Raw genomic sequence first — 224,870 nt, forward strand, 5'->3', positions numbered from 1 at the left:
TGGCGCGCCAGGGGAAACCCGAGAATGGATTGAATTGAATTGATTGCGCAATATTCTTATTAGAATTATAATATGGTGCATGTATTCCAATTGTACAGAGCAATGAAGCTGTTTTTAGTAAGCGAATCGTATTGTCCTTCTTACAGTTGGATGTTTTCGGTCACAATTATGTTAGATTTTCCGTTTTTTTTTTCTTGTTTTCACATTTTCTTTACTTGCTCCTTTCGCCGGAATGTTCTTCTCCTTTAACATGCATTTGCCCACTCTGTTGCAATGCCCCGTTGGCAGATGATAACAAAGGCGATTCTCGAGGCACGGTGCGTCTATCGTGTTCGTTTGTCCAGTTTTTCTCTATTATCATTGTGCAGTGTTTTGTGAAATAATAAGGAAATAATTGTGCAAAGGAAACGCTTGAAATCTCCTAGATGCAGAGGGTGGTGGGTGGCTAGAATATCGATTATAAGGATACAAAAAAAGAACTGTCCATCGGGCCAGTCGAAGCGGAAGGAAAGGGTTCAGCTAAGATGTAAGACGAACAAGCAAGCAAAGGAGAAGAAGATAGTACCGCAATGAAAAAAGCAAAAGAACAATAACCACACACACACACACCCACTCACAAAAAAACCGAGAAAAAGAGAAAGAATAAGGCGAAAATAGACACACATTAAGAGGCACATGGTAGCGCGTTTGAAAAGAAATTGGAGCAACGGTCCACAAGAATCACACAAAAATCTCCAATATTTAAGCGGATTATGCAACAGTAACTGGAAGAAGAAGAAAAAACTTCATTAAACAACCTTATTAAGACCACCATGTCACCTCTCCCACCCTCTCCTCGATCTTCTATCATCGTATCAACACTTGTGTGTTTCGAGCAATGAAAACGGCTTGTCTGGCAGCAGCGGCGCTAATAAGCCGCCACGGATCCCTGCAACTGTGTGTGTGTGTCTCTGTGTAGGGTTAGGTAATAATATTTTTAATCCATTTTAGTTTATCCTTGATGAGCGCGAGCAGCGCGCGCCACAACACGCAAAACAGCAAGGGGGAAAACTATAGAAGGAAAATACAGGGGAGAAGAAGATAACGAGGGGGAGAAAAAAGATACTGAAAAAACGCATCTTTTTCACGATAAATATTTATCTGTTTTTGTTATTCATTTTGCTCGCGCGCGTATGGAGGGTCAGGGGTGTTAAAATTAGTTCCATTTAAAAAAAGGTCCCTTCCTCCTCTCCCACCAGCTTCAATGCCTCATAATCCATCTCCAGCGCAGGCACAGCTGTGTGTTTCAAACACTGATTTGCAACTTTTCCGAGGCACGAGTGAAAGGGTTGGCCGCATCCCCTACTTCTTCTATTACTAATACAACATCTAACTTAGGGCATTTTTTTAAACAAGTATTGGAAAGGAAATATCCATCTCTATTTTTCTATCATTTTGGTTCCTTCATTTACACCTCCCTCACTGACACGAATGTCTAATAACTAGGAGAAGAAAACAAACAAATGGCATTTGCAATTTTGTGTGAGAGCAGCAGCAAATGGAAGTCGAGAGGAAGGAATGAGAAGGCAGTGTAATTGAGCAGGAAGAGCAACGGCGGAACACGCGACAGAGGGAATGTGCGCGTAGACACTATTTGGTTCGCCCGCGGCCCCCCTCTTGGCAAGAGAGGGAAATCATTATTATAATAATAAAGAAACAACAAAACAAAACAAAAATTTAAAGGAACTGCATTATTAGCGAACTAAAGCAGCAACAATAAAAAAAAAACGGAAGGAAGGGAAAGAGTAACAACAAGGAGTGGGTAAACAAAATACAAAGAGAAACAAAAAACAAAGGAAACCAATTCATACACAAACAACTAAGAAGAAACAGGCAACAGGCAGAGCAGCGCAACAAGTAAAACCTCCAAAATTTCTTTCTCACAGTAAAAAAAAAACAAACAGCAAACAGCTAAAAATGAGAAAACCTTCATTAAAAAGCGAGCACTACTATAAACACACAACAACCTACTGAGATGACCACGTGGCGTCCGTCGCGCAAATACACGTTTTAAACTCCGGTCGCCATGGCGCGATGGCTGGCGATCTATTGTGAACAGTTATGCCGTCGGGAAGCAGAGTGCCGCTGCATAAAACAAAAAGAAAAGAAAAAGAAAACCAATGCATACAACACTCACACACACAAACTGATAAACGGAATATATATAAAAATTATATATATAAAAATACATATAGACGAATCTATTGATTAATAATAATTATTAATTAACAGATCGATCGAACACAAGAACAAAAAAGGGCGAAAATAACATAGCAACAGCAGCAGCAGTGGAATGAATGGGGGCGAGTAGAAAGAATTAATTGGAAAGAGAATGAAAGTAGTAGCGAACACTTACACAAGCAGCAGCAGCAGCGAAGAAATGCAAATTTAAAAGAAAACCACGTGGCGGCAGCACACCACGGGCCGCAGGGGTGCAGAGGGTAGCGGCGTCGTGTGCGTGTGTGTGTATGTCCTCCTCCTTCGTTGGAGGTAATTGAAATAAAAATTGAAACAAAAAACCGAACTTTGTGATTACATGTGTTTTGTGTGTTTTTATGTATTTAACTTGATCGTATTGTGTTTTAAATTTTGTATCATCATTTTTTTATTTTATTTCATTTCTTTTTATAATTTATCATATTAAAGGATTTTTTCTTATTATTCCGCAAACATTTCTCAATCCTTTTCACGATTTATTAGTTGTTTCTCAATGTGTTAGGAATCTCTCCCGCCATTTATTGACATTTTCTCCACATATTTGACGCAACCGATTTCCAAAAAAGGAAATCCTTAATAAACCTTATTTGAACGAATATGAGAAGCAACACGAAACTGACTTACAACACAGCATAACAAAAATATTTTATTCTTCCTTTCGCTGGAATATACAATCACAAGTAGCAATCTGTTCTGTTTCAGCACAGTCGACCGGGTAGGGAAATAAAAAACAACAAACGCGAAATTACGATTTAAAAAAACGAGTAACAATCACAAAATGCTGTGCCGGTGGTAGCCGAGGTGATCGCGTGCGCGTTATTAAGAGCTTGCAGTGTGACGTTGTGTGCACCTAATTCTATTCGTTAAAATTAAAAATAAACAACAGCTAAAAGGCCCTTGGTCAAGAGGAATGTGACTTTAAACGTTTCCATCCGCTCTAGCTTTCTAATAAGCCTTTTCCTTTCGTGTGTCATGATGAGGCGCCGAAACTAAAGAGAGAGAGAGAGCCAACTATGCAAACTCCCCACTAAAAGCACCGATGCGCTTCATTTAGCTTCAGATAAGCGTAATTTCCAAAACACAAAACGTGCTCCGCCAAGCGCTTCGGCCCTTAGCTGCCGGACGATGGTTCCCCACCGTCCGGTTCGATCTCCTTCGGGATCTGGCCAATCTCCACGATCGGGTTCACCTTCGAGCGGTGCCGGCGCCGACTGCGCCCACTCTTGAACAGTATCGACTCGTCGTACTTCAGCTCGTTCAGCGTGTCGAACAGCTCCAGCTTCCGCATGTGTCCCTCGATGAGTCGCGCATCGTCACCGCCGGTCCCACCACCGTCCAGCTCGACCCGCTCGTCACCGGGCAGCGAGCTGCCGGGCGACTCACCGTTCCGCACAACCATCTCGGCCGGCGTCTCCTCCTCGCAGCACTCGTCCGCCTGCACGATCTGCGACTCCGCGCTAACGAACAGCTCCAGGTTCTTCAGCACAATCGTCGACTGGCTGCTGTCCGGCAGGGTGCCGATTCGCACCACCGACCGGGCACTCTCCAGTATGAGTATTTCGTTCCGATCGACCGCCACGTCCAGGATGTGGCGGAGCCGGGTCAGCGACCCGACCACCGCCATCCGTTCGAGATCGAGCACGAACAGCGCCCCATTCGCGACCGACACCAACCGCTTGCCCTCGAACGGGTACAGCTTGCCGAAGGTGGTCGGTATGCGGATCGGATTGCGGCTCGGATTCAGCAGCCCGATCTCGGCGCACGGCGCCCGCATCAGCTCCTTGAAGATGAGCGTCTGCGCCACGTTGCCCCCGTCGTCGGCCAGCCACAGCCGAAAGCCGGACCGCGTCGACACGATCTGCTGCCTGCCGTGTACCGTGGCAAACACCGCCCCGAACGGGGCCAACATCTTCCGATCCTTCTTGCCGACCTGGGCCACCCGCCACCGCTGGCCACCGTGCCCATCCTCCTCCTGCTCCCGCTCCTCCGGGCTGCAGATGACCGTGCGGAACGAGCTCGACACCAGCAGCTTGCCCCGGTGCAAATCCATCTGCACGATTTCGTACCGCTCGTTGATGATTTCGCGCGACTGGCACGTCTTGGTGGCGTACCCGATCTCCGTCAGCACGACCGCACCGCCCGCATCGCCGGAGAACAGGCGCATCCCGTTCTTGGACCACACCAGCTCGCAGACGGCAGCCCGATGCAGCCCCCGCACCGTGTACCGCTCGATCGGTTTCGCCTTCAGCAGCAGCTCGGCACAGACGTCGGGCGGTGGCGTTTTCGGGATCTGGAATATGTTCACCTGCCCGGCACGGCAACCGGCCGCCACCATGAACTCGACGGTCGAGGCGATCCGCACGCAGGTGAGCTCCTGCGAGCCGCTGTCCGTTGCTAGCCGCTCGATCGCACCGCTCTTCCGGTCGTACCAAAACACCAGCCCCACGTTCGTGCCGAGGGCGATGAACTCTTCCACCAGATCGACGCACGTGATGGACACGTCGTGAAAGAGCAGACCGCGCTGGACGGAGGATGGGATCCTGTTGACCAGGTCCACCAGCGGGGACCATTCCCGTAGGGTGTTCATCGTGTTCAGCACACCCAACACCAACGGAAGGTTTGCGTCGCTTTGCTTCACTTGTGGACCATTTCTGGTGGCGCTGCCGGGAGCGCTTTCACAAACTCCTCCCCGACGGGATGCTGGACTGTCGGGCTAGAAAGGGAGGACCACGATAAGGAATTATTAATCGAATTTCCGGCCGTCGTTCGATTATTTGGTGAAACAGGAAAAAACAAGACTTGCGCGTACTCGGTGTTTTGATGTTTATCTTTCCTAGCGAGTTGACGTTTGGCAAGCCTTGGCCAAATGAAGCGAAAAGTGGGTTTGAAAGAAACACATTGTCAGCTTAAAAATAGTGCTACAACATGAAAAAACGATTGTGAAATATTTTTCATTAATATTAAAAACATTATTTTGAACATGAGATACGACAATATAGACATTTTATAACATTCTCTCGACAGCAACGAGCGCATTTTGGAACAGTAGAGCAGACCACTGTGAACTGTCAGTTTGAATTTTGACAGCTCTGTTTATGTTTTCCCTACCGCATGTGATTCCGAAGCCGCTTCAAAACATTGCGTGTTTATCGTACAGTCTCAGGCGCACGTTTTTCACCCCTCGCAGAAAAGTGTACTAATCCTCGTCCCGTTTTAGGCCATCCCACCCAGTAATGGCCGAAATCAAAAAGGAAGCCGCCGAAGGCTCATCCACCGCACCACCACCGGCCGAGCGGGGCAAAAATCACTACAAAAACCGTGCCAAAAAGCAGAAGCGAAACAAGTTTCTGAAGAACGCGAAAAGCTTCGGCAAGCGGGAAAGCTTCGGCCGCGGGGCCGAGCTGGAGCAGACCGAGTACAACTATCTGGTCGCGATACTCGAAACCATGACCAAGGAAAAGGACACTGAGGAGCGGCAACTGATAGCGAACAATGTGCTGGGCCAGCTGAAGGGCAAGGAGATACGGACCGCCTCGAATCAGGTGGGCAGCCGCATCATGGAGGATCTGCTCGCCTACACCGATGAGGAAACGTTCGCCGGGCTGCTGGAAACGTTCGCGCAAAACTTTCGCGTCTTTTGCTGCGACAAGTTTGCGTCCCACGTGCTGCAGCGCTCGCTGTACGTTGCGCTGCTGCGAGCGGTTGCGCCACTGCAGGTTGACCAGCACAGGGAGGAGGATGGAGAGAGGGAAGAACAGAGTGCAAAAAAGCAGAAAGTGGGTGGCGCGGCGGAACGGGGCGATAGAAGCATTTGGCCGTGCTACGAGTACTGCTTGAAGGAACAGTACGCGGACGAGCATCGGCAAACGTGTCGCCAGTACGTGGAGCGGATGGCCAAGTACTTGATCAACAATCTGGAGGAGTTTATGTGGGAAGCGACGGCTGGGTACGTGATACGGCAGTGTGTGCTGAATCTCGGTGGCATTACCGAGAAGAAGGCGACGAACGACGCGAAACCGTTGATCGTGCCGGAACAGTGGCACAAGCTGCTGCACGAGTTTAACGTACAGCTGATGGCTTGGCCCCAGTTTGCCGACCTGATAGGGATGGAGCAGACCGCAACGATACTGCAGGATTTGCTGCGAGCTCTCGCCAGCACGGACGATGCGTTTCAGCTCGAGCAACTCATTGCCAAACTGTTCAAGGAGGCGTTTTACACGAAAAAGGTAAAAAAGGAGGAAAAGGACGGAGAGGCAACGGTCAAGCAGGAAGAAAAATCGGACCTACCGAAAGCGTTCCAGAGCGATAGTTCCATCCGATTGCTCGAGGTTTGCATCGTGGTGGCACCGGCCGCCTTTCTGAAGGATAAACTCTTCTCCAAACTGTTCCGCGGTCACGTGAAGCAGCTGGCCCTGTCGAGGGCGTGCAATTTCGCCATACAGAAGCTGATCGATCACACCACCGACAAGGACATGATGGATATGGTCTTTGCCGAGCTTGAGGACAGCATGGAGGATCTGCTGCGGACCGGCCACACCGGCGTGGTGCTAGCGCTGGCCAAAGCCTGCGCCCGGCTCGCCTGCCAGCAGGGAAAGTTTGTGAAAAATCTGCTCGACGCACTGCACTGTGCCGAGGTGGCACCGGCCAAAATGATCAACGCCGTCCTGCACCTTCTACCGGCCAATGTAACGCCCTCGACTGCGCCCAAAATCCACCTGCACGGCTCACTCATTCTGCAGGCCATACTGGACTTTAACAAACCGATCAAGTTCGTCACCGCGCTGCTCGAAATGCCGAACGATCGGCTGGCGGAGATACTGAGCGAACCGGCGGGCTCGTTCGTCGCGAATGCATTCGTGACTGGGCGCTTCGTGGGGGAAAAGTCACGCGAAAAGCTGGTCCGCCATCTCGAGGGCCAGTACGCGCAGCTTACGCTTTCCGTGCATGGGTCGCGCGTGGTCGAGATCATGTACGAGGCGGGCAATCCGGCGCAGCGGGAAAACATTGTGCGCGAGCTGGCCGAACAGTGCGAACGGTTGAACGGCAAACCGTGGAGCGCGAAGGTGAACAAGCGGCTGCTGGTGGATCTGTACAAGCGCAATCCGGCCCGGTGGAAGGTCGCGATCAAGAACGATGCCAAGGTGGAGAAGATGTTCGACAAGCTGGTGGGCGGGAAGAAGCGGAAAGCGGAGAGTTAGGAAGCAAATATCACCTTTACCATTCGGAGAAATGAGCGTTACAAGTGTAATTGTAATAAGTATAAAAAAGAATACAATACTAGTATTTGTTGCAGTAGTTGAGTTCTGTTTTATTCCATATTGTCGCCTATAAATTTGGTTCTCTAGCCTGGTTACTCCCCAAGCTTCCAAGCAGAGTGTCTTGATGGTAAATCCATTATCGATTGAAACATTCATCATTGAAGCGGAAGAATGGAACTCCGGCGTGGAACGACTTTCCTGAAAAGCTAAGGGTCCTCATTAAATCAAAAGGAGGCAGTATCAAACACACTGTCGGAATCGTTAGAACCTTTCGATGATTTGAGACAAAGTAAAGGATTCTCCTGTCCTCTCTTCCACATCGATCTAGAAGTGTATAAAGTATAAACCTGTGTAAGAATTGGAGTGACAATTAATACGAGGATGTTCAGAAAAATCTGGAATAACAGAGTGAGTACAATGCCAAGCAATCTCACACTTAGAAGACTCTGCCTCGTTTGTGAGCTGAAGATTTCAGATCCGACGTTTGTAGGATCGTCCAGCATTATTCGGAGTAATCAGGAATCGTCCGGAGTTAGCATTAGCTGATGCCATGATCGTCTCGACTCGGGGTTGGAGTCGCCTAGAGTCCGAATCAGCCTTAGTTGGAGTCCTCAGGAATCGTCACAAGTCGGGGTCCTCAGGAGTTGGAGTCAGTCTAAGTCGAAGACATCAGGAGTTGGAGTCGGCCAAAAGTTGGAGACGTTCGAAGTCGGAGTAAGTTGGAGTAGAGCCAGTCGATGTTGAATCACCATCAAGAGTCAGAGCCGGTCTGAGTCAGAGTCGTCAGGAGTTGAGGCCGGTCTGAGTCGAAGTCGGCTCTTTCTTCGTTTTTTGTAACACTGATTTTAGACAGCGTCGCGATTTTCTTCTTCTTGTTTGGCTCAACAACCGATGCCGGTCAAGGCCTGCCAACCCACTTGTGGGGTTGGCTTTCAGTGACTTATTGATTTCCCCCCATAGCAGGATAGTCAGTCCTACGTATGGCGACACGGTCTATTTGGGGCTTGAACCCATGACGGGCATGTTGTTAAGTCGTACGAGTTGACGACTGTACCATGAGACCGGCCACATTGAATTCACATTGAAAAAATATCATGCGTAACTTCATATAAAAATATCTTAAATTCTGATCCATTTTTTATAAATGCAGTTTTGCCTACGCATTTCAATGCATGAGGTTTGATCCCGCCTTGCTTAAGGTCCAATCTCTAACGCCCTCAAGAAGCGGATTTTACCCCATTCAACCACCTAAGTTCTAGAAGAGCCTCGGTATAATTCAAATCAAATGCTTAAATCAAACAGCGTCAATATGCTTTACAATCAACAGGTAAGCTCGAAACTCCTGTTCAAAAAGGATACAGGTTACAGGTTCATTAAACCCTTGCCACTAAAGAGGTGAAGGTTAGTGTGCCGGGATTTCTGCCCCTTCTGCTATCATTCCCACCCATGCACAACATTCCCATAGTAACGAACGAAAAAGCGTGTCTAGACAGCGGGGAGACACGCATCGCAGCAATCCCTGGCAACGGAATACCGAAAGAGAGGGAGCCCGCCAGTCGCCAGCATACAACTAGGCAATCCGGCAGCGTTGTTTAACTTTCATCAACAACGCAACGGTCGTCGGTGTGGAGCTATAGGCACTGATTGGTTCCACTGTGCCATTTTCCGGCCATTTGTCGAGAAGAAGTGAGTCAAGCAGGACGTGAATTACTACGTCCGTTAGTGAGTGAATTTTAACCAAAACTGTGAAGAATCCGAAGCAAACATGAGTAAACGATTAGCGAAACTTCATAAACCCTGCGATAAGCTGGACAAGTATGATAACGAACCGTACATGCAGAATCCTCTGCTAAAACTGTTCCTATCCGAGGTGAAGGAGCGCCGCCATTACAGCTTCATACGTAGAAAAGCGGCTCAGGTAAGTTGTTTGAAGCTGGTTTTCACATCTCCCTGGTAACCGGGCAAATGCTCCCCCGTTTTGTTTTGGACGCCACATCGCATGGCTCATGGTCGTGTTTTGTAGGAAAAAATCAAAATTTGCCGAAGCACAACGGTTGACTTTGAGGATGTGATTCCCCGGCCCCAGTCGTACTACGCGGAGAAGCTACGTGAGCATGCACGCCGTGCACCGGTCCCAAAAATGCTCACCAAAACGGAGGAGAAGATTCTGTCGTACGTTCCGAAGCGTTTGCGCGCGCAGTATCCCGCCGTACTGTCGGCCTATATGACCGATGTGCACGCCGAGTTCGATAAGGTAATGAAGGCTTACAGCTGCCAGAAGGTGCTCAAACCCGGGCCCGATGATTACGTGCCCGAGCGGGAAAAGTTTGAATTTAAGCGCGTCGGTCGAACGGAAAACTTTCGCAACTATCTCCGCAGCAAGGCGTACATCCAGAAGAATCTGTTGCTGCCGAACCCCTTCGTGCGGTGCATCGTTCATTATGCGTACACGGATTTGCCGGAGTATCTGAACGACTACGCGCGGTATCGCACCGGGGAAGAGATCACTCTGAACGAGTTGCGCGATCTGATCAAGAAGGATCTGCAAGCCGTTGGAGGGTTGATCGCCGGCCAGTGGTACCCGAAGATTGTGGCAATCTTGAAGAAGCATTACGAACGACGCACCCTTCCCAAGTCCATGTGGCCGAAGGTGCTGAACTGTGCCGGCGGGTTGATCAATCGGCAGCTGAACGAGGCGAAGCTGCGCACCATTCGGCATCTGCGCGAAACGCTGCTGAACGTGCGCCAGATCCCGCAGATGAAGATACTGGCGATCTGCGACGATGGAATCGACCTGTTTCCCAGCCTGAACGACATCTACAGCGTGTATCAGAATGCGATCGACGATGTGATGGCGGTCGCCAACCGGCTGGACTGTCTGGAAACGCTGGTCGATCCGGCCAGCTTTGAGCCGAAAAGTTCACCCTACTTACGCGTAGGCATTGCCGAACGGTGTGTCCAGGAGGCGCACGAACAGATACAGCAGGCTCTACTGATAGCCTTTCAACCGTTGGCCGAGTATCTGAGCGGGTTTCAGGCCGAGTTTGCCGGGCTGCTCTGTCCATCCACGAAGGAGGAGATGGATGAGTTTCTGTCCGAGCCGAGATCGTTCGATGATTATATAGCGAAGATTGAGGAGTTCCAGCTCTATAAGGAGAAAATCCGTGCAATGGTACAGAAGGAGTACTTCCCGATGGCGATCGTCAATCAGTCGGATGCGATTGGTAGCTTGCGCAAGATCGTTGAGCGGTATATCGATCGGATTGCGAACCATATTGCGATAGAGCATCGGCGCGAGATTCAGCGCATTTGCAAAGAGTTTGAAGAGATCAAGGAGAAGGCGCTGGAGATACCGACCTCCACCGAGCAGCTGATGACGAACGGGGAGTACATGACGCGTGTCAAGACGGAAATCATTGACGAGCTGCGTGATAAAATTCAGATCACCATGCGCGTAAGGAAATCGGGGGGAAGGGAGGTGGAGTTCTCAGAAACTTTAACAGTCTAGCTCTTCATTTTAGATCAATGCTTATCTGGTGGAGCTTATGGAACTGCCGGCGGATCAGATTGAACTGCAGGTGGAAAGCGTGAACTGGTACTTCCGCATACAGTCCGTGTTCGAGATCAACTCGACCAACTTCGAGCAGTACAAGTTTTCGTTCGAGGAGAAGCTGCAGGAGGTTACCAAGCAGCTGAACGAAAAGATGGAAGACATGATACCGCACATTGCCATCATTAACGATATGACGGAGACGGAAAAGTTCCGCGACTACATCGTCGTGCTGCACGGGTACATCGATCAAATCTTCGTGTTCGAGGACTACGTAAAATGGATCAACAAGGAGGAGGTGCTGTTTAAGTTCCCGAAATCGCAGTACGCGGTACTGGAAGCGATCAAATCATTCGTTGTACCATTCTACAAGCTGATCCGGTATGATGCCACAAAAGGTGACGGGTGATTGGAAGAATACCTTGAGTAAACCTTTTTTTCTTTTTAAGCCTATGTATGCGGTGGCTACGGTACTATAACGTATGGATGGACGGTCCGTTCGAGTATCTGGAACCGCATTTTGTCGAATCGAAGACGGACGAATTTTTAAAAGAATTTCAAAAAACCCAGAAGTACTATCGGAATCGAATCAAGGCGGATATGCTAGAGAATACACTGTGCAAATTTAAGGTAATCGCTTCTAATGCTTTGCATTGTTGTTTCATGGTTCTAGTGTAATTTTTTTTATAAATGAAATGAATCCCAAAAATTGTTGGGTCTATTTTTTACCATTAAATGACATAAAACCAAACATTTGACTTACTTTAATGTTACGAAGAATGAAGAAAGTATAACAACTGTATTATTTAACAGGATCTGTTAAGGATTATAAATTTATGATCATTATTGATCTTTTGAAGATTCGTGATTCTTAGATTTTGTGTATCAGTCACAAATATTTCATAATAAATCATGACTTTTTCCAGGCTCCAATGACTTCAGCATCTTTCATCTGAGACTGATTTACCCAACCGCAAATGTTTTACTTCTTCCCAGGGTCAAACGGAGGATCCCGATCCGGAGAAGCACCCCTGCCCGCTTAAACTGTGCGCCCGTATGTCGCAGTCGATCAAGGATTTCCATCTCGGAGTGTACGTGGTAAAGATCATGTGCAATCCAGCACTGAAAGACCGTCACTGGGATGAAATGTCCGAGATAGCTGGATTTGATCTGACGCCGGATGCGGGCACCACACTGCGCAAGATCATCGACTACAAGCTGGACAAGGATCTGGACAAGTTCGAGATCATCAGCATCGGTGCGAACAAGGAGCTGGCGCTGCAGCAAAGTTTGCAAGCGATGATTGCCGAATGGGAAGAGATCATGTTTAAGCTGAACCCGTTCAAGGATACGGGCATCAACATTCTAACCGGGTTGGACGAGATACAGGCCGTGCTGGACGATCACATCATGAAAACGTTGGCCATGCGTGGTTCGGCGTTCGTCAAACCGTGCGAAAAGGAGGTGAAGGAGTGGTACCAAACGCTAACGCGCGTCAACCGCACCATCGAGCAGTGGGGCAAGGTGCAGGGCAGCTGGCTGTACCTGCTGCCCATCTTTTCCTCCAAGGACATCGTCGCGCAAATGCCCAACGAGGGGCGAATGTTTCAGCAGGTCGACAAGACGTACCGGATGTACATGAAGACGGTCGAGTCGAACCGGTCCGTGATAGGGGTGGCCGCGGCCAAGGGCGTCCAGGAAGCGATGGAACAGTCGAACGAGCTGCTGGAGGAGATCACCAACGGCGTGAACGAGTATCTCGAGAAGAAGCGGCTGTTCTTTCCGCGCTTTTTCTTCCTCTCCAACGACGAGATGCTGGAGATACTGTCCGAAACGAAGGACCCGCTGCGCGTGCAGCCCCACCTGAGCAAGTGCTTCGAGGGTATCAATCGGCTGGAGTTTGACGACCGGCTGGACATTCGGTCGATGTTCAGCATCGAGAAGGAGCAGGTGCAGTTCGTCGAGCCGGTCTCGACGCTGGAGGCGCGCGGCAGCGTCGAGAAGTGGCTGTCCTGGGTGGAGGCCTCGATGCTGGAGGCGGTGCGGTCCCAAATCAGCGCCTCGTACCGGGCGTACCCGGAGAAGACGCGCTGCAAGTGGGCCCTCGACTGGCCCGGCATGGTGGTGCTGTGCGTGTCTCAGATCTACTGGGCCGCCAGCATCCACCAGTGCTTCCGGAAGCGCAACAACACGCTGATACTGGACCTGTTCGATCGCCTGCAGGTGGAGCTGATGGACGTGGTGGCGCTGATGCGCTCGAAAGACCTGTCCAATCTGCAGCGCATCACCGTCAAGGCACTGATCGTGATCGATGTGCACGCGAAGGACGTCGTGCAGGAGCTGATCAGAAATCGCGTCAGTTCGGAGAATGATTTTCAATGGTTGGCCCAGCTGCGCTACTACTGGGAGGAGGCCGGTGACGGTGAGTCGGCGGCGGCGGCCGTGACGGTGAAGATCATTAACGCGGCGGTACAGTTCGCCTGCGAGTATCTGGGCAATTCTGACCGGCTTGTTATCACTCCGCTGACCGATCGCTGCTATCGCACGCTCATGGGCGCCTACCAGCTTCACCTGAACGGGGCACCGGAAGGTCCGGCCGGCACAGGCAAGACGGAAACGACGAAAGATCTAGCCAAAGCGCTCGCCGTCCAGTGCAAGGTGTTCAACTGCTCGGACGGGCTCGACTACAAGGCGATGGGTAAGTTTTTCAAGGGTCTGGCGTCATCGGGCGCTTGGGCCTGCTTCGACGAGTTCAACCGGATCGAGCTGGAGGTGCTGTCCGTGGTTGCCCAACAGATCCTCTGCATCGTACAAGCCGTCCGCGGTGGAGTGCAGAAGTTCAACTTTGAAGGCACAGAGCTAACGCTCAATCCAGCCTGTTACGTGTGCATCACGATGAACCCGGGCTATGCGGGACGATCCGAGTTGCCCGACAACTTGAAGGTACTGTTCCGCACCGTCGCCATGATGGTACCGGACTACGCGATGATCGGCGAGATATCGCTCTACTCTTTTGGGTTCATCAACGCACGCACACTGGCCGTCAAGATCGTCACTACGTACCGGCTCTGTTCGGAGCAGCTCTCGTCGCAAAACCACTACGACTACGGTATGCGGGCGGTCAAAACGGTGCTGCAAGCGTGTGGCAATCTCAAGAAGGCCTTCCCCGACGATGATGAGGAGATCATCCTGTTGCGCTCCCTTCTTGACGTTAATCTGCCCAAGTTTCTCGCTAAAGACATCCCGCTGTTCGAGGGCATCATATCGGATCTGTTCCCCGGCGTCGAGCTGCCTCGCGCGGACTACGCCGCACTAGAGCGAACCTTCCGTGAGGTGTGCAGTGAGTGGAACCTCCAGCCGAAAGATACCTTCCTTACGAAAGTGATCCAAACGTACGAAATGATGATCGTACGCCACGGATTCATGATGGTTGGCAAACCATTCTCCGCCAAATCGATGACACTGCGCGTACTCGCGGCCTGTCTGTCGAAGCTGAAGACTGCCCGCACTGGGAACCCATACTTCCAGCGCGTTCAGCTCGAGGTAGTCAATCCGAAGGCAATTACGATGGGCCAGCTGTACGGTGCCTTCGATCCAATCTCGTACGAATGGACGGACGGTATCGCTTCGACGATATTCCGTGGGCACGCGATGGACACCAGTGCCGACCGGAAGTGGCTCGTGTTTGACGGCCCGGTGGATGCGGTGTGGATCGAAAACATGAACACCGTGCTGGATGACAACAAGAAGCTGTGCCTAACGTCGGGCGAGGTCATCACGATGTCTAGCGACATGTCGATGATTTTCGAGGTGATGGACCTGGAGCAGGCATCGCCCGCGACCGTATCGCGCTGTGGTATGATTTTCATGGAACCGTCCGTCATTGGGTGGGAATCGTTCGTCGAGTCGTGGATTGAGCGGTGCAACAACAGCTGGACCCACGACTGGCACGATCTGTTGATGGAGCTTTTCCGCTGGATCATACCGGACTGTTTGGAGTTCATTCGTTGCCACGGTCATCAGTACCTGCATCCGGGCGACGTTAATCTGCTGATAGCGACCATGCACATCTTCGAGATGGTGATCGACGAGGCGTGCCACGAAAGTCCGGACGAGTACGGCAAGTATCTGTTTACCTGGTTCCAGGCCGCCATGATGTACGCGGTCGTGTGGGGCCTGGGCGGAGTGCTTGACATGGAGTCGAAGGTTAAGTTTGATGAGTTCTATCGAGAGGTAAGATGTAGATGAATGTATCTGTTTACGATTTATGCTACACATTTTTGGTTCCTTCGTGTGCAAAATTAGATTTGGAAAGGGGAGCAACATCCCGTGCCGGAAGCGGTCGGTAAGATCGATGTATCAATGCCGGGTGAGGGCATGATCATCGACTACGTGTATCACTTCAAGCAGAAAGGCTCGTGGCGCTACTATCCCGACATGGTGCGGCAGATGAAGAATGAGGTCGGCTTTACCTTACTCGTGCCGACGCTCGACTCTGTGCGCTATATGCATATTCTGGACATACATGTCAAGGTAACAATGTAGTGATCACTATAAGTTTTGTCACATGTCACACACACACACACCTTTGCCCTATTCTACAGAACAAAAGGCCACTGCTGCTAGTTGGGCCAACCGGTACCGGCAAAACGTACTACATTCAAAACTACATGATGAGCAAGATGGAGCAGGACAAGTTTCTGCCAACGTTCATCACCTTCACGACGCAGATCAGCGCGAATCAAACGCAGGACCTGATCATCTCCAAGCTGGTGAAGAAAAAGCGTGGCATCTACGGGCCGCCGGCCGGCAAGACGTGCGTCCTGTTCATCGACGACATGAACATGCCGGTGAAGGAGGTGTACGGTGCGCAGCCACCGATCGAGCTGATGCGCCAGTACTTCGACCAGGCGCACTGGTACGACCTCAAGGACACGTCGAAGGTGTACCTGAAGGACATACTGGTGATGGCGGCATGCGGGCTTGTCGGCGGCAGCCGGCAGGACGTTTACGAGCGGTTCCTCTGCCACTTTAACATCTTCGCGATCAGCAACTTCAACGACGAAACGATGTTCAAGATCTTCTCCGCCATCCTGCTGGACGGGTACAAGAAGGGTGGCCACGCCTCGGACGTCATCAACATGGTGAACATGATCGTGAACGCAACGCTCGATACGTACCAGTTCGCCTGTGCCAAGCTGCTGCCGACGCCGGCCAAGTCGCACTACATTTTCAACCTGCGCGATGTGCTGCGCGTTATTAGCGGCTGCTCGATGCTGAAGCGCGAGTCGGTCGAGAGCAAGAAGATCTTCCCGAAGCTGTGGCTGCACGAGTCGATGCGCATTTTCTACGACCGGCTGGTGAACGATGCCGACCGGCTGTTTGTGTTCGACAAGCTGCTGCAGAACATGAAGACGTTCTTCAAGGAGAAACCGGAAGCACTGATGCCGGAGCTGTTCGACGAGGTCACCGGGCAGGTGCTGATGAACAGCTTGAACAACCTGATGTTTGGCAGCTACTTCGATGCGGACGCGGAGACGGAAGATCGGAAGTACGAGGAAACGCAAAACGTGGAACAGTTCCGCGATCTGGCCGGGAAGGCGCTGGTCGAGTATAATAGCTCGCAAAAGTCGAAGATGGACATTGTGCTGTTCCAGTACGCGCTGCAGCACCTGAACAAGGTGTGCCGCGTCATCTCGATGGCGGGCGGCAGCTCGCTGCTGATCGGGATGGGCGGTTCGGGACGGCAGTCGCTCACCAAGCTGGCGGCCCAGCTGTGCGGTCAATCGCTCTTTCAGCCCGAGATTACCAAGTTTTACGGCATCAATGAGTGGCGCGAAGATTTGAAGAAGGTGTTGAAGGAAGCGGGCGGTCTCGGGCATGACACGGTGTTCCTGCTGACGGAGGCACAGCTGCAGGAGGAAGCGTTCCTGCAGGATATCGACTGTCTGCTGAACCTGGGCGAGGTGCCGAACATCTTTGCGATTGACGAGAAGCAGGAAATACTGGAGATGGTACGGCTGGCGGCGCAGGGCGGCAATCGGAACCTTGACATCTCGCCGCTGGAGGTGTTCCAGTTCTTTGTGAACCGCTGCAAACAGAAGCTACACATTGTGATCTGCTTCAGCCCGATCGGGGGAGCGCTGCGGACGCGCATCCGTATGTACCCGTCGCTGGTGAACTGTTGCACGATCGATTGGTTCGATGCGTGGCCGGAAGATGCACTGGAGAAGGTGGCCGACAAGTACATGAAGGAGCTGAACGTGTCGGCCGAGGTGAAGAAGTCGATCGTTGTGCTGTGCAAACATTTCCACGTCATTGCGCGGGACGTGTCGGCCCAGTTTACGACCGAGACGGGGCGCGTAACGTACATTACCTCTGCGTCTTACCTGGAGCTGATCAAATCGTTCCGCAATCTCACCCAAAAACATCAGACGGACATCATGAACAACAAGCTGCGGTATCTGGGCGGGTTGGATCGGCTCAGTGCGGCGTCCGATGCCGTGTCGAAGATGCAGATCGAGCTGAACGCACTGCAACCGACGCTGATCGTGATGGCGGAAAACTCGCGCAAGATGACGGAAGAGATCGAGAAGGAGTCGCTCGAAGCGACGGCCGCCACGGAGCAGGTGAAGAAGGACGAGGTGGTCGCGAACGTGCAGGCGGCCGAGGCGCAGATCCTCAAGGCGGACTGTGAGAAGGATCTGGCCGGTGCGATACCGATCCTGGAGGAGGCAATACAGGCGCTGAACACCCTCAAGCCGACCGACATTACGCTGGTGAAGTCGATGAAAAACCCGCCGGAAGTGGTGAAGCTCGTAATGGCCGCCGTGTGCGTGATGAAGGGCATCACGCCGGACAAGGTGGCCGATCCGGCGACGGGCAAAAAGATGCTCGACTACTGGGGCCCCAGCAAGCGGCTGCTCGGGGATCTTGCGTTCCTGCAGACGCTCAAGGACTACGACAAGGACAACATCAACCCGGACACGATGCGCAAAATTCGGAAGGACTTCATCCCGCACAAAGACTTCCAGCCGCACATCGTCGCGAAGGCGTCGAGCGCGGCCGAGGGTTTGTGCAAGTGGATCATCGCGATGGACCTGTACGACGCGGTGGCCAAGATCGTGGCGCCCAAGAAGGAGAAGCTGAAGCAGGCGGAGAAGGAGTACGCAGAGACGATGGCAATACTGAACGAGAAGCGGCTGCTGGCGGCGAACCTGGAGCGCCGGGTGGCGGAGCTGAACGACAATCTGGAGATTGCGAACCGCAAGAAGCAGGAGGTGGAGGACGAGGTGCAGCTGTGCAAGGACAAGCTGCAGCGGGCGGAAACGCTGATCGGTGGGCTGGGCGGCGAGAAGACGCGCTGGATCGCGTCGGCCGAGAACTTGCAGCGGCTGTACGACAGTCTGGCGGGCGACATACTGGTGTCCAGCGGGGTGATCGCTTACCTTGCCCCGCTGACGGCGTCGTACAGGGGCCGGTGCATCGGCGAGTGGCACGACCTGTGCGTCGCCAACAGCATTCCCTGCTCGCCCGAGTACAGCCTGCTGGAGGTGCTCGGTTCGCGCATCAAGATCCAGAACTGGAACATTGCCGGCCTGCCGACGGATGCGTTCTCCACCGAGAATGCGATCATTATGGATTGCTCGTCGCGGTACAGCTTGTTCATCGATCCGCAGCTGCAGGCGAACAAGTGGATCCGCAACATGGAGCGCAACAACCATCTGGTGGTGGTGAAGTTTTCCCAGTCCGACTACATGAAGAAGATCGAGAGCTGCATCGAGCAGGGCTACCCGGTGCTGGTGGAGAATGTGTTTGAGGAGCTGGAAGCACCGCTCGATCCGATACTGAACCGGAACACCTTCGTTCAGGGTGGCGTAGAGTACATGACGCTCGGGGAGAATGTGATCCCACTGTCGCCGAAATTCCGCCTGTATCTCACGTCGAGCCTGCGCAATCCGCACTACCTGCCGGAGGTGTACAACAAGGTGATGGTGATCAACTTTGCCCTCACGATCCAGGGGCTGGAGGATCAGCTGCTAGGAATTGTGGTGGCGAAAGAGCGACCTGATCTGCAGGAGCTGCGCCAGAGCTTGATTCTGCAGGGCGCTAAAAACGTCGCCATGCTGAAGGACGTAGAGGACAAGATCCTGAAGACGCTGTCGGAGTGCAAGGGTGATATACTGGAGGACGAAAGTGCGATCAAGATACTGGACGACTCGAAGCGCATCTCGAGCGACATTGTCAAGAAGCAGGAAGATTCGCGGGAAATTGAGCAAAAGATTGAAGCCTTCCGGCAGAGTTATCGCCCGGTGGCGGTTCATTCGTCCACCCTGTACTACTGCATCACCGAGCTGCCGAACGTGGACCCGATGTACCAGTTTTCGCTGGCCTGGTTCGTGAATCTGTACATCTACTCGATCGAGAATGCGAACCGCACGAAGGAGCTGTACCGGCGGCTCAAGTACCTGATGGACGCGGTAACGCTTAACCTCTACAACAACGTGTGCCGGTCACTGTTCGAGAAGGATAAGCTGCTGTTTTCCTTCATCCTCACCACCAAGATCATGATCTCGTGCAATCAGATCGATCCGGTCGAGTTTCGGTATCTGCTGAGCGGCGGGGAGAAGGTTGACGCCAAGCTGCCCAACCCAGACGAAAGCTGGATCACGCCGAAACTGTGGGAGGACGTGTGTCGGCTCGAGCAGCTGTCCGACTTTGCCGGTTTTGTCGAAAGCTTTGCCGCCAACAGGTCAGAATGGCGTGCGTACTACGATGCGGAGGAGCCGCAGCTACTCAAACTACCTGCACCGTGGGACGAGAAGACGAATCGCTTCGAGAAGTTGATCGTGCTGAAAACGGTACGACCGGACAAGTTTGTCCTTGCCATTACGGAGTTCGTAGCGTCGGAAATGGGTCCACCGTATGTTGCGCCGCCCCCGTTCGATATAGCCCGCTCGTACGAAGATTCCAACTGTCTAACACCGCTCATCTTCATCCTATCACCCGGGGCAGACCCGATGAATGCGCTCCTTCTGTACGCGGAAAAGATGGGCTTCGATGAGACGTTCCAGTCGATATCGCTCGGACAGGGACAGGGCCCAATAGCGCAGCGTATCATCGAGCGTGCACAGGAGGAAGGAAGCTGGGTGTGTCTGCAAAACTGTCACCTGGCCGCCTCGTGGATGCCCACGCTCGAGTATCTGTGGGAGAACATGGATCACTACAACACTACGACCTCGTTCCGGCTGTGGCTTACCAGCTACCCGTCGGAGCAGTTCCCCGCGAGCATTCTGCAGAACGGTATCAAGATGACGAACGAGCCACCGACGGGATTGCAGCAGAATCTGCTCCGCTCCTACCACTCGGAGCCGATGAACGACGACGCATTCTACACGGGCTGCCCGGGGAAGGATCGAGCCTTCTCGAAGCTCCTGTTCGGTGTGTGCTTCTTCCACGCCGTCGTCCAGGAGCGGCGCAAGTTTGGCCCGCTCGGCTGGAACATTTCGTACGGGTTCAACGAGTCGGACTTCCAGATATCGGTGCTGCAGCTGCAGCTGTTCATCAACCAGTACGAGGAGATCCCGTACGAAGCGATCACCTACCTGACCGGCGAGTGTAACTACGGCGGCCGCGTGACGGACGCATGGGATCGCCGAGCAATCGTGACGATACTGGAGGACTACGTCAACGACCGGGTGGTGAGCGATCCGAACTATCGCCTTTCCCCGCTGGCCGACTGTTACGGCATACCGCTGCGGAACGAGCATCGCGAGTACCTGGCCCACATCGCCAACAACATTCCCAACTTCCCGAGCCCGCTCGTGTACGGGCTGCACCCGAACGCGGGCATTACGCGCGACCTGACCGCAGCGCGCACCCTGATCGACTCGATGATCCTTACGCAGGGTGGCACTTCCGGGGGCAGCGACAGTGAGGTGGAGAAGCAGGTGCTAGCAACGGTGGACGAAATCTACGCCCAGCTGCCGGCCGATTTCGATCTCGAGGCGGCAAAACGGCGCTACCCGGTCGACTACAGTGAGTCGATGAACACGGTGCTGGTGCAGGAGATGGAACGGTTCAATGGGCTGTTGCGCGAGATCCGTTCGAGCTGCGTGAATCTGAAGAAGGGCATCGCGGGGCTGATCGCACTAACGCCCCAGCTGGAGGCGGTCTTTGCGGCCATCCAGCACCGGCGCATACCGGGCTCGTGGATGAAGAAGTCCTACCCCAGCCTGAAGCCGGTCGGTGCGTACGTGGTGGATTTCTGCGCCCGGCTCGCCTTTCTGCAGCGCTGGTACGACGTGGGCAAGCCGGACGTGTTCTGGCTGTCCGGGTTCTTCTTTACGCAGGCGTTCCTGACGGCCGCCATGCAGAACTATGCGCGCCGGCATCGCATTCCGATCGACATGCTGACGTACGATTTCGACGTGCTCAGGGAAAGGAACGTCGGCAAGGCGCCGGAGGATGGTGTGCTGGTGGATGGGCTGTTTCTGGAGGGCGCCCGGTGGGATGTGCCCAACAGTCGGCTGGAGGAGCAGCTGCCCAAGATGCTGGTTGATACGATGCCCATCATGCATCTGGTTGTACGTATATAGGGAGGATTCGTTTCCGTACTAGCGTAACATTACTAATGCGGTCCTTTCGTCGTCTTCTAGCCCGCGAAAATTGTCGAACTTCAGGAAGGTTCCCGCTACAAATGTCCCGTATACAAGACGGCCGAACGAAAGGGCACACTGTCGACTACGGGACATTCCACCAACTACGTACTGCCCGTACTGCTCGGTACCAAGCTGCCCGCCAACCACTGGGTCAAACGGAGCGTGGCCCTGCTCTGTCAAACGTCCGAATAAGTCGGGGTGCATCTTACGAATTTAATATAAATTTTTAGTGTAGTGTTTCTGAACAACTTTCTTAAGTTTTTTTTTTTTTTGGCTCCACCCAAACAACTGAAGCGAGAGACATGCAAACGGTAATTAGCGAAAGCATTTGTGAAAGTGTTTTTGCACCAATAAGCGCACACCCAACTAAAAGCCTTTTTATGCAAATCTTGACCCACTGTGCTGATGGTGGTTACCTGGGGCGGTGTCGTCTCAATTCCACTACCAGCAGCAACCAGATAAGAGGACGGGTTGTTGCTGCTGCTGCTGCTGCCACCGATATTCAATTCACTCCCGCGGTAAACTCTGCTAGCAATGCCACCATGCGCCGGGTGCTCAACAATCCCTAACGTAACTGCACAGGCAGCTGTGCGCCACTGATAAACGCCTCCACCTTACAGTGACTCAAAACATCACATCAAACTAAGCCAACTTCATTTCAATAGTCCGCCCAATCGGTGCGAGATATCGGTGGAGAAGAAGCTCGCAATACACCGTGTGCGGGCACAGTGGGGCAGCCTCTATGCTCAGCTGATATGGAGGAGGTTCCCGATGCCGCGGCATGTGGTTCGCTCCGCATATAAAAGCTGCCGTCAGCCGGGTTGTGTACCTGTTAGTCTCCTGCTGGCTGTATAGCGCGGGAGTATTGTGTCCCTCCGCCGTTCGGGGAATTCCAATTGCGAGTGTGCGAAATGAAGTATTCTATTGTGTTGGCGTTGGCGGTGGCCATGGTCGGAGCAGGTGAGTCAATTGAGAGAGAGAGAAAGATAGGGGAGATAGGGGAGATTCTTCGTTCCGTTGGTGTAATTAATTAACGACCCCAGAATACCATTGGGGCAATGAAATGTGCTAACACTGCGAAGCTGAAACGGCAAAACGAAAGCTGATCCTCAAGAGACGAACCGTGCCCCCCGGTGTACAATAAGTGAAAGTGTACAAATGTGAAACGGCTGGTGGGCGGATTGTAGTTTCAGTGTAAAATTATTATTGTGGAATTTGGTAATAAGAAAAAGTACACCAACAGGTGTACGAAATGCGTACAAACGATTGTTTAAAGTGGTCACGTGGTGGGCCGGGCCGCAAGGAATAACCACACTTCAAACACTTTAGGTAGAATTTATATGTGTGTGTTTTTTTGTTTGTAATGTGCAACGACTAAAGTGGGATAAGATTTCTTTTTTCACTAGTAATTGACAATGTGTAATCAGCTACTGTGACAAGCGAGCACTTGCAATAAAAGATAGCGGTGATAACGGAGAGCTACTAAACGGGAACCATTAAAGTGGAGTGCTCCACAAGATAAGGATTAAGTTAACAACAAATCAATCGACAGTTCAATGGCGATCCCCTGATGGGTCAGGCTACTGGTTTTGTGATGTTGGAGCATCTTATCGATCTTATCAATAGGATTTGCGAAATGACAACGTCACACCCAAACAATGGAACCGAATGCCAAAGGGGTCATGTAGCTGAGATATTGTTTTGTTTATTCAATGCACAATGATTGAATGTTATTGCATAATTGAAACGCAAACAGATGACAGATAAAAAAGAAAATTGTATTTTTAAATGTCTCGTCTAGATGTTTATGGATTTAGTACAATTTATTGGAGATACTAAACACCGCAGGAATCATTCTCTTCCTAACGGTCGATGTCCTCTATGCCATTCATTGGGCGTTTAAAACGATTTGAATGATTGCTTCTACTTCTTGACACGGCCTCCACAGTCCAACTGTAGTCTTCGCCTATGGTTACATTCTTCATGTTGCCACTTGCCACAGTTGGTTCAAGTATGCTTTTTCTCCATCCACTTCAAACGTTACTGATTCATAAAATCCTTGAAAAGTTTACTAATGGAGACGTCAACCTGGCTGGTTAAATGTACTGGGAAGTCTACTTTGGTAGGGTTTTTGGGGCTACTGCTTGCCGCTTGATCCTAGCTAAACTTGCTAATCTCTTTCTAAACTCTCTCATCTTCTCATGAGCATAATCATGATCAGCAATCACAAAAAAGGGATGAAAGTTTCAAGTGGTCCGGTGGTCCGGTGGTCCGCTTTTCATAGATACGTCGCCTTATACAAGGCCGCACATGAATAATGTCAACCGGAACGTCCTTTCGTGTCAAGCACTGACATAGTAATGATAAGCCTCAGAACCCATATACACTGCCACAGAATGAATCCTGAAAAAAAACTCCAATATTATTTCTCCAAATCTACGGTCTCATACATTCTTAGTTCATCTTGTCCAACATCTGGACCTAAACTACGTTTGGTAGAGGCTGTCTGTTGCACTTCATTTCACTTCGTTTCACTTTTCATCAGGCCAAAAGCACATCAATTAATCTTCCAAACGATCACTTAATTTTATGATTATCTGTACCGAAAAAAGGACACTTGTATGTGTTAGACCCATCCCGGTTTTATGTGTTAGACACATCCCGGAAGACCAAAAAAGGCGCAACTCGTAATGGGGAAAACAGTTGTTCTAACAACGTGGCATGGCATATGGTTTAACTATAATGCACATAATTGAAACACCCGGTTTGGTTTAATGGTAAAGCGGCAGTGCTTGTTAAAGGTCGAAAGTAGTTCCCCATTTAAACCAAGAAAAAGGAATAATCAGAAATTAAAACACGGAATTTCTAAGTAATTATATCATATTAACATCACCCTTTTTCCATCTTTCTTTTCAATTCCTCCCACCGCAGTCCCCCGCGAAGGCTTCGGTCCAGGCATGCAGGACTGGGGCTTTGCCGAGGTTCGGCCCGGTGCGCACATGTTCTGGTGGCTGTACTACACAACCGCCGACGTGCCGAATCATGCCGACCGGCCGCTCGTCATCTGGCTGCAGGGTGGTCCCGGTGCATCGTCCATGTACGGCAATTTCGAAGAGCTGGGCCCACTCACGCTCGAGCTGGAGGAGCGTAACCATACCTGGGTGCGGGACTACAACGTCCTGTTCATCGACAACCCGGTCGGTACCGGTTTCAGCTATGTGGAGGATTTCTCGCTGCTCACCAAAACGAACGGCGAAATTGCGGACGATCTGGTGGAGCTGATGAAGCAGTTCTACGACGCGCAGCCCGAGTTCCGCAACACCCCGCTGCACATCTACGCCGAAAGCTACGGAGGCAAGATGGCCCCGGAGTTTGCGTACGTGCTGGACAAGGCGATCAAGAACGGTGAGATCGAGTGCAATCTGCAGTCGGTCGGCATTGTGGCCCCGTGGGTGTCGCCCATCGATTCCGTGCTGTCCTGGGCCGAGTTCCTGCTCAACATGGGCTACGTCGACACGAAGGGCTACAACGCCATCCAGGCGTCGGCCATCGAAACGGAGCACGTGCTGAACCAGGGCCAGTGGGAGCAGGCCACCAGCCTGTGGGGCATGACGGAGAACGTTATTCTGCGCGAGACGCACGGGATCGATTTCTACAACGTGCTGTTCAAGCAGGACTTTGCCGGGACGCGCTCGCAGCTGGAGCAGTTTTCGCGCGATATGCGAAGTAAGTGATGAGGAGTGGGTTTAACGATGTTTGAAGATGTAAGTAATGTATCAATCTTGCTCCTATCTCCATCAGGTGCTATCGCATCCCGTGCCACCCGCTTGGCATCGGAGGATCGCGACCAGATTCTGCAAGATCTGATGCGCTTCGAGGTGGCGCCCGCCCTAAGCCTACCCGCCGAATCGGTCTACGGTGCGCAGAGTGGTCGCGTGTTCAACACGCTGGCCGGTGACTTTATGAAGCCCGCCATCGACGTGATGGAGCTGCTGCTGAACAACACCAGCCTCGATGTGGTGATCATTACCGGCCAGCTCGACCTGATCGTTGCCACCCCGGGCAATGTGCGGTGGATCGAGAAGATTCAGTGGAGCGGCCGCAACAACTACCTGCAATCGCCCCGCAATGCCGTCGGCCAGCACGGTGTGCTGGAGGGGTACGAGAAGAGCTACGGCAAGCTGGCTGTGTACTGGGCGCTGCGTGCCGGGCACATGGTACCCGCTGATAATCCCATCCTGATGGACCTCATCCTACAGAAGCATGTGCCGGTGCAGTGAGGCATCGAGATGACTCACCCGCTGGACTGACACACGATCATACAATAAAGTTTTGATATTTGTATCACACAACTCATGCTCCAGAAGTACGTGTGCCTTTAATAGCCCTCCAGAACGAGCCACGTGTTGCGTGAGACGAAGGCGTCTCCATAAAGGTGGTGGTGATGGTGGGAATAGATAACCTTTGCATCGGAAGTGCAGAATAATTAATCGATCGAAAGCAGATGGCGCGCAAAGATCATCATCATCTGCTGCTGCTGTCTGAGATGACTGACATCATCTCGCGCTTGGCCGATCAGCTGATAGATGCAGAAGGGTCGTCTGATCGATGTTATAAAGTGGCGCACCAACAAGGTTGATCATCGTAGTGTGCCTCGAATTCTTGTGTCGTTTGGTGAACATCTTCTTGTGTGCTTCGATTGTGCGTAAAATGGGTAGAGCTGTAAAATGGATTGTTTGGATCACAGTAGGCAGTGCATTTCTTGCTTCCGTTGGTTAGTGAAGTCTAAAAGCGTGTTGTGAATGTTGTTTACTGTCTTGCTCTAAGCATTTTTTGCATATTTTAAGTCGCAAGCAATGGATTTGGTCCTGGGAAACAACACTGGGGCTACAGTGAGGTACGTCCGCGGGCGTACATCTTCTGGTGGCTACATCAGGCGCAAACTCAACGGCCCGAGACAAGACCGCTCATCATATGGCTGCAGGGTGGCCCGGGAGCATCATCAAGCGGCTACGGGAACTTTGAAGAAATTGGACCACTCGATCGAACGCTGAAGCCACGTGAAAATTCCTGGGTAGGGCACGACAACCTGTGCCCGATACACCATTCAAAGTCTTTCTAAAACCGCACATTCACGCACTTTTAGGTGAAAGATTACAACGTGCTCTTTGTCGACAGTCCCGTAGGCAGCGGGTTTAGTTATGTCGAGGATCGCTCCCTGTTGGCACGTAACACCACCACGGTGGTGAGTGATTTGGTCGCTTTTCTGAAACACTTCTATCGCACCATGAGCGCCATCACGATGAGCGATTGGGAGGGAAGCGTTCCTCTGTACATCGCTTCGGAAAGCTACGGTGGCCGGATTGCGGTTGAGTTTTCGTACGCATTGGCGCATGCGGTGCAAAGTGGCATGATACGCTGCAAGCTGCGAGGGCTTTTCCTGGGCAGTGCATGGCTCTCGCCCGTAGATAGTATTGCCGCGTGGCCACAGTATTTAGCCGGTCTGGGATTTGTGGATGAAGGTGGTCGTGAGCGTATCGAGCGGAAGGTAGCTGCTGTGCGCGATACAGTGGGACAGTCTGAGCGGCCTGGGCTGTCGATGGAAGGGTGGCACGGATTGCAGCAGACCATCGTACAGGAGACGGGAGGAATCAACTGCTACAATGTGCTAAAGCCAAGCAGGAAGGAGATACAGCCGCAGGATGTTGAAAGTGATGAAGGTTGGTGAAGGATTTGGGGTTAAGAATCGATACTGTATTTGCGGTTTTGTTCCACCCCTCCTCCACAAATCCACTCCTTAATTCATCTAACATGTTTCTTTTACAAAAAATCCCTTCTTTTCTCTTCTTCTTCTCTATAAAAAAAATCAATCACGAGGTAGGTAAGGCGAACTAGTTTTGTTACTTTCTGGGTATTTATATGGCTATATTTGTAATCTCAATGTTTAAAAAAACTGCCTCGGTATAAGTTCAGGATCGAAATGAGTACCGTTAATGGTTCAATATCAGTTCTAGGAATGGAATGGGTTGGAGATCATTGCTACTAATGGTATGGGTTTGGGATCATTTATAGGACCGATTCCAAGATCAGTTTAAGGTCAGGATATGTTCCAAGATCAGGTCAGGATATATTCAGGTCAGGTCGGATCTCTGTCAGGATATGAAAGGGGGTCGGGGACAGTTCCGGTACAGGCTTCAGTGTCAGTTATGTTCCAGAACCTGTAGGGGTTAAGATCCGGTATGAATTCTCCATAAGTTTCAGAACCGGAATAGGTTCTGGAACGGAATGAGTTCCAGGGCTAATATCGGTTCAAGATCAGCTCAAAAACCGGGATTGGTCAGGTTCTATTTCAAGCTTGTTATGGTTTCACAATCTGAGCAAGCGCCACTATCGGTTTAGCATCAGTTCCAGGGATGGCGTGGTTTCAGGAACAGTTCCAAGACCGTTATGGGATCAGAATCGATTCCAGGATCGTTATAAATTCGGGATCAGTTTTAGGATTCATATAAGTTTAGGATCATTCCTAAGAACTGCTCTGAATCTGATCCTGTAAGAGTTTGTGATCAGTTCTAAACCCGGTTTGGATTCTAAATCATTTTGTCTTAATGCATCCCTTGAATTTAAGAAGCAAATGTAAATTCCGTTGTTTACACAGTTTCCTGAAATTGTTACATACCTTCAAAATTATTTAACGGAGCCCTGTAACCGGGCCAAAACTAACTAGTAATAGTAGATTGTAGTTCCAACACTCTTCTACAGCAGCAGTGATTGCGTTATGGCGTATGCACACGCAACACCAGCGTCGATTGAAGCCAGCCTGCTATGATTCAAATTATCTCTGATTTATTCAGCAACCTCCCAAAACACCCCACCCCATTTGGGGGGTGCTGGTTAACCCAATTTCATTCTCATTTCCAATCCCTTCGAAAGGTAATTCATTAGCACCCCCGCTCAAACCCCCCAATACCGAGCCGCGTGGAGAGCGTGATTTCATTAAACATTAAATATTCCGATTTCGATTTCTACCAACACACACACTCACATTCGTTCACATTCGGTTTTCCTTCTCGCCAGTTCTAGTGTACGGTGAAACGCTCTGGTGGTACAGTGACACCGGTCCACCGCCCCCCGAATCGCACACCAGCAGCAGCCCGCTGGAGCAGCTCATGCGTGGTCCCGTGTCGCACACGCTCGGCATAGCAGCGACGAAACGACCGCCTTGGGGCACCCAACGGACAGCCGTTTTCGATGCCCTCGGCGACGATTTTCTGCAATCGAGCGTCGGCACCGTGCAGCGGCTGCTGAACGAAACCGACCTCGAGCTGGTAGTTTACAGCGGTCAGCTCGACCTTATCGCCTGCCTTCCGGGGACACGCGGCTGGATGGATCGACTGTTCGCACACTCGCCGGCCCGCGAGCCTTTCACGACCGAGCCGAGCGGCATCATCGAGGGGTACCGGTCGCGATACTCGGATCGCTTCACGCACTACACGGTTCTGCGGGCCGGGCACATGGTACCGGCCGACAATCCTTCCGCCGTGCTACACATTCTGCACCGTCACGTTGGTGGGGGACCGGTAGAGTAAAGCGCGTTAAATTAGCGTTTCGGAACGATGCAGTAAAATGCAAGGAGGATTCCAAAGGTGTGTGGCGCGCCACCAAAGCGTGAACGTGTGTACGCGTATTTATTTAAGAAACTCCTAAGAACGGAAAGAAACGTATGTACCAACGGTTAGAATATTCCTCTGCCGCATCCCTCTTTAGCCCTATCCTAGCACAATCTTCCGGAGCTGGGCCCCGATCTGGTCCAGCGTTGCCTTGTCGATCCGCCGCAGCCCGAGCGTGATGACGATCTCGTCGCTCTGCTGCAGGAAGCTCATCAGATAGCGGATGGCCGCTTCCGCCTCGTCCGAGCTGGCGCCGAACGTGTGCTTGATGGTGTAGATGCGGTTCGAACCGTCAGCGCCGGCAGCTCCGCCCGGCCCGTCCCCGCTCAGATCGTTGTGGGCGTGACTGCGCACCGTGTACACGTTGGCCACCTTCTGGTGCTGGGTGATGATGAGGAACAGCTTGTTCGCAAACCGATGGTACACGATGTCGGTCGGCTGACCCTCGATCACAATCGTCTCGATGTGATCGAATGCCGCCGGTTCGGTCGTGCTGGTGGCGGTCATGGCGATGCTGCTGCTGCTGCTTGGTGTGTGAGGCACTGGGTGAAGTGAAGACGACCCGGATGTAATTCGTTGGAATTTCCTTTTTTGCCTTTTTTCCCCGTCCTTGGGTTGGGTCGCGGCTAATGATGTTTATCTAAAAAAAAACACACACACACAAACCCCACCACAAACCGGTAAGGTGTACAGGCCAACGATCGATTGTTTCAGTACGACACATACACACACGAGCGCATACACACGCCCCGCTTTAGCTTGGTGCGCTGTGCCCCGGGAAATGTGTCTATCACTGTCGTTTTGGGGCTGGTGGGAAATTCGAAACCAACTGGTGGGAGGGTTGGGCTATCGTCGCACCGCACCGGATAAACACTTCATTCCGTCGCCGCGGATACGACGAAAGGACGAAAGGACGAAACGCCACCGTCCACCCGCCGGGCCTTTGCCGACTCCTCCGCCTGCGGGTGTAGATTTGATAATAGCCCCGCACCGCTTCCCGGTTCGTTTTTCACGCGTACAACCGCAAAACGCTGCTCCGCTCCTGCAACCGGCGTGTCTTGGAGATCCGTTTTTCCCTTGATTGCTTGTAGCGACACTCGGCTGGAATTGTCCTATTGCCACCGTATTTACCTTCCGATTCACAGAACCAATGCAACGAGAAAGCTTTTCCACTTTTCCTCCGTCTCACGATGACGGTGTTCGTTGCCAGTTATTCGTAAATTCACAATGAAGTGTGGTGCGTCGGTTTTTTTTTTTGTTGCTCTTTTTGCCTCCTTCTGCCCCACAAACAAGCACAAACATTGCGTCGCTTCCGATGAAAACATCTGATTTGCCGGCAAGGTTAGACCACGCGCGGGCAAAAGCGCGGCTTTTCCATTTCCCGTCGTATTGTCGCATAATTACGAGCTGATCGACGAATGTAATTATTTTTACATACCATATAAAAATATTGCTGCAGTTTTGGAGTGTTTTTGTAAAACTTATCACATCCTTAACAAAATAAATGAAAGGAATTTTCCACAGAATCGCGCACTAATGTCAAGAGCGCTGCTCTCCGTGCCAAGGTGCTTAGCGACACAGCAGCAGCCCGTCACACCTGCTGTTGTACATATTTTGAGCGAACAATGACAGTCACGATTTCGGCCGTCATTCTTGCCGTGACAAACAAAATTCAGACTCATTCCGCGTTTGCTGTTTTTAATAAGTTGGTGAGTTGTTTTTGCGTGCGAAACAATACAATTAAATTAAAATTAGACTTTGTGTAATACATTTCGACCCTCCCGCAGCATAGCTAGTGCCCGTACAAGATGTATCCGATGGGAGGTAACTCGATGGCCGGTCCGTTCTGGAGCAATGGCCCCGCTCCGGGCGCGTTCTACAATTTCCCCGGCAGCACGGCCGCTGGCGGTGCGATGCAGGCGCGTTCGGACACTCCCGGCGAGTTTGGCACACAGCGGTCCTAGTAAGCGTTGGACAGTGCGGAAGGCGACTCAATACGCTCAACCCACTAACCTCAAACTACGGATTCGTTCCATTTTGCTTTTGCCGTTTTTTTTGCAGCTACCCCGTCACCACCGGCACCTCCGTCGTCGGGCTCATGTTCAAGGATGGTGTAATCATTGCAGCCGATAAGCTGATCTCGTACGGGTCGCTTGCCCGGTTCCACGACGTCGACCGGGTGTATCGCATCAACGATAAGACGGTGCTCGGTATCGGGGGCGACTTTGCCGACTTCCAGTACATCAAGCGTCACATCGACCAGAAGGTGTAAGTGTTGATGCGATTGTTCATTTTGATTTTGTAATGAATTATGAATGCCATTTTCCGCCGTCACCAGCATCGACGATCAGTGCCTGGACGATAAGAACGAGATGAAGCCACGCTCGTTCTACAACTGGCTCACGCGGGTCATGTACAACCGGCGGTCGGAATTCCAGCCGCTCTATCTCGATCTCGTCATCGGCGGCATGCAGGACGGCGAACCGTTCCTGGGGCACGTGAATCTGCGCGGCCGCTCGTACACGAGCAACGTGGTGGCGACGGGGTACGGTACCCATCTGGCGCTGCCGCTGTTGCGCGAGTATTCGGAGAATCCGACCGCCTACCAGACCCTCGGCCAGCCGGAAGCGAACGATCTGATGAAGCGCGTAATGGAGGTGCTGTGGTACCGGGACTGCCGCAGCGACCCGAAATACTCGCAGGCGGTCTGCACGGCGGACGGCGTCAAGGTCGATGCCGACTGTTTCGTCGCCCAGAACTGGGAGTTGGCCCACACGATCAAGGGCTACTAAGCTGGGCGTTTGGTGTGTGATGAAGGCGGGAGTGTTTGAAAGCAGATGGGGGGAGTTAAAGCATAATTAACAGAAACATCTTCTAATAAAAGCAAGCGGTAAAAGGCTTTGATGCGTATTCAACTGAGTCCCATTGTTGAATGGTACTTCGTCCCGTAAATGATTCCTTAAGCACATTCTAACACACGATATTGATATTAAACATTTATTTCAGTTTATTTGTACGATTGCAGAATAATTCAATGAAAATGGTGCCTTTACTGCACCAAAACCATTGCGCTTCGCTCAGCAGTCAATTGCAGAATTAGGCTCGTGACGCTAATAACCGTCTGTCTGATGACACTTTTAACTTTTGTTGGCAATATAATATACAATTGTTCGTACACGAATACAAAAATCAGTTCCCTGAGATTCCGATTGTACCGCTTTCAAGAATTTGGCTCCCATTAATTATAGTCTAGAAAGTATGTCGCCTTAATGGCGTAATATGTGCATTACAATAAACGGCTCCACGGCGCATTATCCTGACTTTCATTGAGGCCCAGATAAGAGAAGTATGCTTTGTAGGAAAATGATTGATTTTGGAAGATACCACTCTACAGCAAATGCACTGGGGTATCGTTTTGATTCCAACAATCCTTCCCTACAGATGCCAACTGGAATGATGCTCCACAGCGCTCTCTCGGTCACTCCAGCTTACGGCCATCGGTTGCAACGCTGATCGTCCCATTTACCGGTATTGGCTTCTCGTTCGACCCCGAGATGAAGCTGTCTCCGTACATGAAGATCGTCCAGACCAGGACGCACAGCGACAGCAACAGTATCAGCCCCGATGGCATAAATGCTCTCGTTTTGTAGAACCGTATCATCATGACGACGATGAGCAGAAACAGGACTACGAACTGTACGTACGGGAACGGTTGCTGTAACGAATTGCACCATGCGCCCGCTCCGATGGCCACTCCGAACACGAGCCCGGCATAGAGGGAAGCGGTAGAGCCTAGATAGAGATGAGACACGGAGGGAAAAAACAAAAACGGGACGAATGTATGGCGACCATGTCTGTACGGAAAGCGAATCGTTCTTACCGGCACGCTTGTAGCCCACGATACCACCGATCGCGACCAATAGCGCAAACACTATTCCGACAAAGTCAATCATCTTGAAAGTGCACAATCGCTCGTCGTTTGGGGTAAATGCTGCCGCTTTCAAGTAGCTATGCGTAGTTTTGTTTTTTGTTCCTTTTTTTCTAGCAACACATTATGACAGAACTGGTCTACATGTCCGACAGTAGTGACAGTGTGTATTTTGTAAACAAAAAGCAGTGCTGCCAGATTCAGGATCATCAGCTCTATGCTGCGTTACGCTGGCGTTACGCGTAACGCTTGTAGATCTACTTGGCTACTCAATCTTTATATTCGCGTTTACAGGTAAAATATTTAGTGATTGTGTTATGAAAAGTGATTTTAAAAATTTATAAAAAAAAAACATCCACCATCTAAACAGCATTTAGTTTCAGTGTTGCCCAGGTATGTTAAACCTGTTCATGGCTAACGAATTCCTTGGACATATACTTGCCTATGCCCTTTCTAAAACATACTTGAATGATAATTCTCATTGTCATCATGAGAGATATTTTTTTCGTAGTAAATCAAAACTGACACAAAAGTTTAATTTTGTTTACGTTTATTTATTCTTCTCATTAACGCATACCATTTCACTCACTCACTAAAACGCACAAGTTTTTTTTCTCGATATATATCTACTATTTCCCTTTTGCACTTTTATTTCGATAACATTAACCAACACTTGCATTGAAGAAAACCACACACACACACAAACACACATTTTTTCCTGGTTGTAGTCGATGCGTTTGCTGGACAAAAGAAAAACTCCGCTAAAAGGGTAAACACTCACCAAATGATCCAGTAGAAGCAGTAGTAAGCGCGGCAGGATACCACCAACAACGTTTCGCATAAACTATACATGTACTTTGCAGCGCCACTAACAACACTAACAAATAGCTCAGCCATCGATTACTCTTGGAACGAATCACACCAAATACTACCCCACAAATACCATTTTTCAGAAGATTGAGCAAATGTTTGAATGTTCATGTGATAAATGCATAATGAAAATGTTGAGCTAGCTTACTTAAATGATGTACATTCGTTCATTTGTTAGTTAGAAATGGTTGAAGATATTGAAATTTAAGGACAGTATTGGAGTTTCATATTTGCAATAAAGATAATATGTACACAGCATAGAAATACATAATACAAAAATAGCAGTAGATGGATTTTAAAAGTATATATCAATTATTTAATGTAAAAATATTCTCAGATGACAAAAGTAATAATTGAATTATAATAAAATATGAAATAAAACCAGTAGAGAAGAAAAATAAAAAAAAAGATAAGAAACAGGAATCATCTCCAGACCAAATCCAGTGTGTTCGATGGCTTCCTCCCATTTGGCGTCCGCCTCAGCAACAGTTCGTGCCTCGTAGATAACGACAAAACCCATAAATATAAAAAGAGCAGCAAACTATTAATGGCGAATTCAAACATGAACTTTAAATAAAGAAATTTTAGGAAATGCAGCGCCTATAATCATAGAATTCCCCGGAGTACAAAATTTCGAACATTAGTACATCAAATAAAACTACACGGTACAAACACCATAAACTTACTTCCTTGCTTGTTTGTTTCATTAATTATACGTGTGTATGTGTCTTGTGTTAACATTACATCTAGGTTTTGTTATGTGGTTTGCGGACTATTGCGTGCGTGTTGCGACGATTCTTTTTTGTTTCACTTTTCGTTCGAGCTGCTTTTCGTTGCCACCATGCACCACCGTACGCAGAGTAGTAAAGATTTTTTTAAAGTCGATTTCTTCTGTTTCCCTCCAAAGAAAGTAACACAACCATCGGTAAGTGTAAACCCACGTTACGCACTACTAACGGCGCGGAGTAACGGTAACGCGTAACGTACGATATCGAAAGCTCAGAAAAGCTGTTCACGATGATCCCGTGCTACTTGGATCATCCACTTGGGAACGGAATTCATCAACACAAGTTCTTTTCTTTGCAATTGGGAGTAAACCAACGACGCTGGAGTACACCAAACCGGTACGCTCGTCGCGTGACACCGGAATGGACCGGTAACGAAAGTGTTGGAACTGATCCCCCCTCTTTCGATTCACATCGACGACGGCACACACTTTCTTCGCTGTACTGCACAGCAACACTATTGTATCCTGCCGATTGGAAGAGTGTGTGATTCTATCTAAGTTTGATAGAGCCTAATGTATTTCGCATTTTAGGCGACATACAACGCTAGCTATTATAATGAAACAATAGTAGTTCTTTACACGTGCTACTCAGAGGCAAAGGAAAAATAGTGCTACGAACAATAACTGCACACCCAAACATACACATTGGCAAAAGCAGGAACTGTACAGATCGGCAAAGCGTAAAGGAGGTCCCCTGCCTGGAGCGCGTGGCCACCACATGTTCGCATGTCCGTACGCAGAGGCCGCGCTCAACCATCCTTGGGGGAGGGTGGATGAATTGCTCACGGAATGTTCTTTACTCCACACATGGCGGCTCCGCGACCGGTCCAGGCCGGCTTCTAGAGCCTGCGCGCGACCGCGCGCGCGCACACACAGCACCGGTTAAAGAGTGAGGATTATTTTTTCTTTTCTTTTATTTTATTTGAATAAGTGCGTTTACTGCTCTCCCCTGGCTTCTGCTTCTTCTCCTTCCTCTTCTTCTTTTTCTTTACTTCGTTATGCGTTCTCTCGCTATGTTTGGCCGTTAGTCGGTTCCATTATTATATTGCTACTAACGCTACACCACAAAGTAAACGTGTTTCTGCTACCGTTTCACCGGTACAAGAGCCCTAAAACTATGCTGTGTGAGTGTGTTGGTGTGTTTTATTTAAATGTGGATCGTGGATTAATCATAATAATATTACTTCAAACTTCATTTTATTTCTCTTGTTGTTGTTGTGTGTTTTGTTGCTGTTGTTGCTTGCTGTTGTTGCTGCTGTTGGGTTGCGCTCTATATGATGCGTAATAATGCTCAGCCGCAGCGTTATCCATGCGTCTCTCCTCCCACACACACACACAACACACACTAAACGTTGCCAGTAGTCCGCACAACACACAGTGGTTGTTGGTAGAGAGAGAGAGAGAGTGAGAGTAGAGAGAAACTGTACACACATTCACACGACACGCTTGTAGAATGAAGGAGCTAGTAGTAGAGCTAGATTTTTTTTATAGGAGCTGCAATAAATGTTTCGAAAAGAGAAAAAGAAAAAAAAAACGGATATTTTCATATAAACGGTGGTGAGAGAAGAAGTGCATGGGGAGTTTGTTTTTTTTGGTAGTGGGGGTTGTGGCGAACGGCGAACAAAGACAAGACAAGACAAGAGGAAGGGTATTGTTAGCAAGTAGAACACGCGAGAAAGGTAGTGAGAAGATCGCACACTAACGGGGTGGAGAGAATTGGACAAAATGGCATAAATCAACCGATCCAAAGTAAAATTTATTCAAACCGATAATTAAGACGTCGTCTCACATCTCTGTATCAATTGTATGCGATGTTAAGTTAAAATTATGAAAAGAAATAAAAGAGGAAAGTACATGTAAATTACAGAACAACAAAAGCTGATAAAATCAAATCCCATAATCGTACCCCATCAAAAACAACGAAACACAACGTAAATATCTAGTCCAACACAGCAAATGCGTTTCGTTTTGCGCTGAAAGAATGAATATGAGAAGAAATGTCATAAACGATCATCAAAAAACTGGTATATAAGCGGATAATAATGAAATTTTAAATGCAAAAAGAAAGGATAATATGATAAAATAAAGGATAAAATAAAGTAAATAATTTCAAATATAGGTTCGTAATTCGTAATCATTATCCTAAAATAGCAGCGGGATATCAGCGTCAACTAATGCGCTAATTAAGATCGCTAGGTAAGTCAAGTATATAAACTAATATATAATATATATGAGTTCATGTATGTAGCAATTTGATTGGTAGTAAAATGTTTGGTGTTTGTTTGGTGGTGGTAACAGTATGACATTTAATAATTATTCGTAGTATAAACTACATTAGCATCACAAGTGGTAATAAATCGGTGCAAATGTGAAAACATTATAATGAAAATGCATCTACTATCAATTTGATTTAAATATATATTGCACATTTATACTTAGTAAAAGATATTTGGGTAAATCATTCATATAAAACAATGCTATTAAAAATCATCGATGAAATGTATTATATCTAAAGCATATTGTAGCACAATATTATCATGATCATCATCATACTCATCTGTGATCGGTGAACTTAAATTGCGATCAACAGATACATCTATTGAAAAAATATAGGACAACTCACTTCATCCCGCTAAATAGCCACCACCTAATGTGAAATAAATCAGTTCTAATGGGTTCGATTATAACAATATATATGCGACAATGGTTCGTAAATCTAATTTAGTTAAATTGCCAAATAAATATAAATATAAATATGCTTGCATTTCTACGGGTGCAAAAATTGTAGAAGTTTTTAAATACTATTGTTATAATATTGTTAAAAATTTATATATTACATATAAATATAATAGCATGGTATTCAATATCAATATTGTAAAATATTATCAAAACATTTCATATTCAATCAAATCAATCAATCAATGCTCATGTATACAGGCGTAAATAAATAATGGGAACGCATATTTCATTTAAATAGCATATATATATATAGTTTGATAGCAGTCAGAATGTGATCAATATTATAAACACATATAATACCCCATATTTCATAAAATTAATAAATATAAATGCATTTTATGGATGTATCGGTACGGTTAAACACAGGTTAGTACTTTCATTCTTAAACAGTCTAAGAACAACAAGAAAAACGATGTATATATATAAATCGAATAATCAATTCATTATAAATTGGCAAACCATATAAATATGTATGTAATACGAAATATATAATACGCATTTATAGAACCATAGATATATGTATATACGAATAGAAATGTATATAATATAATAAAAAAGGCAATGGTGGTTTTTGGACGACACCGAAGTTTGTAAATATTTTATGTATAATAATAAATGGTTAATAGTCATTTAGATAAAAAGGGGTGAGCATATTTCGCGTATAAAAGGAAAAAGGTATACATCATTAATTTACCGTGGTGTGAATATCACAATACTACGCCTTAAAAAATCATTCACTAATATCAATGAAGAGCATCATATAGTGGTGGTGAAGGGCAGGATGCTAAATGCTTCACTTCTGCAATGAGTCACAGAGAGCATAGGGTTAGAGACACATAATACATGTTCAACACACCAATTGTAATAATCGGTCTGCTACCACCACGTGTGATTTGTTAATCGAATATAGAGATTCATCATCATAAAATCATATAGGATTTGATACTAAATGTTACCTTTTCGTGAGCTGTATTGTATGTATTTTGGTTTAAGTAATAGCAGTAATATATAAGAATGCACCCAAAATTTTAAACCTGCATTTAACACTAATGTGTTCGCTAGCTGTCTTGCGAAGTTCGTCGAACTGTGCACTAAACTTTAGCTAAGAAAGATATCCCAAACTATTAAAAAAAATCTATAAAAACACCAGGTGGACAAGTGTATATAGTTCATGAAACAGGAATCATTTGCCAGCAGCACATTGCACCAGATAGACGAAAAGAACAAACATTTTAAATGATTGCTACACAACAAAAAGACAATGAGATGTGTACATGTAAAACACACACGCTGTGAAACAGCAAATCAGGCGACATGACGTGTGTGTGTGTATCGATGGTTTAGCAAGTAACACGATATTTTGTAGTGAAAGAGCATACTGCGTCGTTGTGCACCGTAAAACACAAACATGGGGAGAAATAATGTTTAGAAAATAATAACAGAAAAGAAAAGGAAAACAAAGTTTCGACTAATAAAACCAACAAAGGGATGAGAACACAAATAGGAGTGGGGTGGTGGTGTAAAAGAGGAGAAAAGAATGCGGATACCGACAACGGGGAGGTGTGCTTGGCCTGGAGAAGCTTTTGCACAAGCCGCGCTTGTCCTTTCGTATTTCCCTCTCTCTCTCTTTGGGGGTTGTGAAGGGTGCGGTGAGGAGAAAAACTTACCCGATTCTTCAAACACGATAACACCGTACTCCCATATAAATGCCGAAATTGCTGCGGCGGCTGCTGCTGCTGCTGCTGTCGGCCATACTGGCATACTCCGTCCGTCCGTCGTGTGTGGATCCTCCCTTTGTCTTTCGTAGTTGGGTGTGTGGTGGGGTGGTGTAGAGATCGCATGGTAATGTACAGAGGAGTTTATATGGAAGAGTGGGGGGCTTGGGCTGGCTGGTGGGTGGTTGTATCGGTTGTCGATCGTTGGGGGGGCGTTGAATTACACAATCTTGCATTGCTTCCTCCCCTTTCCTTTGCTTACTTAACAGTAGGCGCGCACACACAGACACACGCGTACACATGCGCATCCTCTCTAATTCTTGTCCTGATTGGATGCATTCGATTGGTTCGGAGCGCCACCCGGACCCGGATAGCCACCGCCGTACGGATAACCGGCGTATCCCGGTTGTCCACCGCCGCCACCGCCGCCGCCGCCCCCTCCGCCACCACCGCCTCCGCCGCCACCGTAGTACTGCTGGTACTGCTGGCCGCCGTAGCCGCCCGGTCCGGGCTGCTGTGGGCCACCGGCACCGGGACCGCCCCCACCGCCGTACGGACCGCCACCGGCACCAACCGGACCGCCGGGCTGGTTGGCACCGCCGGCCGCCGCTGCTGCTGCCGCTGCCGCAACGGCCTGTGCTTGCAAGACCTAATTAGTGGTGGTGTCGCATTGCAAAGATGTCGGCATCGCGCGTAGCAAATTGCCGTGAGGAAGAGAGAGAAGGAAAGGGTTTGGGGGGGGGGGCAATTAGGTGGACGATTTGGGGGAACAAAAACATAAAATATAAAAAGAGGCGGGAGATGAAGTGAGGAGGAAAATGAAAACAAATGATGTTTCGAAAATGGAAAAGAACATAGAAAATTGATTTTGCAAAACGAAGGAAAGAAAAAATAGATCCATCAAATAGAACAGAAGGGGAAGGAAAGGGTGCGCGGCGATCAGAGACGTAAAACAGAAGAAAAATAAATTCAAAAAAAAAAGAAGCTATTAATAAAGCGCGTCCTCTTGAAAGAATCAGTCTTAAAAACGTTCACGCAAGACGGCGGGAGAGAAGCAAAGCGACGACTCATTCTCACGATCGGCAATAATTGAGAGTTTGTGGAATGTGAGTTGATGAGAGGTGCGAATGATTTTTTTTTTGGAAAACTTGATAGACAAACAGAGAGAGGAGCGGCAGGGAGTTTGTGTTTCGTTCAACAATTACAAAACATTACCTTGTTGGCCGCAATCTGCTTCTCGATCGCTTCCGCTTCCTCGATTTTGCCGATCCGCCTGTAGTACTCGGCCCACTCGGCACTGTAGTCCGCCTGGCCGCCAACCTGCTGCTGCTGCTGTGGCTGCGCCTGTTGCTGGGGTGCACCGGCTCCCGCGGCTGCCATCACTGTTTGACCTTGCACAGTTTGATTAGCTTTTTTGTTTTACAACATAATATGCGATAAATAAAATCAGGGAAGGGAGGGGAAGGGGGGAATGAATAAAGGGAAATGGAGCGTTAAGGGGACACAACGGAAAAATATGTAACACGCGCATAGTAATCGCGCAAAAACATAATCAAAAAAGTGTGAAAAAACACGAAAGAAACAATCAGCAATAAGCCAAGAATTGAAGAAAGGATTTCAAAACAATAGAAACCAAAAGAAGTAAAGGAAAAGTTGACAAAGTGAACAAAATAAAAGATAATAATATTGTTGCCAACCATCAGATAGAGAAGAGAAAAAATTTGTAAACAAAGTCTCGTTAATACACATAACCTTGCATTTTCTGCATCGTGTATCAGGGGTAATGTAGGGTAAATCTGATTCGGATTCATGAATGACTACTTCTAACGTGAAATTAACTTAAAGTAATGGGAATTGGACTCCATAGCACGCTTGTTGGACAAATCCAATAGGAATTTCAAATGAGCCTGTCCTAAAAGATTGCCATAGAGTCCAATTTCCATCGTTTCAAGTTCATTTCCGGTAAGAAAGAGTCAAGGAAGAAAACCCTGTATTCTTCTTCTTGGCGTAACAACCAGCATGCATGCCATAATGCCAGCCTATACAGGCTTTCGAGACTTCTTGGCAAGTACCACGCAGCTGGATAGTTTGTTTTGCAAAGGAGGGATGCGAGACTCGAACCCACTACGGGCATGTTATTAAGTCGGGCGAGTTAACCATTCTACAGTGGGATCGCGCAAATTCAATATTTTGAAAATCATACATCTCTAAATATGCATGAATCCCTGGAGATTTATGAAACTTAAAGGAATCATGAATCTTTGAAGATTCATGAATCCTTCGAGATTCATGAATCTTTGGAGAATCATGATTTCTTGGAGATTTATGATTTTTTGGAGATTCATGAATTCTTGGAGATTCACGAATCATTCCTATGCTTAGTACCTTCAGTGACTAATGTTATCGCGGGGGTGGAGTGGGAGGGATGGATGGAAAACAATTGGGGAATGAAATTACCTGCCATCGTTCCTTGAGCTGCCTGCCGTGCCTTCACCTGCTGTTCAATGATTTCCGCCTCTCGGTGCATTCCCATTTGCCTAAAAAACACCAACACAAAGAAGCGTCAGACACGCTTCGGGCCTGATCGTTGTCTCTTCACGTTCTACATACTTGTAATACTCGATCCACTGTTGCGAGTAATCTGCCTGCGGCTGCTGTTGCTGCTGCTGCTGTTGCTGAGCGGCCGCCGCTGCAGCCGCCGCGGCCACCGAGACCGCATTCACCTGGGCCGATTGCTGCTGCTCCCAGCCACCCTGCGACTGGTAGCCGCCCCAGCCGCCCTGCTGGTAAGGGCCACCGCCGCCGCCGCCTCCGCCACCACCTCCACCGCCTCCGCCGCCGCCACCGCCACCACCACCAGCGCCATTGTTCTGGTACTGGTTGACGGGCACGGACGAGGACCCGACGAACACCATGTTTATCTCCATGTTGATCTTGTCCTGTATCAACCGCTTCGCCTCGTCCACCTGGTGCTGCTCGCCCTTGCACGTGAACGTTTTCTCCGTCGTCTGGTTCAGGGACGCCTTGCGGTCCATCTCCGTGTGCGCGCCGGACTGCTGGTTGATCTGCTTGATCGTATCACCACCGCGTCCGATAATGATCTACAATCACACAAAGGCCACACATCCATAAAGGTTAGAGCGCTGCTTTTAGGGCGCGACAATATCCCTCTCCACCCACTTCTTCTTCTTCTACTTACACCACATTTCGACACGGGCACGGTGAACGTGTACTCCAGCCGCGTCACCTGCGGGCCGTTGTAGTTGTTGTAGTTGTTATCCTGGTTCGGATTGCCGCCCATGCCACCCCGCCCGTGGCCACCACCGTCGCCACCGCCTCCGCCTCCACCTCCGCCACGGCCACCGCCACCGCCGCCCTGCTGCTCCCGGCGCAGCACGCTGTCGATCAGGTCCTCCACCATGCGCTTGCCCTCCTCGACCTGCGCCTTCGAGCCCTGCACGATGCAGCGCCGATCGCCCGCACCGTCCCCGCGGCCCTGTATGAACTGCAGCTTGCAGCCCGACTCGCCCTGAATCTTCTTGATCATCTCGCCCCCCTTGCCGATCACCACGCCGACCGCCGCCTTCGGCACGAACACCTCCGCCTGCTCGCCCCCGTTCATGTTCTGCCGCTGCGAGTACGCGTCCTTCTCCTGGATCAGCTCGTACACCAGCTGCTTCGCCTGCTCGACCTTCGCCGGGTCGCCCGAGATGCGCAGCGGCTTCTCCATCTCCTGCCCCGGCCCGTCCTGGATGATCACCATCTTGGCGCCCGTCTTCTCCTGCAGCTGCTTGATCGTTTCGCCGCCCTTGCCAATGATCAGCCCGACCTTCGAGCCGGGTATCATCATCTCCTGGTAGGTGCCGAATCCGCCTCCGCCGCCGCCACCACCGCCGCCGCCGCCACCGCCGCCACGGCCACCGCCACCACCACCACCACCCTGACCCGGATGATTGCCGTTGTCCATGGGGCCGTGGTTTACCATCTTGCTGATCAGTTCGCGCACGCGCTGGTTCGGGTCCTGCGGTCCACCGGCACCGGGCGGAGCGTTCGGGGAGTTGTAGCTGTTCTGGTTGTTGCTGCTGTTGTTCTGCGACAGACGGGCGGCTACTGCTGCAGCTTGGGCGGCGGCTTGCATCGCAGCCTGACTCATGCCAGTGGGCGAGCTAGCATTATTGTAATCAGACTGTCCACCGAACTTTTTCAATTCTGGGCCGGAGTCGTGATCGTCGTGTGGTCTCTTCACTGGTTGGTGCGGCTGCTGCTGCTGCTGGTGACCACCCGGGTGTATCTTAGCGGCAATCTGAAACGGATGGACAAACGAAAAATTGTAATGAAATGCTCTCCGTTGATTTTATACTACAATCCATTTGTAGCGCCTTGTTCTTTTTTTTTTTTTGGCCCAATCTCTTATCACAACTTGCCCAAAATATCCAAATATCCCTTTTAGCGGGACCGTGCCCCGTCGTGGTGGGTTGATGGCCAACACAGCAGCAGGGTGAGAGAGTTTTGCCCGGTTTGCCGGTATAAAATAGCAATTATCACCCTTCTGCTGGCGCGACATCAATCGTGCCCATCTGCCGTGCTCTCTATCTTTCCCTTTGGGCTCGCATTCTCTCTCTCTTTCGCTCTCTTTTATAAAAGATATGCTAATTTCGGGCAGCATTAAAACCACCAACGGCGACGGCGCGCCGTTTTCCCACCTTTCGCACATGCAATACACAGCACACACACACTAACACAGACCGATGAGTATGTGCATGTGTGTGTGTGTGCCTGTGCTCTCGGTCGTCAAATGACAGACGCGTCAGACTGCTAGACAAACCGGGGGGGGATTGTTTCCCTCGGCGAGACCACTAACACACTGCTACAAACGGAAACCCAGCGGCAGTTGCACCACCACCTCCCATAGTGACAGGAGGGCGGCGGGCGGGCACAGTGATATAAGATAAAAAGGCCAGCGCACTGGTGTAGTAGAAATGTTTCATTGAAAATGAAGAAACATTAAAACACATCTTAAGTAAAAAGATCACAAAGGAGGAAAAACAAAGCGGAGTTCGATACGCACGTGACAGAGTGTGCCGGGGGGATTATCACGCTTCCACGTCTGCCAAATAAGGGCGTACAAATTCACCGGGAAAATGTCGCCCAATACGCACACGCACACATACACACTGTAGAACAGTGTGCCCACCATGCCCCCTCCTCAAGCTTTTACCACTTCACCTGTGTGCCATTTTATCGAGAGCACGTGCACAGGAAGGAAAATGTTAAAAATCGCTTACTGCAGCATATCCACCAAATTATGGTAATTATTAAAACCAACACAAGACAAAATGTTTGGTTTGTTTTACCCCACACTCCTTTGGCACTCCCCTTCCGCGTGTGCATGTCCCTCCTCTCTCAAGCCATGTGGCCCGGGGATTTTTAAAAGGACTTCTTGTGGCCCGTTGCGGTCATACACACTGCGCCAACCACACATCCGAAGGCGCGATCATCCGGGGTGTGCACTCGTACTTACTAAAAAAAATGGGGGCTTTTTATATTCTACCAATACTACAAAATCATTCCACACACACACACACACTGAAGGGAAAATCCTCACTTATTCACCTAACTACCTTTTTTTAGCGCATCGAATGAAAATGGTCTATTTACAAAAGATTTGCAACCATTTTCGATACATCGTTAGTATGTATGTATGTTGGTTCACGAAAAGCTGTGAAACTGTACGTGAGCAAAAACGAGGAAAAGGTCGGAAAACCGGAACAACATCGTATGGATGTGTGTGCGATTTTCATGTGCCCCCTCGGCTTTCTCCTTGCCGGATGATGAAAAACCACACAAACACACACACACACACACACACACATACCCGTCGGTGCAAAAAGAGAGGGACAGCGAGTGGCGAAAAGAGCGATTGACGCGTGTGCGTAAGAAAGAAACGGCACACTTTTCTCCCTTCCTCATGTACGGCGGTGCGCCGGGGGTTGGGAAAAGCTGTTCTTTTATCGATTTTTCCACCTTCCACCTACCCTGCGCCCTCACCACCACCACCATCACCCCGAGCGGCTTCGTTACTGCTGCTGCTTACCCACCCGGATTGCAAAAGAACAATATCCATAAACAGCGGCAACAACCACAGCAGCCACCGCCAGCACACCACTAGGCACACGACTCACACACACCGAGAGCGTAAAGCGTACTGGGTTCGCGCACGCACACCAACGGAACAAGGGTCGAAACGCACAGCAGCAGTGCATGCACACAGAGTCACACGCACGCACACACACGGCCGCGCGCAAAAGCGGTGCGCGTGTTGCGGTGACTGTGTGCGTGCGTTCGCTGTAGCCGCCATTTTCAGACGGGGTGTGTGAAACCCGGGGTGTGCAAGCGAAAAAAAAAGAAAAGGGTTTCTTCAAACGAGCAAAAAGGATGCGCGTTCGATCAATTTGTTCAAACTGTATCACTGTTTAACTGCGTAATCTCTTTAGTAAGAAAGCTATCGGGGGTGATTAATAATAGCTGTGCCACTACCCATTCCCTGTGCAAATCGAAATTACAGTGTACAACACTTGGGACAGTTTCCCATTTTTTCCCCCGAATGTGTGGTTCCCACGCGCGCACCACCGGAGCTCCCTCTTTCGACCGGGCGGGCGTCACCTGTGCGTTTTAGTCGTTTTCCTTTTTTTTAAATCCTTCCCACCATCAAAACTGCACTTTCTTTTCCATCACCACACACACACACACACACATGGCTACTCACTTGTTTGGCTCTCTGTAAAGCGGCTGCAAATGCTGACGATTGACTAAAATTTTGCGAGTTCTGGTTGGAATAATCACTCATTATTAAAAGAAATGAACCGATAAAGTAAAAACGCGCTCTCCGTCACACCGCTGCTCCTGCTGTCCGGGGCCGGGAAGTCGACGGCAGCGGGACAACCCAGTTGGAGAGCACAATACACTACGAAACAACCCCGGGCAGGGACGACGACTGCACTGGAACCTCGCGTGCGCGCTTCACACACAGGAACGCCTCGACGCGACTACGACGACGACGGTCTTCTTCTGCTTCTGCTGCTGCTATTGCTGCTGCCGCCTACTGCCTACTGCACACCACAAAGGAGCTGCCGTGACGCAGGTGAGGGGTGAGCGAGAGAGAGAGTTTGACGACGCGGTGTGCGTGTGCGGAGAAGGTCCTGCTTCCTCTTGCAATGCCTTTGCCCGTTCGTCGCTCCTTGCTGCTGCTCCACCTCTACAGTTGTACTGGACCCCTTTCCGACCAAGCAGTATCCAGCATCCAGCGAAGCTTCCAACACAAATGCTTCACCCCGGCCGCGTATGCGTACGTCTGTGTGTGTGAGTGTATTGGTTGGACTGGCGTTGCGTTGCGTCGGTTTGCAGCCCCGTAGCTTCTCCTTCTACGTGGACGTGTGTGCGTGTGTGGTTTAGGGTACGTTTGCGGTACTTGTTTCGCTGGCACTTTTCCTAACTACCGGTGGGACCTGATGCCGTTGCTTCTTCGCTGGTGAGAACGATTCGCTGAATTCGTTCTATAATCTTTAAACTTTACTCAACACACAACACACGCTTCATATCTTCACCAACATGCCTTTTTTTCTTCTATGCCCCGGGATTAGCAGTTCGTTCTGTTCTGTTCTTGACCGCTTGCTTAAGCGCAAATACACACACACACAATGACACTTTCTGTCTGTCTCGTTTACTCTTTCCAAAGCAATCCAGCCTATTGTTGCTTGCTGCTGCTGCTGCTGCGGTGCTACCGTCAAATTTTCTTTTCCACCACGAAAAATATTCTTCTTCCTTTTCTTCGCTCTCTCTCTCTCTCACGCACACTCCGTTTCCGAATACAGCGGAGGTGAGGGTTGGAGTATGGGTGGGAGGGTGGTTAACGCACAATCACGGCTGCACGGCTAGACTGCTATTTTCCAAAAATCCGGACACCAATTTGGTACGGCGGCACTCATCATCACGCGATTGTTCCTCCAACACACAAGCGAACATTAGTGGGAATGGGGAGTGGCGGGGGGGGGGGAAGCAGAAGTGGGCATCAACTTGGCCAGAACGGGTCCGGCGTGAACGCACACACTCACACACAAACACTCACATACATACACACACAGGCACGCGCAAGTACGTGCCCACCACACCGTTCGGTTTTCGGTGGGGCCTTTACTTTGCTTTAATTTAACAGCACACCCCCGCACGCAGTTTCTGTGTGTGTACTTCTCCTTCCCTCTCTGTCTCTCGCTCTTTCGTTCACGCTGTATTTCACGCTCTCCTCCCGGTTTCCGCTAAATGTGGCGACCAAAATTATAAAACTAAAGAAAAAGGATCTATGATGCTACTAGGCACGGTTGGAAAGCTTTTTCCGCACATCACACAAGAGCGCACACACGTCCTCTTTCGCACGAGATCAAACGTCAAATCGCTGCGTGCTGGGTGTCGGTCGGCCAACGGGACGGTATACGGCCGGTCCCAGATAGCAAACGCGGCGTCCCGTCCTGCACGGCTGCCACAGACTGACAGTCGGGGGCCCACTGTTCAGCGCACCGTGTGACGTTTGACGTTTTGGGTACTGCTGAAAGCGCTGAATGCGCCGTTGGCCGTTGAAAATGTTCAGTTTTTGAAGAGGGAGTTTGAAAAAGGCATAAACATTACACCATTTATTTGCAGAATGTAAATGTACTTTCAATGGTGTTAATAGGCATTTTGTCACGGAAGAAAAACGTCCATTTTTTTGCAGAATTGTTGACAAGTGGCGTTTAGCCCAGTTGATCGATTACTTCCAATTTTAAATGTACTATGCCTTTCGCTGAGGCGGTAGTTGTACAATTCTTATTTAACCTTTACAGCTCTTATATTCCATCCTTGCTATAAAAACTGGATGAGAATGGCCAGATCGCCCCCATAGAGACTACTTTTACCATGCAAAGATAGGGATAGATCTGAGAATCGAGATTGCTCAACGGTACTCAATTCATACTCCATTAAAATTCAAACACGTGGCAAACATTTAATATCGTACTTAACGCATCGAGAACATCTAGAGAGTTCAGTTAAGAACGGCTTTTGAAAGATTTCTTTGCAATCGCGACGCTTCCTTTCGTTTGGACTAAACCCTTCTGAGCTCTAATTACAGTTGGGCCTACCACGCCTTCTCTATCCTTGTCGACGGCCTAAAGCTTTTACAGGCCGGGTCATCTATTTCCGCTCCGCGTCCGTCCGATATGCTGCACGACGGTGAGGTCGCCGTACTTTTCGTATAGCTCGTCGCTATAACGGCTCCTCCATTGTCTTTCCACACATACGGGGCCAAAAATCCTTCTGAGCATCATCCTCTCGAACTAAGTTCTAGCCGCTTAGAGGGTTTCGTCAGATTTGGACAGTATCCATGTCTCAGACGCGTATGTGATAACCGGTAGTAGATAGGTGCTTTATAGTCCCACATTCGTCTGTCGTGACAGGTTGTTTGAGGTGATTTCTGATTTCTCCAACAGCCAACATCCTTACGCGCAACTATTGTCGTTGCTGACCTTTGACCCGAGACCTTTGACCGGTGAATTCTGGGACGTAGGTAGGGCCGCTGATGTTGCCACCATCAGCTTGGTCTTTGCCTCGTTTATCTGTAATCCGAGGTCCTCTGCCGCCTGCTCGATTCCTTGGTAGGCTTCTGCTACATAGGAGAGCCGAAGACCAATGATGTCTATCATCAGTCATCAGTGTATGCCAGGATCTGGGTTGACTTATAGAAGATGGTTCCCGTAGTCTTCACCCTCGATGGCCCTCTCTAGCGCCAAGTTGAATAGACCTTTGGTGGTATCAAAAAGACCCTGAGAGTTTTCCATCCACCTTCACCTCGCAAGTGACGTAGGTTATAGTCATTGTAACTAGTCTTAGCAGTTTGGCCGGGATTCCAAAACAGCTCATAGCATTGTACAGCTCTACCCTGGCTATGCTCGTGTCGTGTCTGTTTTTTGCCATCCTCTCCAAGATCTGCCGCCGAGAAGATCCGAAAATCATGAAGATCCGAACAAACACAAATATCCGCAAATTGTGCTACTTGTAACGAGAGATACGAACAAGACGTCATTGCCATTGCGTTTACTCAACGGTTGTTACATTTATTACAGTATTCAATTCATTCCTACAGCGTTTTCACACTTTCCAACTCTGCGTCGGTCGCCCTCGGGAAATGCAACTCAGCCAAAGAGGAGAAGTTTTCTAATTCAAATGCACTGAAGCGTGCCTTTGTGTGTATGTGTGTGTGTGTGTATGTGTTTGTGTAGCTTATACAAACTAAAAATATATGTGCCCATTCCTCAAGTTTTGTTCCGAATTTTGTCATTATCTAAAAAATCGTCATCTTCGTCCCTTCTATGTACTTTTTTCTCTCTCGTTTCTTTGTGTGAAGAAGGTATGTGAATGTGGGGAAGAGGTGTCTCCGGGAGCGTATTTCCCTTTTTCTGCTTAGTCCATAACATGCCCTCTCTTGTTTTAAAGCCCTTAATTAAACTCTTATGTTTGCCGAAACGTTTGATTTTTTCCTCACGCGAGGAGACATTACACACACCACCAACCAACCACCTTCTTCCTTTGTTAGATGCATTTGATCTCTCTCTCTCTGTTTGCATTTTTTGTGTATTTTAAGTGCGAAAACTACTCTGCCGGCTATAGAAAAAGGCTACCTAATTGATGTCGCGCTCTCCACTCCCTTCCGTTAGCTTTTTCCGTTTTACCTGTTTCTACTCTGTGTCATATATAGTAAATCTGCATAATAATTAATCGTCACTCAATCAATGTGTGTCCATTTCTGTGTGAAAGTGTGTATGTTTTGTTTCGTGTGCATTAATAGAAGGGACCACCCGCGATCATCCTTCCGGATGCAGGTTATTTTTTTTTCCTCGACACGACTAATTCCTTTATAGTCAGCAACCCGTCAACTGTTTTGTGTTGTGTGTGTGTATGCTTTTCAAACCATAATTCATTTCTCTTCTACCCCATCTATTACTCGAATACTCGGCTAAGCTACATTCAACATCGCACACACACGCACTCGCCCCATTTGCTCTCTTGTTCATTTCACCTTCTACTCTCCCTCGCTACGTGTGTGTGTGTGCCCGTGCTGCAGTGTCCCTAAATAGAGTTGTATTTGTTTTTGTTTGTGTCCCTCCTTTTGCTCTAGATAATATTTTGTATCTTGTGTTTTTTTCTCTTGTTTCTTTAATCTGTTTTTCATTAATGTATATATATCTAAACGACAATATGCTGCTGCTGCTGCCTCTTGCTCATATGATCGTACGAATCGGTCATCCCCTGTACATGCCATTCCTACGTAAATCTTTCCCTGTGCTCGTTTCTTCCTTTGCCGCATGTTTGCAGAAGAAAGGAACAACGGCTCGGGGCAACTTTTCTCTTGCGTTTTACCTTCCCAACCTTCTACTACATGCAATCTGCATCGTATCTCCGGGTGTCGCTTTGTTATGATAACCATTTAAAGAAGAAAAAATATACGACGTATGTGTGTGTGTGTGTGTGTCTGTGTGCGCACGTCCCCAAACTGTGTGCGGCGCCTGAAGTCTTTACGTCGATATAAGCTGCAAAAAACGAGCAAAATGGTTTAATTTAAGCGAGTTATTTGATTAATGCTTTCCACGTGAACGCACGTCACTTACAGATTTGACTGTTGCCTTGATGAAATCCTTTTTATGCGACAGATCGTGCTCCGGATACTTGGCGTACACCTTCTTGCACACGGTTTTCATCGTGATCTCTTCCAGGTTCGCTTCCTCCAGGATCTCTTTCAGGTATTCTTTGATATCATCCTCCTGCGTATGTGTGCATGAGTTAAAATAGTGCCCCCAAAAGACCCGAAAATACCCAAAAAAGCAACACTTACGCTCGGTGGTGCAGCCGTATCGGATTCCTTTTCCTGCTTGGCCTTCTTGACTAATGGCTTCTCGTCCTCCGATTCGTTGTCATCCATCTCAGGCTCCTCATCGTCCTCCTCCTCCTCCTCTTCGTCCTCTTCCTCGTCCTCTTCGCCGGACGAGCTGCGCCCACGGCCCCGTCGCGACTTCTTGGCGCTGCTTACCGCTGCCGCCCGTTTCGGCTGTCCTCGTCCTATACGGGAAATGGTGAAAGATACATTGACAAACTTTCTACAAGCGATCCGCACAAGTGATGTGCTCTTTGGAGCGCACCCACGACTCCGATCTGACTTCGGCTATTATTAGTCCGATTCCAACTTCGGTGAAATCCGAGTCACTAGTTCTGCCCGGAGTTGGAGTCGTTCGGAGTCATTCGGAGTCTTGCGGAGTCATCCGGAGTCGTCTGGAGTCACCCGGAGTCGGAATCTTTCGGAGTCGTCCGGAGTCATCCGAAGTCGTTGGGAGTCGTCCGGAGTTACCCAAAGTCGATCGGAGCCGTTTAGCGTTTAGTGTCGTCCAAAATCGGCCGGAGTTGTCCGGAGTCGTTTGGAGTTGTTTGGAGTCGTCCGGAGTCGTTCGGAGTCTTCCGAAGTCGCCTGGAGTTACCAGGAGGCGGAGTCGTTCGGAGTCGGAGTTGTTTGGAGTCGTCCGGAGTCGTTTGGGGTCGGAGTCGTCGGGAGTCGGTAGGTGTCACGACTCCGGACGACTCTGGGTGATTTCGGACAATTTCAAACTACTCCGGATAATGCTGGGCCTACCTTCCGGAGTCGATTCCGAAAGTATCGGAATCGGATCGGAGTCGACTCCAGATTATTGCCAACGTTACCCATCACTAAATCCGGACACAAAATAATAAAGTTAAGAAAAAAAAAAGATTGTCTTACCACCCTTTGCCGCCGCACTCGCATTCTTGCCCTTGTTGTTGGCTACGGTAGCTGCCGCGCGGCCTCCCGCCTTCGCAACCGATTTCCGCTTCGGCCGATCACTGTCCTCACTGTCGACCTCTTCCTCCTCCTCTTCCGACTCTTCCTCTTCGCTTTCGGTTTCTGCTTTTCGCTTGCGGCCCCGGCCCCGCTGCGACTGTCGGGCGGCGACGGCAGCAGCACTGGGACGGCCGCGGCCACGTGCCGGTGTGGTCTTCTTTTTTCGTCGATCATCCTTCGTTTCGGTTATGAAAAGATTAAGGTTCGATTATCAATAGATCGAAAAGCGCTCCGCGGGGTTAGGCGGGTTTGTACCTCGCTGAAATCGTCGTCGCTTTGACTTTCCTCCGATTCGTCGTCGCTGTACCGCTTGCGTACGTTCCGTGCCGAGGTTCGACTGCCGCGCGTCGGTGCGCGGGACGATCTTCGCTTGCCCGCATCGGAATCTGACCCGGCCGAGGGATTATACTGAAATAACAGAGCCGCGCAAAAACCCACCAAAGGGACATCAGCAATTGTTTGATGAACTTTTTCGACCGCACACCACACAACACTTACATCCGATCCACTGTCCGATCCTCGATGGGCACGACGGCCGCGGCCCACCTTGACGGTTTCTTCCTCTTCTTCCTCTGAGGAGGAGTAATCTACGTATAAGGAATTGTCTAGAGTGATTATCAAGGCAGGAAATGGAAGAGTAAAAGTGAACAAAAAACTTGAGCTACACCAAAAGAAAGATATTAAACTGGAAAGCCAACCTTGACCGCATGCACTAATTGGTGTTCAAATTGAATGGGTTAAATAATGAAAAAGTACTAATAATATTAGCTAGGTTCATAAAAAATTTAAACCTTAAAAAAGGAACTAAGGGACAACCGTAAATTTACTGCCACCACCCCTCCTTCTCCCAACACGCACCTTGGTAACCACGACCGGCCGTCGATCGCTTCGGGCGGCCGCTGGACGACTTAGACGACGCGTTATCCCTGCCACGGCCGGCCGGTGCTGCAGCCGACGCACCACTGCCACGCTTTGCCGGCGTTTTCTTCTTTGGTGCCTCCTCCTCCTCCTCACTCATCTCCTCGTCCTCGTTCTCCTCATCCTCCTCCTCTTCTTCCTCCTCGCCCATCTCGTCGTCGGGCAGCTCCTCGTCGCCGTCCGGCCGCAGCAAGAAGGTGCAGATCCGCCCGGCCAGCTCCTCCTTGCTGCCCTTCTTCTCCAGCGCCAGTATCTCCGCCAGCTGGCCCAGCTTCTTCACGTCCAGCTTTTCGGTGGCCGACACGCGCTTCCGGTACGCGTCCGAGTCCGCGCCGAACTCGAACCCGTCGAACTTGCGCAGGTTGCGCCGCAGCACCATCGGCTTGGCCGGCCCCTCGTACAGTATCGTGTGCAGCGTCTGCAGGTCGTCCACCTTCGCCTTGGTAATGTTGGCATCGATCAGCGCGATCGTGCCGAGGCTTTTGCCGGCCGCGGCCGGTTCCTTCCCACCGTCCGCCCCGTCCTCGGTACCGTCATCGGCACCATCGGACGGCGGCTTTTTGGCGCCATTGCGACCATTCTTGCCCTTGGCGTCCGCCGGTTCCGGCGCGGCCTTTGTCGGCGGTGCCGGTTTGTCTGCGCTGCCATTGTCCCGGCCGGGTGCGCCACCGTCCGCTTTGCTAGCGTCCCCGTCGTCGGTGGCCGGGGTTTTACCGTCGGCTTTCGATTTTTCCTCACCTGCAGGGAAGGAGCAAGGAAATTAGTAATGGCCTCCCAAATCATTCCGATATGGTCACTTTAAAACAACAGTATTACCACTCTTCTCGTCCGCTTTCTTGGGTGGCGCTTTTGTATCACCACCGGCCGGCTCCGTCGATGGCGGTTTCTTATCAGCGGCTGCGGCGGCGGCGGATCCAGTGCTATCGGTTTTGTTGGCACCACCGTCCACAGGTGCCGCCGGCGACTTTACGGTGCCCTTGTCGTCCTCACGTTCTTCTGGCTAATCGCCGACCGCGACCGAAGCGATATGATGCAAGTGCAGGAATAATGTAAAATGAAAGGAAAAAGAAAATCTCATCAATACATCGCCCATGATCGTAGCAAACCATGGAAAAAGCGGAAAGTCAGCCACTAAAACTTTTCCTAAAAATAGAAAATGACCAAATGAGACCAAATTCCAAGTTCCAGTGTGGATGGATGGAGCACTATGTAGTTTGGCCGATCCGGTCGATTACTTAATCATAAACACACACACAGTCAAAGGGGTGTCACAGTGCTCCCCTCGCCGGGACCGACCGGCTGGAAAAGTGGGCACATCTGAAAGCCATTTGACATACATTCGGAACGCATACACCCCGTCGCCATACACAACCGGGCGGTTTGCGATGCATTTGCAAGTGTTTTTTTTTAATGGAGAAATGTGCAACCATCACCATAGTCGCCATCATCGGCATGGCAGCATAAAACACTGTGACACGGAAACACTTGCCACTCAACCACTCGTTGTTCATCCCCCGCCCTCTTTTCTAACCCGTTTGCTGTTTTCTCCAGATGGAAAAACAACGGTTCACCACTATTTTACAGCCTCTGTGTACCTCCCGTCGCGTGAGCTTGTGTGTATGTGTGAGTGTGTGTGTGTTTCGATGCACACACGCTAATAAATAGTTGCGCTCCCGCTGCCCTTCCTCCTGCCTCTACCCACACACACACACGCACACACTTCTAGTGCCACACATACCGCGCGCTGCGCTTGCTTTCGTATGAACGCGGCAAACTAGGTACCAACAGCACACCACACACAGAGAGGCAAGGGGAGACACATTGCGAGAAAACAAACACACAACGCCATTAGGAGAAAACGAGAAGCACACAGCCGTGGCACGAACAGGCGACGCGATTGCACGGGCGCGAGAGCGAGACAGGGCGAGAACTGATCGAGAGCTTGATGCGTTGGGAGCGGCGGAAAAGTTGTACACGAAACGGAACAAATCCGGAAAAGCACCGAAACTGTGATGCACTACCATTTTCCCTCGCCTGGACGGATGGGCCGGAAAATGGTTGCAAACGATCGGCGGTGCGGTTCGCTACCGTTTGCGCCACAGCCCGGGACGGAAACGCCACGATAACACGTACCATTTTTGTTAATTTCTTCTCCTCATCGGCGGCGTTTGCCGACATGTTTTAGCAAACTCAAGGTAAATAAGGGACGGGTTGGTTCGTGGCAGCACTTTTTGCTCCCTGTGCGCCATCTTGGCTTGGGCCGGCCGGTGTGACAGCCTTGTTATCGTGGCGCGGACGCGAAGGTTGCGTCATTCGAATATGGGGAGCGATTTTGTTTCGAAAAGATTAAAATTCAAAGCAAAAAATGCAAGCAAATGTGATCAAATGGTAGCAAGTTAAAAAAATAGTTTCATTATAAAATCTGCGCACAATTGAAGTCCTTTTGTAACCATCTCAAGTGAAAACAAATCAATTAAAAATTTTCATTTTAACCAACGGCTTTTATGTTCGAACTTTCGAACGAGATCTGTCAGTAAGGCGAACTGTCAACATGCTTGTTTGTGTACGGCGTGTTTCGGCGCGCGCGAAACTTCAGGTACGTTCCTGTGCTCCATCGTTATTGTTTCTGTGTTTTTCTGTGCAGCTTTTGGAACAAACGCGAACGACACCATGGGAATTAAGGGACTTTCACAGCTGATTGCCGATATCGCCCCGTTTGCGGTGAAGGAAGGCGAAATTAAACAATTCTTCGGTAAGCTACACCGACTCGCTCGGCTCTGGTGGTTTGTGTTGTCACTTCAACCACTCTCTGTTGCAGGAAGAAAAGTCGCAATCGATGCATCGATGTGTCTGTACCAGTTCCTGATTGCCGTGCGGGCCGAGGGTGCCCAGCTGACGTCGGTGGACGGCGAGACGACGTCGCACCTGATGGGCACGTTCTACCGCACCATCCGGCTGCTCGAGAACGGCATCAAGCCGGTGTACGTGTTCGACGGCAAGCCGCCGGACCTGAAGTCGGGCGAGCTGAACAAGCGAGCCGAGCGACGCGAGGAGGCCCAGAAAGCGCTGGACAAAGCGACCGAAGCCGGTGCGACCGAGGACATCGAGAAGTTCAACCGTCGGCTCGTGAAGGTGACGAAACACCACGCCAACGAAGCGAAGGAGCTGCTGCGGCTGATGGGCGTCCCGTACGTGGAGGCGCCGTGCGAAGCGGAAGCCCAATGCGCCGCCCTGGTGCGCGCGGGCAAGGTGTACGCGACGGCCACCGAGGACATGGATGCGCTCACGTTCGGTTCGAACATCCTGCTGCGGCATCTTACCTTCAGCGAGGCGCGCAAGATGCCGGTGCAGGAGTTTGCGTACGAAAAGGTGCTGAAGGGGTTCGAGCTGACGCAGGACGAGTTCATCGACCTGTGCATACTGCTCGGGTGCGACTACTGCGACACGATCCGGGGCATCGGGCCGAAGAAAGCGATCGAGCTGATCAACAAGCACCGCTCGATCGAGAAGATACTGGAGCATCTGGACAGGCAGAAGTACATCGTGCCGGAGGGCTGGAACTATGAGCAGGCGCGCAAGCTGTTCAAGGAGCCGGAGGTGCAGGACGCGGACACGATCGAGCTCAAGTGGAGCGAACCGGACGAGGAGGGGCTGGTGAAGTTCCTGTGCGGCGACCGGCAGTTTAACGAGGATCGCATACGCTCGGGCGCGAAGAAGATACTGAAGACGAAAAATACCGCCACCCAGGGCAGGTTGGATTCGTTCTTCAAGGTGCTGCCGTCGACCGGCACGCCCAAGCGAAAGGTGGACGAGAAGAAGCCGCTGGCCGGGTCGTCGGCGAAGAAGGCCAAAACTGGCGGCGCGACGAGGGGCAGAAAACCAAAGTAAATGCCTGATCCTACTTACCGGTGGTGTTTTTGGGGCTGATTGCTATTATTTGTACTACGTAAGACACCTTCTTTCTAAATCCTCAACTACGCGAATTGTGCGATTAATCTTAAAAATAAACATTATACTTCTATATAAATACAATCACGTTTTTCGCTCGTTTCCCGTAGTCAGCACATGTACTGTTTCGCAAGGGAGCGAAGGAAGCGGTTCTTCCGAACGGCGGCCGCCTCACGCTTGATTTCGTCGTTGTTGTTAGCGTTCAGTTCCAGCTGGCCAATGAAAGAGACCTGAAATTACAAGAGAATAACGAATTACTTTTTTTTTTTTCAAATGAAACGGTTTAACAAACATTCTAATTTTATCTTTTAACTTTACTGACAAGAAGCCTTCTCTCTTCAGTGCGTTCTACTTTAAATCAAAAGTGCAGTGCTTGAAATTCCGCAACCTTTCATGATAAGATAATTTCTACAGCCTACTGTGTAGTGATGAGTAAAGTTGGCCTCCGGAATCGACTCTAGGAAGGTAGGTCCGTTCAGCATTGTTCGTAGTCGTTCGGTATCGTCCGGAGTCGTCCAGAGTCGTTCGGAATCGTCCGGAGTCGTCGAAATAGTTGGGAGTTGGAATCATCCCGAGTCGTCCGGAGTCGTCCGGAGTCGTCCAGAGTCGTTCGGAGTCGTTTGGAGTCGTCGGAATAGTTGGGAGTTGGAGCCATCCCGAGTTGTTCGTAGTCGTTCGGAGTCGTCCAGAGTCGTCCCAAGTTGTCCGGAGTCGTTCAGAGTTGGAGTCAACCGGAGTCGTCCGGAGTCCTTTGGAGTCGTCCGGAGTCCTTTGGAGTCATCCGGAGTCGTCCGGAGTCCTTTGGAGTCATCAGGAGTCCTTCGGAGTTGGCCGGAGTCGTTGGGAGTCGGAGTAATCCGGAGTCGTTCGGAATCATTCAGAGCCGTTCGGAGTTGTCGGAGTCGTGCGGAATCGTTTTGAGTTTTCAGAATAGTTAGGAGTCGGAGTCATCCCGAGTCGTCCGGAGTCTTCCAGAGTAGAACGGCTCCGGATGACTCCAACTCCCAACGACTCCAAACCACTCCAAACGACTCTGGACGACTCCGACTGCGGGCGACTCTCGGCGACTCTGGACGACTCCGACTGCGGGCGACTCTCGGCGACTCTGGACGACTCCGACTGCGGGCGACTCTCGGCGACTCTGGACGACTCCGAACGACTCTGAACGACTCCGAACAACTCGGGACAACTCCAAACAACACTGGACGACTCCAAACAACTCCAAGGACTCCGATTCCGGGCAGACCTAATAGTTTGAATTTGGCGGAAACGGAATCGGACTAACAACAGGCAGAGTCAGTTCGGAGCCGTGAGTGCGCTCCAAAGAGCACATCACTACTGCTGTGTGTACCACTCAGTATGATAAAAAGCCCCATCCCCACTTACCGCTTGCAGTCGCCGCTTGTGCTCACCCTTCTTATAGTGCCAGTTGACAATGAACTCGAGCAGCGTCGGGTCCCAGATGCAGCTGTAGTACGAATCCATCGCATCCGAGTAGCTGGCCGACTTTTCGCTGATGCTCTTAAACGCGAGCCCATAGTCCGTCTCGTCAAAGAACTGGCAGAGCACGGCGGCCTGCACGAAGCACCCGAGATTGGTGCTGCACTTCACCATGCGCCGGATCAGAAAGTCGTCCACCAGCGGGCGCTGCAGATGGACGGTGCAGTACTCGGTGCCGGAGATTAGTGCTGTCACGTAGTAGCGCATGGCGGCTTCGAAATTGTTCGCGACAAACTCGACGTCCCCCTTCAGCTTCAGCCAGGGGATGTTGTTCGGATAGTAGCGAAGGGCTTGATTGAGCAGCAGGTTCAGTGCCTCGATGACGAGCTTCACGTTGTAGATGGAAGTGCTGAGTAAAAGAGAAGGTAAGAGAGAGGGAGCGAGAGAGCGATCGAGTTAAATAACCATGGGAAAGAGTTTGCATAAAAGCGCCCCAATGCTCACTTGTTCACGTTCGATGGCCAGAGGAACATGTACTCGGCGTTCATTTCCGCGTTCGCTTCGTCGCGCAAGATGTTGTGCAGCTTCGCCAGCAGCGACAGCAGTATCGAGATGACCAGCGGTTCCCGCAGCTTGCCAATGAGCAGCACCAGCGGACCGTCGGGCGGTAGCTGCCGTTGCCGCGAGCCGGGCGGATTGAGAAACATCGGCAGTATCATTTCCCACGCCTCGCGGTTCGTTTTCTTCGTGCCCTTAAACTTCTCAATGTCCAGAAAGGCCTGCGTAATGGCCGTACACAGCTCGATCCCGGGGAAGCGCTTGTCGACCGGTACGAGCAGCGCGTTCCATTCGTTCAGATTAAGCAGCAGGGCGGCACAGTGGTCGAGCAGTTTGGCGTGCGGCATCAGTTCGTTGCCGCCGCCGGCCGCCGCATTCAGGCACTGCTTGCAGTTGCGCACGAGCTGCGCCTGGTCGACCGGTTTGCGGGGCCACTCGTCTAGCACCTGCTGGATCTGCACGAGCAACCCTTCCCAGGACACCATCTTGCCGAGCTTTGCGATCAGCGGATTGCCCGCCAGCTCGGGCCGCTGCGTTTCATTTTTCAGCACAGTCAGCAGCGTGATGGCCGTGGCGTACTCTTTCCGGGCGGTCAGTTCCCTTGCCTTGCCGATAAGGATGTACGCAAAGTCCTGCAGGAAACCGCGCTGCAGGGGAATTAACACCTGCTCCAGTGGGTACGGGATCGTCCAGCTGGGATTGATCGTAAACAGGGGCTTCGAGGGGTTTGTTCCGGCAATTTTCACCAGCAGCTTGCGGACCGCGTTTGCAGAGGTGCAGGAGATAAGCTGACGTTCAAGCTGGCCAACCTCGAGGCGAGGATCTGAAGAAAACAAATCACAAATCAATCAACTCACATAACATCTATCACTCCAAGCATGACGCTTCAACTTACTCTTTGTCTCCGGTATCACCCAATCGCTCTGCAGCGCAACACCTCCCAGCTGCGTTTCCGGCTGCGTATGCTGGGCGCGAAAGTCTTTCAGCTCCTGCAGCGACACCACCTTCGAGTAGCTTTGCACGTACGCCTCGAAGGCTGGCCCCAGCTCGCCCCCGTACAGGGTGATGATTTTGTAAAAGTATCGCTTCAACAGCCCCCGCTCCTCCAGCGAAAACTGCTCGTACTGCTCGTCCGCATACTGGAACAGCGATTCGATCAGCTTCGGCTGCTGGTTTTTGTACTTCTGCAGCGCCACGTTGCAGCTGAGTATGTTCTCCCCGTCCATCACGTACCGGATGATGTTGAGCGCAACTACCGCCAGCTCCAGCTCCTTCTGCTCGATCGGGTTGCCGTCGGTGCTGCCGATCGCGTTGTACCCTTCGATGTTTAGCTCGAGCAGCTTGCGCTGCGTCATCGGTATTTCCTTGCGCAGGTTGTCCTCCTTCAGTATCATCACGATGTCGGAGTAGTGGTTGAGGATCGATTCGTGCAGCCGCTGCAGCAGCCCGTCCGGTTCACCGGTGACACCGCACGCCAGCAGGTAGCCCTGCAGCACTTCCGCGCTCACGGTGCAGTAGGCCGGCGGCAGTCCGGTCCGGCCAATCTCCTCCCGCTGCCACTGGGCATAGTTGTCCTTGCACAGCAGCACATTCTGCCGGGCCAGCTCGTACTTCTGCACGTACAGGTAGTACTGGCAGAGGTCGTAATGCAGCTGGGCCCGCAGTTCGCACGGTTTAATCGCGATCGCCGCATCGAACCGTTGCTGCGTATGCTCGCTGTTGGAATCGAGCGGCACGAATGATTCGTACGTGAGGACGCGAAACGTTTGCGGCTCCATCAGCACCTGGTTGAGGTAGTCGATGCTGAGCTGGGTGATGGGCTCGAGCGCCGGAATGGATGATTCGTCCCGCAACACAAACGTGGTCAGATCGGGAACGGCGGGGCTGTAACAAAGGGAAGAGATACAATCGCTTCCGTTTATCTCCCTGCGGTGAAATAACACGCTCTACGTACCCGTGGTTGGATTTGAAGTTCTTGATAACGGCCGCACGCAGTACCTGCGCCCGCAGCACCCACCGATGGTACAGCGTAAGCGCAAAGTTGAACGAATGCCGCGACCCATCCGTACCGATCAGCGCTGGATCCTGAAGCAGCGACGATGGCAGCGCCACCATTTTGCCCGCCGTTATGCTGCACAGATCGGCCAGCAGCTGTATCTGCAGGGAGACGGAAAGCGTTCGCTCCAGCTTGTCTAGGTCCCAGCGCATGAAGGCAGCCACCTTGAGGGCGAGAATTTTCAGCGCCAGCTGCTTTTTGGTGTACTTCAGCCCATCCGACCGGTGCGCCCCGTCCGGGTCGGGTGCCGTCAGATCGGGCGGATGCGTTTGACCTTCCGGCGCTTTGGCGAGAAACTGGGTTATAAGGTCCGTGGGGGAGGGATCTACAAAACACGACGCTATTATTGTTGTGCATAAAGGGGGAAGAAACAGGCTGTATATAACGCACCAGGGTTCGCTTTGTTGAGATGTTTGGCTAGCAGCGAAGGTTTTAACAGAAACTCGAACCACAGGATGGTTTCCTCCGACAGCGGGACTGTTCTCGGTTTGAGTAAATCCATCTTTTTGCACACTTTTACACCTTTAATCGTATTTATTCGGTAAATTTGGTTGGCGAAGCACGACGCGCGATGAAAACAAACACCGGCAGAGATTGTTTTGATGCCATGCCCGAACTGTCAAACGTTGCGTGAGCTGTCAGCTGTCACACAGGGTGATCAGGGAGAAAATTCGTTGAAATTAGAAAACCGTCTGTCTTTTGTTTGGAACTACGAAAATTTCCGATGAATTACTGGCCTTCCTTAACCTTACTTCCAGCAGATGAGTGGGACTTCTCTTTACTGTTTCTCCAAAAACCCAACAATAAATCAAATGTTTTGAGCTACGTTTTCTAAATGTGCTTTATTTGCTGCACGCCATCCTCAATTATTCCTCGTCTTTTTTAAAGCGAGGATAATGTTCTTTCAAAAACTGTTTCAAAAATCGCCGCTGCTGCTGCACCTCGATGAGCGGCGGTAGCAATTCCTTCCGATCTTCGTGCAAAACCTCCCAGACCTGCGGGGGACAACGGACGACGTAGCGTGTCCGGATCAGGGTTTTAAGCACATGTAGCCGGTGCAGCTCACTTTCCACATATGCCACAACTGCACGTGCACTCGCCTGTGGAGGATTTACGTCGGATGTCTCCACGCTCGACCTCGGCACCAGGTTCATGGCCCGAAGCGTTTCCAGCCGTTCCGATATATCATCCATTCTGGAAGTTGGCAAACATGCTATCATTTAGCGAGGTTAAGCTTTGCCGGAGTGCTTACTGATCTTACCCTAAAGAGTGATTTCCTTGCGCTGAGATTACGAACGAAGAAATGGCCGATATCAACGACCAGCAGGGGCGTTGCGTTCCCTTTGAAAGCAGCTATGTATCTACAACAATAGCAAAGGTTTGTGAAGAGTTAAAATTGTCCTCAAATATCAGAGCAAATATCAGACAACTCACAACTTACTTTCAATGAAACGAAAACAATCCGTGCTGAGGATACGCTGTGTTCCAGGAACGAGACCAAGTTCAACCGTACTGAATAGCTGTAGCCTAGCGAATGAAGACGACTGATAGTTTGGAAGGTTTCTCGCTCTATCGGACGCAAACTTAGATGAGCCAAAGCGAGAGAGCAGGTGTCGGTTTTGTTATCTGGGGATATGTCAAACGAGTTTGACAGACGCAAATGTAGCGCGCAAAGTTAGCCAGCACAATTCAGCATCTTGCGCAGTTGCTTTTTCAAATTATGCTAGAAGCACAAGAAATCAGTTTTATCGTAGCTTCTCCTCAATAGTCTGGCAAATTTGGTGCCATAGATGAGTACGAAAGAGGCAGCTAGCTTTACGCGGAAATATTACATTAAAAGTTATATACACAAACAAGTATGATTTGTTTGATTTATTGATTTTCGCTTTATTTTACATCAAGTTTCTTAATTTTTTTACCACAGCTACACTACATTTGAGTTCGGGTCTTAAAACTGTAAACATTACTACATCGTTTATCTTACAATAGCTTGTACGCATTGTGGTTGGAACTAGCTTCAGTATCGCACTACTGATCCATTAAGATCCAATAACATTAAAGTCCTGCCTATTCGTGGCCGCTTGTCGTTTACCTATGCGCCGCCTTCCCACCTATCGTACCTTCGTAGCAGGTGTGTGCGTGCGCGCTCTAATGAATACCTACGGATACACCTAAAGATCGACAGCTTCTCACTCGGTGAGTATCTGTCGAGAAACATATCGAAAGACTGTCTAGCTTAATATCCTTTGCTAACGTATCGAGCATTTGCCCTGTTTTGCGTGAGAGCGACTGTGATGACGATTTTAAACTTTGGCATTTCTAATCCCGTCCTGGCCCGCACTGCTCAATTCGTCTAACTTGAGCCCACCTTAACCAAATAGTTCTAAACTTAACGGAGCCTGTTTTCTTTCTTTTCCTGAACGGTCATGTGTTTTAAAATGTACAAACGACTTCCTATTATCTCTACCCGAGACCATACACGAAGACTCTTATTTTTCATTAGGAAAGAACTGGCCAACGTCCTACATTGTAGCGGCTTTTTTGCGGGTCCAAAGAATGCGTAAATCAACCTTATTGTTTGCTGTTCAGAAAAACAGGTTCGTTCAGTTTAATCGCCCAACATTCAATCAATGGTTGGCCCCGTCGCCAGAAGCCTGTAGCGAAATGACTTTCGTCGCTCGAGATTAATTTCGCGCTGCGCTGTGAGACTTTCACCTTACAGCCGAAACGTTCGATAGCAGCAGACCAAATGTGTCTGGGTTAGAAAGCAGCGGAATAATACTAACGATAGCATAATAACGCCCATCACACAATAGAGAGCTAGTAAATAAATTAGAGAAAATTATGGTAGTCGAGCTTGCTAAAACTACATTCCTGCGGCAGAATGTGGGAAAATAAGGGGTAGAACTTGGTGACCGGCCCGAGGGCAGGGGGAACGCAATTTTTGCCGCCGTGATTTATACTTTCCCTCCGTCCCTGTTGTGCAGAGAGAGAGAGAGGGGGAGAGAGCGGGAGGGGAAAGAATCTAATCACCCCAATAAGCGCTTTGAAAGGTGGTGCAATAAATAAAAGTAAGTATAAGTAACAGTGTGCCGGTCGCGGGACCGCATTCAACAAGCAAATCCCTCTGCCCTTCGTTGAGAGGGATTTCCCGTCAGAAGTCGCAGGGAGTCAGATTTTCCACGAAACGCAACTTTCACCCCAAGTCGTTGTTGATGGATGGTGGATGGTAGTGCTAATGGTAGCTGCCCGTACAAAACCGTCGATACAGTATTAATAGGAAGAGCACGAGCAGCTTCGTGCTGGACATCTGTTTGGTCGCGGTGGAGGTGTGGTCCGCAAACTCCATGAACAGATGGTACGGGCATTGGCTCGGTGCCTTCACGAACGTGTCAAAGACGGGATACTTAAATATTTCCGAAGCCTGCGAAAGGGAGTAAAAGGAGCGTGTATTAGAAATGGTGTGTTTTTGGCTTGAAAGCTTTGTTTTTTGTGTTCGTGCGTAATACTTACCACAGAAATAGAATCGCTCGAAACGCGACAGAACGTCATGTGCTTCCCGGTCAGGATGCTCTGCTCGACGCGCCTCGTAAACAGTGGCTCCGACCAGGGCAGCTGGTTCAGGTGCGACAGGAAGGTGCGGTCGTGAAATTCGACCGGATCGGATATGATCAGCTTGTTCAGTATCGATTCCTTGTACAGCAGGTCCTCCTCGTCGATGATGCTGTAGTCTTTCGCATTCTGCAGCGCCTTGATTGCGAGCTGGTTCTGCTCGTCGTCGACGTCACCGCCGGGTGCGAAGTTGGGAAACACGGTCGTCGGCAGCAGGTCCAGTATGTTGCCATTGTACAGGAACAGATTCTCCACGTCGGTCATGTTCATTGCGTAGAACTGAAACACGCCGAACGTTTCGAAGAACTCTTTTACCGGGGTCATGCTGTAGCAGCCGGCTAGTTCGATTTTTGGATAGTAGGTGATGAACGACAGGCACATCTCCTGCTTGGTCGAGTAGCCACCGAGCGTGGGCCGTCGTCGACCGACAGTCTGAAAGAACCGGGGGAAAAGAAATGTATAATATAATGTTTAATTTATTACATTCTGGAGGATGATGACGATGATTAAGCTGGTTGAAAAGCTCTTAACAGTATGTTTTTGCCATGCGGCTTGCATAATATTTGGCACACTTTTACATGAACCATAGTTGCATCGAATAATTGTTTTTTTGGTTTTGAAATTCTCTAAACATATGTCTACATAGCATTCTAAATTAAATTGTTTAAAAAATCACACATAGCGGCATGGGCCACGGTCGCTTACCTCGTAGGCACAATCGGTTATGAGATAGTCTCCCGGCAGTACGCTCGTTTCGTTTTCCAGCTGGCGGACCTGCTGGAAGTTATGGTTGTAGTTGTCGTCCTCCACGATCCGTGGCAGCTCCTTGCCGTCCCGCACATGCCGCAGCTTCATCTTTCTGCCCGCCACGTGCGAGTGCAGTGCGGCCGACACGATGTTAATGCCCTCGGCCGGAAAGACCGCCCCGGTGCAGGACGGACCGCAGATGCCGACGTTGCGGTACAGCTTCTGGCCGGGCGGAATCATCTGCGTGTCGGACACGGACACGCCGGATATCATCATGCCGGCGTCATGCTTGCGCACGTGGCGCGTATAGTGGATGCGAAAGCCGGAATGGTCCAGCACGCGCTTGGCGCGCGGATTGTCGTAGTGCACCTCGAGCATGTAATATTTCGGCGCGCCCTTATCGCCCCCGATCGGGATGCCGATGTGCTCGGGCAGGAACTGGCCCGATGCACCGACGCCCCAGGTAGCGACCGGTGTGATGCACGAGTCCCAGTCACGGGGCGTTAGGAGGTTGCTGTTGCAGACCGCCCCGCTGCTCTTTACCCACACGTCCCAGGAGTTCGGGTCGGAACCGGGGTACGAGTTGGTGGAACACTCGAACAGTGTCATGTGGTGAACCAGTGGCTGTTTCGTGGAGCTGCAAAAGAACAAAAGGTAAATGGGGAGATTAAATTATAGATTAAAAAAAGGACTTTCGGGATGAGGCTGGGGATAGTTTTAGGCGAAGGATAAAGACGAGGCCTTTCCGATGAAAGTTTGCCGTGCCACAACAACTTGTATGTAGATACGGAGACGAGGTAATCTAGTCCAGAGTTCCATGTATTTCGTTCCACATGGCATCACAAAATGAGCTGGGTGTGATGGGAGACATCAATCAAAATGCTAAAATATGACCTTCATTTACAAGCACCGGAACAAAGCACGAGTCCTATTTCAATCAAGGCGAATCCCATTCAACTACCTGCTACGAGAATAGCTAATTAAGCTCACACGGATATGATGGGTTGATTAATTTAAATTATACTGTTCTATTCCTGCCCGTTTGGATGCCTGATTTGATGATCAGTGGGGCACACGCTGGCGGCAGTAATTTAATTCCCTATCCAGGACATCCAAAATTCAAACGGCATTGCATTTTGCGAACCCCAGAAAACGGTGCAATGCATTGTTTTTTTTTGCGCAAAAATATGACACGTTCGATGATAATGTTTCATAATGAGCGTTGCCGTGCCTATCAATCATCAGGAGAGCCAAATATTTGCCCCCGTGTGAGAGATTGTTTAGTCATTATCTCGAAAATCTAATCCATTCAAAATGGATGAATTATTCATTTCATAATAGTGATATGCGATAGTGTCTCCTGGTTTGTGATCAATCATCAATTGTCCCCGGCGTGCCACTGTGTCCACAAAAGTGCTCCACAATGATTTAAAGCCATCGATAAGGCAGTGATGTAGAAATGTCGTGATAATGTGACCTCAAACAAGGTTCAGAAATCTCTTCGGGCCAGATTTAGCTGACCGAAAGAAAAGGTTCGAAATAGACTTTACATCCCTCCACGGACGACTAGATACGCGCACGAGACCTGGAAAGCACTCGTCCGTGGCGAGTTGCATGCGCAAAATTGGCGGAGAAACAACCGACCGATCGACCAACCCGGGACGGTTTTTGGGGAATTAGGCAAAAAACCGGCTCCATAGATAACATCTTTACCGGCCGACCCCAGCCTCTCTGCAGGTGACAGCAGGAAGTATTAGCCAGAGGTTCCCTGGGACTGTTTTGTCCATTCGCTCCTTCCTCCCTCCAGGTAAACAAAGAATGTGGAAGAAACATGCGATCAAAACGAATGATACCTTTGCCACACAAAAGCGGACGACCTTCTCTCATCTCATCGGTTAATAAGGGTCTATCTCTTGCTCTCAAAAAAATTAATTCCAAAAGCCTAGAGCCTCGAGCCATAGGCAAATCTTGGGGACATCTTCCCCTCTTTCCGTACCAAACACCTGCCGGGTTTTTTTTTTTTGATTTACTGCTTAATTTAGTGGAAACGGTTATGCAAATCTATCTCTGTAGACATTGCGGATAGAACAGGTACACTCCGGCAGGCGAAGGAAGGCAAGTACGTAGCAACATTTGAAACATATCCTACAGTGATGAACTCCAAAAATGGATGCCCAACGAACTGTGCACTAATCTGGTAGTATACAGTTATCCGTTCCGTTCCACCAGCAACATTCTTTCCTTACCTTTCCTTCGTCAGCAGTGCCTCGTAACCGATGATGTGATGCTTCTCGCGCAGTGTCGGTGCCTTCAGTATCTTGCACCAGTACAGCGTATCCATGCTCGTATCGATGGACACGTTCTTCACCGTCACGTCCCATTGCCGCAGGTCGTCCCGTTGCAATGCATCCGCCGGTCGGCGAAACATTGGGCCGAGAAAGTGGATCGACCGGGCGCCACGGTTACCGCTGTGCCCCTTTAGACTGCCGGCTACCGGGTCCCGGTCACCGTACGACCACAGGATCTTCATCGTATCGGACTGTGGAAATATAGAAAAAAAGAAATGGTGGGGAAAGATTAATTTACGACCCGAATCGAGAATCACGATGGAGAGTGTGAAAGAAGTGTCACCGAGTAGAAGGACGTGTGTAGTGTTGGAGTTTGAAGTTGTCAGATTCATTGAAGAATGCATTTGACAAGGATTGAGTAAGTTTGAAATGAATTTTGATACATTCGATTGGAATTCTTGGTACTAAAACACGTTGATAGTTGGATCACCTGGATCGGTAGTTACTATGGTGCTTACAGGGGTTTCCAAGTCAGTTTCGAATGTAAACATTTTAATTCAGCGCATTCAAGATGTTTTTCAACAGCTGTTATGGTTATGGTTATGGTTTATTTGCTTCAAAATGAAATTTCAATTTTAACACATGATTTTCAACACATAACAAAGAACTGTTAGCCACAATCCAGCTCGAGGCGTGTTGAAAATCATGCTGAAGAAATTAAAAATTATGATGATGAAAATGAAATATAACATTAATGTGGATTAACATCTTGCACGTAGTGAAAAACAATGTCTACATTCGAAAGTGACTTGGAAAACCCTGTAAGCACCGTAGTATCTACCTATTGGTTGTATTGATTGCATTGATACAGGTAGAGATATGTGTGACAGTCCGGCCAGCTTAAAGCTGGCAAAGAAAATAGGGAAGCTTGTTGAATCAGGCTTTCAGTCCCGAATCAATCGAGCAGATTTCTTGAACGGGATGAAAGTGTCACACACACGACAGGGAAAACTGCGTATTAAATTTCACACCTTGTTCTACCTTTCCGCTCTTTCGGCTTTTGTTCTTTTAGAGCAACAGCTTTAGAGGAAACTATCCACTAGAAAGTTAGAGAGGATGTAGTAAACGGATCTTATTGCAAAGAACGTAAAACGCAGCATGTATTAACTGTTCGTTGCTTTAGTGAAGATACTCCGACAATATCACAGATTCGAGGGTCGTACAGAGCTTCAAATGTCACGCACAAATGTACCCAAGCACGAAAGGAGATACTTGCTTGAAGCAGTTGTGTACCACTTCCCACATGAGGCAAGTTCCGATGATAAGATTCTTAAAGCATATGAAAAATCATACCGTGCATGACTAGATAAGTATGAAGATCCTTTTCCCTCTGGGGAGTTTCGTATCCTTGATTGGATTCCATCTCAAAAGTGTGCTTCAGTTGGGCCGGTGTTGCAGTTTATTATGGACTAATAACATATGTATGTGTACGTAGCCATTATGCTAGCGAATCTGCTCAATCTCTTATTAATCCCGATCTCTCGCTTGAAGCTTATGGTTTTTAGTTCAAAAACTTGTACAACAATCTTGCATATTCCTTTCTATGTTGTCGGTTATAACCCTATGTTTCGAAGACATTTTCGGTTCGGAGCTAAAACTTTCCGAACGCAAGTAACCCATCTCAAACACCTCTACAAACCGATAAAGATCGTACCTTTGTCAACCTGTTGCCCTTAATGCGCTGAATAAATTATTGTGACTTTTACCCTGACCACAAATTTACCGAACATCTTTTTTGTTGTTTGCGCTTACGCTTTTTCTTTTCCATTTTCAAAAGCTGTTCGAGTGTTTAAGGGACTGTTGTGTGAGGAGAAGTAAACCGCGAGAGAGTAAAAATATATACGCGATAAGTTTATAATTGAGGTGAATGAAATGGAAAACTTTTAATTTTCTCTGTTTGCCTGTTTGTCGGCGCTGCTTTTCCGCCTTGATGCTCTCGGTCTGCTTAATGGGGAAAGTTTTACACCACTGTTTTAATATTGTAACGCCGACCCGCTCCTGCCGACGATGATTATGATGATGGTGGATTTTTTCATAAACCTATTCCTGATCGCGGCATCAGCCAATGAGGGATGATAAGGAATGCTAAAAATAGCATTACGATGTTACACAAAAAAACGACTAAAGCCTTTTGAAATAGTTGAAAAAAGTTGTTAGAAATTTGCTGTGGCGATTTGTGATAATTATAAAGCATTTGAAAGAGATATAAGAAATAAGAGAAAGAGCAGCGGCAACAAATTTGTGGAGAAATTTTTAAGCGTCTACAATCTGGAACTATTTATCTCGCCAAGGTTGTCGTTCTAGAGAACAGCTTCGTGGTACAAGCGAATACCCACAAGAGCTTCCCTGTTCGCTATAAATTTTAAATCGATTGTAACGGCTGGATGCAGTGGGACTAGATTTGGCACATTCATGCGCTAGAATCACGTGTAGGCGTGTTTTTTATTCCGTCTTATATAAAACACTTTCGACGTGACAAAGAGCGCAACAATATCTGGAGAGTGTGCCTGTTTGGCTGGAACAAAAAGGGTTGGACGCAAAAGATTTTGAAAAAAAAAATCATTCATTTTCAGTATCTTTGCTTGCTTATCGTGTAGCAAGTTTTTTTCCACACTAAAATCCACAAAGAAAAAAAATCCAAAGATACCATAGACCTGACACATTGGCATTTTTTCTCTAGAGGGTCCAAACTGTCCAAACTGCTCCATGTTCGCTTAACTGCTCTATGATACTGCATGTGCTGTTTTCAGCTTGCTGAGTGTAGCAGGCGTATGTGCCTTGCCGCCTGTTATAGACGTCGAACGACGTACATAAGAGTTTTGTGATAGTGGCTGAACGGGAGAAAAAAGGTCAAACATAAATGACAGTTTTGTTTGACATGGATAGGAGAAAAAATGGTCTAGCAAATATCAAGCGAAACAAATAAACGGATGTGTGCAACAGAGTGCATGACACTGTACCGGTTACTAGGTCGATAATATGCTGGTGTTAAGAATGATAGGGAAAGAAAATGGAAGCCCTCGTTGACGATTCGTTTTATGATGGGTGCAAGTTTTGCAAAAATGTCAGGCGTAAAAATGTAAACATATTTTGTTTACTTACAACAGCAATTGAATACAAATTTTTGAACATATTTTTGTAGTTTATGCAATCAAAGATGATGTAAAAGATGAGAGTAAAAAATGTATTTAGTAGTATGCTTTAGTTTCTATAAACACTATAATATTTTTTCTAGTGAATTGTATTGAGCGCCCAAAAGTATGCAAAATATTTGTTTTGACGCATTTGATATTTGTTTATCGCTTGCAAGGTTCAAAAGCGCATTTAAATTGACAATAAGATCAGTATAGGGTACAGCATACATTTAGGCGCTTAGCTTAACAATCAAAGCTTATGATTGCTGAGGTTTATGTAACGATAGAATGGGGTTTGATGGTTTGACAGAATGGGATATGCTTTCCCATTCCTCAGGAAGTGTAGTATTTCAAACAATAGAAGTTACATCAATTAGATTATCAGATTTTAAAGCGATAATAGATTACATACATTTAGGCGCTTTTATAACAAACATCAAATAAAAGTTATCAAACTATAGCAGATAAATGAGTGAAAAGTTAATTTCTACAAAATACTTACACCAATGATTACATCGTGAGGATCACACGTTTCAAGTGCCCGCCGGAAGGTAACGCTAGTGTGCGTTAGGTTCTGGAATCCACTCTCGATGTGATAGTTTTGCGTGTCGTCCTGTACCGGCATGTGATGATTGTCTTTCGAACCATGGCAATCCTCCAAAAGAAAGGAAAGAAAATTTGGTTTACAAAGATGATTTATTTCAACGATGTTGGTTGGCTATCATGGAGAAGAACAAAAAAATAAAATAAAATTATGCATTTTTAATCCCTTGGAGGAGCAGAACACAGTATGACCAAATTTATGAATCCCAATTAAGATCACTTGCTAAGCCATTTCGGTAAATTTTCCTTCGTTATTTAACCTTCGAACTTGGGGGCTTAACGCATCATAGCCTAATGTATACCACATCCCCTCCCAGTAAAGTATGTTTCAACCGGAAAGGCAAGGGTTCGAAAAACAAACAAAACCCTTCGGAAATGGTACATGTGCTTACATTAAAGCGCTGTGAGTCTTAGGAAATCTTGCGCTTGCCACTAAATAGATGACTGTAAAGGGAGGAGGGAGCTTCCTGCTCCGTCATAAAGCTCCCGGAAATATGAAGCATTTCCGGTTCCGGGTCATTGGAAGCGATTTGCTAACCGGATCCTTCCCTCGCTGTCCTGGATCCTGTACCGTAATTAATTAGCAAACCAAATTAAGGCACTATACACCTCCGAGACAGCTCGGAACTGGGCAGGTTTTCCTGTACCTGTAATTAGCTTCATATTTACTGTTCACCTCCAGCGACGGTGGTTGTGCGTGTGTACATTAGGTTTCGCTGAAATGGCGGTTTCGTGGAAAATCGAAGAAAAAGTGAAATATCGACGAAGCTAAAGCTTCTTTTTAAAGAGCACACACACTTCATGCTTTACTATCGCTCTTTTCGTCCTTGTTTCCTCTCTGCTCAGATATATTGACACCATTTTCTAAAGTTCAATGTCTAATTTCTGTACCGTGCAAAACGAAGCTTGAAAAGTGTCCGGGCGCTTCTTTTCAGACGCGGGCAATCCACTTTCACGGAAATCCTTTCCCCATTGTACCGTGCGCGATCGTGCCCGAGAGCAGGATTTTCTATTTTCGCCCGGTAGAGACGTAATGGTACAATTTTTCCGATCGATAGCAGCGCAGCAGTAGAAAATTTTCCAATAATTTTAGCATCGCGCCAGCACTGCTGAACACGGGGTTGTACTGGAATTTCCCTAACTGACTAGGAAAGCTTTAAAGTTTTCCTGTTTCTGGGAATTTCCTTTCATACACCACCGAAACAAATAACCGGCAGCGTGGGAAAGAAAATTTGTATATGTTTTTTTTATTTGTTTCAAACGTATAACATCTTTTACTGTGGAAATGTCTGAAAGAAAACCGTAGTAAATTAAAACTTCTTTGTTAAACTTTGTTACTTATACATACAAAAACAAAACATTCTTGTGCTACGAGCATGTAAATTAAAATTATAAATTTGAATGTTTTTCAGTATGATGTCATAAATACATTGCTTATTTTCTGATAACTTCCTACGCGGAGGCAGTTTACTTCGTCTCGCTTTCTGCTCACTCCGCCCAGTTTGTAGCGTAAATATATATTTACGCTACTTTATGATGCACTTGTGAGGATATGAGATGTAGAAAACTTTGATCATTTTCGGTAACACCAAAACATAGGCCGAAACGGCGCACAGCACGTGGTCGGAAACCAAACTTTTAGCGTTTGGACACACGCGTTCCGCGTTCCGTTTCAACAAGTGTGAAAAAACAAAATGCCAAGTCTTTGCTATCGGCAGCCGCACGATTCCTGGAATGATGCTTTTCTTGGCATTGTATTTTTGCTTTTCTTTCCAGTCGGCACGCTAAAACTTTCTCCGCCAAAGAAGCGACACTAGAGGCGGAAAAATAAATTTGTCTACCATAAAATATCGAGCAAAATAACAAAAACTAAAATAAAAAAAGGCAAGCAAGCAAGAATGAGCCCGGCCAAACGAGTCGCAAAACCGCAGGACCGCTTCGCATTCTGCCCTAGACAACTTCCTGGTTTCCGATTTTTACCGGTTTTAGTGGGTTTTTCGGTTTTCTCGCCTACCTATGGAGTGTGCGACGACTACGACGGTAGCACGTTTTCCTCCGCATGAAAACAGCAAATCGATGCGGTAAGGAGGAAGAGAGTTCGTTTTGTTTATTCGACTTTGCTGCTATTTTTAGATCTCTATCGCTATTTTATGATAAGCACAAACTCACGTGTAAACTAAATACTGCATCAAAGCTTACAACAAAATTTGCCCGACTAAATCAACTATCTCACTCATAGTTAAACCAGCTGTCACATCCTTTTTTAAAGCATCCGTAAGCGAGCAAACACAGATCGCGTGTGTTTTAGTTTTGCTTGATACGGTAGTGAACGTAGGGAAAACGTTTTCGCTGATCGTCAAATATTCATTGTTCTGCATTCAGTTGACTGTCCTTTATCCGAAAGGTACTGCTAAGCTAGGTTGAGAGCATTTCTGGGTGTAATGGAAACTACTGTTTCAACTTTGACGTGTTTCTGTTTCTGGAATATTTCGATCGAGCAAAGTCGTCGGAATCGACAATGGTGATGGAGAATTTGATATGAAGCACAAATGTGGCGTATGTGCATTATTTAAATACATCAATTATAGATCGAGCTCGCAACGTGAATCAGGACGTTTTGCGGTACGTGCAAAGGATTTGAAAATATGTTCTATATTCGGAGAATTTTTAAAGCCCCAATTGGGCTAAAGTTTGCCCACATTGCGTTAAATTTCACTGCTTGTAATAAAACTAGTTTATTGACTCTAAGTAAACATTACCTCGCCTAAAGGTATGCAAAATGAAAATGTAAAACAGTTGGAGTGGACATTTCTAATGAACAGTTTAAATGAATTTGTTTAATCGAACACATTGATGTGGATTAAAATAGCAATAAACAACCATTTTTGGGCACTCTCGTCCTCAAATAATTTCTACTGTATAACTCCAGTGAGGGATAAAAATCGTAGTAAATCATCATTTTGCATACATTTAGGCGTATCGAAATGTTAACATTTTCCGCATAAACCAACGTGGAGTGGCAAAAAAAGAGCACAGTTACCATCCTAGTGAATTTTGTATTTTTCTTTTCAATCCTTAAAACAGTGTCGCAATAAATATTTGTACCGCGTATTTGTACATGTCTGCTCGATTCAATGAAATGGAGCGTAAAATATGAAACAGCGGTACACATGAACACACCCCGATGCTAACGTGCAAAATTGCCGAATTCAATTATAATTTAACAACATTCTGTACTTTGGTAGTTGATGCAGATTTTTGTTTTGTTTCAATCCTTTGCTCCCCGTTTCGCTATTACTAATTTTAAACGGTTCGTTTTTTGTAGCGAACGGATTAAGGGCAATAATTGCGAAACTCAATCCACACATTTTGGGGTGCAATAATCTGCAATCGAGCAAATTGAATACGATACCGGGGCGGCAGTTGGATGGGATCGGTTTTGTGAGGAAACATATAGTCACGCGGTAGTACTCATGTGGGGTGTGCATTGAAATAAGCTTGCTGTAATATGGCCATGTGAAAATGTTAATTTGTTGTGTACATTTTCGGGGTAGAATGATAACACACAGTTCTACATTGTGATTGTGAAACGCATACAGAAGAGGAGAGCGAAAAACACCAAAGCTCCAATTATCAGCTCGTGTTCTTATCGAGCAAAATGATTGTCTATCTTTACGGCCGGACGAGATATACAACCAACCCGGATTGATTCATTTCATCTAACTTTTCCCCATTTGCCGATCCGGATTTGGCGCTACATTTTCCATTTGCTCTTCTTGCTATTCGTGAAATATTATATCCACCAGTTCGCCAAACTCTTTCTCGAGCTTCTGCTACACAACCACCGAAAAAGGGATACCATTACCCGAAAACACCCGGCCCCGTTTCGCGCGGTGCTAGTAGTTTGAAAAACAAATTAAGCCAAAGCTGAAGCGAAAAAGAAGAAATCTGGCATATTCTACCAACAATCATCAATTTTGTGGCTGCGGTTTCCACTGCAATGCTCTCTCTCTCTTTCTCCTCGATGGTATTTCCAATCAATCGCCCATCCTTTCTTAGGACTATTCTCAATCGAACTTGGTGTGTGTGTGTGTGTGTGTGTGTGTGTGTGTGTGTGTGTGTGTGTGTGTGTGTGTGTGTGTGTGTGTGTGTGTTTAGCGGATTGGCGGCGCTTTTGGCTGTTCGAGAACCCAAGGTCAGATGCTGCAGGGAGTGAGATACTGCTTTTACGAACATAAATAACCAAACTTACAGTTTACGGCAGAAGAAGAGGAAGAAGCTAACTCAACGGGTGGTGTACGGAATTACGGTACTAAAAAGGGAAAACTACCCCGGAAGTGGGAAAGTTTCACTAATGGAGATATTTTCCGAAATCAGAGTGCCGGTGGGTTTACAACACTTTTCACCAGATCTCCCATTAGGGCATCGATTTCACGACACTTTAGGATGCTGTATCTAGCGAATGGGTTTAAAATTCGGTTCCTTTTCCATTCCTTTCGTGTCGCTTTATGCCCCGATACTTGAGAGGGTGGGTTTTACGGTGCGGTACCAAACCCGACGCCACTGCACCCATCACTAGTGGAATATGCTTTAAAACCATACAGCTTATGGGTGGGTGGTAGCGCCCTGAAGGAAAGTTTGCAAAAGTTAATTTTGATCCTGTGCTCCCCCGAGCGCCCGAGCTTGGTTGGAGAGTGCAAAAGTCGGTGAAATTTATTGAATCATAATCATAAGCACGACATAATTGATTGTCAGTCCTCAGTTCATCATCCCACTTTGGAGGAGGTGCAGAAAGTTCGCTTGAAAGCGTCAGTTAATATAACTGGCTGAGGTCATGGTTGGAATGTTTTGCATGCTAGGTTAGTAACACTTCAACTTAAATAGCATTTTTATTGTTATTTTACACTCATTCTCCTTTTTGTTTAATGAATGTTGCAAAGTTTTCTGTAAAAAGAGCAAACAGCTACGGGTCACGATATAGTTTTAAAATATTCATCATCGCTTTCCTTAATTTCGTGTATCTTTCCTATCCTATCACCTTATTTACGATGCATTAGCAAGCCAACGAAACCGGTTAGGAATTACACCCGACCCAAGCCATACCACTCGAACGATGATCCATTCAAACACGCACCATAAAAGCATAGCACCGGAGCGTAGCAACCAACATCATCCATTTCATTCGTTTGGCACTAATATACTTGGGCTAATCTGTTCGGATCTTCGTGTTAGTGACGAATGAGCAATTAAAAGTTTGCCTTACCATGTGGACCAATATCAGGAGGAACGTTACGGATAAAGAGAAATGCGAAACACGCACTGAAAGGAGCTGGACATGAAAGAACTATTGATCGGGTCTGGTGAATACTGCTTGGCGTTGCAGCACACATGGGAAGGAACAAGTTTTGCACCTGCAGTTAGCGATGGATGCACTTTTTTGGGGAGATTTTCATTCATCTTTCTGGTTTGATGGTTTGGCGAGGTCGGATATAAGCTATTGTAGCACGATTCAGTTATGGAGTCAAATTAAATGGTTTTTAATATAGAGTTCCTAATTCACTCAACAACGTTCATAACTATATAACAACGAATATTAAAAAGTCAGTGTAAAGAATTGTTTGAACATATGCTCTTGTAAATATGATTTTGTTAAGCGGGTTGCATGCTTTAGAGCGTGTATCACTCACTTAAATAAATTGCAAAAAAGATAAATACGTAGAAACCTGTCACAGCAGCTTTTTGAATGTATTTTTAGCAAAATACCAATAAAACAGACCTCATTCTATACGGCATACAACACCAAAATGATAATGCGATCCCACCTCCTGCTCGTTGTACATTTCCTATAGCTAGTTTTTCTTACGACGAGCTAGCCACGAGAGCACGTCAGGAAACAAATTAAAATAAAATACATTCATTTATCCGTAGTGCGCGCCGGAGTAAGCTCCGCGGTAATTGATGACAGCAGAGCAGCAGCAACCAGGCACGCTTGAGGCGAGCGAATGTCTTGCACCAAATGTGCAGAAGCAGCTCGCCAAAATTGCATGCCTTAAATGCGTCCTCGAAAATATTGCCCTGCGGCAAAAAAATAAACAGAAACCAGCATCGTGGGCCAAGAGCAATTTTGCACAAAAACTGCCCGGAAAGATGATTGCTGATTGCTTGATTGTTGTTCTTTCGGTCCGAATTTCGGTGGCCCAACGGTTCGCGTGTAAGCGGAAGATGACGAATCAGACGGGAAGAGCATCAAAAAAAGAACCGAAAAAAAGAAACGAAGTCAAAGCAATCAGGCAGCAGGAAAATGTGCAACTTGCGTGCACCTAAACGCATCGTTCTTCGTCGTTTCGCTGAAGGTAGCAACCTTCAGGTGGCACCGGCAGCGCTACAGAACGCGTCCGAAGCGAATGAATGGATGGGCAAAGATTGTAATAAGTTTTTGAGATCTTCAACGAAATCAGCAATTTTCTTGCACCTTCCAATTTCAGCAGGAGATGATGCTGGTTGCAGTTTTCTACCTACGCCACCGGAGCAAACTATAGCGGAAGTTTGCAGAAGATTTTGAAAACATTAAATGCGAACGCAGGAGCAAGGTTAGCTTTTTCATGCATTACACCAAAAAAAACTACAATATAACGCCCTTAAAATTGTACTAAAATACAATGCGCCTAAAGGTATGCTCTTTAAGTACAAAATTGCAAAAGCGCATTTATAAACCATTAAAGCCACTGTTCAGAAAATAAAGGAAATCTTGCAGTTCTTAAACCCTACTAGTAGCAAAAGCGTTTGAGTTACAATTTTCCCCACGAGTGAATAAAGCCCCGCCGTTTGATCAATCAGATGTAACGATGTTGTGATGAAGCATAAAATTCAACTTCAAACTCTTCCGTAACTGGTTTCTGGTCTACCGATACAATGAAAACCAAAGTTTTCAGTTCCCCATCAGTGAGCATCATCCAGGGGGGCTTCTTATCAGCAGTGACCGAGAGAGCGAGGAAAGTATGAAGTCTGCAGTATGATAAAATCAACAGCAGAACCGCTCTACACAAGCCTCGCGAATGATAAATGTTTGCTTATTTTTAACAGTGCCGTTCTATTGCTTTTCAACTAGTTTTCCTCTTCCTTTACTGTGCGTTGTAATGTTTGTGATTGCTTTGAAAAAACAAAAACAAAAATGCACACAATTTCTCTGTAGTTTCTTGCATTTTGTTTTGCCTCTACCACAACCCATAAATTAAATCGCAGTCTCAATCGTTTCCGGTTTCCCCGCAGGAAAAATGAGCATCCCTAGGGAAGCACACCGACCGCCGACACGGCCAGCGTAGAAACATTGTGCCACACTTCCAACCAAAGGGGACAGTTGCCTGGTTTCTTTGCCATTGGCTGAATGGCTGATGGCAAAAAGGCATATTTACATTATCATTATCATACTTTTGCAGTCGGGAAAGATATTTGGAGCGTTTGGTTGTTGGGCTTTTATTTCCTCTTTCTTTCTATCGTCACACTTACTGAAGATGAAGTTGAAGGAACGATCGCGGGCCAGCTGGACGGAGCGAGGCTTACGAGGATTGTGGTTGGGATATTTGGTATTTGAAAAACGAGAAGAAATAATAGGATGATAAATGGTGAAAGCAGCGAGTGGGAGCGCGAAGGGAGCCTTCGAGTTTTATTTCATTTTGCAGTGATCCATCGTTGCTGTGGCACCGCCTGGAAGGATGTCTTCGTCACTGACCCGGAAATGATGAACGGGGAAAAAGGAGAGACTGTGTTTTCTTTACAATCGCAAAAGAATTATGTTGCGTTTTTTAAAGCGTAGCTGACACAAAACAGGATGCTTCAACAATCAATCTTCAGAACCTTAATTATTGGGCAGTTGATTGGGCCAATATTTATAATTAAGAGTGCACGGGCCAAAAAAAAGCTTCGCAAATTGAACTGATTATCTATTAATTTTTCATGAGCAGTTTTGTGCACATCTTTATCGTAAACCCTTTTTTTGCTTATCGTGCCCTAAAGTCTAAACAAGGGACAGCCGATGTTTTCCTCCCAAACCCGATCAATATCGATTTTGTAACGTAACGTTCGTCCCCACAATTTTCCAAATGAATTTTACACCACACTCCAGGGACGGCCGAGAGGATGATGCTTGCCGTCTGCTGCTGAGGATGCGCTGACGCTGCCCAATCCGCCGGCCGTTTCATTGCGTCGAGAAACCATGTCAGGCCCAAAAAATACCATATCCGCTGGGATTACTATCGGATTACCATCCCCAAAATGGTGGAAAAAGAGCATCGACAAATTTTGTGCGGCGTACAAAACAATGTGGAAACAACCAACACTCAGACGCAAACGCAACAAACGGATCGTTGAAACATAACGAAAACGAACCGACATTGATTGGTAATTGAAACCCGCACCCGGTGGTGAGGGAGCTGAAAGCACACGCAAGGATCGGAAACGATGCTGTAAAACTATTATTTTTTCCATCGGTTAGAAGTTGGAATTGGATCGGGCGTGGTAGTGGTGTGTGGACGGTATCGTAACAGAAATTGAAATTATAGTCAATTGCCATTTTATGAGGCTTTGATTTCGGTCAATGGTTTTACGATTTGCTTTTTCTATTGGATAATAGAGCAATAGGAATGTTAGAAAACAAAAACAACGGCGACAGATGTTTTTAGTACATTTGGTGCGCCTAAATGTATGCATTAGTCGAGACAAAATAGGCCAAAGGTGTTAAATTATATCACTAAAAAGCACAATTTTTAGATTTATTCTTCAGAAATCTAAAATATTAAAATTAATTTAAAATATTTTTTTTTTATTTCTTCATAAATCAGCATTTCAGCTTTGACAATTTTGAAAATTATGTGTTGGTTGGTTTCCAATTACTTAGCAAGGGTAGTGAATTATGCATCAATGTTTTTAAGTACCTTATGAGGCCAATAATGGGCAACATGTTTAGCGTAAGTGCTTTTAATAGCCGTCGATTTTAAATGCCCGATCAACCCAATTAAAATAAAATCATATTAATGTCAAACACAAATCAATGGCAAGCAAAGAATGTACTGCCTTTATTAGAAACTCCATTAGTCCATTACATGTACAAATTGATCTACCTCAAGCACCCAGCGTAGTAGCCCATCAGCAAGTACAAAAAAGTAATAAAGCAGGAGGTACACAGGACTCCCCTGGGAAGCCGTTAATTGCATACCACAGGACCGAAGAAACCTTCCTACACACAGCTGCTATCGCCGTGTGCTAAAAGGCATGCTCTAGCCCCCCGCAATTGCTCCCAGTTGCGAAAAGGTTATTTTAAAAATCCATCCCAGGCTGCCCCGCCCAGTCCTCCCTGTGACTATTAGCTGTGAGACTTCATTTTCGCCAAACTTTATGCTCCACTCCGCACCACTTTATGGCGCATATGTTTCCGGTTTTACTCCAGTTTTAGTCCAGTGCAGCTTCATCCATCCATCGTCTTTCATGCGCGGTTGAAGGTTTACGACGCTTTTTCGAAAACATATCGCGCGGTTGATGAATTGTGCGACTGGCGAACGGTGGGGTGCCAGCTTCCACTCAAAATGCGCCCCTTACGCCCGTACCTCATATCTCATTTATTTGTGACCGTGTAGTATTTTTATTCTCCCTTTCCGCTGTTTCCTTGATTTAGCTTCTACACTCGACGGGAAGCTGGCTCGTTTTTTTCCTACACAGGGGGAAGCGGTAGCTGGATATAAAATAACTGGCAGAACAGTGCTGCGCTTCTGCTGAGCCCTTACTGGAACTGGCAGGTTATTATTTTTCGCTTTTCTTGCTTCAAGAACCCTTTTGGAAAGGATGGAGCAGGCACGGATGTGCACGTGAGCTTAAATGCCGCGGAAGTGGCGCAAAGTAGCACATGTGAGCGTGAGAGAGCGTATGTGCTGTTTGGCAATTGTTTCTGCTCAAGATCAATCAAATGCCCCCAATTGCAAATAAATGCCATGTACAGCGAAATGTGCGCTCGTTGACGGAGGAAATGAAAGACTGAGGTAATGAGAAAGGAGAATGCGAGATGAAAATAATTATTTGTTTTAAATAGTATTTCTCTAGCAAAAAAAACAGACAAAATTTTCTTCTGAACCTTCAAACTAGTGATGGGAAAAATGAAGTTTTTGTCGGAATCGATTCCAGCTAGCTTCGAAGTTTTCTGGATTCAGATTCCGGAATCGATTCCGGAATCGGCTCAGGAATTGGGTCCAGAATCGGCTTCGGAATCGGAATCGGTTTCGGAATCGAAATTGGCTCCAAACTCAGAATCGGCTTGAAAACGGGGTCAGTTTCGGCATCTCCATAAAAATAGGCGTTTAGGATCAATGATGTTACGTATTGATAGCCGTAAAGAATCAAAAATTTGCTTGTAAACGATCTATTCTCATGGAGATTTCCGGTCTGATTTCGCTTCTAAAACTTATTTACCAATTGAAGAACTGATTCTCTTTCCAGAGCTAATTTCATTTCTGGAGTCAATTCTGATTCCGTTATGGGGGCAAATTGCGATTACCAGGTCAATTCCAATTTCAGAGCCGATTGTGATCGCGGAATCGATTCCGGATCGAACTCCGGAATTGGCTCCGGAGTCAACTCCGGAATCGGCTCCGCAATCGACTCGGCAATCGACTCCGGAATCGGCTCCAGAATTGGCTCCGTAACCGACTCCAGAATCGGCTTCGCAATCGACTCCGGAATCGGCTCTGGAATTGACTCCGGAATCGGAATCGGCTCTGGAATTGATTCCGAACACGGAATCGGAATCCGTCCGATTCCGAGCTCCAGAACTAATCCAGACACATACTGCCATCTGTCGGAAGACTACGAAATTATTATCATACTGTTGATTGTCTTTTATTTCTCTGAGATTTTTTAATGTTGTTTCAAAACATTTACATGATACGTTTTTGTTTTCAACACGCATATAATGTTTTACTGTTAAATTGAAAATACTACTACTATTAAATGTTAACTTCCCAGAATCGTTACACACAAAGCATTGATCATGGCAGAACAGTGCCAACAGCAAAACTTCAAAGGTTGTACATCTGCATTTATTTTTAGTAAAATAATTGAGCACACTCGTGAGCGTGGTATACGTGGAAAACATGAAACGCGTCGGATGATTCGAAAGACTTATTATTGGAATTTATCAAAAACAAGCACACGCAGCCTCCGTTTGAAGAGTGTACACAAATCCAGGAAATGGAACAGATTATGCTACGCGAATACAACAGCTCGTAACGAACTGCAAAAAAGCAATTCTTTGCTTTTAAAACCAAAAATAAACATCCATGTAGAGAGTAAGTATCCAGAGATCCAGAGATGCGCTTTTTAATTATATTTCCCAAGTCCCGTGCTATCCATCACAATACCTTAACACGTCCCGGATGGACAACAAGAGACGCAAGTTCATTGATCATCGTCTTCTTCAGAAGCAAATTTTGGACATTAATCTTTTTCCCGTGTACATCCTATGACTGGGTTGCGTTTGTTGTGGCAGGGCCGTGTGGTATGCCCGTGAGTTCATACGACCATTTCCGGCCTCCTAACCGTCCGCTGGACCGAAAATGGAAAAGAAAACATTTGCTCCTGCAAACCGTTCCCTTCCCCCGTCAAAACCTGTCAATTTTCTACCTCGGTATCATCGATCAAACTTTCTGATAACGGTTCATTCGTGAAACTCCAAACAGATGTAACGCTCTACTCGGGGTTACATGCTCGATTTCGGATTTTTTTCTTCTCCGTCCAGTTCCACTCGACAAGAGGATGCTCGAAATTATTAAACGCTCCCGTTTTAGTCCTCGGGGTGAAAGTTAGTGGTCCTTGCTGCTGCTCGAGCACCCCGGGCCCGGACCGGCTCTCGTTTCAATAACAGGTTCACCGCGGGATCCCTTTCTGTTTATATTATCATTTTCATTCCCTCCCCGTGCATATAAAACATTCCAAAAGTGTAGCTTTTACATCGGCAGAACACTTGCGAAAATGGGACTAAGGTAACATGCAGTAAAACAAAAGCCTCACACAAAAAAATATGTAAGGACTCTCCTGTCTCCTCAAGGGAAGCGCGTTGCAGTGCAAAATTCATATTAACCGTTACTTGAAGCTAAAAGCACCCTGGCCAAGCTCGGGTCGGTTGCTTTCGGGTGGTTTAATATATTAATTAAAGCATACCGATGTGCACCGTGGGGAGTACCTTCAATCGCCATTCCTTGCCATTCCTTGCCATGGGTGTACCCGAGGCGGTGGGCTTTCGACAATGACCGGTTCATGGTTGGCAAGGTTTGACCTAAAAGCCATAAATGGACACCAAGGAGTCAGGTGAAAAACAGAACAGCGAGAGGGAAAGAAAACCGAAAAAACCGGGCCCCAAATTCCAGCGGTATTCTGAAAGCCATAGGACGAGTTGATGCTCGAGTGCTTAACGATCATTGCTTGACGGTGATGCACAGAGCAGGATACAATTATGGCATGATAAGAGAGTTCTTTGGCAGCAATAACGAACTGAACAGAGTGGAAGCAGAGTGCGTGTGTAGTATCGCTGCGCTTTGGGGGATGTGAATTTATTATGCGAAACGTCCACCATTTTTTTAATGATCAGTTGCATATGCATGAAGAATATTTAATAGATACTTATATATTTTTTGTAAAGCAATTGTCTAGCAAACCCGTTCTTTTAGGATAAAAAAGCAAATGTCTTGAATTTTAATGTAATTTTACTGCTGTAATTCACTATCAGAGATCTGTCGATAAAATGACCATGTCAAAAGGGGAAGAGACCGTTCGGAAACCATAAAGTTATGATTGTGGGAATATCTAGTCAATTGTCATTACAGTAAGGACATCCCAGACAGCTTCAAAGCATTAGCTGAGTCAATGGGTAATGTTTGTATAGACAGAAAAGTACTATGCTGTCCAAAAATTCAATGAATAAGATCCGTAGATTGTGGATTATTGTATAATTTCTTAATTATTGCATCTACTGACAGTATAATTGATCTGAGTACATGATAATATGGCAAACTTCTAAAAAAAAAAGAGGAAAAATTCTAGCAAAGTTTTCAAAACCATACTAGTACCGATAGCACATCGTTTGCACCAGACCGTGCATTCGAAAATGATACAACATGAAACCTACTTTCAAGTATACAAATAACCCTTTTCTACAGTCAGCTAAAGCTCCAATTCCTAGAAATCCCCCCCAAACCATAGCCCATAAATCAATGATAGCTAGAACGCATGTCATGTAGCAAAAGGATCACTTACAAACCCGCCCGCTTACTTGCGGTCACGCCTGTTGGGGAATTAAAATGTAGAAAAGCCGCGACTTATCGGTGAACAAGTTGTTATCAAACATCCGTTAGATAATTGCCGACTGGGAGAGGGAAAGTATTGAACCCCAGAAAGACCTTTGTCTTACTGATTTTCACAAAGCAAACACCTACATCATTCTTAGCAAGAAACTTATCTTTATTCACTATGCTCCCCACCTGCGCTTGCTTTCGGATCGATAGTTTTAGCAATAGCAAACACACAGGACACAGGACAAACGGCAGCCGGTTCCGTATCGATGTACACATCAGCCACGGAGGGGGTAAACGGGAAACAGGTTTGAAATTGAGTTTGACAAACCTCATGGGAAGTGGTGGAACCTAGGAGAAGGAAAATATTCACACAGCCAACGTTGGAAAAGGGAAATAGAAAATCAATGCAATCGGCAACCGGGTAATCAAATTGCACTGCCCGTGACACTGACATGCAGTGAAAGCAACCATTTAAAGTACTCCAATGAGAGGTGTGTTTGTGTGTGTGCTATCCAGGGATGGGGGAAACTGGTGTGGAAAACAACAACCGCTGATTGATCCTAACCTGAGTGTAATCGAATGATCTTTTTCCGGATTGGCTCTACACGAACCTGATTAGGTTGGGAGGTGGGTGAAAGCTTGTTTTGTCGAAATGTCGGAATTCTGAAACAGAAACTGGTGCTGCGACCGGAAGTATCGGTGGTGTAGCATTGTGGTCATGCTAGGGCAGGAAAGGATTATTTTAACAGCAATGAATTTACTGTCATTTATTGACAGTTTGCAATAGAATCCATTGCAATAAAACTTGGCAATTACGAGTCTACATTAATCAATATTTCCGCTTAAGTTCTGATCCTCTCTTTTCGTGTGCTTTGGGAAAGCGATGCGGCTAATGTCATCAAACAAACCCATATACACATTGCGATGGACGCAGAAAATTCTTCGCAGACAATAAGTTTACAGCATTTTCCCCGTTGCTGACGTACTTCACTGCTACTGCGAATCAAATGTAATTTATAGATTTTACGTCTCAATCCCAACACTTCTGCGAATCACGAAAATTACCTCATCCAGGATACAGGGGCTTCCCCAGCCTTGTTCGCTCGCGACATGTGGCGCACAAAACTGAAGCCATTCTATGTCTTTATTTTTTCTCGGAACGGATACAAATCAAAACGCTTTGCCGCTGTACATCGTCATCGCTGTTGCTGCTGCTGCTGCTGCCCAAAAGTGATGATTCACTTCCGGGAGAAACGGAACCACCTATTTTGCGAACCTTGAGAAGACAAAGACTGTTGAAGTGCGTAAAAAAACACACACACACGCGTCGTTAACATACAGTGGGTGACATCTAGCTTGTCAGAGGATGCTTGGTGTGCCTGACACTGGGGGCTGGCTGAATGTAGCGGATTTTTATCGGATACGTGACATTCGCACGGTCGTCGTTGGTGGCGTTATGACGCACAACGGCGCACACGGAATGGAATTGTTTTTCGCGCGAACGAATCCTTGCGCTCTTTGCCGAGTGGGCTAAAATCACGGTACGGAAATGAATTCAATCATCGGGCTTTTTTTCGGAAGGAAGTTAACACGTGAGTGAGGATATATTTTGCACAACCCATCCAGCTCGGACATGACAATTCCCGAGTCACTTGTTGGGTTGTGAGTGTTGTTAGAACGGGGATTTTGTTTTGTGTTTGTCTGAAAAGGCAAACCGGAACGTTTCCAATGGTCCACCACAGAATAGCTGAAACCGCACAAGTTAGGCTGAGGTATTTTTAAATGATCTTCTGCATTTCTGTATACCACAAACTAATAGTGATTTCTGGAAAGCTCCAAGAACCGTTTCGAATGAATTTAAACGAAGCGCATCCCAATAACGAAGCCTTATTTTGAGGTTAAGCGTAAACTACCAGCAGCCGCCTAAGCTATGTCGATGTACACACATTCATTACTGCAACGTTTGGCTCTCACATGTGGTCCTCCAACAGACTGCCAGACCGTGAACTCCCCCCCCCCCCCAAACGCTCAGCTGCAACTTCCGCAACGGCCAAAAGCAACTGTCTCCGGTCCCAGACTCCTCCTGCTATCCGCAGTGTGCAACCGGAGAGGCATGCAACCGCAATGTGAAAGAACATTCTTTTACCTCGGAGAGTGGGGTGGAGGGTAGATGTTTAAAAATCCTCTTGAGTAGCTTCCCATCTCTTGTGTGTCTCTTCCCGTGCCATCCACAGCATGGTCCCGCGGTCGTTATGGTGCGCCTGGGGGAGACACTGCATGAAAGTGCCCGCGCCTCCAAGCGTACTTCCGGTTAGTGCTGAATGGTGCTTTTGTTTGCAAAATCGTTTGCACCGTTTTCCCACTGTCTGCGAAAAAATAAAATAAAACCTTTTTGCAGAAGCGAGAACGCCAGTAAAACAAAACGTAAACCACCCACCACATCACACACACACACACAGATATCTGCGGTTGTGGAGTAGGGGCGCCGCCCGGTTGTGATAGTTGAGTGTTATTTGCGGAGTGCCATCATTATGGAACCGTCACGTACGGTGGCTTATTACAATGGAGAGCTGTGGCGACGACTGTGGCAGCACAAGTAGTGTTCGCACCATAGGGGTAAAATTTGATGCAAAATGCTAAAATTTACACCATGAAACTCGAGCCCATATATCCGATAAAAACCCTACTTTGCTCATCAATTAGAGTTGTGGCAGGCCAGTATGCACAGTACAGTCCAGTATGTACAGGAGGACATCTATGGCCGTGAACAATCAATGCGAACGCTTTCATTGTGCCGCTTCTTCTCTGGCTTCACATGCACGTCCATGGACGCGTCCTCTATCATTAAAGTCTCGGGATTACAGCATTCCCACGCCCGGGTCGGTGGCGTTAAGAGTTGCGATACCGATGCTTCGGTTCCTGTTTAATGACACATTTTTGTTGCTTCGTTTACGGTCGACAGACGCATTAAAGAGAGCGCACCCACGCCCGATAAAACCGTTTTGAATGAGTGGAACAGTGGCCATTTCCACGCTGATGTCCCTCTCAATTAAACCGCAATCACAATAAAACATTCGCCAATTGCTTCGATTTCCTGCGAATGTTGTCGTAACCGCCGCGGGGCAGCGGGAGGAGCAACGATGGTGTGGTAACCGGCAGGGTATTTGATAACGGAAATATGCTCCCGTAAACAGCTCGTTTTGCTGACACTGAAATTGTTTCGATTTTCGATCAAATTTGGTTCACCCAAGCGGTACCCCCGATGGTGGTTAAAATCACGACAATCACCTGCGGAAAATTTTGGGCAGTCTGAAGGTGACAAATATTGAGTGCGGTTGGAAACATTTCAAAGGAAGCAGAAATGATTGTGCCAACCATTAAGAGCGCTCAGGGGCTATCCATAAATTGTGCAACGCTTGTAGCGAGGGGTTTTGAACCCGCCGCGTGGTTTATAGAATGGGGTTGATTTTAGCGTTATATTGAACTACCCTAGGTTGAGGCTAGACACACCGAAAACCTACCCAATGTCCACAACAAAAAACTGCAAATTATTCATTACAAATTTTGAAAATTTAACATCACCGTCGATTTTAAACGGCTTGGTGCAGTTTAAGGGAAGATTAAGGTGCCAGTTTAAGCGACATAGCTCGAAACCCTGATTTTAGAACTCAAAATTGTCAATTGGGAAGGAAGATGAAATTTCTCATTTTTGCATTACGTAATTTATGGATAAAATCAAAGAACCAAGTGACCAATACTATACGAAAAAGTGCTAAATAATTGAAAATAATCAACTGCCTACCATTTGCAACACATTTACAACAGAAGATACTTCAAAAACCAATACATTATCCAAGTTATTGATTTACAGTGAAACATTACATTAACCTCTCAATTAGTTACTCGTTCTGTGAAAAACTTTAAACATTTGCAGCATACCGGTACCTATTCCGACCAGTTGTCGGGTGATTTATAGCAGATGCTCCATACCGGTGCCATGCCCTTGAAGATGGAGGGGACAATTTATTATCCTGTCACTGTTGCTCCGCGACATCGGTGCTCCCCTGTGTTCGGGACAGGTCGAAGCCTGATTTGGCAGTTGTTGGTACGAAAAGAAGAATCACGACATCTGTAGCTTTTCAACAGCTTCATGTGAAGGTGTATGTGTGTGTGTGTGTGTGCTCTATTTTCCATCATCACCAACATCCACCATCTTCTGCTTTGCCGTCCGTCTAATGATCGGAGAGGAAATTTCCTGCCAAAGGTGTTCCCCCGTGGCCGGAAGTGTGTCATCATGTTTCGCAGGATGGGGTATTTCGGGTCGTAGTTCTACATGTGTTACATGAGGTGAAGGTTGCAAAGATGGAAAAGCCTTAGGAGTGTACATGCCGGCCGGAGCAAATTGTTTCCGGTGCAAAAGTTTACGTGACAGGAAGGATATCGATTGTTTGGCAAAGAATTAGTGCGTTGTAAAGCGTGCCTTCGAGCGAGCGACACAAAGTGGCTGGTGGCCAGGAGGTAATTTGCAACCTTGAACCAGGTTTCGCTTATTTATCGCTTCGATAATCACATCCCAAGATGGTACCACCACCCTCGATGCTGTACACACAGCGCCATCTGGCCGAGATGCCACAGACGTCTAGACGTCTTCCAGTTACTTTTGCACAAGGAGTTGTGTACACTTCAATTAACATCAGGGTGGTCGAATTGCTAATGCTTCATTCGTGCTCTTCTGAAGCTACAATCAAGTTTTTCAAACAAATAAACGGAGATGAAGCATCTTGTCGATGATTGTTAGGTTCATTTTACACCTTCAGTGACTATGACTGTACTACCTGCGCCAACGGATATCTCAAAGTTGAATAAGCCTAGCCCATCGTTTTTACAAATAAGTTTGACATTTACCATTGGATACGCAGTTTAAAGTTTACCTGTTACCGATCTAACGCGTACCGCCACTGCATACAAACGACCCAGCAAGTATGCAAGACTACTCGTTGCGCATTCTGGTCGCATCGCGTTCTACCGTTTGTTCGCTCATTAGCACACACGCTGCATGGTTGGATTGCTGCTAACCTTTGACATTGAGCGCTTACCCTTTCTTCGGTTCAGCAACAACGTCAATGCACTAGAATCTCACCAGCCCCGAGAACCGACGGGTAATTGTCTCACGGACGGGTGCTAATGAGAGACTGTTACCACCACCGCCTTCTAAGTGTCACAAAGCGCATTTCCACACTTGTTTCACCCAGTTTTGTGGCCCGGAATACGGGTCCACGCTTTGCTCATTTTACGGCCTGCGAAATGTTTCGTCTGTGATTTGCTCCATCGCTGTAAAGTAGAGGAACTAAATGTAATGGCGCAGCTTTGCTAAAGCGTTTTTGGAGACAATCCCCTCCCTGCTACTGTTGAGAGATGTGTGCGGCCACGGCAGCTCCTTTTTCACCGCCCGCCATAGACAGGTGAGCGGATGCTCCTTCGGTAATGGCCAGGTGCCACACCATGTTGCCCGACTGCCGTGCACACTTGCTCACGACGCCGGTTCGGTCGTCCGGGACTCGTTAATTTTAATTTCTTTCAGCACCTTTTCCCCACGACCATCGTCGAGCGCTACACGTTCATGTTGATTAAATGCCATAGCCCGGGCCAGCAAATGGAATAGGCAGCCAGGGGGGTTTTAGTGTGAAGTTGCGTGCACAGAATATCAATGAAGTGGTGGCATGCGGAAAGAACAACCGAACAGCGGTAGAAGTGGTATCATACGCCAGTCCCCTCCCCAGCAGCAAGAACAACCGCCAACGTAACGCGCAGGTGAGAGAAATGAAGCTTACCAGAGTCCTGCCGGGGCAGTTGGCATCCGATCTGAAGAAATTATTCCTGCAAATACCTCGTCGCTTACATCAATCACTTGCGGTGCGCAATGGAGATGAACGACGGTCGACGCTTGAGGCTACACGCACTACACTCGGAAGGAATCAGGGTCGTTGTGTAACACATACCCGGCAGCAGCAAAGCTGCTGAAATATTCAAAAGAAACACCGAAAACTAAACCACGAGCAAGAACATTCCTTGAGATATAGCTCGTAAGGTACCGCTCGATGTAGCACAAAACTTGCACTCGCAGCAGGCCCGGCAGTGTTGCAGTGGCAAAAACGAAACCACTACCCTTCAAGAAGCTGCATCTGGACACGTACGAAAGCTTCACAGCAGCAATTGGTGGAATGTGGCTCGTCTTCCGCTCGTCCCAGTACCGGGCCGGTGGCGCCAGTGCCAGTGCCGTGCATCGATCCGTGCAGAAAGAAATGAAACGTAAAAACAACAACTGCTCGTCGCTGACGTTGGTTTTGTGCAAAAAGTTGCCGGTACGAGCAGCTCGTGAGCGACGACACTGCTGCTAGTGGTGCGTTCCTTACTGGTTGCAGCCTTCAAGTGGAGAGATTTTAAACAAACTCCCGCGAAGAAGAGGAACGACCAACGTTTGCCCGCTCCAGAGCAGAAAGAGCAGCCAATCCAACCGACCAACCCCCCCGTGGGAGGTCTAGCAAGTGAAATTTATTCGTCGCATTTTATCGTGTGCCGGACCGGAGCTTTTTCGTGTACCAGAGGAATGTAACTAAGGGTACTGAGGAGTCAGGATATTTGACTTGTTATTGGATGAAAACATGTTTCCTTCGTGTGGAGCGTTTCACAACGGGTCGAGGTTTACTGTCAACAATTGCAATCGGAATCGGTTCGTGAAGGCCAGGCTTGGGTGGAACTTTAATGTACCTCGCTAAGCCAGCTGGAAAGGACATGGGGACTCTACAAATGTAATGACTTTATCAGATCGATAGGGACACGATGAGGAGAGTTCTGCAGTTGTCACACTCAGTATTACGGCACTATGATGACTATGGTAGTGTGTAAGAATAATTTAGAGCTACCCGAGTTAATGCTTCATCAACTTCCACACATTGAAACCACCTGCAGTTTATTACCCCAGAATCATTCTGAATTAGAAAACTTCTTCGTGTGTGAGTGACACTTTTTCTACTGTTAATAAACGGTAACAGAGCTTTAGAAGGTTGATAACACATCTCCTAAAAATATAATAAAAAGGTATTTTATGTTAAGTTGACTTCACAGTTCTGAGAATATTTGATATCCTGAGATCCCGGTGCTAATGCGCTCTCCACCACATACATTCGTTTGATATGTAAATGACCTACAATTTAAGTATGAACCTTCCAAACTCAAAACTAATCACACTCAACTTTGGAAATTGTTGCACTGCACACTACGCACTGAATGCACCACTTGGATGAAAAGAGAGTTAGTTAGTTTCGATTGAACCCTTACTCCTAGCTACCCAGTAACATGACCACCGCAGACAACAGAACAAGTGCACACTATGCCAGTGTTCCATATGTGTAGCTTACCACTCTAATCAAATATGACCGTGTTAGGTTCGGTGGAATTTCTCGCAAGGATGTGTTTTACGCCCCTCGTAATCATAGTGTTCACACGTCACACTGTCTCAGGGACGAGAGGAAAAACACGAGCAAAGTGGTGACTTTCAAAGAGTCTGAGAGAATGAAAAGGGAGGAGGAAAAAAAACTTTGCAACACAACTGGTCAGTTACATCATGGTACGGTAACGGCAATGGATAAAAGGGAAACATGTCGGAAGATAAAGTTTCCGACTTTGACGTCAGCCCGCAGAGAGACTGCGTGTGATAAGGCGTGCGTGTTGGCCGACGATGATAGAGTGCTTTAATATTTTTCATCTGTTTTTGTCCCATTTATATAATAGTTACTATTTTCCGTTCCCGCCCGAAGCTAACTTTCTGGCGTGAGCCTGCGAAGGAGATATAAATGGAGAATTTCATGAGGCAGAAGGGAGCCTTAGGCAGTAACAATTAATGCGAATGAAAGATAGCTGACTTCGTTTACTTATCATGATCGCTGTTTGAAAGTGAGTGAGACGGGTAAGGCAAGTGGATGTTTCCCTAGCCAGCTGCAGACAAGTCTAACCTCAGTATAATTGCGTCGAAGTAGGTTGTTATCCAAGGTCTGGGGCACTTCATGAAGGGAAGAGATCTAGCTCGACCATTCTTCTAAAAAGGATGGTAAAGAAAATCACTTAAGGGATTAGAAGAAGTTTGCTACAACCAAAATAGAGGTTTAGGTCTTTTCAGTGGGGGAAATCTGCCTTCAAGGAATAACGGAATGGGGGGATTGATAATTATTTGCGATAGATAAGAGCATTTAAGCTGCTCGAAATAACCCCACAATGTTGCAATCCCCCAGCAAAGGGAACGAAATTGTGTTCTGAAAGTGATAATCAAATGAAAATTCTGTTGGTGAAAATACTTGTTGGAAATAGCTTGGCAGAGTGTTTCGTTTCAATTTTTTTATGGGAGAAAGAATTTCTAATCTCGAAGAGAACCCATTTAGTCACACTTTACCAAAGACAGCACGTATCGGTTCAACACAGAGCATTGACACACAACTCTACCCAGCCGAGACCGTTCGATCGTTGATGGCATTTAGATTCCTGGTAAGACGGCCACAACGTTTTGACCACGTTCAATTCGTTCGCCAGACGGTTGCGTCTAATGATGTTGCTTTGTTTACTGGCGAGAAAACAGCATAACACAGCCACCCACACCTATTTGCTAGCCTATCCGACAGGACCGATGCCGACCCGCCGTCAGCTCGTTTCGAGCGGAGTGGAGAGGGTTTTCTCAGGGGGCCAATTTGTGCGTTGATTAGATTTTTCCCATATTTCCCCTCATCAACCGGGGCCTGCCGTCGACGAGATGGCGCTGCTGACGGCGAGATTTTTCAAGCTCCAATCCAATAATCGTCTATTTACGAGCAGGGAATGGATTTTGAATTTTAAATAAAACCATCTTGATGGTTGTGGATGAAATTTTGCAGCGGATAGCTTGCTTGGGTCAACCTGAAGGATGTGATACTTCAATAGACGCTTTGCAGTTTTTTTTTTAACATTTGTTTTACACCTCTCACACCAGGTACGCGCGTTGGATTACCGCCGTTGGAACTTACCTAGAGAAAGGAGAGGAAGAAAGAAAAAAGAAAACCAAAGTGTTAGTAAAATATAAATACATCAATAGCGGCAGAATGGTGGAAGGAATACGGGAGCTGAATTACAATTAAATCAGACTAGAAGTTTAGTATTCATCGTGCACACTTTCTTCATGTCTTAGCTTTTTTCTGTGCACTGTTTGTAGCGATTAGTGGAATAAAGGGCAATGCTTAAAACAATATTGGATCTATTTCGTAGAACTTCGAGCTCTGGTACATACAGCCATTCCTTAGCGTTATTCATTAAATCCATTTAAAACAGATGTTGAGCACGTATAGCTCAAAATATCACCAGACATATCTGTATCTTGCGCTCTGTGTACAGATGTGGCCACTGGCAATTGATTGAAGTCGATGTTCGCTTCGTCCATGGAACCTATCCGGATACAGTATCATAGTAGGAAGCATAATTAGAAAAGCCACTCCATCCCGTCGAGAAACATCTGTGACCATGTTAAAGTATGCGCGAGACGCAAACAGTAAACAATCGCAGTGAATCTCGCAAATGCTGCATTCCTACTCGGTCTTTAATTTGAGAGTTTTTCTGTTTTTGCACGGGAAACGCTGCACCATCTTCTTCCGTAATAAATTCCCGCTTATCGGCGAATGCCATCGTCTCGTGTGGGAAATCGTTATGCATGTAATTTGATACTGATTTCAACAAAACATTCGTTATTTGCAACAGTTGCACGAGAGAAAAGAAGCAAAGCATCATATCCAGGAAGACAAAAAAAAGGTTCGATTTAGAACGGATAATGATACATCTTTCTAGAGGGACAGGCGGTCGCAATGCAGTTGCTGGACAGCATTCGAATTCGGTCTGTGTGAAGAATGTAGAGAATAACAGCGAGAGAAACGACGAATGAAGCAATAAACATATCTAACCGATGATCGTCCACCAAAAACTTCGATCGGATGGCGAAGCGTATCATTCGCGAACGGGGAAGATCCTAAAAGCGATAATCGAACTTCTTCCAAGGTTTTTTTTTATTCTGTGGGATTCCTTCTTTCCAGAGCGTCGTCACTTCAAAATGCTTACCAGCGAAACGGGTTTTTGGAGGGAACCGGATAACGACACTCACGGTCAAACGATTGGATTCGCAAATACGCACACGGGGAGCCCGCGGGTCCCCTTGTTTCTTCAGTTTGTATTACCACCACCAGTTTTACTTTTGATTACCGCTGCAGGCGGAATTCGCGCACTGCGGCTGGCTTTTAGCACGGTCCCCGTTCTCCCGGGCGGTTTCGCAAGATTCTCATCCTCACCCAAGACTTTTGCCTTAGGAAATACGCTAACAGGCACAGTGTAAATGTACCGTGGAAACAGAATTGGGTACGAGTTGGTCTAGCTCCTTTGAACGGTTACCTTGAGTCAGTGTCGTGTTCTTCCAGACATTCTTGTTGGAGAAATAGTTCACGATGAAAAATCTCGCAAAAAAACCTGAGCATATAAAGGGTCCGTACGTCCTAGACAAACAGAGGAATATGTGAGTGCGTTAGTATGTGTGCGTGTGTGTGTGTGTGGTTGGAGAAACCAAAAATAAAAAATACGATTCCCCAAGCAGATGCGAATAAAACGTGCACCACTGGAGGGAATCACCTTTTAAGACCTGTGAGGACTAGCCATAAAAAAAAGGATGAATACCTTTGGGGGGAACTTGAAGCGATAAAAATCGCTCTCTTGCGCTTCTGACTTCTACAGAGATTGTATCCAAATTCCAGGCAACGCTTTGTTCTTTGCACTCACCCTCTACGGCTTATACAGTGGAGAAGAGCACGATAGGACGCGCTGAATTATGCTTCTCACGGCAAGGCGGTAGAGTTGATTCCTCTTCAGGAGGTGCCTTAGCAAGCTTAAACTGTGTATATTAATCAAATTTCACGTTTAGCATTTTTATAGCAAAATAAAATAAAAAGTTTTATTCAATTCAATTACCGAAGCAGCACACATCTTAGAAGTGACTTTATATCTTCGAGAAACTCTCGATCTCGTCCATCTATTTACTATCCAAGCAAGGTAACTAGTTACTGAAAGGCACAAGAAATTCGAGGCGTATTAATTGGATCAATTTCGAAAGCAGATTATTTACGACGAAAGTTTCAAGTGTACGTTAACCATTTTTCCAAGGCACTGCGGGAGTCGGTGGCTTCTGCAGTGGGGCACAGGTGAACGAAAGCGACATTTATGGTACAGAACGGATGGAAGAGCTATCGCCGAGCAAGGTTCAAACATTCTGTCCTAAAGTAGCAATTAACGGCAGAAGGCAATTACGAGTAGCTCCCAACGAATAGGCACAGCGAGCATCTTCCCGAACAGGTCGAAACAAAATTAGCTACTCCAGGAAATCCCACGCCTTCCTCCAAGCGGGAGCGCTAAGGTGAGGAAAGCATTTTAATTTTCAGCTGAAAACATCACTCATTTACCAGTGAGTGGGGAGGGAAGGGGAGGCGTACGGCGAGCTATTTTGACGGCTGCGGGGTAATTATGAAAGAGGAAGGAGAAGACTTAATTTGTGTCCTTCCTGCAGGGATTCTCGAGCTCACCTTCAGTACCAGAAAATTGCGAAATCTTCTATTGTTGGCACAAATTTTATCAGAATCTCTTACTACTACAAAGAAGTGGTTGGATATTGGGAGAAGCCAGCCTCCTGTTGATGTGGGGGGGACTAACGAGTCGCTGATTAAAGACTTCGGCGGTGGAAAAACATTAACAATTGATGCTTTCTAGCTTATTTCCAAATCAGCAGTACACTGCTGGCCTTACCCTTTCATCTTGCAACAATGCTGAAAACCATGAGCGCTGCTATGATAATAACATCATTATAGGGATTTTAGCAATTTTTGAATTTGCGACCAAATTATACAGAAACGCAGCAGAACGCGTCCTCCAGGGAAAACCCATAAAAGCATCGGGTCCTACCATTCGATTCAAAGATGTTCCAGCAACACTTGCCTTTGATCAGGACGAATCAGGAACGTTGCACGAATGAAATCAATTGCTTCGCAGGAAACGGAACCGGGTAACGATTGTCGTTATGACGCGCCCAACGTTTCCGTTCAGGTCGGATGGCGTTAAATGTGCGATTAATTTGTTATTGGTAAAATTACTTTTTCTTCCTTGAACATCATCATCATCATCATCAATATTGGTACTTCCAATATGCCCAATCACGTCAAGTACCCGTGCGCGGCTCGGTAGGTGTTACACAATAAGGACCTGCTCACTCAATGACGTTTGCGAAATGACTATTTTGATTAATGCGCGTTGATCGTTTCGAGCGTTCGTTTTTGGCCGCTGTCTGAACAGAGTTTTCCTTTGTGCTCTAGTATCATTTGGAGGGTGTCTTTAATGTAGAATGAACAGAGCAATAGCAATGCACACAAAAAAATATCGCAATCATGACTATTGCGGGGCTTTTTTTTCGCTTGTCGCTGTCAAAATTGAACGTAAAAATAAAATAAAATTCCACCAAAAACTTACGCTGGTCATTGTGATGGGTCAGAGAATCGTCTGTACCCGGTGGCAGACACGGCAAAAAGGTGAATAGACTGGATGCATAAATAAAACCACTCCACTGAGATTTGATTGCGATTGTCTGGCGGCATGGAATGTAGAATAGAAAATAGAAATAAAACAGTTCGAATGTTCGAAGTCCATTAAAATATGTAGATTAATGGTTTTTTTTTTGTTCGTACAAAAAAACCCCTGCTTTCTGTACGTTTCATCTTGCATCATCGCAGGAACACAGCACAGTTGTTGGAATGGAATGGAAAGTCATGTGTTGTCAGTACTCATTGGTTCAAACGGTATTAGGTCGGCATCAATTTAAGAAAATCAATGCCATGAAGTACTTGTTCAAGATTTTGCAAGATGAATCCATCACAGGCACTCCCAAAGGAAGGTAAGAGGACACACTTTTCGACACGTTACGCAATTTGAGACCGTTCAACGTAATGGTCACCGAGATTACGTTTGAATTGACCCATATTACAAAAAAAAATCCAATCAATTGGGGCAAAATCTGCTAAGCTTTTACCGGGTACATTAACGTTACGGCAGGACGGGAAGTTCCTGCTTGTCGCCAAACACTTGTTGAAGCACCGGGCGCCGGGTGCTGAAAGTGTTTGGTCGATAGTTCCGCGAAAAATCCTATTTTTTCGGCCCATGTTACATGTCCGCACACAATCCTAATGCCACATGACATGTGAGCATAGGCAGAGCGCATTCTCGGAAGAGCTTGATGAAGATCCCATCTCGGGTACAGCTTTTAAAAACCTCAGTACATACAGAAGAGCAAAAAACAAAGACATGCTAGAAAAGGTCACCGGTTTATCTCAAACGTTAAAGAGCCCTTTTCGGAACTACTTTAACGGGAGGAAGTTGAGCCTGTGGAGCGTAAATGGGATGATTTGTGTCGATCTCCGTTCGGGAAACATTATTGGAACCAGCAGGATTGATTATATTAATAGAAGGTGAACAGTGTGGCTGCGCCTGACAGGGAGCACAAAAGGCGAACATCAGCACAGGATAGGCTATCAAAGACCTCGCGGGACGCGGGTGACTGTGGCCCTAATCGGTGGTCCATTTCCTGGCTCATGCAATACTGGCGGCGCCATCACATCCTCCCCCGCTCCACACCCATCCACTTATTCTTCTTCCATGTATTGATTTTGTGTTTGTGCGTGATAAACGATGACAGTGGCATAATTTCGCCGATTATTGTTTTCCTTCGCGCAGAAAGTAAAAGCATTTCCTGGTATTGTTTATCTGCCGTGTTCGACAGGACTGAGTGAACCTAGCCGTGTTTCATCAGCAAGCTTGTTTGGCAATATGTGGCCCTCCTCTCTCTCTCTCTCTCTCGTCCATTTCCAAGATCTTTGCAATATATTGTGTTACTTGCCGAAAACATAAATCAGCCAGGGGTGGTTCCGAGTTGAGTTTTCGCAAAGGGTAAAGTTGAAGAAACCACAAATAGATTGCAGAAGTTTTATGTCCGTCGTGTTGTTCTCGGAATTGAGCTGATAATAGTTTGGAGCTGTAAAAGCAGGGTTAATTACTTACGGTGACAAAGAATGCTGCAGTTCCATAACGTTGAGAGCGAAGACTAGAATACATCAACGTGGCACGGCTAGCAACAACGTTACTCAGAACGTCAAACCGTAATGGTGTTGCTGGTGCGAAAGTTCACCAATAGTAGTGAAGTTACTGATGTTCGCAAAGCATCCGAAAGCCCCTCTGGATATTGTAACACAAAGGAACGTTGAGAATCAACCTTTCTGCAACATATCTGGTGCGTACCTTGGGGGTAATTTAGTATTCCTGGAAGGAGCAGCGTTTCGCCTGGCAGCAGTGCAGAGAGATAACGATGCGCACTAGTTAAACTGAGATAGTATAAAAGACCGCAGCGCTTTGCATTGATCCGCCTGAGTGTGAACTTGAAGTATAGTGGGATTTTGCTTACGCGATAGGTGATTGCACTCGTTCCAAAATTCGCGTCCATCGCTGGTTGCTAGAGCTGAACGGAGTTAGAATGTAGGTACGGTGCAGCTTTGCACCATAGATCATCCCGCATAGTTCTGCAGAATGCGATACCAATCTAACCTACAGGACCTCGCGCCCGTTGGCTTCCGGGACACCTTTTGAGTATTGGTGAAATTCCGTCTATGATATTTAGACATACATTTTGAATGTTACCTCGTATACATAAACCTAGCCGGACTGAGTCCCTGGACAGTTGGAGCGATGCGTATTAGCGCAAAATGACACGAGGAACAGTCTGTTTCGCTGTGAGGTAGGTCGCTTGTAGTACGTAGCGTGCCCATCGCACGGTTCGTTGACGGTATCGTAGTGGACTAGTAAAATCAGTAGAGCAAAAGCATAGTAAACGCTTCAAACGTGTTGGGATTAGCTACTCCAAAAGCAAGATGTACAGTTTCCCGCGTCAGATTACAATATCCCGAGGAGGGGTGTGTGTGTGGGTGCGGTTGAGTCGAATGTGTTATAGCATTCAAATCTCTTGCTAACGAGCTCCTGCACTACTCCTAAGCTAGTATCGATTAGCAACAAAGTAGAACCATTGTTTTACAGCATCAAACGAAATAAAGCTACACAAGCTCTACCGTGATAAGGATTGAGTATTCCTGCTTAGAAAATGTTCCATACCGTACGATCGTATGTGATGTGAAAAAACGTTTCGTTACGATGAAAAATGACAAGCGAATAAAACTCAAGAGAAAAACCCAAACACACACACACATCAGCGCGTTGACATCGTCCATCGACCGGTACCGGCGCGCACGGTCATGTGATTTCGGCAATTGGGATGATTTATTAACGAAACGATGGTGACCGAAAAGTTGTCCGGAAGTCCAAAATCCCAGCAAGAGGCACGAAGCGATTTTTTGTCTTTCCATTCCGGTGACTGTCGACGGCACAAATCATCACTACATCGTCAGCGAGGCGGATGAAAAAGTGTCCCTACAATTGGAACCGTCATTGAACTAGACCCGCCACAGACAGCAGGGATGAATGTTTGTAAAAACGCTGAAGCTGGAAAAATGATTCCATTGCTAAAAAATTAAAGCCCGTCGTAGGACACAAAGCTACAAAAGGGGTTATTATGATGAGCAACATATTGATTTTTCTTGACGGCTTTAGTGTATTTTTTGTATTATTTCTTAAATAATTTAGAACCATTAATGCTTAAAAGAAGCTTCTGGCTCTAATGTAAGAATGTCTCATTTGATTTATGCACCATTCCGGACACAATCTTTTACCACTTTCGAATCGATTCCCATCTCCCAGGAAACCGTACATGCAAATGTTCGCCTTTGCGTTTTGTTACCTTTCATTCTAGGAAGCTGTACTACAAGTTACGGTACAACAGATGCCAGAAGAATTCGTGGCTGGTCGGCGCACGTGGTGCCGCATGCAAATGGAAACTGGTTGGAAACTATTTCATTCTGAAAATCGATCCTAAGGGAGCTTGAGCATATGCAGCATTACCACTCTGGGAGAGTGAGGTAAAAATTCAATCTACCGCGTAAGCGTATGCAAATGCGTATGAATGAGAAACGCGCCAGTGGCGTGTATAGACGGGTGTGCCGGCATGATTGAGATTTTTGTAGCACATATTTTCGTTATTCCAATGAGGTAAAAGCGAAATATGATGAGTGCAAATACGTAAAACGGGGATATAATGCTGGAAACGCTTTACGCAGCTGCCGGTGTGAGTGAGTGTAGCAATCTGACATGTTTTAGTGCATACATTAGAGCGTAATTTATATGAAATGGAAGAATAATCAATTTTTAAAAGCATTGCATGACATAACGATTTGAAGTTGAAGACATATGTCAGAGGAATGTCGACGTCAATACTGTATCACTCAATAATAAATATTGTAAGATCATCTTGTTATATTGTCATATTTGTGACATATTGTGACACGTTAGTGATACGTATTGTTTTTTTTAAGTTCTTCAACATTATCCTTGTCTATCTGGTAAATGACATTAGCTCAAAACAGAAATATCCTACACTCAAGTTGCACGGGAGGTACGGGAGAGTATGAGATACTTCCTTAGTATGAGTATGAGATACCTCTTAGTCTTTAAACGTTCCGTAGCACGGCCATATCACATCCCCTTAAATCCTTCTCGCTTAACATTGATTAAAACTGTGCCTCCCCAAAAAAAACCCAAAACATTAACCATACCCAATGCATACACACTTTCGCTTTTCGCCATTTTAACCATCGGAACTCGTGTCGCTGTAGGCGCCGTATATGCAAATTCCTCTGCATTCATCATCCTTTGTTGCGGATTAGCTGCGGCAGGTTTGCGTGGGTGGGTGCCCCCTTCCCCACACAAACCCAGAGCACCTAAAGGCCTGCATAATCGGATTTGTCGAGCATTTTTCACCGATGGGACAGTCATTATGTGACACAGCAGATCGGGGAGCGTCGTGCGTTGCGACGGAAAACACTCCACTCGGCGCCGGAATTCGTTAGCGCATCAATCATTCAGATGAAGCCCTGTGATTACTATTTTACTCTACACGCGGGCGGATGATTTTGTATTATATTGATGCTCGAAAACAAGAGAACAAAGAGCAGCGCGGTGCACAAACTTAAAGGAAAACAGGGTTTTTTCTAACTAAGTTTAGGAAAATTTTGACATTCTAAAAACGTCGGCAGATGTGAAGAGAACTGTTGAACGATGGTTTCAGTTAAACGAATCAAATTTTCGGTAAAAAGGTAAAGCTTGTGTCACATCAGTTTTTGTATCCCAAAAACAAATATGTGAAGCCTGTTCCCCCGTTGTTCGTACAGTTGTTTGTGTTCCGGGAAAAGTCAAGCCTTAATGCCCAGCCCGCTCCCACCCAATACATCCTCCCAGCTACCGACATCTCGTCGGATGGATGGATTTACATTCTCGAGTGATTGAGCTTCATTAAGAGGAAGAGACATAATCAAGCTCCCAGTTTGTGCCCGATCTACCCTACCACAGCACCCAATGAGCGAGCGCCGGGAAACAATGTTTATTATCCCCTCCGAAGCGTGACGTTATCCTTGGAAACACTGTATGTTGAGCGCAGGCAAGTCCTTGGAAGGCAAACGATATGGCACGATATTTTTCACGCTCGGGCAGACTCGTTCAATACGCACCAGGCGATGATGATGGTGGCGTGTGTGTGTGTGTGAGTGTGTTCCTATTTCCATCCGGATCAGGATCAGCGCGTTTCGGCAAAAGTTTTTGGTGCGTACTGAAGCTTGAGTCAAAAACTGCGCATCAAGAAAGGAAAGTAAGCCGGGACATTGAAGGCTTTCGTCCCAAAAACTGGGCAGGATATGGTTTGGGCGATTTAGAAGTACGTGAGTGTCACTTAATCATGCCTAGATGGGGGATGCTGGCAAACAGGTTGAAGGGATTTGTGTATCTCATTGCCTATGGAAAGCGACATGTGAACAGTCTAATATTTTCTAAATGATGGACAAGGTTACACAATGCAAATGAAAGGGGAAGCACATTCAATAATTCAAAGAAATTTGGAATTTAGCCATCAAAATTTGATAAAAAAAAATATTTAAGAGCTTATTGTAACTGGCAAAAAGGCAAGAAATCAATAAGTTCAATGTCAGTTAAAAAAAGAAATGAAAATAGTACACTTTAAAGTAATTTAAGACAGAGCTTCGTATATTAAAACTCGTATTTTTAACTGTAACATTCAACTTCTATCTATGCAATGATACTAGTAATGATGAACCATAATGAAGAACCTTCCAGGCAACAAGACATAAACAAGTGTAATAAAAAGGTAACTAATTTAGTGTATTAAGTATGATAAAATTGGTTAAAGTCCCATTCAATCTGTTGTGCAATAATAAATTACCAAATCAGGCAATCGCATTATGCACACTAACCAGGCACTGGGGAAGGTAATAATTATTTTAAACATCGCCCAACAACCCACAATAAAACCCCGTTGCTTCGGTTATAAATCAAACCGTTTATCCGCCATTCTTGTATAATCATTTCCCATGAACAAAATATACCTAAAAAGAAGTCTAGTTTACTTTCAAAATCTGGAAAAATCCCAGTTTTTCGTACGCACACGCGGTCCCGGACGATTCGAAACCAAACTTACCGAGCGGAACTAACTCCCAAGACCATAAACTGCCTTTCTTACTCTTGGGGTTTTTTATTATTTTTTATTTCCCCTTTCGATTAACATCCGGTCAGCATAAAGGGATAGAAAGCGAGAGAGACACAACGAGAAGTGTTGGCAGGCTGCGTTATCTGACCAAGCTTTCCAAGCAGAATGACGGACGGAAGAAAGGTTTAGATTAGCACGGGAAGCTGCTGCAGACCTCGAAGCAGAATCAAAGTAAATCAGAACACCCTTTTCAAAAAGAGTAAAAAGAAACAAACACAAAACTAGCAACCTTACCGTGCCGTTCCGTTCGGCCCCCGGGGTCCGAGGTTTTAATTTTAAGCCCTCACAAAATGGTTTGCGATAAACTGTCCTACTACAGGGCGGAGATTCGATAGATTGCCGAGGATGGATGGTAAAAGGGCAATAATGAGTGGGGCTATAAATTTTCGCGTCCAGTGTTTTTGCTATCGTTTTCCTTCACTCTCCTTCTTCTCGCTATTTTTGGAACGTTCCACAAGCTGGACGATTGTTTCTTTTTTTCCGCTATATGTTGAGAATCTGTTTTATAATGTTCCCCGTTGATTGGTTTTATATTTGGACACTTCCAACCAACAGGTTTGCACAAGATGAGAGATAATTTAAAATCGGATAATTAGGGCTGTTTATCTTGGTACAGCGTGGATCCATGGACTCGTGGCTGCGTGGTTCTAACGATAAGCTGCGTTTGATTTGAGTCAATGGTATCATTTGGCTTTTAAGTAATCGCAATAATTCACAGGCTGGCAAATAGCAAGCCAGCAGCGAATGTGCATGGCGCCCCGGCGCATTTCTTTTAATCGCTTTGAGGCTTTAATCACAACAACACCTCCGCTGACAGTTGAGAGCAGATTGAACGAAACTTTAATGAAATTGAAGCGATTACACAGCCTCCCGCCGCGTTTGCTGTTGACGGTTGGTAGTTGTCACGTCATTAACCCCACCGCAGACCAAATTTAAATCCGCCGTTGTGGGTTTAATGGCTCATTTCATCTTACAAATCTCTCCCCTCGATGATCATGGGGACACAACACCGGGCATACAAGGATTTTAAATGACAAATGAAAAACACCTGTGCATCTCATCGGGAAAATGGTTTCTTCCTGTTCCGGGTTTCACAATTGGCAGGCATGTTTAATGTTCTATTCTATATGCAAAACAGCACCTGAAACAATAGGCGACAACACTGCGAGCGGATAAAGCATTTTTATGTCCCACCCAGAAGTGACTCAAACACTGACTCCAATATTTGTCCCTGTTTTGGCGGGTGCTAAAGAAATGAATTAGAATATTAAATTTGAGAACGTATAGCTACTTTAGCGTGAGAAAAAGCGTCCGACTGGGTTGGTAATTCATTCCAGATGCCGAGCTTTTGCCTGACTCTGCTTGACGTTTCATTGGACCGGGTCGCGAGTCGTGTGTGGTTATGGACAAAACGGGGGAAGAGGTACACGGTAGCATATTTCCCCACTGCTTGCTTACGTATGCATCACACGGGCACCGGAGCACGATGGCATAATTTCACTGGCTGTGCGTCTCTCCACAGAAATCTGCGATGGAAAGGAGAGGAAGCAGCTACAACAAAACCAGAAAAAAGCCCACAATGAAGTCTTCTGTTTGAGGTACGGTGACTCTCCCTCCCTCCATCGAGGGGGAGTAGAAGAATGCTTTGCACAATTCCATTCTAACATTGTGGCTTCTTGTCTTGGCTGGTTGTGTTTTTTGTTTATTTGCTTAGCTTTTTTCACCTAGAATTCCTTTCCCGATAACTCACCCAGTTTGCCGTAATTCCAAGAGAGCATAAGCCAGGGCTCTAGGTACGCACGTAGAGGTGCAGATTCGGGAATCAATTATTAATGTCGTTGACTGCCAACCAAGGGCACTGGCAGGGCACGCACGCACACGGGGTAACTGAATCATTCGGGCTTGTTTTTCTTGCCTTTTTGGTTAAATGATTATCAACATACCCGTCCGAGCGAGGCAAAAGCCAATTATGGTGCCTGCAGTTGGTAGGCAATTTGCGGCTCCGGAGCTATGGTGGAGATCGTTTTATGCAGATTGTGGATAAATGGTAACCAGCTAAGCCCAACATCTCTGCATTATTTGGCGTCTTGCGGCAGGACCAACTTCCGTCGCAATGTAATTCAAGTTGGTAGATCACATTCTAGGCAAAGACTGAAGTGGTTGAGATGAAAAAAATGCTAGAGTTTGGGATAGCGATAGAACTTCTCGACAGATGACGCCAAAACGACATTTTATTACTCTCGTGAGCGATTGTTTTTCGACCTCAGAGTGTAGTCATTCAAGAGACAAAGCGGAATAACCAACAAAAACAAAAAAAACGTGTGGTTACGACCAGTGAAACATATCCAATTCAATTATCCAATTGATTCCCACTAAAGCCTATTAGAAGAAGCATTAATATTCCTCTCACCATCGAATCAGGCACTCGATCTGTGTGGTTGCCGACAGTGTAATGTATCAGGAGGAGTTGGGTTTTCCACCACGCTCTCCCTCCCAGCAAAAAAAAAAACTGGTAGCTATCACTGTGGTAGCTCTCTTCGAAAAATCAAAATTCCTTAACCCACTCCAGTGGGCACAGTTACCGATGGTCTTGTAGAGCCCATTCACTAAAAAAAACAATGCCCTTTCCTTCATGCCAACGGTAAGCAAAGAGTCTTCAAAGATGTTGCTGTGTTTACGCTTCTCGCCCGGGAGCTTCTTTTTTCGGGGGTTGTTTTCGACGTGCTTAGTATTCAAGCAGCGCTACCGATTAAGAAGGTGCTGCTTTTACCGCCTCGCAAGCGCTAAGTAGCCTGCAGCAGACTCACTCACGGTACTCGAGCTGTCTGTCCCGCTGATTGCTTGCGGTTCTGCGCGGGACTGCGGGGCTTTTGACGATTTGCTGCGAATTTCCAAGCACCTTTCACGGATTTTGAAGCACAAAACCAAGAAGTGGGTGTCTCATATCCCGTAAGCAGACACGGGGCTAAATCTGGAATTCCTGAACAGGTAATTTTATTTTCCATTCCTGCAAGGAAGCGAATTCCTCCAAGCTTCTTCGGGGTGCGCTGTAGCTTCTGTGTTGGAAGCTTTAACCACGTGACTGTGTGGGAAGAAGGACAGGCGAAAAATGTTACCAAGAAAAGGAAGCTATTCATGTGAATTAAGTTAGGCGATTAAATTAATGCTTACGTTTCGTCGTTCGTTTTGAAAGGAAAGGAATGCTTTGTTGGCGTAGAATACATCTCAGGTTAATGCAGAACTCCACACGAAACGTAGTAGTAAAACCCATTACCTCGTTTTATTAAAGTGCATAATATTGACAACGTCTGACAAGAAGTATCTGTAAAAATTAACGATACTTTTTTTTCGCAGAATTGTTTGCACTTCTTTCTGTTGTGCGTCAATTTCAACTGTAGCTTTTTATGTGCTTCAAACCAAACAATAACGCCGAACAAAAAAAAAACACCAAGTCATCAATCCGATAGCATAAGCCCAGCCCAATCAATGCGTCATCGCCCAAACGGCAGCGAACAATCAAAGATCATATCAGCAGGAGCCAAAGACTGAAACTGTTTGACAATGGTCATGATGGTTCCGGGGAAAAGGCAAAATAAGAGTCAAATGCACGAAAACGGACATGGATGATTCGGGGACAGGATCGATATGTACATTAAAAAATGACGATGGATAAAGCGGCCCCTCGCTCGGCTGAGTGGTTCACATGCTGCGAAATATCGATTAACTCCGTTCGCAACTGGACGAAATGTGGTTTGACAGGCTGCACTGCTTTTTTGTGAGAAATATGTTTACATTTGGTACGAAAGGCCGTTTGTTTGGTAATTAAATTTACTATTCGCAAATTTACTTTATGATTAGCTAAATTGAAATTATAATACTGAAGATTAATAAGGACATAGCAAACCTTTCAGTGCACATCAATATCGACCGCATGATATTACATACAGTTTATAGCATTGGATGCTCTTTGATCAAGAGAGTCATAAGGCAAACAGCAACAACGACAGCTGCATTGCAAAACTTTACCAACCAACATGTGATACTTCCTTTTTTTAAGTTTCCAAACTGTGTTCCGGAGTTGTTTCATCCAATGGAAGGTAGTAAACAATTTACCTGTTCTTTGTTTACCATCTTGAATTTTCTTTCTCAACACTCTTACACACACACATACGCATACACAGCCGGAAAGGTGTCTCTATCCAGATCTTGTGCCCTGCTGTCATTCCTCACACAGCAGATGGAAAGTTTTGCGAAGCCGAAAAAAGGACACAGTTGCGCGCTACTTCCAGCAACAAGCAAGAGATGCACTGATGAGGATCACCCCGGTAGAGACACACAGCGCAGATGGAGTTACGACGACGTGCCACCAAGAAGTCTTCCGCTCCCGGTACATTTCATCGTTCACAAAAATGTACGTACAGTACCCAACCCACCCCAGCGCAAGGGCCCGTAAGCTGTTACGCATGGCTTTTACTTCCATGCTCTCTCTAGCTCATGCTACCGCACACGCATCAAGAGGTATCCGGTGTGGATCAACCGTTTTGCAGCTGCCGCGCGGTAAAGCAAACCGCAAAACGAGCCCCGAAAGCAGCAAGAGGAACAACCATAGAATAAACAGCGGCCCCGTAAAGAAGAGGCAAACGTGCATGACGACGACGGTTGGCGCGGACGACGTGCACGAAGGAAAGATGTGTAAAGTGGCGCGCGTAAAGGTACGCAAATGTCTTTGAAAAGCGGGCAGAAGGGCGAACGGAGCCAAACCGCTACGCAGCGGCGGCTTCCGAACAGCTGCCTTTTTTCTTTTTCTTCTTCTTCTTTTCCCCTTTTTGTTAAGGTTTATTAATGAGCGTCAAGTGGGATGGATCCGGTGTGTCAGCTGCGGTGGGGTAGGAAACGGTTTCTTTTAAAATATTCCGTTTGTTTTAAAAACAACGCTTCATTATTAGTTAACGTAACTTTGCATTGTGATAGGCAATTAGAGAGAGAAAGAGATAACCTCAAGAGCAGAAACATTGAATTTTAAAACTTTGGAGGTTTACATATATAAACAAAAGACAAAACAAATACATGAATAAACTTTCACAATAAATGAATAAAGAATAAATAAATTAGAATCAAAATAAATTAATAAATGGGCAACAACGTGCACGAGTTTTCCACTCTGCCAGCTTGGTCAAGTTTTATTGCTTTTTTTAATTGTGAACCGGTCAAAACAAATCGTTGATCGTTCTAAAGAGCGTAGTAACAACACCGGCTGCCGGCAGGTATTATATTTAATATCTGGCCACACGGCATCAATTTTCCGAATTTCCTCACTGGTCGGCCTCACTTGAAAGCCCCCCGTCCGGTTCCACTTGAGTACCGCGACCGGAACCGGAATCACGAGCCGCGACCGGTCGCCGCGTGGCTCGTTCCGCGCTCGTGGGCACTGTGACGAAATTGATTGCATTTCGGTGCGGAGATGCGGAGAAAGATGTAACGAACTAATTAAACTACACCCGATGCTCTCAAAGCGGCGCAACAAAGCAGTGTAGAGCGGGTGAATGGGTAAAGAAGCAGAAGAAAAAAGGCTGAAAGCTGGTAAGAACATAAACACGCTGACTGAAGATGTGAAGAGCTTTAGGCAAGAGAGCGTGTGCAAAAGAGGAACGCTGGAGGTTGGAAATAATAATAAATGTTGCGCCGATTTTCGTTTCTATTTCGAGTTGTCAGGCTTTTGTCCGAGACGGTTATTACAGTCAAGGCTTTTTAGTGGAGTTGAGCTTTTTGTTGGAGGAGGCTTGATAAGAATCAGACAGAGAGAATTCAATTTCGAGCCTCAATTTGTAAGAATGCGGTGAAGGTCACATTGAATAAAGAATATGGAAGTTATTTAGGTTGGGAGCAGTAAACCAAGAAGAATTCTTGGATAAGTGAAGAAAAAACATTATTAAAGTACAGAAAACTTATTATCGAGATAGTCCTAACACACAACACACTTAAGAAACAAAGAAAAAAGTTATATAAAAGTAGTATAATACGACAAATGAACAGCACAAGGTTATCAGATGCACTTCAAATGAGCAACCGTTTCAACCCTTTACGCCCATCAAAAGGTTCATAGAAAGACGCACAGAAAGATCAACAGAGACGAAGAAAATCATCCCAAGAATATCATTCTACCGCTCAACCACAATAGAAGAACGCGTCGTTCTTTGCAATAGAGAAAGAAAGCCCAAGCAATCGAAAAATCAATGTCTGGTGCTTGCCTGGATGATTCTCTGGAAGCGATTGTTTGATTTCCAGCACTCCCGGGGCCTGGGACTCTGAAAGGTCGACAAGCCATCGGTCACCCACTGTTGCATGGGAGACACAATGCAAACACCCCGAGAACCGATACGAGCCCATCGGTTGGTCCGGTTCGTCCGATCGCAAGGTACGGTGGTGGCGCCGGCAGTAGGGGGAATTTAATTTACAAATCCCGGAAAGAGCCGTCACATTTACGCAGCCAATAGATCCTTCTTCCGGGATTGAAGGATATGGAGAGGGTAGGGACATACGACGAAACGGGCGAAAGGTTTTCCCGTTTTATAACACAACATTCTTGCGTCCTTTTCCTTTCTCTTCCGGTGGTGGTGATAAGATCAGAGTATTCTGTGATAGTGGTGGTCATTTCATGGTCCCGGACTTTATTTTCCTTTCCAGAGTTTCAAAGCATAATATCGTTTCCTGTGTGTTTCCCGAGTGTGACTGTTGTCTAGTTTGGATGATTTTTTTGTACATGTGAAAGCATTTTAGGAAGAAGTCAATTTCAACGGTTCGTAAGATGTGAGATTTGAGCGAATGCCAAAGTTTCTTGAAGTCACCTGTGACCAGGCATTGGAGCCGATGCTTAAAGTTGGAATCTTTGTTTTTTTTGCAATGTGCTACCGGGTGTTTTTCATCCTGAGATTCGTGTTTGATCAATTAGCGCGTCATTAGTGTAGCTCAAGGCTCATGTTCAAGGTAAGAAATATTGAATCTTTCATTAGGTTTAGAATTCCAATTTTCCAGATCAAATATTTCAAGACATCCAATATTAGAAGCGGATGTGAAATATATGAAATTCCTATCCAACGGACAGGTTGTTCCGTTGTAGAAAGGAAACCTTGAAACATTGGCCCAATTCATCCCATATAGGGATTTCAGCTGAATCTGCAGAGAATAATTAGTGCCAAATTTCCAGGAATGTCTTTAGATACCATTGATTTTTAATCCAATGTTGCATTCGTGTCTTAGACAACATTTTGCCGTGTAGATGTCTTCCCCGTCTCGATACCAATGTTTCCGAAAAAACAAGTTCCGTAAAAAGGTAACAATAAATCGCATTCGATGGGTCCTTTTTAGGCTTGTAAAATCCCTAGGGCCTTAAATTCCTCCTAAAAATAGCTGGAATTCCAAATTCCTTGCAAAACACACACAACGGGATAAAAGGATATTGGGTAAACCGAAATAAAAATTAAAAACAACACGAAATAACTTACCAGCACGTTCGGTTTCCCGGTGCGATCATCGACCCACACCAGCACCAGATCCGACCCGGCCATATGCTCCGACCGGTGGGAAAAGCCGAGCCCCATAAAGCCGCGCGTGTTGGCGGTCGCCGTGAACACGATGTCCTTCTGGTCGATGTGCCAGTCGAGCGTGTACAGCCCGTTCGGGTCCATCGCTTCCGAGCGCGTCCAGCGATGATGGACTGGTTCGATCTTCGACGGCACTGTCGCTGCCAGCCCCATCCCGTGGGCTGCTGGCAGCATCAGCAGCATCGTCGACAGCAGCAGCAGCAGTCTGGCGGGTGGTGCCGCCGCCGCCGCCAGCCACCCTGACGGTTGCTTATAATTAGCTAATAGACCGTAACACGGTTCGCGAGCCTTTCGAACGCAAAGTGCCATTATGATTGGGGCAGGAGCTTTGTTCGCAAATTCCGGCAAGGGCAGGGTTTGCCGATTTATATCTTCCTCTGTTTTACACACTTTATTTTTGCAATTGGCTATTTTTTTTCACACACATACAACGGCACAGTGCAGAAGAGGCAGCATGGTATTAATATTGGTATCGGATGAGGACTTAGTCTCCTCCTTCTTCCCCAGCGTGTTTCTCACAAAAGGGCTAAAAGCGATCACTAGTAAGCTGATTCCTTCAGCACAACGCGGGATGATATAGAGGAAGCTTAGAGGTTGTACCTTTTTTCCCACTTCTCACAATGCACACTTCCAATCGATCACTTGGCACAATTACACTCACACACAAACACACGCACACATACACGGTTCGTCTTCGTTTCGCAGCTTTCCAGTAGCTTGAACTAGCGCTCAAAACATAGATCGAATTATTGGGCAAGGGATAATAATCAAGCACTTATTTGCTTTAATTATACCATCAACAATAATTTACACTCTACCGAAACTTCGCTTCACTGAACCACACTCCGAGGCCGTTTTGGGGAGTGAAAAAAAACGCGAAAAAATAGACACACACAAACACACGCGAGCAGCATCCACGCAACTGCCGAAGAACAGCCTCCCTAGATTGCTCCCCGCAGGGGGTGGTTTTGTTGGGAAGAATTTGTTGTAATTCCTTACACCCGGCAGCACCCAGCAATCACCGTTTCTTCCCTTTTGTTTTACGCAGCTCCAATGCCGAAGGTGAAGCGAATAATATAATCACAAACGGCAACAGCAGCAGCAGCAGCAGCGGGCGGAAAACAGCGCGGGTGCCGAATTATTCACTTATCGATCGTGGGGGCCCCGCTTAATTAGGCTTATCTTGGGGGCCGTAAAGCTCGATCGTGGCTAGATCGGAACACCCTCTCCCCACCTGCGGATTAAACCGAAAGAAAGACGTTAAAATAGAATAGATAGGAATCGAATTAGAAATTCAGGCCACCAGGTTGGTGTGTCTGTGTGTGTGCGCGTGTTTTTGTTTTATTCCCACACAGAAGGGAATGGGTATGCAAATTATTAATTTTTGTGCGTCTTTTCGTCCTCCCCACATCCCCTCCTCCTTTGTGTGCGTTTTAAATCGAGTTTCTTCATCCACCGGTTCATCGCATGGGAAGTCGAATTAGAAAAAAAATCTACTCCAGCAGGACATAGCAGCAAACAGCAGCAGCATGGTGAAGCATTCTGATAGGATGGAGCGATCAGATAGCGAAAGGGATCGAAGGTTGCTTCGATTCCAGCTGATAGGAAGCGGTCGTTGACGCGCTTTGATGAATAGCTGTCATTTCGGTGAAGGAGAAGCGGCTTTAGCTGCGTGGCTCTTAATGTCTATAATCACCTACACACCACGATTATGTCGTTTTGTTAGCACTGTTTTTTGTTGTTGCGAATCGTCCATACACACACACACACGCGCGAGGGCGCGTTAACCCATTATAGAGGACCATTGCCAAAATGCTAATGGGATCTTCCGTTCCTTCGGGGCAGGCCACCGTGTGTCTGTTTTGTCGTTTCACTTTGCTTGGTCCCTCTCTCTCTCTATAGCGCCCGCGCGCGGAGGTCCCGAAAAAACCGTGGGAACTGAAACTTGTTGCGAATTTTTGCCTTCCACACACACACACGCCAATCTTCTCACCCGTCCCACACGGTCTTATTCTCTTTTGTCCGCGAATCAGTGTCCCGATCTTCGCCCATTTCTCTCCCCCACCCGGGGCACGACACACACTCGGGCGCGACAAAAGCACTGCAAAAAAAAAAATCTGGCCAGCAGCCAGAGTTTCGCGATGTTTTCGTTTTTGTTTTCTCCCGTCCTCGCTGGATACGTTTTTGCACTATGTCGCTTGCATAAAGCCGGCTGCAAGCGAGAATGGAGGAGGATAAACAGAAAACTAAAATAAGCAGCAAGCTGCAGCAGCAGCAGGTCGCGGCGACGGCGACCAACATACACTTGGTTCGGCTTGGTCAGGCGGGGGCACAGGGATCGTCGTGCAAAATCACAACACGGAACAGGCAGCCAGAAACAGCACCAACAAAAAGCCGGCTTTATGACCCCCAGACACACACACGCACACACCGTATCGGGTGAGTAATAGCTATCGTAAAACGTTTTTTCAATGCAAAAAGAAAAACACAACACGGCGCGCGTATCATTTTCGTGCTCGCTCGGTGTGGGAGAGCGCGAGCAGATCGATACACCGTGAGAATGACAGCGGCGGTAATAAAATGCACATCGCTCAAAACTCACCAACCTATTTCGCGCGAAGCTGACTGAAACTTCAACAGCAAAAAATACTCCACTCACTCGTTCACCGTTGAAAAGGACGCGCGCGAACAAACCGTGTATAGAGCGACGCACTTCGCTAGAACGCACCTCTTGCGAGCTTGCCGGTTACCGAGGCTTTGCTGTAGGCTGCGTGCGCCGGGCCTGCTTTGACCCCTACAATCGCGCGGTGCCTGCTGCACATCTGCGCGAACGGTACGGGCACACGCACACCACTGTAGCCGGCGTAATGTTTTGCCTTCCTGCTTGCTCTCGCTCTTTCGCTCTCTTTTTGCCACACGCGTTTTCTGCCCTGCTTCGCACCCGTTCCGCAGTGTGTTCTTTCGGCTGCGGAGGGAAGGGGGAGAGAAGTTTTTGTTCTTTCCCGCATGCTTTGGCCCTATCTTCTGTTCGGTGTGCCGTAAATTTCGAGGGCTCGTGGATAACAGTCCTGAACCAGAAGAACAGCCGTGTACAAAACAAACGCAGCACTGAAGATGTATTTTTTTAAATAATAATATGTTAAACAAACTATTTTTGTAAATGATAAATTTCTATCGGAATTTTAACCATCAATGTGAAATTGTGGGTTTTATGAAAAGATTTTTATTTGTAACTTGATTTTGGCTTGCTTTGGTAACATTTCATATATTTAACAATTGTTTACAGTCCTTTCTAGACAATTTCCTTTAATACAATCCGTAAGTTTAAATAATTCTTACCTTAAGGTAATGGAATAGAATAATTGATGCTAAAATAAGAAACCTGCGTTATTTTTATAACCTTTCAAAGCAAATTGTTCTCAAAAGTAATAAACAAATCAAACAACAGATTTTTCTCATGCTTAAACTGACAAATATGAAAAGCTTCAAAGGTTCAAAAAGAAAAAAGAAAACAAATAACAATACAATTAGGCAGTCATAATGTAAAATTTTGTTTGTTGATAAAAAAGGGTAGAAAAAGAAATGTCTGTAAATTGAACCAACATTTTATATAAAATGTTTCCAATTTATCGTGTGTCCAACATAGATAAACTGGCAAAAAACTTTTATTTTTTAAATTTTTCATTATTTCTCCCTTTTTCTATTACAATCTACTGTCAGATAAACTTTGCGCACTTTGCTACAGCTAACATCTTTTTCTCGAGTGTCAATCTCCTTTTCCCGCTTTTTGGGGGTCTAAACGTGCACCACCGGCAGCATTTAACGAGAAGCTGCTCAAAAACTGCGGGACAACATCATATTTACCTTCTGGTGCGTATGTGGCCCATCATGGTGCGGCACACACACACACAGACACAGCTGAACGGTACCAAAAACGAGGCAGTGACGGGAAGAGAAAGAAAAAGAAAGAACAAGGGAAGAAAACACTCAAAGAAGAAGGATACCATTTCCTTCTGCAGACATCGCAGGACAGTGTGGTTGAGGTCCCTTTTCGCACAAGCGCAGGGAAGGTAAAGGAAAGCAAGAAGAGTGTGCAGGATAGGAAGCGAAGATGCATCAACAGATGCGCTACGTCCCCTGTTCGGTACGAGAGTGTCCCTGTGTCTGGGGTCGAAGAATTCTGAATCCTGAAGAACCGAATGGATCAGACGAAGAACACGAAACAGGGCGCAGGAAAAGAAAGCATTGATTTGGGAAGTGATCTGAAGTGATCGCGCACTCTATTAGAATAGAGCTGCTGATTGTAGAGTCTGTGGTAATTAGGGTAATATGGAGTGTGTGTTTAATGTTGTGCATGAGCAGCTTGCAGCTTATAGCTAGGGAGATTATGTAAAGTATCGCTTGTGAGCTCAACGCTCGATAAACTCTATTTTTCATATTGCACGCTGCATCCGTGGCGCCGCGGGAAGCAACACATTTTTGCAACAAATTACGCTCAATTCATCCTCGCAAGGACACAGCTGTGTGTTGGTGCGGCGACGGGCACACAATTATTCAATCCAAGCAGACCGGGGAAAACTGCAAGACAATCGTTTGTCATTGTCCAAGTTGCTCGTTGCCGCGCGTACGACCACACAGATTGGAAAGGAATGCATCAGCCGGGGCAGCGTTGAAGCGGGTGCTTACAATGTTGCTGAATTATACTTTCCTGACGCAAATCTGATTCGTTTGTCCAGAATTTGCATCCACTAATATTCTATCATTTGTTGTGATACATTCTAAATGAATGCTGTTCCAGCGTAAGGAGCAGGGTTTGGGTAAAATGAAACACTTTCCTCTCGTACCAGAGATATATTCATCCTAATCATATCTTTGGTCCTTCGAACCGGATCGGTGCGGAAACAGGTATTCATTGCTATTGAGCGAAACTTCTCGAAAAGTGCAGAACAAAACAAAAACACTGGCAAAAAAAAAACAACTGAACGTCGCATCATTCGGTCGCCTAACGCGTGTGCCCTGCAACATGTGCTCGCCTTACCATTTGCTCGGTCGAAAATTCGTTAACCGCGATCTGAGGGTAAAAGCTGAACAGCGCAGGGCAGGGCCTGCGGTTACAGCGAAGCATGCACGGAAAGGTGAACCGATAACGGAAAAGGGGCGACAATCTAAAGCCAGGTGCGTTTTGCTGTTTTGCGATCGTACTTTCACACACAAACATACTTCGACAGCTCACGCATACATAGGCGAGCGGTATTTTGGTGCGTGAAAATTATGCTTCTGGAAATAGCGATGCGGTTTGGGAAGAGAGAGAGAGAGAGAACGGAACGAAACCCGGAACTGGAGCAGCTAAAGGGGTGAAGTACAACAAAATGCCAGGAATAAATTCTGGACAATGCAATACTCCACAATTGGTAATTTAATAGACTCTTTATAGAAAATAGTTAGCAAAATCCTTGCATGTAATTTATATATAAAAGTGCAATGTAAACAAACGATGATCTGGAACACGATTCTAAATTATGTTTGCTGTAGGACGATCCCGGAATTTTTGTACGCCGCGGAATTATACATTCTTCCGCGAACCGAAAATCCCTTTATAATGAATAGTTTCTACCTATCAGGGCAATAAGTAAAGGTTCTTACCGGTCCGGAGTAAAAGCTCTAACACTGTTAATGAGAGCTTTGATTTTCAATCTGTATTCCTGGAAATATATCAATTTTAATTCTGCTTCGGTGGTTTAATATCAACTCTTTTTTATGTGTGTTTTTTCTCGTAAATTTAAATCTCACCGTCTGGCTGCGTACGTAATTGGATAATGGTTCTCGAACAGAATGCAGGCAAGGTAACAATAAATCACACAATTGCCTACTTTTAGGCGTATTTCGTGTAAATCATCTAAACAGTTTGTTGGGTTGACATGCTGGAAAGAAACTCACATATGAATTAATGAATTAAATCACAGACACACAAAAAAAAAAAAAATTAAACACAGCATTAAGTTAAATCACGTTTTTATTTCATCCTTTCAATTCACACGCCCTGCGACACTGTTTCTTGAATATCTCTACTTTGCTTAAATACTTCTGTTATTCGTTACACTAAAGGACTGCTTACAAATTATCGCAATTCCACTGCCAGTTGTAAATAGTACGTTATTTCTAAAAGGAGAACGAAAACATTCGCTATAACTGCTCCTGCCTCCTGGTTGACGTGACTGTAAAAGGTTCTGCTTTGCTCCTTTGCGCCAGAGAGCATGGGAAGGTAACGCCTCCAAACAACAAACTGTACAAACTGCTTACCATTTTTTTTTAATTACACTTTTCCCACTTTCTGATCAAGGAGGCATTCGTTTTGTTTGGTTTTACATTAAAGATTTCTTTAGTTTGTTTTTCACTTTTTTTAATCTATTTACTTTCAACAGCACTGATGAGAAACGCATTCGGATTAGCCTTTTGAGGGGGCGCGATTTCGAATTTGCGTTCATTTTACGTTGTGTTTTCTAAATACTTTTCGTTTAAAGGGGTTTGTCAACTTCTTACACACATTGGCTTTATTTGATTTTCGTTACATCTAAGCGGTTCTAGGTGTGCGATGTAAGTAAGGGATTAGTGTCAGCTTTCGTTCCTAGCAGCGGCTTACCATTAAGCGTGGGGATGCGCAATAACAAAACTCCATGTGAATTTGCTCGCAAAAGCTTCGTATTTGTACAGCGGTACCGGATTCCTATCGACTTAGCGTACGCATCAAAAGCATTCCGTGGGTGGTGGAGTTTGGTGAAGGTGGGCGAGGACATAAATAAATCTGCCTATATTTAGCTTAATGAACAATTTTACCGTTCTGCTGCACAAGAACCCATATTTTATGCTTAGGATGGAAGATGCCATCACCCCATTTGCGCTACTCCTCGCACACTCAGTAATTGAATCTATTTTTTTTTTGGCAAAATTTACAGAAATGTTTCTATGTTACAGATTCTTTTGCCTGTGGCTGTGGCCATCAGACGTGCTTATTTACACGGTAACGACAACGCCAATGGGCGGGCACGTGTTTACCATTCGCTGCATGGTGAATCACGTGGCGTGTAAGCTTGATTTGATTTACGACGCCCACCGACGAGCAAACCGGTACGATTTGGAGCTTTTCATCGAACTCGAAATAATTTCCATTAAGCGAGTGCATTGTTCGAACGGTACTGCTGTTGAAGGTTTTCTTACCGACGTGGGTCGGGGTTTTGCGTTGGCTGGTGATTGCTGCAAAATAGGAGCAGACAAATCACCTCCAACAAGGGATGGACATTTGCGGTGATTGAAATTTGAAGATATGAAGAATTGGCGAAAAACAAAGCGCAAATAATACCGAACATAACAAATGAAATGAAACCAAAGCACATCGAAAACAAACAACCGAACTGTTATGCGTACAAGAATATAAATGATTTCTATTCGAAGAAGTTCAAAGCACATGTTGTAGCTTTGAAATTGACAGTGTTGATGAATGCTTGGAGAACAATCCCAATATTGCCAATCCATTTCTATTTGTATCAATGCAAGTAGAAGTTTTTCTAGTTTACTAGAAAGCTTAAAAAAGATTGAGCAAGACTTCAAAAGAAATGTTATATTTTTTTTTCAGACAAGAAGATCCACTGCTTTAACAGTTAAAAAGCAGCGAAGAAAAGAGAGTTTTGTACAACGAACACGAATAACGTACAATTTTTCAGACGAGATACATGTAAGGATTCTTCTCGTACGTTTGTCGCACATATTGCACTCGAAATTCAATAAATCATGCTTATCGATTCCGATGAACTTTTGTGCGCCCGGATGAAGGGATTTCCATTCGAAAGAAATGGCAAATTGTGGCAGGAATAAAGCTCTTTTAACAGATTCACTTCAAAGGAGCGAAGGTTAGGTAAGCAGTCCCATGGTAGATAGCGTAGCGGGATGAGATTTACCAAACGATTCATGGGATGATTCAAATTGTTATGAAAATGGGATAGTAAACCTGTGGAAGAGTATGTTTGGTGATATTTTAAAATAAATTCTGGACATGGACGCACTGTGCATGTACTAGGAGTCATCGCTTGTAGTTGTAGATCGATACAGTTAAACTCACAGTCTACAACGGTACATGAGCTTAATGAATGGTTCCATAATTTAAGCTCTTTTAGAATACGACATTTCCTGGCCTTAATTTCTGTACCTTAATATATCCCAAGTATTTGCTTTGAATATGAAAAAGAGGACTAAACGCCTTGCGCTATGCAATTCCCATAACAAAATGATTTTTTTTTACATTCTTGACACGATTTGACGCTTGTTCTAGTTGTTATTTCAAAGCCTGTAACAATATTGTAATTGCAAGTCAAAAAACAACCACACACACACACATCGTCACAGCCCCCAATGAAGGCGCACGTGTTCTTTTATCAAACGATATCTTCATGCAGCATCTCTCCATGCTTTAGTCAGCAGAATGTGACAGGCGCATGAATAATTGAAACTGGATGATTTTCACATTATTGAACATGATTCTGTGATTAGATTTTGATTTGCTAAAAACAAATTTGACAAAACGTGCCACCGGACGCTGCCACTGCTCTGCGCTCGCTGCGCACTGCGTACCATCTCGTGCCACTCAATCGCAGCTAAAACAGCTCAAAAGAGCAAGCTAAAAGTTCTCCACTGCCACCGGAGAAAGGGCATGAAAAATTCATGACCGAATCATTTCTTCAATCGCGTGGAACGCAGCATCGTGTTGGTGCGTTTTGGCTGCCCTCAATGGTTTTGGCATGGCCACATCCACATCCCACGAGCGTATTTTGCTGCGCACCGAATGTGGGCTTGAATTATTATTTTGCTTCGTTGGATCTGTGGCTGACGCTCGCAACCAACTGAAATGTCAGAGCTTTTGGCAACATTTTTTGTTTGTTTTAAACTGGTACAGTACGAGGTGGTTTAATTAATTTTCATCCAAAAAAGAATGCTCATTGACAAAATATTTCTTTCCCATGTGCACTTGTAATTATACTTGGGACGCCAATTTATACTATTCACATGCAAACCAATGTCATCGGCGGAATAATATCGCAGACGGAAACAATAACGCCCATAATTTCCTCTCGAACGGAAAGGGAAAAGCTTTTAAAATGGAGATCACATTGGTAGTAAAACCCTACCATGTTACTGTCAGTCAACATACCCTAAATAAACTGCCAGTCTACAGTAAACTGTGCAATGTAGAGCTGTGAGAACAGCACTATTCAGCAGGCGTAAACAGTCTTGCGAAGCAGCCGCTCATTCCAATGCTTCACACAAAATACGCCTAAATGTATGCAATGGGTACAACTATTCGGTAAGCACGTTTTCTTCGCTATGACGCAGTAACTTCATTTACATGTAAAATCAACTGTACCGCAACTACAAATTAGTTGCACTGCAGATTTTCGAGAGACTGTTTTTAATAGAGTCAAAATAGTGATCCCATCTGTGCGATAGCAAAATCATTTTCAAAACATTGTAAAGTATTTTAAAACTAATAATAGTTACAGTGCAGCGTAATCGGGTGCATCACAAAACGATTACACGAAAATGCTCCGTGATGGGAGAGAATGAAACTGTCGTTTACGAACTGCTCCAACAGCTGGTAGCTTTTATCTGTAGCAAACATCTGCTCAAAGACAAAAGATACACAAAAACACGTCAGTTACCTTTCCTTGCATCGCTCCTGAACTTTTAGCGCAGCAAGTTGAATAATGAACTTTAAGTCCACAAGAACAAGAAAAAAACCCTAACGCAAGAATGCCTGATAAGACAACGTACCTTAGAATTAAGACGCGATGTACTTGACATCTCTCTGAAGCGAAGTAAAAACGCGTTTCGTCTCTTCTGCCTCTCTTTTGGTTACCGCAAAAAAGTCGCACACCTAACGCAATGCCATTGTTGCCCTAATTGTTTGACTAATCTTAAGCTGGAGCGTCCGTCCGTCCGCGATAAAGCTCCGTCCGACGGTGGCACTTTATCGGGACCGTGATTTCAAGCAGTTCTGTGGCACATTGCACGAAAAAGGCACAACCGCTCACAGTTCCACAGCTAATTTGTGGTGACTGTGTTTAACCTTTCGCCAGTTGTTCTTACTCGCCAGTTGCAGGACAGTTTGCTTCTTTTGACACATTTATTTCCAGTGGGACAATTAGAGCGATAAGCGTAAGACTGCTCTTGGACGGGGCAATCCCCTGTTGTTTTTTTGTTTTGCTTCTACTGGAGCCGGATTTTGTCTGGTCTCTTTCAGTGTGCCTTCACCGCGCGTTTATCTCGGAAACAATAGGAAGACGACAGCACTGTGCGAGAGGAAATTATCGTGTAATTAGAATGTTTCGAGTGTTTGCAATCTCCCTGTACTTGAACTTGTTTGCAGCGGTTTGGGGCTTGAGAAGTCGTTTTCGGTGGAACCTTTTTTCCTGTGATTTAATCTTAACAACCTCTCCAACAACGGATGTCCACTTAGCTGCTTCGGCAAAAGTTCAACGAACAAAAGTGCTACCTAATAACTGGAAGCGGACAATGGGTAAACACATTTGGCGACCTGTTCTTTCCTATCCATGCTGCTCCAAGGAGCACCTGTATAACCCATCCTTAACCCGCATATATTAGCAACGCAGCACTTAAACGCACCGAATTCAATCATAAACTTCAACTTTGAACGGCATTTTATGACGTAAAGTGACACCAGACATACAGAAGAATAGGAAGCCGAGCCGAGGGCCTTCTGGGAAGGGCGTCTTCCCGGCCTGCTTTGATGCCCTTTAGCGTTGTAGTGAAGCAAAAAGCATTTCCAGTTGCTTGATCTTGGAAGGCAAAATCATTTAGCCGTGGCAATGATTTCTCTTTTGTGGTTAGGGATTGTGGGACAAAAAAGGGCTAAATTTTGCTCCCTTTATTTTGTGACTTTGTGTGTTATTATATGGAAAGAATGTTATTATTTCTTGATGGTAGATAAATAAAAATAAAAACAAGCGCATGCTAACCTGCAACAAAATGAATCTGTTTTGGTTCTGCCAGCCAATTCGCCATTCGCTTGAAACAAGCAAACCTTTGACATTTGCAAACAATTGCAACCCGTAGGTGGGGAGGCGTGCGTGTGGAATATTAATGCGATACGGTTACGGCTCGAATATTTGCATCCACTGTGGAGGTAATTGAATCGAAATTGCTACCGACCGAGGGCGAGATTCTGCAACTGGCGAAGACAAATTCCTGACACGATAAGCCACAAATTACTCTAACGGTAGCAAAGAGGGCTGGGGCCAGATGGCTTCCTGTGAAATGTTGGCTCTTCCGGAAATTTATCGAATGTATCACGAATGCAAGACGATGCCGAATGTGAAATTGTACCGGCTGCATAAACATTGGCAGCATTGTGTTGTAGGGAGTGTGTAGATTTGGGTTGTCCGTTACGTGCTTGGCTACAGACCGGTTCTGGACGGCCATGCACCATAAGGAAGAATTAGTAAAGTTTTGCAATACCGGAAGAATTGTGTCTGTTCATTCTAAACAGCGCAATCTGGTCATGCCGATTGCATAACTTTAGGCGCAATAAAAGCTCTGATAGAGTAAAGCTAAAACAAATTCCATATAGCATCTGGGTTAATAGTACACACATTCTAAAAACGTGACGTATTCGATCATGTCAGAGTTTACATTCGCCTTACCTTACTGTCCACAATAGTGCGCAAACATTTTTACCCACACCCAATATGGCTGCCGGTCATGTATGCTTCCCAATTACTCAACCGCAAAGCTTCTCCGAAACACTTAACAATTATCTTCCGATTTTGAAGATGGACAGTCTTGCTTACTTATTTACACACACACTCACACACATACACACATACATACACGCCCAGCTAAGCCCAACCTACACACATACACACACACAACGAGCTGCGCTGTCGACCGAGGTGTCGTAAATCAAACCTTGCTCATTTCGCACGTCTGCCGTGGTCGTACGGCGGAACGGCCCGGGGGCAACCGAAACCCGACGGTCGGCACCTTCCGGTCGCAGGTTGTCGCCCCTTTGGTGGGCCACAAATCTTGGTCAGCGTTGCCGGTCCCGTTGCCGGTACAGCCATTGCCACCCTCGGTGTGCTCGTCCGACGGCAGCTCGTGGGTCGTGGCTAGCCTTGGGACACCCTTCGGTCGGTTTCCGGTGCCCGCTAGATGGTGCTTTCGCTGTTACGACAAACAGACCATTTCCTTCTCGAGCACGGCACCGTCGGTTTTGGAGTTGCCGTTCGGTATCATCACGATCGTCGTCTCCTGGATGTTTCTGCGGAAGCGAGAAAAAGCAAACAGCGTGTTTATTTTTCCTTATTTTTTGGGGAGAAGAAATAGTAAAACTGTAGAGCGGTGAATTGTGAATGTTTGATGAGTAATGGTGATTCAATTCAATGTGTTGAATTGAATCTTGATGATGAATTATTTACTCTAGGTTAAAGCATATTTCGGCTCCGTTTTAAAGTAACAGATTGCATGAAGTTATTTTGGCATTAAATACAGAGTTGGGTACTCTTTCATTCCAAGCTCGTAAGATCCCCCTATGTAGATAAAAAAGGATAGATAATTTGCAGTAATTGATCTGTTTGTAGCACCCACTGTTAACCTTTTCAGTGTATTGGGAAGAACCAAAAGCTTAATAGACTATTATTAGCACAGAATAAGTTCTTACTGTATGTAGAAAAGTCCTATTAACTTTCAATTGAACATCGAGTGTCCAATAAATCATTGAATTGGCTCTCGAACAACCCGAGAGTTGAGAAATGAAAAAACGTCGTTTATACGGGTATCTTTTATTCGGTTGTCCGAATATGGGTGCTATTCAGCAAGGATAGCTCAATACGAGAATACAGTCGTCAACTCGTACGAAATAATAACATATCCGGCATGGGTTCAAGCCTAGAATGGAGCGTCCCTCCGTCGTCCTATTGACTTATCCGGCTGCCTGGTAATGAATTATGTCCCGAAAGCCTGTATAGACCGGCATGTCCGCATAGGACGTCACGCCAAATAGAAGAACAAGAAGCTCAATACAAAGGTGTTATAGTGTGTCGGGATCAAGGTGCGCTAATATGACAAACTGAAGTTATTCAGAGCAAATTGGCATTTCTCGACTTGACAGAACTGTTCCGTGGGCGCCGGTAATTAAATCGGGATGGGCTGGTGCGGAGTGTTGAAATTTGTATCAAAGTGTATGAAGACCAGGTGGTCTCGTCCCATACAAATTGACAACTAATTTCGGAATCAAAAAAAGCTCCTTTTGACAGAATGGGTGAAAGGAATTTCCATAGGAACGGTTCGCTTTGTTCTTAGCAAAACATACGTAGTACACATTGGTGTCCTCATCGACGACATTATTTTGATCCAAAAATGGATTTTAATTAGTTCAGATTTGGTTTAGCTTACAATAAGAAATATTTTAAGTGCTTTTTAAAGTATTTAAGTGCAAATAACGAAGATTTTAAGATTGTTTGTGCATTAGGCAAGTCGTCGGAAAGCTTGTTTGGGGAAATGTTTTTACCCATGCTGTCAAAAAGTGACGTTCAACTTTTACTATAAAAAACAAGCTATGAGACCACCTGATATTCATACACTTTGATTTGTATGCAGGGATTGACAGCTGTCTTCCACAATGTCTATATATACACCTTGGTCTATATATATACACATAATATATACACCTTGGTTCGGATGGAGGTTTGAAAAATCCGTTATTAGACCAAAATATCATAATGAAAACCAACAAATTCATGAAAATTTTCAAACATTTTTGCTAAACAAACATGAGATTTAAAAAAAACGTGATACAGTCTTGGAAACACGAAAATAAATAAAAAATGTTTAATTAAAAAAAATAAGTCCCTAGGAGATAAATGGCGTGCCATTGTATTGAAAATGAATCCCATTCGCTCATTAACAACGCACTTGGCTAACTTAGTAGCCAAAAAACATTTAGTGGTGACTTAAGAAGAACTCTGTTTATACCAAGGTTAAGGCTTTTAGTGTTATCGAGTGCTGCTTTCATGGCATTGCTTAAAATTGAATGATATATGTGCCGCTTGGACTAAGGATAAATCAAAGCAACCCTGTAATTCCAAACCCACTTTCAGTGCACATCTATTGAATGAACCAACGAGTGTCATCTATCGGGTAACCACAAACCATGACGTTCTATTGTAGCTTACCGCCGATGTCGTGTGGCGTTACATGTGACGTTTACTTAAATATATACTGTGCACTACCAATGGAAAGCACAACATTGATTAATTAAATTTAATACATAACTGCTACATCAATCGTACCGCTCTCGTATGTAGTAATGATGTGGTTAGTAAAGTTGAAGCAGCGAACCTCGAAGAGCAGCGTAGCAAAACTTCCCCTCCCCCAAACGCTCGTTCGGCCCAACAAAAGCACCAAGAGCAGTACGATAAGTAAGGCACCATTAACATTATTGCAATTTAGTTCCAGGATAAATCAGACCGACACTGAATTAGCTTAATACCATCCATGGGCCATCATTATCCATGGGCGCCGCCGCCGAGGATTAAAGCAATGCCCCGCACTGGTTGGGAATCGCAATTGATCGCACTTTTATTACCGGATCATTTACTCATTGTTTTATTCGCGGCAAAGCTATTGCGCAGCAAACGATTATGGGTAATTTGTGTCGATTAAATCGATCGGCTTCATCGAGACTGCCATCGTTTCAAGCATCGTTAAATATCGATTTCCACCAGTGTGGCATCGGGCCACAGCCGAAAGAGACAGAGAGAGAGTGACAACAAATCCAGGAAACTAGGAGGCTTTGTTTCATTTCAGCCCTGTTTTTTTGTGCCACTTTTCCACTCATTCCGTGGCCCCGTGTGGACCAACTTACGCTCAGCTTTGGGTTGAGTTTTGCCCGCACAACACACGCCGAGGGGCGTTTTTGCCTAGAGGCGGTGGAACTGAAGCGTTATCATTTTCGTTCTCTTCGGTTTTATTTAACCGCCATCCCTTTTTGTTCTTTTCTCCCGTTTGTCGTTTTTGACGTTTGTATCCTTCTTCCCTGCTGCCCCGTGTGCACACGGATCAAGAAGCGGATGCGGAAAATGACAGCAAGCGAACGAATTAAGCAAGGATTAACGTCGCCATTTGGCGAATTTAATCAAGCAAAAAGATTAGCCGCCCTAAAGACCCATCAAAAGGGGTGTGTTTGTGTGTGTGTGTATATGTGTGAGTGTGTGAGGAAGGGATCAAATAGGAGATGGTGGTTTGGGCCGCCGTGTAGAAATGTGGGCATATTAATTTCGGTACCGATTGGAGAGATCTACCGAACGAAGTTGGGCAGGTTAGTGTTCACAGAAAACAGCCAACAGCAAGGGGCTCGTCACCAAAATGCCCGTGTTTTATTAGATATTAAGCTATGGTTGTTCAAGTGACAAAATTAAGCAAAAGTAGCATAACATTTAAAGAGAATTTCCGGTGTAAAGCTCTCAAACGGTATGCATGAATGGTACAAACACGCTTAAAAACGCTGGTGCCGTGACCAGGATAGAAAAGGGTGAACAAATTTGAAATTGGAATTTAATCATCTAAATCACTTGCCTTGAAAGTATTTAACAGCAAAAGAACTTTACATTATTGAGCCAACCCTTGCTCGTCCTCTTTCCCTCACTACCGATCCTTCCCGCACTGAAAATATACGGTACGGTCTTTGTTCTGCTTTCTGCGCTGATCCTTATCAGAGGTGTTACGGTAGCCAATTACAAACCCTGCCACCTTCACACGCAGACATGAGAAAGTTTATTAAAAAGTTTCCCATCTTTTCCTGCGCACCCCAACAGTCGACGAGAAAATGGCATTTTCTCACAAATTTTATTTTACAGCACCTTTCAACCATCTGGCACTGAACGTACACATACACACAGAGACACCATATCAAAGTTATACTCTCTGTACAGCACCGAAAAGGTCAATCGTCGCACACCGCCTTACCGTGGGGTGTTTCCGTTGGGTGCCGGCAAGGATATTTACTCCTGGTAATCCACCTGTGGCGAAGAGTAATCCCCGATAAGATGGGGTTTAGCTTCCGCTTGATGGGAAGCTTGACAGCTTATCAACGTTAGCCGTAAGCATCCGCAAACGGTGTAACCGCTCGCCCGGAAGGAGTACGTGTGCACGGTGGCCTGTTTCGGGTTAACGGGGCGGGTACCGGCACAACTTTAATTGAAGAGTTCCGGCAGCTAGAGCTAGGGACTTCTTTGTGCTTTGCTCGTACCGTTCCTCGCATTCAAGCGTACCGGACCGTGACAGCGTGCGCTGTGTGTCGGAGGCCGAAACCAGATGTCCACTGATGCTGATGTGTCCCGTCCAACGTATGGTGCGATGTTGTGGCTTATCTTGACACTGTTCTTGGGAAATTATTGAATTAACGCACTTTTTGTGAGCTTAGAAGAAGGCAGCAAAAGAGAGAAGCACTGATAATGGATGGATAGATAATTGCATCACTGGATGAGTATGCGCCTCAATTATTGGATATAAACATATTTCTACTAAGAGATCATAACTGGCTTATCGAATGTACTCACCCAAGTTATAAAAAAGTGATTGAGCTATTTTTATACACATTTTTTATGCAGCTTGAGCTGTTAAACTGTTGAGCTTTCGTTGGAATTTAAATGTTAGTTTAAGCACAACATAACTCGATTAGTATCGTAGTTCATCTGACAAAGGTACGATATAGCAACAAGCTTGTCATGGGTTCAATTCTCAACTGGAAATATACTATTTTCCATAGGTTTGAGAATCAACAAATGGATATTGGAATGAGAGAGAGAGGATTTGTGTAAAGTTCTCAATCTCACAGGAGTGTTTTTAAATTTACGAATTCAATTGCCTACAGTATTGAGGCAATTTCACATGGAGAAATTGCATCTTGTTCACTACAACACCATCCATCTACCAACCGTGACGTGAGAGTATACGGGCGAGCTTCTCAGACAATAACGACCCAGTACCAAGGGCCCCAACAGCTGACAGCTGACCCATTTCATCATCCAACGAGTAGATTGCTTTGGAATTGAAAAGAAAAAGGTTAGAGAAAAAAACGTGATTTTCAAACGCCCAGATTTCAATAGAAAACTAGAGCATATGCAAATCCACATCTCGCCCGCACAAGACTGCTGGCATACGCATACGGTCCGTAATTGGTACGCATTTAATTAAGCACGATTGTGTGTGTACTCTCGAACGACAACCAAACTTGGTGTGGAATCGATTTTTGTGTGGTTTTTTTCCGAATGCTTCTTAGATGATTGTATGCTCTCCGTCGCTCGGCTGCACGACCCAAATTCTATTATTGCAGTGCAGCAAGCGACGCATTGCTTTGCAACGTACGGTAGACATCAAAGCAGATTTGGCCAGAAGATTTAGCTTCGCAGGAGTGTCAATTGTTGAGAGTACGTAGGAAATGTGTGTTACGTTGCTGTGATGAATTCGCAGTACAAGTACGCATGTAAGCTATTACAGTGGATGAGAAAATCACTTCTTTGGACACGATTGAACTGGAAGTTTTTCACTCACAATAGCGAGCTTAATGGAATTGAAATGTTTGATGACGTGACTGTGATTGTCTTACGAAGGTGTTAAGTTAGTTAATATAAAATATAAATATAATTGCATATTCTAGTCATTCTATTTTTATCATTTGCCATGGGCTTAACTTAAATGAGAACGGATTATCGACACGATTTGCGACTCAGCCTACTAGCACTCATTTCGGCGTCAAAATTGAATCGAAAAATGCGTTGAAATGTTGACTGGTGCAGCGAAGCTTTTTTCAAAACTAGTGAAAATTATATAGATCCTGGTCACGGCACCACAGCGACAGTCGAACAGCACATGCTTTCTTTGGTAAAATGTTACAAAAGATACAAGCAATGAAAAAGCATCAAACAAGCAACCGAGCGGACGAGACGGATGGAAAGCCATTTAATGAACGTCTGCCGACGGTGTCAATTTTGTAACAATCTCATTTAATTGCATTCGCCTCCTGCTGCTACGAAGACAAAACAAAATGCCAAAGGAAAGGAAAAGTACACACCACCCGAAAAAAACCTTTCTGAAAACCTTTTCCTATGAAAGTGTTGCTATTCCTTTCCACTATTTTCGGCGCACGGTAACAATTAGCTGCCATATTACTCTGCCTAACCTTACCGGGAGTGGAATGGAAATAAAAAAAAATACACACACACAAACAGCAGTGTCACTTTCCCTTTGTGAGTGAATGAGCTATAAATTAAACAAATTAGCTTACTGCGTCAGCAAAATGAAGGTAGCAAAAAGGGCACAACCGTTCCGTCCGTTGAGCACCCCCCCCTCCTCTTTTCGAGGCTATGTGTATGTGCGTGTACCTTGCTGACAGCGCAACCAGCTGACAAACGCAAGATTGCAAATAAACGTCAATATAGGCGAGCAACAAAAAAATGAGGAAAAAAGGAAAAAAAAAAAAACGAAATGGGAAATAGAATGGTATTAAAAAAAAAACAAAAAAGCGTAACCCAACACAAAAGGGGGAAAAAGTGCGCGTTAGCCAGCTTTCGGATTGATGATACAGCCAACCAACAACAAGAAGAATGGGATAAGGCGTAAAAAAAGCTTCCCCATCAAGCACGTGACGAATATAGTACCAGGAATTTCAATACTGGTGGCGTTATTTGTTTGCCAGTTTAAATAGAAATCTCATTTGTAGAAGGGACGAGTGAGCGAGGAAAAGCCAAAGAGAACAAAGCCCAATATATCCCGAACGCCTGGGAGCAATTCGATGCAGACAAAATACGCTTTTCAGAATTTCAAAAGAACGCGCGAGGCTGTTGCGCTCCTGTCGCTTGGCTCTGTGAGGAAGCGTTTAAGTGGAAACGGCAAACGCGTCCACAACAAAACAAAGTGCAAAGATACGTCCTATTTTTGGCAACCATCAATAAGCCAGCCCCAAAACAAAAAAAAAAATCTGTGCTAAAGAAACGATACACGACTCTTCCGATCATCGACGGCTGTTGGCATCGTTTGAAATGGGCGCCGAGGGGGGCCAGTGATCCGGGGCTGGGGGTGTTTGTAACAGCTGGGAAAAGCAATACGCCTTGCAGCGGATCGATACTAATATGGATCACGTTCGACGTTTGCCCGCATATTTAACCAGCCCGCTCGTGTGCCGTGTGTTAATGCTTCGTTTTCTCCCCCTTGTCTCACACAAAATGCCCGTGTCAAGATTACGTCAGCATAGTATCGAACATTAATCATCGTTCAATTCGCTGTACAGGCATCGCAATTTGCACAATTTGCCACACGGCTTATTGATTAGATGGCTTTAATAAGCGGTTTTGTTCGATTTGGACGTGGAGAGAAGACACTAATTTACCGTGACAGCACACCGGGACCGGGTTTGTGTCGGTGGGTGCATGTCGAAGGTTAGATAATATTCAACAACCCATAAATGACCACAACGCAAGCAGGGCAAGCAGCTACTAATGATGATAATGAGAGAAGGTTGCCGGTGGTTACGCTGCTTTCATCTTTTCCCTTTCTTTTTCGTTTTGTTCCCAAAAAAAAATTGTCACAATGCCAACTAACCAACTCTGGTGGCCAGTGTGACCTTCACGCAAAGACGACGACAACCAGATGACAATGGTTCCAACGGTCCCGTCTAGCCATTTGCAATCTTCTAGCCTTTCCGCCGAGATTTTCTCCCCGTAGCGTATGTGTGTGTGTGTCTGTTTCTCGAATGTAATGAATTACACCCATCATCTGCCGGCAAAGCAAAGAGAGAAAAATAGGATATCACTCATACCGTTACCATAGGGCAACGTTTCCCTCCTCATCAGCATCCCACCCAACAGTGAGAAAGGAAAGGGCACCGAACGACAGCACAGCACACGAAAACCGGCTCACCAAATTGACAGATACCATTAGAGATTAGTGTTACCCTGCGGACTGCGGGCTTTCCTTCTCCCTACGTGCGCTCTGCACGTGGTGTACGCCACATTCTTATTGCGGTGTCGTTTCGTTCGTATGAAGAAACCGGACAACAGGAAATTAATGACGGCGCGTTACTTATGGAAGATTTTCTACCCACTTTCCAACGTCTTCATTACTGGGGGTTTTGTTTGCGTTGTGGGGGGGGGGGGGGGGATGCAAGAAAAAAAGGGCAGCCAACACAAACAACGCTTTCCGCTCGTCTGTCCCATTTTCGGGCAATGCAAACGGCAACCACACGAGAGATACCTTGAATGAAACGCTATACGCGGGTTCCCTGCAGGCTGTAGATTGTTGCCCTTGCGCCTGGTGGCAAAAGCACCGTATCCATCAAGCACGAGCCGTTGGAAGTTCTTTTCGATTGGTGGTGTACGTAATTCATCATAGTTTCTTAGAAATGCGGTTTCATGTGCGTGTGCATGTGTCGCAGGTACGGAGTGCCTTTTTACTAAGCCGCTGGAAATGGTCGCTGGTAGCCATTGGTATGAGAAACTCAAAGTTATATGCTCCACGTGAGAGTAGATGGAGACGCCTGGTGTTTGATGAATTGATAGGTTTCCTTCCTAATTGGACAAGATGTGTAAATATGTTTTTGACGATAGCTTTTTAGTATCAGCAAGAGTAATATTTAAAATAAATGACTAATGAATATTATCTTTGTACGAAACAGTATGTAAGATTATAGAGCACATCAATCAAAAAAACTATCTCAACAGCTTTAGTTTGGTGCCGTGACCAGGATGAGACTTATTTTTACTGTTTAAACATTGCACTACATTTTTTTGTAGTTTTATATGTCAAACTGAGATTTTCATGAAATAATCTCAGTGACGGTATCAAACTTCCCGAGGTACAGTCGTTCAAATCGTGGGTTCAAGCCTCATATGCCTCATAGTTCATGTAGCAGGGATCCGGCTATCCGGCTGGTACTCAATAGGTCTCAAAAGCCCATATAGGGTGGTATGATCGCGTAGCTCGTTCTAGCAAACTGCTAACTTTCTAAAAAACTGCTGGTACAAACGTGTCCAAAGCTGCGATTTTCTCATCAACTTAATTAGCTTATATGCTTACTCGTACTGCGAATTGATTATGACAGTATAACATGGATTTTCATGTACTCGCAACAATCGACACTACTGGCAGGAAAACAAAGGACCAACCAAGTTGAGTAGCTTTTAAGTAACAGTACACCTCCTAGCATATCTAACTCAAGGCAAGCAAATGATTTGATGCTATAAATTATCATATTTCACATTATCGTTTTACTGATGGAGTCATATTATGCAAACACCTTAGCTAAACCAATTCTATGATGAATATGTGTAGACATTCTACAACCAACCAGTAATATTATTGATGTTTTTCTTGATTTTCAATCATTGCCTACGTCATGTTGGTCTTGGCGCAAGCAAAAGAAAGAAGAAACCGCAGATATTATAAACAATTCGATCATACCTTGCGTTTACCGTTTACCTTCGAATCAAATTCAACAACCTAAGTTATTATGACAACGTGCACGATGTTTTCGGAACCAATCGACATTGTAAGATCCACCCACATGCTTATTCGCGAGTGGGTTCACCGTACATCTGACAGTGCCAGTAAAGGAGTGTTTTGTGTTTCTGATGTGTGTGTGTTTTTTCCCTTTTGCAAAACCTCCCATTAATACATGGAAAAGAACACGTGTGGGATAGAAAGCTCATCGGTTTGCCATCGGTGAGCAGGAGCATAGCATCGTCTTGTAAAGACACCATCTCCGTGAAACCCCGGTACCTTTTCAGTAACGACTGCATTGTGGGAGGATTTTTGTTGTCATTGTAAAAACTAGTTTTCCCAACGCTTGTTTTGGTAATAGGGGACAGCTGATAGAAAAACGGATTCACTACAACCCTATTTCACTGATTTCATCCTTCGCTTCTTTTGAGCTGCCCGAGGTGTGTTCAGCTTCACACCAATGCGAACAAAAAAGCGAAGAAGCTTAAACCCCCAGCGACGCGCTGTGACGTCCGTCACTGACCGAACCCTTTGACGGAACTCATCCAACCCGTTCAATTCCCCATCCTTACTGCTAATCCCATTTCTTGCTTTGCCGGAAATGCTTCTTACATTCGTAACGATTGCATCCGTTTGCTGGTGTAACGGCGGGACATGGTGCTGGTGAGGGACGTGTCTCTCGGTGCCAGATTGTCTCCGTGCCGTCGCCGACTGTTGGAGCTGCCATCGCACAGAAGATACCTAGGCAAAGAGATGGAGAAAGAAGAAACAGAAAAAAAGATGAGTAAAATGAAAACAAACACGGAACCTCACACGATTGTAAAGGGGTTTTTTCTTTGCAAAACCCTTTTCGGGTTGATGAAGGTCCTGAATAGAACAGAACATTGCCTACATTTAGGCTGAACCTGAACGAATTAAACAGTGCAAAAAACGGAGGTAAAAAACGTAGTCCTCATTAAATCAACAAGGGAACCGGTCAATGTGGACATGACCCTGCTTGTGCATGACCCGGTTCATATTGCAGGAATTGGTCATTTCACTCGATAAAGAGAAGATCTGATGTACTTACAACTAAAACACTGTCACTACTTTTTTGTTGCCCTGAAAGGCGCAACTATACATACCGATTGAAATGTTTCCGGAAGGCACCACTCACACAGTACAGAGCCACAGGATTGGCGCAGCTGTTGGCGAACGAAAGACAGAAGCCCACTATTCGCAGCACGTGCCAGAACCCGTTGTAATCTTCGTTGAAATTTGGACTATAAAACAAATAAAAGAAATCGAAAATTTCATGAAATTTACGTATAATTGCCACCTGTACCAACGGGTTAAAACTGTTTGTAAAACAACTAAAGCTTTAGCGAAGTAAAACTTTCCACTCAGTTCATTCCAGTCAATTTGCGTTTACGTCGCAGCGTTTGCAATCCTACACAACTGTGCTATAATTGCTTGAAAACCAGTTTTAATGCGTAGGTTTTTCCACATCATCAAAGGCAATGAAGGAACGAATCAGCGGCATCAGTCACATCGACATCTTTACGACAGCTGCTGAACGGTCATCAAAAGGGGGAAGCAAATCTCAGAAATAGGTAGAGACATTCCGTAGAAATAGATTATGCGAGATGGAAAGCAAAAGGAAAACCAGACGCGTGGAACAGCCATAACTTTTATGCATCAGAATTAGGATGTGGGATGAAAGAGGTCCTTTTTTAAGCGTGTTTTGGCAAGAGTGAAAAAAGGGTGATGCGGAACATTGGATGATGTTCAAAGCAATCATTTTGATACTTTATATGGGTGCGATGGGTGTGATTGGAATCCTTTTTTATGATAAACGACGTAGCAGGTAGTTTTGTTTGACCGAATGCATCCTTTAAGGAGTTTTATCTGCCTTAAGCTTTACTTTTCGCCTGAAGATATGCAATATGTTGTTTTATTATGATTTTGATTCAATTTTAGCCACAGGCATATTTTAGTTGGAAAATTTTAAATAAAATATTTTAAATGTGTTAACAAAACGTTTCAAATTCATACAAGAAAAAAAGATAATTTCACACGGACCAGTCCGTACGTCTAATCCAGCTTAAAGCTGGCTTAAAGGGTAATGTTTACTCAAAACCCCTTTAAGAGATAACCTTTCGGTCCCTCCCATTTGTTAGAATGCTTTATGAGCAATATAAATAAAACGCATTGCTTTGCTGGAAAGAATACTAAAAGGGCATGTAACGGCATGTGCTTGATACGATTCAAGACTTTATTTCAATTATTTAATTGTAGAGGAAAGAAAACACTTAAGGTTTACAATCCTAATTAACCATAACAACAAATTTAATACCGACCAATGATAAATTGCCTCCACTTCGTATGACAAATGGGTATAAAATTGTGTTGCTTTTTTGTTGCTTTTGGTTTCCTGACGCCTGTTTACTTAACAAATTGCAGTGTAATTGGTGAAACGGGCAAGCAGAGATAGATTAAATAAAGCAACATCGTGTAATTTCGTTAATAATTTAGATCGCAACAAAACAAAAGCCATCAGCACGCACTAGTAGCTTTGTGCGTCTTAAACAAATTATAATTCATTATTTAGCCACCCATTTGCGCCATACGCGCCTTTCGTACTAATCGTACATTGCACAGCAGCCAGTGCAATCAAACAATTTTCCCTCATTGCCACACGGTGGCGCAAAAAAAAACGGCGCAAACGCTTTGCCATCTTTGCCTTCGGAATCATCGGGGCGGCAATGTGAAGAAAATCTCATTGTTGAAAGCTGGCACATACAAACGGCAAATGGCGTTGACGTCGCCGGCCAAGCAGCGATGACGGGGCGCTTATTTGGTTGATCCGTGGAACGAAATGTACTGGGGAGAGGGGGGGGGGGGTGGAGAGGTTTTGTACATACTTACCGCACACGAAACCGGCACAATCCTGCGTGAATCCGCAAATCACGTATTTCATCACCGGTGGAAGGTTTAACGCATTTGTGGTTTTCTGTTTTTGCGGCTTGTAAGAAATGAACAAGCATTTCTGTGCGACTATGGGTTCAAGCAGGGAGCTTAAGTGAGGCATACATTGATGGATGGCAGCATTTTAGCGCCAGCACTTTCGACATGCCTCTTTAAAGTGTTCCCACAAGATGAATGGGCACGGTAAAATGCGTCTGTTAGTGTTTAGACGCAGAGCTGAAGCAATTTCCGTCTTTTAAAATCCATCAAGCTTTTGCTTGTCTATCAGAGGGCGGCATTAGTATGAATTTGTTTAAAATTAGGCTTTTTTTGCATCAATTGAACGTTCAGTCCGTATGACTGTTCAAAATTAAAACATTTAAAAAATCTCGTTACATTTTTTAGCCTCTATGTTCTTTGATAGCTTTCATGTTAGCTTACCCCATGCGTATAAACCACATGAACTTGTTTGCATTCGATTACACAATCTTCAAAACATATTCATCTCCTTGAAGGTACATCAAAACTTTCAAACAACATGTATGCAACGGATCACATCGTTATTTACATCACCTTGCAGCTAATTCCCAAAATAAAAATAATAGTATACAACAACAAAAACTCTCATACCATCATTGCCCTATGTGAGAGAAAAGTTACGCACCACGGAAACTCAAGGGTAGCGACCAGTTTGGTTCCACCGCACCGAAAGCCATCGGAGGCGACGTAACGTTACTCTTGCACCCGAGAAACTTCATTAAAACAAACAAAAGCTCCGGAATGATTCATGCTTCACGACAGGAACAAGAGCAACCATTTTTCAAATTCCAAACCACTCGTAACGAACGACATGGCAGTTTGTGATGTGTTTTGTGGTGATTTTGCTCTGCGGCATAGTTGAGCACCCCGTCCATGGCAGTCTTTCGTTCGTTGTTCATCTAGCTGTGCAATTATTATAGTACAGCTACATCCGCCAAACTGTTGGCAAAGTTGCTGGGTTAAGGCACACAGTTAAACACCAAAGACGTGTTTAAACTTGAACCTTAACAGTTGTGTATGTCATGGTATAGCTCCTAAATGAGATGAAAATGCTATGTAAAAAGCGATTGTTTGCATGAATTTAAGACAATTTAACAATCCACATAGTTTGGTTCATTCCAGAGACATTTTCTATATAAATATATGTGTTTTTAATATTTTAAATTTAAAGTTTATAAAATTAAATAATTGCACCTTGCTAATAGTTACAAGAAGTCATAAAACCATGTACATACATCCGCTGCATTGTTGCTCATGGGTGGTTCGTTGCACTTTTAGGAAGATTCTTTCTGGTCTTACACCACAATAAAAAATTCTCGTGAACGAAAAATGTAAAATAAAAATGATGAAAAGAATGTAGAACTTTCAAAACACTCAAAGTGAGCAAAAAGAGGTTAATAAAGCTTTGAAAAGACAAAAAATAATCTTACGTTGAGTGAGCGTTTAAGCTTTGGGATTTTTCAGCGATGCATTGAATATTCAATATTCAACAGCAATATTCTTTATATTATCTAATGAAACATGTTCTTATATTAAGATATTTGTACGTATAAATTTTTTTAATGAATCGTGTAAAAAAAGAACACGCACAGCTAAACGAAATGCAGCACCACTTGCCTACTTTTAGGCGCAAACAGTTCGCACTTCTTTGAGCAAACGTTAAAAATGTTATAAGTAGAACGCAAACTGACATGTTTAAATATTTACACCATTTCAACGTCGCAGGGATGTTGTTGATACTCACTTGTAATAGAACCACAGCATAAACAGATGCGAAGGCAGGAAGCAGATACCGAATATGACCACAAACGCTAGCACGGTGATGGCCACTTTCCGGCGGGCTTTGATCTGTGGGTGGTGTATGCCGTGTTACCCACGTCGCGTTTGAAAAGTTTCGCCAAATGTTAAAGTTGATCGGCGGTGATTTCATGTGAAAAATTTCACCGCGTTGCGGGCGTCGGGTGGTGAGTGGGCGTCGTATGATCGAGATGGTGCGGTGTTCGAGTTGAAAAGTTTGCCGGTCCGAGGGAAGAAAAAACAAAACAAACCACGTGTAAGTATATTCACTCTCTTCGCATGTGTAGGAAGTATTTATTTTACACCCGAGTGTGCCGCTTTATTGACTTTGATTTAGTGATGAAGGTTATTCTTAAAATGAACGTCTTATCTGGGTTTTTAATAGGTTTACTTTGTAAAAAAGTTTTAACAAATGTTCCCCGTTTGAAAATGATTTGGGCTCACTTTAGGTGACATATGAAAAAAAAAGTTACTACTTTGTGGACTTGACGTACTACACCTCACCAGCAAATGAGACAAAAAACGCCTAAAGGTATGCAACACGCAACAAAAGCCCTTCAGTTTTTAAATCCGCTCAATATGACGCTGCTTTTGACAGTGTGCAGTTTCATCGCAAGAGTTCATCCGATTATAATCGCAACTTTTACAGCACCTGTTATCGTTTTATACTGTTTCCACCGATAACGGGGGAAAGTTGTTGTCTGTTGCTTGGTGCGCAATGTTCCACACACTTGAAGCATTATGCCATTGCTACCGGGCTACCTGAAATGCAACCATTTCTCTGCACCCCGCCATTGAAAGCTTACACCCGCTGTTGCGGAGAGGGTTTTACAATCAGCTTTCACTCCCGGGCTTGATATGGCGCCCATAATCTGGCTACAAAAATCCATAAAAGCATTGAAAGCAGTTACCACATTTCACGGTTCGCGTTTGCCGTGTAATATCCTCGGGCTTACGTGGCAGCACTTGAATGTAGGGTGAATGAAAGGCAGCAGTTACGTTTTAAAACAGGACATTAAAACAAAATCGATCAAAAATGTTATGATTTTCAGCGAGAATCAATGGTGTGATTTATTTGCCAAAAAGTAAAATAACAGCCAAGCATGATAACATGTGAAACTGCTATTTTTTTTTCGCTCAGGGTTCAAGCTTTACTTTTGCGTAAAATGAAAAGTAATTCAAATTGAAACTGTAAATAGCATTGCGATGCGCTCGCAAGATAAAATAAGTGCCCATGGTAACTTTTGCTTACCTACCCGACTAGTCACTGAACCGCAGGTTTAAGCGCAACACAAATAACAAAAGTTTTCCCACCCCAGCGCAATGCAATGCCATGCGGGGCGAATGGTGGAAAAAAGGTACACAAACTGTACAATCAGATTTCTGCCACGGTAGAGACATTGACCGTGGCTTTATTAAAGGACAACATAACACAAAGAAAGCTTTGCATAATCAGTGCACTTTCCATTGACTTTGCAGCAGCGCCGTTCGTAGCAACTCGGATAACTTGATCCTGCTAGCAACTGTTTGAGAAGTAGTGGGTCTATGCTTGCGGGAAGCTACTTTGTTGAAGGAAATAAAAAAAAAGTGCAGAGAAAATATTGTTCAAGCTTGGCAATAAAATTTACACTTCACAACTCGAACCAACGCTAGAAGGATGATCAGTGCGTCGGAAGGATGTTTAGTTTTCATTTTCTATGCAACACATTTTTCCACACCAGCACATCATGGGCTAGTGCGTTCGTGCAACTAAAGCCAGCCATTTTCAGTGTGCAGGATTCTCCCGTTCACTATCCATTTTCTATCACTGGCATACCATTTTCTATACCACATTACTGTATCCATGTACACCAGAGACTGCCTCGTCTTTCATTCACCATACGCGCACGAGAAGAAGAAAGGGCAGCAAACGGGCGCCACGTTCGGTACGGCACGGACTGCACTTACCTGTCGCACGGTGCCCTGCATCTCGCCCGGTACGTGTTTGGCGCTGTGGATGAGATGCCGCGCTATCAGTGCGTAGAAGATACCAATTATGAACAGCGGCACGGCGTAGTAGACGAGAAACTTGCCCAGCACCATCCCCCGGGCGTACTGGGAGCCCCACTCGTCCGGAAATGGATAGCAGAAGTAAAACGACACGTCCTTGTTGACGACGACGGTCTGGAAAAAGGGAGTGTTTGAAAGGACGTCATTGTGGCCGAATGCCGCAGGCACACTTGTACTGGTAAGTATGCAGACGTTCTTAAATAAAAGTATTTCTACTCAAAACAAAAGCGAGTATGTTGGCTTATGTTTAAGGACATAAATTGGCGCTTATGTTTTGTTTATCAAATAAATCAGTAAGAATGTTTCGATTTTTCATTACGAGCTTATTGTGCTACCAGTTAATGTACTGAATTTTAAGACTTTTTTTTATAAATAATTTTTTTTAACGAATAATATTTTCAGAACAAATTACATTAATCTTCTTTTCATAAAATCTAGAACGATGTATTGCATTAAATAAAAGCGCCTAAATGTATACTGTATATTTGTGCTATTGATTATTGAATACCAATTTATGGTAGTAAATAGCACAAATCAACAAGGAACCACAAACTTTGCATGCATTTAGGCGCTAATAAAATGAAAAGGGAAAATGATAGTTTTAGCATTATGTTTTCATTGCAATCTGCGTTACTTTATCGAATGATTTAAATATTACTTTGTACGTAAATTAAATTGTACTTTATACTTGTATAGATAAATTACATTTTCTCATGCATTAGCAAATTAATGCATAACCTCTCTAGCAACTACTACCAACAGCAGCACTAACAGCGACTGTCATTAGTGCTAATTTGGTACCGTTTTCCCCCCTATCCATTATATTTTCCAATCTTGTGCATACTTTACACAACATAAGCCAACGTTACAATGAGAAACGTGTGTTTCTATCGTGACTTTCGCCAGTGATCCTACCTTGATGTGTGATCCAACGATGGCCGGTACGGCGAACGCGATGGCCAGCAGCCAAATTAATACCGCCGTCGTGATGGTCATCCGTGTGGCACGCCGTCCCCCACCTAGAAAAGGATCTACTGCAATGAGTGTGTGTGCGTGTGCGGCCCGAACCGGTACGACAAGACATGTGTGCCCGTGTGTGTGTAGTGTGTGTGAGTGTGTAGCGAGCGGAAAAAGGTAATGAAATGATTTCCTCCAGCACTAGGATGAGAAGATGCAAGTGAAACGAAGTATAGCGTTTTTGCTTCAGTTTTGTAGCGCACTCAGTGTTATAAGGTATACGTGATGAAAAAAAACATGTGTATGTGTGTGTGTGTGTGCTTGGAAATCACGGACCTAGTGGAAAGTTTTTACATTCCTTTTACATTACCACCTGCATGTGCTGCAGGCCCGGCAATCAAAACTACGCTGATTAAACAGCAGAACTTTATCAAAAATCATCAACGGAACAGCAAATTCTTGCAGCGAATCTTACCGTGTGCGTGAAACTTCCGGAGCGGATCGACGATGGCAAAAAACCGATCGCCGGACAGGGCTACGAGCGTGAACACGGACACGCCGATCGACACGTCCTTGATGAACTCGGACGACGTGCAGAGCAGGCTGCCCCACGGCCACGAGTCGAGCGTGTAGATGATGGACGTAAACGGCACGGTCGTTACGATCAGCAACAGGTCGGCTAAGGCCAGCGATAGGATGTAGCTGCAGGCAAAAAGAGTACACAGAACAATATTACAAAAAAAAAAAAAACAGTTTGTACAAAGGAACGGCAACACGGCAAGCATCCGGGCGGCGCATCATGGTAGTTAATTAATTTAGTGCAAACAGTACAGTTGCCGTTGGAATGTGTGGACGTCGAATTGGGTTGCACTTAGCAGAAGGGCACTGTAAGAAAATACGCCAAACGCCAAAGAGCAAATACTGCTCGTGCTTCGATATTACGTGACACGGATACCACATTCCACTTACAACATTACGGTGTGCTGGTGGAGCATTCGGTTTGCCTTGTTGTGCTGGGGGGGAAAAGAGGAAACAGCAAAAACCGATGCCGGTCTGGTAAGTTGTACGGGTCACGATACACGTTTGACTATGGTGAGGCTAATAATTGATGGAATTACGAGCTAGAGTCATACCGTGACCGGAAACTGGTTCACCGGAAAGCCCTATGTCGTGGACGGCGAAATGAAATAGTTTTTATTTGCTTCATGTAGTTCCTAGCGATGCACTTGCATTTGATTAACGTTTTTTTCTACTAGCACGACGGAATGCACCAGACAAACGTTTTATAAACGTTTCTTCAAAGCTTTATAAATCAAAGCATTACATAAGCTAGATGGACTTTTCTTGATTATCGTAACGCAGTTAAAATAATGTTTAATGTCTAATCAAAATTGTATGATTCCTTTTACTGCAACATGCTTTCATGTATTGTATACATTTAGGCGCTAATGGAAAATTTAGATGGAAGAATATGTCGATTCTATTGTTATTTTTTCATTAACAGTTATGTTCAATTCCTGATTGAAATAATTTTAGATAATTGTATGTAATGTTTATGCTTTTAGTACATTTTGAGCTTGCTTGAATACTTTCAACCCACATTAAGCTCTTTATAAAGGTGATTTTCTATGTATCAAGCCTTGCACCGTTACACCGAAAAGGAAAACAACTTGTTTTTCTCACCCAGTTAACCATAAATAACATCACCATCGCAAATGCAAGTATACACTCAAACACACACACACACATTAGATCACGCAGTAAATAAATGTGGCGAGCGAAAAGGTGACGGAAAACCTTTTCCACCCATTCCGGGTACAACTTCTCATCCGGTCGTACCGCCCGCGCATGCAGCGGCTTACCGCCACGCTCATTAGTCCATAAACTCTGTCAGTCCGTTCACGTGTGTTCACGGGTGCACTAAATGGATAAACGTTGTGATGTGGTTTCTGCTCTTTTGTTTCACTGCTGTAATTTTATTGTTCGCTCCAACGTATCGTGGTACGGCAAAGAGCGAAACGAAGCGAAATAATAATACTTTGCAGAGAGCTATCAACTTTTTGTTGTTGCAACCAACAAGCACGCAACAGAACGCTGTAATACAACACTAATCCCTGCATTAAAAAAATGAACGCCAATTCGAAGAGAGCGCCAACGACAGGGCGAGATGAGACGGCGGAACAAGCGCGGGCAGGATACCGTAAATTGCATTTATCGTGCTTGTTTATTCGAAACGGTCGCCACCACTAACGGGAAAACCCAGCCATCGACCACGCCTAACGGATAAGGCACCACAGAGCACATTCATTTCGATTGTGCGACTACCGTGAGGTAAGCTCGGCTGACTGGTTTCCTTGGCGTTTTGCCTGGTTGCTTGTCGCCCGAATGGGAATTGTAATCGTGAACAAGAATACAGCAGAATAGCATCCGACGATATTTCCTACGAATAAAAGGCCTTTCACCAGTGGGTCGATCTAATAGCATTCAAGGTTACGCATATGGGTCGTTGTGAAAGTGTATCACGCTTCCAGGCAAACTAGCCAATGCGTCCGAAAAATCGAGGAAAATATTACACAAATAGAACGTGTTTAGTTTCCAATAATTGGAAGGTCAGCATGTTAAACTTTCTAGGAAGATACTGATCTGATTTCAAAATCTACACTCTGCATTCTTAAAAATAGCAAAATTATTGCTTATATTCCTCATGAAAGGGAACCGATACGAGAGTCCATCTCTCCTAGAGGCGGATGATATGACCATATCGATCTGTGAAAACACCACCAACAAGCCTAACATTCTTTTTCACTTTAATATGACTTTGTGATGGACCAACCTGGCCATAATTCCCAAAAATATGTCCTTGCAGAAGTGCTTGATTTATGGGTGCTTCAGCACGGGATGATGCTATTCCTTGCACCATACCCACTGCCCCCTCAGCCTTTCAGCATCTTCGCTTCTTCCCAGGCACTGATGGCACTTTCGAAGCGACATCGCGCATGGACGCAAGGCAGGAAAAAAATCCGAACACTGCTTCGCGGGAAGTAAAATGACGCGCAAAGCAAAGTTCATATTTATAGGCTTCATTGACCTGTCAGAAAGTTTATCATGGCGCGCTTCCTGATAATAAAGGCGCGAAATGCAGTAATTGCTACGGTACGGCGTTCTCTACACAACGAATGGACGACGGGTGAGAGGCGTTCGGTGACAGACAGCGGCGTTGGAAGTTCTATGGAAGCGTTGCCTAATTTCTTGGAACGATTTTCCGATGCTTCGGTACGGTGACAAGTAATTTTGCGTCCCGGGATGCTCTATGGATTTGGGTGAAATGTTTAACATTCCCACTCAATGCTGTGTACTCGAATCGTTTACAAGATTAATCGAATGTTCGAGGAAACGCCTTTGCGTTGATGTTTTGGTTGATTGGACTTGATTTTTTGTCTTTTTTTTAAGAAAGAAACGCCTAACACATAGCAATACTTCATACAGGCAAGTTACAATGTTCTATGAAGGCTAACTTTAATAAACAGTTCATGCAGATTGCATACATGTAGGCGCTTCGACACGGTGCTATAAAACTTTAGCTCGTGGAATATGAACATCAAATTTTCATTATAATGATTCTTGAAATAATGACACAAAAAGTCATCACTTCAATCCTGTGTAAAAAAAAAGCATAGCCATTAGAGGAAAATTTCACTCGCAACACCGAACCACCTCCATGCACTTCGGCTCCATTCAAATGCGCACCGAAGCTGGTTGGCATTCCACTTGAAATCCAAAGTTTCACCGAACAGCGGATAATTAAGCATGGAACGCTTGCTGTCCCATTTTCGGCCCCCATTAGCACCATCGATGACACTTTCGTACGAACATTTGCAACGTTTGCGCGGGATATTGTTTCTCCCGTAACCGGTTTTACACTGTCGAACCCTCCGAACCCTTGGCACGCTACACAGTCCGTCCGTGTGATGGTAGAACGACATGAAGGAGCGCTTTTGGCAACTATCCAATGAATGCTTCAGTGTGGCTGGTGACCTTTAATTAAATGTGACACAAAAGCGAGCTACATGGTGTTGCAGGCACTGGTGATATCGGGTGATCAGGTCAACGGAGAAAGGATGGATGGTGTATACGAGCAAAGGCCAAACAAATTTTGCGCTTGGTATTTAAATTCGAACATTTACATTGAATGAAAACCTGCACAGAATCAGTGTCCCAGACTTAGAAAACATGAACTCAATTCATGATTGTTATACTTATGGAACAAGAGCATGCTGACTTTAAAAGTCCATGTGACTGCTTTATGTCCATGTGACTCCTACACGTTATGAGTGTTACAAACAAGTTCAACAGTTCATAGAAAAGAAATCATTATTGTTTGTAGTGTCTTTAAGTGATCAAACTATGATTGAATCAATCTTTCATCATCAATTAATTCCCGAAAGCCATACATTACTCAGAAGCTTTCAAGTCTGTGCAAATTAATAACTCGTGAAGAATACATCCTAATTCATCGCTACCTTCCAAACCTAAGACAACACACCAGGAATGCATGATTAAAATCAAACCGGTACTTACGTGTTGGGAACGTTGCGCATTGCCCGGTGCCTGAGGAACACGATTATAAGCGTCCCATTGCCGAGCACGCCGATGATAAAGATGGCAGCGAACAGTATCGGCACGATGTACGTCTCGGGCCGCAGCTCGTACGGTGTGTAGGGCGTTTCGGTGGCGGACGCGTTCCAGAAGCTGCCCATCGGTCCGCCCGCGGACGAGTTGAGCAGCGCTTCGAGCAGTTCGAACTCGCTCAAGGGCATCTGGTCCGGCTGGTGCGGCAGGGAGGATGGTGCCGACGGTAGCGAGGTGTAGGACTCTTCCCCGTACACCACACTGCCGTACACCTCACTGTCGACCAGCGTGTCGCCGGGCGTGGATTCGTTGACGGTGGTGAGTGTACCTTGTTCCAACATCTTGGTGGTTCACGCAAGCAGCTGCTTGCCCGATGTTTGATTATGCGACAAGCTTACACTACGGTAGACGACATCAGCGAGCGTACCTTGGAGTGATGTCTGTGGAAAGCGAAACAACAAGGTGAAAGACGTTATAAGCATAACGATTTCATTTGCGTGCGTCAGCGAACAAAACAAAGACGAGCGAGATTGCTAAATTCAATAAGTACTGGTACTGCTCAAGATGCTGCCTCGCTTCAACTTCAAGTTCGCAGGTAATGAAATTCTTGCGTTCCCGCAACGCTTCCAATCTTGTCTAGTTTTGCCACTATCGAAAAGCGAGGAGTTTTATCACTAGCAGTGCTGCACCGTGTTACTTGATACACATACAGGTTTACCGATAATCTTCAATGCTAATCGCTAGTACCACTGTAGGTAGAATTAATTGAGCGATTCATACATTTAATGCACAAATCCATTAACTCTGTTCTTGCTGTTGGAGCAATGCGAGGAAAGGATTCTAAAAACAGCTCCAGAGCATAGCCTTTTAATGTAGTGAACCATTAGTAGTGCATATGTTCATGCTTAAAATAGGATTAAAGGGCTTTTAACGTCATACGCGAGTGATGAACGCTTTCAGGAGAGAGATTATTCGCCGTAATGTATGCAATTGTTAATACATACCCTTACTTACAACCCTTGATCTATGCATACAGGGTTTCCCACGATTTATTGGTTGGTTCCCATCAATTTTTGGTTGATTCCCATAAGTTTTTGGTGCGTTCCCACGAGTTTTTGGTGCGTTCTCACGAGTTTTTGCCCGTTTCCCAGAATTTTTTGGTCCAATTGTATTGATATCCAATCGGAAGATACCAATAAATCATGAAAACGAACCAAAAATCTATGGGATACGATAAAAATCGTGGGAACGCACCAAAAAATCATGGCAACTGACCAATAAATCATGGCAAACCCTGTAAATGACGTATTGCTCTAAAGGAAGAGTGGAAGTAGCGTCCAACGATATGATTTTTATGAGGAGAGGGGTATCATGTTGCGTAAGAAACCATGTATTATCAATTCTTCAAAAAAGGAAGTTTAAAGCAACGTCGCCCGCATTTATATCATATAGTTATGCTATTCTGAATCAATTTTCACTTACTTGGAAAACGCTAAAGTCGGTCAGAGAAATTGATAATTTATCAAAAAGTGTAAGTGAAGGGTAAGACATCTTCCTCTAGGGGTAATTCTATTCAAAGCACTTTGGGACCCGTTTGGTTCTATTTAATGCATATTTATTTGGCAACTAACTTAAAAAAACAACAATCAAAAATAAACTTTGATAGTACGCAAGCAACCAAGCAAGAGATACCCACATTCATAAATTCCATCGAATCGAACTCACAGTCACATTGTATCTCCAGACGAATTCGATTCGACGCTTTCCTGTACCTTAATAAACTTAATCTTGATCGTGTCTGGCTTCCCAGTATCACTGCCCTCGCTCAGCTGCTCTTCGATGCGCTGTTTGAGCTGCATGTGCATCACATACGATATCACCCCAAACGTCAACGAAACTAGCCCACATTTGATCAGTAACCAGCATAGCTCTTCGCTCTCCTTTCCGCTCGAGGGGGGCCGTATCTTGACAGCAATTTCCGGCACGGTACTGTTCGCCTTCGGTGACTCCTGCTCGAGCGTCGGCAGCAGAAATGGTCGGTGGCAGCTTTTGATCTCCTGAATGTAGCGCTCATAGATATCGCACCTACAGTGCAGTTTAGCGCCGGTCTCGCCGGAACCATGGACGACTTCGTTGGGGAGCGAAAGCTGCTGCATAATCTGAAAGTTTTGTTGCACTGTGTTGCGCTTGTTGACGAACAACCAGTACGCATACTCTCCCAGCATGCACCCGAGCACGTGTTTGAAGCAGTACAGCAGTAGTAGATAGTGGCGTCCGTCACCCAGCACCCGGTAGTGGCGTGTTTCCCCGACGGTGCAGGTACGCATAAGCGGCCCTCTAGATCGGTGCCGCATCTGATCCAGCGCCACCATATAACAATCTTTCGGCGATACGTAATACATCACGTACTGTACGACCACGTGATCGCAGCGAAACCTTAGCTGAACTGTTTGATAGTACTTGATGCGTTTCAATGGCGAAGCACTCGCATTGAAATAGCGATAGCTGTTCATTCCACAGCGCACCGAAAGCTCGACACAGTGCGGCTCCACTCCCGGGATGACGAATATCGTGTGCCGCTTGTTGTACTTGTCCTGCAGCGGTTTATAGCGCAGTGAGGTGAGATAATCGGTTTCCAGCGCACCGCCCGACGATCTGTTGAGCAATGGTAGCTTCTCGTCGCAAAACCAGCGGCAGCTCGATGATACATTGACACAATTTCCAATCCCACCTTCGTCCAACGCGTGTGCACGGATGATCCAAATGAGAAAGAGAAGCAGCCGTGCCAGGCTCATCGGCCACATAGTTGGAGGTGATGGATGTGACTGATTTTACCTATCCACTGTAATTTGTCTTTGAGCCATTCTGTGAAAACCGTTGCGACAATATGGAGGAAATTAAGCGTTTAATGATGCATGAAACAATAACGCACCATACGCTCGATGGGATTGGGAATGTTTCGGGGGAAGCAAATGAAGACCTAAGGTATTGCTGCTAGCGTTTTATTCGAATGGCAGAGTGAATACGTGTAGGAAGACGTATATTTTTTCCCCAATTACAAACGTTGTAGAAGCGATAGTTTTTAATAAACAATTCTTTAGGAATAAAATTTAGTTTGAAGAAATCGTACCATTAAATAGTTGAAAGGGTAATAATCAAGTTAAGCAAGGCATATTGCATATCGTCAGGCATTTGTACTGTTGATTTTGTTAGCCTACTATATGCAAAATGATGAAAATTGAAATAAGTTTGCATGTTGCATATCTTTAGGCGCTTAGGCAAGGGAAGAATTTCGAATCCGATATGGAGATTGGTTACGGCCGGCCTCATAAATACCGACTCATCAATATAATAGACATCCGGTGAGGATGCTTATTTTCTCCCATTTTGTATATGATATTTGAATAAAATGTATTTCTTTGAATTTGCGTTCTTTTACGATACTAGCAAGGAACGATGATTTTATTGATTATTTAGCATTGCAAGCTTTTAATGCTGAGTTTTACAAAGTACCAGGAACTTGATTTGTATGATTATTTTCTAAAGAAGCCTTAGTCATTAAAGTAGCTGTTGTAACTATTTTTGCAAAGATACTTCGGATACTTTCATGAATCTTAAATCAATACCTCCGTGTATTCTTTAAAATGCAGCAATACAGCACAGAATAGCATGCCAAGAGCTGCCGAAGCAATCAGCATGAGCGCATATGACGGTATCCACTCCAGAGAAACAGTGCTTACCATGCCACCCTGCTGTGCATGTGTCTGCGTTTCGTTCGGCTTTATAAGCTGATGTTCGTTGCGTGTTGCAGTTACGGTGGTGTCGAACGGTAGTTTGCAGCTCCTCACCTTGCGTATATAGCGCTCGAACAAATCACACCTGCACATGCCTTGTTTTCCGCTTGCATTAGCACTCTGCTCGTACGGCTGATAGACAGATCCACCCGGCAAGGCAAGCTTCTGCATGATGCTCCGGTTCTGTTCCGGCGTATTGCGCTTGTTTACAAACAACCAGTACGCCGGTTTGCCGAATTTGCGCTCCGAGATAGAGTTTACGCACAACACCACTGTCACATACTGATGACCATCGCCCTCCAGTCGATAGTTGCGGGAGAAGGGCATCTTGCACGTTACCTTGCTATTCCACATGTGATGCTCTATTTGGTCGAGAAAAATGTCGTAGCAACTATCCAAATCCTTATACCAGGCAGTGTAAGAAGCGATAAAGTGATCGCAGCGAATGTGAATCTGCAGTACACTCGATTTTGCATATGCTGCATGCGCCGTGAGGGATGCATTTGGTGCGCGGCGAGGTGCCGTACACTGGATCGAAAGTTCTAAACAGTGCGGCTCAATGCCTCCGATCGCAAATATCGAGTGTCGCCCACCGATTTTTTGTTCCAGCGGTTGAAGCACTAGCGAAGTGAAGTACTCGGTTCTCACAGCTCGATCAAAGGTCCGGTTGGCCGTTGAGATGGACGGATCACAGAACCAGCGACAGTTTCGAACTGCCGCATCGCATTTGAACAGGTTGTCAGACGACACTGTGTATGTATAAGAAACCGGCATCACAGTGAGTAGTAGCAGCGTAAGGCTAGCCGGGTTCATGGTAAAAAATAGACGTTTTAAAGAATCGGTAGGCACGGTGTTTAGCGAAAAATTACTTTCCAATGGTTGCTTTTAGCAAAGACACACCATTCGCTAATGGATTTCAAACAATATTTGATACTCTGGTCAGTGTAGGCGAATGGGGCTATTACTGGGAATAGTTGCATCAAAGCGCATTACTGCATAAGTTACGAGCTCTAATGGTGGTAAAATATAACCCCTAACCGCCCCATCGAACGTAAAACGAGCCATCGAACGTTAATGGAGAAAGATGTGGAAACTGTTTCACCCTTTACAACTACTACATTGATATTCTTGGTTAATGCGTGACACAACTACGAGCCTTTGTATAGCATAGACCAGTGGTCTCCAACCTGTGGTCCGCGGTCTCCAACTTGTGTTCCGTGGCGTTAACAGACGTGGTTCGTGAAAGCATTTATATTTATAAAAGAAGAGCTTATTAGTTTTGTTTAGTTTAGTTTAGTGTTTATTTATGTGAAAGAAATTATGTTTGAAAAAGAAAAGCTTATTCCCATACATATCGTACAATTTTCAGGTCTTTAGTAAGCTATAATTTGTGCTGTCATAACTGTTCACAAGAAGTTATAATTATAACCCAATTGATATTTTCGAGTTCTAAAATCGGGGATTCAAGCTATTTCCCTCAAACTGGCACCTTAAATTACCCTTAAACTGCACCAGTTTAAGGGACTTTTAGAACAAGCCGTTTAAATTTGACTGAGAGGTGTTTTTTTTTAATGCTTTCTTCTCTATCTTTTGGGAAATAATGTTTCCAATTTTTTTTACTTGTCGCATACTCATTTTATACAAAAAAATTGCATTTTCACCAAATAAGGCCCTACGAAATATACCTTCTTTTTTCGCCAAATATTAAAACAAATTAATCTAAAACGAATTGGACGCCATCTTCATCCAATAGAGGAAGGTCATTCCCACGCACAAACGAAATTTTAATACTTTCTACACGGTTTATCACACACAAATCCACATTTTTTGGTATTTCGAGTACCATTCGAGCAGATCATGGTTGAAAATTTAGAACAAATGTCTCTTGGGAACCGCTAGCCCTCGCAAGCTGCTTTCATGCGAGGTCGCTGGCTCTATTGTTTTCCGGGTAATGATCGTTTGTCAATTGTACTCCGGGTGATGATCGTTTTGCCTAAGATAAAGAGAGCGAAAAAGCCATTTCTACCCCTTTTCATTAATTTAAGATCGCTAGAGATGTGTCTACCAACAATAATATAAATCAGATTTTTCCGCTCGCATAAAAACTGCTCGAATCATGGAGTTGCTCCAACAATACTAAATCATATCAAAATTCCTGTTCTTCAAAACATTCAAAAATTTCATACATAGATTTTGCAGTGGTAGGTATATTTTCGAAACCCTTGGGAATATAAACACGTATCTTGTTTTGTTATGACATCATATCGCAACACACGGATCCTTAACTATAACAGATTAGGATAGAAACATTAAATATATACAGGGTTTCCCACGATTTATTGGTCGGTTCCCATCAATTTTTGGTGGGTTCCCATATTTTGTTGATGCGTTCCCACGATTTTTTGGTCGTTTCCCAGAATTTTTTGGTCCAATTGTATTGATATCCAATCGGAAAATACCAATAAATTATGGGAACGAACCAAAAATCTATGGGATACGACCAAAAAATCGTGGGAACGCACCAAAAAATCATGGGAACTGACCAATAAATCGTGGGAAACCCTGTAATGCCTACAGAAGCTCCTCCGTGTAAGGATGAATATATAGATGTATAGCACAAATCAGTACGCCAAACGTACTAGAAACAATCAAAAGTACAATAGCAAACATCATGCCTTCCTTCAATACCGCAACGTAGTCGTCAACTATGTCCGATTGCTCCTGCTCCTCTAAATTTAAATGTGATGCCTGGTGCTTATAATCCCGATCTGCAGTAGCTGCTATAAATGGCATATTGCAACGCTAGATTGCCCGAATGTGGTGTTCAAACCGGTCACAGCGGCAAGCGTCCTTACTGCTTGTGTTACTATTCTGCTCATACCATTGATTCATAATCGCTTTCGGCAATGGGAGCTGGCGAATGATCTTTCCGTTCTGTTCCGGCGTGTTGCGCTTGTTCACAAACAACCAGTACGCACCGTTTCCAACCTTTTGCTCTCGCACCACACTCAGACACTGGGAAATCAACAGAAACTGATGACCATCGCCGTCTAACCGGTAGTTTCGTTCCAGTGGTATCTTGCAGCGCCGGTTCAGCGACCACATGAAGTGTGGCATTTGGTCCAGACCAAATTGGTAACATTGGTTCGACTCTGCGAAACGGGCCTCATGCGTCGCAATAAAGTGACCACAGCGAAAGTTGAGCTGTAGTATACGCTTTTTCGCGGAACCGATCTTCGCTGGTGACGGGGAGTCTTCGGCCGAACAGTGCACTGATAGCTCCAAACAGTCAGGGTCGACGATTCCAATGGAAAAAATCGTGTATTGCTTGCTGTACTTAGAGTTGTACGTTTGGAAGAGTAGCGGTGATAGAAACTCCGTGTCGAAGGCCCCTTGCGAGGTGCGGTTCACCAACGGTAAATTTTGATCGCAAAACCAATTGCAATCCCTACGGTTGCATGTAAAAGGGCTCTCAAACCACTGGGGGTATACGTGCGATATGCCCATCATTACACACAAAAGATACAGAACGATAGTCAAGTTCATGATTTTAGTACACCCGTTAAACAGCAAACGTACCTCTACTACTTCCAGGAGCTAATCATTTAGTTCTGGGTATATATAGTTCGTACCCCGTTTGATGGGGGCGTAATGAATGTAGGGAACCAGCAAAAGATTGATTCCTTGAAAGGTGTCATCACAGCGTATCAATGCATAAATTACGAGATCTAATAAGAAATGAATGGCAGACGAAGGCGCGAGACCGTGAGCGATTTCGGACACTCCTGAGGCAGGCCCAGACCGCAAAGCGGTTGTAGAGCCTGATGAGTAAGTAAGTAATAAGAAGGGAAACTGATGGACCTTACACCGTTCCATACGATACATTATAATTTGATATAAAACACTTTGGAATAATTACCTTGGCCTGACATGCTTCCTTGTGTTTTGTGCATGGAATTAGAACCTCCCAGCAAGTCGTCTAGTGCAAATAGGTCAAATAGACAACAAGCAAGTTCTTATGGATCCTTATGGATAAACATGGATCATTGGACATTCTGAAGATACTATAAGTGAACAGCTGGACAGAGGACCCAGTTATGATGGGCCAACTCGGGTCATCTCAACGGTAAATGACACCTTCCCACTTGTTGCCTGATCAAATAATTTGAGACGCCCGGAGAAGAATTTGGAGAAATTTCTGTTTCTTCCCAATATGCGAAAATAATGATTTATTATATATTTTATATTTTATTCCATGGTGATTTATATCGAGTAAGGTACCAGCTTCAACACCAGTAGGTTTGAGTAGATCTGAAGTCTTGACACATAACGCAAACAAGCCCGTATCATGCTTCTGATGCTTACAGCAGTTCCTCCATGTAACGACGATAGTGTAAATATACAACACAAAACAATACACCAAAAGTACTTGAAGAAAACAATAGCAGCAACGCTAACAGCGCTTCTTCCTTCGAAATTGCAACGAAACCACGTGTACTAGCTATCTTAGCTCCCTTTACTTTGGGGGTTCGAAACTGGCGGACATTTTCTCGATACCCTATAGCACCTAAAAATGGCTTATTACATCGCTTGATTGCACGAATGTATCTTTCAAAGAGGTAACACCGGCAGGCCACTTTGCTTGTGCTATCGTTGCCAGCACTCCGTTCGTACATCTGATTAGTGACCGCTTCTGGCAATGGCAGCTGCCGGATGATCCGTCGATTCTGTTCCGGTGTGTTTCCCTTGTTCACAAACAACCAGTACGCAACGCTGCCAAGCTTATGCTCGCGCACCACATTCAGGCATTTGGAAACTAACAGAAAGTGTTTCCCATCACTCTCTATGCGATAGTGTTTGGCATACGGTACCTGGCAGATTGACTTTCTTCTCAAGAATATATGCGCCATTTCGTGTATATAGATCTCGTAACAATTGCTCGATTCCTCATAGTGTGCCTCGTACGTTGCGATAAAATGCTCACAGCGTAAGTTCAATAGTAGCACGCGACTTTTTTGCCCTTTCGGTGTTGAACTGGCTGATGAGTGTTGCTTTCCGGCACACTGCAGCGACAACTGCAAACAGCCTGTGCACCTGCGATCGTAAAGATCGTGTGCTGCTGATTTTTCAACGGCTGGTGCACTATGGACGTTAGAAACTCGGTCTCGAAGGCACCACTCGTGGTACGCTCTACGAACGGTAGATTTTGATCGCAAAACCAGCTGCACACCCGTCTGTTGCATTTGAACAAACTGTCAAACCACACAGCATATGCGTTTGTTATCCATATCTCTAGGAGCAAAAGCTCTGCAACACCTACGGGACGCATGGCAAACGAGACTGCCACCGTGACCACCCAAGCACTGGGTATAATGTAACACCAAGCTAGTGTTCAATCACACGTATTCCGTCATAAAAGACATTTGCTGCATAAATTATAAGGTCTAGTGCAATGCATATTTGGGTCTAGAACTTGCTAGAAGATTTGATCGATAGAGGTTTGTCCGTTTGTTTCGTCTGGTGACTCGATTTTAGTTTACGTATGTTCATAGCATATTTTTCTGGTAACTCAAAATGGATAACAGATCATTATGATGAATGTTATATGACGTCCAATCTCTTTTTCTTGACACTTTGAGGCACACTCACGGTTGATCATGTTGTGCTGATGACCTCTCCCTGTTAGATTTATAATATCCGCAGCCCCACGGCCTTTAATTTCAGAGATCGATCGTCCAAATCGGGGTTAATAAACTCTAAAGGAGTTTGGGACCGTGCTAAGAAACATTAGAATTGCATATCTCGAGAATGTGTGGTCCGATCGGGATGAAATTTGATAAGTGAGTCGGGATCAACTAATTTTACAAAATGCATGTTACTTCTGTTCATGTTATAGCCGGTCTCATGGTACAGTCGTCAACTCGTACGACTTAACAACATGCCCGTCATGGGTTCAAGCCCCAAATAGACCGTGCCGCCATACGTAGGACTGACTATCCTGCTATGGGGGAAATCAATAAGTAACTGAAAGCCAACCCCACAAGTGGGTTGGCAGGCCTTGACCGGCATCGGTTGTTGAGCCAAAGAAGAAGAAGAAGAGCATGTTACTTCAGCGGATTCTTATATCAGCCGAAACGGGTACCTTGGTTGAGACCACTTGCACGCCCCGAATTTCTCCTAAGACTATCCCCGATGGTAACCGATAGAAAATGTCACGACAAAGTGACTAACCAAGAGTTGGTTGCTAAAATGTCACCAAGCATATGATGGTCACATCAACCTTTTGAGTATCACCTCTGATCATCACATGACTTATTACTGGAATTCGACATGACTATATTGCTGACATAGTACAGTCATGTCATGTCTGTCATGTCAAAAAAAAGTCATGACAAAGTGACTAATCAACCGTTGTTTGCTAAAATGTCACCAAGCTTGTATTGGTCCCACCAACTGTTTCAGCATCACCTCTTATTATCTCAATTGAGTACGTGACGCTGACATGGACTCATATCAGTCAAGACATTGTCAGTGACATTGTGCAGCACTGACTTCACATTAGGATTATGTCTAAGATTTGGTCGCCATTTTGGAAGAAAAGTTCTATTAAGATAGACGGACGGAGGGAAATATTAATTGCGTTCATTATATGATTCCTTGTTCTTCCAGACTTCGAGTGAAGAATTTTTAAATTACACCATACAAACGAACCCGCTGCATTTGTTATACCTTGTACATGTGTAGAAAAATCTGTGTCTTAAACTGATTTTGCGTAACTGATTTGGATGTCGTACATAGCCTAGTCGAGCTCTGGGTGTTGTCATAGATTCAGGCTGACATGTAAGAATAAAAGTTACAGGCGTTACAGTATATCTTTCGACACATAACGCTACTCTAACACTTTACAGCAAATGTTGCAATCATTTGAAAGTTAATCTATATTAGAGCAAATTAAAGGTCCCTTAAATGCTGGCAATTGAAAAAGACCAATCCACAAAAAATGGATAAACAACACTTGATTGAGTTCATTATTTTGCCATAATAGCCTTAAAATATCCTTCGCATCAATCACCAAAACATCAAACAATAAGCTCCAAGCTTAAGAAAACTTGAAATCAAACCCCACAGGGTTAGCAACAGTAAAATGGTAGCTAAAATAAGAACTAGGCATCCATTTATCTACCGCCTGGTGGTAAACTTATAGACGAACTCAGTCGCTTGGCAAAACATTGTTTCTAACCATCCAAAAAGCTGAAGCTGCAACCATTTGCGACCGATCTCGTAACCCATAAATAACCGTCGTCCAAATGCTTCCTGTTGACATTAGACGCCGGCGGCCATTGTTCGTACTGTGCACTCCTGCTCTTTGAGGTGTTGCTTAAGCCGCCGGTAAATTATTACCCCCTACGCCTCGCTGATGGTACCTAGCAAACGCAAAACGCTTTCTGGGATCGAACAGCAAACAAAAAGTAAAGAAAAACCTCCCCATTTGTGAAATAAATGTCCGTTCGTTTTCCAATCGACATTCCATTGTCGAGTGGAATGACCGTTGCCATAAATGTACACCCGGGGCTAGAAAACGGGTTACATAGCAGCGTTGTTTCCCAAACGTACGTTACAAGGGAAGAAAAACGATTTACGAAAAGCCGTCAAAAATACCGCCGCAAACAAAGCTCCTCCAGCAACGTGAAGGATATTTCACAAACTTCCCCCCCGATCAAATCGAACAACGCAACAATAAACAATTCCTACCCGGTCAACACGGTCGATAAGAAAATGTGTTGGAAAATTCAATGTGCCAAAGTGGCATTTCCCATCATTTGCGTCATCCATCTTCGACGCAAGGCTGGCGTCGCATGTGCGTGTTGCGATGGAGAAAAGTTTCTCCGTCCGGTTGACAGATTGAAACGGTTTTTCGACAGTGGGGCGGACAGCGCATGCAACTGTCGCCAAAGTGCCCCCCCCCCCCGGAACCCCGGTTTTAATTACCATTTCACGTTTTTATTACCACTTTTCGTTCCAGCGCGAACGATGCTCTGCCGTGTAACGTGATCCGGCACGGGGCCTTAGCGGATGGTTGATGGCCGACGCTTTACGACGTGCAGCAACGCGTTTAGACGTGCGCGCCACCGGGGAAATGGTGGGACGCAGCAGGCACCAAGGAAACAAAGGAGCGCCCAGAAGTTGGGCGCATGTTTTGTTCGTTTGATCAATCCACTTCCGGTTTGATTGTTTTTCCCTCACGGGTTCTTTCGTCTGCGCTCACCGCTCACAGTGATGTTCAACGTGTCCCACGCGGCAGCGGGTGGAAAAAGGTCATTTTTCATGGGGAAGGAGCTGTTTCGCATGGCTCTGTCCATAGTTGCGACGGTCGTGCGATGGCTAGAGCCTTTCTCCGGCGCGACAATCATGTCGCTAAACTTTATGACTTTCACTTAAAGTGTCACTTCCGGCAGTGTGGGAAGCGGTTAGGGCGCAAACCTTCACCGCCCGGAACATAATTTAAGAAGTGTTTAAGTGTTTGTTTCCCTTCGTGCTCTGGTAGTGTTCTGACAGTGACAAGGATCGTGCATTAAGTAGGTAAGCGAACACAAAACAAAACATTGTTACTGGAAATGGAAACGGAAATCAGTCCGTATCCATCGGCTGCACATTGACAGCTGTCATCAAAAATATGTCATTTCAACAGCAGTGACAATGATTCGCTTTCTGAAATGCTGAAAGGAGGAAATTTATCATTGTAATGGAATTTGAAAATCTTGACGATTTAAAATTGATTTAAATTGTTTACAAACGCTTATCGAGATTGTCAGCGCATCTGAAGTCACTTCTATTTACTTTGATTTTTTTCAACGTCAAATTTACTAATTGTAATGCTAAGGTGCATTAGTTTAGCAATTCTATTCTCTTAGGTGAAATCCGGGCCTAGAACCAACAATACGGTACATAGTAAAAATATGCAACTGCATTATGCGTTGCATAAGTACAAAGAACTTAATCTAATTTTACTCAATGAACAATGTGCTGAGATTATTTGAGTTTAAACCCCACTCAAATAACTACTCCACGGCTCTAAATCGGCGCCAAGGCTCTGTAAAGTCTGTATGATATCTTGAAACATCACGTCCTTCGTTAAGATTTGCTTGAGAAGCTAACGCTCGTTTCGTTTATGCTGATGGTATTACTACAAAACGAATGTAACAAACGATGCTCTTGAAGAACAGTTGAGTGAGAAAACAGCACTAGTTTAACGATGTGAGCGGTATCAGGAATTTAAGAACCTTCAGCAGTACATTCGGCTACATTTATGGTGATTGAATATCTTTGTAGCCTGGAAGGACCTGTGAGAGCAGAAGTGTTAGTTTCCTTAGAGCCGAAACAATAATGCTGCAAACAAGAATCCTTTTATAACTTCATCAGCTGGACGCCTTTAAGGAGGTTGAAATCGTTGAATTATTTTATAGTTTATCGAGGTCTTTTGTTGGTACTTTTACGACATTGCAATAAAACCACCGCACGATGAAGTTTCTTTAAATTTCAAATATTGTTTCCTTTCAACCATGTACTTCTAAATACTAACACTAGAGCCAGTTCTTTAATTCTCTTTCTTTCTCTTTTGCTTTTCAGTAGAATGTCGGAGCTATTTGATCATTCATTTCAACCCCTGTTCCGCTTTAAGAAAGTTAGAAATCTCACACCGCTCTGCGCTAGAGGAGCTTGATGCACAGCGTGAGAATTTAATAACTGCTCGGACAATGCCCATCGACCAGCTGTAAATCCCTTGGTGAATATTAAACAAACGGACACAGGTATATAATATCCTTGCAGCTGTAGTGTATGACACATATTAACTTAGTCATTGTGCGACTAAGCGCTAAAAGTGCCAAGTAAAATCAAAATCAAAAGCTTATACTTCCTGTTTTGCAGACCGTACGCAATTCAACGCTCCGTTGTTGCCTACGTCAACGAAATAATTTCTCTCAACAGTGTTTAAAAACTACCTTGGTCAACGCTCGTTCGATCACATTACAATTTTTATATAAAAAATATACCTTTCGCACTAGACAGCACAAGCCTTTATGTACGAATGATGTTCTAAAGCTTACGGAACGTTAAAAAAACAGTTTCACCGTTTTAGCTACACTCACCATCGTTAAGCAGAGCTAAAAAAAGCCTACCAAAGTGATCGGGTTTCATTTTAAGTACCGTTAACTTCGCCCACAAAATTGACTCATGCAAAGAAAACAAAAATACATTAATTCATCATATTCCCTTCAGCTCCTGTTTCACCTGCTGCAGCCGTCAGATAAATATTTACATTTTTAATTCCACTCTCGAGTATGGGAGCAGTTGTTGAAATATGAAGCGAGCAAAAATGAGAGGGAGAAATAATTAAAATACGATTATCTTTCCTACCTTCCACTGCAAGTGTATGCTAAGTGTAGGTAAGTTTTCCCCTTTTTAAAAATCGTTAATTATCATATAAATTAACTTCCCTGTGGTGAAAAGTACTACAGATAGCCATTGATACTGTAAAGCAACTCGAAAATGAACAGTTCTATACATAGCCATGACGATTTATCATGTTTGAAAGGCATGTCTCTATACTGAGAAATGTCCGTTGTTCGCTTGTTAATCCAAAATTCAAAATTCACTTCATCGTTTTATTATATTTCGCACATTATAGGTCAGTGCAGTCAACTCGGCATTAGTTATGCTTTCATCTTTGAACGTCTAGCAGAAACGTAGGTCATCGCACTACACGAGGATTGTAAAAGTGATGTAAAACTAATTTCATCTCCCCCCCTCACTTCCTCGCTGCTTACGCATAATAAAACGACCACCGAAGGAAGGCAATATCGCATTTGTCACACTGTTTCCGTCCGATCGATCACGGTTTCTAATCAACAGCCAATTTTGCCCATTCGCTTAAGAACGCCCGGGGGGCGTAATGAACGGCAATAAAGCTGGAAATCAGCGCAATTAAATTGCTAGTGGAGGGGGGCAAAAAGCGCATCATGTTTATTGACGGTACGCATCATAAATCATAGTGAATGGTAGTTTTCTAACGCTTGTGGCGAAGATGTGTGCCCGTCCCGCTCATTCGTGTCAGTCATGCTGAACAACACATCACGGGGCCGGAGGTTGGATGTTTTATGAGCATAACGAAGTGAACACTTTTATTGCCCCCGTTGTTCAAGTGTATAGTAGAGAGATGTTGTTGCCCGCTTTTCGCTGGCGAAAGTGATGCTTGTGCGATACACGTACGAAACATTATGCTGATTGTTAATTGTCAAGTGTTGCGGTGGTGGAGGTTTTTATGGCATAATCATTGGGTCGTGTTTAGAAGTAATTGTGTTATTATTAGGCTTTGATTTGATAGTAGCAATTAAGTCCGTTCATTTTCGAGCCTACATTTATATTCTTGGAGATATGTAATTATGTGGTAAAACGAAATCTCATCATTAATATTGGTCAATAAAAAAGTCCTCTGGCGAAGCAGAAATTGGCATAGTTTAAATGATGAGACATTTTTTATACAGTTTTAATAACGGTAAAAGTAAGGCTCGGTCTCATGGCCATGAGCCGGTCTCATGGTACAGTCGTCAACTCGTACGACTTAACAACATGCCCGTCATGGGTTCAAGCCCCAAATAGACCGTGCCGCCATACGTAGGACTGACTATCCTGCTATGGGGGGAAATCAATAAGTCACTGAAAGCCAACCCCACAAGTGTGTTGGCAGGCCTTGACCGGCATCGGTTCAAGCCAAAGAAGAAGAAAAGTAAGGCTCAGCTCTCTACGTTACATTGGAGAAGCGTTACATTTCTTAAAATATTCCCAAGCAACATTTTTATTACAGTTTTGTCCACGCGACTGACCAGTGTACAAGTTTTTAAACAAAAACTTAACTAAATTGCGATGAAATGCGATGGTTCAATATGAATCGATATAAACAAGATTATTTTTTTAATTATATGTAAAAACATTTTTAATATTATCCATTGTAGCACTATGGTTTATGAAAAATAGTCCAAAAGCTGGAAGTTCTTATACACCCTTCAAACATTAGAAACATTTTCAATCAGCATAACATATAAAATATTGAAAATATATATATATAAAAAAAATAAAGATATGAGATATCATTATTACCTATTTAATTTATGTTTCTGGCCATTTTGAATGAAAATTAGATTAGGTCCAAGTTTTTTTTTAAAGCGATTAATGAGGTTAATAATTTTTTTTACATTCAATATCCTATTTTACCGATAGCTGGGTAAAACAATAATTAATCATTTTTTATTATTAACCCTTTTTATGTTTAAAATTGTTATAATTGTAAATCTTAAAGTTGTTACAACTTTGATTGCTGTTATAATTGATTGGGTAACGTAGAGGGCTGAGCCTTACTTTTACCTTAATAACAATGGTATAATAATTATAGGTTGTAATGCTTATTTCATTTCGTGTAGTACATTAAGCGTTAATTACAGCCTAGTAAGGTGTATTATAAGTTAGGCTTAAATTATGAGAAACATAAATGACACATTAAATTTTACTGTATCCTACGTCCATTTCTACATAAATGATTAAAAAGGGCAAAGATAATCCTTTTTCGTTCGCATTTTTCTAGGATTCTGCTGGTGAATTTAATCCAAGCAACGAAAAGTACGGATTACTTCGTAAACAGAGATTGTGAATTAAAAAAAAAAAAGAATGTCCCGGCTTAGGACCGAGCCGTACATTAAAGTAATTGCTTTCCTGTTCCAAGCAATCATCGCCCATGTAAGATGATCTGCCTGCTCAGGCATTGTGCATAGTGCTGTACGGGTAGAACAAAAAAATGGCTTATTTTTCCCTACATAGATGAATGAAACTGAAAAGATTCATGTCGATATAACCAACTCTTTTCTACGGCCCACTGTTAAAGGCACGAGTTGTTGAAGCTCAATCTAGACACGTCCTTGCATTAACACAGCACATAAAACAACAAGCCAAATGATTAAAACCATTCATCACTTAACACTTCGTGGAAGCGATATACCGTATGCCATCATCGATCGCCTCTCGTTTGATGGATGGTTATGAAAAGGATGGAAAAAGAAACGTTTGAAACAGTGTTTCCTGAGGTTTCATTTTTTCCAGTATAATTTAAAGCAAAATTGCTAAAAATTGCCTTATTGACATGCTTTGCCCATCTAAACTCGCACGATTGACCAGTTATGGAGGCGCATGGTGGATTAATTTCCAATTAATTCAAAATAAGAATTACCATCTCGAAATGGCAATATTTCTGACGTTAGAAATTAATCAAATGCTGCGCAATGTAGTTAATTATTCTTTAATATGCATTCCAATCAATTAAAAATAAGCGTCATCATAAATTACACTTTATCAACGGTTGATGGAGGCGCACGGTGCCTTACGCGAAAGCCAGTAATGAGGAACAAAACAAACACAAGAGTGCATATTTAATTTTTATTAATGTTTACTAAAACTTAAGTGCTTTACATACATTGATTTTTTTTTTATAAATCCAAAAAGCTTGCCACCATTAAACTAATGGATGCTAGCATACCAAATCTTAAAAATTCCATTCTACATTAAATCAGATTAATCCAGTGTTGCCAGTGTTACGGTAAAGTTGATTTTACAAGAATAATCTATTATCACGACGATCAAAACAAAATTCTTTTTTATATTATGACCTACGCAAGATTACGACTGTACCACTGGAACGGCCCTAAAAAAGCTTTCTCAGAGCTTTCGGAATAGTCAATATGCTATAAAAATTGTATCGCATTAAAAAGGATAAAATGTAATTTAAAGGTTCTCTATTCGTTTTCTGGAAACACCATTCAATAAACTCCAACACTTTTTCTCCCTCCAGGAAACCGTACTATAATTTGTCATCCCAGTCGTTACCGGTCGTGCATGGAATGCGGATCACTCCAACCATTAGCCACGTACGACAGTGAGCCTGTTCGGTGTATCGAGATAACACGAATTTATTATAATTGCCCCACGCTGGTCAGATTAATGTCAGCGTTTAGCCACAAACGAACAGTAATGGAACAGGGCAAAGTATCGAAGGATGGGGTGAAAAAAAAATACTCACAATCTCTAAATCAGCCAAACGCTAAGCGTAAAAATAAAACCTGCTTAACGATACACTGGATGTCCGCTACAATAATATCCGTACGATGTAGTAACCACACTCACAAACACTCCAATGTTCGCCATGGATTCAGTGGTTAAAAATATTTTGCTGACGTGCTGGGCTGCTCAGCACCGGATATCCGGAAATGTGTAAAAGGTGCTGAAGGTGTAAAAATGTTATCAAAAGCTCACGCCACCTTACGGGTGACATGGAATAAAATACCCAGAGCATTTCGTTTTCATACTAAAACCATAACCTAGAGCTATTATTATTGGTTGTAAGGGGTTTTAGTGTTGGCCATGAACTACCGATAATCAAACCAACTAGACGCCTTATGAACAGTTTCCAATTTGATGACTTAATTTTTTTGTTCTAGTCGAAAATATTGCCACTGAAATGTATGCAAGTACCCTTTCCGAATCGAAAGCTTTAAGACTGATGCGTAAAGTATTGTTCTTTTCAATAATATTCACACAACTTTATTTGCACCTGATTTAATGGACCTTTAAAATATGATTTAAAGTACCTGGAAAACATCGAAAACAGCTCAAGTTCGATCGTAAAAACCTTCGCATGTAACACCTTATCAGCATCAAAACGCTATAAACCAATTGTTTGAACATACACTCATTTGGGGTTCACGCACTTCTTTTTACGATCCAATGCCATAGAAGAGAAACACCCATAAACAGAACAGCAGAAAGAGCAGAAAGAGGCACAACGCAAGTTAGCCAAAACAAGCTGTTGAGACACACTCCACGCTTCACGGCAGTGTACGCAAAGGTCATCCATTTTTGAGCATCTTCCCCAACTGCAAGGGTCTCGTTCGCGCCATTCGAAGGACGTTAAATCAAATTTTATATTTATTATGATTATACGTCGCTCCTGCTTTGTCTTCATTGTCTGGCACAGATGTGTTTCTTTTTTATTCCTTGGTTGTTGTTGGAGCTCTTAGCTCCGTATATGCCGGACAAAGGCCGGTCCCTTTGGTTTGTTTTCCCCCATTTTTTTTTTCAATCCCAACCAACTGTCCTACCAAGGATCCATTTTGCCGGCAGCAGAACTCGTCAAAAGGGGAACTCACTCCGCACACAGTGTATGATCGATTCCCAATCCAAAACAACACCACGGAACTGATTCCTTCACGTTCGGTCAGTGGAGATTTTTCTTTTATTTCACTCCGAGTTCGTGCCCATCCTTCTTCATGTGATCAGCCCGGGGGGGGGGGGGGGGGGGGGGAAACATCCAGCGCAAGCGGGCCACAGGAAAAACGGACAACTCCTTAGGATCGTATAATGGTATTGACTCTATAAAACGAGGCGCACGGTTTGTGCCACGATGCCAGGCGTTGCCCGTTTTATGACCGAGATGGAAGTGGCAGCGGCCGCTGCAGATGATAAGTTTCCCTGTGGACATGCCCCTCTTATTTGTCCACGTCGCTTCGGTTTGTCGTGGTCGGGTTTTTTTTTGTTTTTCTCCGACAGTTCCCGGTGAAGCGAATGTTGAAGGGGACAGCGCGTGGCATCAGTATTAGCCGATGATCAAGTTCGTACGATGGGTGCAATATTTTACTTTTCATATCTTAGCCGGGTCAGCCATATCGCGAGCGTGCGGGATGGGGAAAGCTGGCGAGTGAAAAATAAAACCCCGTCTTTTGCTAGGAGCTAGGTCCATGATGTGCCTGGGCTTTGGTGGGCCCGAGGCACTCGACTCTTCTGTAATCTCCATAAGCCTTGCCGGCAATGGCACTGGGCTGTAAAATGGGACGGCATGTAAACAGACCCTCTATTCTGCTGAGTATTACCCTTCTTACAGAAAATTTTAAATCGGATTTAACTTACAGCGAAAATGTCGTGACAATCTAGTTTACCAAATAACGGGTGGGCGTTTTAGTTTGATAGTAAACGCTTGAGTAATACAGTTCATAAAGAGATAGTTTATGTGTAGTCGAAATTGTGAAATGTTAACGAAACCGCGATCCGAAGTCATTTCTGTGAGTCATTTCTACTAATATGATGCCTCTTTTCCTTTTTTAAGGTGTGAACGTGAGGTTTTTAAATTATAGTTTACATACAAATGATATACTTTTCACACTCAAACACTGATTATATTGTGTAGAGGACCTTTATTAATACCATGTTATAGTTATGTTTATCAAAAATTTATGCTACAAGTGGCTCAATATATCTGCAGCTTTCTACATATATGCACACATATATCACATTCTTTATACAAACATCGATTTCCATTTTAAAAGCCCAGTGTATTTGCAACGCGTGGATTTGCGATCGTGAATGTTTGGTCCATGATTTTTGGTGAGTTCGCGTCTGTGATTTTTGCGTCTGTGTCTCAATTTTACGATAGTAGATTTTGCAACCAATGATTTTGGAAATAGAGTTATGCCTCAAAGTTTGGCGACCACCTTATCAAAAAGTGTAGTCAGGTGATGCTATAATATTTATCACAAATAAAAAGATTGCATACATTTAGGCGCTCCAGTCTAGTAATCGATGAGAAGTTGTATTGCTATAAAAAAACATATATGAGGTTAGTGCTGCTACCATTGAATTACAAAATGATTGTTAGTAGATGTTTCAAAGGTATTCCCCTTTGAATGTTTGCTCGCCTCCAACCAAATCAGTTCTCGTTAGAATTGCACAAGTCCTCTTTCAATTTACCTTAAATAATCAATCAAGATTATCCACACAAGCGTCTCTCTCTCTCTCTCTGTGTACTGTGTCAACGTACTCCACCTGCATAATAAAGTTGCATCTACCAAGCACAAACGCACAAAGAAGGTGAAATGATTTCCCGAGCATCGAATCGTTTGTTCCCTTGCACCAGGTAGCGTTTGATCCGCTTCAGACTTCAGCTCGATCGAAGCGCCACAAAACATGTATGATTGCGAACACGATTGAAGTTGACACAGATTGCAAATGGGATGTTCAGTTTCATTTTCCATTCTTTTTTTTGGCAAATCACGAAGCGCGAACTCGTTTGCCAAAACCGTGAAAACGTATGTAAGATTGTTTGCTATGAGATTTTCAGCTTGACGCGTTTGCCCTCTCCATACTCGAACCTCATGTTTTTTCTAACCAGATCCAACCCGATGCGCTCCGCATTCAATTTTCGCCATAGTTTCAATGAGGATAAATATATTCCATTCAAAGACTGTTTAAATTAGCTTCCAGGTCACGGAGTAACATCTTCCCGCATTGCATCGCAAAAACGGAGGAGAAAATGTATAACAACACAATGCAAGGAAAAGGAAAAGTAGCGATTTCTCGCTCCAATAACACGCTCCGGTAGGGTAATGTTTCAGCACTCAGCACGCTTTTCAAGTATCCTGCCTGTCAACAGCTCGCTTTTGCAACCATCTTCTATCAGCAGAGTGTTGCTTTGGTTTTACATTTAACTAGAATAAATGAAACGTCACGTGTTTGCACAAATTGATATGTCGAACGTTTCACCACATAAAATTGGACGACAAATGCGCTGCAGCTTGGAAAGAAACCTTCCCGTTGACATGACACTGAATCGTGCATACTGAAACAGAATCCTACGAATGGGATTACTATTGCACCTTTGCTGGCAGGCGGTTCAATAGTGGCTGTTGTGTGGTCACATTCTGATACAACTTAAACTTCTCCTAAGAAAAACATATACATCAAATAGTGTAAGCTCGCTCTCTCTTTACGATGTGTTTTAACCGCTTTTCCAAAATTCTTGCGAAACATCTACAACAGTTCCGGACAGATAGATCTGCAGGCATTTCATACCTGCCACTTGGGATAACTCCCACGGGTTGAAAGTTTATTTCCTCACAACACCAGCGGCAGCAGCAGCAGCAGCATCATCATCGCCCAGACGGAAACATTCAATTATTCAAATAATTCCACGGAAACCTTTCCACGGCCGTGTATGCGGAATTACACAAACGAACCAAACACTTTCGGCTTCCGTTGCGTGTCGTGTAGCAGAGAGCAAGCGGTGGTTCTCTCCCCCTCCTCTCTCCTTACCCCCTGTAACAAAGGCACACCTTTCGGCTTGCAGACGCCAAAAGACAAACGATGAATAATCGGCGTGTAATGTGGCCACGGGTTGTTTACTTGAAAAATTTACGCTCCAGCAATAAAATCAAACCTCTGGCTCCGGGCGTAAACATCAGATGCCGCCGGAGCAAAACACCGGTAATGTATCATTTACCATTGTAACCGCAGCAAACACAACTCTTCCGCGTCCGAGGAAGAACGGCATCATCGGCGTGAGACAATGTACCGGGGAACGTGGGGCGAGCGGACACGGCACACAGTGAGCGCACAAGACACACGCTTGCGAAAAAGGGCGTTTAAATACACACGCTAGGAATACCGGTAACATTAGCGTGCCACATGTTTTGCAGGTGTACACGCAAAGTCGTGTTACCGTCGTTCGCTGTTACTTATCACACGAAGTAAAAGCACCAAAACGGTGTCCATCATTTTGACGAAGAAGCAAGAACACTGCCAACTAGTTGCTGCAACAGCGCACGGTTACTGTTGCGGTGTGTTTACCTTCACCTGTGTGTCATCTGCTGACAGCGTGTGCGCGGCACATGCAATCATGATGGAAAGGTTAAAAATTTGTACCATACGAGTGGAACGCCTCCGCCTGCTGCTGTTGCAAACTGTTAAAGGTGCTAAAACCATTGCTACATGTTTGCCCAATCAACTTGTGGCACCAGAGGCTTGCGCACACCCTACTCCGGAGAGTGATGATACTTGGAATTGGTGATAAACACACGTGTCGATATTGTTTCCTGAAGGCTCGTGTACCTTGCTACCGCTCGGTAATAGTAGCGGTAACGTCAATAAGCGGTACATTAGTTCAATAAATAGAGTGACATTAGGCGTTTTAAGGTGCAGTTGGTAAGGCTGCTAACTATCATTATGCGGTAGCAGGTGTTGAATATCCAGCACCAAAGATTTTTTAAGACGTTTCATAGCTCATTGTACATAAATTATTAAATATAATTAGCTGCAAATTCTTCGGTTTGTGGTTCAATGAAATTAGATGAAATGATAATGATTTAATAAGGTTAAATCGGCAATACTGCAATGCTCTTTACAATATACAAGCAATTTAAGTAGCAATTACGAGCAATCATTTAAGCACAGTATACAGTTTGTCACTGAGCGTTCAGGAAGCTAAAAATGTTAAGTTTATCCATCAAATAGTTGATAGTGAGTACTTATCTTTTCCAATGGAATTCAGCCTCAAATAAATTTTTCATTTTTTTTTTTCATTATTTATGTCAAATGATCGAAAAGTGGGATGTTTTACGATACCAGTGCGGTTTACGATCAGCTGGAGTTTGAAACTTGGTGGTTGAAATTAAGCCTTCTTCTTCTTCTACGAGGATATAATGGACTATACAGGCTTTCGAGGCTTAATTCATTACCCGAAGCCAGATAATCAGTCCTAGCTACGGGAGGACGCTCCATTCTAGGCTTGAACTCATTACGGGGATGTTATTGAGTCGTACGAGTTGATGACTGTACCACGGGACCGCCATTCCATACTAAATCATAATCGAAACATAAAACTCAGGTTTTCAGTCTAAACTATTTCTATCTGAAGGAAAGATAAACTAACACCGATTCGTAGCAAGTTGAATCAAGTTAGCTCATGTATGATTGTATTTATTTGTATTTTGTCTACCGGCTGTTATTCAACATCGTCGTATCTGTCAAACCGTCATTCGTCGAAGCACTCCCTATTGGCGCGTTTATTAGACTGGAATTTTTACAACCTTATCCTTACCCTTACCTTACCCTTTTCATAAAATTATCTCCAATTTCATTATTCACCAAAATGTATATTAATTCCACAAAACTATATTTAAGAAATGGTAGCATCTTTCATCGTACAACACAATTCCAGTTATTTCTGCATTCTAAATCAGTCGAGTCAATGACAGTAAAGAGTTGCAGTGACAGTGACAGGAAGTGATATTTATCGATTATGATTTCTCGATAGTTCAACTTGCAATACAAAACCATTTAAATTTTCATGTTAATTTTAGTAGCACCTTAACCCGTACACAGTTTTGCCCGAGTAGTGCTCAGACCATCCTATAAGATTCCTATTTTTATTCTGTTTGACGGATTTTTTTTCATGAATTGTAGTTTAATTTGTAATAAAAACAGATATAATGGGTGATAATGTATTGACATATTTTTTTTTTTCAAAATCACGTGACTGTAAAGGGCTTAATGCCTTTCAATTTTATTATAGTACTTTATATATCACGTTATTCGTCATAAAAAAGTAGTTTTGTATAAAACTTGTAGTTTGAGCAACAAAAATCATTTTATACATTTACTTTTTTCATTTAATTCCACTCAAAATGCAAGTTAGAGTGTATTTAACAATTCACAAAAGAAAATATTTCCATCATTTTTTTGTGTCGATACTGTGACCGTTCACCTTACTAAAAATGATCGTCTTACGTTGGCGATCGATTTGAGCACACATATAATTGAATCCAAAATTTGCCCGTACAATCGTTTCCCCAACCAAGCGACAAAGTCAAATTTGCTGCCTTCGATGGTCAGCATACAGTTAAAGCTTCCGGTGTCGAATTTCATAACGACCGAAAGCCGATGGTACGGGACCGCTTTTATAGCTAACTTCAATGGCCCTCTCCAGCCCACCACTTCCAGCTGACAGGCAACGCTACGATTGTTTTTTTTTTACTCCCGTCTCATTCACACATTGATTGGCGTGTTTTGCTGTAAGCGATCAAGGGGCAATAGTACAAACTAAACCGCATTAGACATTGCGGTGCTAACATGCACGCCGGAGCGGCAGGGAAGCAAACACGCGCCTGTAAACATTAGCCTTTCTCTCGCCAGCTAACATTCGGGTTTGTTCGTTTCTCCTTCCAAAACCGAAATCACTGCCACCCTCTCTGCTGCCACCTACGCGCCAGGGGCCCCCTACACTACACGGAATCTAATCCCAACTGTTTACCTTGCAGCCGGGGCACAGATGGTTTCGTGTTAGGTGGCTCGATAACTTAGGCGGGGGGGGGGGCAAAGGAGATTAACATTTTTATTGCAAACAACCAGTAGAGATGGCAGAAATGTTACGAAGAAAACCATTCTTGTAGCGGGAAGAATGTAGGTTAGGAGGTTTACTAATCGGTTCACTCAGTGTCAATGCTTATGCTGATACCGGGGAGACCAATGATTTATTCATAGTTTAATAACTCTTATCATTGTGTAACAAGCTAGAGTTTTGCTTTGAAATTGATTGTGTATCGAATTGTATGTTTCCTTTTGCTAGTATGTTTTAGGTATTAATTGTTTTATGCTTCAGAAAATCAATTGTAATATAAATTCAAGTTTCAGCATCACGAAACTAGTAAAATTACACCATCGAATGCAACTCAATCATGAACATATCAGACACAAATCGAAGTATGTCATTGAACCAATCCGTCTACCATCAACTGCTCGAACAGATCTCAACTCACCGCACATTGAATGCCGTCTCAAGTGTTGGTCCAATCAAAAGTTATCCAACTCTGCCCGGCAAACCGGCAAACGTAGCTTGGGAACGTACCGCACCGCGCCAAAAACCAAGCAAACTCGCCAAATCCGTTTTGTTCCGTTCGATTTGTACGTCCCCGTTACTGGTGCTCCCTCGCTGTGCACCCGAGATAGGAAAATCACTTGCAGGAACTCCCCCTCCCAAAAGAATCCCACACGCAGTGTACATCCGATTGGAATAAAGTTTTACTTCCTCTCCTTTAAACGCATGGCAAATTTCCGTTTGCACATCCTATTGCATTGCACACTTGAACTACTCGAATTGGTTCGCTCGTTGGCGGTTAGGCTTCGGGCGAGCTGCTAGGAAACGTGGTACATATATCCTGGCACATGCTTCTGAGTGTGTCGGTTGGGGAACGAAAATAAACACTCTTCTGTCTGTGAGTGTACAAAAAAAAAACGGACACCACCGTACATCAATGAGGTCCGCATAAGAAGAGGAAGGCAACATCACGGGTAACCCACGGTCCCGCCAACTTGTTGATGGTGATATTGTCGGCGTTTTTTTTTTCCTCCTTCTTTTGCAAATTTGCTTCGTGCCGCCAGAACGAACCGATTTCGATAGAAATGTAAATACGCTCCGGCCGGTAAGATGCTACCGGTATCAATCTATCAGTGTGCCTGTTGTGTGGTGGTGATGTAAACAACGCCAAACCGTGCAAGTGTGATCTGTCAGTGAAATGATCGGTATCGATTTATTATGCCGAAAATGGATGGATCGAACCGCCGCACCGGGTATCGGGGGGAATTTATATTCCCTTCCACCTTGGATTATGATTTATGAGTTGTTTTTTTGTTGTTGCTTCTCTTCCATTCCATTCAATTGAATCGTTTATAATTTCAAATGAAAAATTGGGTACCAGATAGGTTGTGAAATTGGTGTGTTGCCTGAAGGTTGGGTGTGGAATATTAATATAAAAATACTGGCAAGAAAAAGGTGTTTATCTCCAACCATTTGAAGTCTCTAATTTTATGCGTTTCTTTCAATGTGGTTTATTTTTACAATGAAAAACCAGATACTTTTTTAGTATACACCATACGGTGAAGATACTCATCTTATAATCATGCAATCTTTTTTTTTGTCATTGAAATTAATCTACAAAACCACATCTTTGATGATAGAGGATAAGGTTTCTTTCTGTTTTCGATCCTCAGCCCTGTTGAGTGTTGGCTAATCTGTCGACCAACGCAAAGCATAATGCGTCGATTCGAAAAGTTTACCGTATACTTCGTACGTAAAGCCTAAAATAATAAATTTTGCACCAACAGCCCAAAAAAACCCATCCCAACAACAGATTAAGCTCGTTTCCGGTACCACTCCAGCGCCATAATCGGTTTGCGAATGAAAGATAATTTTCTACATGCTTTCCAGCGAACAAAGAAAGTGCTGTCCCGGTCCAAACGGGCTTCTCTGACGCTTGTGGAGTGTGCCGAACAAGCAACAAAAAAAAACCCCATACCCCGACCGAAGCTACCAACCTTAATAGACATGCCGTAAAGCCTTGCTCCATAAATAATAACCTTAAATCCAGCCGGTACTTATACCATCTGGCGTTACGCACTCCAGGGAGTGCCTAACGTTGCTGCAGCGACGCTGCAGCTCGCTTAATAGGGCCGTGTTTAAGTGTTGCCCGGGCTCGGCAGCAAATCGCGAAACCCTGTTACCAAGAGCCAGCCCGCAGGAAGAGGTCAACGGAACCACCGTTGCAATGTAGCGAAAATAAATCAGAAAATAAATGTCTAACAATGCCCTTGACAATGCGCCATAAAAAGAAAATTACCCTTCCAAGAATTGTGGCTATCGATTTTGGGTGTTTTTACATCCGATTCGTGTTTCCAACCAAAGGTAAATGTATTCACATTCGGTTAACTATAACTATGATTTGTTCAGCCAAAGTTTGCCACTGGTTTGACCCATTGTTGGTTGGATTTATTTCGTTTATTTGTTCTCCAGATGCGCTGCACCAAATGTGCCCTGCATTGAATGATAATAGTTGCATGGACAATGGACGTAACGAAGCGGCGCGCATTCACACCTCCAGTGGATGGCTTTCAACAAAGTAAGCTAGAACAAAGCCTATCTAATGATGCCATAAACCTTGCTTCAAATCATTTATTGCTAAGCCCGAATGGTTGGCAGCCGATTCGGAGCTGTGCAGAAACACCCGCACTGAGCAATCGCATCTCATTTCCCATTCAATGGACGGACACCGGAGAGAACGTGCCCATTGTTGATGATGATTTAGGACGGGGCCTTTTTCAGGGTTTCCTGCCGCTTTAACGTTCCGTATAATGTCCGTTTCCAAAGGTAATCTTTTAACACAAAATCCAATAAAAATTCAGAATAGCTCATGTGTTAAATTATCCCGCAAAAAAGCAATTGAAGACACAGGTTTGTTACAGGCTGCAGGAAGCTGCTTACAACTGTTGAAAAGAACAATTGCCTACATTTAGGCGCGGACGTTCGATTTTATGGGCATTTAAATTGCTATTCAAAAGTTACGCAAGGTGAGCAGTGAAGCTTAACTTCACCTTAATTAAAAAGCACGCTTTTCATTAAAATTCATCAATTGACACGGCGCACTGCATCACGGTATGGGTTAATTCGTGTTGCAATTTGTTTGCTTTTCCCCCCCTATCCACTGCCGCCACAAAAGTGTCTCTGGCGCCAACAAAATAATTAAAATCAAAACATTAACGCTTTCCGCAGACAGTTTCAAATTATTAAAGGCATCATTTGTTCTTTACCCCAGTTGTCCGTTTTTTTTTGTCTACCCCAAACTTAAAAAAGTAAGCCTGACATACAGTGCTGGCACACTCACCCACACCCCACCGGAGGCATTTTAATTGCTCCCCATTGTGCCATTCAGGTGGAAAAATTGAAATACCTAGTTGAAAAAGTTCGCCACCCCCACCGGTAAAGTAAGGGAGATGCTGCAGGGCGGGTAATGTTTTTACACGACACTGCTTCCCCTCCAAAATGCTCGTTCATTGTTCAGCGGCGAGAAATTATCAAGCTCTTGGTTTTTTTGTACCGTGTCATCGCTTGCCAACAAAGACATTCTTAAACCTAACAGGCAAAGAGACAGAGAGAGATAGAGAGAGAGTGAGAAAGAGAGAGAGAGTGAAAGAAAATCGTTTTGTGACCAAAAAGAATTTTTTTTGAATTTAGTTACGACATTAACGCACAGCAGCATGAAGACGATGGCGTAAGGTGATGTCGCGAACGAAGGTGTTTGAGTACACTGACTTGGGTCACGGGTCTGCAAGTAACCAGGACTTATTTTTACATTATATTCAACATGCTTCTGTCCAAACAACAACAACATTGAAAGCTCGAGGGCGCTGTCACTAACAAACTCAATATCTTGGGCGTTCGGAAAAGAACCTTACCATTCTGTGTCACTTGCTGATCCACGGTTGGGTCGCAAAGCCGACCCAACTCAGCAGGAAAAAAAGCTGCACAAAGGAGCAGCGCAAAAGCCATCGCATAATGGTTCACTGACCCCCATTGTAAAGCCTGCAGACGGATGAACAGACAGCAAAAAAAAAAAAAAAAAAAACGAATCTGCTGTGATTTTTTGTTGTTAATACTTCAGGTCACGTAGAAGACTGAGAATATTTTTGGACGGTTTGATTCCCATTGCCAAAGACGTTGTCATTTGGTGCCGCCCAACAACTACAGCCACAAACCATTGCTTACGAAACAGGCCATTTTAATTCAAATGTACTGACGAGGCAAAAGGCAATCCCAGGAGCACTATTCACAGGTGATTGTGTAATGTAATTCCTTGATGATTGTGCTTCAACTGTGAAAAGTCTTCCTTGTGCTGATGCAGAACACGAAAGAATGCGATTAACATTGGCAGAACAGCAAGCATTCGATTTTGCTGCGCCTAATGCATACCTTTAGGCGCTTTGTTTGCTGCCTTTCTGATAGTTTCTCGGTAGCGACACGTGCAGGACACACAATAACGCTTCCGAGAAAGTGCTTACTGTACACGCATGAACTGCAGCTCGGATGGATGTAATTTATTTCCCTGTATTGTTATTACCCGTCCAAATATGCGGTGGCTAACCACGTGTTAAACGGCAAGCATTCTGCGAAAAAAGGATGGCTTTACAGTACCTGCACCTGCTCGGGACCTACAAGTTTATGCACAGACGACATTTAGTCACGAGTAGCTGCTTGTGGATGGAAATAGAATCGCTACATCTTTTGAGACGTTTACATGCGTCATTATTATTATTATTATTATCGTTGTGAAAAAAAGCCAGCCATCTTCATAGCAACACACAATGTTGTGGCCACTTCGGTTGATGAAATGGTAACGGTGCCACATAAAGCTTCATATTGCCAAAATAACCAACCGACCATCATTTGCATTGCCATCGTAAAGTGGCGAACCATTTGCATGTGGACAAACAGCGCAATGAAGACGGGAATAGTGCTGGAAAATGGACACTCAGCCGGTTTTACGATTGTTGTTTGACGTAGCCATATCGGTAATTTTACATAATTACAATGTTTTGCAGTATTTGTATGCTCTAATTTAAAAGAACAGACACACCAAAATACTAAATTGATTTCATAGACTACATGAACACGCTTGGCTGCACAGCAGAGCCGTTACAGCATTTTCAATGGAAAACAAAATCTCTCTTCAAAATAACATGTTTCTCTTCCCTTAAGCCGGTTGATCAAATCTCTCCTTCCGCTCCACGAAAGCCCATAAAAGTATTTCCCATAACATCACCGTCGGTGGCTTCATGAGGGATCGTTCCAATAATGCTCGTTCTCGGGTCGCACCCGCTCTGGCGGCACACTGGCACAGGCCTTAGTCATCGTCAAACAAATTTAGTATGATCCCACGTTCCAGAGGAGGTGTGTCAATCAAAATCGTTTTATGGATTCCCCCCAAACCCCCAACTCGAACGCGGCGAAGGGTTTTGCGCGAGCCGGCGAAGCCTAGCAACCTTCCCTTTTCTCCCTCAATTTCATGAAAGAAAGTGCAATTTTTTGTTTGGCTTCTTTCCCACGCGTATAAAAAAAGCATGTTAGTATCGAAAAATCCATCCAGTACACACACACAAAATGATGTCCACAGCACACACACACGCACTCACAAGCACTCCCCAAAAATGCTTCATAAAGTGGGTAGCACAGAGTGCGCGTTGGCGTTTTGGTGGGCTGTGAGCCGGGGGTGAGCTTTGAAGAAGAGGATGAACAAAAAAAGAAATCAATCGAAAGTGGTAGTACTACACCCGTCAGCCAAAGCGTCCAATCAATCTCCTTCATCCAGCGCATTTGATTCGATCTTCCATAAAAAAGAACAGCCAACGTCAGGCAAACCGCGCACACGGCCGTCGACGGGACAACAACAAAGCTTTCCAGTGCCGAGATTTGGTGCTCGTAAAATAACAGGGGAAAAGCTCACCCCGTGCACTGGTATGCCACATAAAAAAAAAAACCGCACACGTGCAATTAAGTGTCAACCGGGCAACAACCGGGAGCGTGGCTGCATGTCGATCGGGGCATATCATAATAATAACGTACAAGTAAAAATAACAAAACATATTTTGATATTATGATTAGTACCTTTAGCGTGTGATGCTGCATTCAGCTTTTTGCGGCACTTCAGCCGTAACTACCCCAATTGATGATGGGGTCATATCAACGAAATTGCGCTCTGTATATGCGTGCTTGGGAAGTGGCTGAGTGGTGCAAAATTTATGATTCCACCAATTGCAATGAAAGCTTTTGAAAAAAAACAACCACCATCGTTTTAGCAAACAGCAAAACTCGACAAACGTTTAATGGTTTCATCAGCAGCCCACGGGGAGAGGAGTTGAAAATATTGACAAGTTTTGACCGCAGGCAAAAACTAGTTCCTGGAAAGTGTACTTTTGCGTCAGACTCGAGAACCTTTTTCACCGAAAAATTTGCAGGATTTTGTTTTGTTTGCTTCAGGTACGCTTTAATAAACACTATCCAACTGTTTGCGTTTTGGTTGGCTTGTATGTATATTTAAATTGATATATGAAATGAATGAAACCTCACAAAATAAAAATGCACGCTGACTTGTTCGTTCGAAAAGAGATTTCATTTATTGTTTGATCAGAGCATCACAGGATTCAGGACATGGAAAACTGTCAACTACCTATCAGAGGCCAGACCAAACGAAGAGGATTGCTATTGCCCTTGTGAACACTGAAAAAAGGTGGCATTTTTTGGTTTTGTATTTATTCTGCAAATATGCCAGCATACTTTAAACAATATTTAGCAGTGAAACGCGATCTCAAATTGTTAGAAATTGTCTATTTATTTGTTATCAATCTGAGTGAACTTTGCAAAAAATAAATACTAAAAAATAAAAAATAAAAAATAAATTCCCTGTATCTACATGTATAGCCCATACATTGTTGTAAAGTAGTGATTAGAGGTATCTTAAAAATGATTAATCTTTTTTTCAATTTACTCCAAAGACAAACTGAAATCATTTGCCATTTAATGCATAAAACGATAGCATTCCCCAATAATTAATAAGCATAATTGATAATATTTTATCAAATTTAGAATTTAGATTTAGAAAATTATGGGTCTTTGGCATTCAGCAAAATAAAAAACGACTAATTTAAATTATTGAAGACCTCAACGTCTAAACTATTTGATAGACAGCTGCGCACCGAGACCCCGAAACTCACGCCCAGTTTCCCTAAATGGGCTGATGGAAAAGGATTTGATAACAGAGCGATGTAAAAACAATTTTGCACAACTCTACCATCAACGACCCCACCCCCGGTAACAGACACGAACTGAATTTCATATTAAATTTCCCTTCCAAAAAGGATCTCTTTACAGTGCGGTCCTGAGTAGCACTCCCTCTTTGAGGTTAGGTCACCCACGAAAGGACATCAGATCCGCTCCGTGTGACCTTCTATTTTCGGTGGTTAGAGCAATGGAAAGCAACAAACAAACAAAAAAAGCATACAAATTGTCATCTTCATTCATTTTGGCAAGGTTGGACAGCGGGACAAAAAGCGGGTGAGGAGCCATTTATCACTCGCCAACCACCTTTTCTCGGAGTGAGCAAGCGGTACACGCACTTGGAAAGAGGCCACAAACCGACACCCCAAACGCAAACACACAATCCGTATCGTAGGTTTCAATGTCACGCTGGAAGAGTGTTCTTTTTTTCACGTATTATGTTCACTTCGTTTTCTTTTCTAGTGTGCCACCAGCAAACTAGTTGGACGGTCAGCTGCGTCAGGGCCTTTGGTTGGGTGGTGCCGATCGGTTTAATATTCCTCTGCGGTAGAATCTTTTATAAATAGCACCCGTGCACCTCTTCGCTCAGCGAAAGGTGGACAGAGTGATGATGATGCGGTGAATTCTACGCCCATCGCCCATCGCCCAGCCAATGACAACGGTCGAGAGAACTTGGGGCGACTTTCCGGTGGGCGATTTAGAGTACAGACAAAAGAAAAGGTTTTGCAAATCACACCAACGGCGCTAACGTTACTATCACACTCGGTAGAGAGGTCAGAAGTGGGCAAAGGAAATATCATTTTCCGAGAAGAGTTTTACCGTAAGAGAATGGGCACAAATGGAAGCACGAACACATTTGTGGAAATCAGAGATCGTAATCATTTGCAGCGAGCGACCCATTAATCGTTCCCAAAGGACTTGTTTGCAACTGGGCTGGGTTATTTATTTCTGTTCGTAGAATAAATGCTTGAAAATCATGATTTTGTTCTCGTTGCTGTTGGAAAAAAAACAAAACAATAACAAAAACCCGATTTATTTGATAAAACATCTAAAAGTGTAATTTTGTTATGCAGATTGCATAATTATCACCTTGCTATAAATTTTAACACAGGGTGTGCAAATCGCATTACGACATAACGATCTAATAAATAAGATCATGGTTTTTAGGTGGCCCATTATTTTTCAACGGAATTTAATATTGAAGTTTCCTAATCCTTCATTAAGCTTTACCCACCTGAAATTCACGTAGAAAAACAACATTAAATAATGCCGTTAACATTCACCTGCACGCATAACTTCGATCAACTTTCCTTTACGCACAACAAACTTTTTCGATTGTGAGAGTAATATGACGCAGGCCACTCCACTGCATGAAACAATTAGACCAAACGTGGAAAAACTCTAAATTAACTCACCGCGTAAGCCGATGAACTCCAACTGCCTGCCTGTGGCCGAGGCGTAAAAACACAGAAAAAAACATTAAAAAAGTACTTTTATTCCCACACTGCACACAAAACAAACTTCACTTTAAGAGGAAATTATTTCAAAGGTATTTTTCAAACTGCCCCCCACACCACGCAGCACTCTAACAATTCCAATTTCTTCTTGGATACGTTCCCAAAAGCTGCCATGCGATACTTCGTGCGGCTTCGTACGCGTCTATTCCTATTAGGAAATTCGGTTTAGAAGATGTTTAGGATAAGTACACCGAAAAGTAGCACATAAGTCGAAGTCGAGCACAGAAACCCATACAAACGGGGAGAAGTAGAGAAAACTTTTAATGAAATTTAATTTTTAGAAAACCTCACACATGTTGTTGGATGAATTTAATGTGGAAAAACGTGAATGAGCTATGGATGGGAAAAGTTTGTCTATTCACTTGCCTTTTCGAGAGCTGCTTCTGCCAACGGCTTTTGAAGTGTGGATTTGTTGATGTATCGCCACAACAAAAAAGAATATTATCACATTCACCAAAACTCTTCGTTTTCTTTACACTTTTCCTCAAAATCACTCAAAACACACTACAGAACCACTCAAAATGCTCGAAACCTTTTTTGGCGTTGGATTTTTCACGATTTTTTTTTATATTCCTTTCAAGCGCACTTCCACCAAGAGGAACAATATTTGCACAACACTTACACTTTTTACACACGCAACGGCTGCACCAGTTTCTCCGCTGCAGACAACCCTGGAATGAGGGGCTATTTTTAACGGAATTAATAATCTTTCCAGCAATCCTACCAAAGTGTAGCAAAACGGCCCAAGCAAGATTAGATTCCTAACATCGGGGCAATTTCGACCAGAGCATAGTATCGGGAGGAAGATCGGAAAAAAAAGTTTTGAAGAAAAAACACTTCTATTATTGCTAACAGAGTTTACTCTACCGACCAACATCCTCCACATCCTCTCCGTCAGCGAGCTACAGCACTGTTCTGCAGACGCCAATTTCCGCACACAACAGCTTTTTTATCTTTTTTTCCTTCTTTTTCTTCTTCTTCTTCCAACCACACACACCGCGCAGAGGGGCTGCAAACACTTTCACTCGTAAAACTGGTAAAGGTAAACAGCTCCGGGTGAAATTAAATTCATCAATTCCACACCATCGGAAGCTCCAGTGTTTTGTGTATTCTAAGCGTTAGCAGCCCTATGGCGCGCGGATCCATACGTTCTGTGACGCAGATTTCATTTTTAATCTCTTTTTTTTTAGCATAGATACTTTAACGCTTTTGCTTTGCGACACGGAAAGTGTTGTATAATGTGTCCGTCAGCTGAGTGAAATTTGATATTAATAAAAATAATCACTGGAAGTCACACATTTTATTAGCACTTGTGTTGATGGAGAGGACAACTCTTCTCACTTCACAGCTAAGTTTGAACGTCGTTTGAACATACGGACACCATCGATAATGGATTTACGAAATCAGCAATCGATTGGATATTTGAACCTTCTCAGAAAACCTCTTTTTTTGAGTATTTTTGTTTTATCAACTTTTTGATCAAGATTTTTTTTTTATTTCTCTAACGATTAAAAGCAATATACATTTTGAATGTGTATGATATCTAGATGTATCAACCAAACACATAATTTAAATAAGGTTCCGAATTTATAAATTACACGAATAAAATAAAAATTAGAATAATTAAATATAATTATAAAAAATCAGTTATAATATTGATTGTGTTCAAATAGATCACCTCTTTAAAATAAAAACTCGTTCAACAATTACACTCCGAACAACAACAGCACTCCGAACTATTCGATGTTACAATACACGACGATCGCCAACGCCGAACTCTCTGAACCAGTGCGATGTTAGCACCGACCGTTAGCGTACCCACCAGAGATCAATCCGACACCGTACCCGGCACAAAAGCTACTGACAGTGGCCCTCGGTTCAGTACGTAGCGCTACTGGCGCTCTCTTGTGCTTACAGGAAAATAAAAACACCGGCCGCACATACACAGGGTGCGCGTCAGCATCTGCCGCTGTCGTACGAAACCCGACGCGGCTTGTACCAGGTCAGGCTGGCTGTTGGTGATGATGATGATGATGCTGCTGCCCGACCCCGTACCCGACGACACATCAATGGAATACGGTAACGTATTCAGGAGCGCGGGAAAATGACGCGCAGGCGCACCTACCGCACTTGTTTGGTAAACACAAGCGGTCCTGTGACGTCGCTTGTCGCTTGCTATTCGGCCGAACGACAAGTTCAGGCGCGCACTTAAAACAAACCCGTTGACAGCCGAACATTCCGAACTAGCACGTGCTCGTTCGGGAACCAGGGGTACTGCACCTCTTTTACAGGTTCAGAAAATATGAAAGAATTAATTAAGATATTCTCAATGATTTAGTACGACTTTTAAGCAGAGTGAATTCTCCATCTTGGAGCTCCTCTAGATATAAGATACATCATGAGTCGGGTCGGATCAAGTGTCATTTAGTTAACAGGATCAAATCCCAAATCCTGACAAGTTTAGTTTTAAGGTATAGTCCTTTGCCAACCAATCCCCAAGTACTCGCTCTCTAAACACATCTTGGAGCTTCTCTAGATATAAGATACATTATGAGTCGGGTGGAGTCCAGTGGCTTTTAGTTTAATTGATCAAACCCCAAATCTAGGAATCTAGTTTTAAGGTATGGCCCCTTTGCCAATCTGGGAAGGTACTCGCTAGTACTTCCATTTCTGCAACAGACTTCTAAGAGATACTGGTTATCCTAATCCAACATTCGTACTCGCTGTGCTGTCTTATGTCTCTTCTTCTTAGTGGATCTTCATAACCATCATAACCTACCGATGTTCGGTACGTAAACAACTCAGCAAGCTCGTAGCTCAACCTGCGCCTTCACATGCCATGATCGAACAGATGACTCAAATATGGCTAGAGGGTTTTCTTCCTTCACTTAGACAAAACAATGACGTGGCGGCCCCAAAAATATATCCATAATGGACCACATCTTCACATTTTGAATGTGATAAGAGTTTTCCGGGTCTCAGTAATGTGTAGAGCATGTTGATTTAATTTAACGTACCACCGTTCCAAGATAGCAGAACTACACTATTATCTGACGTGTCTAATTTGCTTTACAAAAAAGATTCATAAAGCTTATCATTATGTTTCTTCCTTGTGCTTCCCCCTTCCATATGAAGCTAAAGTTCTTTTATTTCAGAGAGTATCGTAGTATTTTTGTAAAGAACTCCGCGGTATGTTTATAAAACATGACATTTATTCCAAGACTCATTTTCAACAAAAAGTTTTTGATAACGTTCATCGAACCCATCTGTATCAGATGTCTCGAATTTAACACATCTCGCTATTAAAAAGCTTGACATTGAACAGCTTCCAGATCTCCTTACCAAGTTATTTTTATTTTATTTTATTTTATTTTATTTTTGGACTATAAAGATATTCTGCTTCTTCTATTTGGCGTAACGCACTACACGTACATGCCGGCCTTTGCAGGGCTTCGGTAGTTATTCAGTACCACGCAACTTGATAGACAGTCCTTGATACGGGGGAACAGTCCATATGAGGCTTAACCCCACAATAAGCATGTTATTAGGTTGTACGAGTTGACGACTACACTACAGGACTAAACATCGGCATCGGCGATCGGTATGAGCTTACCAAGTCCCTAACGTGTTTGCAGACATTTCGACATGAACTAATTTAAGGTCATACATTATCATGTTCAAACAAATTGGTGCATTGAAAATTCTTCGTATATACGATAACAGTATACAATAAATGCATTCCACCTGCACGGGAAACTTCTTCCACTTTCATTCTATGAAACCGGAAGAGTGCGACACATTTGTCTGTTTACAAGTAATGAGTCAACCGCATGGAAAAAGCACTACCTATATTTAATCTGATTTCTCGGTAATGTTCTTACGAACTTTTGCACCCCATCACCCCAATGTCTACCTGAATCAGTCATCGCTCATGCAATTGGAGAACCTATTGCTGGTCCCAAGACCCCAACATACACAAAACCAATACATACAGCGAGGAGCTATTCCGTATTCTTCTTCCAAATCCTTCGTGCAACCGGTACAATCCGACGATATCGGCCGGTATAAATGTTGAATAATCAGTCACACTACACTATCTGGAGCGATTTTGTGCGAACATTTATCTTATCAGTACCGCGTCGCTGTAGATGTATGTAGCTGTGTACACCTTTTGGGGCGTATCTAGCGTGACTGTGTAAGTTCGTTCGTTCGTTTTTTTAGCGATGATAACGAACATCAAATCTAACCTGCCAGACCTGGACCGCAACGGAAACACCGCCCCACAGTGCAAGGGTTCAGTTTCAACGGAGACTTTGCGGAGGTTTCGCGTGCGTGTTTTGTCCTCCGTGGCGCGGATTCGAACGAATAGCAGGGTGATATGCGTTAGGCCCGTAACGCAACATCCACAACCCCCGGAACGAGTGTGTTTGTGTGCCCCAGTGAAGTGTAGTTTTTAATCAGGTTTTGTAACGCTAGCACTACTGCCCACACCTAGCGATGGTTCAGGTGTACCGCTTACCAGTATTATTGGTCCTGGTCGCCTTGGGTGGCTTTGCCGCCGGACAGCAGCAAGGTATGTAGGCCATCCAGCGCCCGCCCGGCTTGATCATGTGATTTACTGGTGAAGGTGACAGACTAAACAGACAGGTTTAGTCGGTTTGTTAATCCCTAGCTAGGAGGGCTGGGATTCCCCCCAGGCCTTTAACAGCAAGTCATTTAAATCAACTTACCTGTGTCATAACTGGCAAAGGGATCGAGACTATTAAAGATGTTGTAGTTCAAGCGTTATTCTACAGCGCTTCCGAGCTGTCAAATTAAGAACTAGTTGCTAGAAAATCATGTCCCCGCCGTACTATAAGCGATAAGCGATCACGAAGTTAACCACTTGAGAACAAACGCAGGCTGCTCTATCAATCCCCTCCTGCTAAGCTTATCAAAATGGCCACTGTTTTATGTGCCACTTGGGCCGTCAGCGTAGGCGTGCGTCTTATGGGCGCCCCTTTTTGGATGATTTATTCTACACCTCTGAAGGTCACAAGACAGGCAGCAGACAACAGATTTTCACTGTCGAGAAGACTGTTTTGTTTCACGTTTACTCGCCTTAGCCTTTATCTCGTTATCTCAAACGAGAACATTATGAGGCCGCAGAGTAGGGTGGTAATTTGACACCGGACCTTTCGGCCGGCATATACTTGTATGTTGGGGGCAAATTCGTGGATGCTACCTTACATCACATATTCTTGGGTGCTTTAAAAAGGGAGAAATAACAAACCCCACACCATGGTCATGTATTTTTTTACAATCTCGATAAGCTCAAGGTTTTATCTCCCACTCATATTACTCTGTCGGAACATTAAACATGAGCATATTAAAGTTTAATGTGTTCTGGCGGCTAACGAGAACACTCTGAAAGGCTTCATTACGGACAATTAAACGCTTGTGAATCATGATTCGAACAATACATTGCAATGTTATGGTATTTAAAGCCAATTTCTGAGGAAAAAAGGCTTCAAAATGTCAAAAAACGTCCATACAAATGATTGAATCATTAATTATTGATGGCTTCGTGCGCTAACTGGCACAGGCTTGTCGATTATCTTTACAACTTCCGGTGAATTCCAACCATCCCGCGTATGTTGTAACGAGTGCTTTACATCGTACAAACTTCTCCCCTTCCAAAAAAAAAAACATATTAACCCAACCCTTATGGATCTAGAGGACCACCCCATCAGAGTGCTTGACGAAACACGTTACAGAAGCGTTACGGTGAACTCATGCACCATGCCTTCTTATTCTCCGCTCAAACCCTCATCCAAGATGCCCGCGAACCCCCCCGAAAAAACGGCCAACATATCGACGAGTTTGTCGCAGTGCTGCCTCTGCCTCTCTTATCAGCCCGAACACCCCATCGCTGCTCGTGATAGCGCGCGCGATAACCTAAGCAAACAACTCAGCGCTGTACTCACGACTCCGTCCCAGCACGATACAACATCGCGATCAATATCGAGAGCTTAAATTCAACCCCCCCCCCCTCCTCCCCTCTGCGTGTGATGCCTTGTCGTCTAAAAATAAAGCTTCTAAAACATTATCGATCGAAGCAATCGAAGAGGTTTTAGGGATTGTGCAGTGAGATCGTTGGAGTCCACGATGCGTCAGAGAGCAATCCAAAGGAGTGGTGGTGCTTACGATGTGTACAAGCAAGGGAGGGGATAAAAATGTTGGTATACGACGTACCTTACAGCCATTCGCCGTACACTGTTTGCCGAAAACCCATTTGCCCATTTAGAAGATAAGATAGGAGACGCGTGCAAGCGCGCCATTTTCGACAGTTCTTAAAGCGAATCTCGAAAAAGCCCTTCCAGCGGTGGAAAAAGGGCCTATTCAAATGACTAATCTCATACCCCACTGCTTCTTCTTTGTCTTCTTCTTCTTCTGCAGAGCGCGTCTGTGCCGCGGCGCGCTACACGGCCGAATGTGAGCAGCTGCAGCGCGGCGCCTCGGAGGTAGTGTGCGTCCACGTGCAGGACAGTGTCGAGTGCGCTCAGCGCATCCGCAACGGAACGGCCGACTTTGGCGTGTTCAGTGCGGAGAGTGTGCTGCTCACGGCCAGCCTCGACTGGGAAGGGCTGACCGTCATCAAGGAGCTGCGCAATGCCGAGCGAACGCGCGAAACCGTCGACTTCCAGACGGCCGTGGTAGTGCGCAGTCGCCATACCGGGGGGCTTGATGGGCTGCGCGGTCTGCACTACTGCCATCCGGGGTTGCACTACAGCCGCACGCAGCGCTGGACCGAGCGGGTGCTGAAGCACTTTGAGCGGCTGGTCGCACCGCCAAAGTGCGAGGACTTCCACACCGTTACCGAGATTGAGACGGCTGCCGTGGCGAACTTTTTCGGTGCCTCCTGCCGGCCGGGCGTCTGGTCGCAGCTACCGAAGGAAGACTCGGACCTGAGTGAGTAATGCAACGAATTGAGCGATTTGAAATATTACAAGGTTTTCCAGGAGAAGCTGTGGGATACTCTATTGACTCTTTCTTATGTGAAATGAACTTAATCTAATGTAATAGGAATTGGACTCTATAGCATCCTTTTTGGATAAATACCGTAGGAATTTCCAATAGGAAAGGGTGCCATAGAGTCCAATCTCCAATATATGAGGTTCACTTACCGTAAGAAAAGTCAAGGTAGTGTCCCACAACTATGAGAACTCCTGGAAACTCCTATATTAAATGTGAGTTTTGGTTTTGATTGCATAACTCCCCGTTTTTATAGAGGAAAAATACTCGAATCTCTGCTCGCTCTGCCCGAACGTGTCGTCCTGCTCGTACGATGGGTACGCCAACGGGCAACAGTCCGCGCTGCAGTGTCTCGAGCGCGATGGCGACGTGGTGTACGCGTCCGTGCTCGAGATCCAACGCTTCTTCACCGATCGGAGCTCGATCGCGAGCGATTTCTCCTACCTCTGCCCGGACGGTACGCTGCAGCCGGTCAGTGGGCCGGCCTGCACCTGGCTAGCCCAGCCCTGGGGCACCGTTATGGCGTCCGCGACCAAAGCCGTCCAGATAGCGGCCCGCATGGACGTTTGGCTGCGCAACTCGCTCACCTCGGGCGCACCGTGGGAAACGGCCATCATCGACATCCTGACCCGGCACAATACGGACCGGATTGCGGCGGCGTCCTCGATCCAGTCGCCGGTCGATTATATGCGGCCGCACCGGCCAATGCCGATACCGGCCGACATCTGCCAGTCGACGGCCCGCTGGTGCACGACCTCGCTGGAGGAGCAGGACAAGTGTGACGTGCTGGCGAAGGCCGGCCTAACGTCCGGCGTGTATCCGCTGCTGCAGTGCAACAATCCTACCACGAACCGGATCAACTGCCTGCGGGAAATATCGGCCGACCGGGCGGACTTTGCCGGCATCGATTCGAACTATGGTTATCTGGCCCGCCAGTCCAACCTTGCTGCGGCGCTGTACCAGGAGACGGAGAAGGAGAAGTACTCCTCGGTGGTGGTGCTGACGAAGGAGGGCAAGGGGCACGATCGGTTCGAGAAGCTGCGCAACGCGAAGGCTTGCTTCCCGGAGTTTGGTGGAATTGGTGAGTAGCGAGCGAGGTCATCGTTTTTTGAAGGAAGAATAACCTTACTGACCTTAAAACTATCTTTTTCCATTCCCCGGAAAGCTTCGATCGCATTCGTCAATGTGGGTCGTTCGCGTGGAATTTTCGATCGCAACGAGTGCGACTACGGCCACCTGATGAGCGAGTTCTTCTCCGAGTCGTGCGCTCCCGGGTCGCGCGATGACCTGCACGATCCTACCGGCGAGCACGCGGAAAACCTTTGCGCACTGTGCCGGTACGCCGAGAAGCCGACGCCGCGCGAACTCGGCACCTATCAGGCCGCCGATGACGACGGCCTCTACACGGACAGCCCGCTGGAAGACGACGCCGAGGAGCCACCGGTCGAGGGCATTGATCCGGCGCTACGCCAGAACGACGGCATCGGTGGTTCGATCGACCGGAACTTCCTGTGTGCGGCGGCCGAAACGAACCGTTACTATGGAACGCGCGGCGCCCTGCGCTGCCTGCAGGAGGCCGGCGAGGTGGCCATCATCGAGGCGCAGAACCTGGCCGAGCATGCCCAGTTCCTGGCGATGAATGCGAGCGACTACCGGGTGCTGTGCCGGAACGGTACGCTGGCCGCCTACACCGGCTTCAACGTGGACGAGGAGTGCTACCTGACCACGATCGTCGACGGGGAGATCGTGGTGCGCCGCCAGTGGGAACAGTCGGACAACATCGTGCATCTGCTGACCTCGCTCGACGTGTACCTGCAGAACGATCCCGACTTCCGGATGTACAACATTTTCGCCGGCCAGCGCAACCTGCTGTTCGAGGATTCGGCACTCGGGCTGGTTTCGCCGCAGCACAACGAGCTCGGCACGTCGGTGAAGAACTACATCCGGCTGTTCGAAAACATCGAGGACTGCCAGAATGCGGCCCCGTCTACGACGCTGGCGCCGGGCGGTACCGGGGGCCGGGCGGCGATTGTCACGGTCAACCTGCTGCTCACCATCATTCTGGCGGGCATCATTGCCTGGCGGTTGTAATCATTTCGTTTCTGGTAGGTGTTTGGGCTCCCTCTCTTTCTCTCGCGCGAGAAGCCACACCACACCCAGAACGGAAGTTTTGTTTTTGTTTCTCCCCACGTAACGTGTTTACTTTTCTTCATCGCGATATCACTTCAATCCATAACTAGCGTAGTTCTAATGCCACACCGGAATGAAAAGTGTATTTAGTGTAACTGAGACATTCATTAGTTTAACGGTCGAAACGTAACGGAAATACTAATAAAGAGGAACACTTTAAACTAACAACGAACCAAGGGATATTTTTTTAGCTTTACGGCGACTTGTCCCTCACGTAGAAGGAGATAGTCGGAAACTATCAAAGAGGATTCTGAAACAAAAAATCAACCAGAAATCTTCATCATGCGACAGATCTTGAAAAAGATGGCAGAATACAAAGCAGTATATGATAGCATAGCCAGGGTAAAACTTACGACAGCATAAGCTCTTTTGGAATCCCAGCCAAACTGACAAGGCTAGTTAGAAAAACTATGACCAGCGTCACTTGGTGAAGGTGGATGGAAGCTCTCAGGGCCTTTTACTACCTCCAAAGGCCTGCGCCAGGGGGACGGCCATGCCTGTCTCCTATCGAACTTGGCACTAGAGAGGGCCAACGGGGATTCGCGGGTGGAGACTTCGGGAGCCATCTTCAATAAGTCAACCCAGATCCTGGCATACGCTGATGATATAGACATCATTGGCCTGCGGCTCTCCTATGTAGCAGAAGCCTACCAAGGAATCGAGCAAGCGGCAGAGAACCTCGGATTGCAAATAACTGACAGTGTAAGGCATATAAACTCGGTCCGGATAAGACCAAACTGATGGTGGCAACATCAGCGGCCCTACCAATAACTAATCCAAACCTACCTAGACGTGACGTACAGATAGCTGAACGCACTTTTGAAGTCGTCCCAGAATAAACCTATCTCGGGTCAAAGGTTAGCAACGACAATAGTTGCGCGCAAGGATGTTGGCTGTTGGAGAAATCAGAGAAATCACCTCAAAGAACTTGTCGCGACGAACGAAGCTGGGACTATAAAGCACCTATATAGTACCGGTACTCACATACGCCTCTTAGACAAGGACACTGTCCAAATCTGATGAAACCCTCTAAGCCGCGAGAGCTTAGTTCAAGAGGAAGATGCTCAGAAGGATTTTTGGCCCCGTATGTGTGGAAGGACAATGGAGGAGCCGTTATAACGACAAGCTATACGAGATGTACGGCGACCTCACTGTAGTGCAGCGCGAAATGGAAACGGACGACCCAGCTCGTAAAGTCTTTTTGGGCCGTCCACAAGGACAGAGGAGGCGTGGTAGGCCCAAACTTAGGTGGCAAGATGGCGTGGAGGCGATCGCCATTAAGGCCGGGAAAGCGGACTGGTAGACAAAGGCGCGAGACCGTGAGCGGTTTCGGATGCTCCTGAGGCAGGCCAAGTAAGTTAAGTTAAGTATATGGCGAAATAGAAACCATTGTGACTTACCCAAAGCAGTGACGTTTGATCCTGAAATGCTGAACTCTGATACCATGCCAACTCTGATTTCACCAACAACTTCGATTTCTCGCAACCGGATACAGAAGGGACAAAACACAGCCATCTTTGTGCACTTATATTTCAGGAATTCTTTATTTCTTCGATGACACGCTTCTCGTTGTACTTCCAATTTTTCGTGAAACGCGCTATTGCTTAAAATCAACACCTTGTTGGGCTAACAGCTTACACATAACTAGTGTCCTTAACTGCTAATGGCTTGTGGGTTTTCTTTTTAATACAAAACACAGCCTGCTGTTTCAATTTTCAGCATTAACTCACTCTGTTTTTGCTCTCTCGCTCTCGTTCTCTCTCTCTCTCTCTCGTCCTTGTGTCGATCGCGCTTATGAATGTAGTAAACTGTTGATCCAATCGATTATCTCTGCTCTGCTTTGTTTCTTTTGTAACGATATTGTTAGAGAATTCATAAGTAACGCGTAGCGCTAAATGAAACCTTCTTGCTCTCGTTTTTTTTTCTTTTTTTTATATCTTATAAAACAAACTTGTGACATTTTACCAAAAACGGTTTGATTTTAGTTTAGAACGAGTTCACTTTTTGTGTATAAAAAGACACATTTCTGGTGCCCAAAATCGGCAGCAGGATGGCAGTACCATTTTTTTAAACCATATTCTACTGTTCCGTTACTCTTCGTTACTCTGACTGGCTCCCACATATCTTAACATACTTCTACCGTAAAAATACCTTCCCCCAAGATGCACAACCCACACACACACACACAAAGGTACCACACACAGTCGCGGTCGAGAAGCTGGCTGGCGGGTGCACTCTTTACGCATTCAGTATATGGTAGACGGTCATCAGCACGCACCAGAGCTCGTTCTTATCGTTTCCCTCCGGCGTCATGGAGTAGTGCTTTACCTGGCCCTCGATCAGCCGCACTAGCGGGCTGCTTTTGATCGCTGCCTTGCCCCGCTGATTGTTGGCAATCATTTTCCACACCGCTACCGCTGCCATCAGGACCTCCGTCCGGCAGGAGGTGCGCTGCAGTGCGTTCTGCAAGATAAACATGTAGTCCGCCGACGCCAACAGTGCCGCCCGGTTGTTCGGCACGAACGTCAGGTTCCGTACGATGGCCAGCGAGAGCAGTCTTACATCGATATCAGATTTGCGTATCAACGCACCCAGCACGGTCAAATGTCTGCAAAAGGAAGGAGTGGGTAATGGTTAATGGAAAATGAAAAGAAAAAACGAACAGAGCGGAAAGTCAAAGAGTGGAAATTAAAAAAAAATCGAATTACGAATAGGATCATGTGGTTCGTGAAGCATGAATCATCGAATTCATGATTCAAATCATCATGAGTCAATATGCATGATCCAAATAATCTTGGGTCAATATTTATGATTCTAATCATCATATGTCAATATGCATGATTCAAGTAATCATGAGATAATATTCATGATTCATCAGATATGGTCGTTGAATTCACTGTAGTCTTCGAAATCATATACAATTGTTTGCGTTTTAAGTTCCTCACATTTAGTTACGTTTTTCTGAGTGTGCTCTTAAACAATGATGACTGATATCGTAGAAATCGCCCGAGAAGAATGATCTCCACTCCACTCTCCACTGCGACAAGTAACTCATTCGTAGTGAACGAAATAATTCGTGAGTTAGATAACTCTTCTGAGTGTTAAGCTCCAGGAAAGAATGAACTCCTTTTGAGCCGATTAGCAAATTACTCAGAATGATTTGTCTATGATTCATGATTGTGTTAAAATTCTAACTCATTCGCCGGAATTAATTAACCATACTGAGTAATTATTGCCATCTGAGTAATTATTCGACGATTCGTCGTTCGGAATCGTCTAGAACCGTCCGGAGTCACCCGGAGTCAATCGGAGTCGCCCAGAGTCGTCCGGAGTCGTCCGGAGTCGTCCGGAGTTATTCGGACTAACAATATCCTTAGTCGGATCGACATCTCCCACCCCACAACTCACCTCACTTCGCTGACATCGACGTAGCGGGTGTACACCTCGTAGAACTCCAGCCACAGCTGCGTCACCTCGAGCCACGGTTTCTGCAGCTTCGTCACGCTCGGGTGCAGCTTGCTGATGTTGCCGAACACGTTCAGCTTGCCGATCATGCTGCGCCCCTCCTGGCAGCAGCAGCAGTTCTTCAGCAGCCGCAGCGACACCCGCAGCAGGTTCAGGTCGTACTTCGGCCCCTTCACCTTGGCCGTCTCGCCCGTCGCCGCCACGATCAACAGCTTCATGATGCTGTGCGGGTGGCCGGGGTAGGTGGCGACCAGCGCTTTGCACACCGCGATGCGGCACTCGGACAGGAAGGCGAGCACCTGCAGGAACTCCATCTGCAGCACGCCGTGGTTGCCGAACCAGGGCCAGTACTGCAGCACCGTCTGGCACAGCCGGTTGATTTGGGCCGGCTCGAGCTGGCACGGCTCGTCCGGCACGCTGAACCAGGTGCCGAGCACGCTCGCCAGCTCCTTCAGCTCCGCCATCACCGACAGCTTCTTCACGTCGCCGTACTTGCGCACAAACTCGGCGTACGTTAGCCGCCCGATCAGCCCCTCGTGGATGGCATCGAACCAGTCGAAGATGACGGTGAGCAGATCGTTGCGCCACGCGACCCGGCACGACTCGATCGAGAAGTGCAGCATGGTTTGCAGCGTCGAGTAGACGGTGCGCTTGTAGCTGCTGGTCGTAATGCCGCCTGCGACGAGCTGATCCCGATTGCAGAACGACTCAAACTGCTGCATCAGGGCGTTGAAGATCACCGCCGAGCCGCTGCGCAGCGTGCCGTCATGCTGCTCCGCGTCCGGCTTAGGCACCGGCTGCTTGTCCTGCTCGGCGGCCGCGTTTGCCGCCGGCCGGTTCGGGTTAGTGTTTTCCGTGTCGTCTTCCGCCTCGGAGTAGTCCCGGTCGAGGCTTGGCTTCCAGCATTTGGCCGCGTCGCCCGCGTCGGCGTACATGTCCATCTGCTCGAACTGTATCAGAAAGGTCGGATATTCGGCCGTCGGCGAGGGCCGCTCGTCGGAGGTGTGCATCATCATGCAGAGGAATTTTAAGCACATGATCTGAAACGCTGCAGCGAAAGACGGGCTGTAAGCAACAATTCAAGGTGGCCGTAGCGGCTCGTACTTACTTTTCGACTCGTGCGAAATGCCCAGCTCGATCATCTTCGCGATCGGCTTGACGTCCTGGTGGCCGAACTCGTGATGGATCTGCTGCTTGCCGGTCGGCGTGACGACCAGCGCGCACAGGAAGCGCATGATGTAGCAGAGCGTCTGCTCCATCACCGGCTGCGTCAGCTTCCCGTACAGCCACGGGTTCAGCATGTAGATGACGCTCTCGATGAAGTTCTGGTGGCCGGCGAGCAGACTGCACACCCGCTCCCGGTTCGGTTCGTCCAGGCAGCGCTGCAGCAGCAGGCACACGTCGCCCACCATCAGGCAGACGGCCCGGTTCGGCAGCATCGCCTGCTGCTCGACACAGTCTAGCAGCCACTGCAGGCAGCCCTTCTCGCCGATCAGCTTCCCGAACCCGGCCGGATCCAGCTCGACCAGCGCCCGGAACAGTACCGCGAACGCGCGCACCACGTCGGCCGAAATGATCGCCCCCGGCTCGCTCGGATTGACGTCCTCCAGCAGGAACTCCATGCACGTGTAGCCAGCGAGGGTGTGGCGCGACGCTTCGAAAAATTGCTGCTTCGCCAGCAGCTCCAAAATCACGTCGAACGAACCACCGCCCTTCGGCGTCGTTCCCGCACTGCCGGCTGCGGTCGACGCCGCCCGCCGCATGCTGGCCGCCCCGTCCATCGGCAGGACGGCGGGCTGCAGCGACCCATCCGCCTCGGTGTGGGACAGCAGTATGACGAACAGCCCGACCGCCGACTCGCGCACCAGACACGCCTCGCCATCGTCCAGTATCGTGCTGAGGCAGCTCGCGTGTATGCCCCCGGGCAGGTAGGCACACTCCTGCACGATCGCTGCCGCGCCGGCCGGCGTGCGGGCCACCTTCGTCAGGATGTTCCATGCAAACGACCGCACGAACGTGCAGCTGTTGCCGCACTGCGTCGAAACCGTTTTCAGATGCTTCGCTTGCCACTCGAACCTGAGCTGTTCGGGCGACGTGCGCTCGAGCAGATGGGCCGTCGCCATCAGGCACGAGCGCACGATCACCGAGCCGGTGTAGCTCGTCGAGCCGACCTGGCGCACGCACTGCAGCAGCTTCGGGATCACCTCGCCGACGTCAACGCGCCACACGTCGTCCAGCAGGCCGGTCATCATCTCCACCAGCTCCAGCAGCGACATGATGCGCGACAGGTTGCACTTCTTCAGGCACACGTCCAGCTGCTCCAGCACTGCCCGGAACACACGCACATCCCAATCGTTCGTGCCACCACCCTGCTGCTGCTGTTTTTCCTTCTTCGTCGCGGCGTTTTCCGTTGCCGCCGCCGGATCCTTCGTACCGTCGTACAGCTGCAGCAGCCCCCAGATCAGGTTAGCATTGCGCGTAAACAGCGGCTCGATGCAGTCGTTCGAGCGCAGCAACCGCAGGAAGAAATTATCTTCCGCCGCCAGCACGGTGAACAGCCAGTCGCGCAGCATCCGGAAGTTCAGGTGCAGCATGATGCCGATCACGTTGAACACCTCGACCAGCATCTCCTGGTCCGCGATCGAAACCGGGGGCGTGTGGATGTAGCGCTTCAGTGTACTGATGATCACGTCCTGCTGGCAGATCGTGTTCTTGAGCGGAAAGCTCAGGTTCGCCTCGAGCGTCGCCAGCCCACCGTACACGTCCGTGTGCGCTTTGGCCGACGCGAGCCGGCGCATGCTCTTGCGAAAGATGGCCGGAAAGTCGATCATCTTCAGCCAGCGGATGTCCTGCCTGGTGAGCCGCAAGGCCGCACTGAACTCCATCGCCTTTTTGTTTGCGCCCCGGTACACCAGCGGGTGCTGGTCGTCTTCCGCCACCGCCACGCCGTTACCCGCACCAGCACGCTTCACGGTGGTGGCCGTCGTTTTCAGTATGTTCTCCAGCCCGCCGAACCACAGATCGGCAAACGTGAAGCGAAGGTAGCGCTTCGCGTACTCCACCCCGACCACCGACGGACGGACGGAGCAGGCACTGCTGCCCTCCTCGGCGCACCCATTGGCGAGCGCAGCGCCCATCAGCATTAGCCCACCACCGGCTCCGTTTGCACCGGGTCCGTCCTGCAGCAGCATCTGCTCGAGCAGCTGCTCCATTTCGCTGCCGTACTCGCGGAACGGGCTCGCCTGCCAGTGGAAGCACGACACGAACGGCAGCTTGAACGCGGACGCCGCGCAGACCGCCGGCAGCGACAGCAGCGCCCCGTTGCCGGTGGAACAGTCGGCAAACAGCAGCAGGTAGAGCAGGGCGCAGCACTCCACCCGAAACACCGGCATGTGGTGGTGGGCCAGCAGCGCGCGCACGATCAGCTGGTACGCGTTCGTGTTCGAGCCGAGAAAGCGCCGGAAGGTGGTGTTGCTGAAGCACAGCTTCGTCAGGATGCCGACCGCCGGCAGGGCCGCGTCCGGGTAGTCCAGCGCCGGGTCGGCCAGCAGCGAGTTGTACAGCGCCTTCATCACCAGCACCCAGCCGGACGCGTTGTGGATCAGCTCGCACAGTGCCGGATCGTCCGCCATCACGTTCAGCTGCGTGAGGGCGCTGCGGCGCAGCGTCGGGTCGCCCTCCTCCTGCTCGAGCGCATCCAGCAGCGGCTTGACCGCGCTCACCTCGTACACGTTCGCGACCTGCTGCCGCCGGATGTCGTACGGGAAGGAGAGCAGACACACGCCGTTCGGTACCGTGTCGCTGATGTGTTCGATGCGCGGCGCCAGCTTTTCGCTCTCCTCGACCGAGCTCAGCAGAAACAGGACGCGCGTCAGCGCCTCCTCCCGCACGGCACTCTCCAGGTGGAACAGCAGCCGCAGGTTGCCCTGCAGTATGTCCAGCCACGGCAGACCGAAGTCGGGATGGAACATGTTGAGGACGGCTTTGCGCAGCTTCGACTCCTCCCGCCCGACGGCCACCGTCTGCAGCAGCGGCGTAATCTGCAGCAGAATCTCCTCCACGTCGGCCCACTTTTCGCGCAGGAAGGCTTTCGAGTTGCACAGGAACAGCAGCATCGTTTCCGCGCATTGGTGAATCTAAAACCGAAGGGTTACAACCGTTTGACTTGCTGAATAAAGTGGGTTCCACGTTCGCGTCACCGCAATTACCTTGCTGTTTTTGCTGGTGTACCCAAAGCACGTGATTTCCGTGATGATCTGCAGCGAGAGTGGCATACCCATGGCGCGTAGCTTGGGAGCCGAGCTGGAGAACAGGCTGCGGCGGGAAAGGATGGCGCCCTCGTCCAGATGGCCAATGAAATCTTTCATCATGTTAGCGCACAGCTCGTAGGCCACACTGCAAGGGAGAGATATCGTTGGAAAGACATTACAGACAGCCATTCATAGTAGCCAAATGGAAGGTAAACTCCAAATGAAGTTGCCATTTACCTTCGTATCTCTTCGTCTCCGTGAGCGAGCAGTCGCACTGTTATCGACTCAATGACGTCCCACAGCGGTTCATCCTCTGTAACGGAACCGGCCCAGCTAAACCAATGGAAAGAAAAACAAAGAATTAAAAAAAACCCATTTTCTTAGCCACACTTTCCACACCCTGATATCTATACAAGTGGTGGGAGCTCGGAATCGGAGCTACCCGATTTGGATTCTGTGTTCGGAATCAATTCCGGAGCCGGTTTCCAAGCTGGAATCAATTCCAATTCCGAAGTCGATTCCGGAGTCGATTCCAAAGCCAACGCCGAAGCTGATTCTGACCTTGACTTCAAAGCCAATTCCATGATCGGCTCCGGAATCGACTCCGGTATCAGCTCCGAAATCTTTTCCTTAATCGGCTCCAAAATCGTTTCCGGAATCGACTTCGGGATCGACTCCGGAGCCGATTCCGATGCTGCAATCGGTTTCGATGCTGGAATCGGTTCCGATGCTGGAATCGGTTCCGATGCTAGAATCGATTCCAGAGTCTATTCTTGAACCTATTCCAGAGCCAACGCCGGAGCCGATTCTGGAGTTGACTTCAGCGCCGATTCAGGAGTCGGTTCCGGAATCGATTCCATGATCGGCTCCGGAATCGACTCCGATATCGGCTCCGAAATCGACCCCGGATTCTGCTCCGGAATTGGCTTCTGAAATTGACTCCGGATTCGGTTCCGGAATCATAATTTGCTCCGGTCACGGAATCAGGATTGACTCCAGAAATACAATTTGCTCCGGAATGAGAACCAGTCGAAATATTATATTGAATTGAAATACGAAGTTTCAGAAGCCAGAAATCAGTCGGGGAATCTCCATGAGAATGGATTGATTACAAATAAATTTTGATTCTTTGCGTCAATAAATACGTAGAATCATAGGACCCAAACCCCTATTCTTATGATGAAACCGATTCTTATTTAGGAACCAATGCTAGAGCCAATTCCGAATCCGAAGACGATTCCAGAGCCGATTCCAATTCCAGATTTGATTCCAATTCCAGAACGGATTCCAATTCTAAAGCCGGTTTCGATTCCGGAATCGATTTCAGAAACTGATTTCGGACCTACTATCCGGAACCGATTCCAGAAAATTGCGGAGTTAAACGAAAACTTCTTTTTTCCCATCACCAATCCATACCTTTCGACCGCTTTCAGCAGACACCGGACCATCTCGACCGACCGGTGCAAGCCGAGTGTGCTGATCGCTTCCCACCCGAGCAGCAGCTGCCGCTCGGTGCAGTGCTTCCCCGCGACGGTGCCGTCCTGCAGCAGCTGGACCGCCGGCACCAGCTTCTCCCGCAGGCGCGTCAGCGTCACCAGCATCAGCTCGTTCTTCTTCTCCACGTGCGCCCCCAGATGCTCGTACAGCTCCGGGCAGGCAATGCCGAGCGGATAGTCGTACAGGGCGAGCTGGCACTCCTCGCGCCACACACCGTCCGACCGCTCCAGCGCCTGCCGGTGCGCCGTCGAGCTAACCTTCATGTCGACGAACTTGTACTGGATCGTGCCGGTGCGGCCACCGGCCACCGTTTCGTCCGCCCCGCCGTCGACCGCGTCCGGCTCCTTCTGCCACAGCCGCACAAAGTCGGCCATGATTTGCAGCGCTATCCGGTAGCGGGTGCGGGCGAACGTTCGCTTCCCGTCCACCTCCCACTCCTGTCGGTAGTGGCGCACCAGCCGGCCGAGCTCGCCGCACAGCTCGCCGAAACGGTGGGCCGGTATCTTCTGCTCGTCGCAAAAGTGTTCTGTCATTAGGAATGAGGTCGTCTGGCTGAGCACGATCAGCATCATGTTGGTAGCGAGCCGGTCCCCATCGCCCGACAGTCCCTTCAGCTGCTCGATGCACAGCTGGAACAGCTCGTACACGAACGCGCCGATGGAGATCTGCGGCCGGCGGCGACCGTGCGTGGGGCGGCGACCATCGGTCTCACCGTCCGCCGGCTTGATGTACGTAACCGTCAGCATCCGCTGGCGCATCCGCTTGCGGAACGAGATGAGCAGCGCGAGCATCATGCCGTACCCCTTGCGGGCACCGAGCCGCCCGCTCTGTATGAGGTGCAGCAGGGACAGCCCGATGTACGGCGGCTGCAGGAAGAACTCCGGCGGGTAGCTGCGCATGTACGGGATGGCGTAGTCGAGAGCGCGCTGGAAGTTCTCGCTGCCCGGTTCGCCCTCGAACAGCGATTCGTTCAGCCGGTCCAGCACACTCTCCACGGACGGTTCCGGCACCTCCCAGCATTCGGCGTAAAGCGACGGGTCGCCCTTCCAGCGTGCCGCGTACGCATCGATCACCGTGCGTCGCTTGCGCTTCCGGCCGCCCTCGGTGCCGGTGTCCTCCTCCTCCTCCATCGATTCGCCGTCCCCGGCACTGCCATTCGCCAGCGGGTCGATCCGGTCCAGCTTCAAGCTGGCCATGCTGCTAGCGACACTCTCCAGCAGATCGATGCTGGAGGACGATGTGGCGGACGCCGAGGGCGCCGATTTGAGCCGCTCCACCTGCTTGATGATTTTCACCACCAGCTCGTCGTACTCCAGGTTCGAGCCGATCAGGCAGCGGATCTTCATCAGCTCCTTGACGATGCGCATCGGCGTGAAGAAGCTTAAAATATCTTTCCCATACTTGCTCTACAATAGCAGGCGGATGGAGAGAGCGAGAGGGAGAAAAAGAACATGAAATCGAGCTACTGCGACCCCCTGGGCAAGGCAATAAAACATAAAACGACGATAAAATCACGCACAAAGGCTGTGCGAGCGCTCGCGCGCTTACCTCCAGCAGCAGTGACATCAGCTCCAGCACGGTCACTTGCTTGATGATCGGCACATGCCCGAACCAGCGTATCAAATTCTTGAACAGTGGCGACGCCACCGCCCCAATGTCCGCATCGTCCCACAGTGCGCGCTTCAGCGTGTTCTCGATGTCGTGCAGGGACCGGACGCGTATTTCCTGTATCGGATGCACTGAAACGAGCGGAATGTGCATCAAAATCAAACACACACTCACACACACACACACATGCACACAGTCACACACAGCCATGTGCACGCATTCCGGAAGGCAGCAGCGCGTCGCTCCAGCCCAGGAGCCAACCACCCAGGTGTAGGTGAAGGGGGAGCAGCAAGAACGGCGGCGACGACGGCTGCTGCTGCCGCTGGGCTACTTACGCAGTTTATCCAACGTGGCAGGATTAACCGCGGTGGCCATCCTGGTACTTCTCCGACCCACGGAGGCACACTCACGCTTGCGGTTCGGCGATGATTGCACGCAGCTGGACGGATAAAATCGCAGTAAGCGTGTAGCGAATTCGCGTGTATTCGCGGCTTCCCTTCTCCAGCCAAGCACAGTGCTGCTGCCTCATCGGTGTAGAAACAAAAACTGGCGGTTATTCGCACCCGGCATTGGCTCTTATTTTGACATGCACTGTCAATACGCGCGGCGCCGCTTTACAGTCAGAGTGACCAGAAATACCGATTTATCCGTATTCCTACCGATTTTTCATATGCCTACCAATTCACAGATGAGCCTGCTAAAACTACCGATTTTTCATTTAACCTACCGTAAATCACAGATTTTCTCATAATACTGACCGAAAAATCATAAAACCATTTCCAAAATCATTTAAAAAATTAAACTCCATATGGAAATCACTAGCAACCTGAACCAGAAGTTCAACAGAGACAACTAAGGCGATGTGAGATGCGAAGAAATCGGACGCGCTGGTAACATTTTATATGGGATTTGGCAGATAATGTAACCCGAGGTTAACTTTGAAGCAATTGTGTATCTCAATCATTCGTTGCGATAGAATCCTTAGTACAATTTTCGAATCGACACTTCAGAAAGGCCTCGTGTGATCGCTTTGAAGCAAATCTAAACTATCTTCTTTAAATAAATAAAGGATGTATTTTCTCGTGCTGCTGAACCTTCGTTGGGCAGATAACCTTCCATCACCCCCCCCCCCCCCCCCGCTCAACACTTCAAAGCTTACCGAAAACTACCGAAAAAATCTGAAACTCCTACCAAAAACTACCGATAAAATTTTGATGCGCCTACCGAAAACCGCCAAAATAATCTGGCCCCTCTGTTCACAGTCGCCCGACAAATTAACTGACGTTTGATGCTCCCTTCGGGAACGTCGCTAACCGGTTGGCGCTTTCGTATCGCGATTGCATTCTGCAAATTGGGCTGTTTTTGTTGTTTGTGGTGTGTGGTGCAATTTCGGCACCATAATGTTGCTGCTGAGAAGAATCTTTTCCCCAACGGCACAAATCTGCCGCCGGGTCGCGTACGTACAGGGCCAATCGCCGGCGCCGAAAATACGCGAGTATTTCTACTACATCGATCACGAAGGAATGGTAAGGTAACTAATAACTTGAGTTTATTTGCCCTACCATCACTATCGCAACTTTATTTTGCAGCTCTTCCTAGATGATGCGAGAATCAAAAACTTCACCTCCTGCTTCAAGGAGAAGCAATTTCTGGAGTTTTTCTTCAAAAGATTGAAGCTAAACGACACGGACCGGTATAGGGACGAGTTCCCGTTTCTGTCTGTTTGTGGCCGGGAACGAAATTTTATCCGCTGTGACGATCTACCGATCGTGTTTACTCATGTTGTGAAAATTGGTTCGTAATTTTGTATCGTTAATTTAAAATGGCAGTTTATCTCATACACTTTTACGCATTCCCTCTCTAGATAGCGAAGATAGGTTGGCTTACGCGCACGGGTACGATAAGATGAGCGTACCGTGGCAACCCGACCGGATCTGTATGTTTCCCGACACCGGGCGGGTGTACCATCCGGCCCCGGAACGGTACGGGTCGATAGGGCTGGTCCGGTCGAAGCTTGCGATCGAGCTGAGCTCTTCGTTTACATTCCAAAATGGTGAAGATCGTCCGCCGACACACTTCCGGTGGAAGGAGCACAATTACGAGCTTGATCAGGACTGGTGGAAGGAGACGTACATCGGCAAGAGGTCGCACGAGCAGACTGACTGCTAGCGATAGCCATGGAACGGGAGTACTGTTTTGTAGAATAATTTGAAAATGTGATACAATGCCGCACAAATGTTGAGATTAAATGTGTTGACTGCTAAACGATGAATTTAAATTTCAGCCCAATGCTTTCGTTTCGGTTGAGCTACCAGGCCTTGCTGCCCATTGTTGGTCTGAAAGGAGTGTAGTGCGCTTTGGTTGAGTTAGAGAATAACTCAGTCGATATTTTCCACTCGTACGAACCAGTAGTACCCGACCGATCGTCAGAGATAGGGCAGCAAATGCTAATCTATATTTAAGATCACAAGTCTTACATGTTACACTATGAATGCATGTGCCTCGCATCCCATTGCGATCACAACTGCTCATCCGGATTGAGCGCTGCTTGCTCCACATAAGATTTATAGTCAACGATTGCGGACGCCTGCTGCACCACCGAAATCGGCGGATCCTTTCCCTCGGTAGCAGCACCATCCCTCCCTTCTGCCGTGTTCCATTCGGGATTCTTTCCCTGAACCGGCCCCGCATAAGGAGCAAACTGATTGAGCGATTGTTTAATTTTCTCCGCTTTTGACTTTTTCTCCCGCGCTAACTGCCTCCGTAGCTTCACCTTCTCCCGCCGTGCCAACTGTACTGGGGTAAGCACTTTGGTTGCTGGTGGCACCTGCGTCGCCACCGTAGTTGCCGCCGCCGCCCCAGCCCCTCCTAACTCTTTCTGAGCGCCTTTCTTCTTCTTGCCGCCGGATGCTTTCTTTTCCACCATCTTCGCCTTCATCTGGCTTTGGCGCGTGTTCAGCCACCGTAAGCTCGTCCAGTGCGGGAAGCTGCACGGGAACAGCGTGTTCGTCCGGTGAAGCTGCGTTATCACAAACTTATCGATCGGTATCCAATCGTACTGCTCCAGCGGTGGACAATCGTACTCCACCTTGCACAGCAACTCCTCCCAGTTCAAGCTGACTCCGCTGGGAGCGCTCTGTCCCGCCAGTCCTCCGCTCCGTTCGCTCGGGCGCGCGTACACCGACGGGCCCTGGGTGCTTTTGCCGTCGCGCTTGAGCAGATAGTGGCCGGCGGGAAAGTTGCGCATCAGCTTCAGCATTTTCCACACGTTCGTGAGCAGATTGTGCGGCTTTACGCCGTACAGTCGGTTCAGCTCTTCCTCGATGTCGCGCAGCTCCAGATAGTGGTGGGAGATGATCGTTGAGGTCGTGCTGTTGATGCGTAAGCGCATCGTTTTCGAGTGGGGACGCAGCAGCTGGCGGGCCCACTCCTGCAGCAGCTCCGCCAGCGTCATCTGTTCCGCACCAAACTCCGGCTGGTACTCCAGCTTGATGGAAAAGTTCATAAAGACGCGCATCTTGCGAAACGATTCGTAGCAATCCTGCCGGTAGCACACCAGCAGCTGATGCTCCTCCTCTTGATCCTTCAACTTCCACGGCTGGTAAAACCGGTTCTCTCGTGTTGTTTCGTTGGTCGTTTTCTTCTGTGCCATCTGCTTCATAAACTCATCAAACGGCAGTGGTCTGAAGGGGACTTCTGCAGTGTTCCTTTCCTCAGTAGCATCTGATTTATCCAATTCTGTGTTTGATTTTTGCGATGCCAAAAAGGTGGTAAAGCTTCTCACCAGCAGCTTGTACGCTTTCACCTTTCGTGCGTGCGTCGACAGCCGGGTTGGCGGCAGCCTACTGTCCATGATAAGCACGTGCCGTCCGTCGGCCATTTTCTTCACCTGAAATGGTATCGTCCACTGCTCCTGGGCGTTTTGTGCGTAGTTTAGCAGCAGCGTCAATGCACCCGCCGGCACGACGAGCGAAACTTCGGGCAGCTCAGCCAGACACGCGTCCACATCCGCCAGATACTGCCCCCGCGTGCAGCGCACCGTGGTCCACTCGTGCGCAAAAGCCTCCAGCACGCGTTCGTTTCGTTTGAGCGAAATGCAGCGCAACACATTCTCGCTGAACAAATTCCGCACCATGCCCGTTTCCCGAGCCTGCTCCTGTCCGTACGGCTCAAAGCTCACGTTGGTTGCGTTTTCCGCGCGGCCAAAGAACGGCACAACCGTCATCAGCACGTACAGCCCGCCGAGCTCCCGCTGGAGACCGATCCGTTCCTGTACCTTCGCCTGCCAAATGCGCACCACCAGCTCGTTCAGCTCGGGCTCGATCGTTTGCACCCGGCGCAGCAGATGCGTGTTGAAGTGGTTCCGCACGAAGCTGTCGAACATTTCCTTCTCCGGGGCAAGCTTTTCCATCAGCACCTGGTAGCGGGCGTACTTTTTCTTCTCCTCCGCGCTAGTAAAGGGCAGCCGCATGTTGATGCGGTTCTGCACCGTCAGACAGTGCTGATGCTCCTGGCGCGTCAGTACCGAACCGGAGGGGAACCGGCTAAACAGCAGCAGCGGTTGAACACATTTCACCTCCAGCTGCTGTATCTTTTGCCCCGTGCGCGGATCGGAAGGCATTTCCAGCGGCAGGAAGAGGGCCGTATCGGCGGCACTGATGTCCTCGATCTGATGCATCGGATCGATTTCGTTAATGTGCAGATTGAAGATGTCATTGTGATAGTCGGCGAAATCGATCGACGCCTGCTCGAGCAGCTTCCCTTCCGAGCGGGGATTGTGTCGGGACCTGTGGTGGGAAAGCAAACGCAATTTTAAAACGGGCGACCCAAACACTAATTTTGGTCCTTCCACATTGACCAAATTTCGTGTGATTTTGGACAATCACTGGAAATTCGCCGAATTGCACCCAAGACCCAAAGTTTCTCTGGGAGATCCTTATGGGGTGTTTTGGGAAGATTGACCACTTTTTGGCCAAAAAAACAATCTCCATACGAGTTCCACATGACCCGCCAGGGATGTAAAAGTCTAAAAATAAAACCTTTTTCCTGTACTTTTCTCACACTTACCAGATTAATTTCTTGTACTCTTCCATCCGATGCCGGCAGGATCGCGTGCGCTTTGTTTATGTTTTGGTTCGCGGACTCGTAGAAGCGAACTGTCATTTCGTGGAATTTTGTTTTGATGGCGTTTAACTGTCAAGGCGTGCGTTGTGCGTGCGGTTGTGTTTGTTGTTTACCTGGCGAGGAAAACTGAACTGAGCTGCCTGGTTCATAATTTCATTACGCATCATCACTAGGCGAGGACAAATAGTAGCGCATAATAGCGCCGATTGATCAAGGGGACGCAATGCTGACGTGAAACAGTGTGCGTGCGTGTGTGAGTGTGTCTGTTCCGTGCCCGATAACGCTCTCCTATTATCCGTCCTAAACAGGAGCTCCGGAGAGTTCTGTTGTGTTCCCTATTCTGTCGTAAGTAAATCCCCCGCAAAAAATCCCGTCGAAAATGTCCTTCCTCGGGCTGCTGAGCTACGTTTCGCTGCTGGTGCAGATCTGCTTCGTAACCGTCTCGATCGGTACGTAAACAAGTGCCAAGGGTTGGTAATAATTTCTTGGAACGTGGCCATCTGAATGTAATTTTGTCTACGCTTTTTCTTTGCACAACAGCTGCCGGCCTGTACTATCTAGCCGAGCTGGTAGAGGAGTACACGGTCATTGCGAAGAAAGTCATCAGCTGGATGGTGGCCGTGACGGCCTGCCTGTACGTGATATTCATCTTTACCGAACACTTCACCTGGACGATGGTGCTGTGCGGGCTGGGCGCCCAGGCACTGCACGGGCTCATCCTGACCGATTTCCCGTACGTGCGGTTTCTTTCGCCCGCCTTTATCGGGGCGGTCGGGCTGCTCGTCGGCAACCACTATTTGGCCTTCGTCTACTTCCAGCTGCAGTACCACGCGTTCACGGAAGTGTTGGCGTACTTTACCCTCTGCCTGTGGTTGGTGCCATTCGCGCTGTTTGTGTCCCTGTCGGCCAACGACAACGTGCTGCCAACGAGCAACGAACGGACGCATTTGCTCAGTAAGAAACAGTGAACCGCCCGGACGGGACCCCAGAAAACGAGAATTTACTTACAACACTTGTCTTCCCTTTTAACATTCCAGGTGGCAATGACGATGTGGTGACGAATTACTTCTCTAGCCGTAAAAAGATGGGCCTGCTTTCGCTGTTCAGCTACGCGAAGGAAAGCCTGCTGCCGGAACGCAACAAGAAAGCGTTCTAGTCCACGACCACGAATCGAATATTCAGTAGCCATCGGTTCGCTCTTGTATATTATTTCTATTTATTATGAACGAAGAAGAAAAAAACTCCAAGATAGGAATAATTAAAAAAAGCAATCAAATGACACAACACAGATTAGGCGCTCCGTTCCGTGACCGAACCGTCCTGCTGGCCAAAGTACGCCTTGGTCGCCATGCCAACGAACAGCCCCGTATCAACGACCCCCGGTATCATCATGATCTCCCGATTGACAGCGTCCCAGTCGTGCTCCTTATCGGCCGGGAAGCTCCAGTCCAGTATGAAGTTACCGTTGTCGGTGACGACGGGGCCCGCCTTGGCGACGGCCATCCGCAGCTTGAGCGTGCCCCCGAACCGCGACTCCACTTTGCCCTTGATCGGCACGTAAGCCATCGGTGCGACCTCGATCGGAATGCCTTTACGGTACTGTTGGCCCAGCTTGGCCGAGTCTTTCGTGTAGTCTGCTATCACCACCAGCCGGTCGGCACAGGAGGCGACGATTTTTTCCTACCAACACACACACGCAAACGCACACATCCATTAAACATGTTTAATAACGATTACTAATCCAAAAAAAGAAAAGCAACCCACCTGCAGCAAACATCCACCGCCACCCTTGATGAGAACCATCTTGGCGTCCACCTCGTCCGCCCCATCGATCGCACAGTCCAGCCGGGGATTGCACTCCAAATCGCCAAGCACCAGTCCGTGCTCGATGATGAGCTGCCGGGCCTGAAAGCTCGTCGGAATGCAGACCAGCTTCAGTCCTTCCGCCTTCACGCGCTCCGCTATCCGGTGCACCGCGTACACCACGGTTGAGCCCGAACCGACCCCAACGACGGTATTATCCTTCACGTACTCATCGACCGCCTTGTACGCGGCACACTTTTTTGCTTCCTCCAGAGACATCTTGGCGGTGGCTGTGGTTTGCGTTGAAAACAGTGCACGGTTTGTGATGCAATCGAGCGAACTCCACCGTCCCGAGTGTACTAAGCTAGGTGAAAGTGAATGCAACAATTGCCGGAACATGTGCCCCACGAGGATGCACGAGAACTTCGCTATCGCTATCGATCAAACCGGTCGATCGTGTATACCGGTTTTGACAAAACCCTTTCCAGCGCTGGCCCAGCTCGACAGGGGTGTCAAATCAATAATGTTTAATTTGTATTTTTTGTTTTAAATCTAAATTTATTTGAGAAAAAATAAGAAACGAATGAAAGAGCTTGACTATTTGTTTCTTATTATAAACTACCGTATTGCTTCGAATTACAAACGTTTAAGGCATTTTTGGTATCTAATAATTTCTCACTAATTCAAATTTAATAAGTCATACCCCAGCATAACTCACTTTACCCAAGAGCCACAAATCCACTAAACGACCACTAAACGGGCTAAACTAGTTCAAGATGTAAACCTAAAAGTCTTTACTGCAAAAGGCAAATTTAAGCAGCGATCTTTAGCTTGCCAAAATTGGCTGCTTAAGTAAATTTGCCTATTTTTATACATCACATCTCGACAATTTACTTCGACGGTCCAGAATTAAAATGAAGATAAAAAATATTACTTCGAATTCCGGACATCATTAAATACGTGTTTTAATGAAATTCAGAGCACAATATAAAAAAACTCTGTTATTTTTACGTTGATAACCTCTTCCACAATGGATTCCAATGTATTTCAATGTACGTGGACGCGATTAATAGGAATTATCGAAGAAATAACGCTGTCGTCGGTTTGAAGTACAACCTCTAAGCTAAGATTGGCTTTGGTTATGATCTGACCGACAGAAATTACTTATTTACTGTGTCATCAGGGACTACCTACTTGGGGTCAGACACATTTTTACTTTATTCTAGTGCGTCATGGCAATTGTATAAAATAAAACAGCGGTATTGTCAGGGACGAGATATGAAGAAATTCAATAAAAACATGATTAATGTCCGGAGTTTGAAACTATCCGTAATTTGAAGCACAACAGTAACAAGAGAGAAAGAATGTGAGAAAGAGAGAGAGAGAAAGAGAGAGAGAGAGAAAGAGAGAGATGAAAAGAGAAATAGAGATTTATTTTGTCTTTGTCGGAAAATAAATACAATTTTGAGTAAAATAGATTGCACACCTTTCAATGGGTTTGACATTTATGTTATACAGCTTCGTAAGACTGTCGAACAGAAGAAACCGTATGGCGGCAGATTTTTGACAGCCGGGAAAATTGTTTACCTCAGCGCATTTGTTGCGGGCTTCAGGGAAACGGCCATTTCTCAGCAGTGGCAGTAGCAATACGCAATTTTGCATGTGCGATTTCGTGAATTTTACCAATGGAACCCAAACTGGATAGTGGAAGCGTGCTGAAGGCACCGATTAACTTAAGGTAAGCGCACGATTCCCTCAGCAAGCACGCCACACAGTCTTGAAATAACCATTGTCCCGAATCATTGCAGCGATCTGCTGAACGGTGGCACCGAGTTCCAGATCGATACCGAGTTCAACGATCACGAGGGTGACGAGTACTTCCTCGACGACGACTACGGCAGTGCGGACGAGGACGATGAAAGGTACAAGCAGCTGCAGACGCCCTGGGAGCGAACGTTCGGCGAGCTGCGGCAGGAGATGGACCAGATCAACGAGCACATCTACAAGCGCGTCACGAAGGCGGGCGTCGGCGAATCCATACCGGACAGTACGCGCGTCGTGATCGAGTACAATGCGTTCTTCGAGGGGGAATCGAAACCGTTCGATTCGACGACACTGCGCGACAAGCCGCACCGGTTCGTGGTGGGCAAGGGCAATGTGCTGCTCGGGCTGGAGCAGGCAGTCCGCACGATGCGTGTCAGCGAGGAGGCACAGTTCGTGATTGCGTACCAGCTGATGTATGGTGAGTTTGGCTGTCCGCCGCGCGTCAAGCCGAAGGCGGACGTGCTGTTTGTGATACGGCTGATTAGCGCAACGCCCGTGAGCGATGGCGAGGCGCTGGCCAAGCTGAACGAAACCGAGCGGCGTACGTACGCGACGGTAAAGGACAAGGTGACCGAGATTCGCCAGTACGCACGGGACTGCTTCCAGCGCAATCTGGTACCGAACGCGATCGTGAAGTATCTGGAAGCGGTGAACACGCTGCAGACGTGCCAGCTGAAGGACGAAGCCGAGCAGGCGGAGCAGCAGAAAACGCTGATCGCACTGTACACCAGCCTAGCGGTGTGTTACAATCGCCGGGACCGGCCGAAGGATGCCTGCCGGATGGTGAACGAGCTGCGCCGGCTGTGTGACGTGAGCAAGAGTGCGAAAATACTCTACCAGGAGGGCAAGGCACTGATGAGCCTCGGGGAGTACGACCGGGCGCGCAAGTGTTTGCTGCGGGCCCAACAGCTGGAACCGCAGGATGAGATTGTGCAGCAGGTGCTGAAGCAGCTGAACGATCGCTCGGTCAAGCACCAGCAGGAGGAGAAGAAGATTTGGTCGCGTGCGTTCGGGCTGGCGGAGAAGAAGGAGAAGCAACTGTCGGCGGAAGATACGGAGCTGCTGGATAATATGAAGCAGACGATACAGCTGTTTGTGGAGGACGAGGGCAGCAGCACGCTACCGCTGCCGGACGGGCTGACCGATCGGGAGCTGTCGCTGATGGATCAGCTGGCGAGCGAGCTGAACCTCAAGCTGAACGTGCACGTGACGAACAACAAGAAAAACTACAAGCTGCAGAAGTAATGTAGCGCTAAAACCAAGGCAAAAACCAGGCTTAGCCAGCATTGTGTCTAGTGGTATTTGCCCTCATTAAGCGTTTAACTAGAAATAAGATCCTTTTTTTCCTCAGAGGTAGCTTCGTTTGTATATTACAGAGTTCTCTTTTATAGGAATTATCGTGCCGGATGGGGACATTATTAGAAAGTGCGTAAAAATAATCAAAAAAACGATGGTCGAATGAGAGACGAAGATAAATAAGCATTAAATTGAACAAAACCACGAATAAAAAACACCAAAACAAACAGAAACACCTGACGGTTATGTGCCCACGCTCCGATATGATCCGTTTAGCACTCGTAAAAACTTGTTTGTCCACCAATTTTGTTACGTTTCGCGCAAAAGAATGTAAACAAAACAGTCCCCCGTCCACACGTGTCTCCGCCGCCGCAGCTTTGCCGGAATTCAGTTACGTTTTGCCCAAACACATGCAACGTGCGGTCTCTTGGTCATGCGCAAAACACGTTTCATACGTTTCGTGTATGAGCAGCAAGAAAAAACACATCTTATCCTTTCTGCCAGTGACCTGACAGTCAGACACACAGGACATTGCGAAGGGAACGTTTCCCGTAGAAACGGAGTATCGTCTTACATCGTATTAAACAAGGATAATTATAGCAAACTCCCTGCGAGCAAGTTCCCCGATATCGATTTTTGTTGTTCAGTTTTACTGCGAACGGTCCTCCAAATTGCGAATTGTAGTTCCAAAATCGACATTCCGAGCGTGACTCGGCAGGTGGTGGCCCCTAAACAGCGTAATTAATATTCTGGCAGCAGGTGCCGCTGTCTTGGAACGCCCGTACCATACGGTGGTGCACGAGCAATCGGTAACTTGATGGCCATATAGAGTGTGCTTGCCGTCATCGTCACGGCCATCAACGCATCTCGCTGAGGCCTGAGTGAGCGAGCGAGTGAGTGCACACGCGTGGAGGGAGACACGGAGTAATGCAGCATAGTTCTGCGTCTAGCCGTTAGTCAGTCGCACCTCGGACGTTCCACGATGTCGTCGTCCGCCTCCGGGGCGTCGTTCGCTGTCGAGCAGGTGAATCGTTCGCGGTCGGAAACAGTCCTCTCGCTGGACGGTGGTTGGCCACCGCCAAGGTCGCCGTTTGCGGGCTGGAGTGGACGAGTAGGCAACAGTCCGTACGGTGGAGCGCCCAGGTTCGGTTCCCGTCCCGCCCTGCCGGCCTGGGTGAGTGGTTCCAGCGGGGCGCTACCGCGGGCCGGCAGCCGGGACGAGGTGAAGCTGCACAAAAGTCTGGAAGAAATCTCCAAGGACATACGCGAGCTGGAAGACTTTATCAGCGTGACGGAGGACATACTGCGGCGGGAGCGGGAAGAGGACGAGCAGCTCACGCTGCGGGAACGCCAGCGCAAGGCGGCCGAGCGTACCATGGCGCTGATACGCAGCAAGTGCAGCCCGACGAAGAAGTGCTTCAACCGGGTCACCAGAACGTCGCCCGACGGTCCGCGCAAGGTGCTGCTGCGCTCACCGACGTACAAGGTGAACATTACGCAAAAGCGGCGCATTAAATCGTTCAGCCCGAAGGGGGCTGGGTACAAGTCGAAACTGTACTTTCGCAACGGCAAGATCGGGTGCCAGGAGGCGGAGAATGCGGTTTCGAATCTGCGCAGCACGCACGAGCTGGTAAAGCGGATCATCAACGACGAGAGCAATATGCTGGTGAAGCTGGAGCATCAGCACTACACGACGGCGGAGCAGGATGGGCTGGAGTCGCGCTCCAGCTCGGCGGACACGCCGGTAGAGAGCTTGCAGATGTGCGTCACGGAATCGGCCGGCACGTCGCTGTGTGAGGATGAGGTGCCGGCAGCAGGGGTGGCAGCTTCACAGCCATTAGCACTTCAACAAGAAGCCGTTTCGATGGTTCCGGGTGGTGTTTCGAGTGGGTTTAATGGGGAAGTAAGGCAACGCCACGTGGATGATGGCGAGCACATTGAGAGCGCGAATGGAATCTCCATGGAACCGCTGGAGGATAGACGAAATTCTGAGTAAGTAACCGAGGGTTTTTAATGATTTCTAGAAGCACTGAGAAGGATTCCCCCCACCAACAGCTGCCCCTCCGAGACGATGCCAACGAGTGGGAATGACTTTGTAACCGTCCGATTGCGCCACCTGGCAAACCGTTTCTCGGAGCGTACGCGAAAGATGCGCAGGAAGCTCGAGATTCCGCCGACACCGTCCAGCAGTGCCAGTGCACCCTCAACGGCACCTTCCATGCAGAAGCACAGCGTAAACCGTAAGTTATACGCTCTCTCAGATACCCATCGGAACATAATAAGCTAATGTCCCCTTTTTCCCGGCGTTTCACATATACACCAACAAGAGCGCACGATACAAAACTCAGCCTTAACGCTTCAGTCAGCTACCGAGACGCCCGGTTGTAGCCACTATCTGTTCTGTCCCATCTTTTGCTGCGGCGGGCGCAGTGATAATGTGCTCGACCCGCAGGGCAAGTTCTACATCGCCTGGCTGTTTATCGTGTCGCTGTCGTTCCTGTACAACGCGTGGGTCATACCGTTGCGGTCGTCCTTTCCGTACCAAACACCAGAAAACACCAAGTACTGGATCGCGATGGACATCTGTGCGGATGTGATCTATCTGCTGGACATACTGTTCGTCAAGCATCGGCTGATGTACCTGTACGAGGGGTTCTGGGTGAAGGATAAGAATCTGACGCGCAAGAACTATATGCGCAAGCTGCAGTTTAAGGTAAGCCTGGAAGGCACTAAATTCGTAGGACTTTGGAGTTTACTTTGCTAACTTACCACTTTCAGATGGATCTGCTTGCACTGGTTCCGTTGGATCTGCTGTATCTTCGCTTCGGGACCGAGCACGTGGTGTTCCGCGCACCAAGACTGCTCAAGATACAGAGCTTTTGGGAGTTTTTCAAGCTGATCGATCGGGTTATCTCATCACCACACATTGTAAGTCACGCAGGATCTTGATTGTAGTTCGGAAATAGATCTGCTAGAAGCATCTCTTCTCTTCCAGATTCGTGTAGTGAAGACACTGACCTACATGTTGTACATGATACATCTGACAGCCTGCGCCTACTACGCATACAGCGCGTACCAAGGTATTCTTCAAAACAAACACACTTCAACTCCAACCAACAATGCCTACTTCTTGCTCTTCTTCCCATTCTAGGGCTCGGTTCAAATCGGTGGGTTTTCAACAACAAGGGCCATGCGTACGTCCGATGCTTCGCGTTCGCCACCAAAACGGCCACATCGATTGGTAAAAATCCAAAACCGGAGAAGGAGGGCGAACTGATGTTCATGACCGCTGCCTGGCTGATGGGTGTGTTTGTGTTTGCGCTGCTTATCGGCCAGATACGGGACATCATAGCGACGGCTACACGCTCCAAATCCGAATACAAGCAGCTGGTCGACGAAACTCTGGAGTACATGCGACGCCTCAACCTGCCGACCGATCTGCAGCGCCGTGTCAAGATGTGGTTCACCTTCACCTGGGAGCAGCAAAAGTGTCTGGACGAGACGCACATCATGGACGCGCTGCCCGCTAACCTAAAGACGGACATTGCCATCTCGGTGCACATTCAAACCCTCTCCAAAGTGCAGCTGTTTGCCGACTGTGAGGAAGCGTTGCTGCGCGAGCTGGTACTGAAGCTACGCTCCGTCACCTTCCTTCCCGGGGATTACGTGTGCCGCAAGGGTGAAGTCGGCAAAGAGATGTACATCGTGAAAACGGGCCAAGTGCAGGTGATGGGTGGCCCCCGGAACGATGTAGTGCTAGCGACACTGTACGAAGGATCCGTGTTCGGGGAGATCAGTCTGCTCGCGATCAATGGAGCGGAGGGGAACCGCCGCACGGCGGACGTACGATCGAAGGGATTCTCCAACCTGTTTGTGCTGTCCAAATCGGACCTAAACGAAGCGATTGTGTACTACCCGAACGCGCAGGCCATTTTGAAGAAGCGCGCAAAGAGCTTGATGCGCAAGAATGCGGCGCGGGAGAAGGCAGAATCGCAGCAAAGCATCGACACGAAGGGTAGCGAGGTGGATGTGGTCATCCGGAATCCGCCCGATCCCGCCTCACCGAAGCTGCTGAAAACGGTGATCCAGGCGTTGCCGCAGGAGTCGGCCGCCGTTCAGCTGCTGATGCAGGGTTTCAAGATGGTGGAGGCGCCGGTGGAGGATGCCGAGCCGGAAGAGCCCCAAAGCCCCGAAGTTGGTGGTGAGAGGGTGTTGGAGAAGGAAGTGCACGAACCGGATACGGCATCGGTGGGCAGTGTGGAGGTGAGGCATACGACCGAGGTGCAGATTGAGAATGAAAAGAACGTCGAGCTGCCGTGCGATTTGGTGTACAGCATCAAGAAGGAGCTGATGGAGAACAATAGCTACATCAATCTGACCGATGCGGAGAAGTACAAGCTGCTGCACGAGCTTTCCAAGGATGAGTACGAGGATCAGGAAAAGTCGCCCGTTTGAATTCCTGCTGCAATGTCTAACGATCTGCTTTATGATCTGCTTCTTCTCACTAGCTCGTATGGAGAATATGACCACGTATTTTAATGTTCCAACCTAACAAACAATGTGATGTTTTATATCCCCTCTGTTGAAGGCCCTTTAGAATATGCCGCTTGAAACTTAAGCGTTAGGTCACTACAAAGTTAATTGAAGAAACCGCATAACGAAGTGTCCGAAGAATCCCCTTGCCATCGGGCACCATAGGTGCGCCTAATAACAGCATTGACCACTCTCATCGCTTGGATGTGTTTTGCGTATCGTAAAATCAATGCTAAGGTCTCCGCGGCGTCCTCCACCATTGTGCGCATGCATGTCGCGTGCATACTGCAGGCGCAATAAATTAGCTCGCGCACATACACGCACGGGAGAGCGTGTGCGCCTTTGGCGTAAGCGACGGAAACGTGATCGACCGACTGATGGCCGATATCTTCGATTCGAATCAACAGACACACGCACACTCACAGAGTATGACCGATGCCTTGGAGGAGGAGGGAATGCATTCGAGTTGGCCTTTGGGTATGTTAAAATAGTGGCGCTTTAGCGGAAGCGGTGTGCCGTTGGATGATTGATAACCGTTTTTTAATGTCGGATGTTGTTGTTTTCCTATGTGTGTACCTTTACTTTGCCAAAGGCGGCTTTGGATAGAGAATATTGTTAGAATACATGTTTGGATGTACTTGACTCACTTACTTGTGCCACAAAAACACATACACACATAGAAACACAGTCTATAAGATTGTTAAATAAACTTGTGACTTTATAAAACGACATTCAAATGGGTTCGTTTACAATCGCGGCTGTACGAGGGTATGGCGGCAGAGGGTCCTGAAGGTTGAGCGAAGCAAGGAATGATTTTATTGGCCTTTGCGTTGAAACTCCCATTCGCCATCGATGAACGCACGTTTGATGCGTTCAAACGGTGGTAGAAAACCAGTTTTGGATTTAACGATCGTATGGATCACGTGCAGGTAAACGGGGCTTTGATGATGGAAGAATATTTATGATATGGGAGGATTTTACATAAACTTATTGGCAGGTATATAGAGTTTTCTTCTCTTTACGGTTCTACAAAGTCATACCATAAATCAACATTTGTTCCGTGTGAAGTTTTGATCTCCGTAAGAGCTCTGTTTTGACCAAGACAGTGTAAATTCCATTCCCATAGTTCTCCCTTCGCCAACAAGATGCGAAACTCGAGCTGCCGGGGTGGGGGTTAACGATTGTTAAAGTGCGTTACAGCAACAAGTTATCTCCACGCGTCTTGTGAACCGGTCGACCGATCAGTTCATCTGTAACCGTTCGCCGATTGTGACTTGTTTGGATTTGGCGTCTTAATCTGCGCGTTGTGAAATAAACACAAGATCATCTCAAACAACATCAAAATGGGTAGGAATGTGGGGTTTTAGAGAAGAGTTTGTATTGTGGAAGCATATGAATATTAACTCCCCTTAATCGTCTATCCATGACAGCAAAACTTATGGTAGTTGCCCTGGCCCTTGCGCTGTGCGTCGTGCTTGTGAGTGCTTGTAAGTGTGCTTTGAAACCGTTTCAATCCTAATTGCATCCTTGTGCAATAATGTTCCCTTTATCTCTTCGAAACACTACACCACCAGCTGGCGATGAGTGTCCACTCGCGTCCAAAGTTGGCTCCTGCTCACCGACCTGCCTGACCGATCGGGACTGTGCCGACATCGGTGGCAAGTGCTGCTCCAACGCCTGCAATCGCAAATCCTGCGTCGAGCGAAGCAAACTGAAGCAGGGCAGCAACAAGTGTAAGTATAAAGCGCCGCTCCTACATTATGACCCACATTTGCTTGCAATGTCCACCAGCGTGCTGATTATAACGACGCACGCTTTGTGCACGCTTCATAACCGAAGTTGACGAGATTGACCGGTTAGGGCTACATATCTAAAAATATCACACTGTCTATTGGTATTTGGAATTATGTTTTCTTCTATGCTTTACACACTCGTTCTATTGTGTGTTTCAATGTATCTAAAGATTGGCACTTCAGTTCAGGGCTGCTCATTAATCACGGTCCTCTCCGTTATGGTTATCTTGCACGTTTTCTTTATTACTATTCCACCGGTTTTATTGTTGCTGCGTCGGCTCCAGATGGTTCCAACTCCGGTTCGGGCTCGTACTGTGGCAGCACCAAGTGCAACTCGTTCGAGAAGTGTGGCGTCGATCCATCCTCCAAGAAGCCAAAGTGTGTCCGTGCGTAATGGAAGCGAGAAGCACGGGGTGGGGTGTGAAATGATTAGCTTATAACAAGCAAAATAAATAAACTATTAAATTTTGAAGGCATTTGCGAGTGGGTGTTGTGTTGAGTTGTGGTGAACGTAGAAATTGCACAGGTAGGTGTAAACCGCAGTTAATCGTGTGAGGCATCTCCTCAATAACAATTAACGCTTGACATTCTCAAGACCTGCACCGATCGGACCTTCAACTCCAATTAGGATACGGTCGATATCTCGTACATTATCCCTCAACCGTCATCTCAATGCTTGTAAAGTTGTTTATCGTCATGTCTGAGCGCAACTTCAATGACTAATTATACTATACCGTCGATCGCACAGCAGAACTATCCATACATTCAATTGAGTGTGTTGCAAACACTCACTTATTTGCTGCCTGGATAAACTCTGCACACACGGACAGTTTTATGACTGTTTACAACCTAAACGCACTTCGTTAAGTAAGCAGCTTCGTTTGATGACTCAAGACAACAAGAGTACGGCAGGCATACCGGTTTCAGCATGGATTCGTTCGATGCATCTGGTCGATTCAATTAATATTATTTATAAGAATATAAGAATAAAGAGAAAAAAATCAATATTATCTTCTATTTACAAATTATTAATTTGTATTAAATACTTCGATCAGCATTAACAATAACATAATGCAGACTGTTGTTGAGAACCAATCAATATAACGCAATTCTCTGCTGGGCATGCATGTAATGTCTTTAACCACATAACTTCCCGGCGATCTACATAGGGCATAGGACTCATGGGACGACTCTTAAGGACTCTAGGAATTTCAATGACTTGTATAAGGATAAATGTAGTAAGGATTCCATTGGAGAATTCTCTCCCCATATGAAAGAAATAATTTGTTCTGCAGCAGGTAGATTCGAAACACTTTTCAAACTGACGAAAACTATTTACATTCAATAAGCCACATAAATGCTTTGTACTTATCTAACTACATAATCAAATCCTACCCCTTTCTCCGAATTTGATTATTAACCATTTTAGCATACGTAGGACAGACTATCCTGCTATTGGTAAATCAATAATTAACTGAAAGCCAAGCCCACTAGTGATACAGGCAGGCCTTGACTGATAACGGTTGTTGTTCCAAATTTGTGCATTGAAAACAAGGCTTTTAGGAGAAAATGTGTTATCTCTAACAATTGTTTACGGACTGTGTATGTTAAATAGTATTATTCTCGCGAGAAGCAGTTATTTATTTACACTAGAAAGTAGAATATACAGAGAAGAATATAAGAAAAAAGAAGAATTTACAAGTAAAATGGTGTAAGGCAATTTGAAATGATTAGATTGACATGAAAAGATCTTCTTAATATCATCATCTCTTTAAGCATTTCGATTCATCCTCTATCATCTGGCAAGCTTGTGTACGAATACGCATACGAAGAAGAATTCCGCAGTCATCCAATAAGAAAATTGAATAAACACTTCTACACATGTATTATTTTGTTAAGCATCTAAAGTTGAAGCTTACCAATGTCGAAGAAAATAAAAATCTTTCGATTTCTCAAAGGTACGAGCACTAGTTTGTCACATCACCTCTAGATGGATCCAAATTTGTGAGCAAAATCAAGTTTGGTAATATAATTGCGGATATCCCAAACAGGTCTTACGTGCGAAATTATTTAAAAAAAATCTCTCCATTCTATAGCACAAACTACAAAAAAAAACATCATTCCATTTGTTCATAAATAACAGCCTGATCTTTTATTGCATTCAACGATAACCGGAGCCGTGAGACGATCATAACAGCACGCAAACATTGCCCGCTTTTCCGCTTTCCTACTTCTTCTCTTCGTCCGACGCAACTGGATCCTCTTCCGGTTGCTCCTCCTCCGATGACGCAGCTGCCTCCTCGGACGATGCCGCCACACCTTTGCGCTGCGGTTTGGCAATATCGTCGGCAGTGATCGAGTACGAACCGGTCAGCGAAGATGACACGTCCGCCTTGCCGTGCGGATCGACCTGCGGTCCGTTACCGATCGGGATGTTAATCTCCTTCACCACACGGTAGCCCTTGTCGTCCGCTTCGTAGTGGACGGTACGCTTGAAGAACCCGTCGCTGTACGAGTACATGCCCTTCAGCGACAGCCCGTTGCGTTCCTCCTGGCGCATGATGGCATGATCGTTGATCGTATCGTTCACGGACGTATCGTACGCGTACTGAGCCGACTTGGCTTGGATCTTCTCCAACGATTCCTCACTAGCGGACTCCTGGGAAGCGGCTTCCTGGGAAGATGCCACTGCTTCCGCACTTGCTCGCTCTTCCGGTTCCGGTGCGGCCAACCGAGCCTTGGCAAAGGGGAACTTTTTCTGCGGAGCACTTTGAACTACGCTGGTGGCAAACACCAGAACTACCAGCACCAGGGCGGAACAGCGCACTGTAGCCTGTGACACCATCTTATCGAGCTACACACTGGGCAGGAATGGAAAGAGATATTCGCAAAACGGCAGCCAAGCTGGGACTAACTTTGCCACTTTTCCAGACTGACCTATTTATAATGCATCTTTTCGTGGATGCGCACAAGCTGGAGCAGAACATGGACGATCAGGTTTTTGTTGTTGGTGCTGTTCGTCTTCTGCCCCACCGGTAATGTCCGGCAGTAATCTCGACCCGGTTTGGCTGGACACCGGCAGAAAGAACAAGTTTCGCTTTCTACGGCATCCCCCGGCAGGGGGGGGACTCGTGAGACAAGAATGCAAGAACGCGACTGGTTCGATGAACCTGTGTTGGTGAGGTGCTGGCTTTTCCCGAACGCAGCCTGACCCAAGAGACGGAGGTCCTCATCGCCGACGGTCTCGGTCGAGGTCATCTAGCATTTCTAGTACTACGCGACGTGCCGCGGGACGTGAAGATAACAACCACTTTGGTGAATTGCTGAGAAGGCGATTCTCAGATTCTCACCAACGGGGTTGTCGTCGGGGTGGATGTTGCGCATAATGAAGGTGGCGATGATCGTTAGTGTGCATAAATTACACACTGTGGTGGCAAAGGTATGCACAGAACCGGGGCGACTTAAAAGCACAGAAAGTAAAGTTGATAAAGAACGCACAACTCTCGGCATGTGGAAACGAGTTCTGGTGAAGCCATTAGTGCATAGGAATTAGGTTGTTTTTTAGAGTGTCAGTCTGCTTTTGCACAAACGAGAGTGACAGCTTGAACTATGCTGGTTACAGATGGTAGTTGCTAACGCATAAATCTAAATAAGACACCGGTTAACCTAACGACAGCAGAAGATTCTTTATTGCATCTCTTCTTTGGTCTCTTTTGAGCAGAATCAACGCTACCACGGTTCAATGGTAAGGTTTTGCACAGTCCAGCGAACATAAACGGCACAAGAAGCAGTCAATGACACATGCTGCGACCAAAGGTGCTAATTATCGGTAATTCAATTATGATTTCCACACGGACATGGTACTCTTTTTAATGTGACTATAATTGAAAGTGAATATGAATATTCAATAGAATATTTGCATATTTCAGTAAGACAATTAAAAAGCAAAAGAAAAAGAGAAGTCACCCCTCAACAATTCTTCTTCTCCACATGGTTTTCCGTTCTCTCTCCTGGAGCAGGAGAGGGAGAGAGAAATGTGTAGGATAAGAGTTGAGAGAGCGACCCGTCCCATTGTGTGCCGAAACCCGGGATTGAACCGGGGACCTTTAGATCTTCAGTCTAACGCTCTCCCAACTGAGCTATTTCGGCTAGATAGTAGGAAGCATTCATAAATACGTTTGGATCGACACGCTCCCTTTGGAGAGCGTAGTAAGCGTTGCAGTAAATAAAACCCTTGTGTAGAGTAAGTGCAAGGCATTATCACACACGTTGCACGCTTGCAAGCGTACTCACCACACCAACCGTGCTGCTTATTATCAGTACAGTCGATGCTTACCAACGCTAGCCTGAGGGTGTCACGAATTTTTATATTCTCGTTTAAGCGGAAGAAAGCGAATTATGCTTTGCATAACGCTTATGCTTGGATTGCACCTTCGCTGTAACAGTAACCCTTGAAGGTATATGTGAGTGAATCGAACGGTGTTACTGCTCTTCGAATGTTAAGATTTTTCGTAAACAGCGGGGTAATCTATTCGTATAAGGTCAGATCGAGTAGAATTGGAACATAAACAAAGTGTGCAAAGGAGCACTGTACACTGTTATCAGCACTGCTGCTGTGGAAGGGTTTATTGTGTGCGCTGTGCTCTATTCGTCGCTCGCCAATCGTCGTTCGAGCGAGACGTCGTCCTTGACATCACACTTTTGCATACTGTTGATTTTTGCCGCTCTTTCCTTTCCGTCACCGTCTTTGACATCCGTGGTCCCCCGTTTTGCTATGGAATATTGAAATTTAAACTGACGGCCTTTGCGGGTCTATCCACAGCAAACCCAACGTGTTTGGTTCGCGGGCAGAGGTGTCAGCGAAAGAGAGAGGGTTCCGTTCGAAGGATAGTGTCCGTGACTTTCAACTTCAATTTCGCCGACTGCGGAGGTCACTTGTTAGTCAAAACCCCCGAGGGTTTTTGTACTTCTTTTTCCCCTATTTTTGCTAACAAATTTGGCAACAATCAGCTCGATCGATTCATCGATATCGAGCGATGCGAATTTAAAAGCGATTGAAAAAAATCAACAACTGCACCGCTCTGCACCCTTGCTTTTGTTGAAACATGGTGCGGTTAGACCGTCCTACTTCATGGCAAGCGATAAAACCACCAGTACCTCCTTGAAGAGCATTTAAAAAGCAATAAGGATAAATTTACGTTGAAGTTCTGTCCGCCTCCCCTCCCCCGGCCACGAGTGCTCCCAATATGCAGCCCCAACAAAGCCACATAACTTATTTAGCCCGCAAAACGCAATAGAACGTCTTACCCGTTCTAACAGCACCACAGCGGGTCCATGTTTGTCGAAACTATCGGCCCCGCAAGAAAACGAAATGAAGAGTCCTTCCTACCAACCATCCACACCGCAGCACTTTCTTCGTATTCACTGCTTTGTCGTGCCGGTTTCCACTAAACTTGGCCATAATTTCCAAACAGACTACCCCGAACCCGTTTGGCAAAGGCCAGGGAGCCGCACCCGTTTGCATGCCAAGCGATTGACTGGGTAATGAAAATTATAAACTTTTTCGTCTGATGAATTCCCTTTCTCCACGCGTTTGCTAAACGCTGCAAACAGGCAGGTCGACGGTGGTGGCATTGAGGATGTTGGAAGCTGCTCCCTTCCCCTCTCTGCTTTGCGTCGTACGGTCGGGAGTCCGTCCTTCGTGGTTTAGCATTATTATCGGGCTTAACCTGTCCGTGTTGAAATTATATTTGTCTAATCAATACTGGACCGAAATGAATTTAACCTAACCCTCCCTCCTCTCGCTGCTTGCTGGGTGGGGCTCCCTTATGTTATTGCTGTTTTGCTGTGCCGGGAACGTGGTGTCCTAGAGAACTCCTGGGGGAAAGGGGGCGAAAGTTGTTCCAATTTTTGTGCTTTTTAAAACGGTCCACAAAAGAGTGCTTAATGTAATTCAAAATATTAAAAAAAACTAATAAAGCTCCGGATATTGGGCACACTAAACAATGCTCTGGGAGTCAACCACTACGCAGACCGGCATGCAGCCCGGCCGTAACAACAAACCCGGCCATTCTCAATCAAACAACAGTACGGCAACAATAACAACTCAACCGAGTGAACTACATGACAATCTTTACACCTGCCACCACCGTTGGTAGTACAACGACACAGCGGGCGCACGTGTTGTGGCACGCGTTACTATACTACAGGCAGTCAGTCAGTCACTCAGGCGCGTCTTTCGTGCCAAGTTTCGGCTTCACAGAGAGCGAGAGAGCGAGAGTGGGTGTAAGCCCCATCAGAGCCTAAAACACTGCCGGTCGTAGCCCCAAAACCACCAGCCAGAAGCCAGAAAGTTTGGGCGAAAGTCAGTACCTTGCCAAGCTGCGTATGCGTCGGACATGGTGCCGAAACGGTTGCAGTAACCGTACGTTCACCATCTGTAACGTCGTACGTCGATCGATGTTTGGTGTAGCAGCGTCGGTGTTTGGGGGAGCTGGAGTGAGCTATTGTTGTGAAGAATGAGGGAATAAATGTTTCTCCAAATTTGAGGCAGTACCCCAAAAAAAGTTCTAAAGTTGACAAGAACATTGTGAGATAGTTTAAAAAGTAACAGTGATGAGTGTATATATGTGATAAAGTGATTCATGTGAGGAATGCTCATAAAGTAATAGTGACGCAAAGTAATTGGTGCGCGACTACACAAACCCCAAGGAAACCAGGATTACTCATCGCTCAACCTAAAATGAAGTCTTCAACCTGTTAGTTGTACTCTCCCGCTTACCTATCTCCAGCAGCTCTTCCAACGCAACACCCTAGTCCCTCGAAACGGTAATGTAACATGTGCATTTTATTACCTTCTAGTATGTAACTTTCACTGACACTTTGCTACATCGTAAGGGACGAAGTGTGAATCCCGTTTTCGACAAGCGACGTGCAGTTCCGATGTGCACAGCCCAATAATAGAACACTGATAGCAAAAAGTCTAGGACGACATTGGGGCCACGGTAATGCCTACCAATTGGAACCTTCTACTTATACTACTACTACCCGTTGGTTGCGTGTGTCTTATTGTTTGACTACTTTTGGTGCGCTTTACCACTACTGTGGTCGCGTAGTGGCACATGTGGCCAGCGGCACCCGCCAGGTATGCGTGTCATTTGTAACGAATTCGATGATTTACTGATTGGATAATGGGCACCCCCGGGGGGGTGGTGTTTGGTGGCGCATTACCCCGTTTCGGTGGCAACATATATCCGTCTATTTAGTGGTTGGAAAATCCGAATCCCCGTGTCGGAAACTATTACACTGACTGAGCCAAATGACTGGGAGTCGGGAATGGAGCAACCATTATTTGAAGCGGTAAAACAAGGCCCGCAGATAGCGATCGCGATGAATGGGTTTTGGTTTCGGAATCGTTGGATGGAGTTTAGTTTAATCACTGGCAAAGGATGATAAACCTTAAATGAGAATTAAAGAACCTGCAATATCTTAGGGACTAGGGGAGGTTACTGTTAATTTAGGGCTCTTTCTTATTTCCTATTGAGTACATCAACATTCTAGCATATTCCAGTGATCTCAATTTCACTTTCGTTACAATTTTGATAATCAAACTATTGATCCTAACATGTCCTTCCGCAATAAAATATAGTAAAACCTGTTTAGGGGTTTAGGGTAGGATATTTCATCGACAGCCAACTCCACCGGCACAAGTCTATGCAGGATCAATAGCTCAACTCCAACAAAGCCCCGTTCGAATTATTTTCCCCCGAATCCTTATCTAATTGCTCGCTCACCAGTTTATCGATAAACGAACAACTACGATGACGGTACAATTTCAAGGAGCAGCTTTTCCAAAAATCCACCAGTTTTCAGTACGAAAGCTCATAGAAGCCGAATACTGTAGCAGACATCATGACTGTCTGATTTCCGTCTTGGGCACTGACAACGGTCCTGTTGATACCGATAATCGCCAAAAAGCCCTGTTCTACTACAATAGAAGACACCTCTGTGTTCTGCCACGATAATGCGCGCGATAATGAAAGGATAAAAATAAATGTTTCGTGCCTTGATTTTTTGTTTTGCTTCTTTTCGATCTTTCTAGTTGAGTTGAGTTTGTCTGTGTGTCTGTTTATTTGTTTGTTTGTTGGTTGTTGGTGTTTGCATACGCCCTCTGTACAGGTGGGACGGTATTTTCAAAAACTATCGAGCACATTGGTTTCAGTTCCGCGTGAGCTATCGTTACGGTTGGAACTGTTTCAAGGAAGGTTCTAGCTTGAAAACTCTCAAGCGAGAAGTGCTAATTATTTTTAGCAGTTTATTTGAAGTGAAATTTAAATTCTTGTTAAACCTCTTTCTTTACGTTCCACCTGTGTCTGGAAGGAGAACGTAATATAGTGTTTTTTTTATAATTGAGGAGTGTTTCCTGCCTTGATTGATTGTTGATTACTTTCAAATTCATTCTAACTGATTGACACCAGCGAAAGGATACAAAATGAATCGCCAAGCGTTTCGTGGTGGCATGGTGAGTGTAGTTTTTTTTCTACATAAAGTGACTGTTTTGAATTTTGAGTATGACAGCTTTTCAACAGCCATAATCTTAACATTTCTTGTGTGTTCCTAACGATTAAAGTGTACATATAAAGTGATTTAAAAATTCATAATTTTTGGACTATTTTCTGATATAGTAAGATACTAGGGAGTAATGGTGAAAAGTCTCTAGCTGTTTGAAAACTAAAAATAAATAACAAAGTGTTTCGTGTTCTAAGCAAATCACTTTAATTGTTTCACTACGTGCAATGATAGCAATTTCGCAAAAAAAAAATGGACTGGAGAAAGCATAACGACTTGAATGATTTGCCTTGCACCCTGGCGGAAGTAACTGATGCACGAAACGTTCAGAAAGAATTCACAAACTGCCAACGAATGGAACGTTTTAATGTTGGTTTTGTTGTGCTAGCGTTTTAGCTGTGTTGAAAGAACGCAAGGAAGTCTTTCTTTTTTTTTTAATTGGAACAAAATTGGCCACGAAGGATCACTGAGAGTTTAATTGAATAATTTGTATAGCATTAAAGCTATCTAAAACTAACTAAAACTCAAACTTAGCCATCTAAATCATTGTTGTAAAAGGGACAATTTCAAATAGTGATACCCGAAAGATAAAAAAGGTTCATAACGAAAATGATTAAAATTATTTAAA

General features: G+C 46.1%; 24 protein-coding genes, 1 long non-coding RNA gene and 1 other non-coding gene across 40 annotated transcripts; 12 read left to right on the forward strand and 14 right to left on the reverse strand.

Annotated features, from left to right (window-relative positions):
* Positions 1–2,876: 2,876 nt before the first annotated feature.
* On the reverse strand, positions 2,877–5,117 carry LOC121600032 (WD repeat-containing protein CG11141). Its single transcript, XM_041928297.1, has 2 exons — positions 5,066–5,117; positions 2,877–4,969 (listed from the first exon to the last, which is right to left on the reverse strand). The coding sequence occupies exon 2, from the start codon at positions 4,841–4,843 to the stop codon at positions 3,368–3,370; it is 1,476 nt and encodes a 491-aa protein (XP_041784231.1). The 5' UTR covers positions 4,844–4,969; positions 5,066–5,117; the 3' UTR covers positions 2,877–3,367.
* A 243-nt stretch (positions 5,118–5,360) lies between these two features.
* On the forward strand, positions 5,361–7,549 carry LOC121600149 (nucleolar protein 9). Its single transcript, XM_041928479.1, has one exon. The coding sequence runs from the start codon at positions 5,490–5,492 to the stop codon at positions 7,452–7,454; it is 1,965 nt and encodes a 654-aa protein (XP_041784413.1). The 5' UTR covers positions 5,361–5,489; the 3' UTR covers positions 7,455–7,549.
* Positions 7,550–9,006: 1,457 nt separating this feature from the next.
* Positions 9,007–22,140, forward strand: LOC121598577 (dynein heavy chain 12, axonemal). Its single transcript, XM_041925608.1, has 8 exons — positions 9,007–9,432; positions 9,538–10,968; positions 11,036–11,445; positions 11,514–11,694; positions 12,061–15,297; positions 15,370–15,597; positions 15,669–21,650; positions 21,723–22,140. Exons 1-8 carry the CDS (start codon positions 9,280–9,282, stop codon positions 21,915–21,917), a joined length of 11,817 nt encoding a protein of 3,938 aa, XP_041781542.1. The 5' UTR covers positions 9,007–9,279; the 3' UTR covers positions 21,918–22,140.
* A 421-nt stretch (positions 22,141–22,561) lies between these two features.
* LOC121598579 (retinoid-inducible serine carboxypeptidase-like) lies at positions 22,562–26,077 on the forward strand. The gene is made up of 3 exons (XM_041925610.1): positions 22,562–22,685; positions 24,657–25,451; positions 25,527–26,077. The coding sequence occupies exons 1-3, from the start codon at positions 22,637–22,639 to the stop codon at positions 26,003–26,005; spliced, it is 1,323 nt and encodes a 440-aa protein (XP_041781544.1). The 5' UTR covers positions 22,562–22,636; the 3' UTR covers positions 26,006–26,077.
* An 86-nt stretch (positions 26,078–26,163) lies between these two features.
* LOC121598578 (retinoid-inducible serine carboxypeptidase-like) lies at positions 26,164–29,395 on the forward strand. The gene is made up of 4 exons (XM_041925609.1): positions 26,164–26,499; positions 26,573–26,799; positions 26,872–27,445; positions 28,800–29,395. The coding sequence occupies exons 1-4, from the start codon at positions 26,436–26,438 to the stop codon at positions 29,309–29,311; spliced, it is 1,377 nt and encodes a 458-aa protein (XP_041781543.1). The 5' UTR covers positions 26,164–26,435; the 3' UTR covers positions 29,312–29,395.
* Positions 29,371–30,864, reverse strand: LOC121598581. The gene is made up of 2 exons (XM_041925613.1): positions 30,119–30,864; positions 29,371–30,032 (listed from the first exon to the last, which is right to left on the reverse strand). Exon 2 carries the CDS (start codon positions 29,897–29,899, stop codon positions 29,492–29,494), a length of 408 nt encoding a protein of 135 aa, XP_041781547.1. The 5' UTR covers positions 29,900–30,032; positions 30,119–30,864; the 3' UTR covers positions 29,371–29,491.
* A 129-nt stretch (positions 30,865–30,993) lies between these two features.
* Positions 30,994–32,311, forward strand: LOC121598580 (proteasome subunit beta type-4). 2 transcript variants are annotated; one of them, XM_041925611.1, is made up of 4 exons: positions 30,994–31,101; positions 31,180–31,355; positions 31,454–31,660; positions 31,731–32,311. In XM_041925611.1, exons 2-4 carry the CDS (start codon positions 31,201–31,203, stop codon positions 32,182–32,184), a joined length of 816 nt encoding a protein of 271 aa, XP_041781545.1. In that variant the 5' UTR covers positions 30,994–31,101; positions 31,180–31,200; the 3' UTR covers positions 32,185–32,311. The 2 variants fall into 2 exon arrangements, with proteins under 2 accessions (XP_041781545.1, XP_041781546.1); XM_041925612.1 differs by having other exon boundaries at positions 31,004–31,101; positions 31,185–31,355.
* Positions 32,312–32,375: 64 nt separating this feature from the next.
* LOC121598582 (transmembrane protein 14A-like) lies at positions 32,376–33,458 on the reverse strand. Its single transcript, XM_041925614.1, has 2 exons — positions 33,273–33,458; positions 32,376–33,184 (listed from the first exon to the last, which is right to left on the reverse strand). The coding sequence occupies exons 1-2, from the start codon at positions 33,343–33,345 to the stop codon at positions 32,871–32,873; spliced, it is 387 nt and encodes a 128-aa protein (XP_041781548.1). The 5' UTR covers positions 33,346–33,458; the 3' UTR covers positions 32,376–32,870.
* Positions 33,459–33,966: 508 nt separating this feature from the next.
* On the reverse strand, positions 33,967–47,893 carry LOC121598623 (far upstream element-binding protein 2). 10 transcript variants are annotated; one of them, XM_041925720.1, is made up of 9 exons: positions 45,530–45,709; positions 42,631–43,734; positions 42,042–42,532; positions 41,889–41,968; positions 40,647–40,840; positions 39,384–40,080; positions 38,411–38,515; positions 36,884–36,950; positions 36,713–36,770 (listed from the first exon to the last, which is right to left on the reverse strand). In XM_041925720.1, the coding sequence occupies exons 1-6, from the start codon at positions 45,692–45,694 to the stop codon at positions 39,745–39,747; spliced, it is 2,370 nt and encodes a 789-aa protein (XP_041781654.1). In that variant the 5' UTR covers positions 45,695–45,709; the 3' UTR covers positions 36,713–36,770; positions 36,884–36,950; positions 38,411–38,515; positions 39,384–39,744. The 10 variants fall into 10 exon arrangements, with proteins under 10 accessions (XP_041781659.1, XP_041781658.1, XP_041781657.1 ...); XM_041925721.1 differs by lacking the exon at positions 38,411–38,515; XM_041925718.1 differs by having other exon boundaries at positions 36,713–36,950.
* A 1,654-nt stretch (positions 47,894–49,547) lies between these two features.
* Positions 49,548–55,525, reverse strand: LOC121598788 (protein DEK). 3 transcript variants are annotated; one of them, XM_041926068.1, is made up of 9 exons: positions 55,414–55,525; positions 54,097–54,280; positions 53,221–54,018; positions 52,861–52,967; positions 52,618–52,770; positions 52,264–52,537; positions 51,349–51,572; positions 51,125–51,277; positions 49,548–51,046 (listed from the first exon to the last, which is right to left on the reverse strand). In XM_041926068.1, the coding sequence occupies exons 1-9, from the start codon at positions 55,456–55,458 to the stop codon at positions 51,032–51,034; spliced, it is 1,953 nt and encodes a 650-aa protein (XP_041782002.1). In that variant the 5' UTR covers positions 55,459–55,525; the 3' UTR covers positions 49,548–51,031. The 3 variants fall into 3 exon arrangements, with proteins under 3 accessions (XP_041782002.1, XP_041782003.1, XP_041782004.1); XM_041926069.1 differs by having other exon boundaries at positions 52,861–52,949; positions 55,414–55,523; XM_041926070.1 differs by lacking the exon at positions 55,414–55,525 and adding an exon at positions 55,302–55,382.
* Positions 55,526–55,829: 304 nt separating this feature from the next.
* Positions 55,830–57,312, forward strand: LOC121598789 (flap endonuclease 1). The gene is made up of 2 exons (XM_041926072.1): positions 55,830–56,032; positions 56,099–57,312. Exons 1-2 carry the CDS (start codon positions 55,951–55,953, stop codon positions 57,166–57,168), a joined length of 1,152 nt encoding a protein of 383 aa, XP_041782006.1. The 5' UTR covers positions 55,830–55,950; the 3' UTR covers positions 57,169–57,312.
* LOC121598786 (integrator complex subunit 8) lies at positions 57,239–61,880 on the reverse strand. Its single transcript, XM_041926067.1, has 6 exons — positions 61,673–61,880; positions 61,181–61,607; positions 60,122–61,110; positions 59,173–60,049; positions 58,615–59,077; positions 57,239–57,458 (listed from the first exon to the last, which is right to left on the reverse strand). The coding sequence occupies exons 1-6, from the start codon at positions 61,782–61,784 to the stop codon at positions 57,339–57,341; spliced, it is 2,988 nt and encodes a 995-aa protein (XP_041782001.1). The 5' UTR covers positions 61,785–61,880; the 3' UTR covers positions 57,239–57,338.
* Positions 61,881–62,105: 225 nt separating this feature from the next.
* Positions 62,106–62,850, reverse strand: LOC121599560. The gene is made up of 3 exons (XR_006005688.1): positions 62,724–62,850; positions 62,544–62,643; positions 62,106–62,476 (listed from the first exon to the last, which is right to left on the reverse strand). It is a non-coding gene; the product is annotated as an uncharacterized LOC121599560 (long non-coding RNA).
* A 289-nt stretch (positions 62,851–63,139) lies between these two features.
* Positions 63,140–114,639, reverse strand: LOC121599379 (MOXD1 homolog 1). 3 transcript variants are annotated; one of them, XM_041927133.1, is made up of 7 exons: positions 114,123–114,639; positions 111,365–112,697; positions 71,626–71,778; positions 67,888–68,180; positions 65,600–66,278; positions 64,796–65,326; positions 63,140–64,706 (listed from the first exon to the last, which is right to left on the reverse strand). In XM_041927133.1, exons 2-7 carry the CDS (start codon positions 111,770–111,772, stop codon positions 64,518–64,520), a joined length of 2,253 nt encoding a protein of 750 aa, XP_041783067.1. In that variant the 5' UTR covers positions 111,773–112,697; positions 114,123–114,639; the 3' UTR covers positions 63,140–64,517. The 3 variants fall into 3 exon arrangements, with proteins under 3 accessions (XP_041783067.1, XP_041783065.1, XP_041783066.1); XM_041927131.1 differs by having other exon boundaries at positions 114,070–114,639; XM_041927132.1 differs by having other exon boundaries at positions 114,066–114,639.
* Positions 114,640–123,006: 8,367 nt separating this feature from the next.
* On the reverse strand, positions 123,007–179,243 carry LOC121598780 (neuropeptide CCHamide-1 receptor-like). The gene is made up of 9 exons (XM_041926058.1): positions 179,176–179,243; positions 145,388–145,878; positions 141,285–141,511; positions 140,768–140,871; positions 139,751–139,966; positions 137,751–137,854; positions 134,146–134,283; positions 133,634–133,762; positions 123,007–123,788 (listed from the first exon to the last, which is right to left on the reverse strand). The coding sequence occupies exons 2-9, from the start codon at positions 145,777–145,779 to the stop codon at positions 123,695–123,697; spliced, it is 1,404 nt and encodes a 467-aa protein (XP_041781992.1). The 5' UTR covers positions 145,780–145,878; positions 179,176–179,243; the 3' UTR covers positions 123,007–123,694.
* A 4,311-nt stretch (positions 179,244–183,554) lies between these two features.
* Positions 183,555–188,646, forward strand: LOC121598779 (transferrin-like). The gene is made up of 4 exons (XM_041926057.1): positions 183,555–183,850; positions 185,716–186,228; positions 186,548–187,372; positions 187,457–188,646. The coding sequence occupies exons 1-4, from the start codon at positions 183,775–183,777 to the stop codon at positions 188,380–188,382; spliced, it is 2,340 nt and encodes a 779-aa protein (XP_041781991.1). The 5' UTR covers positions 183,555–183,774; the 3' UTR covers positions 188,383–188,646.
* A 1,243-nt stretch (positions 188,647–189,889) lies between these two features.
* On the reverse strand, positions 189,890–199,960 carry LOC121599372. The gene is made up of 8 exons (XM_041927118.1): positions 199,637–199,960; positions 199,242–199,432; positions 197,613–199,099; positions 196,434–196,529; positions 196,155–196,341; positions 193,055–196,082; positions 191,890–192,994; positions 189,890–191,089 (listed from the first exon to the last, which is right to left on the reverse strand). The coding sequence occupies exons 1-8, from the start codon at positions 199,674–199,676 to the stop codon at positions 190,720–190,722; spliced, it is 6,504 nt and encodes a 2,167-aa protein (XP_041783052.1). The 5' UTR covers positions 199,677–199,960; the 3' UTR covers positions 189,890–190,719.
* A 602-nt stretch (positions 199,961–200,562) lies between these two features.
* Positions 200,563–201,567, forward strand: LOC121598595 (UPF0598 protein CG30010). Its single transcript, XM_041925648.1, has 3 exons — positions 200,563–200,827; positions 200,891–201,095; positions 201,166–201,567. The coding sequence occupies exons 1-3, from the start codon at positions 200,702–200,704 to the stop codon at positions 201,468–201,470; spliced, it is 636 nt and encodes a 211-aa protein (XP_041781582.1). The 5' UTR covers positions 200,563–200,701; the 3' UTR covers positions 201,471–201,567.
* Positions 201,568–201,572: 5 nt separating this feature from the next.
* Positions 201,573–204,503, reverse strand: LOC121598592. Its single transcript, XM_041925645.1, has 2 exons — positions 204,369–204,503; positions 201,573–204,088 (listed from the first exon to the last, which is right to left on the reverse strand). Exons 1-2 carry the CDS (start codon positions 204,392–204,394, stop codon positions 201,820–201,822), a joined length of 2,295 nt encoding a protein of 764 aa, XP_041781579.1. The 5' UTR covers positions 204,395–204,503; the 3' UTR covers positions 201,573–201,819.
* A 26-nt stretch (positions 204,504–204,529) lies between these two features.
* LOC121598596 (protein TEX261) lies at positions 204,530–205,581 on the forward strand. Its single transcript, XM_041925649.1, has 3 exons — positions 204,530–204,874; positions 204,966–205,379; positions 205,463–205,581. The coding sequence occupies exons 1-3, from the start codon at positions 204,805–204,807 to the stop codon at positions 205,579–205,581; spliced, it is 603 nt and encodes a 200-aa protein (XP_041781583.1). The 5' UTR covers positions 204,530–204,804.
* LOC121598594 (ribose-5-phosphate isomerase) lies at positions 205,497–206,627 on the reverse strand. The gene is made up of 2 exons (XM_041925647.1): positions 206,190–206,627; positions 205,497–206,105 (listed from the first exon to the last, which is right to left on the reverse strand). The coding sequence occupies exons 1-2, from the start codon at positions 206,625–206,627 to the stop codon at positions 205,716–205,718; spliced, it is 828 nt and encodes a 275-aa protein (XP_041781581.1). The 3' UTR covers positions 205,497–205,715.
* Positions 206,628–207,750: 1,123 nt separating this feature from the next.
* On the forward strand, positions 207,751–209,569 carry LOC121598593 (inactive peptidyl-prolyl cis-trans isomerase shutdown-like). Its single transcript, XM_041925646.1, has 2 exons — positions 207,751–207,966; positions 208,037–209,569. Exons 1-2 carry the CDS (start codon positions 207,914–207,916, stop codon positions 209,295–209,297), a joined length of 1,314 nt encoding a protein of 437 aa, XP_041781580.1. The 5' UTR covers positions 207,751–207,913; the 3' UTR covers positions 209,298–209,569.
* A 297-nt stretch (positions 209,570–209,866) lies between these two features.
* On the forward strand, positions 209,867–214,612 carry LOC121598591 (cyclic nucleotide-gated cation channel beta-3). The gene is made up of 6 exons (XM_041925644.1): positions 209,867–211,340; positions 211,404–211,588; positions 211,676–212,061; positions 212,127–212,276; positions 212,344–212,428; positions 212,500–214,612. The coding sequence occupies exons 1-6, from the start codon at positions 210,331–210,333 to the stop codon at positions 213,801–213,803; spliced, it is 3,120 nt and encodes a 1,039-aa protein (XP_041781578.1). The 5' UTR covers positions 209,867–210,330; the 3' UTR covers positions 213,804–214,612.
* A 464-nt stretch (positions 214,613–215,076) lies between these two features.
* Positions 215,077–216,150, forward strand: LOC121598597. The gene is made up of 4 exons (XM_041925650.1): positions 215,077–215,228; positions 215,312–215,368; positions 215,456–215,614; positions 215,959–216,150. The coding sequence occupies exons 1-4, from the start codon at positions 215,225–215,227 to the stop codon at positions 216,066–216,068; spliced, it is 330 nt and encodes a 109-aa protein (XP_041781584.1). The 5' UTR covers positions 215,077–215,224; the 3' UTR covers positions 216,069–216,150.
* A 1,646-nt stretch (positions 216,151–217,796) lies between these two features.
* Positions 217,797–218,628, reverse strand: LOC121599428. Its single transcript, XM_041927222.1, has one exon. The coding sequence runs from the start codon at positions 218,517–218,519 to the stop codon at positions 217,902–217,904; it is 618 nt and encodes a 205-aa protein (XP_041783156.1). The 5' UTR covers positions 218,520–218,628; the 3' UTR covers positions 217,797–217,901.
* A 1,122-nt stretch (positions 218,629–219,750) lies between these two features.
* Positions 219,751–219,823, reverse strand: Trnaf-gaa. The gene has a single exon. It is a non-coding gene; the product is annotated as a tRNA-Phe (tRNA).
* Positions 219,824–224,870: the final 5,047 nt, after the last annotated feature.

The sequence above is a fragment of the Anopheles merus genome, chromosome 3L, assembly GCF_017562075.2.
Source record: "Anopheles merus strain MAF chromosome 3L, AmerM5.1, whole genome shotgun sequence".
Taxonomy (NCBI): Eukaryota; Metazoa; Arthropoda; class Insecta; order Diptera; family Culicidae; genus Anopheles; species Anopheles merus.

What these genes read in the sequence shown, in the direction of transcription:
- LOC121598579 (XM_041925610.1), top strand. Translation starts at nt 22,637, where the DNA reads ATGAAGTATTCTATTGTGTTGGCGTTGGCGGTGGCCATGGTCGGAGCA. An exon ending in GGTGGCCATGGTCGGAGCAG is followed by an intron (nt 22,686 to 24,656) that starts GTGAGTCAATTG and finishes CTCCCACCGCAG; the next exon opens with TCCCCCGCGAAGGCTTCGGT. An exon ending in GTTTTCGCGCGATATGCGAA is followed by an intron (nt 25,452 to 25,526) that starts GTAAGTGATGAG and finishes TATCTCCATCAG; the next exon opens with GTGCTATCGCATCCCGTGCC.
- LOC121598582 (XM_041925614.1), bottom strand. Translation starts at nt 33,345, where the DNA reads ATGATTGACTTTGTCGGAATAGTGTTTGCGCTATTGGTCGCGATCGGT. An exon ending in CGTGGGCTACAAGCGTGCCG is followed by an intron (nt 33,185 to 33,272) that starts GTAAGAACGATT and finishes ATCTCTATCTAG; the next exon opens with GCTCTACCGCTTCCCTCTAT.
- LOC121598786 (XM_041926067.1), bottom strand. Translation starts at nt 61,784, where the DNA reads ATGGATTTACTCAAACCGAGAACAGTCCCGCTGTCGGAGGAAACCATC. An exon ending in AACTTCAAATCCAACCACGG is followed by an intron (nt 61,111 to 61,180) that starts GTACGTAGAGCG and finishes CCTTTGTTACAG; the next exon opens with CCCCGCCGTTCCCGATCTGA. An exon ending in ACAAGCGGCGACTGCAAGCG is followed by an intron (nt 57,459 to 58,614) that starts GTAAGTGGGGAT and finishes TTGTAATTTCAG; the next exon opens with GTCTCTTTCATTGGCCAGCT.
- LOC121598779 (XM_041926057.1), top strand. Translation starts at nt 183,775, where the DNA reads ATGGTTCAGGTGTACCGCTTACCAGTATTATTGGTCCTGGTCGCCTTG. An exon ending in TGCCGCCGGACAGCAGCAAG is followed by an intron (nt 183,851 to 185,715) that starts GTATGTAGGCCA and finishes CTTCTTCTGCAG; the next exon opens with AGCGCGTCTGTGCCGCGGCG. An exon ending in CCCGGAGTTTGGTGGAATTG is followed by an intron (nt 187,373 to 187,456) that starts GTGAGTAGCGAG and finishes TTCCCCGGAAAG; the next exon opens with CTTCGATCGCATTCGTCAAT.
- LOC121598581 (XM_041925613.1), bottom strand. Translation starts at nt 29,899, where the DNA reads ATGACCGCCACCAGCACGACCGAACCGGCGGCATTCGATCACATCGAG.
- LOC121598593 (XM_041925646.1), top strand. Translation starts at nt 207,914, where the DNA reads ATGGAACCCAAACTGGATAGTGGAAGCGTGCTGAAGGCACCGATTAAC. An exon ending in AAGGCACCGATTAACTTAAG is followed by an intron (nt 207,967 to 208,036) that starts GTAAGCGCACGA and finishes GAATCATTGCAG; the next exon opens with CGATCTGCTGAACGGTGGCA.
- LOC121599372 (XM_041927118.1), bottom strand. Translation starts at nt 199,676, where the DNA reads ATGGCCACCGCGGTTAATCCTGCCACGTTGGATAAACTGC. An exon ending in TGCCACGTTGGATAAACTGC is followed by an intron (nt 199,433 to 199,636) that starts GTAAGTAGCCCA and finishes CGCTCGTTTCAG; the next exon opens with TGCATCCGATACAGGAAATA. An exon ending in GGAGACGAAGAGATACGAAG is followed by an intron (nt 196,342 to 196,433) that starts GTAAATGGCAAC and finishes TCTCCCTTGCAG; the next exon opens with TGTGGCCTACGAGCTGTGCG.
- LOC121598780 (XM_041926058.1), bottom strand. Translation starts at nt 145,779, where the DNA reads ATGTTGGAACAAGGTACACTCACCACCGTCAACGAATCCACGCCCGGC. An exon ending in ATGCGCAACGTTCCCAACAC is followed by an intron (nt 141,512 to 145,387) that starts GTAAGTACCGGT and finishes TTTTGCCTGCAG; the next exon opens with CTACATCCTATCGCTGGCCT. An exon ending in TCGTTGGATCACACATCAAG is followed by an intron (nt 139,967 to 140,767) that starts GTAGGATCACTG and finishes CCCTTTTTCCAG; the next exon opens with ACCGTCGTCGTCAACAAGGA.
- LOC121598596 (XM_041925649.1), top strand. Translation starts at nt 204,805, where the DNA reads ATGTCCTTCCTCGGGCTGCTGAGCTACGTTTCGCTGCTGGTGCAGATC. An exon ending in CTTCGTAACCGTCTCGATCG is followed by an intron (nt 204,875 to 204,965) that starts GTACGTAAACAA and finishes TTTGCACAACAG; the next exon opens with CTGCCGGCCTGTACTATCTA. An exon ending in CGAACGGACGCATTTGCTCA is followed by an intron (nt 205,380 to 205,462) that starts GTAAGAAACAGT and finishes TTAACATTCCAG; the next exon opens with GTGGCAATGACGATGTGGTG.
- LOC121598591 (XM_041925644.1), top strand. Translation starts at nt 210,331, where the DNA reads ATGTCGTCGTCCGCCTCCGGGGCGTCGTTCGCTGTCGAGCAGGTGAAT. An exon ending in GCAGAAGCACAGCGTAAACC is followed by an intron (nt 211,589 to 211,675) that starts GTAAGTTATACG and finishes TACACCAACAAG; the next exon opens with AGCGCACGATACAAAACTCA. An exon ending in TTATCTCATCACCACACATT is followed by an intron (nt 212,277 to 212,343) that starts GTAAGTCACGCA and finishes CTTCTCTTCCAG; the next exon opens with ATTCGTGTAGTGAAGACACT.
- LOC121598789 (XM_041926072.1), top strand. Translation starts at nt 55,951, where the DNA reads ATGGGAATTAAGGGACTTTCACAGCTGATTGCCGATATCGCCCCGTTT. An exon ending in CGAAATTAAACAATTCTTCG is followed by an intron (nt 56,033 to 56,098) that starts GTAAGCTACACC and finishes TCTCTGTTGCAG; the next exon opens with GAAGAAAAGTCGCAATCGAT.
- LOC121600149 (XM_041928479.1), top strand. Translation starts at nt 5,490, where the DNA reads ATGGCCGAAATCAAAAAGGAAGCCGCCGAAGGCTCATCCACCGCACCA.
- LOC121600032 (XM_041928297.1), bottom strand. Translation starts at nt 4,843, where the DNA reads ATGAACACCCTACGGGAATGGTCCCCGCTGGTGGACCTGGTCAACAGG.
- LOC121599379 (XM_041927133.1), bottom strand. Translation starts at nt 111,772, where the DNA reads ATGGCACTTTGCGTTCGAAAGGCTCGCGAACCGTGTTACGGTCTATTA. An exon ending in CCGGGAAACCGAACGTGCTG is followed by an intron (nt 71,779 to 111,364) that starts GTAAGTTATTTC and finishes TTTCTTTTGGAG; the next exon opens with GATTGCCATGGTTCGAAAGA. An exon ending in GCACTGCTGACGAAGGAAAG is followed by an intron (nt 66,279 to 67,887) that starts GTAAGGAAAGAA and finishes GTTCTTTTGCAG; the next exon opens with CTCCACGAAACAGCCACTGG.
- LOC121598597 (XM_041925650.1), top strand. An exon ending in CGTCGTGCTTGTGAGTGCTT is followed by an intron (nt 215,369 to 215,455) that starts GTAAGTGTGCTT and finishes CTACACCACCAG; the next exon opens with CTGGCGATGAGTGTCCACTC. An exon ending in GAAGCAGGGCAGCAACAAGT is followed by an intron (nt 215,615 to 215,958) that starts GTAAGTATAAAG and finishes CGTCGGCTCCAG; the next exon opens with ATGGTTCCAACTCCGGTTCG.
- LOC121598595 (XM_041925648.1), top strand. Translation starts at nt 200,702, where the DNA reads ATGTTGCTGCTGAGAAGAATCTTTTCCCCAACGGCACAAATCTGCCGC. An exon ending in ACATCGATCACGAAGGAATG is followed by an intron (nt 200,828 to 200,890) that starts GTAAGGTAACTA and finishes TTTATTTTGCAG; the next exon opens with CTCTTCCTAGATGATGCGAG. An exon ending in TACTCATGTTGTGAAAATTG is followed by an intron (nt 201,096 to 201,165) that starts GTTCGTAATTTT and finishes TTCCCTCTCTAG; the next exon opens with ATAGCGAAGATAGGTTGGCT.
- LOC121598592 (XM_041925645.1), bottom strand. Translation starts at nt 204,394, where the DNA reads ATGGAAGAGTACAAGAAATTAATCTG. An exon ending in GAGTACAAGAAATTAATCTG is followed by an intron (nt 204,089 to 204,368) that starts GTAAGTGTGAGA and finishes TTCCCACCACAG; the next exon opens with GTCCCGACACAATCCCCGCT.
- LOC121598580 (XM_041925611.1), top strand. Translation starts at nt 31,201, where the DNA reads ATGTATCCGATGGGAGGTAACTCGATGGCCGGTCCGTTCTGGAGCAAT. An exon ending in TTTGGCACACAGCGGTCCTA is followed by an intron (nt 31,356 to 31,453) that starts GTAAGCGTTGGA and finishes TTTTTTTTGCAG; the next exon opens with CTACCCCGTCACCACCGGCA. An exon ending in CGTCACATCGACCAGAAGGT is followed by an intron (nt 31,661 to 31,730) that starts GTAAGTGTTGAT and finishes CGCCGTCACCAG; the next exon opens with CATCGACGATCAGTGCCTGG.
- LOC121598594 (XM_041925647.1), bottom strand. Translation starts at nt 206,627, where the DNA reads ATGTTCCGGCAATTGTTGCATTCACTTTCACCTAGCTTAGTACACTCG. An exon ending in GCGGTGGATGTTTGCTGCAG is followed by an intron (nt 206,106 to 206,189) that starts GTGGGTTGCTTT and finishes GTGTGTTGGTAG; the next exon opens with GAAAAAATCGTCGCCTCCTG.
- LOC121599428 (XM_041927222.1), bottom strand. Translation starts at nt 218,519, where the DNA reads ATGGTGTCACAGGCTACAGTGCGCTGTTCCGCCCTGGTGCTGGTAGTT.
- LOC121598577 (XM_041925608.1), top strand. Translation starts at nt 9,280, where the DNA reads ATGAGTAAACGATTAGCGAAACTTCATAAACCCTGCGATAAGCTGGAC. An exon ending in TACGTAGAAAAGCGGCTCAG is followed by an intron (nt 9,433 to 9,537) that starts GTAAGTTGTTTG and finishes CGTGTTTTGTAG; the next exon opens with GAAAAAATCAAAATTTGCCG. An exon ending in TGCCCATCATGCATCTGGTT is followed by an intron (nt 21,651 to 21,722) that starts GTACGTATATAG and finishes GTCGTCTTCTAG; the next exon opens with CCCGCGAAAATTGTCGAACT.
- LOC121598623 (XM_041925717.1), bottom strand. Translation starts at nt 45,694, where the DNA reads ATGCACTGCTGCTGTGCGTTTCGACCCTTGTTCCGTTGGTGTGCGTGC. An exon ending in ATTGTTCTTTTGCAATCCGG is followed by an intron (nt 43,735 to 45,529) that starts GTGGGTAAGCAG and finishes CATCCGTTTCAG; the next exon opens with ATTGCCGCTAAGATACACCC. An exon ending in AGCAGATTGCGGCCAACAAG is followed by an intron (nt 40,081 to 40,646) that starts GTAATGTTTTGT and finishes ACCACTAATTAG; the next exon opens with GTCTTGCAAGCACAGGCCGT.
- LOC121598788 (XM_041926068.1), bottom strand. Translation starts at nt 55,458, where the DNA reads ATGTCGGCAAACGCCGCCGATGAGGAGAAGAAATTAACAAAAATG. An exon ending in GATCGGACAGTGGATCGGAT is followed by an intron (nt 52,771 to 52,860) that starts GTAAGTGTTGTG and finishes CTGTTATTTCAG; the next exon opens with TATAATCCCTCGGCCGGGTC. An exon ending in ATACGGCTGCACCACCGAGC is followed by an intron (nt 51,278 to 51,348) that starts GTAAGTGTTGCT and finishes ACACATACGCAG; the next exon opens with GAGGATGATATCAAAGAATA.
- LOC121598578 (XM_041925609.1), top strand. Translation starts at nt 26,436, where the DNA reads ATGGGTAGAGCTGTAAAATGGATTGTTTGGATCACAGTAGGCAGTGCA. An exon ending in TGCATTTCTTGCTTCCGTTG is followed by an intron (nt 26,500 to 26,572) that starts GTTAGTGAAGTC and finishes GCATATTTTAAG; the next exon opens with TCGCAAGCAATGGATTTGGT. An exon ending in AGCCACGTGAAAATTCCTGG is followed by an intron (nt 26,800 to 26,871) that starts GTAGGGCACGAC and finishes ACGCACTTTTAG; the next exon opens with GTGAAAGATTACAACGTGCT.